The 281,177-nt window shown below is 48.5% G+C and overlaps 10 protein-coding genes and 1 pseudogene across 11 annotated transcripts in view; 7 read left to right on the top strand and 4 right to left on the bottom strand.

Annotated features, from left to right (window-relative positions):
- ANKHD1 (ankyrin repeat and KH domain containing 1) overlaps positions 1-56,324 on the top strand; it is a 98,742-nt gene extending 42,418 nt beyond the window's left edge. Inside the window, 30 exon segments of the mRNA XM_050311906.1 lie at positions 1,390-1,499; positions 9,514-9,601; positions 10,219-10,346; positions 10,509-10,652; positions 11,264-11,366; positions 19,638-20,381; positions 27,328-27,473; positions 27,612-27,723; positions 28,525-28,670; positions 30,129-30,271; positions 31,080-31,293; positions 32,491-32,666; positions 33,219-33,381; positions 34,506-34,601; positions 34,860-34,976; positions 35,977-36,151; positions 36,438-36,891; positions 37,315-37,392; positions 38,821-38,967; positions 40,345-40,455; positions 41,935-42,084; positions 42,389-43,332; positions 43,335-43,997; positions 48,578-48,757; positions 49,861-50,115; positions 50,937-51,112; positions 52,047-52,211; positions 52,668-52,714; positions 55,745-55,918; positions 56,109-56,324. Coding sequence (XP_050167863.1) covers positions 1,390-1,499; positions 9,514-9,601; positions 10,219-10,346; positions 10,509-10,652; positions 11,264-11,366; positions 19,638-20,381; positions 27,328-27,473; positions 27,612-27,723; positions 28,525-28,670; positions 30,129-30,271; positions 31,080-31,293; positions 32,491-32,666; positions 33,219-33,381; positions 34,506-34,601; positions 34,860-34,976; positions 35,977-36,151; positions 36,438-36,891; positions 37,315-37,392; positions 38,821-38,967; positions 40,345-40,455; positions 41,935-42,084; positions 42,389-43,332; positions 43,335-43,997; positions 48,578-48,757; positions 49,861-50,115; positions 50,937-51,112; positions 52,047-52,211; positions 52,668-52,714; positions 55,745-55,898 — 6,329 coding nt within the window. The 3' untranslated portion in view covers positions 55,899-55,918; positions 56,109-56,324.
- A 676-nt stretch (positions 56,325-57,000) lies between these two features.
- On the bottom strand, positions 57,001-58,510 carry SRA1 (steroid receptor RNA activator 1). Its single transcript, XM_050312456.1, has 4 exons — positions 58,486-58,510; positions 57,783-58,186; positions 57,518-57,626; positions 57,001-57,411 (listed from the first exon to the last, which is right to left on the bottom strand). Exons 1-4 carry the CDS (start codon positions 58,508-58,510, stop codon positions 57,200-57,202), a joined length of 750 nt encoding a protein of 249 aa, XP_050168413.1. The 3' UTR covers positions 57,001-57,199.
- APBB3 (amyloid beta precursor protein binding family B member 3) lies at positions 58,122-62,811 on the bottom strand. Its single transcript, XM_050311914.1, has 14 exons — positions 62,734-62,811; positions 61,685-61,875; positions 61,299-61,375; positions 61,007-61,064; positions 60,677-60,817; positions 60,190-60,317; positions 60,068-60,073; positions 59,874-59,988; positions 59,698-59,785; positions 59,487-59,570; positions 59,239-59,354; positions 58,963-59,145; positions 58,486-58,890; positions 58,122-58,239 (listed from the first exon to the last, which is right to left on the bottom strand). Exons 1-13 carry the CDS (start codon positions 62,780-62,782, stop codon positions 58,669-58,671), a joined length of 1,458 nt encoding a protein of 485 aa, XP_050167871.1. The 5' UTR covers positions 62,783-62,811; the 3' UTR covers positions 58,122-58,239; positions 58,486-58,668.
- Positions 62,812-67,538: 4,727 nt separating this feature from the next.
- LOC126638209 (histidine--tRNA ligase, cytoplasmic-like) lies at positions 67,539-80,886 on the bottom strand. The gene is given in 14 exon segments (XM_050311911.1): positions 67,539-68,023; positions 68,695-68,841; positions 69,909-70,025; positions 71,232-71,474; positions 71,562-71,689; positions 71,795-71,888; positions 73,953-74,051; positions 75,223-75,330; positions 77,329-77,454; positions 78,196-78,223; positions 78,225-78,289; positions 78,460-78,579; positions 79,943-80,032; positions 80,760-80,886. Coding segments are annotated over 14 exon segments (1,506 nt in total). The 5' UTR covers positions 80,841-80,886; the 3' UTR covers positions 67,539-67,963.
- A 218-nt stretch (positions 80,887-81,104) lies between these two features.
- LOC126638210 (histidine--tRNA ligase, cytoplasmic-like) lies at positions 81,105-86,992 on the bottom strand. Its single transcript, XM_050311912.1, has 12 exons — positions 86,819-86,992; positions 86,606-86,725; positions 86,184-86,279; positions 85,335-85,460; positions 85,100-85,207; positions 84,594-84,692; positions 84,206-84,299; positions 83,973-84,100; positions 83,643-83,885; positions 82,833-82,949; positions 82,370-82,516; positions 81,105-82,149 (listed from the first exon to the last, which is right to left on the bottom strand). Exons 1-12 carry the CDS (start codon positions 86,987-86,989, stop codon positions 82,093-82,095), a joined length of 1,506 nt encoding a protein of 501 aa, XP_050167869.1. The 5' UTR covers positions 86,990-86,992; the 3' UTR covers positions 81,105-82,092.
- Positions 86,993-87,047: 55 nt separating this feature from the next.
- Positions 87,048-97,551, top strand: ZMAT2 (zinc finger matrin-type 2). Its single transcript, XM_050311913.1, has 6 exons — positions 87,048-87,156; positions 90,883-90,976; positions 91,431-91,554; positions 92,563-92,636; positions 94,498-94,643; positions 96,083-97,551. The coding sequence occupies exons 1-6, from the start codon at positions 87,139-87,141 to the stop codon at positions 96,224-96,226; spliced, it is 600 nt and encodes a 199-aa protein (XP_050167870.1). The 5' UTR covers positions 87,048-87,138; the 3' UTR covers positions 96,227-97,551.
- An 8,957-nt stretch (positions 97,552-106,508) lies between these two features.
- Positions 106,509-112,671, top strand: LOC126638208 (protocadherin-10-like). 2 transcript variants are annotated; one of them, XM_050311910.1, is made up of 4 exons: positions 106,509-109,532; positions 110,714-110,772; positions 110,877-110,965; positions 111,205-112,671. In XM_050311910.1, the coding sequence occupies exons 1-4, from the start codon at positions 107,070-107,072 to the stop codon at positions 111,462-111,464; spliced, it is 2,871 nt and encodes a 956-aa protein (XP_050167867.1). In that variant the 5' UTR covers positions 106,509-107,069; the 3' UTR covers positions 111,465-112,671. The 2 variants fall into 2 exon arrangements, with proteins under 2 accessions (XP_050167867.1, XP_050167866.1); XM_050311909.1 differs by having other exon boundaries at positions 106,509-109,544.
- Positions 112,672-130,293: 17,622 nt separating this feature from the next.
- Positions 130,294-137,369, top strand: LOC126638502 (protocadherin alpha-13-like). Its single transcript, XM_050312455.1, has 6 exons — positions 130,294-130,832; positions 130,874-131,066; positions 131,152-131,762; positions 131,852-132,059; positions 132,148-132,792; positions 137,283-137,369. Exons 1-6 carry the CDS (start codon positions 130,294-130,296, stop codon positions 137,367-137,369), a joined length of 2,283 nt encoding a protein of 760 aa, XP_050168412.1.
- Positions 137,370-137,471: 102 nt separating this feature from the next.
- Positions 137,472-150,108, top strand: LOC126638501 (protocadherin alpha-13-like). Its single transcript, XM_050312454.1, has 5 exons — positions 137,472-138,512; positions 147,628-148,113; positions 148,187-148,348; positions 148,506-149,087; positions 150,082-150,108. Exons 1-5 carry the CDS (start codon positions 137,478-137,480, stop codon positions 150,106-150,108), a joined length of 2,292 nt encoding a protein of 763 aa, XP_050168411.1. The 5' UTR covers positions 137,472-137,477.
- Positions 149,094-157,980, top strand: LOC126638500 (protocadherin alpha-3-like; annotated as a pseudogene).
- A 3,908-nt stretch (positions 157,981-161,888) lies between these two features.
- On the top strand, positions 161,889-263,570 carry LOC126638207 (protocadherin alpha-2-like). The gene is given in 6 exon segments (XM_050311908.1): positions 161,889-163,679; positions 163,682-163,721; positions 163,724-164,382; positions 225,168-225,226; positions 227,422-227,510; positions 259,801-263,570. Coding segments are annotated over 6 exon segments (2,943 nt in total). The 5' UTR covers positions 161,889-161,894; the 3' UTR covers positions 260,112-263,570.
- Positions 263,571-281,177: the final 17,607 nt, after the last annotated feature.

Here is a 281,177-nt window from a genome sequence, read left to right as displayed (position 1 = left end):
TTCTGTGTGATTTTGAAGATAGCCGGGCTTGATAGTGGCAACGTTGTAACAAAGAACTGTTCTCTGACACCTTAGCAAGAAGGAGAAAGCATATGTTGCACCTCAGTATTGTTTGATACTTTTAACAGAGGAGAGTGCCTCCTGGAGCACTGGATCCTGCTCCACATCTAGAAAGCATCCACAATCATTAGGAACATTGTTTCCAGCTATCTGCATTTAGGCCAAAATTTTAATACAGATAATGCTTGGTTTTGCATCCTACTCCAGCTCTGACTGAGCCTGGCTATCTCATTCAGTCACCCTGAATAACCAGTTCTTTAGGAATTGTCCCCTGGGAAGTGTGCAAGACAGGTCCTGGAACATGCTGAATTTCTGTGATTGCCGAGTCTTGCTGCTACGTTATACAGCAGTAAATTAAATCTTGCTGGAGTTGAGGCAAAGTGGTACTTCAGTGTTCACCTCTCAGTTTAAAGTTGGTGAAGTCTAAAGTGTTCTATTAAAATAATAAATAAGAAAGGACCGTATTTTGGAAATCTGCCTTGTTGTGGAAAGGGATTAGTTTGTGTGCTCTTTCCTAAGAATAAGCATAAAATTATCTGGATTTGTAATTCTAGAAAGTAAAGCTCCCTGCTCATCGAGGGACAGTAACAACTGCGCCGCTTTGTGCAGTGACACCAGCATGTGACCACCTGTCACCAGCTCCCTTGGAACGCTCCCTGCTTGCACTTCACTGCTGATAGTGTAGAAAGTTAATTGAGGAGCCTTGTTTTGGCATCAGGGAGCCTCTAAATATACCTCACACCTTGAAAATAAGGAATTGGCTAATCACATTGGCATTTCTTTTTTTAACAATAATGTGTTACGTATGATTTGTAGTTTTCTCAGAGCTGGTGTATAGGAAGCCAGACAAATGTTTTCAAGAAAATGGTTTTAAAGCAAGTGATTTTTTAAAGAGCAGGGAAGAAGGGAACTTTGCAGGAGTGTATGGTCTTGTTGTATTAATACTAATTCAGCGACATGCATTTTGTCTGGTTTGCCTTGGCATACAGCTCCGGGTCAAATGGATAGTCTAGACAACTGTCTGGATTCACTTTTATTTGCTGTAACAACTGAAATCCTTCTTGCTGTAGAGGGACTGTAGGAATAATTGAGCATATAGGTTTAAGTGTTTAGATTGTCAGTCATGCTTTTTCCAAGCCTTGGCTTATCCCCTCTCCTCAGAGTATTTTTACTATGAGAGCGATTTTTACCATGAGAAATGTAGTGCCCTTGGACTGTGGAGGCTGTTGCTCAGCAGGATGTGGCTGTTCTCAGAGATTTTTGTGTTATATCTAGTATGAAACACTTGCTAAGGACATGTCCAGTAAGAAACCACTGTTGTGTTTGCAGGAGCTAATGTTCATGCCACCACAGCAACGGGAGACACAGCTCTGACCTACGCCTGTGAGAATGGACACACAGATGTGGCAGATGTGCTGCTTCAGGCTGGTGCTGATCTGGTAAGGCCTCTGCCGTGTCTTGTGGGGAAAGTGCTTTGGTTTCAAACTGTATGGCAAGATCTGGGTGCTTAGAGAGCAGGGAAACACTTTTAGCAATTAAGATTCATGTAGGGGTGTGAAAAGAGGCATGAAAGCAGCTTTTCTTGAAGCCTGCATGTTCTGTTTGCTCTAAAAAATAAAAGTTCTTATAGGTGATCTTTCATCCATTAGTGTAGCTTACACATGTGACAGCTGTTTATCTTCATTCTGATATAATCCAGAAGTTTAACTGTTTAGCAGGATATACTTCTATGTTGCCTTCAGTCATTATGCTATTTTATTGTTCCCAGACCCCTGTGGATCAGAATTTACCTGCTCCACTGCTCTGGATTTAAAATGTTTTAGTATTAGGAACTACTGCTTCTCCATGTCACTGTGAACACTGTTAGTTTGCAAACTGCAGCACAAAACCCCAAATGAAGCAATGCCTTTAAAATGAGCAGCATAATCTGATCCCTCTTTATTCTAACTCGTGGGTTTAGCACATTGCTTTCCCTGTGTTTATTTTCTGTGATGTAATCTAAGTTGTTTACTTAATTGTACTTCTTTCACATCATGTAGCAGGAGACCCAAAACTGCCTCTTCACCAGCTACAGGGATGTAACATTTGGCTTTTAATCAGTGAAAAGCAATTGATACATTAGTCTTCCAAAGGAGTTTAGGAGCCTTATGTCAAACAAGGGTTAAGCAGGGAAGATTGTTCCTTTGGTTGCCTTTTTGTTTTCCTCCCACTGTTCTCCTTCCCTGCCCCCCTCACACACTCACTGCTTCTGTGTTTATTTTGTTTGGGTAGTGGGTTGGGGTTTTGGTTGGATACTTTGGGATTTTTAGTTCCTTTTAAAAAAATAGAATACCAGAACAGTTTATCATAGAACCTGGAACACCTAATGAAATTACTTAAATTTCATTCTTTAATGAAGTGTTTAAAGTTTATATTTACAAATATGAATAAATTAGTACTGTAATTGGGAATAATATTTCAGCTCTTCTTTGGTTTATACTTTTTTCAGGCTTTACTAATTATTCAGTAACGTTCTGCTTTATTTGTTCTTGTCAGGGAGAAAGGTCATGTTAATGGAGAGAGGAATATGTGTTTGTGGGATTTGTGGCTCATGTGCTGCACTTTGCTCGATTCAGTGATGGGTACTGAGCATCAGCCACTTTAGTAGAGGCAGAATTGGTTTTGGTGGGTTTATTGGGTATTTTAAAAAAAAAATTGATGTACTTGGTTATATAAAGGTTTAACCTGTGGAGTGTCTCAGTGGGGGGGAGCAAAGTCTCAAACAAATAAAAAAAAAAAAAGAAAAACAAAATACTATGCATAAATTTTTAAAAACATGCAAGAGTGGCTGCTTAAATATCACTTCAAATTCTTGGAGTTGTCGTTTTCCCCCTCCCATCACTAGGGTGAGCAGTGCTTGTGGCCATCAGCACCTGGTTCTGATCAGTATTGCTGAGGATGATCTTGGGCCTTCCTGAAGAGAAACTTGATTTCACTTCATTTTCTTGTACTGCCAGTCAAAATGTGGAGCAGGCAAGGAAAACACAGTAAGGCAGGAAAGGAAAATTGCTTTGAAAGGAAGAACTGCCACGTAAATCTGTCAGTTCTGAGTTCTGATTGTAAGAAAATGGGGGAAAAACCTGTAAAACAGTACATGAGGTGCCTCAGCTTTGAAACAGTTTCCATTCAAACCCTTGTGTTGCTTTGCTTTATTTGAAGCTGGGCGCTGTTTTGAGTAGATTTGTTATCTTCTTGTGGGGTGAGGAAAGGTTCTGAAGGGTGCTGCTTTACTGCTGGGTATGAAGAGGCTGATTGGCAGTACCATGGGAGATTATTCCTTTAGATTTCAGTTTTCATTTCAATGAGTTTAGATGATTCCACCAAATTGTCCCAGGAAGATGGGAATCAAAGGTCTGGACTTAGACCTCTAGTTGGTCTTTGTTTGTCCAGCTAATTTTACTCTCCTGCTGGTGTTTTAGACCCAGCAACTGAAAGTACATCTCCAGTTGCTTTTCTTCCTTTCCTTTTTCATCCTGCAACTTCGTCTTTCCTGAGATTGCTTTCACTGTTGTTTCACTGGAAACTTTCCTTATCCCTGAGGTTTAGACTTGCAACATTTTACCCTTTTTGAGGAAAATGCTGGTTAAGTCTTGAACAGTAAAATAAAACAGGCCTGAGGGCTGTTCTCTGATTGCAAGGACGAGATTGCAAGGACCCATGGATTCAAGATTGAGGAAAGGAAGTTGATCTTTCTTTCCCAAATACTCTTGAGCTAAAGGAACAGTAAACACTGGATGTCAAGATCTGTCATGATCAGTTCTCCCATTTCCTCCCAGTTCAGAGCCTTTGTTCTCTATTTGAAAAGCATGTGATGTGTTTTAAGACCTCAGATCTCTCTTGGCTTCTCAGGGGTCTCTCTTCAGCTGTGAGGAGGTCAGGACTGAGAGGGATTTGAGGTACTGGCTCTGAGCCTGCAGGTGTGGAGAGGAGCCTCTTGGGAGTGCTGGGTTATCCAAATGGTTTCAAAGGGCAGAAGGTGTTTCTGTCAGGGGGTTTCCTGTGTTGTGTAATTGAAAACTGGCATCTTCCAACTGGGCTGAAGTTACTCAACTCACGCTTCTCAGCTGAGTCCTGCAGGTGCTCCTGCCCAGTTGAAGTTTCTCAGTCTAAAACAGAACCTTGAGCTAAATTTTGAGCATGTTCTGTAATGAGGGTGGGCAGGCCCTGGCACAGGTTGCCCAGAGAAGCTGTGGCTGCCCCATCCCTGGAAGTGTCCAAGACCAGGCTGGACAGGGCTTGGAGCAACCTGGGCTAGTGGAAGGTGTCCCTGCCCATGGCAAGGGATTGGAACTGAAGGTTCTGACCACCTCCAAACCGTTCCATGATCACTTTATGATTCAGAGTTTTGTCTGAACTGGGAGGGATCGTCACCACCACGTCTCAGCACAAAGCAGGTGTTGTTCTGGCAAGTGAAAATGGAACTGTTGCTTTTCAGGGACTGATCCTCTGGCCTAGATATCAAACATGTAATTCAGTTCAGGCACCAGTGAAAACCTTGAGAGCTCTGTTAGACTCATGAAGCAACGTGGCTTTGTAAGAACCAGGAGAAGTCAAAGAAAAGGATGGCTGGGATGAACTTTCTTCAGTTTGTAGTTAATTTTTCTGTAAAGCTCTGCAGTGACATGTTGTACTAGAAATGAGCAGTGTCAGAGTGCTCATCTGTGTCTGTCTGCTGGAGAGCTGCTCAATCCAGTGTGGTACTTTGATGAATTTGTGTCTCCTTGTGACTATTTGTTCCTGAACTCTGGCTTGCTAACAATTCTTGAGTGCTTTTCTCATGCCCTTCTTTTAGGGATCTTTTCCATGTCCTTACAAAGTTGTCCTGTCAAAATCTGTAGCAAAACTAGCTGGCAGGCCCACACCTTTCCTTGTTAATATATGCATTTTGAGATGAGCTTGCTTTTGCCAAGGATATGAATGACTTAATCTGAGGCACAGCTGAAGCCTTCAGCCTGTGATCCCATCTGTGCCGTAGTTGCATTCTAGTTCCTCCATCCCCTTCAGGATTAAGGATTTCCAGGGTCTCATCTTGAGCTCCTGCCACTGGACCAGTGTAAATTTTACATATTTGCAAACTTTATGGGGGACAGAACACCTACTTCTGGTTTTGCGTTTAATAGGAGTAAAATTTTGGAGGTGGGGTACTCTGAAATATGAATCGATAAAAACATTTTGAAAGCAGTCGTATGCTTTAATATCTTCAGGAAAAAATAACCAGCACTTGAGTAATACATTTATTTACCTGTGTGGCAAGGATTGTCTAATCTCAAAGGTGAGAGGATAGTTTTTGCTAAAGGAGTTCTCTTTTTTTGTTTCTTCTTTGTGTCTTTCCGAGCAGTCACCTTCATCTCAAAGGTTGTATAAAGTGTACAACATGCAGGGTACATGTCTGTTCCCACAGGAACTGGGTTAGGGACTGTAAAGCTCACAGAGAGTATTGATAATATTTAGTGGGAGGTGATATCCTGCTTTTAAGCTGTTTACCTTTCAATAAACTAAAATGACCTGTTTGGATTCCTGTTCCCTTTTGAGGTAGAATCACATCCGGATGAAAGGAGGTTCTGGTCTCCTTTTTGAAGGTGACACTTCTCTTGATGAGGTGGTTGTATCTTTTTCAGTGAAAGCAGAAGAGAGATTGTTCTGTTTTGGACAGCGAGGAGATCCCAGATTTTCCCAGCTGGGCCATCCATAAAAGAGCTTTAAACTGGGATTTTCTAATCTGGGTTTGCAGCTGTGCATGAGGCTCAGCTGCACAGGAGAGTTGATCCAGTGATGGAGTTCACCTTCCTACTACAGGGTATCTGGGAGGTTTTATGCTGAAATAGATGGGAGAAAACCCATGAGGACAGCTTCATCTTTGCATTTTTCTCATTTAACACTGTCAGGCTCTCCCCAAAGCTCTTCAATACTTGTTAAAATTCCACATGTGGCTTTCTTTAAAAGACTAAAACTGGCTACCTGGCTTCCATGTACTCTAGCAGCAAAAAAACCTGAAACACATCAAACTGCCTCTTAATTCTTCTCCTATGATACATTATTTTTACAGGCAGGTTTCTGTCATGGCAGGGCTCATTGCTTGGCCTTCAGCTGATGGCATCCTAAATTAGGAGCTCACCGTCCTAGATGTGTGTGACACTCTGGGTTGTGCATGAGGCACCACTTAAACATCTGCAGGAGCAGCCAGTGCTTCATGGGTTTGAATGAAACCACCCTCTGGAAGTTGCTGTGTTGCCATTACAGTGAGGGATCCAAGGAGCTCTTGTGTTTCTCTGAACTGGTTCTTGAACCATTAGGGAAACTCAGGGATTTCTGGGCTTTATAGACTTGGTCCTTAGGGTTCTACAGATAAGCAAAAGGTGGTAGGGGCACGTGAAGCTCATTTTTGTAGTCAGCAAATGATGTGTGGGGAAAGCCTTTATGTAGCTGATCTTGGAATTGCTAAACTCAGAGATCTGAAAGTCAAGAATTGAAAAATACAAATTATTGTTATAAGATCCTCGTAATGACTCTGCTTCTGCTCTGCTCTTGGAAATATCAGTTTGTCTCAGAAGTATTTCTTTGTCCAGAAGGAGGATAATTGTTGCTGACTGGAATCTCATCTCCTCTTTGAGTGCCAGTGGAAAAGGTGCAGACCATGTGAACTCCTGCCTCATTTGGGCAACATTCTCACTTTCCACTTCCCATCTATAACCCAAAGCCACAGAAAATTCTTCTTGGATGTTCTATCCCAGCAGCACCAGCAGGAGAGCACATCACCAAGGGGTTTGGGAATGGCTTTCCAAGGCCGGCAGAGCCTCTTTCTGGTAGTACTAACTGCTGTATTTCTTAGGGTTGGGGCAGTGACAAGAGACAGGGTACTGTGGTGAATCCTACAGAGCAGAGAGCCTGGGGAATTGTCTTTGGAGACAATTTGCTGGGTTTTGTTCTTATAAAATAAACATTTGTATATCCTTTGTATGAATACAAGGAAGAAGCATATGGGGAAGGTGATAGGGGATGGTTTTGGACAGCTTTTGTGTTCTCTGCCCTCATTTTGATTGTCCACTGAAGCTAAAAAAGAGATACAGAGGTATCTAAAAAGAGATAGATATATAGGTATATATAATCTTTGAAATTCATGATTATTCCAGGTAAAAGACAGGATGTGAGTAGACAAAGGCAGTGCACTGGCTCAGCTTCTTATTTTGGTGTGTTTTAGATGTCTTCCCTTAAAACTTGAGTTGATGCTGTCTGCTACCAGTTATTAGGGCTAAAGAGAGTGCTGGAGTCAGAGAATTAATTTAGTCTTAAAATAAAATATGCATTTCTCTCTTCCAATGTGAAAAATACCATCAAAGTGCCATAAGTTCTGAAGATCTACAGCAGGTGGGCACCCAAATGGTTTGGTTTGGCTGGACTGATGGCGTGTGTGGTGCTGTGAGGATTGGAAGTGTGTAGTAGCTGAGGATCAAGTTCTGCCTGCCTGAGGAAGTGACAGTTGGTTAAACTGGGCAGAATCACTGCGTTGCATTTAAATGAGGACTCTTCCTGGCATCCGTGTTTTAAGACTTCCAACAGTGAAGTCTGTTAGGAAGGCAGAACGTTGTAAATAATTGCACCTTACTGCTACTTATCTGCTACATCTGAGTGCAATGTAGGATGGCTTTCACCACCTAACATGGCCTAAAATAAGTTTTGCATCTTGCCACCTTTGCATCAGTGGGGATTTAGAGCTGGGTATGAAAGGGTTTGGGCAGCAGTGTCCAGGTCCTGCTCAGAGCAGAGTGGTGGTCAGGAATTCTTTGCATCCACAGCTCCTTTGGGAGGGATGTGCCAGCAGAACCAGGGCTTTGCTGTGCTTCAGGCACACAGCAACCCTCTGGCTTTTTAGGACCTATTGGCAGTGGCTGAGGAAGGAAAAACTATGCCAAATACCAGAGTAAGCATCAGAGCTCAAGGGCATGCTGCTAATTCTTGCACATCACAGGGCCTCATGTTCACATAATTAGGTTACGTGTCCTGCAAATATCTCTGCCATGCAGACAGTCCAGAAGTGTGCAGGTATTTATTGACAGTCAAGCAGTCAATGCCCTGGGAGGGGAATCTGTTTATTTACAAAAAGGGCAAGTGGCTTCAGTAATCAGTCTGTCAGGTTTTCTGTCTGCCTGTGTATTGTACTACTGAATAAACACAGAAATCAGAGCACTAATGTGGGGTTTAGCCATGTGTTAGAGCAGTGGTGGACAATGACACGGAGCTCTCAGGAAGGCCCAGGAGCAAAGCAGGAGATGGGCTGGGATGGGCTTGGACTGGTGCACAGGGCCGGTCTCCAACAGAACATCCAACCAAGAGGTTTCTTCCTCAAGTTTATGAACAGAAAACTAACTTAAAGTGCAGCTTGCAACCAAAGCAAGCCATATGTCAAAGGACATATGCAGATTTTTCAGGAATACTGAAACTATGGGAAGGAGTTGAGTTGTTCTGTCAAATCTCTTCTTGTCTGTATTTGTAAGTAGCAGTTTCATCCACTGTCAGTACTAAATGTTAACTTTCACTGTCAGATGTACATGCAACCACGAAGTAAAGAGTGAATTTAGAGCTTGGCCTCCCGGATATTTAATTAAAAACCCCGTGGTCCTAGTGTATGATTGATCAGAGTGAATATTACTGGATATAGGATAATACTGAATATAGAGTGCACATACAAATGTTCCCAGGAAGGTCGTGTTCTCTCTCCTTGTTCTGTGGGAGGGTTGATACCATTAGTCAGCATTCTTTATGGTATTGATCATGTCTACATAGCAGGCACATTGTCTAGTTTGTAACTGCTCTAATACAGTTGTATTCAACCACATCTTTCCAGTGTTCAGAAACTTTTTAATTTAGAAAGTTGCTCTTGTCACTCGTTCCTTTTATGTTGGTTTGTATCATCCTTTTGTCATCTTTATTCTCCAGTCCTCTCAATCAGAGGCTTCTTGTGACCTGCAGTGATTTGTCTCATTTTTGTTACTGATCCTCTTCAGCGTGTTTTATAAATGTTGTTTGCAGGTCTGGTGGGCAGCACGGGGCAGCTCCAAACTGTGGCACAGCAGTTTGTGGTTATTTTACACTTGCTGATTCTGGGTGATATTAGTGTTAAATACTCCTCCCTTTCTGAGGAGAGAAGTTACTGTAACATTTATGTGAAGTGTTTGAACACTGAAGTACAAAGGGGTGTGTAAGGAAGGAAACTTCTTGGTGTGATACCACTTTTTGACAGCGTAATTTAGTGTTACAGGTAACATGGAAATCAACTCCAGTCAGTTTATATTTATTACAACCAACTTATAGATCTTCTTCTGAGACAGATATTTCTGGTCCCATCACAGGATGCCTCAAAAGCTGAAACAATGATATAATTTCTGCCTATTTATACATCTGTTGTTTCTTCTTTAGGAGCATGAATCTGAAGGTGGTAGAACCCCACTCATGAAGGCTGCACGAGCTGGTCATTTATGCACTGTGCAATTCCTTATTAGCAAAGGTAAAATACTAGTTTAAAGAACTGTTTAAAAAACTTAAAATGCCACTTTACAATGCTGCATGTCGGTGATCCATGTTCAGAATTGTTAAGTTACAATTGTTAAGTGTACAAGGGCATTTATCAAACCCTTAAGGGTTTTTTTGAATTTCATGTAGTTCATGATAGAATGAATTACAGAATATTTTGCTAGTTAGTGCTCCTACTCTGTTGTATAGATTAATAGAGAGATTTGAAGCACAGTAAATATTTTAGTTTCTTTAAAAAATCACTCCCTCCTTCAGAAAAAATACAGCAAAAAGCATCTAAATCAGTAGCCATTGCACTACAGAGTGATGCTGTTCAGTGCTCAGAATGAACATTTGGAAGTTGTGTTTTCTTTCTCTTACCACTTCCAAGCCCACTGTTACTGTTCTAAACTGCCTTGTCTTCCCAAACTGAGGAGGAAGAGGATGTGTAGAAGCCAATCAGTTATTGAAAATGCCTTGCTTTAAAGTGTGTAGGGAATAGTAAGATTAGAAGAGTCAAGTTTATCTCTGTTCTACAGAATACAGTACTTGTTGAAACTTTCTATTAGACAGGATTTCCTCGTGTCTAATTCCAAGATCATCTCTTTCCAGGTGCCAACGTGAACAGGGCTACAGCCAACAATGATCACACAGTGGTGTCCCTGGCCTGTGCTGGAGGTCACCTGGCCGTGGTTGAGCTCCTCCTGGCTCACGGGGCAGATCCTACTCACCGGCTCAAGGTATTCACCTACAGCTCTCACTTTCCACAGCTACTGAAAGAACCACAGAACTCAATTAAAGGAGTAGTAAATTTGCAAGTTTAAACCATAGAAACATCTTACATGCTGCACCAGGGAGCAAAACTCATCTTCTGGCTTTTTATTTCCAAACTCTTCCTTCAGGATGGCTCAACGATGCTCATCGAAGCCGCCAAGGGAGGACACACAAATGTGGTTTCTTACCTGCTGGATTACCCCAACAATGTGCTGTCGGTTCCTGCAGCAGACTTGTCCCAGCTCACACCTCCATCTCAGGATCAGTCTCAGGTAAGGCATGAGGAGTTTCCTTAAAACAGCACCATCAATGCTGCAAATAGGCACTTCCTCAGTAGTTAATTTAGATGTAAACATAGACAGTGAAAGGCATTTTTAAGAGTCTGCATGCAGGGCAGTGACAGAGTGAGTTGGTGTGACCTGCAGGGACCTGAAGAACACATGAGCTTTGTTCCCTTTCTTGCCCCTTGGAAAGGATAGTCCCAAACTCAGAATCTCAGAAGAATAGTATTTTCTTGTCTGTGTATGCTTAGTATTTTGTTTCAACAGTTCTAAGCCTTTGTGACAGTACCCTTCAAATGATTTTGTTATATGAAAGACATTTTTTGTGTAAATTCAGAGCTCTGCAGGGAGAGGTAGCTTTCTAGTGGAGCTGGTTGATTAAAAGCCTAAAGGAGTTTGGGGTTTCGTGCAGAGTCACACAGTTAACTTTGCCATATTATCCCCAATAAAACAGCTCAGGGCAGGTCACACCAAGAGGTGGCTTAGCACACACAGTTTGGGAAGGGTGCAGTGGTGTGTGCTGTAGAATCTTTGTATCAACACTCCAAGATGTGGTCCATCAGAAGGTGTTTTTAGCTGAGTGTCTGTGCCTCTGTTTGAAGGTTCCCCGTGTCCCGGTGCACACGCTCGCTATGGTTGTACCTCCCCAGGAGCCTGACAGAACCCCTCAAGAGAACTCCCCACCTCTCTTGGGAGTGGTGAAAGGTCAGTATGTAGCCCCTCAGAGAATATATGTGGCTTGGAAACTGGTAGACTGGGGACCATTTTATTAGAGCTTATGCATAGTGTAGCCCCCATCAGTTCTTGAACACCTCTAACAAAGTATAACTTCAAACTATTTTTCATAGTGCATAGTTTTTGCTTATTTTCCTGCATTCTACAGCATAGTAACACTGGTTATTCTAATCTTATTATGCTCATTCTAATTTATTAGAATTAATGCTTATTCTGTTTTTTTGGAAGAAAATGCTTGTGGTAACTGCCATAATGCAGACTGATAAAAAAAAAAGTTAATGAACTCTAGGTGTGGTGTTAACTTCTGAATATTGTACACCGGTCATCTAGAATAGTTACAGCTGTTATCCATGAACTTGATATATCAACCTTTTTCTGTTTCTACAGTAGCAAGGCAAAAATGTTGGCACCGTAAAATGCCAATGCAGATCTACTTACAGGAGAGTTTTTGTTGTATGTTAGTAATAGTTCTCTTGTAAGTAATCATAATTATCAGGGGATTTGCTTTGAACACGGTTGAACTGACTGGTTAAAACTACTTGCAGTCATTAAATGGTATTCAGGGAGTTTGTTTCCAGCTGTGGATTCTGTAACAAATCCTTCACATCTGCTCAGTCAGCCCAGAAAGAGAAGCAGATTCTCAAGTGCAAAGTTACAAACTGCAACTCCTAATGATCTACAGTTCTGGATGGGGATCTGAAATACTGCAGTATCCAAAGCTCTGTTAGCTAGATCTGCTTAATTCCTTTGTTTAAGGAAGCACTGAGCCCTTCCAGGACAAACAAACAAACAAAAACCCTTTAGGGGCACAGATGAACAGAGGAAAGCATCGTGTTCCTGCTGGTGTCTGAGTGTGCAGCCGTGCCCCTCTCCATGCCATGTGTGTGACCCCTCAGATGCACTTTTGTCTCGTTTCCTAAGATGTGCAACAATTTTGGATTTCATAAAAATGAGAGTACCAAACAAATGAAAAGAATATACAACTTCTGGCTCAAATAAACCTGCAAAAAGCTATATACCAGCATGTGAGCCCTTCCAGTTCAGTACCTGTTAGCACTGCGGAGTGGGAGTGTTCTGGGAGCACGTTTTATGGTGCTTGGGAGTCACTGAGGGATTAGTTGATGCTGAGTCAGAAGACTGAAGCTGAAAGCTTAAATTTTCATGCCATTTAATCAAATTACGAAAAGCAAATAGTTGATTGCAGTTTAGGAAACAGCTTTCGTTGCAAACACCTTATTGCCAATGTCAGCACATCCTTAGGTGTGTTTTTTGTGGTGTTGGGACTGGCACAGGGAGACCTCATTGTTTGCAGTGGTTCAGGACATGCTTCATGCGTGTCAGCAGAACTCATCTGTGCTGCGTGTCGGGAGGTGCAGCAATCCCAAATGTGTCAGCATTCCCAAAAACTGTGTGCAGAGCTCTCGTGTATCTCAGGTCTTTACAGGGAAATGTTATTTTTGTGCTAAACACCCTGTGCTCACTGCAGGGCAGGGTCAGTGCTGTGCTGAACTGCCACTTGTCACTTGTGGCTTCAGTTCACCAGACTGCATCACTACACTTTTTGGGAGGCAAGGGGCAAAGCTGAGGTGTGTTCATTATTTCCAAGGTGGGGGGAGCAGTCATGTTCCTGCATAACCAGATACTTTATGCTGGGGATAAAGGATTTATCCTGGGGAAGGCATTGCTTGCCTTCAGTTGGAAGTAGCCCCAGCCCTGCTGGGAGTCAGGGGAGCAGCACTTTGCCTTCTCAGCCTCAGCACAGTAAGATTTGCTTTTTAGGGACCTGTGTGAGTTTTGCAAGAAATACAATAGTGACATCTTGTTTTATGAAGAGGCCTGGGCAAATCAGATGTAAAACTTAAACACATTTAAGTGTTATTGCTACAATTCAGATTTGACATGAGGTTTTCCAAAAGAAATTGATGGTCTAATTTTGAATTATAGTATTATTCTTTGGTAAAGCAAGAGGGCATATGGGCTCATTACCATTTGAATAATTATTTTGGCAAAGGATTTAATATCAGTGTTTAGCAACTGAAAAAAAGAACCATTCCAGAGCTGACAGTGGATCCAGAGAGGCTTAGATAAAAGTTACAGGCCAAGATGGTACCTTGGAATGAACAGAGGAAAAAAATCAAGTGGAAGAAAAAGCAGTTGGTGGGACTGACCAGACCTCAACTCCTACATGCTTAGGAAGGAGAGTTTTTAGTGCACTTTGTTTATCACGTGTCTGTTGTGTCCATGTAAAATGAAATCCCAGTGCAGTTCAGCTCCCTGTGCTTCCATGGGGAGAGGCAGGAGATCCCTTCCTTGGCAGGCTGTACCTGCTGCTGCCCTTACAGGATTGCTCAGCAGGAATTGTGGTGCAGCAGCTCAGCACAAAGAGGTTTTTGGGTAGAAAACCCAAGTGTGCTGCGTCTGCAGGCCCGAGGGTCTGTCCTGTGGTACCCGTGAGGGCTTTGCTGCAGCTCCACCTGCACCTGCTTTTGACTAATGTAAGGTGTTTTTAAGCACATCAGAATTTAAAGCAGTCTGGTTTTGGACACTGACATATCAGGGGTTTTTAAGTTTTTCCCCAGATCTGTTTTAGTTCCTAGTTATTCTGGAATTGTGCTTACAGATTAACTAATTGGCCTGACGTGAGTGCTCACAGCCTGTCAACGTGCTGTCATTAGACTTTTCCACTGTTGTGGGCAGTAACTTGCAGTATTTTTCATTTGGGGTGCAGGGTTTTTGTAGAATTCCTCAAGACCAAATAGTCTTATTCAAGTGCAGAGCTTCCCACATCTGCCTTTGATTCCTTTGAAGGAGGCCACAGTTCCCTTACAGTCAAGTAGTACTTTTGGAATCTGTAGGCTTTCTAAGTTATTCCCTCGATATAAGGTATCCCCTGGATCCCTGTGCTAAATCTGACAGTCTGATGGTGTGGAGAAAGAAAAGAAAGACAATCTCTGTGTAACTTCAACAGCTATAAATTCAATAAATATTTTTTTACTCCAATATCTGACTTTTATGCCTAATACTGAGTTGCATATCCTGGCAGAGATACATTGTGTGATTTAATTGAAATAGAGGCCAGGTTGACAGTCAAACTAGGAAATTATGTGGTTTTCATTGAGGTAAAGGCATTAGTAAGGCAAGCTGGTATTCCTGCTTTTCCATTCTGACTTTTCAAGACTTCTCAACTGCACAGTCCAGCTGCCTGCTCATTGTCTCATGTGCTTCAACATATTCTGATCAGCTCTTGCCATTTCCTCCTGGAAATCTCCTGCCTGGCTCAGCAGCTGGCTCAGGTGTCTGGGATGAGTTCCCAAGAGAGATATCACTGCCTGTGCTTCCAAACTTTACTGATACTTTCTTTGTAGACTTAAAGACTTCTACTGCTCTCCTCTGGGAATCCTCAGCAGTGCAGGCAGGTGATTTAACACCAGGACCTGTGCAGGTCCCCAGGAGCACAAGTGTGTAACAATCTTTCCATGGTGGTTTGTGGAATTCTGCTCCTTTGGAGCTTCAGTCACCCCCTTGCCACTGACTAATTCAATTACATAGTAGCAATTTTCCAGTTAGATACCAAGAAGCCACCAGAGGAAACTTGGGAAGAAGACTAAGATTGGAAAGTAACTCACATTTTTGAATGGCTAAAAATTGAGTTCAGTTTGGCTTGGTTTTATCCATTGAGCTGTTGCCTGTTGGATGGCATTGCAACTGTTCCCAGCAATTTTCCATAGAAACAGCTGCAGGAGTGACAAAGACTGGCAAAATTACTCCATGGCTCCAGGAGGAACATAGTGAACATACAAACTCATCTCAGCATTCAACCTTCCACCATTTGTCCTCTTCTTTATAAAGAATTCAGTATGTATTAAAAGCCATGTAGCAGATGAATTTACTTGGAAAAAAGGAGGCTATTTTTTTGCCAAATTGGCCAGATTATATAATATTGTACTTTGCACTTGTATGTATGTGGAGTTACTGATTGTTTCTCCAGGTTCCTAGAGCTGAATTTCTGACTGATACGAAATTACAGTTAAACACAGCATTTTCATGAAAATTCAATATTGAGTTCATCTTACTCCTGTTAATGAGGCTGGTGAATTTTCATTGCAGACTGCAAATTGAACTGTCAACTTCTGAGTGAAATCAGATTTTAAAGAGAAAAAACCCCAAAGTGCAAGAACAGTGGACAAGCAATGCTGTTAACAGAGCACAGAGATGACATGGTGATTCACACAGATTTATGTAACAGGATCTCCAGCAGAAAAGATGTATTTGAATGGACAGATGTGTATCACACAGCTGACTTTTTTTTTCTTTACTGTATTTTTTGGTTTATGCTGGGAAAATCTTTTTGACCTTAACTGTTTGGATTTGGATCCATTTTTTTGTCATTTAACAACTTCAGAAACTAAGGAACCATCAAGTCTCAGAATGTCATCTAAGAAAATGTAAAATATAATAAAAATGAAAGGGCATATAAATTAGTTCTTTCTTGGGAGTAGTGACATTCTGTGGATTATAAATCAGGGCTAGAAGAGCAAGTTCCATGAGAATCATAACCACTCAGGAAGAAATATGGTGTCAGACTTGTTTGTAGGCAGCAACACTGTAAGGAGTGAATGTGTTCTAAGCTAATTTAAATTGGAAGAGTTCAGTTGCTTGGGAGAGCCACCCTGAGGGCTGCAAAACTGAGGGATATTTTTCCAAACTCTTGCTCACAATGTTTAGGGCCTTTAAATGTTGTTTGCAGCCAGAGGCCTTAAATCCTGGTCGTGGTGTCCTCCCTGCATGTCCCTGGGTGCTCAGGAGACCAGGAATGATGCCTGGGAGAAGCATCAGGGTCAACAGGCTGTTCCAGCCCGAGTCTATGGGAGATGATCTGCACTGTATGGGAGAAGTACAGGAGGTTGCCTTAGGAAACACATACCTGGCACTTCCTGGAGGGATGTGGAAATGGGAGAAGGGGATGGGAAGCTGTGTTTGGGCAGAGCAGATCTTACCCTGAGTCATGTCTGTTGGTCAGAAACTGGGCTGAGGACATGTGCATGCTCTGCAGGAATGGTGGTGAAGGCTTAGCTGGGCAGGGTTGGACCAGAACTTGTGGGAATATGGGAATGCTGTTCACAAAATAATTTGGGAAATGATCCTTTCCTTACTGTGTGGCTTTCCTGGCATGCCCAGAACCACTCTGGGTTTTCTGACCAATTCTTTGTCCTGTAATCCTGGTACCTGGTGGCAGGTGGTACCTGTGTAGCAACATGTGGATTTCAGTGATCTTCAATCTAAACAGCTAAACAAAAAGTCTTTTAAAAGTGTCCAAAACAGTTGCTTTAGCCAGATTGACTTCTTAAGGTTGCTAGGTGTGGTTTTATAGTAGGTTGGTTGCTGCTTCCCCCAAAAGACAGAGGTATAAAATAAATTTTACACCCAAGTTGAAGTGATTATTATCTGGCCTGTGATTGGATTCTGAAGTCTTGCTGCACTTAAATATTTCAGAAGTCAAAGTATAAAGTGTCTTGTTCATAATTATGTCCTGAAATGGGCACAGTAATTGCAAGGATATTGTATTATAGAAGAGATTTGGATAAACCAGGAAATTGCTACTCCCAGGACTATAATATTCTATCCCAGTGTTTGCATATTCAGAGCTACCAACAATGTCTTCTCCACCTCTGGTTCGACCTGTCTGTCCAGGTGGACTTGTCAGGTGTAGCAGCTCTTTCTTCCTACCCCTCATCTTCTTCCAGTCTCCCCACAGTAACAGGTTGCTACTGTTTTCTGGCCTGGAAAGGGTGATCTGGAACCTGAAAAGTGGCCCTGCTAACTAATTAGAAGCTGACTAAAGTAAATTTCCATGCCACTCCTGGAACTTGAGAGCCCAGCTCTTCACTTGCTGATGTCCTTACGCCTGTTTTCCAAAACTGTCCCATCTTTCCATGCTGGTTCCTGGTCAGAACTGTGTCCTGGATGTGCTTCCTGCTGGGAGCCCAGCCCTGGCTCCTCTGCCCAGCCCAGCTCTCCATGTGGGGTTGTGTTTCTGCTCTTTGCTTTTTCCCTTGTGCTCCTAGAAAAGCTTTCCCGTGCCAGGCTTGTTTCCTCTCCAAGTCGGACTTAATTGAGAGGGACCACATTGTTACTTTATTTTGGGGGGCTCTTTGAGCTGCAGCTTTTCTTTCCTGCAGAGTAATGAAAGCTGCCCAGAGCTGCCAGGTTGTGGGAATGCCTTGTGTTAGGATGGGATTGATAGACACAGGAATCTTGGGATGACATCGAGCAGAGTGGGGCAGAGGGTTCCCATCTCAGCTATGGTGGGAATTTGCAGTTTGGTCACTATGATGTTTCTGCTGCTTCAGCAGTGGAGCAGTTTAGTTTCAAAACAAAGATACAGACAAGCCTTTCAGAGTTGTGGTTTTTTTTTGGTGAGTGCAAATATGTTTTTCAGGAGTGGTCTCAAAAACTTTTAAGTTACAGCTGTTAAAATGGAAGGAGAACTCTGTAAACTCTTTGAGTGCAGGACAGAGCCCAACAGCCAAGGGTTACAGCAGCCAGCACAGAGCAAGGGATTGCTGAACTTCACCCAAATTCCTTATTTTCTGCTGAGAAATGGTGTGGGGACTCATTTATGGTTCAGAGACAGGGAGAGGTGCTCAGCTGGAACTCCTGACCTGCACAGAGTATGGAGCTGGAGAAGGAGCATCCTGAAGGGTGTCTCCAGTGGCTGTGGGATGTTGGGCTGTTACCTGTGGTTGTTGAAGGGTGGCTGTGGGATGCTGGGTTTTTTCCTGGGGTTAGTAAGGTTCTTGTTTTTTCCATAAAAATTAGATACAGTTTGCTTTCACTCCAGGGAGTCTGGTGAAGGTATTCAGCACAGAGTCGTTCAATTCTATTTTAATATTTGTGCTTTCTCTTTATACAAGAAAAATCTCACCTTTGTTTGTTTTTACAATTAGTTCCTTCAAAAAAGATTCCTTTCAGAGTGAGGTGTGTGTGACTCCTGTTTTGACAGCAATGCAAGATGAAATTGCTTGTGAATTAGTGTTTTGGTGAAGGATGGCCTAGAGAGAAATAAAACTGTGGTTTAGAAAACTTAATCCTTCTAGAGCTGGTAACTGATCTGGGACCTAGTTCTTGCATCCAGACTTTGACTTAACTGTGTGATGTTTAGGTAACTTTATTAAACCCTGGCTCAAACTGCACATAATTTTAGTTTCCCTTTTAATGATTAATTGTGGGAGTCTGCTTTGTAAAGCTTCAAGTTTTCTTTCCTTTTTTTTTTTTTTTTTTTTTTTTTAGGTTTCATATATCACTGCTTAGGTATAGCAAATAAACTGTAGTTCAGGGAATTATTTGATCAGGCTAAAACCTTCCACATTTCTAACTGAAGTTTCTGACACTGGAAGTTATAACTGAGATTTTAACACATAATAGATTCCTTTTAGCAAGGTGTCAGTGGAGTTTGCCAGATGTGGCTCTCAGGTTTGCTTGAGTCAGCACTTGTGGCAGGGCTGCCCTGGCTTGGTGGGCCTTGATGAAGGTTAGTTTTAAAGCCTTAATAATGACTTGTTAATAGAATTGTTCAGCACAGAATAGAATTGTCCATTTGCTACAGGAAGGGGAGGTGAGCAAGTTGTTAGCTGTGTCTCAGACTTTCAAAAAGGTGCTAAAACTTCACAATCCATTTGTATGCACCAAGTTTGCAGTGGCAGATTCTGTTTGTAATGCAGAGGTGAATGTAAAGGTGTTTGGAGAAATCCCAGTTCCAAGGACTGGTCCTATTGTCAGGTTAGTCTGCTCTCAACTGTAGGTTTGTAAAGTTGCTGTTGGAAGTCAGCCTCTGGAAAATACTCTTAGTTTAATTGCTCTGCACACACAGAAGAACTTTGGGAACTCAGTAAATTATGTAAATTGCCTTGCTCTTCCTGCTGATTTCCCTTCCCAAGTGCATTGTCATGTATGTCAGAAACTGCAAAGGCTCCTTATTCCTTAAAATTAAAAGAGCTGTTCGAAGGGCTATGAGAATCAATATTGAAAATTCCAGCTATATATTCCTTGTCCTCTCTTGTCTTACCATGGAGTGTAGGGTTTGCCTTTCTGTGCTTTGACAGATGTGCAGCGTTAGTTGTAAAGATTTTTTTTTTATTTTATTTTTATTTTTTTCTTTCTTTTTTTTTTTTTGGTGGGTGAGAGGGGAGGTTTGGGGTATCTTCAGCATGGCATTTTTTCAAACATTTTTCATGTGCTTAGGTGCATCCAAGCAGAAGTCAAGTTCCCTGCAGGTAGCAGATAAGGACCTACTGCCACCTTTTCACCCATACCAGCCTTTGGAATGCATAGTAGAAGAGACTGAAGGCAAGCTGAATGAACTTGGACAGAGAATTAGTGCTATTGAAAAAGCACAACTTAAATCATTGGAATTAATTCAAGGTGAACCTTTAAATAAAGATAAGATTGAAGAACTTAAAAAGAACAGAGAAGAACAAGTACAGAAGAAGAAGAAAATATTGAAGGAGCTGCAGAAGGTGGAAAGGCAGTTGCAGATGAAAACCCAACAGCAGTTTACCAAAGAATATTTGGAGACCAAAGGTCAGACAGACACACCACCTGCCCTGCAGCAGCAGTGCTCACTTACAGGGGTCTTCCCAGAAGTGGAAGCCAGTAAGGGTCTACCAGAGGATAACTTTTCAGGGTTACCTCAGGTTGACACAATCTTGTCTAAAGATGACGAGCAACACCAGTCTCCACCACCTGCTGAACAAATAGAGTTTGTCCCCATCCAGCCTTTGCCAGCACCGCAATGTAATTTTTCTGGTAACTTAGGTTATAATGGGACAGAGTCTCTTGAACTTCAGAAAGCATTAGGGAATCAGCAGAATGTAGGACAGCAGCAGCAAATTGCTGGGCAGGGGCTCTTAGTTCAAGAACCAGACGGATTAATGGTTGCCACTCCAGCACAGACGCTTACCGACACTCTTGATGACCTAATAGCAGGTGGGTTAAGAAATATACCTATTTTTGCATTAATTTGTGTGCTCAGTTTCCCTCTCTCTCCTTCCCTCCAAATGCGTCTTGGGGTTTTCCAGTTTGGGAATACTTGCTTGAGAATGAAGTTCCTGATTAGTGCTATTAATCCTAACAGTGACTTCCAATTCTAACATGAGACTTTTAAATACTTTTTTTTTTTTAATTTTTTTTTTTCCAAAGTGCAAAACTTCCTCTATTGGACACCTGTTTTAGCCCCTTTGGCCTCATCTTTTTCTGTGCTTCTTTATAAAGCCTCATCATTAGTAGTGCCCATTAGGAAAGCAGAAAGCATGGCAGATTTGTATCTTCTGTAGAATTTTCTGTGTAGGCTTACAGCTCGGTGACTTTCTTCCACGTGATAGCCATCTCTAGGAAACAAAACAAATTGTTGTCACTCGCAAGGACCAATGTGCCCCTCTCCTTGCTGCTGGAGCTCAAACACAGCCTGGAATCCACGCACAGCTGCTCCGTTCTGGGATGGCTTATGTTTGCAGAGCCCCCACTAAAGCCTGGTTGTGTGGGAATATCTGCTGGTTAGATGTTCCACATGGCAAAAACGTGTCCTGTTAGCTGGAGGAAAAGCAAAAAGCCCCATCATCCTTCCAAGTGTTGATACAGTGTGAAGAGGAATGGGAGTTCCCACACATCGGGGTGTTTGAGCCCCCCTGTGCAAAAAGAGGGATCACTTTGGGTGACTTCATTTCGTGGATTTGACTAGGATTGAGGTTTGCTGCTGGAGGTATGTAGGATATAGCCAGTGTTGTTTGGTCTGTAGTTTTGCCCTTTTTTATATTTTAATTCAGTGTTTTTCAACTTTTCTTCGTGCCCTGTGCCTGTCCCCCTGCCCATTATTTTCCTGTCTGTCTCCCCCTGCCCTTCCCATTCTGTGGTTGCTGCCCTGTCCTTCTGAAGTTTATGTCAAGGTTGTAGAAGTGTTGGTGAGATCTGTGGCCAGCCATTCCTGGGAGCCTTTGGAATGGTAATTACATCAACCTCATGCAAGTTGAGAGTACCTGTGACTTTGCCACCTCCCGTGGAACCCACAGGAGTGGGGTGCTTGTAGCAGCTCCCATCTGCTGGTTGGTGTAATTCCAGTAAAGCCCCTTGTTTTATAGAGCATTGGTGTTAGTTCCCCCTGTTCTGGCATCTGCTCTCTGGTGCTCTTCAGAATACTCAGCCAACATTAAAACATTCTCAATTTTTATTACTCAAAATTTTAGTACTGAAGCTAGTGAGGAGGAAAAATTGAGTGGTTAATGCCAAACATGATCAGTGAGGTCTTGATCTTCAAAGTAGTTGCTGAGAGTTCAGCACGGGGCTGTGGAATCTTTACCCCCTCGTGGTCAGCAACTCGTGGGTACTGCAGTGTGAGAACTGTGCTGTGCAAAAAACCAGAAAAAACATCTTAAAAATCATTAAAAAAACCCTTGGATAGGTATTGGTTCATTTTCTGAAACTGGTTACTGTTTTTGCTCAGTAATTAAAGACATTTTTTTGCTAAGAAGTGAGATTTACTAATTTCAAAAATAACTACAAATAGCACCCTCTTCTGCAACTGTTAGAAACTACATTTACAGAAATGCAACTCAAGGAAACTTTAGCTGCCGACTTACAGAGGCTTCTGCAAAAGTGTGTTGATGTTGCTTCATTGAAATATATTTTCTTCTTGAAATTCCTAAGTTTGTTTTACTTCCCTCCCCCCTCCAAAAAAAAAAAAAAAAATTGTTAGGAGATAGGTAATTTTCTCACTTTTTAAATCCAGACTGTGTAAAAGTGATCCCTAGGGAAATTATAAATCTGAGGTAGAGTAGGATTGTGTCCATGTAAAAACGAACTGTAAACTTTCCTACTCATACTTTGAACTCTTTGATCCATATTTAAAGTGCACTTTTTTTCACAAACTTGCCAATTAGTCCTTAATTTTTTTAAGAAATTTTGATCAGTAAAAACTGTTACAAGAACTGGTTTTTACTTGTATGCCACAGATCCAGGTAAAATAGTTCAGGGGCTTGTGAATGGGAAACTTGGATTTTAGGGAGGTTTTGTCCCCTTGATCCCACTGCTGGAGCTGCTGTGGTGGTGGTGAGTGACTCTGGGTTTGAAAGAGGTATGAACATTTCTATTCCTGCTGAGTATTCCAGTTTGGATGGGGGCTGCTTCAGAGGAACAGAAATGCTTTTTCCCTCTGCCCTGGAATAGCTTCTCCTGTTGCTCATACCAGTGGTGATGTCCAGAGGAGATGCTCCAAGGCTGGAGACAGGGTGGGATGGCTGGGGATGTTCAACCTGGAGAAGAGAAGGATTTGGGGAGACCTTGGAGCCCCTTCCAGTGCCTAAAGGGGCTCCAAGAGAGCTGGAGAGGGACTTTGGACAAGGGCCTGGAGTGACAGGACAAGGGGGAATGGCTCCACACTGCCAGAGGGCAGGGTTAGATGGGATATTGGGAAGAAATTCCTCCCTGTGACAGTGGTGAGGCCCTGGCACAGGCTGCCCAGAGAAGCTGTGGCTGCCTCTGGATCCCTGGAAGTGTCCAAGGCCAGGTTGGACAGGGCTTGGAGCAACCTGGGCTGGTGGAAGGTGTCCCTGCCCATGGCAGGGGGTGGAACAAGATGAGCTTTAAGGTCCCTTCCAGCCCAAGCCATTCTGTGATCTTACGCTGCAAGAGGCAGATTTTTCCAAGCCACAGTTGGGATCACTTGTAAGGTAGAACTTGCATTTCTGCAAAGCCACAAATCTGTATTTTGCTGACCAACTTAACAGTGAAAACATACATAAATGGAGTGTTTATCTTACCATTTCTCTGTGTCTGCTGGCACAGTCTGTCAGCTCTGACGTGTTGAGGTTGTGGATGTCAAAGTGCAAAGTGGCACCTGCCTGGCAGTGAGTTGTGGGCAGATATGTGCCTGTGTCCCATCTCTCATAAAGCTACACAGAAGTACCCAAGTGCCTTTTGGAAAGTCAGCTAAAGCCTGAAAACAAAACATCTCTTTCCACTCCAGAATATTTGGGTTGTAATGGAGTTCTTAGGTGTGCTAATGCAAAAATCTTGCACCTAATCCTCTGCTGAAGATGTGAGTTACTAGAGTCAAAATTTTAAGCAGGTTTACAGAAGAGACAGAGACATGATGCAGTTTAGAGTGGGAAAGCAATAAATTAGTTTGGAACACATCTGCCATTTTCATTACTCAGTATTTGGTTTCTTGTAGCCTCTTGTCTTGCATAGCTGGAGCTTCATTTCAGTTCAAGTTCTGCATTTACCGTAGTAGATTTCTTAGTTGGCAGTATCTGAATTGAGGCTTTTTTTCTGGTTTAGAGTATTAAAGATGAGGAACTTTCTTTGTTGCTGAGCTTTGTCTTTAGTTGGAATATTTTTATTTCTCTTTGTTTTACTCAGCTGGTATTTTTAGGCTTCTGTGCCACTTTTCTCCTGCGAGCTCATGTTTTGAAACTGAAATTTCAGGTATCTTCTGAGACACTCAATTCTGAAATTCTGATTGTAGTCAGTGATACAGAATTATGGTATTTTAAGGTAAGGATTTGGAAGGTGACACCTGAGTAACTGTGTTTAGGGTTGGTGTTTGGAGCAAAACTGGTTACTGGGATAATTTGGAGTGAGAAATGGTGACTCATGAAAGGAGCTGCAGTTACCAATGTGCAAAAGCCTCTGTGCAGTAGCAGATTACTGAGGAGCTCATGGACAGGCTAAAAGGCTGCTCAGGCATGAGAAAGGGTGGTTCTCTTTGTCCTAAAAATCCCAGTTCCTTTGAGGGAAGGGCAGGTGAAATCCAAGCCCAGTATTCCCGAATGTCCACGCTCACAGCACGGCACCAGTTGGGTAGACAAGAGTTTCAGCCTACAACTGAAATCTCATCCAGAGCTTTGCTCCAGGTTCTGTAAATGCATCTAGAGTTATATTGTATAAAATACCAAGTTCTTGCTTTCTGTTGTTTTACTCATGTTTCCTTTGATGTTTTCTCATAACTTGGGTAAATAGTCATCCATGTCTTTGGAGGCCGGTGCTCAGCTTCACACTGACACAAAGACAGAGCCTTGGGAACGTTGCAAGCCCTTCATAGCATGTGAGGAAACCTGGATTTTGTCATGTGTAGGATAATTTTTTTTTAAACAAGTCTTTTAAATATTGAAGTCTATGGGGGAACATCTAAAACCTGTGTCCCTAAACTAGCATTATGTGAAGATCACATTACGAAAATGAATTTTTTTGAAATTTTTAATCAAAGCCTGGCTATCATTGTGTCTGTCAGTGCCCTTCCTGGTGTGAAGACAAAACACCTCTTCAGTAGGAAGCAATCTGCCTGTTGGAAAGTTCTCCCCTTTTCTCCTCAGAGGGTGAAAGTCACACATTTTAATTCGGCATAGAAGGTGCTGATCCACCTCAGTTGGGTCTGTCCCCTCCAGGCAGCCTTTCCTTGGAGTCACAGGCAGTGCCAGTGCTGCCCTCGCTGCTGAGCTGTGGTTCCACAGCCATTCCAGGTTAATACCACATTGGAACCATTGCTGCAATGGTTCTGTAAGTTAAAAAAAAAAAATAAAATCTGTATTTTGCTGTGTAAGTTGGGCTGAGCTAAATCAGCCCCATGGAACTGGAGGCAGGAGTTCTCAGGTGTGTTTTGCTCCATGGGCCCCCATCTTGCTGATCACACTGAGGAAATAAAACCTGACAGTTTAAAAGATCCTGCAATTCTGTAAACTTGGCAGTTATAGAGGGGATAATTAAATGGTGGGCTTTGTAGGAATATTTGCTGTTAGATTTTATTTTAATTGGGGTATCAGTACAGGGTTTATGTGCATTTCTACTGCCTTTGGTGTTCTCTCTCCCGTTTGACATCGTTGTTACTGTGCACATGAAGTGCTTAACACACACACTCATGCTTCAAGCACGTGAGGAAAATCTGAAAATGCAAGAAATACTTGGACATTTTCAGTCATGGTTGTGAAATATAGAGAATTTGTGGAACCTGTGACAGCAACACTGAATATTTTACATTAAGACCCCTTAAACTGGCTCCAGTGCACACCCTGTCTGCATGCACAGCACATGCACGTGGTTTTACAGGCATCTGTAGTTGCAAGAATTTGAAAACATTGAACCAGTGTCTTCCGTGAGGGAGGACCAGTTTGATTTCACAGAAGTCCTTAACAGGGTGATTTGGTGCCTTGTATTTTGGAAGGAATAATCTTTAGAAATCCAGTTATTACCGTGCACTTCAGTGCATTGAGCAGAAGACAATTGCATTGCATTAATTAATGGCCATTTGCTGCTGTAATGCTTATGCCAGTAATCCACAGCGAGCAGATGAAGTGGGAGCTTTGGTGCTTGAAACTTTTGATACAAACCTGGTTTGCTGGTGAAGGTTGTGAAGGGAATTCAGATCCAGCACTTTGCTGCTTAAATGTGGTGACCAAATGTTAATGCTGGTTTTACTGATGCACAGAGGAGAATTCTTTACTTAAAAAATACGGCTGGAAACTGCCATCTTCCCAAATTTCAGTGACAACCCTCCCCAAGTTTCCAGAACCCAATAAGAGGGACCCACGTAACTGTGCTCTGTTCTGTGTTCCTTTGTCACGCATAGGCTGAATTAGAGCATTAGTGGTTGTGTTGGGGATTTTCTAGGACTTTTCCACCTACACTGTTTTCCTGTGAGTAATTGCTGGTGTGTAATTTGTCAATGGAATGAGTAAGGTTGAGCTGGGAAGGGTTGGCAAAATTTTCCTCTAAGTCATACCCAGGTCTGAGTTCATCCTTCGTCTTCATTTAATGCTTGAAACACTTGGACAAAAGCAAAATGCTGCAGCTTATTTCTTACCGGTAGTTGTTAGTGTTTTCCTTCAGCTACTTCTTCCAGAAATACTGCAAAATACTGTGTGTTTTGGAATAACTAAAGCTCACCGGGTGCTCTGTCTGATGAGGCTGCACAATAGAGACATTTGGCAATCCAGCAGTGACAACACTTGTCAAATCCAGCTGCTCTATCAGCAGGAGTTACTGTGACTAAAGTGCACGTGGGATGAGTGTGTAGGTGTGTTAGACCTTCCTGGCAGGTAATCCCAGCTGAACCTTCAGGGATCCAGGCCCCCCTTGCATTCTCATCTGGCTACAGAGGCAGGCAGAGGCCCTGGCCCCATAGTGGAGAAGTGCAGGGAGGTTTCTCTGCTTGTTCATTTAAACCTAGGTGAAAAAAAAATCCAATTCTCAGTTATCCATCTTTTTTAAAACTGTTATTTTTTAAAAATAAGATAAAGTTGCTGAACTGCGCTGGATCTTCAGGATGACATCTCTAGCAGACTGTGCATCAATCAGAATAAATTTGAGGGAGCACAGTTAGTTTTCATCTTTCTTGTTTTTGTGGATTGCCCCCTCCTGTCTGCTTCCCTTCTACTTTCATGGGTTGGTTTAACTCTGAGACATGATTAATAGTGGGAGTTGCTGTCAGTCATCTTGCTCTGAAAAACTTCTCTGGGGGCTAAGTGTGCACTAACCTTTACATGAAAAATTTTGAAAGTCCAGAATAAGTCTGTATTTCTGAACATTAGGTTGTGTGTTAGTGATAAATCATTTGCCTGCTTAGACTGAGCGTATGATTGAACTGTTAACAGTGAAGGTTACAATTCGAAAGGAATAACTAATCACCTTCATAATTCACACTTGTAATGCATACAGACTAATTCATAAAATTATTTCCTAACTCACCACAGTTTGGAGACGATGCTTACACCGTTTAACTGCCGGAAAGCTGCTTTTTGTTTGTAGAAACACTTAATTTGTTCCCCCCGCCCCCCCCGTTACTGTTTTGATCTTCCACCATTGCAGTTTTACGGGGCTTCATGTTTTTCATATAAAAATACGACATTCCTAAGGGCGGATTAAACAACCTGGTGTTACTTTTCAGCTGTGAACAGCAGAGTGCCCAGTGGCTCCACCAGCTCCTCGCACACCACAGAGTCCCCGACGCCTGAGCCCTGCCCGCAGGCATCGAGCAATGTGCCCTCCCAGTCCGTGCTCCCCATGTACCCCTCGGTGGACATCGATGCACACGTGAGTAGTGGCAGCTGGCTTTGAGTGGATTTGCTTCCTGAAAGGAAAAAAAAAATTTATAGATATTGTTGTAGAAATATTAAACGTTCTCTTTATTTTTAATTTTGGAATTTCCATTTCTTCCCCCTCCCCGTGCAGACTGAGAGTAATCACGACACTGCTCTGACCCTCGCGTGTGCAGGAGGGCACGAGGAACTCGTGTCCGTGCTGATCGCTCGTGGTGCCAACATTGAACACAGAGACAAGAAAGGTGAGTTAAAACAGTTAGAACAGGAGCACAGTTTGAGCACGAACTGCAGCGTGAAACAGCCAACTTTGATGTGGTATCTGAGACTCGTTGCTTCAGAGCTTGCAAAAAAATGTATTCTTGCTCTTCATGTGCCATACAAAGCCAGTGACACTGCATGCACTTCTGCCTGCGTTTTTGAAAGGATATTCACCTGAGTGGGATCTTAAGCACGTTTGTGAAACGTGAGGCACTTTGTGCCTTATGATTCACTCTCTGCAGAAAAACCTTGGCAAGCCAGGGCTGATGGGGTAACCATCCAACCTTGGCTGGCAGAGCTGAAGGGTAACAGTTGTCAGGTTGGGTATCGTTGTTCTCGGTAACAGAGTTCAACAAAATCTCAAATCTTTTAAAGCTGAGAGAACTAAACCATCACACCACACACCTTGGAGCTCACACTGACCACTGGCAAGCAGCAACACACGCAGGGCAGGTGTGGTCACTGGTTGGAGCTTCACTGAATAGGAATTAAGCAGAAAAATGTGGCTTCTCCAGAGAGAGGAAGTGGTTGGAACTTAATCCAAACTGGTCATTGCAAGCACTGTCTAGATATTTTTTTGCAGAGCCTTTGTCTGGAGTCAGAGCCTTGACGTGACAGGGGCAAAAGAGGTTTGGGAAAGACTCTGAGGCTGTGGCCTACATCAGGAAACCCTCAATCTGAGGAACACATCTGAACAACAGAATTAACCCTTTTGTGCATTTCTGCTCCTTAATAACACTTTTGAGATACTCAGGGCTGCTCCTAACACCGTGTCACGTCTCTAGGTTTTACGCCTTTGATTCTGGCTGCAACTGCTGGACATGTTGGTGTCGTGGAAATTCTGCTGGACAAAGGTGGGGATATTGAAGCACAGTCCGAGCGCACAAAGGATACTCCGCTTTCCTTGGCATGCTCTGGTGGACGCCAGGAGGTACAGACACGTGTCCTCAAGGGGCTCGAGTTGTTACTTCTGAATAGTTTTTATTTGTACAGAATCAGGGTTCTTCTGTTGATGATAAATCCTTCTTTTTTTTCTGGAAGGTTTTTCACCTGTGTAACTAATTTAAGGCCTTTTCTTCTTCCAAGAAAGGAAGAAGAAATTCAAGGCTTTTTTCTTCCCTCCCTTACCCTGCCCCAGATTTGTTAGCTAATGGTTGTGGTCACTTGTGATCTTTCTTCAGTCAGTGTGTCCTCACAAGGTAAGGACTCCTGTGAGGGCAGCAGAGATGTTTACTGAATAACTTTATTCACTGAACGCTTCCCTTATGCATCTTCCTGCTCTGAAAACTGAAACGGCTGGTGCAGGCACACAGGGACAGAATTTGGAATTTTGTGTGGGCAGTGTATGTCTTTGGGGCTGATAAGTGCACATGCAATGCAGGGCATGTTGTACCAGGCTTTTAATGATGTCAGATTTTTTTGTGTGTGTTGTTGTTGTCCAAATAAGATTTGTTAAATCCTTCCTTTGTTAAATCCAGCCATGTTCATGCTTGCTTAGAATAGAAGATGGCATGGAGATGGCTGAGGGTTCCATGCTAGATTAATTTAAAGGTTCAAATAGTTGGCCAAAATTGAAAAGTTTCCACTTTGCCTTTGAATTGCAGATTTTTAACAGTAAAGGTACTTCTCACAAATAAAAGATGAGATCAGTGTGGCCTCCCGTAGCATTATGTACTGAGTAGCTCAAGTCTTTTGTTCTTCCTCTTTATTTTGTTTCCTTATGCCAGTATCTACCTCTTACATTTCCTGCTTAGCAACTTCTGAGATAGCCTTATTTCTGGCTTGTTTGGAAATCACTTAGCATATGTTAGTAGTAAAATGAGGTGCACTGAAGTGCAATACATCACCCAAAATGTTTTAATTTCCCCCTGTTTTGTTTCTCTTAAGCAACTTCTGGTAGAGGTGTCATTCCTCATGCTGGTCCCAGTAACATCAATCACCCTGATTTTTACCACGTGTTTTTTTGGAAAGCCCATCTAACACAGATGGTCAAACTTGGCCCAAGTGTCATTTGAATTAAAGTTGTGTGAGTTTCTGAATGAGGTGCTCAAACACTGTGAGACATTATGGGAGTGGGATAGATCCCTTACTTGCAAACTTGGAAGATTCAGAGGAGGAGCTTCACTTTAAAGCCTTGCATTTGTGTGTGGGTGAAATAATCTTTCTGGCAGACAAGTGCTCAGCTGCTGTGCTCATGGGCTGGGGAGGCTGCACAGAGATGGGGAAAAGTCAAGTAGAAGAGGATAGAGATATTCCTGTGGAGTCTTGTCTGTTGACATGGGAAACTGGTAGTACACTGGGAAGCTTGAACTTGTGATAACATCCTTTCACTGCCTGGACAATGGCAAAGGCCACGATATGTCTGTTAACACACGTGCTGTTTTTTCAGGTTGTTGATTTGCTGTTGGCCCGGGGAGCAAATAAAGAACACAGGAATGTGTCAGATTACACGCCATTAAGCCTTGCTGCATCTGGGGGCTATGTTAATATCATCAAGATTCTTCTCAATGCTGGGGCAGAAATCAATTCCAGGTAAGGTACCACGTAACCAGCTGAGCTGCAGCACGGCACAGACACTCCGTGTTGGCTCCGTACTGAGGCTCAGGTTGGAATCTCAGGTGCTGTCAGAGCTCCTCGCAGCCTTTCTACACTGATGGTGTCCTGTGTGCTCATGTTGTATTAGTGCTTTTAAATTGCCTTTAGCTATCACAAACTTCATCTGACTTATACCCATATTTTGAGGTAGTATAGTTTTCAAACCTAGTCTTTTCTCTTTCCCTCTTACACCATTCTGGGGGCTGGAAGTCAAACTATTTCCACTAGAACTGGGTAAAGGAACCAGCCAAAGTGCTCAGGGCAGCTCTGCATGTTTGTTTGAAAATACCTTTTTCAGGAAGAAGAACAAATTTACACAACTATGTCTCTTAAGCCTCTTCTCCATTCATTTTGAGAAAGCTCACACATATTCTATCCCTAGATAGAGCAAGAGAACTCTTAGCTAGAGGAAGTTAAAATTGCAACTGTGTTAGAAACGTGTTTCTCTGAATGAATCAGATGAAGCCTTGATTTTTAGTAAATGTAGCTTAAGGCTTATGTGTGCTTCAGCCATCAGGATGTCTGAAATGTGTTTTCCTTGTTTATAAATTGCAGTTGCCTATTGCATATAACTCCTCTTACAGTTTCTCCTAACCAATTAAAAATGCTGCTATTTTAGGTCAGCGTCTGTATTTGTGTTGGTTATTTGTTCTTTTCTAACATTTTGTTGCTCTCGGATACATTTGGAAAGCTCTTGGGGTTTTCCTCCAGCTCTGGGCACTGCAGTTGTGTTTCTTTCCCTTAGGACTGGGAGTAAGCTGGGAATTTCTCCTCTGATGTTGGCCGCTATGAACGGCCACGTTCCTGCCGTGAAGCTGCTGCTCGATATGGGCTCAGATATCAATGCCCAAATTGAGACCAACCGGAACACAGCCCTCACTCTGGCCTGCTTCCAGGGCCGGGCAGAGGTGGTCAGCCTGCTCCTGGACAGGAAGGCCAATGTCGAGCACAGGGCAAAGGTAAGGGGGGCACTCACCTTTCCTTGTGACTTATTGCCCCTGAGCCAGCAAGTGTCTTCAGAGTTCCTGTGACTTTGAGCCTCTCCGGCTCAGAGGAGTTATTGCATCAGAGCATTTAAATGTTCTGAAATGTGTGGTTTCTTTAAAGAAAAAAAAAAAGCATCAGTGATGAATTTTTTTTTGCATTAGGGAAAAGCTGACTGGTCCTTTTGAGCTCATAATGAAACTTAGATTCACTCTTGTCTAAAGTTGACATGATACTCGTTAACAGAACAGATATTTTTACATACAAGTGAAGTCTAGGCAGGAAGAGAATAGTGTTGCTTGTGATTCTCATATAGAGCAGACTTCTTGTCTACAACAGAAGTAGTGCAGTCAGACTTTTTGTAAAGATTTTACGTTGCTGTAGAACCCGTGGCTTCAGTACTGTGACCTTCTGTGCCTCTGAAATGCTCCACAGGTCCCATCCTTTGGTGCTCTGGGACAGCTTTGTGTCTCCTGCCATAAAGCAAGCTTAAAGCTTGTGTAGACAGCCAGACTGATTTCCCCAGCACAAAGGAATTTTTGGTAACTCCTAAGGCTGCTGAAATAATTGCTGTGTCTGTCTACCCCGCCTGCTTCTGGAATGACTGTGGCTGGAGAAAAGGGGATATGGATAAAAGCCAGCTCTCAAATGGTCAGTTGGGCATGTTAGCAGCTGGTGTAAGTTTATTTAACAGTCTGGCCTGGCAACTAAGTTGGGCCCAGATCAGTCTCAGTGCTAAGGGAGGCTAGAGAAAAACTATAAAGCCAGTTTCTCAGTGTTTTTGTAGAAACACTTGTGTCTTCATTTGAATCTGTTCTAACCTCTGTTGTAGAGATCCTGTTATAAACTTTGCTTTTGCTGTTGAGACAGGTATCTGGTGGTTCTTAGTCAACAGTTTGCTTGGGTTTGTATAATTGAAGCCCAAGAGTGTCTGGTTTTTGGGTTGGTTTTGTTTGGTTGGTTTGTGTGTGGGTGTTCTGTTTTGTTGTTGGGGGTTTTTGTTGGGTTTTTTGGGTATTTTTGAGACAGAGACTGCTTGAAGTTAGGCTCCTAAACTAAATATAGGCAGCTAAATAAAAAAAAAAATCTTATTTCTCTTTGTAGGAATCATTTATGTCTTATCCAAAGTGTATCGTACAGATTTCACAGAACAACTTGTTCTCTTTGCACAGACTGGTCTCACACCTCTGATGGAAGCGGCTTCAGGAGGCTATGCAGAGGTTGGAAGGGTTCTCCTTGATAAAGGAGCAGATGTGAATGCCCCACCTGTGCCTTCCTCAAGAGACACAGCTTTAACCATTGCAGCAGACAAGGGTCACTACAAGTTCTGCGAGCTCCTCATTAATCGGTAAATCGTGTCTTCTCATTCAGTGTTCAAGGGTTGGACAGGGCTCTGAGCAACCTGATCTCATGGGTGACATCCCTGCCCGTGGCAAGAGGGTTGGAAAGAGATGATTTCTGAAGTCCCTTCCAACCCAGACCATCTATGGCTTTGTGATGGGTGGCACTTTTCTTCTCCTCATCCTCACTGTCACTTGTGGGGCAAAGCCTGGAAGTAGCTCTTGAGTGTTTGAAGCAGAACCCTGTGCTCTGCTAAAATCTCAAAGGGCTGCTTTGTCCTGTGGATAGTCACCACACTGATGATAATTTAAAGGTTTCTGTTAGCATACCTGTGGTGCAATAGGTGACATGAAGTGAGAGTTTAATTTTGTCAGGGAGATTTAAATGATCCCTGCGTGACTATGTTAGAAATTAAACGGCAAATCTCAGGGACATATTTAACCACTATATTTCAGTTACTAAAGTTCTGTATCCAGTTGTACTCTGATCTTCTGTGATCTTGCTGTCTTCCACCTCCCCTTATCCCCTGTTTCGCTCTGTTCCACTTGTGCGTTTTCAGAGGAGCGCACATCGATGTTCGGAACAAGAAAGGAAACACCCCGCTGTGGCTGGCAGCGAATGGTGGGCACTACGACGTGGTCCAGCTGCTTGTCCAAGCAGGAGCAGACGTGGATGCTGCAGATAATAGGAAAATTACCCCTCTTATGTCAGCATTTCGCAAGGTAGGAGACCAACATTTATGTTTTCCAAACAGCGCTTCTTGCTTGGGCTTGAATCTGAACGCTTGGTTTGGGAAGAAGCAAATATAACTCAGCTAAATGAATACTTTGATAAAATACCTGCCTTGATGTAATCATAATTACTGTGCTTCACACAGATCCAATTTTTGAGAGGTGAAAAACTGTTCCAGAAACCATATTCACTTTATTATTTCCAGTTGTACACTGTCTAAAAACTTCCACCATTTCAGACTTTGCCAGTTTGAGGTTTCCATAGTTCCCTCTACCTTTCTGGATTGTACTGCTTGTTTCAGTCCTGCTTTTGAGATGAACACAGTACCAGTCTGGAATGAGCTGTGCCAATTCCTCTGTGCTTCTCCTGTTCTGTTCCTAATCTGTTGTGGTGGGACACTTTGTGTAGTCGGCTCTTCTGTCACCTACTGCCTTTTCTTCTTGGCAGGAAGAACTTGCTTTGTGATGGTTCCATCAGTTGTGGTGTTGGATGCGAGGAGCACAGAGGAATTTATTGACTGTAGCTGCTTTGCCTTTAACAAACCAGCAAATAAGTGTGCAGCTTTTTTGACAAACAGCCATGCTGAGCATGCCACTGCTGTCTGCTTTCACATAGCTTCAGAAGCAACAGTTGGGGCCTTTGTGTGGTTGCACAGTGTATCCCAGTAGCAAAGGAATGTGCTGGCCAGGATGACATACAGGTAGCTCGGTTCCCTGATCAGACTTACCTTGTAACTGAGCAGTCTAAGTTAGTTCCACGGTGTGAGTGGCAAAAGAGTGGATTGGGTGACAGATGGTGTCTGGAGAGTGTTGTCCTGGCTGTTACTAAAAATACAAAGATCTGCCTCTGTCCTTGGGCATGATTTCGTCCTTGTATTTTAACATAAGAAATGTCTTGTGGAAGAGCTTGTCTTTGCCACCCTGGAGCAGAACAGCAGCTGTGCTGTCAGCACCAAGCAAACAGTAACTGCCCTTCTCCCCAAACAGCAGCTCACCAGAAATGTTCTTGCTTATTACGAGTCTTTTGCGTTGGACTATGAGATATCAAGCGTGTCTTTTGATGGTGAGTGTTGACAATTGTATACAAGAGGTTAGAATTTTCTTTGCTGTTCTAGGGGCACGTGAAAGTGGTTCAGTTCCTGGTGAAAGAGGTTAACCAGTTTCCTTCAGACATTGAGTGCATGCGCTACATCGCGACCATCACAGACAAGGTGAGTTGGACCCGGGCACCACACCCTGCCCTGAATTTTCAGCAAAATATACATGGAAGTTCTTAAGTATTCAAAAACTAAACTGTTTGCATGTCTCCTTTTAATACAGAACTTTAAAAATAAATCAGCATTTAGTGTCCTGTTCTGTGAAATAGTTTGCATGTTTATGACTACAGGAGCCAATCTTTTGTTGTAGAGTAAGCCTCACTCCTCACTTTTAGTTTCTTCCGGGGGTAGTAAGACAAGTTTGTGTTCCAGGACCTGTTGAAAAAGTGTCACCAGTGTGTGGAGACGATTGTGAAAGCTAAAGACCAGCAGGCTGCAGAAGCCAATAAGAATGCAACTATATTGCTGAAGGAGCTAGACCTGGAAAAGGTGAGTAGAGCATCGCTGTCGTGTAGCAGAGTGGTTTGAACTGTGTGTGAACCCACGGGCTGTGTTTCCTTTGCTGCTTCTTGTGCTTTGACTGTGTGTTCCTTCCTCTAAAATAGAAGTGAAGCACATGCTGAGGGTGACTAATTAGAACTGACTTCTGCTTCAATCTCTCCACTGTCCTGTTTAGGAAAGCTTGGACTTAGCAATGGTAGTTTTCTGGGAGAGCTCCCAGTAGCTCTCTGGGATCATCTCAGAGCAGAGGATGTGGGAATAAGGGAGGTCTCCAGTCTCATGGTGTGTTTATGGATGTGTAAATCATAATCCATAAACATTTTATGGACTTTTGTTCGGTGGAATTGAGCAGATAGTGGGGAAAATCCCATTCTCCCTCACCAGGAATGCTGGGCAGTGTCCTAAAGTAAAGAACTCACACACTCTTGAGTGGGCTCTCTTCTATGATGTTCTTACAATTTTTGACAAGTTCCACATTAGTGTATTAACACCCATCAGTTACTGTGCATAACTACAATGCAACATAGGTGACTGATTCCATATATTTAAAAAGTGGTTAAAATTAGAGCAGTTTTGTGCAATACACTCTTTTGAGTACTGACTGCTGAGTCAAAGGTGTGAATGTCGCTGCAAAAGCATTGCTGAGGTTATAAAATATTTGTTTGAGAAAGGACTGAGAGGATGAGAGCTTTTGCTGGTTTTCCAGTAAAACTGTATTTTTCTGGTTTGTATTTTGTAATATTTTTGTAAAAACAAGCTTTGTGTTGGTTGTTATTTTGTTGTTATTCCGTAAAGTTTTTGGACCAGCTAGTCCTGTTGTCCCATAAGGTCTGCCCAGTTTCTGTGTAATCATTCAGTTCAGAAACATTCTAGTTCATCATGCTCTCTCCTTTCTCCCTCCCCCCAGATTTCTCAGGAAGATCTAAATTATAAGGATAGTTTAGTCTGTGTGAAAATTTTTAAATATTCATCTTTTTCTCCTCCATAGTCAAGAGAGGAGAGCAGAAAACAAGCTCTTGCAGCCAAAAGGGAGAAAAGGAAGGAAAAGAGAAAGAAGAAGAAAGAGGAACAAAAAAGAAAACAAGAAGAAGATGAAGAAAACAAGCCTAAGGAAACTCTGGAACTGCAAGAAGATGATGATGAAGAAGAAAACGATGATGAAGGTAAAGAACAAGTGTTTCTGTGAACAGTGTAGTTGTGGGGGTGCCTTTTTTTTAGCTGTCAAGGGAATATGTTTGAAAACTGGTCTCTCTTACTGTGGCAGTGTTGGTGGCTGCTGCTCTGGTTCTTCCCTCCACAGTCTGAGTTCCTGGCAAAACACCTAAATGTAGTGCAGGTATTCTGACAGCTGAGCAAGGAGCATAACTTGAGCTGTGGTTTGTTCAGTCAGGGCACTGACTTCTGTATTTTATGGGTTCTGATTGTACATCAACTGATTTTTAATTTCAGTGGAGCAAGAAGTTCCTATAGAGCCTCCAAGTGCAACTACTACAACTACAATTGGAATTTCTGCAACTTCAACTACCTTCACAAATGCCTTTGGGAAGAAGAGAGCTAATGTGGTGACTACCCCCAGCACAAACAGAAAAAATAAGAAAAATAAAACTAAAGAGACTCCTCAGAATATGCAGATAATTCTGCCAGATCAGCATATATCTCTAGCACAGCAAAAAGCAGATAAAAATAAAATAAATGGAGAGCCAAGAGGCGGTGGTGCAAGTGGGAACAGCGATTCAGATAACTTGGACAGCACAGACTGCAACAGCGAAAGCAGCAGTGGAGGGAAGAGCCAAGAGCTGAACTTCACGATGGATACGAACTCGTCGGAGCGGCGCTACGCCTCCCTGCTCATCCCCTCTCAGGAAGAGAAAACCAGCACCTCGGCTTCCAAAACACCAACCAGGTGAGACTGCCCTGTTCGTTCCTGAATTCCCTGTTGTTCACAAGGTTCCACCTATGCCAGGAGCTTAAGCTCTCCACCAGCAGGTGCATCCCCAAAGCCTGGAGAGACTCATTCTGCTTTATTCCTGTAGCTCTTAAGTAATACTGGCAAGTGTGTTGAACACAACCTCTTTAAAATGGTAAAGATAATTTTTTCTTTGCATTTCTGCCTGATTTTAAATACTATTTGAGCAAAATGGCTCTCTGTCCTCTTTATGTGTTTCAATGTCAGCTTTATTAGAATAGATTTTAAAGTGAATATGCTGGGACTTTAAAGAAGTACCAGCTTTACTTACCATCCATTTACAGAAGTGGTTTTGTGACCTGCTGACTGTTTTATGGTTTCATCATTAGCTCATTTGACTTGCATTCTCTTTGTTTGAAGGAGGGAAGAAGTTGATGACTCCGAGCATTTCACCTGCCAGGTGGATGGCCAGTTTGATTTAAGCTTGTCGAGCCAGAGGTGAGATCCATAAGAACTCAGGGAATATACAGGGGCCCTGTGAACAGTTTGGGAGATCATTCAGTTGCCGGGGAATGTGCTGATAACTTTTATACCATCAGTTTCAAATAGCTCATTGGTCTGAGTCAAAAACTTCAGATCCCTTCTGGGTCTGTAGTCTTTGTTTATTTTTACATTAATTAGTACAAGTCTGCTCCTCCATGCTTATGGTTTTAATTTCCATTTCCCGCACTAAGGGAGGGGAGAGGGTACAGGGGATGATGTGCAGGATAGTGGGCTGAGAACCCATCTTCAATAAGAACACAAACACTGTAGCATCAAAAAGGGCAGAGAGAGGGGGCTGTTGTCAGACTGAGGAGTTTGTCTGGGAGTGGGAAGAGAGTTGGGATTTTCTTTCTGGTTTCTCCTTTTCTTCCCTCAAAGTTAAGTGCAGAAGTAGTGGATTCATCAGTTGGGGGGGGTGTGTTTTGGGCTCCCCTTAGGAATGTTAGAAATTGGAATTTGCTTGAGTTCTGTCCTATGAACATGAATTGTTTCAGCCTTGGCCCTTTCATCCAAGAAAAGAGTCTTTCATCCAAGAGTCTTGGGGTGATGAGGACAAGCTAAATGCACATTTCTGAGTCCTTGTTAGAGGTGGTTCTTCTGTTAGATAAAGTACACTGAGGAATCAAACATCATGTAGATGGGACTAGTATATTTATTGACTTCTGCAGGTGCTCTTTGGCTCTTGCACTAGGTAGACTTTGTCTCACAGTCATTTCTAAATTTTTACTCTTCCTGAATTCTCTTCTCTTTAATCAGAGACATGCTGATGACAATGCTGCTGTAATTGAAACTGAAACTCAGACTTCATAGCAATGCTCTTATGGAAAAATAACTAAATATTTTCAGATAAAGCAGGAAAAAGCTTTTAAAGTTTACCCTGGTATTGATATTCCCCACTGGGCTTTGTTCTTTCACATGCATTTTCTTGTTCTGTTTGCCTCAGTTTTCATTATCTGAGGGCAGGTTCTTCACTTTCAAATGCCTTGGGTAGGTGTGTTATCAGAGAACTAGAACTTACTAAGGTAAAGAGAGAAAATACTGCCATCTTAAAAGGTTTATTGTCTAAACATTGCTTTTCAGGAGGGGAGAACACAATATAGACACATAATCAGGAGGTGCCTAAGTGGCTGTGTACCACCTATTATAAACTATTTTATTCTTAGTGCTTCTGGTATTATTCACTTTAACACTCTGCTTTTTGGAGGAAACGCATAATCTTGACTAAAAGGTAAAAAATAACCCTCCCCAAAGTCACCCAACAGTTCTTCCAAGTAGAAAATAAGAATAAAACCAGTTCATGCTACTAGTTTCAAGCTGCAGAAATGTAAACTTTACGGTGTCGTTTTATTCTGTGATTTGTAATCAGCACATTTCTGTTCCCAGACTTGATGGTGAAGGTCACTCGAATTCCTTGTCGACTACTTATAAGTCTGTCTCTCTGCCTCTGACCTCTCCAAATGTAAAACTGAATCTGACCAGTCCAAAAAGAGGCCAGAAAAGAGAAGAAGGCTGGAAAGAAGTGGTTAGAAGGTAAAGACTTGGATTCCATATTTTAACACTATCAGTGAACTTTTTCACTTGTAAACCATTCTCAAATACAGAATATCCAGCAAGGTTATATAATTCTAGAATTAACTAAAAAAATCCACCCCTCCTTTAGTCTTGCAGTGCTGTGAAAACCAATTGCAGTCCTAATTTGTAGTAACTCCTCACTAACTTAATGTCAGCATGACATGAACATTTCATTTGGTACCAGGGTTTTCTTCTCCTGTGAGTTCAGTGGAGTAAAGATAAAAGGGGAAGGGAGCAGAGGGCAGTGAAAAGCCCTACAGCAGATGATTGCACATGAACTAAGGGCAGGGTGGATGTGAGCAGAGGAGAGGTGGATGATCTCTTCAAGGCCAAAATTCATTGTGCTTTGAGCAGTGACCTTGATCACTTGTTCCCTGAAAACTTTTGTCACCTAAAAGTGAGTGCTTAGAGATAAAATGAGATTTAAAGATTTTCTGTAAAGCAAACTTTTCCTTTGAACATGTACTGGGGTTTATTGCATGGCCATTAACACCCCAGTATCTTTCTTGTAACCTTTATGGTATCTACTGCTTGCAACTAGAATGGTCATCTGGCTTTGCTCTTTTTGTTCTCTTTATCAAAAAGGAATACAGCACAAACATTCAGGTGTCAGATGCTTTTGGGTGCTCTTACAAAGCCCTCCTGCTTTTGTGTTCTGCAGTGGCAGTGACCAGATATTCTCATTTTGGAGAATTTCAGGCTGTGTGCAAAGAACATAATTGTACAGAGAATTTAACACATTCAGATCAGGGGAAGCCACAGACTGTTCTTAGTGAAAGTTTAAAAAGGCAGTTTAATGTGAAAATTTAGGTGTTTGAACCCTTGGAGAGTTGGTTTGGCCTCTGCCTTTTGATGTGGTCTCCAGTGGGGCTCTCCACATTGCCATGGCCCTGCTGGGTGTGTGGGAGCAGCCTGTCCCCCTCTTGGGCAGGAACCCTCCAGGCAGCAGCTGATCCCCCTCTGACCTGGGGCTGCTCCAGCCCTCCTGGGGCTCTCGAGTCTCACCAGCTCAGCTCGGCTGCTCACGTGGGGTGTTGTCTGCTCTTCTGGCCATGGCAGGGTTCTAGAGATGGCATCCAGAACCCACCCTGTCCTCCTTCCCTGTGCCATGAGGAACATTCCATACAGTTCTGCACTGGTGTTTGCTGTGCCCTGGCTGATGGAAATGTGTCCTACCAAAGTCACAGTGCCCGGGAGCTGCGTGGCTTCCTCTCCCAAAGCCTCTCCTGATCTCAGCAAGAATCCTCCTCCTTCCCTTTCCCTCTGAGTGATCCCCCAGCTAGAAAGGATGTCTGTCAAAGTAACGGATGCAAACATCCCTTCTGCCCCTGACAGGCAAGTGGGCAGAGTTTTGAAAGACCCTCCCCCCAGCAACACTCTGCAGCCAACACCGATCGAGCAATTCCAGCTGCAGAGAGGAGGGCGCTGCTGTTCCGGAGCAAAAAGGTACTGCTTGGGACACTTTTCCAGGTCAACACCATCAGGCTTGGCAGGGGGGGAGGGAAAGGACTCTGGGTAATGGGTGGGAGGGGACTGGACACTGGGGTGGGCTCTCCTGGAGGAGAAATGTCTCCCTGGGGTTCCCAGTGGGCTGAGGTGGCAGCAGACCAAGGTACAGTCAGGAACCCTGTGGGCAGTGTGGGTGTTCTTGAAAGTTAGGTGATGATGGAAGCTCTGGTTTGATAGGGAATGACTGGGATGTCTGGCTTGAGAGAGAGGCCTTGGGGTTGGAGGGCAGGAAGAAAACCCAAAGCAGGAAGCAGCCATGGGATAGAACTGGGGGCATACTCTGAAGTGCTGGGGATGGCAAAGATTGTAGTGTGCTGTCTCAGCAGGAGAGGAGGAAAGAAAACCACCTTGGCAACATGAGGTGATGCTTTAGAACATTTCCATTTATTTAGATGTTTAGAATAAAAGGTGTTTTCATTATGTCCTATTAAGTGAGAAACAATTTCCTGAGGATCAAGGACTGAAATAGTTTCCAGAACTGGAATAGCTCAGTGAAGATGGCAGCCTTTCCAGGGGGTGGTGGGGATCTGTCCCATGTTCAGAGGCACCTGCACTGTCACCAGTGGTTTCTGAACCCCCTTTGAATCCCCTCTAATTGTTCAGCATTGAGCCAGGCACATCACTAGCAAGCCTGAAGGCAGTGTATGGGTACCAGAAGTCCACACCACAAAGTCTGGGGACAGTGGTGGCCCAGAGACCACAACTGGGGTCTGGGTGCAAGCAGAGCTCGTGTTCCAAGACTTCCCAAATAGTGTGTGTGTGCACTGACCCACCAATACTATGTGAGTCAGGAAAACCCTAAACTGACTGACCCTGGTGACAGCGTTGTGGCCTGACAGTGAGCCTGTTCCTGCAAGTCTTGGCTGCCATCATAGGGGCTTCCAGCAGCTCCCTAAATCCCAGCCCTGCACACCTTCACCATCTGCCACCCACTGTTGTTTATTGGTGACTCTGCGCTTCCAGATCTTGAGGTCTGAAAGAGGTGAATACTCCAGGCTTGTGGATGCAGGTGGTAATACAGACTGATCACCAGGAAAACACTGGAAAGCCACCTTCTCCTTGCTATAATAGCTAAGCCACGGATGTTTATATTTGAAACAGCACTGTTTTTGTAAGTTTAGGTTGATAAGCTAAGGGTTTGTCTCACTCTGGAGTGATACACAAGATAAAATCCAGAAGTGTTTCTGAAGCAATGTGAGGCACATATATCTGTGTTACAGCAGTGCTGGAATATGTGCTGCTGGAGAGTCCTTGTCAGGTACTGAGGATGAGTAATTTGAGTGGGGGAGTTTGAGAAGGCTCCAAAGGGTGAAGAAAGTATCAGCAGAAAACCGCTTACTGCCCTGAAACTTCAGAATATTGCTTCAGCCACTGTCAGACAATGCATTTCACAAATTTCTGGTCTTTGTGATATAGGTCAAAGAAATTATCAGTCCCAGCTTCTGTCGTATCTAGAATAATGGGAAGAGGTGGGTGCAACATCACTGCAATTCAAGATGTCACTGGCGCCCACATTGACGTTGATAAGCAAAAAGATAAGAATGGAGAGAGAATGATCACTATAAGGTACAGTATCTTGAACTGAAAGTCTTGAGTCAATCCACAGTGTCATTTATTGAGAAACTTGTTTGCTTTTTAGGGCAGGACCTATTTAGCTTCTTGGTACTGAATAGAGCACACATTCCTGCTGCCAAGATATGCTGACAGTTGACTTCAGAGATAATCCTTAAGATACACAGAAGTCAAGAAATTACTTACTGGAGTAAACATACAATAGACTTATGGATCAGTCTGAAATTGAGGCTATGGAATGGTGTGCAAAGTGGGGTTTTCCTTTTGCAAAAGATAAACCTGTTTGTATTTAACCTAGGGGTGGCACAGAGTCCACGCGATACGCAGTGCAACTCATCAATGCCCTTATTCAAGATCCTGCCAAGGAACTGGAAGACTTGATTCCTAAAACCCACATAAGAACACCTGCTTCGAGCACCAAATCAATCCACGCAAACTTTTCATCTGGAGTCAGCACTGCGACTGCTTCCAACAAGAACTCCTTTCCTCTCGGAGCGCCGCCCCTCGTCACGTCACAGTCGTCGACACTGTCGACTTTCCAGCCTAGTAACAAACTGAACAAGAATGTCCCTGCGAACGTGCGCTCATCTTTTCCGGTGTCTCTTCCTCTCGCTTACTCTCACCCTCATTTTGCCTTGCTGGCTGCCCAAACTATGCAACAGATCCGGCACCCTCGCTTACCTATGGCCCAGTTTGGAGGAACCTTTTCACCTTCGCCGAACACTTGGGGACCATTCCCGGTGAGACCAGTCAACCCCGGCAGCACAAACAGCTCTCCAAAGCATAACAGTTCGAGTCGCGTGGGTAGCCAGAACGGGAACGTTTTGCAGACGGAGTCTCCCGGATTAGCTACGTCCAGTTGTCCCGTTACCGCCTCGTCTGGAGCTGCTTCCACCCAGCCGCTGTGCGTGACCAGCAACCGGACTCCCTCCTCGGTCAGGAAGCAGCTCTTCGCCTGCGTTCCCAAGACGAGCGCCGCAGCCACAGCCATCTCAACTGTGACGAGCACCTGTAGCACTCTGCCCTCAGCTCCCTCTGCCCCCCCGAACAACGGGCAGGTGCCCACGGCGTTCCTGCCATCCAGCGCTCCGCCGGCGCAGCATTCCGCGCTCAAAGCGGACTCGTTCTCGGCCGTCTCGGCGCCCAAGGAGAAGGTGCCGACCCCGGAGCAGCCGCCCGCAAATGCACCGGCTTCGGTGGCGAGCAGCTGCAGTGTGGCAGCCAGCAGCAGCTCGGGGGCACCGAGACCCGCCCCTCCAGCAGCCCTGCCCCGCTCAGTAACGCCCAGGAGGAGGCACTGCCAACCAGCATGTCGGAGATCAGCCCTTCCATGTCGATGCCTTTCTCATCCAGCTCAGAAACTGCTCCTCTAAGCTTAGCGTCGCCCAGGTCAGTTGTTGCAGATAATCAGGACACCAGTAACTTACCTCAAGTAGCTGTACCAGCACCTCGAGTTACTCACAGGATGCAGTCCAGAGGTTCTTTCTATTCAGTGGTACCAAATGCAAACCTCCATCAAGATCCTCAGTCTATTTTTGTTACGAATCAAGTTCCTTTAACACCTTCTCAAGGTCCACCTGCTGCAGTGCAGCTTTCGTCAGCCATGAACGTTATGAACGGTTCTCAGATGCACATTAACCCAGCAAACAAATCATTGCCTCCTGCCTTTGGGCCAGCAACGCTCTTCAATCACTTTAGTAGTCTTTTTGATAGCAACCAGGTGCCAGCTAACCAAGCATGGGGAGACTGTCCACTCTCTACCCGAGCAGCAGCTGACCCATCTTTCACTGTTCAGTCTACCTTTCTGAATAACTCTGTGCTAGGACACGTGGAAAACGTCCATCCCGACAACTCCAAGGCTCCTGGGTTCAGGCCACCTTCCCAACGGGTTTCAACTAGTCCTGTAGGTAAGTCATTAAGGTCGTGCACTGGACAAAATCCTTTCTCCAGCCATTGCTCTTTGATCATCTCAAACTGACGGAGAAGTAGTTTGCAAATGACAGTCGGAGAATGCTCATGTAATGAGGATGGCCTGTTTTCTCCCAAGTGCTCTTTAAAATGTTGATGATTTTTTCTTCTTCAGCTCTTCTAGGCTGTTAGGTGCTGGGAAGATTGCAGTCACTGCATTGTTTGTCCTCTGTAAGACACAGGAATGCTCCCACCAGTTTGTAGAGTAGCACTGATTTTAAGGTTTGAGTTGGAATGGAACACGGTGTGGGTGATGCCAAACCTGAGGACTCGTGGAGGTTCCAGCTGCAGCAGTGACTGTATGCACGTGTTCCATATTTTATGTGAGACTCCAGTTTGACTCAGTGAGGGGAAACTCTCTGTGCCTTTTGATTCCTGATACAGCTCTGGGATTTTAATAAGCTTATTTTGTGCTTTGGGAAATTGGTGTGCTACTGCATGGGGTGTTTTATTAGGAAGTTCAGTGTAGCAGTCCAAGCTTATCTGGATGTATTTAAAATGGGTTGGGAGCACTGACATTGAGCTCCCTGCCCTTGCTGTGCTCTGCCTGAAGGATCTTGGCATTCCAGCTCTTTCAGTCAACTGGCTGCACCCATTTGGCTGGAAGGGACCCTCAAGAGATGAATTCTGTGCCAACCTTTGCCCTTGCCATGGTGTCTGTGGGGTGCCCTGGTGTAGCTGGAGAGCCTTACCCACACAGTGTGTTGGGGATTTGGGCTGATGCTGGGACAGAACTCGAATGCTGGGCTGGGACAAGTCAAGTAGTTTGACTTTCAGAGTAAAGGAGAAGGGAGCATTTGGAAGATGTGATGGTGAGGAAACAAGATTTTCAGCATTCCTGCTCCTCTCAGTTGATTTACAAACTTGCAGGACCTCTGCAAACCAGAAAGCTTCTCTCTGACTGGCTTTAACCACAGAACTGGGGTGCTTGCTATGACTGTAGTTTTCTTAATAGTTTAATTTGGGCTGTAGCTCTGCAAAGCCAGGGCACACCTAGAGCCCTGAGCCCCATCCAGTGTCAGCCTAGTAAGCAGAACCAGATGTGAAAGGTAAAGTAACTGGACCTTGTTTGTCAGAGACTGTTAATAAAGAGCTGCCAGATGCTCAGCAGGCTCCACAAACACGAGACAATGGCTCAGCTTTTCCTCTAAATTGGCTGTTGCTGAAATAACCCCTGGGGCAGGAACCCTGTGGCAAGTGGGATCTGCTGCTTTCTCTGCCCATGGCATCCTGTGTGTGCAAACACTGACTGGGACACCCCACAGCAGCAGAACACTTTACTGTTTCCTTATGCAAAGATCATTTGGTTGCTGTGGGGGTCCTTTATCCTTAAATGACTGTAAGTATTTAAAAGGCAGTGTAAATCTTTTTCTGCCCTGCATTAGGAAGGTTAGTTAGGTAGCCAAGGAGAGCTCACACAGTGGACTTTGGGGGAGTTTAAGTGTGAAGTTCTCAATTGAAGCTCAAAAATACTTGGACAGAACATGTTTTTTCTGAGCTGTGATTCTATTAGGATATTGCAAAGTGAAGAAAAAGTGCAAATAGGTAGGTGTGCTGCTGAAATTGTGCTAGGCAGGAGTGACTGGTTGGTCAGGTCCTTAGTTAATTCCTTTAATGTCATTTTACTTCCCACTGCTTTTGGTCACCTTCGTTTCAGAACCTAAATTGTCTGTCACACAGGTTTAGGGGAGCCTGGGGAGAAGGGGATGTTTGAAAGGTGTGATAGTGAGGAAAGGAATGGGCACAGTAGGCTGAGGACTTCACCAGCACCTTCCCTCAGAGTCCAAGTGTGGTCTGTCCATCCATCTCATTCACTGGCTTGTCCCCAGCTCAGCCTGCAAGGTGGGTTGAACTGGGAACTCCCATGGCTGTGTCCACAGGGCTCAGTGACAGGGTTCATGAGATTTTGGAAGGGGCAGAAGGGCCGGTCACTGCTGGCTCATCCTTTGGCCAGCTCAGCCTTTGGCCAGCAGCAGCACGGTGGACAAGGAGCAGCCTGGGCCTGGCCCGGCAATTCCGTGTGGTGAGAGGGGATGGGAACGGCTTTGGAACAGGTGAACACCCCCGCTCTCATCTCGGATGTGACTGCACTCAGGGAGCAGGGATGTGTCTTTCGTGCCTGTCTTGCACAGTTGAACCCTGGAAATTTTTCCACAAATAATATTCCTTGGTGACCACCTCTAAACCGATTTGGTGGAGATTTGGTATCATTTGTGCACTAAAGCAGCATTTTCTTAACAAGTTCTCACCTCAGGGTGGAGTTTGGGTACTCTGCTTTTCCTGTTCATGAGTAAGCTCAGCTGCAGCTTGAGTTTTCTCTGCTTCACCAGTTCACCAGGCACAGATCCCCCTGCAGATCTTACTGGCTGTGGATCTGTTCTGGAAAAGGCCTATTTGTTCCACATTTTAGGTCTCTTGTCCTGGCAGCTTGCAGATTGAGGGCAGACTTAGCCCAACCATTTGGGGAGGCTGTGGAGGAGACCGAAAGAAATCTACTTGTTACTTCTTTCCTCTGAATTTTAAGAAGGGATTTGAGACCTTGCTTATTAAAAGAAGTCTTGGAAGTTGAAATATGCCAACTTAGGAAGCAGCACCTGAGTGTGGAATTGTGTGAAATGGACTCTGTTTCATGTGGAGTGACTGAGTGTTGTGGCTGTTTCTCTAAAGGTGGAGGTAGCCCTTGCAATAAACTGCATCTGCAGGACTGCCTGGGGGCTTTGATAAACTGAATTTTGAGCAGAGTTTGTGTGAGATCAATACACTCCTCTCAAAAGCTCAGTTATGCTTCCAGAGCATGATGAGGAGTTTGAGTTCATGGCCCAAATAACTGCAGAAGGTTTTAGTGTTACAAAACCTGATTTTTTTTGGTAAGTACATGAATAGGAAGCTCATTACTGCAATCAGAATTTGGTAAGCCATTGTTCAGAATAGCTATTTTTAAAATCGAGCCAAGTTTTTCATCCACTCTTAGGAAGGACAAGATAACGATAAAAAGTGTTCTTTATGACCTGAAAACTCTGGATTTGTGGATCTCTGGCTGTCACACTCCCTTCAGCACATGGAACATACCCAGCAGTGCTGAAGTGGTCTTACACTTCACAAGCTGTGTACCCATCATCCTCCTGAGCCATCCAAAGACACAGCTGGGCATCCCTCTCCTGCAGCAGAGCTGTTTTTGTCATAATCCCTGCCTTGTTCTTTGTTTAGGATCCCAGCAGTGCCCGTGGGCAGCAGCACCTCTGTTACCCTTCTGTCTGGGGTAGACTGGGGATCTTGGGTGGCTTGTCAGCCAGGTGGCAGCTCCTATTTTGATTTGTGGTGGAATTGGTCATCACAGGGGCATTTGTGGGTAGAGGGTTGGCCAGAGTGTCCTGTCCGTGGAAGACTGTCCCCCCACACTGGGGTCCCTCAGCTGAGCACCCCGTGTTCCAGCAGTGTGGGGGGTGTATTTCTCCTTGGCTGTAAGGGAGACTTCTCTTTTTAACCTTTAGGCTAGTGAGAAAAATACCTCCTTCAAACCCAGCAGGTCATTTCTGTCCATGTGAGCAGGTTGGATCTGGCACTTTTGGAAACAGTAAGGTTGACTTGGTTGATAATAGTGGGGGGAAAAGACCTGGCTTTCAGGAACTGTCCAGGTGCTGGAGGGTGCCCCTCTTGTCTGTGACCTGAGGTCCTGCCTGGCACCACTGCTGCTTGTACTGAGGTGTGTGTAGGTACAGCCTTCAACCTCTCTCTGCAGCAATGTAGGCTGGTCCTGGTTGTGGTCATTTTGAAATGTTTAAATGGTTTTGAAACTAATCTTGTTTAATAGGCCCTTGAAACTAAACCCAAAACTCAGGTGAACATACGGCCATGCCCGTTTCTGCTTTCAGGTAACAACGTGTGATAAGAGCTTTTACAGCGTTTTGGAAAAGTACTTAAAAGCTTTGGCTTACTAAAGAAAACTGTGATTCTCCCTTGTTAATAATTTTTGTGGGACTTTGAACTCTTTCTCCCTCTCTCTTCCTCTCACACATCCCTGGAGGAAGAGCAGCCCCCTCCCCTGTGCTGCTGTGCCAGGTCAGCCCTGTCTCTCTGGCCACAGCATGCTCTGATCTCTACATGAAGGTGCCTATGAGATGGCAAAGTCCATCCTGCAGAGAACTCCTTCCCAGGGGCTGGATTCCCCTGGGACTCTCAGAGAGCCCTGTATCCCTGTTGGATTTGTGTGGCTTTTCTGTAAGCAAAGATCCTGGCCACTCCCAGCTCTCCTGCTCTGCCCTCCCTGCTAAGATCATTCCTTTCAGTGACCAAAGGGATGGCTGTTTTGGCTAAAACCTGAGGCCAAACCAGAGAGCCTCCAGAAATACCTCTGTGGTTTCTAAGGGAGAGTCGTGCACCTGTAAAATGACCTTACCATGTGCAGATGCCCCCGAAGGTGATGAGATGCTTTAATTATATTTGGAAGCACTAGCTTTCTCTGGTGCTTTGAAGCAGGTTCCCAAAGAGAGATATTTAATCAAATTTATGTTTATTTCAGGCTTACCCTCTCTAGATCCATCCAACAGCTCTACAACTTCTTCTTCAGGTCCTTTGACAGGCTTTTCAGCAAACATACAAGGAGCACGGGTTTACCTTCAAGGGCCAGCGCCTGTTGGGACTCCCAGCTTTAACAGACAGCATTTTTCACCACATCCTTGGACAAGCGCAACAAATTCATGTAGGAACTTCATGGGTCTGTCTTAGTTAACTATAAATTCATAGCTATTGTCTTTAGTAGATTTCTAACTTGAGGGGAAGTTACCCAGTGATGCACAAAATGCTTTCCAATTGCTTTTAGCAGCTGTGAGGATGGCCTGGCAATCCCAAGCTGTGCTATTTTATGGGGGGGGTGGTTTCCCATGCCATTAGTTCTGGTAGCATTACTAAAGGTATATTTGGGCAAAAAACCAAGTCATTGTAGGCTCTGAGAGGAGAGGGCACGAAGCTGTGGGGGAGTGGAGGTGATTATAGCAAGCTAAAAATTCCCCTCTACATAGTTTGAGTGCAATATTAGGTGAAAATGTCATGTTTGCCATGGTTTGAAGTTATACTTGCCTTTTTTTTCTTTTTTTTTAATTGGGATCTGGAATTATACTTAAAATGTTCCAAAATATTTGAGCATCATCCGAGGTAACAGTGGGGGGGTTCCTGCTAATGGGAAGAACATGGAAGTAGCTTTACAGAAAATATGGGTCTTTAATTCAGAATCTTAGCTGAAGAGGTTTTTCATGTCACTGCATGCAACTTCAGTGCCACTCTTGAGTTTAAGAACCTAAATGTTTAAAGGAGTGCTCGAAGGAAGTTGGGTTTCCCCAGGAGAGTCAGTGACGCTTCTGAAGTTGGCGGGACTTACGCTCTTGGGTCACACCTGTGGCTTTGGGAAGCTGTCTGATTTCTCTTCTGCTGGAAGCGGTGGATACCAAAACCAGGCTGTTTAGATATTTATGGCATTTTGGCTGATGTTTTCACCTCTTCCTGAAACTCTTCCATGTTTCTTATTCTTTCTTGTAATTAATGTAGATACACTACTATGTCATGAGAATATCACGATTCTGATGGCTGAAAGCATTTGTGTTATAATGTTGATTTTTGAGAATTAAAACAACTTGCAGACAGAATTTCTGTGCAAGACTTGAGGAATGCTTGCAAAAAAAAAAAGAGCCTTTAACACATCTTATAATTTGCGTTGAGTTAATATTGGGGGGATAGAGCGGGTGGCATGTATGCTTTAATACCTTGTGTGCTTTGTGTGTAATTAAGCACAAGAAATACTCTTTCCAGCAGGTGAATCTCCTATTCCATCAGTTTCCTCAGGATCATCTTCACCCCTCTCAGCTGCTTCTGCACCTTCTAACCTGGGCCAGCCAAAAACGGGTAACGCCAACCAAGATCGAAAGGTGCCCCCTCCCATCGGGACAGAGAGACTCGCCAGGATCCGGCAGGGAGGCTCCGTCACGCCCACGCCCCTGGGAACCAACTTCACAGCCCCCGTGGGCCACAGCGGCATCTGGTCCTTCGGAGTGAACAGCGTGTCTGGTAAGTGCTGGACAGCCCAGAGGAACTTCCAGGACCTCTCAGAGGGACTGGGAAAGGAAAGTGGAGGAGGAATAAAGTTCCACAGTCGGTACTGATCTTCCGTGCAGTGCATCCCGAAGGGAGGGCTGGTGTCAGTGCTGGGAAGTGAAGTTTTTGTGGAAAGGAGGAGGTGCAGCATTTGAGGTGTAGAGCGTTTCCATTGGCAACTCTAAAGACAAACATCTGAGTCCTGCATTTGTTGTGTGTTCCAGCAAAGCCCTCCACGCTCTGGTTAACCTGTGTCTCATCACTGCTGTGTTTGTGCAAGGAAAACTGGTGTGTGCTCACAGGCTGTGCTGGCAACTCTGTTGGATCTTCATGGTTCTGTTGTGGACACCTGGAACTCCCAGTTCCTGGTAGTCCCCATCCTCTCCACCCTTGTCTGGAGGATCAGGATGGCCAAACTTACCTTGCCTCACCAGGCTGCCTTTCCCTGGTTTTGCCCCTGTCCCAAGTGTAGCTTTTTCCTGTGTTCCCGTGGCACATGGGAGGCTGGAGGGGAGGAGGATGTGTAGCCAGCCTCACACAGGGTCTGCTGCAGCATCCCTGGGAGAGAGATGCAGGTCAGACAGGTGTGTTTGCACTGTAATAGATTATCAGCCTAAGCCTGCAAGTACCTTCTGCTGTGGCAGGTCTGCCCTGGCCAGAGCAGAGCCCTCAGATACCTCTGGCTGTGTGTTTTCAGGGAGCCTTTGGGTGGATGTAGGTATGTGCAGCTTCTGAATTCTACTCCAGAGTATCTGCAGTGAATTTTCAATCTCCATTTTCAATCTCCTTTCCAGAAGGCCTGTCAGGTTGGTCTCAGCCTGTCATGGGAAGTCATCCAATGCATCAGCAGCTGTCAGACCCAGGCACGTTTTCTCAGCATCAGCCCATGGAGAGAGATGATTCTGGAATAGTGGCTCCCTCGAATATTTTCCACCAACCTATGCCAAATAGTTTTGTGGATTTTTCTAAAGTAAGTTACAAAGGGTTGGATTTAGTCTGTGAAATGACCAAGGACTTTGTTGTATCTCCTATTCTGCCTGTTCACACTCCGTGTGTGTGCCTCTGCTGCTCACCACCCCAGTCCTGAACCTCCCCTCACCCCAGAACTGCCCAAGCCTGGAGACACATCTAAACAAAACCAGAGGTTGTAGATTGCAGATGTTCTCTGGTCTATAGCTGAAGGGCCTCCGTTGCCCTCCAGTGTTTTCTCTCTCAGAGGCTCAGGAAGGTTTCACAAAGCTTGCTCAGCTCTTGAGGCTGATTAAAGGTTTGCTTAATGCTTTCAGCACAAATCATGCCCGCAGTACCACACACCTTCCTTAAGGAAGTGGCAGGAGGAGAGGACTCAGCACATTTCAGAAGGAGCTGTAGCATCTGCTCTTGGGATCTTCTGCATGGCAGAACAGCATAATTCACACACAGGGAGAGAATTCCTGTAATTGGAAAAAACTGCTCTGTAATTTGCTCTTTCTGAACTGACAGGATATTTTAGATGGCCATTAGGGATTACAGAAAATCTTTAACCCAGAGTCTGTGCTCGTGCTCTGCTCTGCTCAGTGCAGCCCCCTGTACCCCATGGCTGTCGTGGGCTGCAGAGAGGAGGGAGCACTGAGGTCACTGGGTTCAGCTGCTGGCCTGGCTTTGAGGGCTCATCCCAAAGCTCTGTGTGTGCTGCAGCCTCTGCAGAGGTGTAAGGTCAGGAAAATGGCTGAGCTGACTGGAATCTCCAGCTCTGAAGAGTCACCATGTCCCATACTCTGCCCCAGTGTTCCCTCACAGTGCTGAGATTCCTGCCATTAGGGGAACGTTGTGTATGGATGTGACCTGCCTGTGACCTGCCTCTGTCACCTGGGCAGACGTGGTCCTACAGCCACCCTTCACCGAGTGCTCTCTTGTCCCCTCAGGGCCTGCCCATCTCCATGTACGGCGGCACCCTGATCCCCTCGCACCCCCAGCTGGCAGATGGCCCAGGAGGGCCCCTCTTTAACGGGCTCCATACTCCAGATCCCGCCTGGAATCCCATGATCAAAGTTGTCCAGAACTCAACAGAATGTACTGATGCTCAGCAGGTAGTGTGGCTGCCTTTTCCCACCTGTGCTTACCCTGGGCTTTATATGGTGGTGTGATACCCGTTTTTGGATTGGTGGCATGTTTGGTTTTTTTCAGTTCTTTGAAACTAGAATTGAGGTTGTTTGCATGGCTTTTCCCTACTCTGTGTGTGTGTGTGTGTGTGTGTTCATAAAATACCCATGGAGCTGTCAGTACCAAACCTTCCAGGTAAAACAAGCAGCATTTCGAGACTGCTCAGCCAGGTACTGGACTGTTACACGTGAGAGGGTTTATATCTGTGCTCAGCACCTTGCAGGTTGTCAGTCAGACCTTGGCTGGAGCTGGAGAGCTCCTGCCTTTGGACAGTCTGGTTGTATTTTGGGGGAAGCCTTACGCTCGCCCTCAGTGGTTAAACACTGTTAAAGGAACCTTTATTTGTTTTCATAATAGATTTGTCTTTTTATTTCTCGCTGTAGATTTGGCCTGGCACCTGGGCACCTCACATTGGAAACATGCATCTCAAGTACGTCAACTGATTTAAGGGGGTCTTGTCCTTGTTTTAGCCTGGTTTGGGAATCTTTATGACCTTGAAGAACCCTGGGGATTTTTTTCATGTGCCTAAGTGATTTTCTGTGGGCTGTAACAATGGAAACTTGATTGCCCGTTGTATAACAACAAACTGACTTTCCTATACAAATTGATTCTGTTCTCTGGTTAGTTTAGCCACTTTAAACTTAAAAAAAAATCAGACAAAACTAGTGCTTTTGGCTAAACACTACTGACTGCTCCTTGTACGCAGCAGAGAACTAGCTGATGACACGATTTCAACCTTTTAGGGTGGTAAATACCTGTATAATTGTTTACAGACTTAAAAGGAAAAGCTGAGTAAATTTCATGTCGTATAGTGGCTCTACTTTATGTAGCCTGTATTAATGTGAAATATTTACCTGAATACTCAATAAAAGGAAAACAGCATCTATAGGTTGTGTGTGAGAATTTGGGAAAGGGCTGGATGTTGTTTTCTCGGTAGCTACTCTGTGCCTGGTGACACATCCCAGGGCCACATTCCGAGCAGGTGGGTGCAGCCAGGATTTGGGAGGGTTTGGAGCCGCAGGTGTCTGTGATTGATGTCTGCAGAGCCCTTCCCCTTGCCAGTTGTGAGCCTTTTATTGGTGTGAACCTGCTTCTATGTTACCTTTTTGTCCTCCTGGATTAGTTCTGCTGCTTTGAGCACTCCTTTTGCAGGTGGGTCCCCCAAGAGATGAGGTTTTGCTCAGGGCTGCAAGGGCTGACAGCAGTGGTAGGGAAATGCAGGGTTCCTTCATGAGCTGCCCAGAAGCAGATCTTGGGAACTAAGTGCTTCCCTCTGGAGGAAAACCTAATAGATTCAATTCTAAGCTTCTTGTAATGCTTTAAATCTGGTAAGAGCTCCTCAAGTCTTTTCTGTGAAGAAGAGGAGGATTTTCGCACTCTGCTTAAGAAGAACATTAATTCCTGACCCAGTTCCCCACTTTCTGCACTTGGACTGTGCTTATTTCTGCTTTTGCTCCAAGGCTGTGCAGTAACCACATGGAATGTTGGGTCCATTCCTTAAGCAGGGAACTACAGTGCATGTAATGTCTAATCTAAAGGACTACCCTCACTGGTGGAAACTTCACCTTTCCCCACCTTATCCAGACAAATCCTTACATGCAGCAGCAGAATTTCCCCAGGAAAAGCATGAGGAAAAGTACTTAAAAACCACAGTGCACAAGCAGTATCTGAGTACCCCAGGCAGATCAACCTCAGAAGCACTACTGGATTGTATATTCAGATATTTTTCCTGGTATTTGAGGAGGAATGCAAAATAAATTGGAAGTGCTGCTGCCCCACTGATAGTACATACACCTAAGGAGAAACACATTAGAATCAGTCAGAGAAGGGTTTGGGTTTGAAGAGACCTTAAAGATCAGCCACATGGCTTAACAGCAGTTGTATTGAAAACAAGTGGTGTTGTGGTGCAGGGTGAGGTGCAGGAGAGGGGTGGGGGGCTGACTTTCCTGGGCTCCCTGGCTGCAGCAAAGCATTGCCATGTCCTGCCCCATCCCAGGGAGCCACTGTCTCCCCAGCCCAGAGGGCTGCAGCTCCAGGGTGACACAGTCTCCTCCATCGCACTGCAGGACAAGACCCAGCATGGGGATGGGGCTGTCCCTGGAATGCCCTGGGCCACCCCAGCCCTGCCTCATGTGGGCAGCTCTCTCCCTTGCTGGGCTCTCCCTGTGCAGCTCTGTCCTTGGGAACACGGGCATCTGCTGTGGACACTGGATCCAGGCAGGCCCATGGGGTGGTGGCAGCCCAGAGCTGAAGTGGAAAAGGGAACCCCGAAGTTTTGTAGGAAGATCCTGCTTGAAGTTCAGGCCATCTTTGCCCTGTGGTTGCAGGGGGGCACAGGCAGAGGCAGGGGCTGGGGAGTGAGCTGGTGGCAGTGCCACTTTGCTGGTGGGTGCAGGGCTGGTCCCTTGGGGCTGGCTGGCTCAGGGGGAGGCACAGGGGCTAACATGAGAACCTGCTCCCACCTGAGTTCAGCAGCCCCAGGTGGCAGAGCCCTCCCCTGCCTTCCTGCCCCCTTCTGACCCCCCACCAAAGCTGGGGGTCAGCTGTTGAGCAGTTCCTTTTCTTTGCTGTCTGTCCTCAGGGAAGTGTGTGAGCTGGGCATGTTTGGGTTGAGCCACAGCTGCCCACCCTGTGGGCCCTGGCTCCATCACGTGCCTTCGATTAAGCTGCTCTGCCGTGGAGGAGCCCAGGCCGGTGCTGTGGGGCCATGGCAGGCATAGGCTGTGTAACGTGTTTGTGGTGCCAAGCAGGAGCTCTGGGCTCCCTGGCACCTCAGGCAGCAGCTCCAGGCTCCCTGGCACCCTGGGCTGCACCTCTGCCAGAGCCTGGCAGGGAGCTGGTGCTCGGCTGCAGGGATGGCCGGGCAGGGGACAGCAGGGCAGCAGATGTGGCACATGGGCCAGCAACGCCTTGCCAGGCATTGCTGGCAGGCAGTTGGGATGGGGGGGGAGGTAGTGTGGGCCCCAGGTGGGCACTGCACACCTGGCAGGCTGGAGGAGGAGGTGTCCCATCAAACCCAGCTGCTGCCCTTGTGCAGGGGGTAGCAGGGGGCTGGATGAGCTGATGGGAGGGTCCCCAGGGTACCCCTGTGGGACACCCAGCCTTTGCTGCTCAGCCTTGGGCACGGAGCTGCAGCTGCCTGGCCTCTGGGTTTGGGCTGAGCTGTGTGCCCCAGGCTGGCCCTGCCCTCCAGGGATGGCCAGACCTGTGGAGGTTGGACCCCCTGTGCTGAGCCCTACAGAGCTTCAGGAGCCTCAAGGGCAGGAACAATGTGGGCAAGAGCTGCCAGGCAGGACGGGTGTCACGGGCTGCCCTGTGGGAAGCACCGTGGTGGCTCCAGAGCCAGATGTGTCCCTAAGCCATGGCCGAGCTCTGGGTCCCACCCCCTGCTCTGGGCTGTGGTGCTCAGGGCAGGGGGTGGCCGTGGCCAGCAGTGCCTGACAGCCCCTGCTTTTGGCAGGTACCCGCATCATCTGCGACCGCAAGTTCCTGCTGGAGTGCAAGAATTCACCCGCGGCCAGGACCCCTCCCTGCTGCCTGCCCCAGACCCCCGGTGTCACATCCCTGGCCCAGTCCAGCCTCGTCAAGCTGGAGGAGCTCAAGGAGCGGAATGAGAGCAAAGAGGCCATGCCAGGTGAGCAGCCCAGGCACGTGGCACCCACCCGTGGACCACCTGCCTGGGGCACGGGGCTCCTGCCTGGCCACAGGGGCCAGGGAGAACCCAGCCCAGACCCAGTTCCAGCTCCTGACCCCTCGGCCTGCATGTGTCTTCCAAGGCAGCCCCATCCTAACCCTGGCCCTGTATCCCTCCATGCCCTTTGCAGATCAAGACCAGTTTGAGATGGACATCTGAGTTTGCAGCTCCCCGTCTCCAGGCCATGGCTGGGCCTGTTCCTGGGCCTCGTGGAGGTGCTGGCACCGTGACCAGCTGGCTGCAGCCCTCTCTGATGCTGGGGATGGACGTGTGACACCTCAGGCTCTAGCACAAGTGGCTGGTGCAATTGCCTAGGAGCTCATGCTTGATCAATAAACACCGTGAAACCCCTGTGCTGACCTGGTGTGTGTCTGTCGGGGCTCAGTGGGGTCCTCACACCCCCAGGGAGGGGGCTGAGCAGCACCAGGAGGGTGCAGAGGACACTGCAGGCAGGGGTGGTGGAGGCCTGGGGCTCTGTTCCCAGCTGTGGTGAGGGGGCAGCTGGTGAGTGCGAGTGGGAACAGCACAGTCAACACCTAACTGTGGGCATGTGTTTGTCCCTGGACCTCCCTGTCCCAGAGGCCACACCTCTTGGGTCCCAAACTCGAGTCTGAACTGTGCCAGGAGGGCAGGAGCCCAGATGGGAGCAGGGGCTGTGGCTGCAGCACAAACCCTGGCCATGCCGACCTGCTGGGGACTGCTGGCACATTGCCCTCCCCAGCCAGCCTGGACCTCTCCTGCAGCAGAGCTGGGGCTGCTGTAGGCACCCCATGGCCAAAGGTGAGGCCAGGAGGGCCAGGCTTTGCCAGCCCGTACAGCAGTGACACAGAGCACTGCCTGCTCCAGCCAGGTGCTGCTGCTTTCTTCCCTTCACATCCTGCTGGCTGGGAGCACCCTGCCAAGGCTGCAGCCCCTTGGCCAAGCCTGACAAAGCAGCCATGGCCTCACCCAGCAATCCTGCCTCCCACTACCCCTGGGAGCCCCAGGACCTGCCGGTGCCAGAACCCTCAGGCAGACTGTGGCCGGGGGCAGGTTGGTGTTGTTTATTAAACATAATGAATCGCCACTAAAATGTCGCAATGATTAAAATCCCCTGTTCCTGGATGAGGATTGGGAGGCAGAGGGGGTGCCCCGACTCCCTCTGGCAGCAGGGGCCCTGCTCCTGCCGGCAGCCCTGGGCAGGGGCTGCCCCGCTCACAGTCCACAGCCCCGGCCCCGCCTTCAGGGCTCCTCCTGGCCCGGCTCGGTCTCGGTCTTAGGCTCGGTGTCAGGCTCGGTCTCGGCGCTGCCGTCGGTCGCTGTGTCGGGCAGGTTCCGTGTCTCGGCGATGAGGCGCTTGACGCCCACCATCCACTGGCTCACCTCGTTCACGTGGTCCACCATGAGCGAGCGGTGGATCTCGTCAGCCGCGTCCCAGTGCTGCTGCTGGAGCTCTGCCAGGACAAGGGAACCTGTCAGGGGGTGCAGGACCCACCTTCCCACGGGTGCCCCCGACGCAGGGCCCGCCGCTGGCCCGGCTGCAGCCCCCTCGCCCCGTACCTTCCACCAGGAGGCTCATCCTCTTCCTCACCGGTGCTGACAGCTTCCCCTGAGCCCACGCGTCCTCCAGCACTGTCAGCCGCCGCCCGATGTCATTGCACACTTGTTTCTGGAAGCAGAGGTGAGCTGGGAGCCGGGGGATCTGCCCCCACCAGCTCTGGGCAGCGCCCGGGGCAGGGGCGGCTCTCCCCGCCCCTCAGGTGTCCCGGGGACGGGCAGTCCCCGCACCGCGGGGCCCGAGGCGGCGGGAGGGGCCCGGGCTCACCTGCACCGAGGGCCGGCAGGAGTCCAGGGCCGCCCGCAGCGGGGCGAGCACGGTGTCGGCGGACACGCTGCACTCCCGCTCCTCCGGGCACGGCCGCGCCTCGGCCCGCGGGGCAGCGCCCACGGGCCCCAGCGGGGGCGGCCCCAGCGCCCGGGGGGGCGGCGCGGAGGGGTCCGCGGGGGCACTGCCCGGGGCCGGGGGGCACCTGCGGGGCAGAGGCGGCGGCGCGGAGCCCGTCAGCCCGGCCCGGGGCCCCGCACGCCGGGTCCAAGCGGGGAGCGGCCCCCGGGGCTCCGGGCGGGGCCGAGGGGCGGGCGGGGGCTCGGGCGGTGCTGACCTGGGGTGTCCCCTCGGGCGGGGGCCCGGCGGGTGAGCGGTGTCCGGCGGGAGCCCCCGGCCTGCGCCTGCAGCCCGTACGAGAACTGGGGGGGGTCGTTCCAGCCGCGCTCCTGGTTCCCTGAGGCGGCGAAGGAGCGCGGTGAGACCGCGGGGGGAGGACACCGAGGGGGACCCCCCACCCCGGCACGGCTCCTCCCGGCTCTCCCCACCCCCGGCACGGCCCCGGCACCTCCCCGCGCACGGACACCCTTCCCAAGGGGCCGGTCCCGCCGGGCCGGTCCCCGCCCCGGGCAGACCCACAGCGTCCCGGTGCCCCCGGGCCCCGCCGGTGCCCCCGTGCCGGAAGCGCCCCGCGCCCCCTCACCCGGTCTCACGTAGGGCTCCGCCATCCCGCCACGTCACGGCCGGGCCGGCCCCTTCCGCCCGCCGGGGGAGGGCGGGGAGGGAGGGGCCGGGCGAGTCCCCGCCCCGCCGGGCCGGGACCGGGGTCGGTGCCGGGGTCGGGGCTCTCCCCCGGCGGCTCCAGCCCCGGCCCCGGCCCGGCCCGCTACGGGCTGTGCAGGAGGGTCCGCCGGAGGCGGAAAACCTCCAGGAAGGAGAAGAGGCCCCTCTTGCGGGCCCCGGCACCCGCTCCGCCGCCGCCCCCCCCCGCCTTGGCCGCCCCGCGGGCTCCGTCCCCCGCGGCCGCCGGTCCGGCCCGGCCCCGGCCCGGCCCGCTCTTCGCCTTCGCCCCCGGCGCGGCGGCCACGAGGCACTTCTGGTACTGCACCTGCGGGGGACAGGGCGGGCAGCGCGGGGGGCTCCGCACCGGGGCCGCCCCCGCCCGCCGCCCGGGGCTCACCATGCAGGCGGCCTGCACCGCCTCCGAGATGGTGCCCGCGTCGGGCTCGCACCAGAAGGCCGCGCACTGGAAGCGTCGCCCCGTGTCCACGATGAGCGCGAAGGTGTGCGCGTCCCGGCCCACCCCCAGGAAGGTCACGTACCGCACCTGGCACTCCCAGATGTTCGCCGCCTCCTCGGGCTCCTGCGGGCACCCCGCGGGCCCGTCCAGCCTTGGCCGCCCCCCGGGCCCGCCCCGCCGGGGGCACCCCGGCCGGAGCCCCCCGTGCCCTCCAACCTGCGCCGGCTGAACCCTCATGGCCGTGTCCGACACGTAGATGAGGGAGGGCGTCCAGCTCTCCCGCCCGGGCCGCCTCGTCAGCTTCTCGATGGCCTCGTTCAACACGTCCATCCCTGCGGAGCGGGACACCCCGTCCCACCCCGTCCCACCGGCCCCGGGACGCGGCTGCTCGGCCGCCCCGCGGAGCACCGAGGGGCTTTGCTGCTCGTCCCCCAGCTGCGGGGGTGGGGGGCAGCGGTGCTTACCCATGGCCCTGGGCACGGGCAGGCTGCCGATGTACAGCGCCTCGTAGGTCTGCATCGACTGCCTCACCGCCTCCAGGATGTCCACTGCCAGCACGGGAGAGGTGGGGGTACCCCTGTGTCCCCCATCCCCCAGGACCCCGGGCTCTGGCTGCTGGACAGCCCCGCTGCCCGAGGGCGGGCTGTGGGCAGGGGGAGCACTGGGGGACGGTACCTTGCAGTGGCAGGTCCTCGGTGGAGATGGGCTCCAGCGTGGCAGCGCGGGGCAGGCGGCTGCTGGCCACGGCTCGCTCAGCCACGATCTGCAACAGATGGGGGTCCCGGTGCCTTCCCTCACCTCCAAGACTCCTGGGCTGTGCTCACACCCAGCAGGGCCCCTGTGAATCCCACCTTGGAGCACATTTCATGCAGGGCCTTGGCGATGCCCTTGGCGGGCACGTTGCAGTGGAAGACGTGACACTTGAGGACGCAGGTGTCCTTGTCACTGGCCACGAAGGCAAAGTCTCTGCAAGGCCATGAGCAAACCAGTGAGACCCTGACAGAGCCCCTTCCCGGCACTGCCCCCCAGCCCTGTGCCCACTTACCTGTCCCTGCAGCCACGGTGGCAGTCGGGGAGGGAGGAGAGGGGACAGGTCACTGCTGGGGTGCCTTCCCCCCAAGCGGGCAGAGCCACCCCCAGCCCCCAGCTCTGCCCTGGCCCCAGCACCTGCCATTGTTGCAGCCAACGCCCCAGACACGGATGTTGAGGATGGGCTGGCGGTGGATGAGGCTGCGGTCGAGGGGGTCCACCAGGCTCATGGTGTCCTTCTTCAGGATCATCACCAGGTCCTGGCCCTGTGGAGGGGCAGCGGCTCCCTCAGCCTGGCAGACAGCCTGGGCTTCCCCAGAACCCAGTCCACATGTAGGGACACCCCTGTCCTCCCAGCCTACTCAGCCCCAAGTGTGGGAACAGCCCTGATTCCCACCCCTGCCCTTCCCAGATGCAATTCCCACGTGTGGGGACCCACCAGGCACTCCTGGCACTGTCCCCAGGAAACAGCCCTGCCAGACCTACCTGCCCCACACCTGGAACCATCACATGGATACCCTGGGTGGAGGGTAGATTCTGCCACTGGCACTGGTCCCTGCTCCCCCCAGCACGATCCAGCCTCGGCAGTGGGACCCTGCCTGGCAGCCCCGTCCCAGGCTCTCACCTCACCCCGGTTCTCCGCAGAGCCCTGGCCCTTGCTGTTGGAGAGCTGCTGGATGCAGTTGTTGACGGCGATGCTGCTCTTGCCCGGTGCCAGGTCCTCCTCGGGGATCTCCACCCAGCCCAGCGAGCGCACGGCAAAGCACTGAGCAGAGACACGCTGGGGCTCCAGTGCCCGCTGGCACAGCCACCTCTGCCCTGCGCCCCTCACCGTGCCAGCGGGATCACCCCTGCTCTGGCTCCCACCCATCCACGTCCCTGCCAGCTGCCACCCGCTTCCTCTCCTGCCAGCCCCTGCCCACGCTGCGGCAGCGGAGCCGGCGGGATGCAGTACCTTGGAGCCGGGCTCTGCGCTGTGCTGGATGTCCTCTCCATGCCAGGACAGTGAGGGCCTGCAGAGGGACAGAGCAGTGGGTGGCATCTCCCTCTGCGGGGTCCCTGGGGCACCCAGGGAAGTGCCAGGGATGCCCTGGCACCACCATACCCCCATGCCACCAGCTGGGAAGCATCCCATGGGGGTGGTCCTGCTGGTTCCAGCATGGGGGGCTGCTCTGCAAGCACCCAGTGGTAGTGAAGGATCAGTCGTGCCCCATAAACAAGGCAGCAGAGCACCAGGGTAGCCCTACCTCCGGGTCAGCGAAGCCATGGGGCTGGGAATGGGCCTGTCCTTTGCCGAGTGCTTCACTCCGGGGGCCTGGCATTCCTGGGAGACAAGAGGAAAGGGAGGGCAACAAGACAGGCTGTCAGGAGGCACCAGGTAGGAGCCCTCGCTCCCAGGACAGCAATGGGCCTGTGGGGATCCAGCGGGGCCAGAGTGAGGCCAAAACTACCATGGGACCTGATGGAGCTTTTCAGGGGGCCTAACCCTGGCCAGGAATGGGCTGAGCAAGACTTTGGGGTGACAGAGACAGGCTTGCTCCGAGGGGAGGCTGGCCCAGAGGGCCCTTCAGCAGGCTCCTGCCGGGGGTGGGGTGCAACACAAGCCACCACCCCCTGTACCCACATCCCCTACCCTTCCCTGTAGCGTCTCCTCTCCGTCAGCCTCCGGGTGCCCTCCTGGGCCGGTGGTGCGTGCAGGGTGCTGCCATTGCGTCGTGCCCGTTGGCACATGCCAGTAGTAGGTGCCCAGAGAGTCACAGATTTTCCTCCAGCCTGGGGGGAGGTCGGGGTCTGTCTCCAGGCTCTGGTCGCTCCAGAGATTGTCTGTGCAGAGACAGACAGAGCATGTGAGGCAGGGAGTGGGGAGGGAAGGTACCCCAGCTGCGGGATGCTTTACCCAGCAGCGAAAGGGTGCTGCGGTGGCCCCTGGGTGCGTGGCTGGGCTCACGGCCCGGGAGAGGAGCGTGGCGAGGGAACATGGCACAGCGCCAGCCAGGCTGCGGTGCTGGCAGACCCCGCTGCGGGGACCTGCCTGGCTGACGTGCGGGGACAGCGGGACCCCGGCGGGGCATTCCGGGCCTGCCGGGCCGGTCATCCCGCGGGGCTTCGGGGCAGGGCCCGCGGCCGCCAGCCCAGCCCAGGAAAGGGCCGGCACAGACCCCGGGGTGCGGGCCGAGGGTGGTGCCCCGGGGGCTGCAGCCGCCTCCCCCGAGCCCCGCGCGGGCACGGACACGATCCCGTGGCGCAGCTCGGCCGGAGCGAGCCTGGGCCCGCGGGGGAGGCGCGTCCCGACCGGCCGGGGTCCCAGGGGATGGGGGGTCCCGGGGTGGGAGGTCCCGGGGATGGGAGGTCCCAGGGGTGGGAGGGGGTGCTCCGGGGTGAGAGGGGTGCAGGAGGGCGGAGGTGCCCAGGGGATGGGGTGGGGGGGTTCCCGCGACCTTGGCGGGGCTGGGCGGGCCCCGATCAGCACCGCGGACAGCGCCGGGCGCGGCCGCCGCTCCGACCCGCAGGACCCACCCGGCCCCGGCCCCGAAACCCCCAGCCCCGCCCCGCAACTCAGCGCCGGCCCCGCAAGCCGGCACCGATCCCGCAGCGCGGTCCCCCAGCTGCTCCGCGGCCCCAGACGCGGGGCTGGTGCCGCGGGCTGTGCCCCCGCCCGTGCCCGCCCTGCCCCGCGCTGACCGTCGCAGTTGACCAGGACGATGGCCAGCATGTAGTCCTTGCCCAGCATGGCCCCGCCGCCGCCTGCCCAGGCCCGGACCCGCGGCGGCTGCGGCGGCAGAGGCGGGACCGGGGCGGGACCGGGGCGGGGGCTGAGAGGGACGGGGGAGGGGGCGCGGGGGGTTCGACAGGGCGAGATAGGGAAGGTGCGGGCGTGTCCGGGGCCTTTCGGGTGTGTCGGGGCAGAAAAAGAGACGCTGGGGAGAGAAGGGGCTTTTGGGGCTGGAAAGGAGGTTCCTGAGTGCGGCAGCGGGGCCGAGTCAACCCCTTGTGCCCTCATGTTCCTCCCATTCCCTCCACCCGCTCTTAGGGTTCCTCCATTCCCCTCCCTGACCCCACAGATCACCCTTATCCCACGTTTTTTCCCCTCCATGCATGCCCAGGTCTGCCCATTCCCCTCCACCTGTGCTCAGCCTCCAGCACTCAGTGCTGAAGGCACCCAAATGTCCATGCTGGTCACCTCCCCCTTCTCACCAGGGGCCAAGAGCTTTGCATCTCCAGTTTGAGACTTTTTTCCAAGCTACCCTGAGCAGACAATCCTGGATAATGTTCAGTCCCAGGGACAGAAGCTCTGGAGACATTCACTGTACCCCCCAATTCCCCCACAGAGCCCCTCATGTGCTGCTAGGGGCAAAGTCCTTCCAAGCTACAGGTGCCTGATGAAATATTCCAAGATGGATTGCTCTATGTGGCTTGTCCTGTCAGTCCATCGTGGCCTCTTAATCTTTCCTTCTTCAGAGCCAGGTTTGTAGTCCTGCATACATCTCATGTCCTTGAGCCTCCCAGGCCACCTCAGCTGCCCTGATCCTTTCCACAGGCATTCATCCACAGAGTTTGCAGTTTTAGAAGTGTAAAATGGATTTTCCATGCTTGTTCCCTCTCTTCCAGTGAGGTGTTGCCTCTTTGCTTGGCCCTGTTCATGCACTCCGGGGGCTACCCCGTCCCTGATTTTGTGAGACACCCTCCTCTCCTACAGGCATTTTAACCTTGCTCACATCCACTGGCACCAGCTCCATAATCCAGCTTTGTAGCTCTCCACAATAACATCTGTCTCTTCTGTTGCCAGCCGGGTTTTTTTGGCTACAGGATTTTCCTTCTGCATCTGTCCAGAGTTAGTTGGATTTCTAAGACCCCATTTTAGCACTGTGTCCTTGGGACATTATTTGCCCAACCCCACCCACCCCAACACGGCAGGAGCAAGGGAGGCTCACATCTCCCTGCATTCAGATCGTGTCTGAGGGGTCACACATCTTACTTTGACCCCTGATTTGCCCAGGTCAAGTGATGCTGCCTTTGTTTGTTTGTTTGTTTTTGTTTGTTTGTTTGTTTGTTTTTCCCCCAGGAGTGATCTCTCCCCTACGAGGAACAAGCTTATGGTGACTCGTAACACTGTGCTGAATATTTGTCCTTGTCCTTAGTTCAAAACACATTTCACTTCCAAAAACTGCACTGGGCTGACCAGACGAGAGGCAGCAACCCCAACACAGACTGTTCCTGCTCCTCTTCCTGCTCATCCAAGCCCACCAAGGTGATGTACTGAAGGTAATTTTATCCTGGGTATGTCATGAAATCTTCAGAGCAGTGATGGTGCACTGAGATATGAGACTTACAGAGAGGGAGGAGAATGTGGAGATGGTGCAGAGCAGAACCCAGGGATTGTCTGAAACGTCATATGGGATGTTTAGGGGAACAGACGTAGGAAAGGGAAAGGGAGGGACTAGAGGAGGGACAAGCATGGGAAAACAGAGAGCAGAGGAAAGGTTTTGGTGGTGTGTAGGCAGTGGCAGATATTCTTGCCTGCCTTGGCAGCTTGTTTCAGCACTGCAGTCTGTTCCTAGACCCTCATTAAATCATGTTTCTTCTGTGCAGCTCTACTCCCTGTTCAGAGCTGCCTGGGAGACAGGGGCAGCTTTTTACTGGTTCACAAGAGGATAAAGATAAGGAAAGTGCAAGGATAAGGATAAGGAAAGCTTATACTCCTTATACTCCACATGGAAAGGCATGAGACATCCTGTAATTGTACATCTCTTGTAATTTTCTGGTGTTGGCCCTGAAGAGTGAAAGACCTGGATTTGGTTTCACTTGATTTGTGCTTGAAGGAGAAATGCAGTGGCAGGTGTAATTTTTTTATGCTGGGCTGGAGACCAGGACTCCCTTCTTCTGGCCTGAATAATGAAATCCTAGAGAAGGGGCATAATATTTCTCCTTGGCTTGAATTATACCTTCCTAGGGCAATAATTAGCTAAATCTCCTCACAATACAAGGGGGATCTTTCAGGCCTTCTGACACTTTGCTCAGAAAGAGAAAAACCAACTCAGCTCCCTTGGAGCTGCCTGGGTTCTCAGATCTGTAAACTACAGATCAAAAGAAAGACCCCTAACCAGGCTCATCACACCTCATGAAAACACTCCATAGCTGGAATCAGATTCAGATCTCAGCAGGTCCAGCTCAGTTTTACCTAAAATAACAAAACAAATAACTTGACTCCTATCCAGATTTTTTTTGTATATGGAAGACTTTCAGGAGATAAACCCACAAAGTTTCTCTCTGTGCTGCTCCTGAAGCAAAGGACAGAATCTCCTTCAAAAAAAAAATTCACCTTCCATCATGTAACTTTTCTGATGCAGGTCTTCATTCACACCAGAGAAGGAGGTTTCTGTTGTGACTGATCAATAATTTTCAGCTCATGAAAACCCTTCATAAAAAAAATCAAGAGAAATATTACATGGTGATTCCACTTTCCCCTCACTTTCCTCCCAGCTATTGAAAAACCAAGATCACACTGTTCAGCCCAGATTCAGTTATCAGTAATTATCAAATATCCTCCAATAATTTCACACCCCTCTCATAACAGAGGCTGCAGAATGTCCATAGTTTCAGTTTCTCAAGTGCCTTCACACAGATAACACATTTAAATTTTCCTGCCACCTACTACTAACTCATCTCAGAAAGCCTGGGGGTGGAGGAAATCAATTCCCTGGCAATTTGAAGCACACACACTCTGGAGCACGAATAATTGATAGGATTTTTGAATGAACAGCTAAAATTCTGAGTATTAGTAATAGTAAATGCTGCTCTTGTCTTCATCTGATTTCTTGGAGACAGTTCTGAAATTTCCCAGAAACCAGCACCCCCAGGTCACCAAAGAGCTTCAGCTGCATCATTAGTGCAGGAATTAGTTAGAACTTTGCAACTCTTCAACCACTGAATCACCAGCACAAATGGGCTGTTTTCCTTTGTTAATTTACAGGATTCCTGCTAGTGATGCAAGGAGCTCTAAGCATATTTTTACTGCTTTAAACCAAAGTCTAAATGACCTCCATTGTGGCAGTACTGCTCTCTTTTTAATTAGTTCCACCACCTAATAATTACGATGAGTAAAGACTTGAGGTGTGTACTAAAAAGGATCACAAGGAGACATTTAAGCCTTAAGTTATGTACCTAATATAAATTATTTTGGGGGGAAATATTGCATCAACATCAAACTTCAGCTACAGAGATACCATTTGTCTTCATTTAAACCAGGTAAGAATTAGTGCCTGGTGTTATTAGTATTTCAATAAGGACATTATTTAATTTTAATTTTGGTAATTCTCTAGGTTTATGGCTATATAATATGCTCATATTTGGCAGTTTATGAAGAGGAAGCTCCATTTGTCTTATAGTGATGTTAAAACACAGATTATCTCCCACATTTCCTCATGTTTGTGTTTGCAGACAGCAAACTGGACAGGGTCTGAAGTCACTATATGGCCTCATATTTTGTGTTGCTGAGCGTGGCATCCCAAAGGTGCCCTAGTGCTGGTTCAGAGCCCCAGGGTCAGCCCTGAGCCCTCTGGTACCACTGGGGAGGCTGGAACACCCCCAGGCAGCTTCTGTAGCCCCTGAGCTACAGCTCCATCCTCTTCCCCACGGGATTTATTTCAGCTCCAGCCCTGGCATTTCCATTTCAGCTCCACATGGGTTTGGATCTGGCTCCAGTCCCAGGGCCTTTATGTCCCCCCGCCTTGGTCCCACAGTTGGTGTTTCAACCCCAGGCCTACAACCTTTATTTAAATAAATATCACGTATCTAGTAATAGAATAAAAAACCAGAATGGAATAAAATAAAAATACGATCCAGGGGGCCCAGCCCCAAAGGCCCCATAGAACCCCTCGGGGAGCTCCCACTGGCACAAGGGGCAAGGGAGGGATAAGGGATAGGAAAGGCGAGAAAAGGCGTGGGAAGAGTGGGGAAGGAAAAGTAATGCAAGGGAGGGGTAGGGAAGGAAAGGGATGGCAAGGGGGGCAAAGTGCCCCGACGGTGCCCTGCTCTGCCTCCATCACCGCAGCTCCCGCTGCTGTTCCCGCTGCTCGGGACGGGCTGTGGAAGGTCCCAGCGACGCCCCTGCTCCTCCCCGGACGGGGCTGGGGGACCCCCGCCCTCCGTCCAAGCGAGGGAGCCGCGGGTTTAAAACTGCCCTGATCTGGGGACACCCGGCCAGACGTGTGGGGCAGCAGCGAGGAGGGCGGGGGGCACCCCGAGGCACCCCCAGGGCATCGTGGGGGCCCGTCCCACCCGTGACTGGGGCAGGGGGAGCTGCTCGTGGAGCTCCCGCCGGCTCTGGGGGGACCTGTCACGGTGTGGCAGCGGCGCGGGGATGCGGAGGCAGGAGGGAACATCGCGGCTGCAGCAACAGCCACGGTGACCTTTAAAAACCGGCTCCGGCTCAGCCAGGCAGGTGAGCAAATCGCTGCCCCGAGCGGCGAGCAGGGACAGGAGTCACGGCGGGGGACAGACAGATTTATTTATTGTGTCTCTGGGAGCAGCGCCGTTACATTTTGCTGGGGAGAAGGTCACCGCCCTGCAGCCAGACGGGCCGGGATGGTTATTCAAAGCGACGGGAACAAGAAGCTGCAGCCAAGCCCCCCGGGGTCTGCTGGGGCTCCACGGGTCGCTGCGGCAGAGGGGTCTGCCAGAGCCGCTCCCACAACGCCTTCCCAGCGACATCTCGAGGGCCAGGGCAGGGCGCGGGAGCCGGAGCAGCCTCTGCTCCCGCCGGGGGAGGGAGGGAGGGCGTGAGACAAGAATAAATACAGCTTTGAGAGCCCCCCCGACCCCCGCCCGCTGCTGCACAGCCTGGCCAAGGCATTCATAGGAGGAAATCTGTCAGCCAGAACCCAACCAAGGAGCAGATGTGTCCAGGAGGGGTTTAGGGCTGGCTCGTTCGCGTCCTGATCTCCTCCACCAGGCTCTCCCTGCGGATGTTGACCTACACAGGGGGAGCACAAAGTTGCTTCAATACAACTCCAGCAGCTTGATGTGCCACCACAGTCTCTGGAGGTCACGCTGGGGTGTCACCAGCCCCTCTGTGGGGATGGAATGGGCTGCAGGACCCACAAGAGTCGAACCTGTCCGAGCAGGAATCTGCCTGCAATCCCAACAAGCCCTCTCCTGACCAGTGGTTGGGAGGGCAGCGCTCTTCCCACTCTTTCCTACTGGTTCTAAAGCCAGTGATCCAGCCAGTGACCTATGCACTGGTTCCAGTGCTGCCTGATTTGGGAATCTGCCCTGAGACAACAGGCACAGAGCAGCCCTGCAGGGTTACAGGGTTGCAAGTCCTGCTCGTTCCCACTCGTTCTAAGAGGGCACCTCCAGGACCTTCATCAATGGTCCTGTGTCGTGGACAAAAAGCCCACTGAATCACCCCTTCAGGCTCCTGAACTGAGGAACAAACAGCTGGGAGTTCAGGGAGACCACACAGCAGAAAACTCTCCAGAGCTGGAGCCACCAGCTCTCCATAGCTCCAGGAAGCTGCAATAGGGCCAGGAACTGGAATGGGGGGTGTTACAGAAGTCGCTGGAAAGCCCACTGGGACTGGAGGACTGGGCTGAGGGGGTCACAGAGCCCATCACCCCACGGCAAAGCTGCCACAGGCCTCACCTCCTCCCTGGTTGCCACAATCCGCAGCTTGACGACTCCATCCTTGAGCTCCTGCTCGCCCACAATGGCGACCAGGGGGATGCCGCTGTCCTCACAGTACTGCAGCTGGTTCAGCAGCTTGGGGTTCTTCTTGTACAGCATCTCTGCCTGGAGAGAACCAGGGCACGACACCGGCATCAGACAGGGCTGTTTCACTGCACCCCCTCAGCCAGGCACTGCTGGGTTGGTCTGGTGAGCCTGTGCTTGTGTGGTGGGGAAGAGGACGGGCTCAGGGAGCAGGCTGGGCTCCAGGTTTAACAAGGCCACGTGCTGGGTCCTGCACTCTGGGGTCACAACCACCCCTGCAGAGCTGCAGGCCTGGGGCAGTGTGGCTGGAAAGATGCCCAGTGGGAAAGGCCCTGGGGGTGCTGGTTGGCAGTGGCTGAACAGGAGCCAGTGTGTGCCCAGGTGGGCCAGAGGGCCAAGGGCATCCTGGCCTGTGTCAGAAATAGTGGCCACCAGGAGCAGGGCAGTGACTGCCCCCTGTGCTGGCTGTGTCCAGTTCTGAGCCTTTCACAAGACAGACATTGAGGGGCTGGAGAGTGCCCAGAGATGGGAATGGAGCTGGGGAAGGGGCTGGAGCAGCAGGAGGAGAGCTGGGAGGGATCAGCCTGGAGAAAAGGAGGCTCAGGGGGAACGTTCTTGCTCTCTGCAACTCCCTGACAGGAGGGGGGAGCTGGGGGGGGGGTCAGGCTCTGTTCCCAGGGAAAAAGGGACAGGACAAGAGGAAATGGCCTCAAGTTGCGGCAGGGGAGGTTTAGGTTGGATGTTGGGAAAATTCCTTCCCCAAAAAGGGTGGTCAGGCACTGGCTTAGGCTGTCCAGGGCAGTGGTGGAATCACCATCCCTGGAGGGGTGTTTACAGACATCTCCAGTCCGTGTCACTGGGATGTCCCTACAGGCCCAGGAGCCCAAAGAGAACTGGGATATTCCCCTCCCTCATATGTGTGCCCACTGGGAATCTGTCCAGAGGTACCAGACACAGAGCAGCCCTGCACTGTTACAGGGCTAACCAAGCCCTGCTGCCCTTCCTGGATTTGGGACACTGGGAAGAGGCAGAGTGCCCCCACCTGCTCCCTGGCAGCGCCTTCCTCCCAAAGCCAAGCCAGATCTGGTCCATTCCTGGCACACAGAGTAGACCAGGCAGCTCCTGACTTTGCCATCAGCAGGTCATACCTTGATTCCAGCATCCCACAGCTCAGAGATGAGCTTCAGCCGCTCTTCAAGGAGCTTCTTCTGGGCAGAGGCCACCAGCACCTGCGTCTCTGTTGTCCTGATCTTCTCCTCAGAGGCCTAGAGAGGGGACAAGACTCAAAAGATGCCACAGACATAACTGAGGGATCAGATTCTGTGAGCAGGATGGGTCACCACCCCAGGTCTGTCGATTCAGCAGTGAGGAGGATCAGGCTCAGCAGGATGAATCAACCAGCATAAACTCAGATTCAGGGATGTTCCATAGACCCCACCCTGGAGCAGAATCTCATTTCCTGCAGTTGTTCCATGATGGAGTGCTTAAGACAGCCTCCTTCCTGTTCCTCTACATCCAAGGGCCTCCCAGAGATCTGCCCTGAGCAGTTCAGGAGCAGTAAGCCCTGGAGGAGGTGGACAGAAGTTCTGCTCTGCAGCTGAGCTGCCAACTACGGGTTAAATTAACAGCAGCCAACTGAGATGCTTCACCAGCTCCTGTGGCAGATGCTGGATACTCCACGTGGCATTTTCCTGCTGCCTTGCTGAAGGGAGAAGTCTTTAAAAGGTCACCTGCAGAGGAACAAACCTGGCCAGGACCGGAGGTGATGGGGGAGGAATTCAGCTTCTACTTAGAAATTCCAGTTGTGTCTGGCTGCCAAGAAAGAACCAACACCAGGCCTCTGGGGGAGAAGAATGTGCAGCAGTGTTTTGGGAGGTCTTTTTACAAAGGTCTTTTTACAAAGGACCTATTTTACACCCATTGATTGGGATGGAGGACACACTGGCACAGCAACTCTGAGGACAGGGAAAGACGAAAAAGGTATCTGGGAAACCCTCAGAGACACTTTGCTTCCTGCCCTGGGACATCTGATCCCTGTCTCATCTCTGCAGTGCCATAGGCAGGACAAATGGATTGTGTGAAGCTGCTGTTTCCTTTTGAAGAGCAATGCTGTCCTGCCAAGGAGAACCTGGGGTCACAGACGTCTGGTGCAGTGGGGAACACCAAGGCCCCTGCCCTGGGTACCTGGCATTGCTGAGGATTTAAGCACCTCCCTCAGCCAGCAGCAGAAGCCGTGTCTGAGGCCTGCGGGAAGAGGGATCTTGCCTTCAGTGGGAGCCCCGAAGATCATCTGCCAGGCCAGAGAGATTTGGAGGTCATGTCCCGGCTCTGACTCCTGCTGCAGAGCACAGCAGAGGCCTGGCTGGCTTCTCCAGAGGCTACGGCAAGGAACACTCCCTTCAGCATCTGCTGGACTGGGGATGCTGGGGGAAGATGTAAACCATTGCTTGTTGAGCACCAAAGGCACGTACCTCCAGCCTCTGCTCCAGGATGGAGAAGATCCGCTCGATCCCAATGCTGACCCCCACGCAGGGCACCTTCCGGCCCTTGGGATCAAACATCCCCACCAGCCCGTCGTAGCGGCCGCCTCCAGCCACGCTCCCCACGCCCACCAGCTCCTCCACGTGCTCGTTCTCCTGCTGCAGCAGCACGGCCTCGAAGATCACCCCCGTGTAATAGTCCAGGCCCCGGGCCAGGCTCAGGTCGAAGGAGATCTGCAGGGAGGGCACCAGGGCGGCCCCGTCACCGGGCGCTCAGGGGGACACCAGGACAGCACTCCCCCTGCCCTCGCCCCTCCTCACCTTCCCTGTGATGCCAAACAGGGTCAGGTACTCAAACAGCAGCTTCATGTCCCCCAGCCCCTCCTTGGCCAGCTTGTTCTGCGACAGCTTCGGGTCCTGCAGGAGCCGCTCGATCAGGTCCAGCCCACCTGTAGGAACCAGACGTGCCACGGTGGCCCCGGCCAGCCCTGTGTGTGCCCTGGGCACCCTCCAGCCCCAGAACAAGCCCAGGGGCTCCACCCCACAGTGCTCACCGTGGAGCTGGACGTACTCCCCGATGCGATCTGCAGCCTCGGGAGAGAGCCCCTTCTCTCCCACCATCTCGCTCCTCACTTCCTCCCACGGCACCTGTGGGGGCACAGAAGGGCATCAGCCACTGAGCCAGGGATGTGGGCTCCCCCAGGGATAGTTCTGGTGGCCCTGCACATGCAGATGAACAGACACATCTGCCACCAAGAGATCTCTGCATGGCAGAAACCCCTCAGTGTGGTTAAAAGGTGCATGAGAGAAGTAGCAGCTCTCAGAGCACAGTCATGTGGTCCTAATTCCATTTCTTGTACCTCTGCGCAGTCTGTTTGTGCCCCAACCCTACAAAGATACTTTGGGTTTTATTTTCTGTCCAGAACTGAACATCAATACTGTGAAAACACTGAACCTGAAAGCCACCTTGCTGCTGTTCCTTCCCTGGTTAGGTACCTAGTCATAAATATCACTCAGGAAAGCACTGCTGGTCATGGAACACCTGGAAAGGTGTGAGGAGATGGCTGGGTGATGCAAAACCCCAATGTAAGCAGAATAAGCTGCAGTTTTCCCACTGACCAAGGGGTCAAAGAGAACCAGGGTCTTGATCCCATCCAGCTGCACTGAGATAAATCACAACAAGGAAACAATCCCGTTCTAAAAGAGCCCAGTGGGCCCTTCCTACTGATTTTCCACACATACATAGCCCCCAAGCCCCACACATTAGTCATGCCTGTACAACAGATCTCCCTGATAACAGAGCTGTGAAACTTCCCCCAGCTGACTTCACCTGACCATCCAACGAGGCCACCAAGGGAAAAGGCAGCTCCCCCTTAAACAAAACAGTGACCACATGACATGAGACACGAGGCTGCTGTGTTTAGCAGGGTCTCACAGGAAGGTTAGGAGCACTCAGAACACAATTATAAACTGATCTCCAGCATCTTTACCTAACAAGGGCCTACAGTCAGGACAATCAGTTGCCCCTACTTTGGCACCTTTCCCTCCTCCCAAAAGCCACAAAATGGCCTGAATCCCTCAGAGACCCTCAGGACAGCCAGTGCTCTCCAGGCAGCTTGCTGAGCCCAAACCAGTGGGCACCTCCTGCCTTGTGTCCTACAGGGGAAGTTCCTCACTGAGGTGGCTTTTCTGTGTCACACCAAACCTGGGTAAACCACACACATAGTCACATCTATTCTCAGCATGACAAAAGTACCTGAGCTACCAGCCCAAATCAACAGAGTGTGGATGAAGTGACCAGGGATCTCTTACTCCTTCTCACTCCAAATCCTCTCCTCTGTTTCCAGGTAAAATACAGAAACCTCCCCCATATGCACCCACCTCACCTCTCACTGCTGTTTCCTGAGGGTCCTACACACATCCAGAGGCACAGGCTGTCCAGTGGTTCCTGGATCATGCAGGAACGTGGCTGCAGGCTCTGTGTCCTCCCCAGGGATGCTGAACACCACGTCACCAAACAACAACAGCAGCACCTTGCAGGACAGTGTGTATGAGCAGGGTCCTGGACAACACCACGACTGTGCCAGCTGACTCACTTGTGGATTTCTGTTTTGCTCTGCCCTGTCACCTCCAAACTGTCCTGCAGACTATTACACAGTCATTTAGGACTGCACTCCTCTACTCCTGCATTACCAGAGACTTAACCTTTATGTCACGCTCGCCTTGCAACTGAAGTCTGAAATTTTAGTAAAGGTTACACTGGATGATCTTTCAAGATCCCTTCCAATCTGGGCTGTACTGGAATTCCAGGACACAACTGCAATTCTTCACACCACCTGACTCAACCCAATGCATTCAGCAGGGCATTTCAATGCCCTGGCCCAGTCTGGTGCAGTTTTTCATGAGCCTGGTTCATAAGCAGCAACACCTTTAGCAGGGGAAGCTTTGGGATGTTGAACCTCCCACATGAAGAGCATTTCTCCCCTCCCTCCTTTCCAATTATTAGGACCTCGTGGGATACTGGAGAATAAAGCAGAGGATCCACTTTTCCTGTGTGACTGCTGTGCCCTGCATGCCTCCCCTCCAGGGAAAGGTGGGAACAAGAATAACTCGTCGTTAATCAGTATTTCCCAGCCACTTCTCATGGACCACGGCAGGACAGGGGGACAGGAGGCTCACTGAGACTCCAGCAGCAGCAGCTGCAGCCCATACCTTATCCAGTTTGTCCACGCTGGAGCAGATGGTTCGGAACTTGCTGTCTGGGACCCCACAAACCGCAAACATCCCATCGAGGATGCGCCGGTCGTTGACCTGGGGGAGAGGAAGCACATCAGGAATTATGGACTCAAACAGATGCTTCAGCCATGTCCAGTTTCTCTCCCCTCTAGGTTTAAGAATGCAGGAGAAACTAGATATCTGCCAAGACTTTTTGTTTTCCCTGTCTGCCATTTCTCCTTCCCATTCCTGCACAGCTGAGCTGCCCAGAGCAGCCAAATAGCACCACTGCCTCCTACCAAGCCTGGGCAGAGCCGCCACATTTCCTTCTAGAGCCACAGACACCTCCACTCAGAGACAAAAAACCATCAGGGCCTATGAGTCCTCTCATGTAGACATGTAAAAATAGCTCAAGAATTGACCATGGGTCAAGAAGATGAATTCAGTGCCTTGTCAGTATAAGAGGAAAGGGATATCTGACTGTGCTAAAACCTCACTAAGGATTTATTTTTTTTAATGATAGCACATTGAATTCCATAGTTTAATTGTGTTCTGTAACAGCAGGTAATTGAGGCCAAAGGCTCAGCTGCATTCACATTTCCATGGGCACTGAAAATGCCTCAGGTCCAGACAGGACTTGCTGGGAAGGCAGGAGTCTGCAGGCAACATCACACACACTGAGCAGATGTCCCTGCTAAGGGGGCATCAGGAGCTGGATAAGAGCAGGGATCCTGGACCAGAGCCTGTTGTACTGCAGGCAGTGAACATGATAGTCATGACCTGCTGAGACAGATATTAGGGAGAAATTCTTTACTAAAGGGGTGGGTAGGCCCTGGCACAGGTTGCACAGAGAAGCTGTGGCTGCCCCATCCCTGGAACTGCTGAAGGCCAAGTTGGATGGGGCTTGGAGCAACCTGGGCTAGTGGAAGGTGCCCCTGCTCATGGCAGGGGGTTGGAACTGGATGACCTTTAAGGTCCCTTCCAACCCAAACCATTCTGGGATTCTATGGTTCTCTTGGCTGCTGGAATTTGGCAGGGGGATGGGGTTAGTCCTGGAGAGAGCTCTGCCAACTACAGACTCAGGAAACCTCCTAAACCTCCTGGCATTCCCAGCCCAAGCTCAGGTCCAGCCTTTAGCGTGATGAGGCAGAGATGGGATCAACTCCTGGATCAGGCTTGAGAGTGGGAACAGGCACTGCTGTGTAAAACCCCAGGAACAACAAGCACTGTGCCTCCACCGTGGCACAGGGAACCCCCCTGGCCTCACCTTGATGACAAAGTCCCCGAGCTGCAGGTCACTCAGGATCTCGTGCACGATCTTCAGGCACTCGGCATCGGGAATCATCGGGTCGAACTGCCCGGCGATGTCGAAGTCCTGGGGGCAGAGGAAAAGGCAGTGAGCAATTCACGGCTGCAGCAGAACAGCTTCAGCTCTGCTGGTAACAGAAACCAACAGAAATGGGAGGTGAGAGAGCACTGTCCCTTGCAGATGGGATCCAGAAGGGATGGGATGTGGGTTAGGACCTTCTTTCACAGAAGGCAGCAGTGCTGCTGTGTCCACTGCACTGCCAAGAGCTTGGATGCTGTGACCTGCTCCCCTGACCCTGTGACACTCTGAAACAGAGATCCTTGAAAAAAACAACAGAAAGGAGCCAGCACAGCCATCAGCAGTAAATAAATAGAACAAAGGAACCAAGAAAGGGAGGAGAAAACTACTTTTCATTTGCTGTGACCTAAATGCCAAGTGTTTTGCCTTGATTCTTAGGATGGGGGTTTTTTTAACACACATGCCAATCAAGTTAATGATCAGGGAAGAAGACAAGAGAAGCAAAACTGAGGCATAACCAAAGTTTCAACTGCCAAGACAGAAAAAGAGATCAAGAAGCTTGAGTGGTTCCCACCAGAGATTGTAAGATGAACTAGCACATAGAACAACTAAAACCCAGCATCAAGATGCTTTAATAGGCTGATATCCCATGACTGGAGAAAAACAAGGACAGCATCAGTGTTCAGAGAGAAATAAAACACAGAAGCAACAAGAGAGCCCTTCTTTGACTCCTGTTTAGGAATCCCCAAATGCAAAGTCTTCAGTGAGATTTTGGGTCCAGGACTAATTTTAACTAAGTGGGTAAATTTCAACAGGGCTTCACCAAGCTCCCAAAATAAACTGGAGGAGGAAAGAGATGACATCACATCGGTTAATCCCTATCAGCTGAGTGCAAGAAGGGCTGATGCAATCCCTGTGGAAGTTGAGTGAGCAAGTACAGTCAGGAAAGTGCTGCTATCACTGTACATGGCACAGGTGAAATCTCACTGAAAAAAACAGGGCAGGGGCTGGTGAACTATACTGAAGAAAAGAGGAAGAAAAAGCTCCTAGGCTGAGCAGAGAAGAAAAAACATAATTTCCCTCCATAACTCCAGGGAAAGAAGGTAACAGCTTGATTTAGGTGTGGCCTAAGGAGGGGAAGATTTCTCTAAACATTTTCAAAATGTTTATCTAGGAAAGGGAAAGAATCCATATCAAGGGATGACAGCTACTGTTTAAAGAACTGAACTCTTTAAACAAGGAGAAGAACTCAGATACAAATAAATTTAGCCTGGATATTAGAAGACCATTTCTAGCCATCCTAAGAGTGAGCTATCTTGGAACAGTCTTTCAGATGGGACAGCAGGTGAAGACCCCGAGTTGTTCAGAAATGGGAATCACCAAGCTGAAGCTGGAAGGTATCCCCAGAGACTGCAGGATGAAGTAGGAATATTTTCAAACAAAATAACTGTTTGCAATTTGAGCCCCTGGGGACTGTGTCAGTACAGCAGAACAAAGCTGTTCCTCAGGGCTACCATGAAGAGAGCCACGAAGGAAATTGCTTTGTTATCTGTTCTGTAATTTGGTCTCTGGGTCTTCCCTTCCTTTGAAGTGAAGACTGACTGAACACAGCACACAAGTAACGTAGGCCACAGCCTAGTCTGGTTTGTGTGTCCTGCTAACACACCCAGAGCTGAACCGTTGCCAGATTTGGGATCAGAAGGAAATTGTTCCCCTCCACCCAGCTGGCAAGCACTGCAGGATGGAGCAAAGAGCTGCCCTCCCCCACAGGGAGAAGGTGGTGATACCTGGGGGCTCTGTGACAAAGGTGCCCACCACACCAACACCCTGTCACAGCTGTCACTCCTACTCTCCCGCTCCCCAGCTGCTTTTCACACTCATGAGGGCACGCTAAGGAGAAGATTAGTGAATCCTCCAGAGCTTTCCACAGCCACAGGGGAGGGTTACACAGCGCTGGATCCTGCATTTTGACAGTGCCACGTGCCCACGGGCGCTGCCCAGCCCACGGCCTCGCCCCGCAGTGTCCCTGCCCACAGCCAGACTCACACACTGGTAGAACTCGCGGTAGCGGCCCCGGGTCATGGCGGGGTTGTCCCTCCTGTACACCTTGGCAATGTGGTAGCGCTTGATGTTGGTGATCTTGTTCATGGCCAGGTAGCGAGCAAAGGGCACCTGGGACAGAGGGTTAAGGATGGGAACAGGGAGGGATCATCCCCCCTCCCAGTTACCAGTCACAGGCAGCGCTGTGTCCTCACTATCCTCCCCAAACCCAGCACCTGTGGGGTGAAGAACTGCTAAGAGACAGCTGGACTTGTCACTGCCCCCCAAGGTCTCCACAGCTGCCCACACATGCTGCTATTAAGTGTCCCTTGAGGCATCTTCCAGCAGCATCTCAGTCTCATGTGGGCTGTGTGCTGCAGCAGCCTGGTCTGGGTACCCTGAGAAACCCCACTCAGTACAAATCTTCCTTACCTCCACACACACGGGGCGTGGGGCTGTGTCAGGGCAGGTTTAGGTTGGATATTAGGAAAAGGTCCATCCCCCAGAGGGTGGTTGGGCACTGAACAGGCTCCCCAGGGCAGTGGGCACAGCCCCAAGGCTGCCAGAGCTCAAAAAGCATTTAGACAACACTCTGAGGAACAGGATGGGATTGTTGGGGTGTCCTGTGCAGGACCAGGAGTTGGACTTGATGACCCTTGTGGGTCCCTTCCAACTGAGGATATTCCATGACTCTAAGCATTCCTTCCCCAAACAGAAGCAGGACACAGTAAATACCAGAGCAAGGGTTCTGCACCCACTGAACCACATTGCCTGCTCATGCTCTCCCTGTCAGTTCAGGGTCCTCCCTCCCCCTCAGGGCAGCAGTGCCCCAGAAGGAGGCCAGGCCAGGCCCCTCAGGCTGTGGCAGGATACTGTCAGGTCGTAGCGCAGGGACAGCAGCTCCCCCTTGATCCTTCAGATCGTAGATGAGCTTCGAGTCTTCCCCGTATTTCCCCGTCAGCGTCTCCTACAACACAACAACACACGAACAAACAGCACCTTCAGTGGCAAGGGAAGAGCCCTGGAGCAGGAGAGAAAGTGAGGGTACCCAGGGGCTGGAAGAAGGAAACTCAGCCCTCAGCACTTTCAAGTGGAGGATCCTCCCTAGCTCAGAAAACCTGCTGTGCCCTCACTCACCTTCAGCTCGAACACCGGCGTGTCAATGACTTCTGCCCCGTGGCGCTTGAAGCAGGAGATGATGGCACTGAAGACCCTCTCCCGGATGGCCATTTGCTTGGGGCCGTAGTCCCGTGTGCCCTGGGGTGAGGGAAGGAAAGAAGGAGCGAAGGACACTTCGGGTGAGAGGCATGAAGTGAAAGAGATGCCAGAAACAACATGAAGAAGCTGCCAATAGAGCCAGAGAGACCAGGCCCAGACACCAGGTATTGGTGAAAAGCAGCACCAAAAAACATTGGAAAACATCAGGACAGAGCTCAGACAGAGTCTGCTGTGACCTGCAGAGAGAAATCTAAGTCAAGAGTTTCACGATACAGGAAAAAAAGGAGCTAAAACAGATCCAACAGTCAGAGTTCAGAGCTTCTGATTCTGACAGCGCAGCCAGGACCTGCCCCCAGCTCTGATTCACACCTATAAGCCAGACCCCTGCCCAACGAGCCACCCCAAGGTGTAGAATCAGAGGAAAGGCATGCTCTGAACATGTGGAACAACCAGCAGCTCTACGATTTCCAAACACAGAGAAAAATCATCTTTTAAAATGCAATACTGTGAAATGCCTGTATATATTTCACCAGGATGTGCTCACTTCCTATTTCTTTGCTTTTAAGGGTCACTGAATTGTTTCAGTGACCACCTTTAGGCTCTCAGCAAAAAATAAATCATTGTTAATTAACCAGACCTTCCACTTTCACCCTCTAGGACCTGCAGGCAGGAGGAAGCAGAGATCAGGCACTTCTAATCTTCCACTCACAGGTTGCTCCAGGATGGGCAGCCTTCAGCTGGCGCTGACGGGGCTGAGATAGGCTGGAAACTCAACTGTGTTTCCCTGGCACTCACAGAGCTGCAAAATCCCCTTCTCCACAACCTCAAACAGTGAAATACCCTTCAACTTTCTAGGGGCACACCACAATTACATTTACCAAAACACACAACAAAGGAAATGGAAAAGGGAGACAGTTTTGAGACATTTAGGTACTGGGAAGAAATTCTGCCGTGTGAGAGTGGTGAGGCCCTGGCACAGGCTGCCCAGAGAAGCTGTGGCTGCCCCATCCTGGAAGTGTTCAAAGCCAGGTTGGATGGGGCTTGGAGCAACCTGGGATAGTGGAAGGTGTCCCTGTCCAGGGCAGGGGATTGGACCTACATGAGTTTTGAGGCCCCTTCCGACCCAAACCATTCCATATTTCTGTGATCTCCTATGTCAGTAGCATCACCACAACCTGGTTTGTTTGTGAGCAGCAGTCATGACTTGTCATATAAGCATCCAGGCCAGATGCTGTCAAAGATGTTTCCGCCCCTCTCCCCCCTGCTGCTAAAAGCAAAAGGGAAACAGAAATGAGAGCAAAGGCAGGTGTGCTGTGCTGGGGTTTTTGCCCAGAGGTGTGTGTGGGGTGCTGGGGGAGGATGTGCACACAGAGGGACACAGGAGTGTCCTGGGGGCAGTTACCTTTGGGGTCTTGAGCACAAACTTGGGTTTCCCCTCATCTCCCCCCAGCTGGGCCTTCATCTCCAGCAGCTTTGCCACCTCCTTCGCAATCTGGGGAGGGAACAAGCAGGGAGCTGGAGATAAGCTCACCCGCCAGGCCCAGCCCACAGCCCTCCCCAGTACCTTCAGCCTCAGCCTTCGCAGCGTGCCCAGACTACCCAGCCTCAACACACCCGCTATTCCCACTTTCTCAGCAACCAGAGGGGCACTCCCTGCTCCCCTCCGGTATTTCCCACTTCTGATACAAACCCTCCCATCTCAGCACCCCCACCATTCCCTGACTCCCACCGCCTCAGTCGCCACCCACATCTGTCTCCCTCGTACCCATCCCAATCCCCACTACCCAGTGCCCACCCACATCCCCCGTGTCTCCCCAATGACCATCCCAATCCCCACCACCCACACGCGTCTCCCCAGGGCCCATCCCCACCCACCAGCTCCTGCTTCATGCACCCACCACCAGCCGCCTCCAGCACCCTCCTCCCCACCCCACACCCCCAGCATCCTTCCATCCAACACCAGTACCACCAGTTCCAGCCTCCCCTGCGCCCTCAGCCCCCTCCGCTTCCCAGTACCCCCAGCTGCCCACGGCACCCTCCCCGTGAGCCCGGCAACCCCACGCACCCTCTCCCCAGCCCCTCTTCCCTCACCTCAACACCCGCAGCGCCCCATTCCCCGCCCCTCCCGATCTTCCCAGCGCCCCCGCTCCCAGTTCGCGCCGCTCCTCTCCCCCATGAAAGGCACCCCGTTCCCGGGAATCCCCGGAGCTCCCCGGCACCTCGTCGGGGTCGGCCTTGTCCTGCTTGAGCCTCCGCACCGCCTCCGCCTGTGCCCGCACGGCCGCCTCCTGCGCCGCCATGGCCGCCCCGAGCCCGCCGGGAACTGCGGGCCGCGCACGCGCCGCGACCGGGAAACGAAACCGCCACAGGCCCGGCCTGGGCTTATCTTTTTTTTGTTTGGTTTTTTTTTTTCTTTTTTATTTTTTTTCACTATTATTCTATAAAAATACAGAGTTCCTCCACGCGTGCGCCCCCTTTCACTCCCTCTCCCCATTCCCCAGCTCCGGCCCCCTCGCTGTGTTCGTGTGTCCCCCTCAGTGATGACCCCCCCACACACACCCCCGTAGCCGTAAAATTGAGTACTTTATTGGAAATTGTTAGCCGCAGAGTTCACGCGGTTTAGACACTTTAAAAGGGAGAGCGTCAGCCGTAGAGCTCGGGTGTTTCGGTAAGGTTGGAAGTTCCCGAGGGGAAGCGCGTAGTTTGGAATCTTAGCAAGAGATTCTCATCTTACAGGTGAGAATTTCGGTAAAACAAAGGCAGTCACTTGCAGCTATGAGGAGACTGATGAAAGCAAAAAAGGGTGGGTTTAGGCCTCGAACCAGGTCCCTAAGGCAGGAAACCAAGCACTCGAGATTAACAAGCAATCGGAGGGGGGCATCCTCTGGGGGAAAATAGGGTGGGACAGCCCCTCCTTGAAGCTGTAATTACAGGATGGTATAAAGTCATGAAACCATTGTGATTCGGGGTGCATCCTTTTGGATTTTTTTGCCATGCACCTGGCACTGTTATAAACGTGTGTGGTTTTTGGCTTTCTATACTCAAAATGAGTCTAAAAGAGTTTCTTCTCCGACTTTTCGGCATCACCCCCACTCAGGCTGGTCCTGCAGCACCGTGTAGCGCCCAGGGGCGGGCTGGGAGCGGGACTGGCCCTTCCACTGCCCTCCTCAGCCCATGTCCTGCGCCTGTGGGCACCCAGCATGCCCCCCTCCCCACTCCAGAGCTCAGCCTGATCCCGCTGGAGCTGCACCTCTGCAAGCTGCACCTCCCTGAGTTGCACCACGTCCAGTCTGTGCCCACGGAAACACCACCTGCAGTGATAGGAACCCACAAGCTCAACCCGTCCTTCAGAGCACTTAACCAGAACTTTAAGCTGGTGACTGCGCTGTCCCCTAGCTTTTAAAACCCCTCTCTTCCTGCTGCCTTAGCCTGGGCAAGGAGCCTTAGCCTGGTGGGTGGTAACCAGGCCTCAGCTGGCAGTGAATGGTTAAGGGCACTGCAGGGTTCCAGTTGTACAGCAGTTCAGCCAAGCAGCTCTGGCCAGAGAAGTCCTCAGGGCTCCAGCCTTCTTCTGATCTCATCAACAAGCTTTTCTCTTGGGATATCAACCTACAAAGCAAAGAGATGGGGAGGTGGCAGCATTAGAACAGAGCACAGTTCTAAGGACCAAAGGCTTGCTTTGGATACAAACACAGCTTGTGGCTGCTTTTCTGGAGACACCCAACAGACCTGGGCTACGGCTTCCCAAAGGAACACGTCACACAGAGCCTTTCAGTGATCTCCAGAGTTGGGAAGCACTTCTGACACTTGGTTAAAAGGACATTCTCACCTCCTGTCGTGTTGAGACATCTCGCAGCTTGACAACTCCGTCTGCCAGCTCCTGCTCTCCTACAATGGCAGCGAGGGGGATCCCTGTGTCCTCACAGTACTGCAGCTGCTTCAGCAGTTTAGGATCCTTCTTGTACAGCATCTCTGCCTAGCAGGGAGTGGGAAGGACGAATCACTAACCCAGATTTGCTTTAATGGATACCGGAGCAAAGCAGCCAGCACCAAACCCTGCAGCAAGGGGTTGCCTTTAGTGATCTGGGCTGTTCTTCTGTGCCTGCCTAGACCTAAAGGTTGGACTTTGTGATCTTTGATGTATTTTCCAACCTGAATGGCTCTGTGATCTCAGACAGGTCCAGATCTTGAAGAGAACACAACTAATGGAGCTGGTCCTGCTGTGCTACACAGCTCCTTCAGGCTCTCCCTCCCTCACCCCTGACACCACCAAGCCCAAGTCATTCCTTTACCTTGATCCCTGCATCCCACAGTTCGGAGATGAGCTTCAGTCTGGCAGCAAGCAAATGTTTCTGGGGTGTAGCCACCAGCACTTGGGTCTCAGTTGTGCGAAGTTTCTCCCCAGAAGCCTAGAGGGACATACACACCCGTGGGAGTGACCGGCTCTGAGGGAATCTGCAGCTCACAGCACCTCATCTCCAGACCCTAACTCAGTGACTGACAACCTGGGCACCTTTAATGAGCCCCCCAGAGACTCTGCATTGTGTCACAGCAGTTGAGCATGTTCTGCTGCTCCCATGGGACCTTGGCCTCCCTCCCAGATGGGACCTGGACAGCTTTCCAAGGTCTTCTTTGAATCTCCAGATACAAACACATTGCCTCGGCCTCCTCTGCCATGAATCACAAGCTCAGAACTAAACACAAAGTGATGAATCTTCTCAGGGGCTGTCCTCTTTTCAGAGTGAGTGTCACAAATAATACCAAATTCATCGTTTCCCAATCCCAAGGACAGGAAACTTCACAGGCAAGAGAGGAGTAAAGTGACTGGGGCACAAAGCTCAGAGCCAGGCCCAGAGCTCAGGGCTGCCTCTAACACTTCCTTGACATCTCCTAGGGAATGCTGCCCTCAGCTGCCCACACCTGCATCCTGACAGGCTGCAGAAAAGGGCTCTGTCTTCTTCTGTGCATGGACACTCAGGCATGAAAGGAGCCACCCTCACCCCCAAAATTATTTTCCCTTGAGTACTGTGGAGCTGTAGAGCTCTAATAAATGATAGCTGGTTTCCTAGAGCCTCCTCCAACACACTGCCTGCAGCACCTACCTTCAGCCTCTGCTCCAGGATGGAGAAGATCCGCTCGATCCCAATGCTGACCCCCACGCAGGGCACCTTCCGGCCCTTGGGATCAAACATCCCCACCAGCCCGTCGTAGCGGCCGCCTCCAGCCACGCTCCCCACGCCCACCAGCTCCTCCACGTGCTCGTTCTCCTGCTGCAGCAGCACGGCCTCGAAGATCACCCCCGTGTAATAGTCCAGGCCCCGGGCCAGGCTCAGGTCGAAGGAGATCTGCAGGGAGGGCACCAGGGCGGCCCCGTCACCAGGCGCTCGGGGGGACACCAGGACAGCACTCCCCCTGCCCTCACCCCTCCTCACCTTCCCTGTGATGCCAAACAGGGTCAGGTACTCAAACAGCAGCTTCATGTCCCCCAGCCCCTCCTTGGCCAGCTTGTTCTGCGACAGCTTCGGGTCCTGCAGGAGCCGCTCGATCAGGTCCAGCCCACCTGTAGGAACCAGACGTGCTACGGTGGCCCCGGCCAGCCCTGGGTGTGCCCTGGGCACCCTCCAGCCCCAGAACAAGCCCAGGGGCTCCACCCCACAGTGCTCACCGTGGAGCTGGACGTACTCCCCGATGCGATCTGCAGCCTCGGGAGAGAGTCCCTTCTCTCCCACCATCTCGCTCCTCACTTCCTCCCACGGCACCTGTGGGGGCACAGAAGGGCATCTGTTACTGCAGGACATTCTCCTCACCCACTGCCTCCACCAGCCCACATAAGCACAACTCTGCTCACTGTCATCCTGCACATCTTGCTAATCATCTCTCTCTCTCAGGAATTTTTAACAAACCACTGGAATCACCAAGTTTTATTCCAGGAGATCCCCGAATCCTTTACCCACACCAACAACTTTGCTGCTGTGACCCTCTTTATGTCAAGAGGGGCCAATGAACTGCCCAGCTCAGAACCAGAAGCATCTCCCCACGAGCCCAACGCTGACCTTGTCCAGCTTGTCCACGGTGGAACAGGCCGTTATGAACTTGCTCTCTGGCACGCCACAGACGGCAAACACACCATTCAAAATCCGCCTGTCGTTGACCTGGGGGAGGGAGAGGCACACACAGCTCAGGGACATCCCTGCCAATGTCATTTCTTTGGTCCTAGTGTATGGCAACCTGCAGCCATTGGCATTTCTTCGTGCCTTTCCCATGGGAGGGGAAGGTGCAGAGGTATGAAAACCATCCCATGACTCTGTGGTTCTAGTTGGCTGCTGGAATTTGGCAGGGGGATGGGGTTAGTCCTGGAGAGAACTCTGCCAGCTGCAGACTCAGGAAACCTCCTGGCATTCCCAGCCCAAGCTCAGGTCCAGCCTTTAGTGTGAGGAGGCAGAGATGGGATCAACTCATGGATCAGGCTTGAGGGTGGGAATAGGCACTGCTGTGTAAAACCCCAGGAACAACAAGCACTGTGCCTCCACCGTGGCACAGGGAACCCCCCTGGCATCACCTTGATGACAAAGTCCCCGAGCTGCAGGTCACTCAGGATCTCGTGCACGATCTTCAGGCACTCGGCGTCAGGAATCATCGGGTCGAACTGCCCGGCGATGTCAAAGTCCTGGGGGCAGAAGCAGCAACAGAGGCTCCTGGCACAGCTGAGGGGCTCTGGCCGGGCACACCACGCTGCTCTGCAGCGGCTGGAGGTGCTCCAGCCCCGAAAACCCTCCTGCCACCCCAACACTCACGCACTGGTAGAACTCGCGGTAGCGGCCCCGGGTGGTGGCCGGGTTGTCCCTCCTGTACACCTTGGCCACGTGGTAGCGCTTCATGTTGTTGACCTTGTTCATGGCCAGGTAGCGAGCGAAGGGCACCTGGGCCCAGGGAGTTAAGGACAGCAAAGCTGAACCTCACAGCACCCCCCGTCTCCCTTTGCTGGCTGCTCCTCAGTTTTTTTCACAATGGTGGTGGTGGGATTTTTGGGGTGTCCTGTGCAGGGCCAGGAGTTGGACTTTGATGTTCTCTGTAGGTCCCTTCCAACTCAGGATATTCTATGATTTTCAGGGAAATCATCAGCCGGGGCTGTGGATGGGTAGAATGAAGCAGCTGAGCTCCTCCAACACTGGGACAGCTCCATTCCCTCCTCCTGACCTGCTCAGGACAACACTGACCCTCTGTTGTCATTCCACCCTCTCACAGTGTGATCAGAGGGAATTCAATGCACAGCCAAACATTGAACAGGAGAGATTCTGGGTGAGATGTGCAGGTGGAGAAGGCCTGGGATGGGCTCCTGCAGCAAACACCTCTGCAGACAGCACTGGGAAGGTGGGATAGGCAGGGCAGGGGTGGGGACTGTAACTGGCAGGAGATAAAACCAGTACAGAGGAGCAAACTGGTGCAGGTCTGCAGCCCACGGGAGGGGCTCTGCTGTGGGTCCTGGCCTGGCTGGGGGGTGGTGTGAGGTGGGGTCATGACAGTGACAGCCAGGCTGGGTGGACAAAGGGGTCCAACACACCAGTGGGTCCTGCAGACAGGGCAGAGAGCAAAGGGGACCCCACAAGGTGGGGTGCCACCGTCCCCTGAGGGGCTCAGGATACGGTGAGGTCGTAGCGCAGGGCCAGCAGCTCCCCTCCCTGGTCCTGCAGCTCGTAGATGAGCTTCGTGTCCTCCCCGTACTTCCCCATCAGCGTCTCCTGGGGAGGGACGAGGGGGCTGGTGACCAGGTGGCTCTGGGGCACAGGGTCCCCCCAGATGGGCATTACATCCCCCCTCGGACCTGGGTCCGCCTCCCTGTCCCCCCACAAGTCCCAAGAGGGACTGTCAGCCCTGCCCTCCCCACACGAGGGGATCCCCCAGACCCGCCCTGAATCCCCGGGGGAAGACGGAGCTCCCCAGTCCCGCAGGAGGGAGCGGGAGGGGGTGTCCCACAGCCCCCGTGGGTGTCCCACAGCCCCCGTGGGTGTCCCACAGCCCCCGTGGGTGTCCCGCCCCGCACGCAGGGGGTCCCCCCGCGCCTCACCCGCAGCTCCAGCACGGGGGTGTCGATGGCGGCCGCCCCGTGCCGCTTGAAGCAGGACACCACGGTGCGCAGCAGCCGCTCCCGCAGCGCCGCCTGCGCCGGGGGGTGGTCGCGGGTGCCCTGCCCGGGACACGGAGAGAACAAGCCGTGAGCGGCGGGGCCGTGCGGGAACGCTCGGTGCCCACCGGCGCCGCCCGCAATCCCCGCCTTTACCTTGGGCGTCTTCAGCACCGGCACCACCCTCCCGCCGCCGCCGCCGCCGCCGCTGCAGCCCCGGGACAGAGCCGGCGGCCAGGAGCGGGGGATGCTCTCCCGGTTCCCAGCGAGGCGGGGCCGCGGCGGGGCCCGGCGGGCTAAAGCGGCGATGGGGCCGATCCGCAGCATGGCCGGCACCGGCACCGGCACCGGGGCACGTGACACCGGCGGCACCGGGAGCGCGCGCACGTGACACCGGCGGCACGTGACGCGGCGCGGGAGGCCGCGCTTTACGGCGCCGCGCGACAGCTGCCGGTGCCGCCCCCCCTCAGGCCGCCATGGCGTCGGGCAGCGGGGTGGGTACCCCCGGGGGCCGGGGCTGCCGCGGCCCCCGCCGCTCCGCCCGCGCTCGCCGGGGCTCGGCGAGGGTCGCGGGGGCTGCGCCGAGGAGGGCGGGCGGGAGGGTGGCGGGGAAGGGCCGCGCCGCGCTGGGGGCCCGCGGCCGGGCCGCGGCGTGAGGGGCCCCGTCGGGGATGAGCGGTGCGGTGGGACCGAGCACATCCCCGCGCTCTGTGCCTCTGTGCGTGGCGGCGGCGGGAGGTTTGGGGCGCTGTGACAGGCCCTGATGTGTTGGGGGCTGGGAGGGCCCCGCCGCGGTCGCGCCCGTCGGGGAGGGAGGCGGCGGAGTCGCCGTCCCGGGAGGTGCTTAAGGAAAGGCCGGACGTGGCTCTCGGTGCTCTGGGCTGGGCGACGAGGTGGTGTCGGGTCACACGGTGCACTCGGCGGTCTCAGAGGGGTTTTCCCAGCTCAGTGATTATCTGTGATCCTCCCCCCCTGTCCCAGCCTGAGGGGATTGAACCGCCCCAACCCCCCGGGGGTCCCGCCCCACCCCAGGCACCTCCTGGGATGGGCAGTGGCTCGTGCAGGCGTCTCCCTCCTCCCTTTCCCGGTGCCCCCACTCCCTGTGGCTTCTCGGCCGCCCTGGCTGTTTCCCGGCTGGATTTCACACTGTCCTGCTGGAGAAGCAGCTCCACAACTCCCTGACAGGAGGGTGGAGCCAGTCGGGCTCTGCTCCCGGGGAACAAGGGCCAGGATGAGACGAAAACGGCTCAAGCTGTGCCAGGGGAGGGTCAGGCTGGACATCAGGAGGAATTTATTCCTGGAAAGGGTGTTCAGCCGTTGGAAGGGGATGCCCAGGGAGGTGGAGGAGTCCCCACCCCTAGAGGTGTCCAAGGAAGGAGGGGACGTGGCACTCAGTGCTCTGGGCTGGGGGACAAGGTGGGCATCGGGCACAGGGTGGACTCCATGATCTGGGAGGGCTTTTCCAACCTCAATGATTCTGTGATTTTGTGAATACTGAGATGGGGTGGGTGAGGGGTTGCTGTGGGTGTAGTTCTGGCTGGACAGCCAAGATGGTTTGAAGACCTGCAGTGACACCCCAGAGCCGCCAGCAGTGTAGGGGCTGTGTTTTTCTGCCTTTTTTGGCCCATCTTTCCTTCCTTGAAGCCAATTGTTGAGAAGTGAGGAGAGGAGGCCCTGGCACAGGTTTGCCCAGAGAAGCTGTGGCTGCCCCATCCCTGGGAGTGTCCAAGGCCAGGATGGACAGGGCTTGGAGCAACCTGAGCTAGTGGAAGGTGTCCCTGCCCATGGCAGGGGGTTGGAACTGGATGATCTTCAAGGTCCCTTCCAACCCAAACCGTTCTGGGATTCACTCTGTGATTCTACGAGGTGAGCAGTGATGGAGGCGAGCAGCAGGGTGTCTCCCCAGGAGGAAGATGGGGCCTCTGGTTTATTTTCAGCTGCCAGCTGAGAATTCCTGTTGGATTGAGTCAGGCTTGAGACTCCTCTATCATTTAATAGGCTTTGGTGCTGATCATTGATGCCTATCTCAAAAGGGAACAGGAAGCTGTGGGGCACTTCTAGTTATTAATTGTTGTTACTAATTTGGCAAATACTCTCTGAGATAACGATTTTGGGGCTTGCAGCCCCCCTGCCTCCACCAGAGCAATTCAGAAGCGTCCCTTCAGGTGTTGTCCAACCAAGATCTTGTCGAGCAGTTGGGTTTAATTTCTTTCCCCCATGCCTGGACGAGGCAGATTGCTAAAAGAGCTGCAAAAGACTCTTTTCCTTTTATTACAACAGGAGAGAGAGAAGCAGCAAATAAACCTCCCCCCTCTGCAGGAGGATTTGTGATAATGCCTGGCATGCAGGAGAGTCTGGAAAATACCCCCAAACGTTAATTTACACTCTGTGATATTTTCTTTTCTTTTGCTCAGGGTGGTTAATAAAACCTGTTACGACATCCTTAAAGTGCTTAAGAAAGCTCTGGGAATAAATGAGAATTTTTCTACGCCTCCCCAAGGCATTTTCATCCCTATCAGTAGTTGTTCGTTCCATTTGAAGGATTGCCAGAGGAGAGAACCTTAAATGGCTGTGCTGCTGCTGTAGCTCCAAATGGGATTTGTGTCCTTTGGATTGTGATTGGATTCTTGATTTGGCTGAACGGAGAAGGCGGGGGGAGCGTGGGGGGTCCTTCTCTCCCGGAGGTGTTTTTAAACACATCTGTCTTTTTTTTTTAATGGGAAAGCGAGAGGCTCTCCCTGCCGTGCTGAGGGAAATGCAGCTCTGTCCAAATGGGAGTTATCTGCTCGGGGAAGTAGGGAAGTGGCTGAGTTAAACCATGACTGATCCCAGGTGCAGGGACCTGAGGTGCAGGTGGGGCAGACACTGGGAAGAGCCTGAGCTGGTTTGGTCAGGTGTGGGTGGAACGGAGATTCTTGTGCAGTCATTTCTGCCCTCAGAGTTGGGGAGTGGGTGAAAATCCACCCCAAAAAATAGGCTTTGTGTTCATCAGTGCCTTCACTTCAATTCAGCCTCTCTTCACACATGTGCTGTGTCCAGTTCTGCGACCTCAGAACAGAAATGGACCTGTTGGGGCGAGGCCAGAGGATGCCATGGAGCTGCTCCAAGGGCTGGAGCCCCTCTGCTCTGGAGCCAGGCTGGGAGAGCTGGGGGGGGTCACCTGGAGGAGAGAAGGCTCCGGGGAAACCTGAGAGCCCCTTCCAGGGCCTAAAGGAGCTCCAGGAGAGCTGGAGAGGGACTGGGGACAAGGGATGGAGGGACAGGACAAAGGGGATGGCTTCCCACTGCCAGAGAACAGGGTTAGATGGGATCCTGGGAAGGAGTTCTTCCCTGTGAGGGTGGGGAGGCCCTGGCACAGGTTGCCCAGAGAAGCTGTGGCTGCCCCATCCCTGGAAGTGTCCAAGACCAGGTTGGACAGGGCTTGGAGCAACCTGGGCTAGTGGAAGGTGTCACTGCCCATGGCAGGGGTGTGGAATGAGATGATGTTTAAGGTCCCTTCCAACCCAAACCATTCCATGATTCCATGAACTTACCCAGTCACTGCCAGAGAGAGCTCTGTGGAGCCTCTGAAGGCCCAGTGCCTCAGAGGTGTTTCTTTGGGAAGCTGCAGGAGCTTTCTGTGCATTCTGTACAGGTGCTTCCCTGGTACCTCCCAGCCCTGCCTTGACAGACAGGGTTTGCACTTGGAAATCCCACACTGATGCCTCTGATTTCACAGCAAAGACAGCATTTTGATGCCTGTAACAGCCTTCCCTGCTCCTGCATTTTAATCAAACTCTCTCTGGCTCAGACTGTGTTTCACAGCTTCCTCACCTGTTATTTGCAACTTGGGTTCAATTGACTTTTGGAAGGAGCAGGTGTAATCCGTGCTGTGTCTGTCAGGGGGCACTTCCCAGGTCAAAGATCCAGCACTTTCAATCCCGTTTGGGTCTAGTTTTCAAGGCCAAAGCCTGGATGATCGTCTCAGGAGCTATTGAGATAAACTCATTTCTTCTCTCAGTGCTCTGAAATCCTTCTGTAAGTACCCAGAGCCACACTGAGAGCGATTCTCTTAAGCCACATCCATAATTCCTAGATAGGAAAACAAAGGACATGGGGATATAACGTAATGCCCCTAATTTACTGCTGTGGCCTCACAGGCCGAGTGATTCCACCTCTTTCCCCCCTCAGAGGTGATCAGACTGTGTGATAAATGTTGATGCACTCTGTTTCCCTCCCAGACCAAGAACTTGGACTTCCGCAGGAAGTGGGACAAGGATGAATATGAGAAGCTGGCGGAGAAGCGGCTCACGGAGGAGAGAGAGAAGAAAGATGGTGAGTGGTGTGCTGGCCCCAGGCAGGCTGTGCTGTGCTGGCAGCAAGTCTCCCAAATCCCTGGAGTTTGGGAGGGAGAGAGCAGCTAGAAGGCAAATCCCAGAGGGGAAAAACTGGCTTGCTCCAATCCTTTTTCCTGTTTTTGTTACTGAATGTATTTTTTTGGACAAAAGGAATCAGTGAGAACCTTTGGCTGCCTGTTCCTTGGGGAGAGAGGGGAACAGTCAGCCCCTGAAACAAGGAGCTCTCAGAATATGACCCGAGTCACAGCTGGAGATACCTCAGAGATGTACCTGGTTCTAGTAGGAAGAAATCATATCCTTTACTCATTTGAAAGCAAAGGTGCATTTTCTGGATGGATCAGGTGGTCCCAGGTTCCCAGCAGGCCCTTCTTCACCAAGGATTTTCACATGAAATCCACCATGCCAGGCTTGACCTTTTGTTTATGTTTTAGGCAAACCAGCACAGCCCGTCAAAAGGGAACTTCTGCGGCACCGAGACTACAAAGTGGACCTGGAATCCAAGCTGGGGAAAACCATCGTCATCACCAAAACTACCCCTCAGTCGGAGATGGGGGGGTAGGTCATGGTCTCGTTGGAATCCCAGAATTGTGCTGGGGGGCTGTGACATGGCAGGGACTCCTCACAGGGCACCAGGAGCTGGTTTCCTGCAGTGTTTGGAGCCTGGGGCAGTGGGACTGCCCTGGCTTAACACCTAAATTGTGCCTCCTGGGGTAACATATGGGAGAGACCCAGCAGGCTGAGCCCCTTGGAACATTATTCCTTGATATCAGTGTTGCCCAACTGTAGGAACAACAAGGAGGCAAATCTTTGCCATCTCCTGGGGTTTCCTTAGCCAGGCCTGCTTGCACTGAGACCGGGGCTGCTGCTGATCTGAGATTCTGGTTTGGATATCTGTGCACAGGGAGTGGGAGAAACATCCAGATACCTGTCCTTAGGAAGGGTGTTTGGCCACTGCTTGTGTGGATCATGTTCCACCAGAGGCTGAAGGGGTTCTGAGCTCACCCTAAAAGACTCTGTTGAGTTTGTGTCACCTCAGGAGTGAGCCTGTTACTGTCTCCCCAGCCAGCAGTGCCAGGGAGATGTGCAGCCCTGAACAGCATCCAGGGATGGAAGTGCAGCCCCTGGCTGGGCTCTTGCAGCACCTCTTAAGATGGGCAGAAGGCACATGAGGGAGTTGCTCTGTGAGCTGATGGGGATGGCAGGACTCACCTTGCAGCCAGGTGAGAGGCTGTGGGACGTAAAGGAGCTGGGGAGGACAGGTCTCAGAGTCCATCCCACCCAGCTGGGTGTGACTGGAAGGGGAAGATACTGTGGCTGGCATTGCAGAGCAGCTCAGAATTTGGTTTCTATCGTGTCAGAGGGGTGATGGTGTAAGAGCAGATACCTCTGGGGCATCTGTGTCCATCTGCAGTGTGCCCTTGCTCATTGCTCTTCACTGGGATCCTCTTGTCCTGGAAAAAGGTCCCATATCCCAGTTGACATGCAGATTGTCTCAAATAGCTGTTTAGTGGGATGGGGTTTGTCTCATGCTTAGGGGTTAATCTTTTCTCTCTCTCCTGCCAGGTACTACTGTAATGTATGTGACTGTGTGGTGAAGGATTCCATTAACTTCTTGGATCACATCAATGGCAAAAAACGTAAGGATCATTTATTTCCCTGCCTCTGGTTGGTTGAGTTGGAGGGCTGTTTCCTTCCTGCATCACCTGCTTTGGAGATCAGGATATAGCGACTGTTTGCTCCTGAGAGCTGTGGAGGTGCTGCCTTTATCTCCTGGCACCTTCCAGCGTGCTGGACCATTCTCATGGAATAAGCCCAGCAGAAATAGTGGTGGTGTACTCTGGTTAGGTGTATCTTCCCGGGCTCAGCAAATCCCTGTGTCTCCTGAAAATCTGGAGACAGGCTTTTCACAGCACTGAAACTGTAACGAAATCTTTAGAGAAGTCTGTCACTGGCCCATTTTTGGGTTGGAAACTCCTCTTTATAGAAGTCAAGTGTGAAGCTCAAAACTGGCTGGTCCCTGAGCTCCAGATCAGAGCTTGTGAGGATGGAAGCAGAGGATGAGCAGAGGCAGGAGTGGGGCAGTTTGACTCTGGAGCTGTCTCCAGCAGTGTGGTGGTGGTGTCCCGTACCTCACTCTGGTTCTTGTCTCTGCTACTGTGCTGATGGTGTTAAGCCAAGATAAAGACAAGAGGGAATAATTCCCACTTTGTCAGTCTGTTCCCTTAGTGTGTTTAACCTGAACAAGAGGCCTGTACCCTCAAACTGACTGTGATCATTGCTTTTCCTTGGCATGTTCAGAGAGTGGGGGAATGTGGAGAAATTAAAGGAGCCCCAGGATACATTGACACACTTCCCATGTTGTTCCTTCCCTTGGAGGTGTTTCTGGCTCCTCGTGGAAGTCAGCACGTGGCCCCTTTGCGAAAAAGCAGGGAGGTGTGTGCTTGCTCCAGACCTGCACACGGGGCAGTTTGAGAACTGGGGGTTCAGAAGAGCCCTGAGGGCTCAGAAAAGGAAACCCATTGTGTTAAAACCCTGTGCTTTTATGTGGATTGGGGGAGGGTGTTGACGTGCCTTGTTTGACATGTGAAATTGGCAAGAAATCCATATGAGAGAGCCTGGAATCCCAAATCCTGGCATGGCTTTGTGGATGGGCATGAGATGCAGGGTTGAGCTGGGGCTGCAGAGTGGCTGATGCACCGTACCTCGGTATGAGAACGTTGGGAGCTTTTGATCCAAGGCCATAAATCTGGCTCAACCCTGCTTGTTCTTGGCAGCCCTCTAACTGTTCCTGATGTGTGGTTTGAGCTTCCAAGTGCTGCTGCATCCCTGGGACAGACCCATGCATGGCTGCTGGAGTCAACCGGCTGTTTGGATCTACCCAGGAATGCGGGTTGGAGACATTGCTGGGAATGGCCCCTCCAACCTAGGCTTGCCCATGAGTGAGAAACTGGGAATCTGCCCTAAAGAGACACTAAATTTGCAGCCTGGCTTAATAATTCCTGTCCTTGCTTTAGTGAGGAATGTCCTTTGTAATCAGGATCTCTGAGTGCCACTCATGTCTCGTTTAGCATCACCCACTGCCAAGAGATGCCAGTCTGTCAATTCTATTATGGCTCCTTTTTCAACACTCCAACCCTTTTTTATTCCAGTGGTCCAAGATTAAATTTCCTGAAGCACTCAGAGCACCAGCATGACAGGGAACATCCAAACAGGGAGCCTTAAAAGAACAGTTAGTGCTTGTCTTGTTACAAGTAATGTTTGGCTTGTTGTGGTCACTGCTGGTTTGAGTGTTGGTGTCCCCCTAAAGCCCACGCCCTCTGACCTAAGAAATCCTTGTGCACGGGTGTAGCCCAGGCCTGGAAGCTGCTTTGAGGGGACGGATGGCAGGCAGGAAAACGCTGCTGTGCTGTTTCAGCTGGGATCAGGGATGGGGACTGTGCAGAGCACTGAGGGCTGCAGGTGTTGCTGAACGTGGCTGATTCCCCTCCTGTTCTCTAGACCAGAGAAATCTGGGCATGTCCATGCGGGTGGAGCGTTCCACACTGGACCAGGTGAAGAAACGCTTTGAGGTGAACAAGAAGAAGATGGAGGAGAAGCAGAAGGACTATGACTTTGAGGAGAGGATGAAGGAACTCCGGGAGGAGGTGAGTCTGGGGCGATGCCTGAGGAAACAAAGCTCCCCAGAAACACGTTTTGGGAGGAAATCAACCCTGCTTCCTAATCTTGTTCTTGGTATCGCTCTTGTCTACTGCTATGAGTGGGTTTTGGTTTTTTATTATTTGCTCTTTTAAAGGTTTTTGCTGCTGTCTCTGGAAAAATTCTTTTCCCCTCTTTCTGTGGGAGGATAACTTTTAGTGGTTTGGGTTTCCACTGAATGCGGCACGAGCCCATTTTTTGTGTCCCATTAGTTGTGTTGGAACTTGTGTGCTCTGAAAGCAGACACGTGTCTCTGTCCCTAACTTCCATGGTTCTTAGGATTGCCAGGATCCTCCTCCACATGGCACTTGCTTCTCTGTGGCCTCCTTGAGTCTCCAAGGGGTTTGTGAGCAGTGTGCTGTGGTGTGAGATGTGTGAGGAGGAGGTGAAAGACAGCAGATTCCTCTCAAACCAGGGCTTAGGTGTCAGTAAACATGAATATCAAGTTGATTTGAAAGCCCAACAAAGTTCTGACAGCTGAGGAGCTGCTATGGATGCTTCTCCTCCATCAGCAGCCATGTAACAACCCAAGATTACAAATCACTGCCCATTTGAGTCTCCCTGCCCAAGCCCTGAGCTTTGCTTCAGCACAGGGGAGCTCTTTGGGGTGCTCATGGAGCAGCCCCATGCTCTGCTCTCGGGCCCATCTGTTTGGGGGGGTAGGAGGGAGGTGCCCCAGCAGCACAGGGAGTGCTGGGGGTTGAAAAGCTGCTGCCAAGTCTACGGATGGCAGCAAGGAAATGGGCAGCAACTCCTGGTGCAGCCTTCTCCAGGGCATGGCACCTCAGGCGGTGCTGGGGATGGCAGGAGCAGTTGGTAAGATGGGAGCTGAAGCCATGCTTGGTGTCACCTGGTACAAGCCTGGCTTTGTTCCAGGGCTCGTGATCCTCACGGAGCAAAACACTTTGATTAGAGCTGCGCAAACTCTTTGATGCCAAACCCCCCTCCAAAGCTGCTCAGAGCTTCAGTTTCTGTTCCAGTGAGCAGCTGTCACTCTGCCAGGCCGGGAGCCAACAGGCATCACAGTCACTGGCACGGGGCGTTGGATGAGGGAACAGCCTCCTGCTTTCAAACCAGCCTTCATTCCAGGCATAACTTGTGATGTTTGCTCAGAAGAGAGAGTTTCACAATGCCTTTTTTTTTTTTTTTAGCTCCATCTTGTGTGTGTGGCTCTGCTCTTGGGGTGGGAGGTGGGGTGGTCTGGATTCTCTGGGAAATGTCCTCCTTGGAGACCACAGACCAAGATTTCTGCTGCCTGTTTATTTCCTCAGGCACAACTCGGGTGCCGTGGGCAGGACATGGCTTTAGCTGTGCAGTGCCCGGTGTCTCAAGAGCTCCCTCAGCTCAGGAGGTGCAAACTGTGTTGCTGTTGTGTCTCTTGCTGCAGGAGGAGAAGGCCAAAGCCTACAAGAAGGAGAAGCAGAGAGAGAAGAAGAGGCGGGCGGAGGAGGATTTGACCTTTGAAGAAGATGATGAAATGGCAGCTGTGATGGGTTTCTCTGGTTTCGGCTCAACCAAAAAGAATCACTGAGCAGCTCTGGACTCTCCTCTTTCTCTAAACAGTTTGTTTTTACCCAGGGAACTCTGGATAACTCTTCAAAGACTTGATGGAGGACTTGTATGTAAATCTCTCAGTAGAAGTTGGCTGGAGGAGTCGAAAAGTGATTCCATGCTCTACCTGTGCTGCAGAACAAGCTCCGCCTCTCATTAGCTTCCCATCTCCTTCTGTGTCCTAGATCTGGCTGCTCAGCTGCTCTGTGGCCGTGTGCGTGCCGGGAACTGCTCTGCTGGGTGCATTTTTGTGTCAATAAAGTGCAGCCATTCTGCACAGGTGGCCTGGTTCAGGATTAATCTGGTTGTCAACCAGGCCCTAGTTGTCACCCGGGCTGCGCTGGAGGCGCAGGGAGGGATCCAGGTTTTTTTAGGATGGTAACGGAAGGAAATGTGCCACAGTGAGCGGTGTGAGCGGTACAACCTGCACCTTCATGGCTTGTGCTGAGCAGGGCTGGTGGCTGCATGGAGTCTGGGTTGCCGAAACTTTCCTGTGTGTTTTACCTGTAAGGGAGACTTCCCTGCTTTTTCTTTGTGTTTTATCCCATAATTTTCGTTATCTTTTAAGGCAGGGGAGAAATATCTCCCCACGACTGGTCTAGAATAGAGCCAATGAAAGAAAGGTGTGTCCGATTTGCCAGAAATAAATGGATTGTTTTAATGGGTCCTTTGGTGGGAGTTTGATGCCTTATTTATTTTGAGAGCTTCTGCTGCCCACTGAGAGGAGCTGCTGATGTCTCCTGTCAGCACAAAGCTGGGCTGGCCTTCTGGGGACTTCGATGGAGACAAAGGCGTGGCATGTGACCCCCTCTCCTGGCTCAGCTCTCTGCTGCCCTAGATGGGCAGTTGCCATCATTCTTGGCTTCTTTAAGTAATTCTGGAGAAGGGTGTAAGAACTTGGGAGGGGGAAGGGACTTCAGGGTTAGGGACTCGCATTTCCATCATGCAGTCCAAGACAGGCTGGGCTGCTTTCCAGATTTTACCAGTCTTAGTATATTAAGGGCCATTTTTTTCCTGTCTACTGGCTGTCAGTGTCTTTTCACCTCTGCCCTCCCCTAAATCCACTTCATTTCAGCTTTTATTTACCTCAGTCAAACCTTGTGTGACTCATTTCCGTCTGCAGTTAGGATTTATATTTTGCATGGCTGGGTTTTCGTGGCTCTGCCTCACTCTCCTCTCTCTTTTTATGTATATTGATGAAATCCTTGCGCTTGCCCTTCTCCGTGCTCGTATGAAATTTCCAGCCTGGGGAAGGCTGCAGTGTTTAGCCTGCTCTTTCTAATACATCTAGAACAAATCCTGTAATGTTGTGCTGCTGTTTTAATTCCTTAATCTTAGCCTGCTGACAGCTTCATTGCCTCAGGTCTTTCCGCTTCAATTCAGATTATAATCCCCGTTGAAGATGCTATTGAAATGATATATAGCCAGTCAGATACAGCTGTCCTTGGAGGTTTGACCCTTTTAACTTGGCAATCCTTTGACTTCGGCTCTCTGAGCACACGGGCTGGGAGGGCAACTTTCATTCCAGCCACGTTCCCAGCGCTGTGCAGGCTGCAGCACGTGGCTCCGGCTGAATGGGAGAGCGGAGCCGCTCGCGCCTTTGTGCCCTCCGGGGTGCGAAAGGGATGCTGCCGTGGTTTCATACACATTAAAAGTTTAGGATGTTTCAGAGAAGATTTAGCAGCAGCCATTTTATCCCAGCCACCAGCTCTGCAGACACCCAGCCCCTCTCCGCAGCTGGAACTCGGTTGGCACTGCTTGGGAAGGGCTGCCCTGCACCCTCCCTCTTTCCCAGCTTGTGACCTTGGAGTCAGTGGCTGCTGCCTTGGTTTTCCTCATGGAGCATCCCGCTGTTCTGGTCCATCCTGGCACACCCAAGGGGTGAGGTGTGAAACGGGCAGCCCCCAAAAAAACACCTTCCTGGGGAGGTGGTCGGGCTTGCACAGCCTCGTGTCACTGAGCCCTTCCTGTCCCTGCCTGCTGCTCCCGGTCCCCGCGAGACGGGGAGGGAATCCCTCCGCAGTGCAGCGCTTTCATTAACGAGATTCCTCTTGGGTGTAAAGCCTGTCGTCCCCAAACCCATCCCGAGGCCACCTGCACCCTGGGGGCTGAAGGCCCGGCCCCAGGTCCCCGTGCTGGGGCTGCTCACGCCGGGGGAGCGCAGCTCTTTGTCTCGGCGGCTTGCTGGGAGCAGTGGTGTGTGCGGCAGCAGATACAAGCTCTTGCTGGATTCCCAGCAGCGGGAGCTGCCTCTAGCCAAGGATGAAAAGCTGGTTTCATGGGAGGAAATAATATTTAGAGAAGAGACAGATAACACTCCCTGCACCAGCCACGTTAACCCTTTACTCCCACTGCTGTTTGCAGGGGTGGTAACCCTTCAGCTCGTGGCTCCCAGCATTAGAGCTATTGGTTCTGTATGACTCTTCATTACCATGCACCATCTCCATGATGAATTTAAAGTGCTGGATGTGCCCGTGTAGGTCAGGACTTGGGGTTTTAATTGGAAAGAGGGAGGCCCCAGCTCTGCACCTCCCCTTCCTGCTTCCCCTCCCACCCCAGCAAACAGGGCCAGGGTGCTCTGCACCTGCTGGGTCCTCCATTTGCTCTTGTCAGAAGGGGATGCAGCTATTCCACAGGTTAAAACTAGGATCTGGTGGAGTATGGAGGGGCATTCTGCATGATTCCCACATCCAGGCTGGGGTGTCCTGCCTGGTCTTGCTGTGGAAGTGTTTTAAGGTGCCTAGAGCCAGTTTGGTGCTTGTTCCCAGCACCTGGGTAGAGGTACAAGGCTCTGCCTTGGGCATGGGGCAGTTCCTCATGACCTGTGGCTCAGAGGACCTGGGGGAAGAATGAGGGTGTCCTAGCCAGGCTGGGGACCATGCTCAGCCTGAGCTGGCCTCCTGTGGTTCCATCCTGTTAAATATTGATGGCAGTGTTTGGGGATGCCCCCACAGCAGACCCTAGAGAAAACAAACCTGTCTTGCCCTCTCCACTTCCTCTCTCCCAGACTTCTTCCCTGGTCTCACCCTGGAGAGGAGGGCTGAGGCCTCATGGAGTGGCTGAGCACCAACATTCTGCTGTTCTTTCCCCTTCCTTCCTTCCTGGGCAGCCCCCCCACCCTGCCCTCTCCTGCTGGCCCATGTCACCTTCACTCTTTACAGGTCCTCCTTGGGACTGGAGGAGCAGCAGCAGCAGCATTCCCACCATCCCAGTAAAATGGCTGGGATCAGGGACCTGGAGTGATTCTGGAGAAGGAGTCCCAGCCCAGACCCGTGTGTTGCTCTGCCTGGGCCAGCTGAATCATTCCCTGCTTCCATGACTTTATTAGCAAAAGACGTGGCTTTTCAGCACTTTACATCAGTTTTACATCCTGAAAGGTTTAAGAGCTTGGCAGGAGCTCCAGTCCTCCCACTGCTCAGGCCACAGCCGTTAGCTACTGCTGCCCCAGTTAGGCAGCCGTTCCTGCCATCGTTAAAGCTAAACAACATCCATAGGCAATATCCCTGGAAACCCTCCTGCCTTGCTTTGACCTGGTACGGCAGTGCCAGGAGGCTGCGCCACCAAATCCCTGTTCTGCTGAGGTTTCTGGGTCTTTCACGCTCCATCAGTTGACCTGCTGCTGTGGCACCATCCCACACAACCCCAGAGCCAGCATTCCTGCCCCTCCCAGTCTATGGACACCCTGAGAGCCGCCTGGATCAGTCAAACCTTGGTCCAACCTGTAACCTACCCTGCTTTCTTCAAGCAGGTGGACAAGGTGTCCCCAGAGGAGAGCCCCACCTGTGGAGGTGTAAAGGTTCAGCCCCTGGTTAGTGCTGGGGTTGCTGCAGAAGGGAGCAGGAATCACAGAATCCTGGAATGGTTTGGGTTGGAAGGGGCCTCAAAGCTCATCTCATTCCAACCCCTGCCAGGGACACCTTCCACTATCCCAGGTTGCTCCAAGCCCCGTCCAACCTGGCCTTGAACACTTCCAGGGATGGGGCAGCCACAGCTTCTCTGGGGCACTGAGGGATGGGAGTCAGGGTGGAGATTTGTAGAGAGGAAATCCCTGGGCTGGGAGGGTTTTTTTCCCACCTGCAGCTTGGATGGGAAACTTGAACACACGTTTTCAAACAGGGGACACCCACAGTGACCTGGAGACCTCAGCAAGCTGGACCACTCTCCACACAATTTTTGGGGCTGAGCTGGCTCAGACCACAGGTGGGATCAAAGTGGAACAAACGGGGCTCTTGAGCATTCCAAACTGGAAGGAAGGAGGCAGCCCTGGTGCCTCCCCCATCCCAGTCGGATCTGCTGCCGCAGCCAGGTTGGAGGCTTGCTGGAAGGATGGATGATTTCTGGGCTCAATGTGGGGCTCCCGAGCACAGGGGAGGCTTTGCTTTGTCGCAAGCGAAGTACAAAACCATCATCAGCCAGAGAACAAACAGCTCCGGGCTGGAGAGGGAGCAGGGAGAGGGAGGTGGGGAGGAGCAGGGGGAGCGCGGGGACAGGGCGTCCGCGGGAGGTTTTTCGGGGACTTGTGATCTCAGAGCAAATTTCTGCTGTTGGCTGCGCACCAGTGGCACCATTTCACCAACTCATGCGTGCCTCCCCACCGCCAGCTCCGCGGCGCTGAGCGCCCCGGGGGGGTCAGGGCCGCTCTGCGGAGGGCTGCGGGAATATGGTCCCTGCTCGGAGAGCGTGTGATCTGCCAGGCAGCCAGGGAGCCCCGGGGACACTGCCATGCCTTTGTTCCTCCTTCTCTTTCTTTTCCACCTTCAGATTTTTTTTTCCCTCTGCTTCCAGCTGCGTATGCAGCACTCCCCCCCCCCCTTCTTTCCACCCACAGTTCCTGTCTTGGTTTTCCTTCCCCTCTACAAATATGTGTTCCTTAGGCTCCCTCTCCTCCCTGCCCAGCTTCCCCCATCAGCGTTGCCTTCTCAAACTTCTCTTTTTTCCCTTCTCCCTGTTTTCCCACAGGCCCTCCTCATCCCTTCCCCTTCCTGCTTCTCTCCCCTTCCCTCCAGCCTCTCGGGCTCCCGTTCACTCACTCGTCTCCCCTTCTCTGACAGTTTGGGGGAAATCTGTCTGTGTCAACACACAAATTCCATTATTTATTGGCTGAGCTGAGCGGGGTCCTACACTCGTCTGTAATTGTCTCCAGATCAAAGCGGCTGCTGATGGCAGCTTTGCCTTCTCGCGGCAGAACACCACCCCCAGCTTCCAGCTCCTCATCCTCCCGGGGGAGTCGGGTGCGTGCGCGTCGACACCCTCGATGAGTGATCTCCCAGACAGAGAGGAAAGAAGTAGGGCTGGTGGGGGAGAAAAGGGAGACCTGGAGGATCTGCAAAGCTCCCCGGAGAAGATGGGGATGTTGGGGAGTGTCCCGGGGGGACACACAGTCCCTGATAGGGGCCAGGAGAGAGTGGGAAGGTAGAGGTGGTCCATATCCTGGGAATGGGGACAGAGAACTGAAGTGAAAGGAGGGGCAGGGAAGCAGGAAACATTCCCATATTTGTCCAGGACTGGAAGAATTAGAATTTTTACTCCAGAGATCCAGGATGTCTCCATAGAATCAGATGGCTAAAACCTAGAAATAGGGACAAAGGAAATGTACCTTTTCCTGCCTTTCCCTTTTGAAACCACCAACTTATCCCAGGGATATGGGACTCCAACACAGACTGCAGGCACTGGGATGTTGTTTGGGTGTTGATGCAAGATGTGTGGTGGAGAGGACAAGGAAACATCCAATCCAACTTCTGCCCCTTGGCCTCCTCGATGGGGTCCCAGCTCCAACTTTTCCAGCTGCTCTTTAGCACTTTGCCCTAGGAGAGGGAGGAGAGGAGAGGTTTTGGGGTCTAAACACAGGATCATGAACTCTGCCAAGGAAAGCTGTAAGGGTTATGTTTGGGCTGTGTTAGGGTTGTATCCCTTTACTCCGGGAGCTGGCAAGGTACTCCCTTGTGGCTAAAGGACCTCCTTCTCAGGAAAGAGCAGGTCAAATTTCTTGTAGAATCACCCACACAGAAGGGAGAGCTGCAGTGATTTCTCTGCTGAAGGAGGTGAGGTCAATTAGAACCCCTCTCAATGGGGCCAGTCTTCCCATTTTATCAAGATACACTGGGGAACTTGGGAATCTTTTGTTCCACACAGATCTGCAGACACCAAAAGACATGGCCACCATCACCAGTCCTGGCAGCTCAGTTCTCTCTCACTGCCCAGTACCTGGAGATGTCAGGCTCAAGCCATGGCTCTAAATTCATGACTGTTCTGTTGTCCCCAGCCTTCCTCCTTGTGGCACCTTCCTGGCTTTGCCATCAAACCTTCTCTGGCTTTGCACAGAATTCAGGCAGTTTCATGCACACTTCTCCCTGAAAGGTATTTTTCCAAGCCTTGAATCAGTTTTTTAATCTTCTTTCAAAACTTTGGGCACAGGTACTGTGAGTAATATTCCAAGATCAGTCACACTGGTGCCTGACAGAGGAGAGGTGTCACCTCCTCTCTCCCAGAGCCTCTGCTCTTCTCTCATGCAATCATTTCGCTTTTGCTTACCTTTAATTTCCTGCCCACTGATCTCCCCTTCCCTCTCCATCCTTCTCAGCAGAGAAGAGACATTCCCTTAGGACATTTTAGGGAGACCTTCTAAGAGGGTGCCCAGGGCAACATGAGTCCCAGCTCTCAGGATAATGGGGACATATTCTGCTTTTGCTTTGGGTTCCAGGTCTCTTATTTCAAGATCAACAAGGCAGCAGCCATTAGAGCAGCTCCCTTTGCAGCTTGGGCTTGCAAGAAATTCCCCTCCTCTGCAGCAGGAGGGGACACATTGGCTTCCTGAGCTGCCCCTGAAGGCTGGGTCTTACAGGGAGCCAGAACTGCCTCCCCCAGAGGCTGAGCAGGAATGGGCCCCATGTCCTCTTGTCCTGAAAAGGCTCAGAAGTAGGTGATGGCTACAGAGGGTGCACTTGGAGCTGAGCCTGTGTCTCAGCTGCCATCTGTCCCAGGCAGAGGGATTGGGAGAGTTGTTCCAAAAGAATCCAGTGTCCTCTACCAGCAGTGACCCTTGAGTTGATCACCTCAGCTACATCTTCTCACCTACAAACCACACAAGACTTTGTGAACACATCCTGTCTGGTGCAAAAGGTCTCCCTGCGCTGCTGCTGGGGAAGAGGAGGGTGCTGAGCAACTCCAGTACCCTGCAGGCCAGAGCAGATGGACAAGGGATTTCCAGTGGGAATGAAGTCCACAGCATCCTTCATCGTTCCATTCAGCTCTGTGTGTGGGGTCTGTGAAGAGAAATGGCTCCTGACAAACATGGACCTGCACTCTCAGACCCCTGGGCTCTTGGGCAGTGATCTCCCTTGCTTTGGTGACCTCCTCACCTCTGCTCAGCATGGGTTGCTACAGATTGGGACTTTCTGAATCACACCAGGGTTTTGCTCCATGGGGACCTCTGGAGGTCCCTGGCACATCTCTGCTCAGAGCTAGAGATCAGGAGGATCTCCAGGATGGCAATCCCTGCCCCAATCTGGTCCCTGTGACAGTGTTTTATCACCCTCACAGTGAAGATTTTTTCCATAATAAGAATTTCCCTTCTCCAGCTCATGCCCCTAGCTTCTCATCCTGTGTGCCTCCAAAAGGAGATGGGCATGTTTCACGTCTTGCATCCCAGCACCCAAGGGCAGGCAGAGTGCCCACCAGCCCTGACAAACTCTCCAAGACAGCCACCATCCCCTCCAAGGCATGGGCTTTCCTCCCGAGGGGGGAACCAAGGTTTGGAGAGGAAGGAGCACTGAGCAGGGCGTTCTGCTGCACGGAGCGCTGTGGCTTCAGAGACCAAACCCCCCCAGCACCTGACCCTGCAGAAGCAACCCCGGAGTGACTTCCCAGCCGCGGGGCCAGGGCTGCTCTCATTCCCACCGGGAGACCTTCCCCCTCCCACCACGGTTGCCCTCTTGGGCACCACAAACTATAACTGCTCCCGCTTGGAGCGAGAAGGGCGCAGTGAAGCCACATGCACGGCTGGGCAGACGGGAGCCCCGGGGAGCTGGGGGAAGGGCTGTGTGGTCTGGCAGGGACAGCGTTTCTTGCAGCCCCTTGTGGTGCCCCAGAACGCAGCGGGTGGGAGAACGGAGTGACAGTGGTGGCTGGGCAAGGTTTGTTTCCCCCAGGGAGCTGGGTGATGGTCCCCCCAACCCTGCTCTCTGCGTGGCTTTTCCAAGGCAGCTCAACCTGCGGCGTATCCTGCTGCAACCCGCCCTGATCTCTCTGGGTGGCCTTGCCAAGACACGTCAGTGCTGACCTGCGGCAACCGGCCACCCACCCGCCCGTGCCAAGGCATCTCAGAGAGACATCCCCCCTCTAGCTTCCAGCAGCTTCCAAAAACAAGCTCCTAGCTGCGTCCTGATTCCTTACCCCAAGAGAGCAGGGCTGGCAGCTTAACACACCCCTGCACCACAAGAGGGGCCTTAAAATCTGCAGGACATGAAGTGGGGTGTTAGGTGGGGGTGCTGCACTGTCCCCATTCCATCCACCCCATCCTGCTGCTCACCCTTCTCTGCCCTCCCAAACAGGGCTCTTTTTTGGATCCCCTGTCCCTCTGCAGCACTCCCAGCCTGTGCCATTCCCTTCAGGAAAGGGATCCACCGAACAAGTCTGTACCTCCTCCCAAGCCCGCACACGCTTTTGACCTTGGCCCACTGGAATTGTGGGGGCTGGGAAGGGGGCAGGAAGAGACCCCAAGGTCTGGGGAGATGAGGAAAAGGAGCAGGATGGGACAATCCTGTGACCTCCCTTAGGTGGGGGAAAGCAAGGAGGAGATACGATACCGATTCCCCCCGCCCCTGGCAAGGAAGCTGTGATGAAGGGGGGCGCGGAGGGGGCACCACCGAACAGAGCTGGAGAAGGGTAGGAACGATCGGGCAGGGAGCCGGGAGGGTTCGGATCCCACCAGTGCACCTGTGGGGGCGTGCGGTGATGGTGAATATTTTAATCTAAATCAAACAATAGGACCAGAGTCGCTTCAAGGATTTTGAGAAATGCACTTGGTAGGAGGTGGGGAAGGACTGGCGGGAGTGAAATAACAACCCTGAAAATCTCTGTGTACAGTTCCACCCTCACCTCCCAATCCCCCTCTGGCCTGAGCAGCCCTCGGGGGGCTCCCCGAGGAGCACTACCCCCTGCACCCACCTCGGCGACCCCAGCCCCGGGAGGGCTGGGCAGTGATGGAGGGTGGGGTTGGGGGGATGACGCGTTGTGGGGGGATGAGAGAGAAACAGATCTGGGCTGGGGGTGACAGCGACGGCGCCAGGGGTGGCCCCGGCGTGGGAGGTGGTGCGGGGGAGAGGCTGGCAGTGACCGGAGCTTTCGATGCAGCCTAGGCTTCACTTACCGGGAGCCGTCCCGATTCCACCCGTGAGCGGCCGGAGCCCACGCGTGCCCCAGCCGCGCCGCTTCTTCCACCTGCCCGCCCCTGCCCGCGCCTCTCCCCGACCGGCGGCCCCACGAGCGCGGCTCGTCCCGAGTGGGTTCCGCTGCGCTCCCAGGCACCAAATTCCCTTTTCCCAGCCCGACAAATCCCTCCAGCCCTGCCGCCTCCTTCCTCCTCCGGTCTCCCGGTCGCCCCTGGATCCTGCCTCCCACGCGGGTCCCCGCGGGGAGCGGGGTGGGGGGAGCGGTTGGGGCCGGCGATTCCTTTCCCACCGGGGACCGGGAGGCAGAGACAAAGGCAGTGAAATATCAGTGCCCGGCTAAAGCCGCTGCGAGCCCCGCCGAGCCCTTAACTAGATCGTTAGGGGATTATCCGCACCCTGAGCAGACGCGGGGCGGGGGCAGCGGCCGCCCCGTCCCGTTACCGAGCGCCCCCGGGGACGGCGCCGGTGGGAGGCGACGCGCGGAGCTGCCCGGGCGAGGCGGCGGCTGGAGACGGGTCTGCGGGGAGAACGGATCGGCCAGCGGAGGGACCGTGAGCGGTACCGGGGCGGGGAGGGAGGGGGCGCAGGGGCACCGTCTGTCGCACTCCGGGGCCAGCGGGGGACCCGCGGCTCGCTCCACTCCCGCCTCCCCCTCGCCTTCCGCGGGGGCGGAAAGTTTGTGCCCGAGGTGGGGGACCGCTGGGGGTCTGGGGGGCAAGTTCGGGGGTCTCCGGCGGGATCGTGCCCCGGAGAGCCCGAGGGGGCTGACACTGGCGTGGCCGGTGGGGGAGCGGGATTAGGGGCGCGGGGCTGTGGGCAAGCGGGGTGTCGGGGGTGGGAGCAGGCAGGGAAGGGGGGTCTCTGTGCCTCCGCGCTGATGGGCTCAGCTTTATCCAGGGCTGTAATCCCCCCTGCTCCGGTAATTAAAAACTCCGCATTACAAGGAAAACGGTGTGCAGGGAAATGTAATCAAGTCTGGAGGGGCTTAACCATCTGGTAAAGGTTAGGACCGGCACGGCGGGGGACGCGGCAGGGGGATTTGGCAGCCGCCGCGATCCGGGCTCTTCTTAATCTACCGCGGGGACGAGCACAGCATCTGTGGGGTAATACCGGTGCCCCGAGCAGCGATCGGTCTCGCCTGAGCTCCCACCGCCGTTAACGCGATCTCCTCGGAGCTGATCTCCTCCCCAGGTGTGTCCGGCTCTGGCAAACAGGTTCTGCTGTGGTACCGGCACCCGGATTGCAGTCCCTCGCCGGGGCCAGTGGAGAAAGGGTTAAGCGGCCGCTGGTGGCCGCGGCTCGGCCCCCCAGCTCCGGGCAGGGCCCTCCCCCGCCGCCCCCGGGAGCCCGAAACTCTTTGGAAGTGCAAGGGGCGAGAGAAGACGAGGCGGCGGCGGGAGTGCGACTCCGGGTCCCCGGGAGCGCTGCGGGGCCATGGGGGCCGGGGTAGGCTCCAGGTGGAGGCAGTTCCTTCTCCACTCCCTCCTCTTCCTCCTGCTGTCCGGGCCCCCAGCGAGCGGGCAGCTGCGCTACGCCGTGCCGGAGGAGCTGGAGCACGGAGCCTTCGTGGCCAACCTGGGCGAGGACCTGGGGCTGGACGTGTCCACCCTGTCAGCGCGGCGGTTTCGCATCGTGTCACGGGCCGGGGCCAGGCAGCACCTAGAGGTGAACCTGGAGAACGGGATCCTCTTCGTGAACGAGCGGATTGACCGGGAGGAGGTGTGCGAGGCCGGGGGGACCTGCCTGCTCCACCTGCAGCTCCTCGTCGAGAGCCCGCTGGAGCTTTACCGGGTCGAGGTGGAGGTGCTGGACATCAACGACCACGCGCCCACCTTCCCCTGGCAAGAGTACGTGCTGGAGGTGGCCGAGTCCGCCGTGCTCGGTGCCCGCTTCCCGCTGGAGAGTGCCCAGGATCCCGACGTGGGCACCAACTCCGTGCACACCTACCGCCTCAGCCCCAACAGCTTCTTCTCCCTCGAGGTGCAGACGCGCAGTGACGCCAGCAAGTTCGCGGAGCTGGTGCTGGAGCGCGCCCTGGACCGCGAGCAGCAGCGCCTGCACCGGGTGCTGCTCACGGCTCTGGACGGCGGCGTCCCCGAGCGCTCGGGCACCGCGCACATCCTCGTCACCGTGCTGGACGCCAACGACAACGTGCCTGCCTTCGACCAGCCCTCGTACGGCGTGAGCCTTCCCGAGGATGCCCCCGCCGGCACGCTGGTCATCCAGCTCAATGCCACGGACCTGGACGAGGGCCCGAATGGGGAGATCGAGTACTCCTTCAGTGGGCATGCCCCGCCACGCGTGCGGGAGCTCTTCCACATAGAGCCTCGCAGTGGGCAGGTGCTGCTGAAGGGCCGCCTGGACTATGAGCGGGCCAGTCTCCACGAGCTATACGTGCAAGCCAAGGACCGTGGACCCTCAGCCGTGGCCGTTCACTGCCGGGTGCTCGTGCACCTCCTCGACGTCAACGACAATGCGCCAGAGGTGACCCTCACCTCCGTGTCCACACCCGTGCTGGAGGACGCCCCCCCTGGCACTGTCATCGCTGTCATCAGCGTTCTGGACCGGGATTCTGGGGACAACGGGCGTGTGAGCTGCGAGGTTGGCCCCAACGTACCCTTCGAGCTCCGTTCCTCCTTCCGCAACTACTACACGCTGGTCACCACGCAGGCGCTGGACCGGGAGGTTGTGCCCGAGTACAACGTGAGCATCACAGCGCGGGACATGGGCTCGCCCTCCCTGCTGACCCGCAGCACCCTCACCGTGCCAGTGTCGGACGTGAATGACAACGCCCCACGCTTCCTCCAGCCCTCCTACAGCGTCTACGTGATGGAGAACAACGCGCCGGGCGCCTCCATCTGCTCTGTCAGCGCACTGGACCCTGACTGCCAACAGAACGCCTACCTGTCCTACTCCATTGCCGATGGGCACATCCATGGCATGCCTGTGGGCACCTACGTGTCTATCAACTCAGACAGTGGGCACATGTATGCCCTGCGCTCCCTTGACTATGAGCAGATCCGCAGCTTCCAGATCCAGGTGCAAGCACAGGACGCGGGTTTCCCCCCACTGAGCGCCAACGTCACCGTCCACATCTTCGTGCTGGACCAGAACGACAACGCTCCGGTCATCGTCTCCCCCCTTCCACACAACGGCTCCGTGGCCACCGAGCTGGTGCCGCGATCAGCCAGGCCCGGCTACCTGGTGGGCACGGTGTCAGCGGTGGATGCGGACGCGGGGCTGAACTCTCGCCTCTCCTACCAGCTCCTTCAGGCCACTGACTTCACCCTCTTCAGCGTGGCACCAGACACTGGTGAGCTGCGCACCCTCCGCTCCTTCCTGGAGCAGGACTCAGCCAGGCAGCGGCTGGTGGTGCAGGTGCGGGACGGGGGGCAGCCAGCCCTCTCTGCCACCGTGTCCCTCCTGCTTTCCGTGGTGGAGACCATGCCTCAGACTCTCTCTGACTTCAGCGAGTTCAGCCTCCCCCCAGAGGTCTCCTCATCCTCCCCACTCACCCTCTACCTCCTCGTCTCCCTGGGCTCCATCTCCTTCACCTTCCTCCTCGCCATCCTCATCCTCACGGCCATTCGCTGCCGCGGGGAACGGCATTCCCGCCAAGGTGACAGCTGCTCCCCGCCCCGCTGCCACTGCTGCCCTGGCTCCAGACCCTCCTCTGATGGCCTGAAGACTTCCAACCTGACGGCGCAGCCCCCCGCAGGGACCGCGGCTGCCACCTGCCTTGACGTGCCTGCAGGCGGCCCCCCGGGCTACTGCTACAAGGTCTGCCTTGGTCCTGAGTCTGCTCAGAGCGACTTCATGTTCCTCAAACCCTGCAGCCCCCCACGAAACAACGAGAAGGATCCTGGGAAGCGGTCTCGGCCAGAGCAGCACCTCCAGGTCTCCAAGGAGGTAACACCGTGCCCAGCGGTGCTTACCGATGCTCCGCGGGTCCCCCCAGCCCCTCCTTCAGCCTCTGCCACGGGAGAAATCAGGCACGGCTTCTCCCAGAGAATAACCGGAGCCTTTGATCAGTGCGGGAATTAGGAGCCGTCAGGCAGCGGGAACTCCACCGAGCTTCCCGATGGGTCTAATTACCGGGGGAGCGTCAGGCGCGGCTGAGGCGAGAGGAAATCCCCTCCCACCGCCTTTTGTACCCATTAGAGGCAACAGAGATGCTCCGGTGCCCTGGGGGAGGTGGGAAGGTGGGGGTGGCTTCTCCTCCGTGTGGGTGAGCAATTCACACTGGGACAGCCTGAGCTTCAACTCTGCTCCGCTTCCCCCATGGAAGCTCCGCAGGGTCCCGCTGCTGCAGCCGGGGCTGGTCCCTGTCCCTGTCGCCGGCACTGCTCCTGTCCCAGGCCTGGCCGCTGTTCCGGGCTGCGCCAGCGGGCAGGGAGGGAGCGGGGTCTTAGGGGCGGGATTTTGATGTCAACATTTGTTAGGTATTGAAATGAGGAATGTCTAATTTTCCCGGTGAAAGATTCTTTCCGAAACACGATTACAAGGATGGAGAGTGATGAGGCGTCTAATCCACTTACGTTTGAGTTTTAATAAACCAGCCCTTCCGAGCAGAGCCCAAGACTCTCTGCCAAGACTTTCTCTCCACATCTCCTTGCACTCCTGGACTTTAATGGGATTTCCCCCTAGTTTTTGCAATCCTCCTGGGACATCGGGCATGCACCCAATTTCTGCGCCTCTCACCATTTGGTGCCTCAGACCTGGGCTAAGTCACTGTTGCATCTGCAAAAAAAAGGCTTTTAAAAATTAATAGGAGTAGGAAAATGCCCTTTCCCTCTCCAGAAGGACAGACTTCAAACTCATACAGTCAGAGAGCAAGCCTCAAACAACCCCAATGTCTCAGGAGGGTGAAGAAGGTTCAGAAGGGAAAAGGCTGTTTCAACACTGCCTCAGTTTCCCAAAAATAGGAAAGTGCTGCTTGGATCTCCACGAAGGGTGTGGTGAAAGAGGAGATGGGGTCCTGCATCCCTGGCTGATGAAGGCTTGTGCTGGTAGGGCTGGGCTGGTCTGACTGCCAGAGGGTCCCAATAAGCAACCTTGCCCTTCCCTGTGTTTTCCAGGTCAAACAGCCCAACACAGACTGGTTACCTCCAAGCACGCAGCGACCTACCCTGAAAAGGTACCGAATCCAGCACTGTGGGAACAGAGGGAGTAGGTGGAAGGGGGATGTGGGGATGGGGAGGTTTTCTCCAACACAGCTTTGAACAAATCTCTTCTCTTTAGCTCCCAGAGCCTGGAAGACATGGGGGAAATCCGCAGAGCCCTCCAGAAGGAGCATGAGAGGCTGTGCACGCTGGTGACTCCTGTCTCTGGTTAGTATTGGGACACTGGGGTGGGAGGACCAGACTCTCTGGTCGCTTATTGGAGGTACAGTGCGGGGGGGTCACATCCCTGTTCCTAGAAGTAGAGTTTTGTGGGGTGGAAGGGATGTCCAGGCTCTGGGAGGGAGGTTGTTGACACAGGATTTGCATCCTGGGACTTGGATGTGACTGTCCCATTGAGCTGTGGATGTGACCTCCCTGAGCCAGCCTGACACTCATCTTTCCTCCAGAGTTTCAGAAGGCTTCTGCAGGCCCCAACAGCATCTGGACCCCTCAGTACAACCCCTTGTACCCAGGGCACGTCCCAGCCCTGGATTATCAGCACAACGTCTACATCCCCGGCACCCCCACCCTGCTTTCCAGCAAGGATGGGCCCCTCTTCCCGGGCCGGGAGAACAAGAACAGCTTCTCCACCTTTGGCAAGAGGAAGAAGATGACGACTTACTGTGACATGCATGACAGCGTGGTTATCAACAATGACCTGAAATAGCCTGGGTGGCTCTATCCTGGGAATCTGTCACATTATTTCAGCTGCCAGGTCCACCCTCAGCACAGAGTTCCATGTATGGACCACTCAGGATTCTGCAGGGCTGCTGGGAAAGTGGCTCACCAGAGCATGGGGAAAGGATTTAAGGAGCAAGAGGTTGAAAATTAGAGGGATTTGGGGGGGGTGGGGGGTGCAGCAGGGGGCATTTCTCCCATCTCATCCTGCAGAGCTGTGTTGGCAGCAGGTGCTGTTTGGAGTCCATATGACCAGATTTAAGCAAATCTGCCTTGAGTTTACCCATTCCCACGTCCCCTTAGGGACTGTCCATCTCTGTAAACATTGTCACTTTGTCTTGTCTGGCTGTGTGAATGTACTGAGCTGCATGCCTGTATCTCTGTCCCAGGAGGCATGGAAAGTGTATGCAGACCAAGCCTGGTTCAGCCAAGCCTGACCCCACACAATGGGCAGTGACCATTGCTCTATCCCTGAGATCCAGTGGGATGTGTGGCATGTCCAGAGCAGCCATTGGTGTTTGTTTTCTCTGGGCAGTGAGTGCAAACCCCAACCTTTATGGGTGCTTCCCTTCAAACCCTGACCCAAACACTTGCAGGACTGGAGACCCGAAGTCCAGGACACAACCAGAGTCCAGGACAGAGCCAGCCTTTGTTCTGGGAACAGCATGGGCACACAGGGATGGGATAGCCAGGAGAGCTGTTAGTTTAAGCAGGTGAGAGATGCACAAGCTGAGGCCCTGCTGGGCAGCTCTCTAGCCCAGGGCAACATCACCTGAACGAAAAACAGTTTCCAACCACTGGAGTGGCCCCAGCACAGGTAACTGTCCTCTTCCCTCCTCCCTGTGCTCTCACTTGGCTCTCTGTTTTCCCCAAGTCCTGAATGCCTGGAGGAACCCCTGCGCTGGGGACCCTTCCTGCCTAGGACTGACCTCTCCCACTGTGCCCTGCTTCTCTTTGAAGACTTTTAGCTGGCTGTCAGGGGCCCTCAAGGGCAGGACTCCAGTCCCAGAACAGTCTCTTCCCTGCCTTGCTCTCCCTGCACCTGTCCACCCAGTCTGTCTGTCACCACTGCCAATCGCTCCGGTCACGGGACAGTTCATCGCCAATCCATCTGTGCAGAACGTGACAGCTCTTTCTAAACTGAGTTTGTTTCATGATGTCTGATTTGTACCAATAAATTGTATTTTAATAGCTCACCCTGGCTCCTGGCTGTCCCTGAACTGCACATGACAGCAGGGATGGCTGCACAGCTCTTGGAGCAGCACTCCCAGCTCCAGGAGATACGTGTGTCCCTCTGGCCTCCCGAGTTCTGGAGCAGTATTTTATTCATTTATGCCAAAAGCTCATTTTATTCACTTCCCCTGGATTCTGGGAGCTCAAGGCCCCCTTCCCTCATCCCAGGGGTTCAGGAGTACTTTGGGGTCATGGCTGGAAGGAGGTGGAATTCTCACACAATTCCTTGCTCCTTGCCCCAGCTTGGGCAGAGAGGGTTTGCACCAAGACAGGGGCACACAGGGCTTTGAGCTGCTGGGGAGAGGGGCTGGAGCTGGCACTGTTGTCTTGTTGCTATTATTCTGCTTTCTCTGCTTCATTTAAGCTTTGCCCTGGATGCTCACCCCACACCAGCTTCCCTCTGGAGCCAGAGATAAGCTGGATGTATGCCAGGCATAGGAACCAGCTCCCTGGGGACAGGCAGGCCTGTGTCTCGTGGTGAGATTGCTCTGGGCTTGATGTGGGAAGCAGTTCACCTTCAGATGAAGTCCTGAGGTGGCCACACCATGACTGTCCTTCTCTTACCCCCTCCTTGCTCGGTGACTGGCTTGGGGAGGCTGCAATGCGGCTTTTGGGATTAACCCAGAAAAGTCCTTGTCTACAAGTGGCCAACTTGCTCTTCAGTGGGAGTGGGGGGCAGGGAGAACTCAAAGGGGCCCCGTGGGAGTCGTGGACCCGGGAGGACAGTGCTTTGGACATGAAAGGGACCTGGCTGCTTCTGGTGACTTCAGTCCCAGCTCACATCTGCCTGACTGCGGGTAGATGAAATATTCCCTGTCCCAATTAGGCAGTAGGATGAAGGATTTTATGCTGCCAAGTGCATTCTTCAAGGGTCTCTAGAGAGTGTTAAGGGTAAAAAGAACCCCAAACAGCCACTGCCTGAGACCTCTGTACAGCATTAGCCTGTTCCACTGCTTCAAAAGAACAAGGGAATTATGTAAAGTGATACAATAAGATTAATAACAGCCTCAAGAAGCAATAAAAGCATCAAATGGACCTGACTCCCTGCAGGGCAGAGAGCATCTCCCCCTCCCCTCGGATTAGCTCTGGCAGCATCTTCCCTGCTGGTCAGGCACTGGGAGAGGACTGCAGCCCCTCTGCAGTGAGCCTGTGGGGGCTCAGCCACAGCCCCTCTGCAGCAGAGCCAAGGCATTTGCTGTGTTCCAGCTCACACAGCAGAAGCACCCAGTGCACCCAGTGCCTCAAGGCACCCAGGACCAAAATGAATGCATGGAAACAGTGTTTTGTGCCAGGTTCCCAAGTGTGGCTTCCCAAAGCCAAATGGAGCTCAGGACTGACCCCCCAAACCACAGGCATTTGAAAGTGCCACTTTTCATCTCCATCTTTGGAAAATTGTGGGGTTGAACAACCAAGGGGACAGGTTTTGCCACCTCCCTGTGAGTGTGTCACTCTCCAGTGTGTTTTCTTGGCTTTTTTTAACCCCTACTACCAAGCTTCAACTGTAAATTGCCTCCTCTCCATTACTCCTCACCATCCTCAGCCCATGGGGCCCATCTGTGCCTCTTGCTGACCCCCAGGTCTGCTTGTCCAGGTCAGGCCTCTTCCAAAAGGGTGTTGAGCTACAGAGTGCCCAGCCCAGGCCCCAACACCCCACATTCCCCGAGGATCCCCTTTTGCTTAGTTGAAGGAAAAACTGCACTGACAGGAGCTCAGTTTCAATCTTTCGTTTCAATCATCGTATTGACAAAAAGGACAATAAAAAGGGACTTGCTTCAGGGGAGAGAGCACTTGCATAAATCTAATTCAACCACACTACTATCCCTCTTCAAAGGGCATGTCTGGTCAGAATCGTCCATCTAATAGATGAGATCTCCTTTGAAGAGCTCCCACGGGGACAGGATCTCATTAAAAATGCAAGGTCTTTGCCCTACAACTAGTTATTTTTACAACTCTCCGTGTGCTTACACTCCTGCACAGCTGACAAGCATTGGCTGGTTTCTGTAGCCTGGTAATGCAATGGGCATGAGAGCTCCTTTGGAGATCTGCACAGCAGAACGCTCACTGTATACCCCTCTCATGCATTCCAGCTCTCTTGGAGATCCAGAGGCAAATTTGGCTTTCAGGGACCTGCCAGCCAGCTTGAGATTTGCTTCTAGGACAGTGGGAAAGCTGCCATGTGGTGCAGTTGGCTGCAAAATGCTCCAGGCCATGTGAGGCAGGCACACAGAGCTTCTGGGCACCAGCACAAACCTTGCTGCTGCTGAATAGACTGTTTGGATGGAAACGTTACTTATATCTCTGTAATGGCTTGAAAATGTATCCCAGAGAGACAAAATGAATCCAGGGGTAGAAAAGAGGCCAGAGGGAAAGACCCAGAGGGGCTGATGCTCAGCTCTACTCCTGTCTGCCACGCACAGAGCCAAGGAGCAGCCAGTGAGCCCCCCAGGAAACCTTGGCAGGGACACAGCACTCTGAATGCAGTTGGGTCAGGCTGGGAAAAGCCATGGATACAGGTGGTCTGAGATCCCAGAAGGCTCAGCATCAGTGGGACAGAGCTAAAATCCACAGGGACCAGTGTGTGGACCTCTGAAGGTTTTGTATCTATCCCAGTTTGTGGCACTCAGTGGTTAATTACGGCCCCCAAAGATGCTAGAAATTGATTCTCTCCTCTCTTCTTCCCTCTTCCCTCTTCCCTCTTCCCTCTTCTCACTTGAAGGTGATGCTGGAACAAACATACCTTAATTTAGCCAAGATTGGGGCAAAGTCCATTCTGATTTCTTTTCAAATTGTCTGTGTCTTAAATATCTCCCTGGACTCACCATGCAGAGCACTCTGCTGTTTCTGGCTGGATCTCTTCCTCCTGTTTCCTTTTTTGATCTCAGTACATGTTTTGTAGAAATAAACATCCTTTAACTTCTCTCATAATAATTTAGCCTCTGCCACACTGAGAAGCCTCTGTGTTATTGTCACATGTTAGTTTGCTCTGCTCCTTTGCACCTTTTCCTTTTTTACTGCTCTGAAAACATCAGTTGCCAGCTCCTCCACAGAGATCAGATGGAGGAACAGGCCAGGGTTGAGAGAAGCTTTTGCTTCCCACTTCGCCTATAATGATGTGTTTTCACTCTAAGTGGTGGAAATGTCACTGGCTCTGTTTGCAGCGTTCACTCGAGTGGAATTAATGCTTCTTGTTAGTGATAATATGACTTAATCAGCTTAATTACTGTGAGACATAAGTAGACACCTTTGTGTATTGAATAACTTATGACACACTGGACCAAAAAGCACAAATGAAGGCTTTGAAAATAAATTAAATATGACCCCTAGTGCAGGCTGCACTTTGACTAATGATTCGTCTCCCATGAAATTCAATGACTTACAAAACTTGCATTTGAATAAATGATACATTTTTGCATGTTTTAAACAATAGGGGCGATTTTTATTCCAGCGTTCAGAACTCAGAGTGTTTCTCCAGCGCTGGGGAAGCAGGGCAGACAAGTTCATGTTAAACGGATTGAAAAATAAAGCATTTGTGCAGTCAACTATCAGAAATACATCCAGAGGATCTGCAGGCATTTCTGATGAGGTTTTTGTTTTAATTCACTGCTAGGAATATCTGAAACAACAGGTGAAAAAAAAACCCACATCAGAAGAAATGAAGAAAGAGCGAAGATTCCCAGAAGGGTCACTGAAGTCTTCACATCAAATCTGTCCATTTCGGTAATGCCTGCAACAGAAAATATCATTAAACAGCTCCAGAAATATCTTATCATACATTTTCCCTGCAATGACAATAAAGCATACAAAGGAAAAAGAAGCAGGAAAAGCAACCATCAATCAAGAAAATTATTATGAGCGTTAGTAGGATTTCTGCTAGGCCAGGATGCAGACACTCTGTGATAACAGGCTGCATGGGAAATCAAAAAATTGGGGTTAAATTGTTATGTGAACCCAGAGAGAAGATGAGCTGTCTGAATTTGTTCTGCTCTATTGCAGTGAGTCACCCAATTTCTGTATCCAAATCTTCCTCTAAAAAGCACTGGAGTTCATCATGGTGCAGACAATAACTCAGATCTCTACAGAGGGGCTTTTTCAGCCTGACACTGTCTGAAATTCAGAGGTCAGTTTAGACTGTAGCATCACAGAGGAGCCTGGCTCGTTTGATGAGTCTCCTCTTAAGTCCATGTCCATATTTCTTGGTGCTTTAACTAACAGGAAGGTTTTTTCATACTGCCAAGGGTGAAGGCTGAGGGCTCTAGGATTTATGTATCACTATACTTGCTCTGCAGTTGTTCAGTCTGTATTGACTAAATCTCCAAAGCTTCCCAGAGTACAGATGGAACATATCCACACAGGGATCTGAATGTAAGGAGTTTAACCTGGGGTTCAATCCCACCTGTAGGACCCATCTTGTCCTCACTCTCCTCCTTGATCTTCCTCTAATATCATTTGGTGGAGACAAAGCCTTACATGCCCAGCACTTGTCTGACACTGGTATTTTATCAGAGACCAGAGGAACAGGTTTGCCATTTGCTTTGAGTCTCCCCTGGAAGACCAAACTTTAGGAACGTAATCCTGAAACCAGTTCCTAAAACTGAAGTTTATTTTCTCCTCCTTCCAGGAAATGCAATATTATATTCCATTTGTTTACCTAAACCACCCTTTCCTCTTAATCTCCCCCTGCGAGACAGTCTGCCAGCTGCCCCAGCATGTAAGGAGATCATCAAAAGGATGGTCATCTGGGGCTGAATCCTTTTCCCATGTTCCCCAAGAGTCCTTATGGCTGGTTGTGCCACATAGCATGAGCACATTTAGCTCCCCCAGTGCCTGTCAGATGTCGCACACCGTGATGGTTGTTGTTCCTTTGGTACCTGAACAGACTCCACCACTCTCCTCCTGTCACTGCAGGGTCCACCCTCTGGCCCTGTTCTCTGCCTCTCATTGGGCCCAAATTTTGTATCTGCTGTGGCTTCCTAGTAAAGTTGGATCAAATCTGACCCTGCTTTGAGCAGAAGGCTGACCCAATCATTTCCAGACATCCCCCTCACTTTCAGTCATCCTATGAATCCATGAAGATCTGGCTGCAAAACTACCCAAATCCCTGGCGAAATGGTATCCCTCCATGTTATTCACACAATGCACAACACCACCAGCACCCAACAGGAGCAGAACCATCCTGTCTGATGTGCTTGTGCTTACTGAGCCATCCTGTGTCCAGCGTCGTGGTGTCCAAAAACCAGGGTGGATCCAAGTGGGGTGTCACGACTGACCAGCAAGACACTGCCAGTCTTGCCAGGTAGGAACTAGCAGAGAGGAACTAGAGGATCATTCAGGCTCCTCCTTCCTTGGAGACCACCAGGAACAAGTTACAGGCTTTGCTTTAATGTTACAAGTTATTTTAGAAAATAAAATTAAAAACTTGAATGTGAGCTGCAGGGACAAATCGAAGCACAGAGCTTGGGAATACAGAGGGGACCTTTGTGTCATCCCCCAAGCCTTCCTGTGTGTCTAGTGAAGGAATTAGGAGCTCCACTCTGGGAGCCACTTCTGAAAAACTCGATTCTGTTGGCATGGAGAATTTTTTTCATAAAGGGCTTCTATATGCAGATGGGAAATGGAGATGGAGTGGGAAATGAGCCCAGCAAAAAAAAATCATGGAAGTTTTTGCTGCCTGCAAGTTGAATTCAATTGAAAAAGGGGGGAGGGAGAAGAAAAGAAAATGAAACAGCCTCCCCTCTGCACAGACTGCATTGCTGGAGAAGCTCTGAGTGTTGCAAGGCGTAATAGTTGTCTGCTCAGAGGTTCCTTCCCGGGGGACTTTCCCTGGGATAGCTTCATACATTTATCCCTGACTCCTGGCATCTGCATAACACACTCACAGAGAGAGTTATTAGTTTAATTTTCTTGTGAATTACAATGGAGGCAGAGAGAATTAGAAAAGACTTTTTTTTTTTTTATTATCATTACTTTTTGTTTTCCAGTTGAGAGATTGTAAATGAGGCTATTCATCCTGCTAACATCAGTAGGGACCCAAACCCAAGCCTTTCTGGGGTAATTGGTTTCTGATGAGCAATCACTTGTAAAACCAATAGCAAAGACAAGAAGTGAAATATAAATCCTCTCTTTTACATGCCGAGCTTTTCATTAGGATTGTGTGTCTGGTTTCTTTCCGGCATTCAGTGGGAAAGCAAAGAAGTGGTAAACAAGGCTGTGGGCTAAGCCTGACAAGAAGTTTGTGTTAGCAAAAAATCGGGAAAGCAGAGTTGTATGATGTTCTTTGGAACAAACAAAGCAGCTGCAGGATCCCTCAAGCTACAGGTTTCTCATGAGCCCTTTGGACAAAGACCCTGGGCAGGAACCAGGGACATGAGAGGCACATCTGAGTGTGCCTCTGCCCAAAAGAGCCCAAAATGTGGAGGAAATTAAAAAAAACCAACTAGAAACCAGGGATAGGTGTCCATGCTGCAAGACTAACCATGGTGGCTGATGGAAATTTGCAGTCCCTGGTACTCTGCAGTTTGCAAAATATAGAGGACTGTGATATCTGGATTTGTTACAAAGGCTGAGACTGTGAGTCAGGCTTCAGTTATTTTTTTTCCCCCAGTTACAAGTGAGGAGTCTGCTAATCTGCACTGGCTTTTGTTTCCCTGATGAACCTCAGGGTGCTTAAGGCTTGATTTATTTATTTATTTCGGTGGCAAATTAAGCATCAATCTGGATGCAGCTCTCAGTGCTTTCAAGGCTGGGGTTGTGGCGCTGTCATTCATTGGTTTAACTGGATTGCTTGCTGCTTTATGGGTTTTTTTTTTTCCAGTAAAATCTTTTGGCACACACACAGCTGGTTGTTGCCTTAAAGATGAGCAGAGAGCAGCAGGCTTGACAAAGGCAGGGAACATTTTTAAGCTCACATACACAGAAAGACCTCTGAAACAAGAATGATGCGGACCCATCTCCAGCAAAACAAACCAAGCAAAGCTCTTCAACTAAATCCACTTTTTTTTTTTTTTTTTTTTTTTTTTTTTCAGCTGCCAATTGCTGAAAAGCTGACCCCAGGGAAATGAAGGCGAGGAGTAAAATCACCTACTGGATTCAGTCCTGGGCAACCTGCTCTGAGCAGAGGGAGGGGACACAACATGACACACTAGCTGTTGTCCAAAAGATCTCTTCCAAACACTGTTCTGGGATTCTGTGATCACAGTTTTTTTCTTTTCCTTAACCCCAAAGGGACAGACGTGTTGCTGTGGCCACAGCGAGAGATGAGGCAATTTGGACACTTCAATATTTGCATCACATTTGCATACAGCCCAGGGCAATATCCTGCACAGCTATCAAACAAACTGGATGTGCCCTGCACCAGCCACGCCTCTTACTGGTTGCACACCAGCAAAGCTCTGCTGGCTGACCCAAATTTTCAGTCTCCCACCACAAATATTGGGCAATCTTGCAGTTTTGGCACTGCTTGAGCAGAGGACAGTGTCTCCATGACTATGTCAGGACCATTCACCTGAGCTTAAACACTGGAAATCTGGGTATTATAAGGCATAGATGAGAGGGAGAGGGAGAGGAGTTTTATCTGAGACTGTGGTGTGACCTAAGATAAGTAGAAGAGGACCAGCTGGCCCCAGCAGTTTTCCAAACTGCCCAAGCCTCTGGAATCACTTATAATTCAACCCTTTCTGTGTGGGTAGAGGTTTGTACCAGATTTGTGCCATACAGAAAATTTGTGCCAAGGGAATCTTGTGCCTTCCTGTCAAACTGTACAAGGAAAGCCCCCAGGACCTGGCCCTGCACACTCATCACTACCAGTGCCTGTTTAGAAATCCATACAGGCAGAAACAGAGTCTGCAGGTAATTAATTTTTCCTACTTGGAATAGCTACCCCATGAGCCCTGGTTCCTCACCTCTTTCTCTCTTCCCCAAACATTTCCACACACCCTTTCTCTGGAGAGAGCTGAAGTTCCCAGCTGAGTTCTCTCCTGCGTGTTTGACTGGTTGGTCTTTCAGAGGACACTTCCATTTGGTCTTCAAGGATGTGTCTGTCCTCCAAGTGATGGAACAACAGAGCTGAGCCTTTCACTCACAAGGAAAATTGTGATGTAAAAAAAAAAAAGGAGTGGGGGAATTAGGAAGTGAATGCTTCTGACTTTGTTCATTTTGTTACAAGGTTCTACTTTGCAACTTTGCTATTTTGGCTACAGTTGTATTTCCCTTTTCTCAAGTTTATTAATGAGGAAATCAGGACTGAAAATTGGCAAAACAGCATCAGATGACATAATTACAACCTTCTCCTAGAATGTGCACGAGGCTTACTCACTGTGGTGACAATTTGTCAGTGGCACAAAGTGGTGAGTGATTGAAGAACATTTATCAACAAAGAAAAGAGTTCTGTTGCTGTTGCAGGTTTTGCTCATTCTCTGCTTTATTCTGTGACCTGGCCCAGGAAACTCAAGAAGGATGTCAGTATTTTGGAGGTCTGTGAAAGAACAAAGGGGATGGCATTCAGGACCTGCACAGCTGCTGTGCAGCAACATGAAAGGAAAAGCTGTGGGCAGAGATTTGTCTAATTTAATAGAATTTAAGAATTTCTGCCATGGGACAATATTTGTTGCTGTTGTTACTCAAAGAAGGAAGAAAGATGGACAGAATACTGAGAACTGGATAAAAAAGTCATTATCTGATCAGGAAATCTGGACCAACGGGGGAATTTTCCCACATTCCCTTTCTGGTGGACATTTCAGGAAATCTGAGGTATTAGAAGAACCTCTGGACAGGAAATAAAATTGCTGTGGATGGAGGGTACGAGGTATTATATGGATTCTGCCTGAAACTGCAAAGAGCTCAGTCTCTGGTAGCCCACACCCCCCCTTCTCATCGTGTTCTCTGGCCATCCTAACACAACCTCTCCAGCTTTTACACCCTGATTCCTCTTTCCATGGCATCATTTCATGGAGCTCTTCCCTATTGCTATAGAGCAAGGAATTATTTTTCCTGCAACTGCATAATTCTCTCACTTTATTTACAGAGGCTGAAATGAAGAAAACTCCCCCCTGCACTAAATCTGTTTGGCATGGGGAGCATGATGAAGGCAAGGGAGTGGAATTATATTGCAAATGTCAGGGGCTATGAAAAATGTAACAGACTTTAATATTCTTCTGCTGTTATTGCTGAGAGTGTCTCTCACCTGCATTCACAGAAAGTGAAGTGCCTTTTACCACTGAGCAGAAATGATTGCCTATTTTTATTTTAAAGCTACACTGTGGAGTGCATCCTAATAATAAATGCACTTTCCCTCCAAACTCTCACTTTAACAATTAACCTTCAGCTTCAAGACTTAATTTAAGCCTCCAGCCCCTAGGGTTAACCCCTATATCATGCTTCACTGAACTCCAGCCCCAAATGCTCTGCTACCTTAAAAGAGATTCCTACATTCCTAATTACAAACACAGCCCCTACCTTCCGTGGTACCTGATGGTAACTGGGGCTGAGCCAGGCGCCCGGATGCTGCTTGGAAGATGTAAAACATTAACCATGCCTCTCTTCATAGCTCACTTTCCCGTGGGGTTGTGTTTCAAGGTAAGTGGTTTGCATAAGATCCCTCAGAGACCAGCATTTAGTTTATTCAGTAGGATAAACAACCTGCTGCTTTTGTGCTTCTCCCTATAGAGCAAAGAAAAGCCCATTTTATGCATTAAAATTGAACGTAGTGTTGCTGAAAGGTCGGTGATGGCTTTTTCTGGAGCTCAGAGCATTTTATCTTGTTCCGGGAGGGGGTCTCACAGGGCATAAGCATTTTCTCCTCATACATCCCCCTCCTTAAAACACAGATAATCCTTTCTTAAGAACCTGTGTTTATAAGGGAGAAGAAGTTACTGGCCCTCAGTCTCACTGGCCGTACTGCCCAAGGCTGGGGGAGTTCATGTCGAGGGCTTTTTTTCATGGCATAGTTTTAATTTCACCCGGATACAGCAATGCCTACAGTTTGGAAAGCAGCTCCGGGAGGGGAAGTAAAGGGCATAAGTCCTTGATGTTTTGCTGGGAATCACGACACATCGCCTCCTGCCAGACCCTGGCGAGCCGGGCTGCTGACGGGAACTAACGGGAGCCTCGGCAGCGGTGCCGGAGTGCCCCGACGGCTCCTTCGTGCTGTGCCCGCGGAAAATGGGGCGGCCCCGGCACCACGTAGAGTCGGTTCTCCCCAGGACACGGGGCTGGGAGGGCCGAACCAAGGCTGACATCAGACCACGTTCAGTTCCCGGACGTTTGTACGCTGAATTGGGGCGGGGAACACACACACGAATTTCATCCTTTCCCCCCCGGTGCTGGTAAGGCATAAAGAGGAACGGTGGAAGATAAATGAGCAGCTCCCCCACGCCGGGATTTCAGCAATCAGGAAATATAATCTGAGCTGGAAAGTGCCCGAGCATCTGCTGGGTTATTAATAAATTGTATGCAATCTGTCCGGGATGAAGCTCGGGACGGAGGGGAACCATCTGCTCCCGAGCGGCAGCTCTAATGGTGTCTGGGGAATGAACTTAGCAAATGAAAGGCGATGGGATCGCTCAGCCGGGCTCCCAGAGCGCTTGATTCTCCGCACGGCATTTCCAGAGTGGGACAACACGGGGGTTCTCCCACCCCCGGGACAGGATCCTGCAGGGATCCCCAGAGAACTGGAATTCAGGCCCAGCATCATCTCTCCAGCCCTGCAGGCTCGCCCAGCTCCCTGGGAACTCATGCTCTCTTTCGAGATCCTTTAAAAGCGTCCTGGTCCAGGGAGACCACCGGTCCCAGGAGTGTCCCTGTGTCCCCACCCCAGGGCGGGGAAGCCGACCTGGCCCGCCTTTCCTCTGGGTCAGTGCTAATTGCCGCCCATGAACATTATTCTCCACGTTTTATCCTCCACCTCTAATGGTGACTGATGTGTTTTCTCGGAGGATTTTCAGCTCAGCTCCTCCCAGCGTTGAGCAGCGAAGGGGCGGGCAGGGCAGCTCAACATCTTTATCAATGATTTGGACGCAGGATTCGAAGGGATACCGAGCAAGTCTGCAGACGGCATAAAACTGGGAGGAGCTGTTGACGCTCTCGAAGGCAGGGAGGCCCTGCAGAGAGACCTCAACAAATTAGGGGGCTGAACAAACACCAGCCATGTGAAGTTCAAAAAGGGCAAGTGCTGGATTCTGTCACTTGGGATGGGTCAACCCCGGACATACGGACAGACCGGGAATGACAGGCTGGAAAGCAGTGCCGGGAAAGGGAGCTGGAGGTCCTGGTCAACATGAGTCATCAGTGCCCTGGCACCCAGGAGGCACAACCCTGTTCTGGGGGCATCAGGGAGGGGATTGTTCCACTCTGCTCTGATCTGGGGCGGCCTCACCTGCAATATTGGGGCAGTGTAGGGCACCACAATATCAGAAGGATATTCAGGCATTAGAGAGTGTCCAAAGGAGGGCAACGAGGATGGGGAAGGGCCTTGATTTGAAGCCGTGTGAGGACACTGAGGGCACTTGGTGTGTTCAGCTGGAGGAGACCGAGGGGAGACCTCATTGCAGTTCCAGCTTCCTCGGGAGGGGAAGAGGAGGGGCAGACCTTGAGTTCTGCTCCGTGGGGACCAGGGACAGGACACGAGGGAATGGCCTGAATGTCAGGAGAGGTTTAGATTGGATCCCAGGAAAAGGTTTTTTCCTCAGAGGGTAGTTGGGCACTGGACAGGCTCCCCAGGGCAGTGGGCACAGCAGCAAGGCTGACAAAGCTCAGGAAGTGTTCGGATGATCCTCTCAGGCACAGGGTGTGACTCTTGGGGATGGAATCATGCAGGGCCATGGGTCGGACTCGATGATCCTTGTGGGTCCCTTCCAACACAGCATATTCTGTGGTTCAGCCCCCTGCCGGGGTTCGGGGCCGGCTGTCCCCGGGAAAACGGGGACCCCTGGGGCGCTGCGAATGCTTGGATGCCACTTATGTTAAATGAGCAAGGCTGGGGGCGCGGAGGGGTTATCGCATGAGCTCTCATCGTGGGCTGAGCAGCCAAAATGTTTATGCTGGAGAACATCCTCCTTCTGTCTTTATATCCTTATCTGTATCCTTAATACATATATATGTACAAGGAGATATATATCCTTAGAGGGAGAACCCAGGACCGGGCGGGCACCGTGCCCCTAAAACCCTTAACACGTGAGAAAATCCCGGCTCCTGTAAACGCCACTCGGAGGAATTCCAGCAGAAATACAGGGCACTTGAGGATGAAACCTCGAGCGACGGAAGGGAGAGACAGCGAGGGAAGAGCCGCCGCCCAGCAGTGTCCGGACAGCCCGCGGGGGATGCGTGAGAGCCCGGACCCGCTCGGGGCGACGGCAGCGGCTCCCACCAGTGATCCCGGTCCCGGAGCTACTGCGGCGGCGGCGGGAGCGGGAGCAGAGGCTGTCGGGAGCTTCCGGGAAGCTGCCGGGAAGGCAGAGGAGGGAGGCGGAGGGATGCGGGATGCGCCGGCTGCTCCAAGCGCCCCGGTACCGGGAGGGTCCGTGCGAGCCCGGGGCGGACGCACTGCCCTGGGGAGCGCCTTGGAAGTGGCTGATATTGTTTTATCATTAATATTTATTTGTTTATTTAATATATTTTATTAATGCGCTTTTCCGAGCGGTGCCGCTCTTCCCTTCCCGCAGATGGCGGCATGGAAGCCGGGCTGCTCCCCGGGATGAAGGAGAGGCCAAGGCGCTGGGTTTCCCGAGGAGAGCGGGACCGCTCGGGGCGGGCAGCAGGACTCTTGTGCGGGTCCTGCGGCGGGGCCGGTCACCGCCCGAGCGGCCGCAGCGTCTGGGGGAGCGGCGACGAGCATCGCCGGCAGCTTCCCGAGAAGGGCCGGGGCTCCAGCTCTACCAGCATCCAGGAGACAGAAGTGGAAGTGGACTTGAATGTTGTCCGTTCCATGCTCTCCGAGCCTCCCCCCGTTATGTTCGGTCGTTGCTGGGGGTGATGTGCAGAAGGGAAGACTAAACCCTGTGGCGGTGGGTGTCATCCCCTTCCTCGGCCCCCACCGGCATTGCCGAGGGCGGAACGCCACGCTGAAGGAGCGGGGGAACCCCTGTGAGCAGTTCCTCTCTTAGTGATTAGAGCACTCTTTAATGAGGTGCTGTTTTCAAAGCTTTCGATCTCAGGAGGCTTTGAAACCTGGCCCCGGCTTTTTTGTGCCGTGCTCTAATCGCCAACTGCGTCAAAGAGGCGAGAAGGACCCGAAGATAAATCCGACGCGGTGATTTCGGAGCTCGCTTGCCCTTCAGGAGGGGACGGGCTTTTCTTTCTGGATCCCGGTAGACGGAGACAGTCGCCCTGAGCCGACTGAGGTGGAGCTGCTGTGCGGCACTTTCCTACTCGGGATGGTAGAGCTGGAAGTGTCCTGTGTCACGGGAGCGATTTTCCCCCAGCTGCTGCTTTTCCGTCTCTTGCCGCTTCTCCATTTCTTGTCTCAAAGTGTTAACTGAAGTTATGCTCTCATTTCAGTGGGGGTCGAAATAGAACGTTCCAAACATCCCTCGAAAAGTCTGTGTGCCTCTCCACTGTCTAAAGAACGACAGGAGGACAAACCTTCTGATTTGTGTTTGCCATTGGGCTGTACCTGCTTTTCCAAGGGTCCAGCGGTCACTCCGAGAGTTCTGGTGAATGAACTTCCCTTTGGATGTCGAAACACGCGGTTACTATTTTGCAGGTCTTCAAGTAGGCTTTCATCCCTTCCTGTCCAGTGAAGGAGGCTCAGAGTAATGCCCAGGCTTTCAGGGTGTAAAGGTGAGTACTTTCTATTGATTTTTCTTTACAGATTCTCGATATGGATCACCACTCCTCACATCTTGCTGCTTAGTCAGAGGCACTGGGCATGTTCTGAGGCAGACCAAAGTTGAAGTAGGTAAACTAAGCCTTCCAGCATCTCGGATGCTTTTCACAGGATGATCTCAGCTTTTTCTTACGACATTTGGGACTTCTCATCATGTAGATGCAGGTGGTATAAAAAGCAGCTTAGCTGTACATCTGTGGCAGTAGTGCAACACTGCAACGTGTAAGGATTTGCCAATGTCATCCACTACTACACTGCTACTCAGGTAGTAGCTGGATTTCATGAGAATACGAGAATCTCTGGTGATCTGGATTTGAGGAAGCAAGAAACAACTCTTCCTGTAGTTGATCTGTTTCACTGCACATTTTTCACTAGCTAAGCTCAGATCTCCGTCATTGTGGGACCATTAGAGAAGCTGCTGCTTGGTGGATATGAAAACGATACAGACAAGTGTTCAGATCGCAGGAAAAAGGCACGGAGTCCTGTATCCTTGACGTCAGTGTTGGTCATCTCAGTAACAGCCGTTTTACTGATTTAAAACATCCTACTACATTTTACATACAGCAAGCTTAACCTAGACCCTAGCACAGCTCTTAAGATACTTCTCAGTCAAATTTGCTGACCTTGGCATTACGTTTTCCTCCCCATGAATATGGCATGAAATGTTCCTCCAGAGAAGACCTACTTATTCAAGGTAAGTGAAACAATTTAGCAAGAAGATAAGCATGGGAGGAAAAAACCACAACCAAATAAAACAAACCCACAACAAAAATAAAAAACAAAGCAACCAATCAAACAACAAAACCCAAACCCAACCAAAACATAATGAAATAAAAAAAAAAAAAAACCACAAAAACCCACCTAAGCCAAAACCCGAAATCTGTCCTGCTTAATGCCTTTCACCTGGGACTCACATGGAGCAAGTGTGATTAATTTGTTGATAGAAGATCTGCCCCAGCATTACTACTTTTCCATGAGTCAAGACAGTGATCTCTGTCCAAATCTTTATTTCTTTTGCTACAGAAAACAAACAAACAAACAAAAAGATGGAAAACTGTAGGAAATTCAAGAGGTCGGGAACATGTCTCCAGATCAACTTGGCAAAACTCGTGCTGTGCAGGGTCTTTCTCACAGGTTTTCTGTTATCAAAAAGATCAATTCAACTGCCTGCAGAAGTTAACAAATGCTGTTCTACTTGCTAGGATGGATTTGTTCGTGTCTGTTTACCTGTGGTCTATGGTAATGAGAGTGTGAGTCTGCAGACCTAAACCATGGAAGAGAAGAACAAAACCCGTGTGGGCGTTAGGAATGACATAGTGACGTGCTAATGGGTTTAATAAATCTGAGTCCTCGGCCGCAGCAGTGTCTGCCAGAGGCTCCTTTTACTGTTTACTGTGGGCTGCGCTCCTCGAGAGAAGTGCTGGAGGGAAACTCTTTATCTTCAAAGCCTAATTCCACCAGGATTTTGGATACGAAACATTATCTGTCTGAATGTCTTCCTCGGGGAGAAAACCCTGTCACTTGTCGGGATAAGGAAATGCAGGTAAGTTACAAAGATGCAGTAGGAAGAGTTCATCTTTGCTTTGATGGCATAAACCAGACAAAAAATGACATCAGGGATGGATCTGGATCAAAGCATCATTAATGTCCACGGAAAGCCTGACAACCTTCAGAGACAGGTTTCCTTTTTTACCGGTGACACCACAGAGATCAGTCCATCAGCAACGCAAAAAGGTCGGTATCACAATCGTATGAAATAATATTTTGAACTGTGGTTTGTGTACAGGAGCTGCAGAGGTAACGGCAGAGATTGCTCTTATCCTTAGCCCACCTGAGGGATGTGCTGTGGCCGTGGGGGCGGTGTGAATGAGAACAGACGAGAGCTGTGTTAGCAGGTGGAGGATTCTGCCCTGAACCTTGGTGTAGTGGCAAAAAATCCTCCAGCAAACGGTTTTGCCGGGGTGGGAAAGGGGAGGCAGTATCTTTTAATTTCTGGGCCATTTTGTTGTGATGGGACATTGTCTGTGTGCTGTGGGGCAGTGATCCTCCCCTCCGAGTGGCACAGAGTAGGGCTTGGGGGATTTGTCACAGGGAGGCTGAATTTGAGTGGAGAAGTCCTTCCCTCCTGAGGAAAGGAGATGCTGTGTAGAACATGGATTTTGTCATGGGTGAAGAACTGGAGAATGCCTGCCTAGCTGGAGGTCTCTGACCCTGGGTACAGAGGTTCTTGCTGTGTTCTGGCAGAGCTTGTCAGTCTGAAAGGAAAAGTAAGAGCTTGATATTCATCATGCAGGTGGAGAATAGCTCTTCATCGAGTTAAATGAAGAGCTCTCAGCAGCTATGGTAGCTCTGTGCTTTTTTTCAGCCTTCTTGGAGGATTGGAGTGCTGGGCTGGGATGAGTTTGAGTCCCCGAAGGAAAGACTTCCCTGATTGTTTGGTGTAATCAAAGCTTTTTTGTTGCACAAATGTCAAAGTATCCGGGGCTTGGGCTTGATTATCAGAGGGTGATGGATTCTCTTTATTGAGATAACAGGGGCTGAAGAGAGTGTCCTTATTCCAAAAGGGGAGGGAAGGAGAAGGGAGAGTCTTTCTGTCTTGCATAAACCGCAGAAAAGCAGGAAGTTTGTTCCTCATCTGGAGAGATGGAAGTCAGCAGGGAAGAGAAGGGAGAGCTCCTGTCAAAAGGCAGGTCCGTGCTCGTATCGAGAGTGATGTAGTCATATGACAAACTAGTTGGTTACAGAGACAAATAAGATGCAAAAAGAGAAGCAAAAGATAAGGAAATGGGGGCAGGACAGGAAAGAGAAGATTATGAAAAAGAAGAGAAGGAAGAAAAAACAATGCAGAGAAAGAGAAGCAAAGAAGAATGAAGTAATAAACGGAAAGAGAGAGAGAAAGGAAGAAACCATAAACTGATTTAGTGACATGGCACTGATGGTATCACTGTACACAAGAAGAAAGGAAGGTGAGAAAAGAAGAAAGGAAGGAGGTAAAGCAGAAGACAAAGAAGAGAAAATAGGAGAAAGGCAGGGATAAAATTAGGGTAAACAAAGAAGGAAGAATGGAGAGAGACAGACGAGACAGTCGAGATGATCAGTACGCACCGACCTTATCTCTAAACCTTGAGAGGATTGGTCCCAAACAATCCCGCCTTGATTAGAGCACCACGCTCCGGCCTGATGTCCCGTAATTAGTGCTAATTGCTCCGACTTTGATGATCTCCTCCGCAGGGCCCGAGGAGACTGACGAGCTGCCAGAAGGGGTGAAGAAGAGAGGAGGATCAAAAGAGAAAAAGGAAGGGGAGTAAGGAACAGGGCATGGCACCGCAAGGATGAAAATGAAGAATGAAGAGAACTGAGAAGAAAGGGAAGCAAAATAGAAATAAACTAGAAAAGAGATAACTGATGAAGGAAAGAAGGATAAAAGAGGGAACAAAAAGGACAAAAGAAAGAGGAGGAAGGAAAGACAAAAGAGGCAAAGAAAAAGAGAAAGGAAGAGGAGCACGGTAAGAAGAGCCGGCAGAGGAGATGCGTCTGGCTGGGCGGAGGCGCGGGCGCTGTTGAGGGATCGTGTGAGGCGGCGGAGCAGCGCACGGTGTCGCTGCAGGCTCAGGAACGGCGTGTGGGCGGCTCCGCCCCGGTGCGGCGGAGAGCCCGGCTGTGAGCGCGGGGGGGCGGCTGGGGCCGGGCAGCGGAGCCGGGGCGTGCGGGCGGCGGCGGGAGCCGTGCGGGGCCCGTGCGGTTGGGGCCGGAGGCGGCGGCGGCGGCGATGGGCGAGTGTGCGTGGGGTGCGGTGTTGCGGGTGGTGGTGGTGCAGGCGGCGTGGGCGCTGTGCGCGGGGCAGGTGCGGTACTCGGTGCCGGAGGAAGCCAAGGCCGGGACGGTGGTGGGCCGTGTGGCGCAGGACGTGGGGCTGGAGGCGGGCGAGGCGGAGGCGCGGCGGCTGCGGCTGGTGGCGCAGGGCCGGCGGGCGAGCGTGGAGGTGAGCGGGGCGAGCGGGGCGCTGGTGGTGAGCTCGCGGCTCGACCGGGAGGAGCTGTGCGGGAAGAGCGCGCCGTGCTTGCTGCGGCTGGAGGTGCTGGTGGAGCGTCCACTGCGCGTCTTCCACGTGGAGCTGGAGGTCACCGACATCAACGACAATGCCCCCATCTTCCCCGCCGCCCGAAAAAACATCAGCATCGCGGAATTGTCTGTGCCAGGTTCCCGTTTCCCTCTGGAGGGCGCATCGGATGCGGATATTGGAGTGAACGCTCAGCTCTCTTACACACTCAGCCCTAGCGAGCATTTCACGGTCGAGGTAGAAAATCAGTAACTGACGCAAACAGGAAATCCTTATTCCTGGTGCTTAGCAAAGCGCTAGATCGTGAGGCGTTACCCGTGCACCGGTTGTTACTGACGGCGAGTGATGGGGGCCGGCCGTCTCTGACAGGGACGATGGAGCTGGTGATCTCGGTGTTGGACGTGAACGATAACGCGCCCCAGTGTAACCAGTCGGTGTATAAAGTGCAGCTTCCTGAGAACGCTGCAGAGGGGACGCTGGTGGCAAGAGTGAACGCCACGGATGCAGACGAGGGCACTAACAAAGACTTTTCTTATAGCATCTTGAGTACGGTTCCTGCCTGCTAAGCTGCAGACATATTTCATCATCGATCCAAAGACGGGCGAGATCAGACTGACGGGTACCCTGGACTTTGAAGACAGTTACGTTTGTACGATTTACACATTAGAAGCAACAGACAAGGGGACAGCCCCTCTGTCGGGTCACTGCAGCGTTGAGCTGGAGGTTCTGGATGTGAACGACAACGCACCGGAGGTGTGGGTGACGTCGCTGTCGGTGCCGGTGGCCGAGGACGCGTCGGTGGGCACGGTGGTGGCTCTGCTGAGCGTGTTGGACCGGGACTCGGGGGCGAACGGTCGGGTGCGGTGCTGGGTGTGGCCGTCGGGTCCATTCGGGCTGGAGGCGACGTTCTCGGGGTCGTACTCGCTGGTGCTGCGGGAGGCACTGGACCGGGAGCGGGTGTCGGAGTACGAGGTGGAGGTGCGTGCGGAGGACGGCGGGTCGCCGTCGCTGCGCGGCAGGCTTGGGGTGCGGGTGCCGGTGTCGGACGTGAACGACAACGCGCCGGCGTTCGCGCAGGCGGTGTACACGGTGCTGGCGCGGGAGAACAACGCGGCGGGCGCGGAGCTGGCGCGGGTGTGGGCGCGGGACCCGGACGAGGCGGGCAACGGGCGCGTGAGGTACTCGTTGTGGGAGGGCTCGGCGGGCGGGGTGTCGGGGTCGTGGTGGTCGGGGGCGGCGGTGCGGGCGGGGGTCGTCCGGCGTCGAGCTACGTGTCGGTGGACGCGGAGAGCGGTGCGGTGTGGGCGCTGCAGGCGCTGGACTACGAGGAGGTGCAGGTGCTGCAGTTCGAGGTGCGTGCGGTGGACGCGGGGGAGCCGGCGCTGAGCGGCAACGCGACGGTGCAGGTGTTCGTGGTGGACGAGAACGACAACGCGCCGGCGCTGCTGCCGGCGGCGGGCGGCGGTGCGGAGGCGGTGGCGGTGTCGGCGGCGGGGAGGCGTCGTGGTCCGGGGGCGCGGGGGCGCTGTGGGCGTGGGCGGCGTGGGGGCGCCGGCGGGGCAGGTGGTGGCGAAGATCCGCGCGGTGGACGCGGACTCGGGCTACAACGCGTGGCTGCGCTACGAGCTGTGGGAGCCGCGTGGCAAGAGCGCCTTGTTCCGCGTGGGGCTGTACAGCGGCGAGGTGAGCACGGCGCGGGCGCTGGAGGAGGCGGACGGGCCGCGGCAGAGGCTGGTGATCGTGGTGCGGGACCACGGCGAGCCGGCGCGCTCGGCCACGGCCACGCTGAGCGTGTCGCTGGTGGAGGGCGGCGAGGCGGCGCTGGCGGCGGCGGCGGGATCGTCGTCGCTGCTGCCGCGCTCGGCGGCGGGCGGGGACAGCGGCTCTGCGGCGGCGGCGGCGACGACGAACGTGTGGCTGGTGGTGGCGATCTGCGGCGTGTCGAGCCTGTTCCTGCTGGCCGTGGTGCTGTACGGGGCGTCGCGGTGGGCGCCGCGGGCGGCCGTGCTGTCGGGGCCCGGGCCCACGACGCTGGTGTGCGCCAGCGAAGTGGGCAGCTGGTCGTACTCGCAGCGCCAGAGCCGCAGCCTGTGCGTGGCGGAGGGCGCGGCCAAGAGCGACCTGATGGTTTTCAGCCCCAACTTCCCGCCGCCGCCCGGCGCCGCGGCCAAGGACACGCAGCCGGAGCCTCCCGCTCTCCTCGACACGGTCAGTGACAATCCCTTGCTCCTCTCTACGTATTCCCTCCTCCCTCTGCCCCTTGTCTCCCGTCCCCTGGGCCGGTCTTGTCGGGATCCGGGCACCGCACCCGTGACCTGTGGGGGCGGTTCCTTTACAGGTTCTTAAGTGTGTTAATTGTAGCTTTTCATCTGTAACCTAAAAAGGTATCGCAGTAACTCCTTGGGGTTCGCAGCTGAGATTTGCTGCTGTAGATAAGAATTGTTCTTGTTTAGAATGAAATCACTGCTGATTGCTATGAGAGTTGACCTGTGTTGCCTCGACGTTTCATTTTTGGAGACAAAACTTGCTTGTGTGTAGCATTTCCATCGGAGCTTGGTGAAGGAGTAAAGGAGAGGCTGTGGTGGTATCAGTCCCCAGGCCCTTTGTACTGCTTATTCCTTATTGCCTTTGCTGACTGCTGACTGTGGTGGTATCACACGTCTGTCCTCATCTTCTGGCATTTTCCTCAACAAGACATGTGAGGTAGGGTGACAATTTGAACTTGTGATTGAATGTATTTTCAGTCTCTGTAGTGCAATTTCTCCATTTTGTTGGCCCGGGAGTGTCCTTATGAAAACCTGGAAGGTTTTGTTTTGGGGTCTTTGTTATTGATTTTGAGGCAATTTTATTTTGTTTTTCGCCCATTTTTTGTTAGCTTTTTTTTGTGGCTGGACAGGAGGTTTGGTGTACACTCATCTGATTTCATTCTTGTCAGTATTTACATTATCCTTACAAGCTGTGTGCAAATCCTATTTGCAACAAGAACATAATAATCGCTCAGCCAATTTCTCCTACCCAGTGGATGTAATGAACTGCATTGCTGTGCTCCTCAGCATGTGGGTTGTTCTCTCTCTGTTCTTATGACATCACTGCTCGTTGCCATGAGAGCTGTCCCGACCAGAGCTCTGCAGCGAGTGTTACTCACAGGTGTGTAACATTTCCCCCTGAAGCTGCTGATCCAAAGGATCAGCTTCAGAGAGTCTGATGGACACCATGCCTGGGATGCCATCTGTGTGTTTTTGACAGAGTTGCAGTTGCTGGGGAGGGTAAGCAAAAATCAAATTGAGCTTTGAGGTGGGAGATTGTGAGTTGTGGCAGAGGTGAATGTGTCAGTGACACTGACTAGGGCCTGTGCATGTGCTGATGTGAAAGGTGACCTTGGGCCATGGGAAGACTTGTGTGAGGGGACTGGAAATCCTTGGGAAGACCGTGGTTCTTGTCATAAGAAGAGGGGAATGGGAGATGATGGTCTTCTCTGGAGAATTCAGAGTTGCAGAGTGAGGAATGGAGGATGTCCAGAGGAAAGGAGAAGGTACACTGGACACAAAGTGTTTTTGCCCAGGATCTCTTCTCAAGTTCCAAGGGTCTGGAATTGGAGGCCTTCTGGATCTTGAGATAGTATATGGCCTTGAAATGGCCACCAAGTCCTTTGCGGGTACAAATATCTCCCTTCGAGAGAGACAGTTCCCTGTGCTGCTGCAGCCTGGCATGGGGAATGGGATGGAGTTGGGGACATGCAGATTAAGCATTTTTGCCGCCGTTTTGGGGAAGTTGTTGTGGGAGGGAAGCACTTCAACCTGCTGTCTGTGGGTATTGTAGGGCACGTGTAGCACCTTCCACAGCTGTGGCCATTGTTGACCTGTGCTGCTCTTCAAACAGGATTTTTAAGGGCAGTTGAGGAGGTGGGTGTCATCTTTGTGCTCTGTTCTTCCCCATTTGTTCTCTTGCCCAGTCAGTCTGGATAGAGCTGGTGAGTGCTGTTACCACACATGGCTCATTCTGGTGTCTGGATGTACACACCAAACTTCCACTTCTACAGAGCTGCCCACCTCTGGTTTTGTTTTGTAGAAATTCTTCCACCCAGTTGACACTTTGATTGCACTTGTGCTTCATCATTTGCTTTGTCTTCTTGAAGAAGACAGTCTGTGGGGACTGGGATCAGAAGTATTCACAGCTCTGATCACAGAACCTTTAAACACTAGAATTGTATGTACCTGAACTTACTGCAAAGGCACAAAGCAACCTGGCATGTGGGAAGAGTCAAAGCATCCCCGAGTAGATTGCAGGACTCCACATATTCTTTGTGATGTGGACTGTTTTTGGTCAAACAGATGCTTTTTGAAATTTTGATCATGTTGCCAAGCCTTCTCTAAATCTTTCTGTGGGTAACTCTCTGCACTTACTCTTGATAAACAGGGGAAGGATTGGTCTTGGTATTCCAGACTGCAAAAAAAATTGTTTTCAATACAACCTAATGGGATCATCTGTTTCTCTTCTCCCTTTTGAGTTTGTTTTGGTGTGGTTTTTTTGTTGGTTGGTTTATTTCCTCTCTCTCAGTGGCGCCGTGTCAGATATTTCGGTCATTTTCCTTGGGTGTTGGGGATGTCTGTTCTGCTCTCCTGAGCTAAGTTTCACTTTCAGAGAATGTCTGTAGCTGACAGGTCTGCTTCCTTCTTCCCTTGTGCGAAAAACGAATGATGGACACTGCATGGTGTCCAGTCTTTGTGGAACATAAGTAACTGCTTTTGTCCAGCTTCCCCAGAAACTGAGAATGTTAATTAGAATTATCCTTTTCAATCAATTGCCCTCCCCCGAAGATGTTTGTTTTCTGAAGAAAGAACCAGTGACGCTGCAGGTAAGTCACACACCTGAAGTGGGTGTGTTTGAGAGACTGGTGTGCATTGGCTCTTGTTCTGTTGTGGCATCTTTCTGTTGAATCAACACGGTGTTGAACCCATAGACCAACAAAGCACCATTTCCTGCTCTCCTACGTTTTCTGCTGCTTCCAGGCACAGGCTGAGTGGGTGAGAGCCAGCAGGGATGGAGGAGGGACCAAAATGCATTTCCCCAAAGAGATGTGTTGGCGGTGAAGGGCATGTTCTCAGTGACAGTGCTGTGGTGTCGCCTGCACGGCTTTTGTTTGACTGTGTGACAAGTGGATCGTGCTAATGAGTGAGGGATTTCATGGGCATTAATGCTCATTAACCTCATACTGAGGTTGTTGTTGTGTTGTTGTGGCAGGGAGTGCCTGCCTCAAGAAGAAGGCAAGGACCTCCTGCAGGGGGACACTGAGTCAGGAAGGATCGGGGTACATGAAGATCCCTGAGGAGCAGTTTTTGTCCAGTGCTTTTTCAGTGTTTGTGGAGGATTGTGGTGCTGGTCTGTGCTGGGTTTGATTTCCTGAATGAGAAACTGCCGTGGGTGTGTTGGTTCTTTCAAGCCTGTGTTGCACAGCTGTCTCAGGAGCTCTGGCTTCGTGTTGTGTGAGAGAGGGTGGAGGAACCTGCTGTGATGTAGCAGAGCTGTTGTTTGGCATCTGACTGCCTCGGTGTGTTATTGGTGGGTCCTTGAGAGGGCTGGAGGCTGAAGAGTGTGGCCTTCCTGCTGAAGGGAGGGGAAGATGGAGGTGCCTGGGCAGGAGGTCATCAAGAAAGGTATTGCCTACCCGGAGGGATGGGAGGTGGCAGGGAAGAGAAATGAGATCTCTTGCCAAAGAAAGGGCAGGTGAATGCCTCGTAGCAGGGCTACTGTAGGTATTTTTAAAATGTTTTTTAAAGGAAAGTTTGAACAGATGATAGAAGGATGGAAACAGAAGAGAGGGGAGGCAACAAGACAATGCAGAGCGAGGGAAGAGAGAAAACAAAGAGAAAGGCAGAGCAAAAGGGAGAAGAGGAAGAACGTAGAAAGAAGGAAGAAAAAAAAAGAAGGACGTGAAGGAATCATTGCAAAGAAGTATGAAAGCGTTTGGAAATCAAGGGGGAAAATAGGAGGAGAGAAAAGGAGGAAACAGAAGAGGAGAGAGAAAAAAACCCATAGGATAAGGTTAAGGAAAAAAAAAGACATAAGGAAAGAGAACAGGGGAAGAGAGACAAGGGAAGGAATATAAACAGGAATACAAAAAGGAAATAAGAAAATAAAAAGAACGATGGGAGCCTGTTCAAGGAAATATAAAGTCAGAACGAAGGTAAGAAAGAAAGGAAGAACAGAAATCATAATAACGGAGAAAAATACCTTCCCTCACCGACGTTACCTGTAGATGCTGAGTGGAGGCGGTACCCAGCAAGGCTCCAATGCACTGCGGCTCTAATGCCCTGTATTGAGAGATGATGGTCTTCTCTGCGGCACTGGAGGCAACTGAAGAGATTCCAGCGGGGTTGATGAATTGAGGAGAATGGAAAGAGTTGTAAAGAATGAGGAACAGGAGGCAGGACAATGAGGAAGAAGAGGAAAGTGAAGGAGGAAAGAGAGAAGAGCACCAAGAGAAAGAAATAAGGAACAAGAAGGGAAAGAAGACATGACTAAAAAGAGAGAACTGAAGGGAGCGAGAAAATACAAGAAAGTCAGACGAAGAAAAAAATGAAACATTTGAAAGGGAACAGCAAGAGATGAGGAAAAATAAATGAGAAGGGGAGCAAGACATGAGAGAGGAGATGCATCTGGCTGGGTGGGGGCGCGGGTGCCGTGTGGGATCGTGTGAGGCGGCGGAGCAGCGCACGGTGTCGCTGCAGGCTCAGGAACGGCGTGTGGGCGGCTCCGCCCCGGTGCGGCGGAGAGCCCGGCTGTGAGCGCGGGGGGGCGGCTGGGGCCGGGCAGCGGAGCCGGGGCGTGCGGGCGGCGGCGGGAGCCGTGCGGGGCCCGTGCGGTTGGGTCTGGAGGCGGCGGCGGCGGCGGCGATGGGCGAGTGTGCGTGGGGTGCGGTGTTGCGGGTGGTGGTGGTGCAGGCGGCGTGGGCGCTGTGCGCGGGGCAGGTGCGGTACTCGGTGCCGGAGGAAGCCAAGGCCGGGACGGTGGTGGGCCGTGTGGCGCAGGACGTGGGGCTGGAGGCGGGCGAGGCGGAGGCGCGGCGGCTGCGGCTGGTGGCGCAGGGCCGGCGGGCGAGCGTGGAGGTGAGCGGGGCGAGCGGGGCGCTGGTGGTGAGCTCGCGGCTGGACCGGGAGGAGCTGTGCGGGAAGAGCGCGCCGTGCTTGCTGCGGCTGGAGGTGCTGGTGGAGCGTCCGCTGCGCGTCTTCCACGTGGAGCTGGAGGTCACCGACATCAACGACAATGCCCCCATCTTCCCCGCCGCCCGAAAAAACATCAGCATCGCGGAATTTACTACGCTCCCTGGGTCCCGTTTCCCTCTGGAGGGCGCGTCGGATGCAGATATTGGAGTGAACGCTCAGCTCTCCTACACACTGAGCCCCAGCGAGCATTTCAAAGTACAGGAAGAAAACAGTAACTCGCGTACTAAATCCTTATTTCTGGTACTTACAAAACCGCTGGACCGGGAGACGATGGCGGTGCACCGGTTGTTATTGACAGCGAGTGACGGGGGCCGGCCGTCTCTGACGGGCACTGTGGAGCTGGTGATCTCAGTGCTGGATGCGAATGACAACGCGCCCCAATTTAACCAGTCGGTGTATAACGTACATCTACCCGAGGACGCCATAGAAGGGATTCTGGTGACGCGGGTGAATGCCACAGATGTGGACGAGGGAAGTAATAGCCATGTGAAATATGAAATCGATACTGTTGTTCCTCCCTCTGCCACAAATGTTTTCAGCATCGATGCAAATAGTGGCGAGATCAGACTGAGGGGAGCCCTGGATTTTGAATCTGTTACTTTTTACGAACTAAACGTAAAAGCGACAGATAAGGGGACGCCCCCGCTGTCGGGTCACTGCAAAGTGGTGTTGGAGGTGGTGGACGTGAACGACAACGCGCCGGAGGTGTGGGTGACGTCGCTGTCGGTGCCGGTGGCCGAGGACGCGTCGGTGGGGACGGTGGTGGCTCTGCTGAGCGTGTCGGACCGGGACTCGGGGGCGAACGGTCGGGTGCGGTGCTGGGTGTGGCCGTCGGGTCCGTTCGGGCTGGAGGCGACGTTCTCGGGGTCGTACTCGCTGGTGCTGCGGGAGGCGCTGGACCGGGAGCGGGTGTCGGAGTACGAGGTGGAGGTGCGTGCGGAGGACGGCGGGTCGCCGTCGCTGCGCGGCAGGCTTGGGGTGCGGGTGCCGGTGTCGGACGTGAACGACAACGCGCCGGCGTTCGCGCAGGCGGTGTACACGGTGCTGGCGCGGGAGAACAACGCGGCGGGCGCGGAGCTGGCGCGGGTGTGGGCGCGGGACCCGGACGAGGCGGGCAACGGGCGCGTGAGGTACTCGTTGTGGGAGGGCTCGGCGGGCGGGGTGTCGGGGTCGTGGTGGTCGGGGGCGGCGGTGCGGGCGGGGGTCGTCCGGCGTCGAGCTACGTGTCGGTGGACGCGGAGAGCGGTGCGGTGTGGGCGCTGCAGGCGCTGGACTACGAGGAGGTGCAGGTGCTGCAGTTCGAGGTGCGTGCGGTGGACGCGGGGGAGCCGGCGCTGAGCGGCAACGCGACGGTGCAGGTGTTCGTGGTGGACGAGAACGACAACGCGCCGGCGCTGCTGCCGGCGGCGGGCGGCGGTGCGGAGGCGGAGGCGGTGTCGGCGGCGGGGGAGGCGTCGTGGTCCGGGGGCGCGGGGGCGCTGTGGGCGTGGGCGGCGTGGGGGGCGCCGGCGGGGCAGGTGGTGGCGAAGATCCGCGCGGTGGACGCGGACTCGGGCTACAACGCGTGGCTGCGCTACGAGCTGTGGGAGCCGCGTGGCAAGAGCGCCTTGTTCCGCGTGGGGCTGTACAGCGGCGAGGTGAGCACGGCGCGGGCGCTGGAGGAGGCGGACGGGCCGCGGCAGAGGCTGGTGATCGTGGTGCGGGACCACGGCGAGCCGGCGCGCTCGGCCACGGCCACGCTGAGCGTGTCGCTGGTGGAGGGCGGCGAGGCGGCGCTGGCGGCGGCGGCGGGATCGTCGTCGCTGCTGCCGCGCTCGGCGGCGGGCGGGGACAGCGGCTCTGCGGCGGCGGCGACGACGAACGTGTGGCTGGTGGTGGCGATCTGCGGCGTGTCGAGCCTGTTCCTGCTGGCCGTGGTGCTGTACGGGGCGTCGCGGTGGGCGCCGCGGGCGGCCGTGCTGTCGGGGCCCGGGCCCACGACGCTGGTGTGCGCCAGCGAAGTGGGCAGCTGGTCGTACTCGCAGCGCCAGAGCCGCAGCCTGTGCGTGGCGGAGGGCGCGGCCAAGAGCGACCTGATGGTTTTCAGCCCCAACTTCCCGCCGCCGCCCGGCGCCGCGGCCAAGGACACGCAGCCGGAGCCTCCCGCTCTCCTCGACACGGTCAGTGCCTCTTCCTTGGTCACTTCTCGCCCGGTTCCCCGACAACCCTTCCCCACGCTGCCTCTTTTCTCCCGCTCTCCGGGCCGTTGCTGTTGAGACTCAGGCTCAGCTCCCGCGTCCTGAGCCTGGAGGGTTCTTGGCAGGTGCTTAAGGATGTCAATCGCACGTTTGCAGCTCCCACTCGGTCCTGCACGGGGCTGTTGGGGGAGGAGGGGTGGGAGGAGCAGGAAGCCGAAATAAGCGTCCTGCGGCAGCTGAGAACAGTTCCCGTCAGCCACTGAGGTTTGCTGCTTTGGATGTGAATTGTTATGGCCTTGAATGAAATCCCTGCCCTGTTCGACGAGAGGAGCCCCGAGGTGTCAGCTTTGTAGCTTGTGCTTTTTGTTACTTGCTGAAGGCGTGAGGGAAGGCAGGCTGTGGTTGTTACAGACCCCCAGGCAGTAAAGGCTGCCTTATTAGCTTTGCTGAGTCCTGGCCTTGCTGGTGTCAGCGTTGTCAGAAACTCTGTCCTCTGATAGAGTTTTGATTCTTTTGATTCTTCTTTGATTCCATTTTGTTTCTTCTGATATCTGAGCTGTATCTGAGCAGTATTCTACTGTTTCTCTCTTCATTGTGTAGTTTTCCCCTGTGTTGCAGCAGACTCATTATGAAAGTCAGGAAAGCTTTGCAGAGTTTTCTTATGTTCTTTTCCTAGCATGTTATTTCTCTATATAGTGATGTAACCTGTTCAGGCAGAGGATGGTGACCCGAGGTAACTGAAAGGAATGGGACTTTCCCTAATCATGCTATGTAGTTCTGTTCATGGTTGGAGATTGCCACTGGCCTGTTCTGATAGTCTTTCAATATTTGTTATGACTTTTGACCAGGAAACATTCTCTTAAATAGCACACAAATTAACCTGTATAGATGTTATCCATTAGAGTGCTGTGGTCCTTATTCAGGTATTTCTCTCAGAGCATGAAATCATTGCTTGTTGTCATTGCAACTGCACTGGCACCATGTCTACAAATAGATGTGTAACATTTCAGGTGTGTAACAGAGGTCTAAGCTGTTTAAGATTTCCATCTGGGATAGCATTAGAAAAGATGAAGAGTCAGCTACAGGGAATCTGCTGAACCGTGTGTCTAATATCAGCTGTATGATTTTTATGGTGCTGTCACTAATGAGAACAGTTTTACATTCCTGGCCAGAGAAGTGGCATGACATAGACTGGGCTGTTATGGTGTTCTTGGAATATTTGCATCAGGAGCCATGTCCTTACAAAAGTCCTGGAGAGCTGTCAACAAAAAACAAACTCAACCAGCCAATAAAGAAACCCTGGTAACAAAATGTGAAATATGAATTCTTCCACAGAAACAATGTCATCCTTTACATTGGGTTGCTTGTTAATAATCGAGTTCTACAACAGCATGAAATCAATGCCATTGATATTTGGAGTTGTTCTGACATCACCTTTAGAAAGAGTAGAATGCTGGACATGGTCTACATGATACAATCCCTATGCTTTTTCTGTGGTGCTCTTATTGCTGACACTGGTCTCCAAAAGCTGGAGGGAGCCCTGAAGTGGTAAAGGAGACAGTGACATGTTGCAGAGGTGAATGTGGTAGTGGCACTGCGTAGGCCTTACCCATCTCCTGATGTTAAGGTTGACCTTGAGCAGTGGCAAGAGTTGTCTGATGGAAGTGGAAGTCCTTGGGAAGACCAGGGGCCATGTCATGTGACAATCTTCTGGGTCCATTTTACTGTGCTATCGCTGTTGCTGACTGCTGGTCATGCTGGTGTTGAATATGGTTTTTTATCAAGAACTCAGTTATCCTTGATTCTCCTCCAAAAGAGATGTGATGCAAGATGACATTTGTGATTTCACTGTTCTCCCTACTCACAGTGGTAATTTCTCCTGTTTGTTTGACCCTCCAGAGTCATTGTGAGAGCAGGGAAGCCATTGCACACTTTTTCTGTGCTCTTTCTCCAAGTATGTGTTTAGTTTACTGAGAAGAGAAAGTGTTCAGGCAGAGGAGGAGTGTGACTTAAAGTACAGATTTATCTTCTCTTGCCTTTCTGAACTGGATTGTGGGCAGATTGTCCAGTGAGGTGGCACAACCATCCACTGGCCTGTTTTCATGTTCTGTTAATATTTGCATAAGCAGCCACACCCTTAAAAAACCTCTGGGAGTCCTCTTTTCAAAAAATACCCCACAGAATACAACCAAACCCACAACCCCCACAAAAAACCCAACCCATACCCAACACTTCATTTTCCTATACAGTAGCTATCATTGTTTGGCTCTGATGTGTTTTTCAACATTTGGGTTGATCTTCCACGGCATGCAATCAATGGCCATTGCCTTTAGAGTGGCCCTGACATCACCTCTATGAAAAGTATTCTCTCAGGTGTGTAATGTTTCCATCTGCAATTCGGGAACCAGGGGAGATTGTGAGGTGAACGTGGCAGTGGCACTGAGTAGGCTCTGACCATGTCCTGATATGAAGTGTGACCTTGAGCAGTGGGAAGACTTGTCTGTGGGAACTGGAAATCTTTGGGAAGACCACGGGCTATGTGGTGAGAGAACAAGAATGTGAGGTGATGTTCTTGTCTTGAGAACACCTGTCCCAGGGTGGGGAATGAGGGATACGTAGAGGAAAGCATGAGGCAGTGTGGGCACTGATGTCCACTGCTAGGATCCTGAGGTTATGGAGTTGAAGGCCTTCTGGATACTGAGATAATCCACAGAGATTTAATGCCAATCATATTATGAATACCTCACACCAGAGACATTCCCTACTGTCTGCCTCGTGCAGACATGGCATCAGTGAAGAGGGTGTTGCATGCAGACTGCTGACCATTTCCTGGTGAACTTTTTGGTTCCTAGTTTGGAAAAGGTTTTCTGGGAGGGCAGCACTTCAACGTGCTGTCCTTATATAGTGGTGGGCATCTACAGTAGCTTCCACAGCCATTGATCTTGCCATGGTGGCTCCTTTGTGCTCCTCGGGCACGATTTTTAAGGGCACATGGTAAGGCGAGTGTAATCCTTGTGCACTCTTCTTGCTGTACTTGTGCACGTGAAAATTCAACCTTGTTAGAAAATCCTGTTGTCGTGAGTGGCTTATTCTGATGTCTGTGATGTCCATGTGAAACTCTGCACAGCAGCCCAGCTCTGGTTTTCGATGGGACAAATTCTCCCATCCTGTGCATATTTGGCTTAGGCGTTTGCTGTCATTCTCTGGAAGTGTAAAATCCATGTGGGCTGTGGTCAGAACTGTCATGGCCATATATATCACAAAATCCATAAGAACTCAGTCGTTATGTGCTGCTTGGTGGTGTTTCCATCTGAGATTGCTGAAAGGGCATAAATCACAAAGTTTATGCAGCCGAGGATCATCTACCAAACACTGAGGGGCTTTGCATCCCTCTGTGTGTTCTTTGTGCCAACTGCAAGGGAAGGTGAGGGTGTGCAAAGACCTAGGACATGCTTAGAGCAGGGTTTGTGGCATTGTGGAAGTGATCCTGTGAGTGGCAGCAGGTAGGGCCTGGGCATGTGTCATGATGAGGGCAACTCCTTTAGCGGGCAAGGGTCTTGCCTGAGGGACATGGAGATGATGTGTAGAACAGAGCCTGCATCTTTGGTGGGGGACTGGAGAATGTGTGCTTAGGTGGAGATGCCATTTCCCAGGGTGTGAGATTCCAGAACAAAATGTCAAGAAGAGGCTTTGCAGACATTGCCAATGCCTGGGACTTCTCAGGGCCTCCAACAGTTCTGCATGTCCTTGTGGCCTGTTTGTTCTCCTTATGTGTTTCCATTCACTGGAATTGGTTCCTTTGGTTTTCTTCTCTCTTCTTACCAGCTTCTCTTCTTCACAGTCTTGTTTTTCTCTCTCTAACGTTGGCAATGTGTTGGTAACACTGGATAATATGGGGTGTTGTGTTTTGGCAGCTGTGAGGTTGCAAACATTCGGGTACTTTTCCGTCAGTGTGTGGGATGACTTTTGCATTCTGCTGAGCTGAGTTTGACATTGAGACAATGTCCTTCCTTAGCTTTCCAGTGTTCCTCCTGCTACCCCGGGATAGAAGTGCATAAGGGAGCACTGTGCTTTCTCCAATGATTTCAAGCCTTTTGTAGAATGTTTTCTATCCATCTTTCCCAGCAGTCTCTGGGAGTGTTAGGGAAAAATGCCCTTTAAAACCAGTTCCCCTCCTCTGAAAATATTTCTTTTCTGAAGAAGCAAACAGTGATGCTACAGGTAAGTCCCTCGTGGCTAAAGAAGAGGAGTCTGAGAGACAGCTGTACCTTTTGTGCCTGTTTCCTCATAGTATCTTCATCTAGGATTGAGTGAATGTGCCTGGCTTGGCAGCTGGACTGGATTGGTCCCTTCCACCTTGAAATATTTAAGAATTCCTAGATTGGACCAGCAAAGCACCACTGCTTGTTCTCATTTCTTTCTTGCTGCCTCCAGCACCGTTTGAGAGATTGCAGCAAGCACAGATGGAGGAGGGACTCTAATGCATGTCTGAAGGTAGATGGGCTGGGAGAGGAGAGGATGTTCTCTGTGAAGATGCTGTTGTTTTGCATTCATGTGTTTTGCTGGACTGATCACAGTACTGAGTTCCCTGGGAACTGATGCCCCAGAGTGTGGAAGTTCTTGCTGCATTGTTCTGGCAGAACTTGTCTGCCCAAGAGCAAGCAGATGGAAAATGAGGCAGGAAGAATGGCTCTTCATCAGGGTATATGGAGAGTTCTCAGGAGTGGTGGTTGTGCTGTGCTTCTTCAGCATTCATGGCAGATTGGTGTGCTGGGCTGTGTTTGAATTCCCAAGTGAGAGAATTCCATGGGGTTTCTTGGGCTCATTGGAGCCTTTTTGCCCAGATGTTGAAGTACCTGGGGCTTGGTCTTCTGATTCCAAGGGCAGTGCATTCTTTACAGTGCAGTACAGCTGTTCTTTGCCATATTATTGCCTTGCTGTGTTATTTGCTGGGTCCGTGATGGGACTGGAGGCTGAGGGGTGTGGCCTTCTTGCCGATGGGGAGGGAAGGGAAGAGGAGGTGTGCTGACAGTCTGTTTGCTTTCCATTTTCTGGAGGAAAGCTGGAATGTTGTTCCTCATGAGGAGACCGGTAAGGCCCCCGTGAGAGCTCTTGTCAAGGGGCAGGTCTCTGCTGCACGAAGAGGATGATGTAGACACTTAGAAAACATGTTGTTTGGCAAACATTTTGGTAAAGGGGAAAAAAAAGAAGTATGGGCACAGAAGAGAGGGGAATCAAAGAGGGTAGTGTGAGGCATGAAAGTAAAAGGCATGGAAGGAAGAGAAGGAAAAGAAGAGAAAGGAGGGAAGAAGGAACGTCTGTAAATGAAAAGCAAGCAAGGAAAAAAGAGATTTAAAAGAAAGGAAAGGTGGGATGATAGAGGAGATTAGCAGCATGCACCAACATTTCCTCTACATGCTGTCTGGAGTCGAGGACCTCGGTATCCCCAGTAGTCAGGAGCCCTGTGCAAGCCTTGATGAAGAGTGATGAGGAAGAGGAGTAAGAGTTGGTGTGTCAGGCTGTGTCCCCCCTACATGGTGAGAATGATGTAGTCATGTAGAAAATACTGTGTTAAAAGAGACAGAGAATTAGCAAAGAGGGAAGAAGAGATGGTTAGGGAAGGAAAGGGGAAAAAAAAGAGAAGGACAAAGAAGGGGTAAGAAAATAAAGCAGTGAAAGACTGAAAAGTCAGTTGAGAGAAAAAGATGAAGGATGAAACACTGAATAAGTTTACTAGCATACTACGATGTAATGTCTATACACACAGAGGTGGGAGGGGAGAAGGAGGAAGAGAAAGGGAAAAAAAAAGAAAGAAAAAAGGAATTAGGGAAGGAGGGTGCCAAAGTGGAGAAAAGAAAAGGACATATATGGAGATTACCGGGGTGCACCGCCGTTCTCTTCTAACGCTGAGGGGATTTGGTCTCCTGTGGTGTCCCCACTGGTTACTGTCCCCCGCACCAGCGATGATGCCCTGTAATTAGAGTCGATGGCTCCGACGGTGATTGTCTCGAGCACAGCGACAGAGATCACCGGTAATTTGGTGGCAGAGATAAAAAAAAGCGAAGCAAGGCAAGAGAACGGCAAGGGGAGAAAAGGCTCGGACACGGCAGGGCAAGGAAGAAAGAGAAGGTAGAGAAGAAGGAAACGAAACAGAAGAAAGGAAAAAGAGACAGAGGAAAGAGAATAGAGTAAAAAGAGGAGAAAATACCAGAAAAGAGAAAAAAGGATACTTCTTAAAAAGACAGAATGAAAAGATGAAAGAAAAAGAAGATGAAGAGATACGAAAGAGGAATATATGGAAACAAGTCGCATCAATACGGACAAGGAGAGAGAGAGAGATACAAAGAGAAGCTCGGTAGGAAGAGCCGGCAGTGGAGGGAGCTAGGCGGAGGTGCGGGCGCTGTTGAGAGATAGTGTGAGGCGGCGGAGCAGCGCACGGTGTCGCTGCAGGCTCAGGAACGGCGTGTGGGCGGCTCCGCCCCGGTGCGGCGGAGAGCCCGGCTGTGAGCGCGGGGGGGCGGCTGGGGCCGGGCAGCGGAGCCGGGGCGTGCGGGCGGCGGCGGGAGCCGTGCGGGGCCCGTGCGGTCGGGGCCGGAGGCGGCGGCGGCGGCGATGGGCGAGTGTGCGTGGGGTGCGGTGTTGCGGGTGGTGGTGGTGCAGGCGGCGTGGGCGCTGTGCGCGGGGCAGGTGCGGTACTCGGTGCCGGAGGAAGCCAAGGCCGGGACGGTGGTGGGCCGTGTGGCGCAGGACGTGGGGCTGGAGGCGGGCGAGGCGGAGGCGCGGCGGCTGCGGCTGGTGGCGCAGGGCCGGCGGGCGAGCGTGGAGGTGAGCGGGGCGAGCGGGGCGCTGGTGGTGAGCTCGCGGCTGGACCGGGAGGAGCTGTGCAGGAAGAGCGCGCCGTGCTTGCTGCGGCTGGAGGTGCTGGTGGAGCGTCCGCTGCGCGTCTTCCACGTGGAGCTGGAGGTCACCGACATCAACGACAATGCCCCCATCTTCCCCGCCCCCCGAAAAAACATCAGTATCGCGGAATTGTCTGTGCTGGATGCTCGTTTCCCTCTGGAGGGTGCATCGGATGCAGATATCGGAGTGAACGCTCAGCTCTCCTACACACTCAGCTCCAGCGAACATTTCAAAGTACAGGAAGAAAACAGTAACTCGCGTACTAAATCCCTGTTTCTGGTACTCACGAAACCGCTGGACCGCGAGACGATGCCGGTGCACCGGTTGTTGCTGACAGCGAGTGACGGGGGCCGGCCGTCTCTGACGGGAACGATGGAGGTGTTGATTTCGGTGCTGGATGCAAACGACAACGCGCCCCAGTGTAACCAGTCGGTGTATAAAGTACAGTCTGCCCGAGGACGCCATAGAGGACGCTGGTGATGCGGGTGAACGCCACGGATCCGGACGAGGGAAGTAATAGTGAAGTGACATATGAAGTCGATACTGTTGTTCCTCCCTCTGCCACAAATGTTTTCAGCATCGATGCAAATAGTGGCGAGATCAGACTGATGGGAGCACTGGACTTTGAAGCAGTTACTTTATACGAACTAAACGTAAAAGCGACAGATAAGGGGACTCCCCCACTGTCAGGTCACTGCAGCGTGGAACTGGAGGTGGTGGACGTGAACGACAACGCGCCGGAGTTGTGGGTGACGTCGCTGTCGGTGCCAGTGGCCGAGGACGCGTCGGTGGGGACGGTGGTGGCTCTGCTGAGCGTGTCGGACCGGGACTCGGGGGCGAACGGTCGGGTGCGGTGCTGGGTGTGGCCGTCGGGTCCGTTCGGGCTGGAGGCGACGTTCTCGGGGTCGTACTCGCTGGTGCTGCGGGAGGCGCTGGACCGGGAGCGGGTGTCGGAGTACGAGGTGGAGGTGCGTGCGGAGGACGGCGGGTCGCCGTCGCTGCGCGGCAGGCTTGGGGTGCGGGTGCCGGTGTCGGACGTGAACGACAACGCGCCGGCGTTCGCGCAGGCGGTGTACACGGTGCTGGCGCGGGAGAACAACGCGGCGGGCGCGGAGCTGGCGCGGGTGTGGGCGCGGGACCCGGACGAGGCGGGCAACGGGCGCGTGAGGTACTCGTTGTGGGAGGGCTCGGCGGGCGGGGTGTCGGGGTCGTGGTGGTCGGGGGCGGCGGTGCGGGCGGGGTCGTCCGGCGTCGAGCTACGTGTCGGTGGACGCGGAGAGCGGTGCGGTGTGGGCGCTGCAGGCGCTGGACTACGAGGAGGTGCAGGTGCTGCAGTTCGAGGTGCGTGCGGTGGACGCGGGGGAGCCGGCGCTGAGCGGCAACGCGACGGTGCAGGTGTTCGTGGTGGACGAGAACGACAACGCGCCGGCGCTGCTGCCGGCGGCGGGCGGCGGTGCGGAGGCGGTGGCGGTGTCGGCGGCGGGGAGGCGTCGTGGTCCGGGGGCGCGGGGGCGCTGTGGGCGTGGGCGGCGTGGGGGCGCCGGCGGGGCAGGTGGTGGCGAAGATCCGCGCGGTGGACGCGGACTCGGGCTACAACGCGTGGCTGCGCTACGAGCTGTAGGAGCCGCGTGGCAAGAGCGCCTTGTTCCGCGTGGGGCTGTACAGCGGCGAGGTGAGCACGGCGCGGGCGCTGGAGGAGGCGGACGGGCCGCGGCAGAGGCTGGTGATCGTGGTGCGGGACCACGGCGAGCCGGCGCGCTCGGCCACGGCCACGCTGAGCGTGTCGCTGGTGGAGGGCGGCGAGGCGGCGCTGGCGGCGGCGGCGGGATCGTCGTCGCTGCTGCCGCGCTCGGCGGCGGGCGGGGACAGCGGCTCTGCGGCGGCGGCGGCGGCGGCGACGACGAACGTGTGGCTGGTGGTGGCGATCTGCGGCGTGTCGAGCCTGTTCCTGCTGGCCGTGGTGCTGTACGGGGCGTCGCGGTGGGCGCCGCGGGCGGCCGTGCTGTCGGGGCCCGGGCCCACGACGCTGGTGTGCGCCAGCGAAGTGGGCAGCTGGTCGTACTCGCAGCGCCAGAGCCGCAGCCTGTGCGTGGCGGAGGGCGCGGCCAAGAGCGACCTGATGGTTTTCAGCCCCAACTTCCCGCCGCCGCCCGGCGCCGCGGCCAAGGACACGCAGCCGGAGCCTCCCGCTCTCCTCGACACGGTCAGTGGCGTTTCCTCCCTTGTCTCTGCCTCCTCTCCCGCCCCCTGGACAGGGAGTGCCCGGAGGGCGGTGGGTTCTTGGCCGGTGCTTTAGGATGTCACTGTCACTTTTTCTTCTGCCTTCGTGTCCTTTCTGGAGCCTCCGCTCTCTTGGGGGTTTGGAGGGACACACTGAAATAATAGGTTTTCGGTACCTGGGAATAGTTATGGTCCACGGCTGAGGTTTGGTGCTTTGGGTAGATGTTGTTCTCTGCTAAAATGAAATCACTGCACATTGCGAATGGAGGTGCCTGGAGGTGTCACCTTTTCAGGCAACGGTGTTGCTTGTTGATGTGTGGTATTTCCACCCGAGCTCGATGAAGGTGTGCAAGACAGGCAGGCTGTGGTGGTGACAGTTCCCAAGGCACTATCTGCTACCCTGTTGCCTTTGCTGACTGTGGTGCTGCTAATCTGTTTTTTCAACAAAACTCTCCTCCTCTCGGTTCTTGAAAAGATGCCATGCAAGATGACACTTGAGACTTCTAGGAGAGAAATTCTTTATTTCGGGTGTACCACCAATCTGATTAACATGGGCAGATGGTAACTTATATGTTTTTTGTTGAGGAATCTTCTTTGTCTACTTAGTGTTGTAAAGGGTTCAGGCAGAGGAGAGTGGTCCAAGGGAACCATTTAGAAATGGGAATTTTATTTTTCTTTTTCTGCCGTCCCTGTCCCCCAGGTTGTGGATTTATGTTCCTGGCTGGGGTAGAAGTGTGTAATGTCCTGCCCTATTTTATGTACTTTCCAAATTTAAAACAACAGCGATATTACTTCAAAAGCCCTGGGAAACGTTTTTGCTGCAAAGAAGAAAGAAACAAATAAACTCACCCCCAAAACCTCAAAAGAATCCTAAACCCAAACAAACACTTTATTAACACTGACATCACATTTGGTTACATAGCCGGTATCTCCTGTCACAGTGTGTGCTCATCACCCTTTTGTTTTTTCTCTCATAGCATCAAAACAGGGCATTTGTCATTTAGAGCAGTCCCAACATCACCTTTAGAAAGACTATTGTTCCACGGTGCAAAAAGTTTCCACCTGTGCAAGCTGAAGAATTGCAACCCTTAGGTCTGCTGCAGAGTCGGGAGGACATTATCTTAATGATGATATCTGTGTGTTTTTCTGTGGTGTTCTTATCAGCTGGCAGGGCTTACAAAAGCTGGAGTGAGCCCTGAGATGGAAAACAAAATCGTGGCTTATCATCGTTGACACTGGTGTGTTTGTCATCATTTGAGTTGATCTTTCACTGCATAGAATGATGCCTATTGTCTTTAGAGCTGTCCTGATATCCCCTCTGTAAATAGTATCCTCCCAGGTGTGTAAGGATTCCATCTGAGATTTGGAATGCCACAGGGCATTGTGAGCTGAATATGGCAGTGGCACTGAATAGGTCCATTTCCTGATGTGAAGAGTGACTTTGAGTAGTAGGAAGTCTTGTTTCCAGGGAAACTGGAAATCCTTGGGAAAACCATGGACCATGTCATTAGAGAAGGACGGGAGATGAACTGCTTGCCTTAAGAATGCATTTCTCAGAGTGGGGCTTGGAGGATTCCTAGAGGAAAGCATGAGACAGGATGTGCACAGAGTGTTCTTGCAGAGCGTGCTTTCCCAGGTTCTAAGGGTCTGGAGTTGGAGGCCTTCCTGATAATGAGACCGTGGGTGGTATTGAAATGCCCACAGTGCTCTTTGAGGTTATGAATATCTCACACCAGAGACAGTCCCTTGTGCTGCTGCAGCCTGATATGGTCCTTGTGTTGGTAAGAGCTGGGGAAATGCAGGGTGATTAATGTTGACTAATGTACATTTTGACTGCCGTCTGGGGAAGGTGTTGAGGGAAGGGAATGCTTAAACTTGCTGTCCCTGTGCAGTGGTGGGCGTCCATAGTAGTTTCCACAAACGTTGATGTTGCTGTGATGATTCCTTGCTCTTCCTCAGGTGGGGTTTGTAAGGACACGTGGCAAGGTGAGTGTAATCTTTGTATGCTCAACTTCCCCTACTTGAGCACTGCAGAGGTGTCTCAGCAGAGATGGTGTGTCCTGTTGTCACATGTGGCTCATTCTGATATTTGCAGGCACCCAGCAAACCCTTCACTGCAGCCCAGCTCTGGTTTCATGAGGTACAAATTTCCCCCCTCTCAGCTGACATTGTGTGGGCTCTCACACTTTGGTGTTTGTTGTGGTTCTGTTGAAGAATAAAATCCATGTGGGCTGAGTTCAGAACTGTCATGTCTCCAATCCCAGAATCTTTATGAACCCCAAAGTTCAGCTCTGTGGTATTTCCCCCTTAGATGGCTCGACAGTAGCAATAAATTCATGGTGAGCTTCATGCAGCTGGAAGGAGCCTTCTGAATGCTATGTGGCTTTTTGGACTTCCATATATTCTTTGTGCCAATCATGAGGGGAGGTTAAGGAGGTGCAAAGGCATGGATCACATGCAAAGTGGGGTTTATAGGTGGGGAGATGTTATTTGTTTTGAGCAATGTTTGGTATGTTGTCAGTGATCTTGTGTATTGAGAGAGTAGGGCCTGGGCCTGTGTTTTGGGGAGGGTGAGTTTGAGTGTTGGGGTGTGTTGGCTGAGGGAAATGGAGATGCTGAGCAGAACACAGCCTGTGTCATTGTGGAGGAACTGGAGAACATCGCTTAGCTGTGGAGATGCCACTTCTCATGGCTCAGGACAGGGGATGCCAGTAAAAATCCTTGAGAAAACACACAGCACTCAGGGCTGTTCTCCTGGGATCCTCTCAAGACCTACAGAAGTTCTGCATATCTTAGGACACCCTGTTGTTCTGTTGTATAACTGTTTTTGAACATAACTGCCACACGTGTCTTTAAAAACCCTTTTTCTTCTTCTTTTTCTATATCTGGAATCCTGTTGGTCAAAGAGAAGTTATTTTAAAAATCCTTGTTCCAGCCTTCTCAAAATGTCTCCTTGTTTATCTCTGTGGTCTTGGTCTATCCAGGGAAGGGAAGAAGTGTCTGCATATTCAAGATATTAAGGAGCTTTGCATTTCAGTGCAGTGGGTTCCCTTGTCTTGTGTTCTTCTCTTGTTTTAGTGAAAACATCCACCTTTCTTTTTTCTTTTTTTTCTTTCTTTTTTTTTTTCCCCCTTTCCTAAAATTTGCAATGCCTTAGTAATAGTGAATGAGATGCAGATGGTGGAATTTTGGCAGCTGTAGGTGACAGATTTTAGCCTAATATTCCCCTCAGTCTCAGGGAAGTTTTTTCAACTCTCCTCAGCTGAGGTTGCTATTGAGAGAATGTCACCAGCTCTCAGGTGTCCCACTTGCTGCCCCTGGGAGAGAAGTAGAGAAGGCAGCAATACACACTGCCCAGCATTTTCAAAGGATTTGGGAAAAGTCAGTAATTTTTTTCTGTCAAACATCTCCCAGAATTACTGGTAATGTTAAAGGATGAGTTAAGGTTTATTGAATCCAATTGTGTCTTACAAATGTGTCTGTTCCTGAAGAAGCAGTAAGTGCTGCTGCAGGTAAGTTGTTTATATATGAAGACTTTGTGTGAGAGAGTCAGATGTGCTTTGTCTGCTGTTCAGCTGTGGTATCTTCATTACTTTGAGCACCTCTGCCTGCTCTCATTCCTTGCCTGCCTGGCACACATGGTGAGCAGGTGGAGGCAAGAACAGATGGAGAAGGGACCTTAATGCATTTCTTGGAGTAGATGTGTTGGGCACAAAGAGGATATTTTCAGAGACATTACTGTGGTGTTACCGTGGTGGGTTTAATTTGTTTGTGTGCCAGGTGGATCGTGCTCAGGAGTGAGAGGTATTCTGTGGGCATTGGTGTCCCTGGTGCCAAGGTTCTTGCTGTGATGCTGTGGCAGTTCATGCTTGGCTGAAAGAAGATGTCTTGACTTTCAGTGGGCAGGTGGAAATGAGTCAGGAAGAACCGCTTTTATCGAGGTGTGGGAAGAATCCCTGGGAGCTGTAGTTGGCCTTTGCAGTATTCTTGGAGCATCGGTGTGCTGGATTATGAGGGATTTGAGTTCCCAAATGACAGACTCCCCTGAGTAGTTTGGAACCGGATTTATTAGAAATCCCAATATCTGGGGCTTAAACTGGTTTCAGAGGGTGGTGGATTCCGTGGGTTCCTTTCTGATGTAGCAGAGATTTTTCTTGACAAATGATTGCCTTGTGTTATTTTCTGTCCTTGAGAGGTCTGGAGGCTGAAGGGTTTTGCCTTCCTGCCGAAGGAAAGGGAAGTTGCAGATGTGTGGCTGAGAGTAAAGCAGGAATGTTGTTCCCAGCTCAGAGAGGTGGATGGGAAGGGAAATGAGAGCTTTCACCAAAGGCAATGTCCATGCTTTGTTGTCGACAGTGGTGTAGCTGGTTTTAAATGATTTTATTATAGAAGAAAATGAAGATCCAAGGATAGAAACAGAAGAGAAGGGGAGGCAAAGACAGGGCTCTGAGAAACAAGAAAGAAAGAAGGAAGAGAGAAAGGAAGGAGATAAGATTAGCAAAAAAAAAAAAAAAAACACCACACCAAAAAAACCCAACAACAACAACAAAAAAACAATAAAACAAACAAAAAAACCCCAATCAAACAAAAAAATCTGTAAAGGAAGGAATTATTGCAAGAAACAAGAAATAGGAGGGAGAGCTCTTGCCAAAGGGCATTTCCATCTTTCATTGCGAGCACTGTGTAGAAGTTTGCAAAATATTTTGTTAAGGCATAAGGGGAACAAAGGAAACAAGGATGGAGAAAGAAGGGGGAGAAGAATTAAAGTGGACAAGAGAGTGAAAAAGAGAAGGAGGAAACAGAAGGGAGAGAAAAAGATAGATGAATACATAGCAGAAGAAAATGAAGAAGGAAAGAATGTGTATGCAATTATGAAGAAGGAAGGAAGAAGCAGAAAAAGAGAAAGAAAGGGGAAAACTATAAACGAGTTTACTGGCAAGTCAGAGACGCTACCACTGTATACAGAAAGGAAGGAGGGCGAGAAACGAAGAGAGAAAAAGAAGGAATGAGAGAGAAAAAAAACAGAAACAAGGAGCTATGAAGGAACGACATAAGGAGGGAATAAAGAATGGAAGATGGGAAAGAGGAGAAAAAACGTCCTTGCAAAGGAGCTGAGCAATACATACCGACCTTATCACTAGTGACTGAGCGGAGCTGAACCCCAACAGCCTCTGCCTAGATTACAGAACACTCGGGCGCGGGTGACACGTAATTACAATTTGTAGATCCGACTTGTTTGTCTTCAGTTCGGGACCATCTGGCGCAGGACGTGCGGCGAACTACCAGAAGGAGTAAAGCAGAGAGCAAAGAAAGACAAGCCCAAAGAATAAAAGGAAAGAGGAGGTGGGTTGGAAAAGCCTGCAGAGGAGATGCGTCTGGCGATGCGGAGGCGCGAGTGCCGTGTGGGATCGTGTGAGGCGGCGGAGCAGCGCACGGTGTCGCTGCAGGCTCAGGAACGGCGTGTGGGCGGCTCCGCCCCGGTGCGGCGGAGAGCCCGGCTGTGAGCGCGGGGGGGCGGCTGGGGCCGGGCAGCGGAGCCGGGGCGTGCGGGCGGCGGCGGGAGCCGTGCGGGGCCCGTGCGGTCGGGGCCGGAGGCGGCGGCGGCGGCGATGGGCGAGTGTGCGTGGGGTGCGGTGTTGCGGGTGGTGGTGGTGCAGGCGGCGTGGGCGCTGTGCGCGGGGCAGGTGCGGTACTCGGTGCCGGAGGAAGCCAAGGCCGGGACGGTGGTGGGCCGTGTGGCGCAGGACGTGGGGCTGGAGGCGGGCGAGGCGGAGGCGCGGCGGCTGCGGCTGGTGGCGCAGGGCCGGCGGGCGAGCGTGGAGGTGAGCGGGGCGAGCGGGGCGCTGGTGGTGAGCTCGCGGCTGGACCGGGAGGAGCTGTGCGGGAAGAGCGCGCCGTGCTTGCTGCGGCTGGAGGTGCTGGTGGAGCGTCCGCTGCGCGTCTTCCACGTGGAGCTGGAGGTCACCGACATCAACGACAATGCCCCCATCTTCCCTTCTGCCCGAAAAAACATCAGCATGCCGGAATTCAATACGCTCCCTGGGTCTCGTTTCCCACTGGAGAGCGCGTCTGATGCAGATATTGGAGCGAACGCTCAGCTCTCCTACACAGTCAGTCCCAGTGAACATTTCTCTCTGGATTTACAAAAATCGAATGAACGAAATATTGAATCCTGATACTTGTACTCACGAAACCGCTGGACCGGGAGACGATTCCCGTGCACCGGTTGGTGCTGACAGCGAGTGACGGGGGCCGGCCGTCTCTGACGGGGACGATGGAGCTGGTGATCTCGGTGCTGGATGCGAACGACAACGCGCCCCAGTGTAACCAGTCGGTGTATAAAGTGCAGTTGCCCGAGAACGCATTAGAGGGGACGCTCGTGGCAAGAGTGAACGCCACTGATGCAGACTTGGGAATTATATGGTGAAGTGATTTATGACATTGATACTGTCTGTTCCACCGCAGTCGCAGAGTATTTCAGTCATCAATCCGAAGACAGTGGCGAGATTCAGACTGACGGGAGCCCTGGACTTTGAAGACAGTTACTATATACAACTTGCGTATTGAAGCGAGAGACTAAGGGACGCCCTCGCTGTCGGGTCACTGCAAGGTGGTGCTGGAAGTGCTGGACGTGAACGACAACGCGCCGGAGTTGTGGGTGACGTCGCTGTCGGTGCCGGTGGCCGAGGACGCGTCGGTGGGGACGGTGGTGGCTCTGCTGAGCGTGTCGGACCGGGACTCGGGGGCGAACGGTCGGGTGCGGTGCTGGGTGTGGCCGTCGGGTCCGTTCGGTCTGGAGGCGACGTTCTTGGGGTCGTACTCGCTGGTGCTGCGGGAGGCGCTGGACCGGGAGCGGGTGTCGGAGTACGAGGTGGAGGTGCGTGCGGAGGACGGCGGGTCGCCGTCGCTGCGCGGCAGGCTTGGGGTGCGGGTGCCGGTGTCGGACGTGAACGACAACGCGCCGGCGTTCGCGCAGGCGGTGTACACGGTGCTGGCGCGGGAGAACAACGCGGCGGGCGCGGAGCTGGCGCGGGTGTGGGCGCGGGACCCGGACGAGGCGGGCAACGGGCGCGTGAGGTACTCGTTGTGGGAGGGCTCGGCGGGCGGGGTGTCGGGGTCGTGGTGGTCGGGGGCGGCGGTGCGGGCGGGGGTCGTCCGGCGTCGAGCTACGTGTCGGTGGACGCGGAGAGCGGTGCGGTGTGGGCGCTGCAGGCGCTGGACTACGAGGAGGTGCAGGTGCTGCAGTTCGAGGTGCGTGCGGTGGACGCGGGGAGCCGGCGCTGAGCGGCAACGCGACGGTGCAGGTGTTCGTGGTGGACGAGAACGACAACGCGCCGGCGCTGCTGCCGGCGGCGGGCGGCGGTGCGGAGGCGGAGGCGGTGTCGGCGGCGGGGAGGCGTCGTGGTCCGGGGGCGCGGGGGCGCTGTGGGCGTGGGCGGCGTGGGGGCGCCGGCGGGGCAGGTGGTGGCGAAGATCCGCGCGGTGGACGCGGACTCGGGCTACAACGCGTGGCTGCGCTACGAGCTGTGGGAGCCGCGTGGCAAGAGCGCCTTGTTCCGCGTGGGGCTGTACAGCGGCGAGGTGAGCACGGCGCGGGCGCTGGAGGAGGCGGACGGGCCGCGGCAGAGGCTGGTGATCGTGGTGCGGGACCACGGCGAGCCGGCGCGCTCGGCCACGGCCACGCTGAGCGTGTCGCTGGTGGAGGGCGGCGAGGCGGCGCTGGCGGCGGCGGCGGGATCGTCGTCGCTGCTGCCGCGCTCGGCGGCGGGCGGGGACAGCGGCTCTGCGGCGGCGGCGGCGACGACGAACGTGTGGCTGGTGGTGGCGATCTGCGGCGTGTCGAGCCTGTTCCTGCTGGCCGTGGTGCTGTACGGGGCGTCGCGGTGGGCGCCGCGGGCGGCCGTGCTGTCGGGGCCCGGGCCCACGACGCTGGTGTGCGCCAGCGAAGTGGGCAGCTGGTCGTACTCGCAGCGCCAGAGCCGCAGCCTGTGCGTGGCGGAAGGCGCGGCCAAGAGCGACCTGATGGTTTTCAGCCCCAACTTCCCGCCGCCGCCCGGCGCCGCGGCCAAGGACACGCAGCCGGAGCCTCCCGCTCTCCTCGACACGGTCAGTGGCGTTTCCTCCCTTGTCTCTGCCTCCTCTCCCGGCCCCTGGACAGGCAGTGCCCGGAGCTGGTCTCCATTCCTGCAGTCGCAGTGTGGTGGGTACTTTGCAGGTGATTTAGGATGCGGATTTCACCTTTGCACCTACCGCGGCGTCTTTCCCGTAGCGCCATCTCTCTTGCTGAGGTGAGGCCAAAGTGAAGGTCTTGCGGCACTCCAAAACAGTTATGGTCCACAGGTGAGCTTTGCTGCTGAGGGTGGCAGCTGTTCTGCCCCAGAATTAGATTCCCTCTGTTTTGCCCATTGCGTGAGAGGTCTACCGACGTGTCAGCTCAGGCAACTCTCGCTTGCTGATGTATAGCATTTCCATCCGAGCTTGGTAAAGGAATGGAAGAACAGCGGGTTTTCATGTTTTCAGCTCCCCAGGCACTGTGTGCTATCTTGTTGCCTTTGCTGACTGTATTGGTATTAGTCGAGTTTCTTAGGGAAAACTACCCTCCTCATCTTTGATTCTGCTTACAAATTGATGTGAAGCAAGGTGAATTTTAGGCCTTAAAGGACAAAAGTTTTCCATTTTCGTTCTGCCACCAGACTCCTTAGGAAAGAGGGGAAGGTGTGACCATCATTTTCATGTTTCTGTGATCTTTTTGCAAGTATATTGCTTTAGTTAAGCTTAAATTATTCAGGTGGAGTTTGCCCTAATGTAAGTACTAAAAAGTCTGATTATCTTTTTCTGCTGCCCCTGTTCTGCAGATTGTGGACGTGCATTCCTGATCATTGACATGTTGGGTAGTACTATGTCCCTTTTTTATGGTCTTTCAAATTTGCATTAACAGCCGATGCATTAAAATCCATCATTAAAAAACCGGGGAAAATTGTCTATTGAACAGTGAACCAAGTAACATATTCAAAATCCCTGAAACTGGAGAACAAGCACTCTCTGCCAAATGTCGAATAACATGTTGTTACATGCTCATCATCATGTGTTCCACTGGTGTTCTCACCACTGTTTCAGTTTTTCTCTCAGAGCATGACATCAGTGCCATTGCCATTTAGAGCTGTCATGACATCACCTTTGGGAAGAGTTTTGCTGCCAGCTCTGCCCCCTTTCCATCTGAGATAGCTGAAGGAATCCCAAACATGACAGGTCAGGTGCAGAGGGTCTGCTGTGCCCTGTGCATGTGACACCATCTGTGTGTTTTGAAGGTGCTGTCATTGCTGGGGAGGAGTGAGTTGAATGGGTCCTTGAGGTGGGTAAGAAAACTGTGGCCTGTAGTACTGAGCAGGGCCTGGCTGTTTCCTGATGTGAAAGGTGATGTTGGGCAGTGGGATCTTGACTTGTGTGGGAGAACTGGGAATCCTTGGGAAGAGCATGGGCCATGTTGTAAGGCAAGAATAGGAGATGACATGTTTGTCTTGAGAAAACATCTTGGAGAGGGGAGTGAAGGATGCCCGGAGGAAAGCAAGATGAGCACAGATCTCCTATCAGAGACAGTCTCTTGTGCTGCTGCCTGCCTGAAGTAGGCCGTGTGTTGGTCAGAGGGGGTGAGATGCAGCGTGCTGAGTGTTGTGTGATGAACCACTTGTTTTGAAACAGGTGTTGTGGGAGGGGAATGCTTAAACTTGCTTTTCCTGTGCAGTGATGAGTATCCCTAGATGTTTGCACAACTGCTGATGGTGTCACGATGGTTTCTTGCTCCTCCTCAGGTGGGATTTGTAAGTAGACCTGCTGAGTTGGGTGTAATCTCTGTGTGCTCAACTTGCCCTCCTTGTGCACTACAGAGGTGGCCTCAGTCGAGATGGTGTGTCCTGTTGTCACACATGGCTCATTCTTGTATCTGCAGGCACCCACCAAGCCCTGCACTGCAGCCCAGCTCTGGCTTTATGTGAACACTTCTGAGTGCTTTTGTGCTTTGGCATTTGCTGTGGTTCTCTTGGTGATATAAATATGTGTGGCCTGGGGTCAGAGCTGTCACAGCTCTAATCCCAGAACCTTTATGAACTCTAACACACAGCTCTGTGGTGTTTCCATGTGAGGTTGCTGAGAAGGAACAAAGCATTTATGGTGAAGTTTGTGCAGCTGGGAAGAGCTTGCCAAATGCTGTGTGGCCTTGCAGAAGTGCATAGATTCTTTGTGTTGCTCTAGAGGGAAAGTGAGGATGTGAAAGGCCTGGATCACATGCAAAATGGGCATTACAGATGAAGCATGTGAGCAAAGTTTGATATTTTGGCAGTGATTCTTCACATGGGACTAAGTAGAGCCTGGGTTTGTGTGATGGGGAGGGTGAGTTTGGGTGGGGAAGTGTTGCCTGAAGGAAATGGAGATGCTGTGTAGAACATAGTGGGTGTAATTGGGAAGGAAATGACTAATGTCAGATTAGCTGTGGAGTTGCCATTTTCCAATGGCACTGGATAGAGAATACCAGTAGAAAATGTTGAGTAAAGGCTGATCACATCAGGTTTCTCTCCTGGCCCCCTCTCAGGACCTCCAGTAGTTCTGCACATCCTTGTGCTCTATCCTCTGTGTTACTATTGCTTGTGTAGTTATTCATCCCTTTCTTTGCTGGTCTTTGATTTGGAGTGTTGTTGGCCCAACTGCAGGTTTTTGCAATGTGTATCATTCAGCCATTCTTCTCAGGCCATTGCCTCAGTCATCTCTGAGGTCTTGGTCTTCCTTGTAAGGGGGCACAGCTGGTAGCATTAAATGACACTGTCAATACACCTTGTCCTGGAGGGTTTTTTGGTGAAGAAGCAACAGTGATGCTGATGAGGTAAGTCACTGATAACTGAAGAGGCTCTGTGTGAGGGATGGGTTTACCTTGGTTCATGTTCACCTTGGGTTTCTTTGTGTTGGATCGACTGCATGTCTCCTGGATTGAAATGCCTGTAGGTTTGGAGCAGCACGACCTGCTCTCATTCCTTTCCAGCTGTTGCCTGGCACAGGGTGAGCAGGTGGAAGCAAGGGTGGATCAAGAACTGACTTTATTCTGTTTCTTGGAGTAGCTGTGTTGGGCCTGCAGCAGATGATCTCAGTGCCAATGCCCTGGTGTTACCTTGGTGGGTTTGTTTGGCTGTGCAGGTGGGACATGGACCAGGAAGGAAAAGCTCTTAATAGAAATCTCTGAGAAGTGTTCAGGAGCTGTGCTTGCCCTGTGCTTTTTCATTCTTCTTTTGCAGGGTCATTGTGCTTGGTTGGGATATGTTTTCAGTTCCCAAAGGAGCTTCTTCCCTGGGTTTTTACTCCTTGGAGCTGTTTTTATTAGATGTCTAAGTGGGCGGAGCCTTCTCTAATGTGGCAGAGCTGTCCTTTGCTATCTGGCTGCTATGATGTGTTATTGCTGGGTCCTTGAGTTGACTGATGAGGGCTCAGCGTTTGGCTTTCCATCCTGAAGGGAGGGGCAGTTGTAGGTGCAGGGATGGGAGGTAAGCAGAAAGGTCCAGATGGATAGGAGGAGGAAAGGAAGAGGCACGAGAGCTTTTGTGAAAGGGCATGTTTGTGCTTGGTGGTGACAGTGGTGTAGCTATTTTTAAAGAATTTTCTTAAGGGAAAAAATGGATTGAATATACAAGGATGGAAGGAGAAGGGAAGGGGAAGCAAAAAATGGCCCAGCAAGGCAAGAAAGGAAGAAGGAGAGTAAGGGAGAAGAGGAAAAAGGAACAGAGAAAGGAAGAGAAAAAACTGAAACAAAGCAAGGAATCTTTGCAAGGAAGAGGAATGAGAGCTGTTCAGAAAGGACATATCCCCTGTGAGTATGGCATAGACATTTGAAAAGAATTTTGGTAAGAAAAAAAGACGTAGGAGACAATGAAGAGGAGCTGAAAACATAGGACAGGTAAAAGCCAGTAGGAGGAAAGAAGACAGGGGTAAAGAATCCACTGAAAGTTAAGCAAATAAGAGAAGAAGGAAGAGAGATAACATCAGAATAAAATGGAGAAGAAAAGGATAGATAAAGAAAGGAGACTACATAAATGAAAAGCAAGCCAGTATGCAGTCACGGAGGGAAGGAAGGAAGGAGAGAATTGAAGAAAAGAAAACACGATGAAGTAGATGACCAGCTGATACCGACCTCACCTCTGGACTCTGAGTGAAGTTGGTCCCCAGCAGCCTCTGCTTCGGTTACAATACCTCACTCTGGTGCTGCTGCCCGATGATTAGCGCTGATGGCTCCGACTTCCATGGCCTCCGCCGCAACGCCGCAGGAGACTGGGGAACAGCCAGCGAGGATAAAGAAGAGCGAAGATTGGAAAGATAAGAGAAAATGGCTTAAAGAATAATGCAGGGCAGAGCAACAATGAAAAGGAGAAAGAACAGAAGGACAACGAACAGAAAAATGGGAACTTCGTATAAAGGGAACAGTAAAAAAAGGAAGAGAAAAAATACTCTTAAAAAAAGAATAGAAATAAAAGGAAGGAAGACAAATAAGAAAAAGAGAAGCTCGGTAGGAAGAGATGTCAGAGATGACGGTGCTGGCACTGTGTGGTGGGATCGTGTGAGGCGGCGGAGCAGCGCACGGTGTCGCTGCAGGCTCAGGAACGGCGTGTGGGCGGCTCCGCCCCGGTGCGGCGGAGAGCCCGGCTGTGAGCGCGGGGGGGCGGCTGGGGCCGGGCAGCGGAGCCGGGGCGTGCGGGCGGCGGCGGGAGCCGTGCGGGGCCCGTGCGGTCTGGGGCCGGAGGCGGCGGCGGCGGCGATGGGCGAGTGTGCGTGGGGTGCGGTGTTGCGGGTGGTGGTGGTGCAGGCGGCGTGGGCGCTGTGCGCGGGGCAGGTGCGGTACTCGGTGCCGGAGGAAGCCAAGGCCGGGACGGTGGTGGGCCGTGTGGCGCAGGACGTGGGGCTGGAGGCGGGCGAGGCGGAGGCGCGGCGGCTGCGGCTGGTGGCGCAGGGCCGGCGGGCGAGCGTGGAGGTGAGCGGGGCGAGCGGGGCGCTGGTGGTGAGCTCGCGGCTGGACCGGGAGGAGCTGTGCGGGAAGAGCGCGCCGTGCTTGCTGCGGCTGGAGGTGCTGGTGGAGCGTCCGCTGCGCGTCTTCCATGTGGAGCTGGAGGTCACCGACATCAACGACAATGCCCCCATCTTCCCCGCCGCCCGAAAAAACATCAGTTTTTCGGAGAACTCCCCTCCCGGCTCCCGTTTCCCACTGGAGGGCGCTTCGGATGCGGATATCGGAGCGAACGCGCAGCTCTCCTATACACTCAGTCCCAGCGAGCATTTCAGAATAGAGGAAGAAAACAGTAACTCGCGCAGTAAGTCCCTGTTTCTGGTGCTCACGAAACCGCTGGACCGGGAGACAATTCCCGTGCACCGGTTGTTGCTGACGGCGAGTGACGGGGGCCGGCCGTCTCTGACGGGGACGATGGAGCTGGTGATCTCGGTGCTTGACGTGAATGACAACGCGCCCCAGTTCAACCAGTCGGTGTATAACGTGGTTTTGCCCGAGGACGCAATAGAGCGGACTCTGGTGGCACGGCTGAACGCCACGGATGCAGACACGGGAATATATGGTGAAATGATTTATGAAATTGATACTGTTGTTCCTCCCTCTGCCTCAGATATTTTCAGCATCGATGCAAATAGTGGCGAGATCAGACTGATAGGAGCCCTGGATTATGAGACTGTTACGATATATAACCTACAAGTTCGGGCAACAGATAAGGGAATGCCGCCGTTGTCGGGTCACTGCAAGGTGGTGGTGGAAGTGCTGGACGTGAACGACAACGCGCCGGAGGTGTGGGTGACGTCGCTGTCGGTGCCGGTGGCCGAGGACGCGTCGGTGGGCACGGTGGTGGCTCTGCTGAGCGTGTCGGACCGGGACTCGGGGGCGAACGGTCGGGTGCGGTGCTGGGTGTGGCCGTCGGGTCCGTTCGGTCTGGAGGCGACGTTCTCGGGGTCGTACTCGCTGGTGCTGCGGGAGGCGCTGGACCGGGAGCGGGTGTCGGAGTACGAGGTGGAGGTGCGTGCGGAGGACGGCGGGTCGCCGTCGCTGCGCGGCAGGCTTGGGGTGCGGGTGCCGGTGTCGGACGTGAACGACAACGCGCCGGCGTTCGCGCAGGCGGTGTACACGGTGCTGGCGCGGGAGAACAACGCGGCGGGCGCGGAGCTGGCGCGGGTGTGGGCGCGGGACCCGGACGAGGCGGGCAACGGGCGCGTGAGGTACTCGTTGTGGGAGGGCTCGGCGGGCGGGGTGTCGGGGTCGTGGTGGTCGGGGGGCGGCGGTGCGGGCGGGGGTCGTCCGGCGTCGAGCTACGTGTCGGTGGACGCGGAGAGCGGTGCGGTGTGGGCGCTGCAGGCGCTGGACTACGAGGAGGTGCAGGTGCTGCAGTTCGAGGTGCGTGCGGTGGACGCGGGGGAGCCGGCGCTGAGCGGCAACGCGACGGTGCAGGTGTTCGTGGTGGACGAGAACGACAACGCGCCGGCGCTGCTGCCGGCGGCGGGCGGCGGTGCGGAGGCGGAGGCGGTGTCGGCGGCGGGGGAGGCGTCGTGGTCCGGGGCGCGGGGGCGCTGTGGGCGTGGGCGGCGTGGGGGCGCCGGCGGGGCAGGTGGTGGCGAAGATCCGCGCGGTGGACGCGGACTCGGGCTACAACGCGTGGCTGCGCTACGAGCTGTGGGAGCCGCGTGGCAAGAGCGCCTTGTTCCGCGTGGGGCTGTACAGCGGCGAGGTGAGCACGGCGCGGGCGCTGGAGGAGGCGGACGGGCCGCGGCAGAGGCTGGTGATCGTGGTGCGGGACCACGGCGAGCCGGCGCGCTCGGCCACGGCCACGCTGAGCGTGTCGCTGGTGGAGGGCGGCGAGGCGGCGCTGGCGGCGGCGGCGGGATCGTCGTCGCTGCTGCCGCGCTCGGCGGCGGGCGGGGACAGCGGCTCTGCGGCGGCGGCGGCGACGACGAACGTGTGGCTGGTGGTGGCGATCTGCGGCGTGTCGAGCCTGTTCCTGCTGGCCGTGGTGCTGTACGGGGCGTCGCGGTGGGCGCCGCGGGCGGCCGTGCTGTCGGGGCCCGGGCCCACGACGCTGGTGTGCGCCAGCGAAGTGGGCAGCTGGTCGTACTCGCAGCGCCAGAGCCGCAGCCTGTGCGTGGCGGAGGGCGCGGCCAAGAGCGACCTGATGGTTTTCAGCCCCAACTTCCCGCCGCCGCCCGGCGCCGCGGCCAAGGACACGCAGCCGGAGCCTCCCGCTCTCCTCGACACGGTCAGTGTCTCTCCCTCCTTCCTTCCCCGGCGAACTCTTCTATCTTTTGTCCCCTCTGATCCGCCCCCTGGGGCGGCGTTGTTTGGAGCCTGGCTCCTCCTCACTGCCTGAGGGCGGTGAGTTCTAAGCAGAAATTACCGGGACTTGTCAATGTGCCGCCTGGTCCTTTCCGTAGGACCCTCGCTCTTGGTGTGTATGTCTCGCGAAATAACAGTATTACGGTACCCTGGAGCTGTTATTTGCTTCAGTGAGCAGGAGTTGTGCCCTTGGTTGAAATCACTGGCTATTTTGATGAGAGGTGCTCTGAGTTTTCAGGCTTGTAGGCAATACTCTTGTTTACTGTTGTGTAGGTTTTCGACCCGAGCTTGGTTAGAAATACAAGACAGGGAAGCTGTGGTGGTGATAGTACCTGAGTCACTATTTATTGTCCTATTACCTTTGCTGACAGTGTTGGGATTAGGTCTGCATTATTAGCAAAAACTGTCCTTTCCATTCATTCTCCGTGCAAGAGATGAGATGCAAAATTACATTTGGGACCTCAAATTTTTGGCTTCCTGCGGAAAGAACAATTCTGCGTTTAGTTTCTGTCCTCAGACTCTTTAAGAAACTAGGATAGGCTTTATAGACTTTTACTCTCATCTTTTTCCATGTATCTTTTTGCTCTACTGATTACCCATTTAGGCAGAGGAGTGTGACCCAAGGTAGGTGTTAAAAATTATAATTTTCTTAGTATTGTCCTACTCTACCTCTCTGTTGTGAATTTGCATTCCTGGCCAGAGAAATGGTATGAGATATGGTAGCCTCTTTTGATATTCTATCAAAATGTGTATGAAAAATCACATAATTTCAACAGTGCTGGAAATATTTTCTGGACACAAAATAAGGAAAATCCAAACAAGCAAAAACTCAGACGAATGTAAAGAATCAGAATTCCCCACCAAAACCCAAACCAGATTCTCCTACACTGCTGGTATCATCTTTTACAGTTCTGTGCTCCTCAGCATTTTGGTTTTTCTCTTGGATCATGCCATCAATGTCATTGCCATTTAGGGCTGTCACAACATCACCTTTAGAAAGTATTGCTCCCTGTTTTTCCATGTTTCCATCTGAGACAACTGAAGCATTGCAAAGCATGATGGGTCAGCAGCAGAGTCTGCTGGACACTCTGTGTGTGATACATCTGTATGTTTTTCCATGGTGTTCTCATGGATGAAGGGTTTCACAAACGCTGGAGTGAAAAGGAACTGTGGAACGTTTATGAAAGTGGGTGTGGTAGTGACAGAGTGCAGCCCAGACATTTCCTGATGTGACCTTGAGCAGTGGGAAGACTTGTCAAAGGAAGGTGGGAATCATTGGGAAGGCCACGGGCCATGTCTTAAGGACAAGAATGAGAGATGATCTTCCTGTCTTGAGAACTCGTGCCCCAGTGAGGGGAATAAAGGATGCCTGGAGGAAACTGTGAGGCAGAATGGACACAGAGTGTTCCTGCCTGGGTTACTTTCCAAGGCTCTGAGGTTCTGGAGTTGGAGGCCTTGTGGATCTTGAGATGCTGTGTGGTATAGAAATGCCCACAAGTGTCCTTTGAGGTTATGAAGATCTCCCACCACAGGAAGTAATTTGTGCTGCTGTGTCATTGCCAGAGGAAATGCGTTATTAAGAGGAGATGGGATGCAACATCCTGAATGTTGTTTGATGAACCATTTCTCTCTTGTGTTGAGAAAGCTGTTATGGGAGGAACGCACTTCAACCGGCTGTCCTTGTGTAGTTGTGTGCATCCACAGTAGCTTCCTCAGCTGTTGATTTTGATGGTTCCTTGCTCCTTATCAAGTGAGGTTTATAAGAGGATGTGATGAGGAAGGGGGTGTAATCTGTGTGTGTGTGTGATTTCCCCTACTTGTACACTTGCAGAGTCGGTCTCAGTAGAAATGGTGTATCCCCTGGTCATGCTTAACCCTGATCAGACACACCAAACCCGTCTGAACAGCCCAGCTCTGGTATTATATCATAATTGTCCCACACAGTTGATATTGTGATTCTGCTTGTGCTTCAGCATTTGGTGTGGTTCTCTCAAAGGCAAAAAATCATATGAACCAGCATCAGAACTGTCTCTCTGATCACAGAATCTTTAAGATCTCTAATGTGTAGCCCTGTGGTGTTTCCATCTGAGATGGCTGAAAAGGCATGGAACATTTAGGGTGAATTTCACACAGCCTGCCAGACATTCAGTGGCTTTGCATCCCTCTGCAAGTTCTTTGTGCAGATTATGAGGGAAGGTGGGGATGTGGGAAGGCCTGGGTCATGCTCAGAGTGGGTTTTATTGCTGGGGCATGCTGTTCTGGTGGGGCAGTTTGGGTGCTGTGGCTGTGATCACCGAGTATTGCTTGGGGCCTCTGTCATGGGGAGGGTGACTTTGAGTGGAGAAGTTTCTTCACTGAGGAAATGGAGGTGCTGTGTAGGACAAGCACTGTGTGTCTGGGGAAGAACAGGAGAATGCTTCGCTGGAGACTCATTTCCCATAGCTTGGGATACAGGATTCGAGTGGAAAACCTTGAGCAGACACCTGTCACTCAGGGTTGCTCGCTTGGGGTCCTCTCAGGACCTCCAGAAGTTCTGCATATCCCTCTTCCTTGGTGTTTTCCATGCTTTTTCTGCCAGATGGGAAGACATCTGTCATACATGGCTTGGATGACTTGCTTTTGGCAGTGTGATGTTTGTCAAATAGAAGCTTTTCCAAATATCAGTCTCATTTGGCCAGCGTTCTCTGAACCTCTTCTTGGTTATGTATCTGCTCCTGTGTTGATAGGGAGTGAAAGAAGTTCTCTCTTTAATCAAGAAGTTGCCAAAACTGGTGGTTTTTTTCTTTTTTCTTTTTTTTTTTTTTTTCCTCCATTGGTAATGTGTTGGGTACAGTGGATGAAATGCAGACTGCTATGTTTTGTCACCTGTCAGGTGGTGGAGTTCACAGCAGCTGACCTTTGGTTTGAGGAATGGCTTTTCCAGCCTCCTGAGCTGATGTTGATGTTGGGAGAATGTCCTTAGCTTTCCAGTGTCCCTCCTGCTTCCCCTGTGATAAAAGTGCATAAGGGAGCACTGTGCTCTGTCCAGTGATTTCGAATGTGGGTCATTTTTCCCTGTCCATCCTCCACAGAAATCTCTGAGAACATTTAAAGAAAATGTCCCTCAGAACCAATTTCCCTCCCCTGAATATGTGCCTTGTCTGAAGAAGCCACCAGTGATGCTACAGGTAAGTCGCTCCTACTTAAAAAAGATGAGTCTGAGAGACAGCTGTGCTTTTATTCCTTTTTAGTCACATTATCTTCATCTTGGATTGACCAAATATTTCTTGTATTGGGAGCTGGACTTGGTGATCCCTATGGGTCCCTTCTAACTTGAGATATCCACTGATTCTGTAAATAAACCATCAAAGCACCACTACCTGCTCTCATACCTTTCTCCCCCGGTATTTCCAGGCACAATGGGAGCAAGTGACAGCACTTGCAGATGAAAGAGGGCCACTAATGTGTTTTTCGGAGTGAATGTTTTGGCGGTCGAGGATATGTTCTCAGTGAAAAAGATACCATGTTACCTTCATGGCTTTTGCTGGGTGGATCATGCTACCGAGTGAGAGTTATTCCATGGGGACTAATGCCCCTGGGTGTGGAGGTTCTTGCCCTGTGTATCTGGCAGAGGAGGTGGAAAATAAGGCCTGAAGAGTAGCTCTTTATGGAGGTGTATAAAGAGTACCTGTATGCTGTGGTTGCCCTGTTCGTTTTTCAGCCTTCTTAAAGGATTGTTGTCCTGGGCTGTGATGGGGAGTCCTCAAAGGAAGGACTCCACCAGATTGTTTGTGTTCCTGGGAGCCTGTTTGCACCGATGCCAAAGTACCTGGGGATTGGGCTTGTGTTTCAGAGTGGTGGATTCTCTTCCTTGAGCGGACGGGGCCTGAAGAGTGTGGTTTCCTTCGAGAAGGGGAGGTGAAGGGGCATTCTGTCTGTCTTGTACCGACTGAAGATGAGAAGGAAGGTTGTTCCTTATGTGGAGACAGGGAAGGCAGCAGACGAGAGGAATAAGAACTCCTTCCAAAGGGTATGTCTGTACTCCAACGGCGAGCGATAGAATCATATGAAAAACATGTTGGTTAAGGAGATAAAACAGAGACAAGGAGGCAAGAAGAAGGGGATGTGTGTATGCATAAAGACACGGAAAACAGACGAGGAGAAAAAGAAGTAAGTAAGGAAGAATTCAGGGAAAGAGAAGCAAAGAAATGAGTAAGCAATAGGAAGAGAGAGAAAGAAAAAATTATAAACGAGTTTACTGGTGCAGCACCGATGCCATCACAGCAAACAGAAAGGGAGGAGGGCAAGAAAGAAAGAAAGGAAAAAAGAAGGAAAGAGACAAGGGAAAGAAAAACAGAAATAAGATGATATGAAGGAATGACACAAGGAGATGATTAGGAATGGAAAACGGCAAATAGGAGAAAGAAAGAAACAGCGAAGGAGGTGAGCAGTACTCACTGACCTACCTCAAGTAATTGAGCAATGTTCATTACCGAGATCCTCCACCTCCTTAAGAGCACCACGCTCCGACAGAGAAGGCACGCAATTAGAGCTGGAGCTTCCGACTCTCACGGTCTCCACTGCAACAATGAAGGCGAATGATGAGCTACCAGTGGCGGTAAGGAAAAAAAAAAAGACAAGAAAGAGAACAAAAAAAAAAAAAAAAAAGAGGAGCAAAGCAAAAGCCGACAGAGGAGATGAAGAAGCGCGGGTGCCGTGTGGGATCGTGTGAGGCGGCGGAGCAGCGCACGGTGTCGCTGCAGGCTCAGGAACGGCGTGTGGGCGGCTCCGCCCCGGTGCGGCGGAGAGCCCGGCTGTGAGCGCGGGGGGGCGGCTGGGGCCGGGCAGCGGAGCCGGGGCGTGCGGGCGGCGGCGGGAGCCGTGCGGGGCCCGTGCGGTCGGGGCCGGAGGCGGCGGCGGCGGCGGCGATGGGCGAGTGTGCGTGGGGTGCGGTGTTGCGGGTGGTGGTGGTGCAGGCGGCGTGGGCGCTGTGCGCGGGGCAGGTGCGGTACTCGGTGCCGGAGGAAGCCAAGGCCGGGACGGTGGTGGGCCGTGTGGCGCAGGACGTGGGGCTGGAGGCGGGCGAGGCGGAGGCGCGGCGGCTGCGGCTGGTGGCGCAGGGCCGGCGGGCGAGCGTGGAGGTGAGCGGGGCGAGCGGGGCGCTGGTGGTGAGCTCGCGGCTGGACCGGGAGGAGCTGTGCGGGAAGAGCGCGCCGTGCTTGCTGCGGCTGGAGGTGCTGGTGGAGCGTCCGCTGCGCGTCTTCCACGTGGAGCTGGAGGTCACCGACATTAACGACAATGCCCCCATCTTCCCCACCGCCCGAAAAAACATCAGCATCGCGGAATTATCTACAATGCCCGGTTCTCGTTTCCCACTGGAGGGCGCATCGGATGCAGATATTGGAGCGAACGCTCAGCTCTCCTACACACTAAGTCTTAGTGAACATTTCTCTCTGGATTTACAAAAATCGAATGAAGCAAATACTGAACCTGAACTCGTTTTAACGAAACCTCTGGACCGGGAGACGATGCCGGTGCACCGGTTGTTGCTGACGGCGAGTGACGGGGGCCGGCCGTCTCTGACAGGGACGATGGAGGTGGTGATCTCGGTGCTGGATGCGAACGATAATGCGCCCCAGTTTAACCAGTCAGTGTATAAAGTGCAGCTGCCGGAGAGCGCTGCAGAGGGGACACTGGTGGGGCGGGTAAACGCCACGGATCCAGACGAGGGAAGTAATAGTGAGGTGACCTACGCAGTGACGAACTTCTTTCCACCGAGTGGAAAAGATGTGATTTCCATCAATCCAAAGACGGGGGAGATTCACCTGACGGGCACCCTTGACTTCGAAGAAGTCAATATATTTGATTTCCGCATAGAAGCGAGAGACCAAGGGACACCTCCGCTGTCAGGTCACTGCAAGGTGGTGCTGGAAGTGCTGGACGTGAACGACAACGCGCCGGAGGTGTGGGTGACGTCGCTGTCGGTGCCGGTGGCCGAGGACGCGTCGGTGGGCACGGTGGTGGCTCTGCTGAGCGTGTCGGACCGGGACTCGGGGGCGAACGGTCGGGTGCGGTGCTGGGTGTGGCCGTCGGGTCCATTCGGTCTGGAGGCGACGTTCTCGGGGTCGTACTCGCTGGTGCTGCGGGAGGCGCTGGACCGGGAGCGGGTGTCGGAGTACGAGGTGGAGGTGCGTGCGGAGGACGGCGGGTCGCCGTCGCTGCGCGGCAGGCTTGGGGTGCGGGTGCCGGTGTCGGACGTGAACGACAACGCGCCGGCGTTCGCGCAGGCGGTGTACACGGTGCTGGCGCGGGAGAACAACGCGGCGGGCGCGGAGCTGGCGCGGGTGTGGGCGCGGGACCCAGACGAGGCGGGCAACGGGCGCGTGAGGTACTCGTTGTGGGAGGGCTCGGCGGGCGGGGTGTCGGGGTCGTGGTGGTCGGGGGCGGCGGTGCGGGCGGGGTCGTCCGGCGTCGAGCTACGTGTCGGTGGACGCGGAGAGCGGTGCGGTGTGGACGCTGCAGGCGCTGGACTACGAGGAGGTGCAGGTGCTGCAGTTCGAGGTGCGTGCGGTGGACGCGGGGGAGCCGGCGCTGAGCGGCAACGCGACGGTGCAGGTGTTCGTGGTGGACGAGAACGACAACGCGCCGGCGCTGCTGCCGGCGGCGGGCGGCGGTGCGGAGGCGGAGGCGGTGTCGGCGGCGGGGAGGCGTCGTGGTCCGGGGGCGCGGGGGCGCTGTGGGCGTGGGCGGCGTGGGGGCGCCGGCGGGGCAGGTGGTGGCGAAGATCCGCGCGGTGGACGCGGACTCGGGCTACAACGCGTGGCTGCGCTACGAGCTGTGGGAGCCGCGTGGCAAGAGCGCCTTGTTCCGCGTGGGGCTGTACAGCGGCGAGGTGAGCACGGCGCGGGCGCTGGAGGAGGCGGACGGGCCGCGGCAGAGGCTGGTGATCGTGGTGCGGGACCACGGCGAGCCGGCGCGCTCGGCCACGGCCACGCTGAGCGTGTCGCTGGTGGAGGGCGGCGAGGCGGCGCTGGCGGCGGCGGCGGGATCGTCGTCGCTGCTGCCGCGCTCGGCGGCGGGCGGGGACAGCGGCTCTGCGGCGGCGGCGGCGGCGGCGGCGACGACGAACGTGTGGCTGGTGGTGGCGATCTGCGGCGTGTCGAGCCTGTTCCTGCTGGCCGTGGTGCTGTACGGGGCGTCGCGGTGGGCGCCGCGGGCGGCCGTGCTGTCGGGGCCCGGGCCCACGACGCTGGTGTGCGCCAGCGAAGTGGGCAGCTGGTCGTACTCGCAGCGCCAGAGCCGCAGCCTGTGCGTGGCGGAGGGCGCGGCCAAGAGCGACCTGATGGTTTTCAGCCCCAACTTCCCGCCGCCGCCCGGCGCCGCGGCCAAGGACACGCAGCCGGAGCCTCCCGCTCTCCTCGACACGGTCAGTGGCCCTTCCTCTCCTTTTCTGCCCCTTTTTTTCCCGCTTCCTGGGCCAGTGTGCTTTGGAGACCGTCTCTGCCCTCTCGGCCTGAAGATAGTGGGTGCTTGGCGGCTGTTTACATTCTGATTGCTCTTTGCATTTTCTCTCGTCTTTATGCTTTGTTTTATGTTACAGCGTTGCAGGTTTTTTATACCCAGTATTGTGTTCTCTCTTCCCCTTGCCGTGTTAGGAGGGAAGCTGTACAAAATACTCAGATCTTGCTGCACTCCATATTTCTTCAAATTTTAATGAAATACGTTTTATCTTGCGTCGTTTTATAAGTCTTACCTCTTTGACTTGCACTGAGAATGGAGCTGGGATATCCTCGTCACTTTCTTCTCTATGTCAAATATGTAATTTCAGAACCTCCACTGATTGTTTCAGAAACAGTCACAGTCTCTGTTGAAGCCACATCTTTTTTTCTCATCTGCTCTACTTTGTAGTCCCCTGCATTGAAAATCTTTTGCCGTTTTCCCACTTAGGTCTTCAGAGTGAATCATCAACTGTTTCTGCAGTTGTCAGCAGGCCTATATTTTAACTCTGCTCCGCAGGGTGATATCTCATCTTTGATACATCACACTCTGACACTTTGAGATCCCCTGATGAGCTATTAAATGGAACGGTTCCTGGTAAAGATCTCTACCCGCCTGCAGTGTTGACTTTATCTTGCTGGTATTATCAGGTCTGGTTCTACTGCCATTTGTGTAGTTAATCACAACTCTAAGTGCCTCTTTCAGCCTTCTTTTATTTTGGATGTAGTGTCTTCATTTGTTTAGATTTCCCTGTCTTAGACTTAGGGCAGTTCTAATGAATTTCTTGGGTTTGGATCCTGAGAAATGCTCGTTTCCAATCTTTCCTTCATCAGAAGCCTGTCCTCCTTTTTGGCTCATCTCTGAAACAGAAATCATTCAGAGTCCTTTCCTATTGCATGGCATATATTAGTTTGTGAAGAACTATTTAATTACTATGGACATGGCAAAGACAAAAGTATTTCACATTTCCGTCTTCTAAATATGATTTAAATGTACTATCTAAGCTACCTACTGGCAGAAGAACACGAAAGAAAGCAGGTGTTAAAAATGTACAGGCATAGTGCTGTATCAGGCAAGATGTGCTGTTAGAGGACTTGTTTATGGTGGATTGATGTATTTGTAGAAGCACTTCAGTTTGATTTCTGACCTGAGTGGTTCCTTGTACCTTGCAGTTGTAGGCTTTGTAATTTTTTTGATGTTTAGGGTTTTAAAATTTATCTGAGTTTGTTTTATTTTGTTTTATTTTTCCCTTCCCTGAGAATACGTTTAAAAAATAAATTATGATTTTATTTTATTTTATTTTTGTCTCACTGTGTGTATACCTTATGATGATCATGTGATTACAAACTGGGATTCTTGAAACTCCCAATTCCCCCATAAACAGCGTGGCTTAGCTTGATTTTCTCAGGAGATGTGAGCGAGAGCCATTCTGCCGAACAGTGCTCTTTGATTTCAGAATTTGTGCCCCTTGCCATCACTGTGGTTCACTGTCTTGTAGCCTCTTAAGGTGAGCTTTACCTCGAGAGAATGCTGGAAGGTTTCGGGTTTCATTTGTTTCTGCCTTCATAGAAATGGCTACAGAAATGCTGGCAATACAGCTGGGATCTGAGAGGCTGGACAAAGCCTGTTTGCTTTTTCAGCCCTGCTTCCCTGAAATTTTGAACAGTGATCCTTGAACACAGCCCTGACAATGAAGACCTAGAAATAAATCAAGGCAACTGTTAGATAGCAACAGGTGTAATTAAAAATGACCTATCGAGGAGACTTTTTTAGAGTTTGGTATGTGTGTGTGTGTGGGGTTGTTAGTTTTGTGTTGGGGTTTGTGTTTGTTTTTCTGTTTGGTTGTTTGGTTTTGGGTGCTTTTTTTCCCCTCCTGTTGCATCATTGATTCTTCTGTGGTAGAACCAGCATCTCACTACTCCGTGAAATCATCTGTTGCGTGTTACTGCCCAGCCTGGGGGAAGGGGAGCAGAAAGTGTCTGTAGATCTGTAGGAAAACGCCCGGATGGATTTATGTCAGTGGGTGAGGTGGGAGGCTGGGGACGTGTCATAAGATGAACTGCACCTTGCCAGAACCGTGGTGCAGCCCTAGGATGTTGTCTTCAGTTATGTCATGGCTGGATGACTGTCCCGTGTCCTGTTCATCTCCATCGGTAATGGAGACATTGTTTTGCCTTAGTGTGAATGTTATCTGCCTAAAGAGATAACAAAGAACATGTCCTTCACCGTACAGCTACAAGTGGGGGATAAAACGTTCAGAAAATACTTTACTGGGACACATCAGGGTGAGAGAACTCAGATTCCCTGAGGTATTTCACCCTTCCGAGAGGATTTCTGCTGTTTGGGTTGCGTTTAGACAGACACACAGAGTTAGGGAGTCACTGGTGCAGTCGAAAGTCTTTGCAATTTGGATGCAGTGATGGTTTATTTTGTTGGGCCTATACTTCAAAAGGCAAAACCATTCTGTTGTGGACAGACACGAGTGGGTTTTTTCTAAAATCATGGTCTCACCCTATTATTTATTGTATGAAAACAAAGGAGAGCGTGTGGGATTCCTCATCTAAATCCATGTCACAAAGCCAGGAAAAGGTAAGCAATTTCAATTTGGTTTTAGCGTCTCTGCACTAGACTATAAAAATTCCATGTGAATTTTTGTGTTCTGAACACCTGACTACTTTTATTGAAGGAAGATACAGTCTTCTTCTGTAGAGGAAATAGCTGAAATACCTTCAAGAAGAAAACATAAATTAGGAAATTGAGTTATGCTTCCTCAGCAATGCATAGGGAAGATAAAGTCACGAGACCAGAAGCGACAAAGGCTTTATTCAGTGAAGAGCCTCCTACGTGTGGTTCCTGAGTTAATATAGGCGTTTAATGATATGTACGTTTTGGCAGATATACGTATCACTTTAAGTGCCTTTAGGAAGGCAAATAGAAAGAGGAGAAGGAGAAGAGGAGGAGGAGGGGAAGAGAAAAAACAATTATTACCGCTTTGAACGAAGGGAAATGTTCTGAAGGGAAATCCCGGCGCTCGTCAGCCGAGCGGGCGGAGCCACGGCCGATCCGTCCCCGCACGGAGTCGCAGCGGCAGCAGGAGATGGGCAAGAGGCTGCTACCCACGGAAGGAGCCGCGGTCGGACACCAGATGCCGCTGTTGGCCGCGAAGGAGCCGTGAGACACGGGAGGGCTCCTCCCCGAGCCGCTGTCACGGTGCCGTCAGCGGGAGGAAGGATGCGGCGAACAGGTCCAGGCACGGCGCCGGGAGAGCGGAGCGGCGTCCCGCCCCTGACAGAGAGACCTTAGCGCGGCCGTGTGGAGGGCTGCGGGAGCCGGGCAGGGGCCGTGCGGGGTCCGGAGGCGGCGGCGGCGGCGGCGATGGGCGAGTGTGTGTGGGGTGCGGTGTTGCGGGTGGTGGTGGTGCAGGCGGCGTGGGCGCTGTGCGCGGGGCAGGTGCGGTACTCGGTGCCGGAGGAAGCCAAGGCCGGGACGGTGGTGGGCCGTGTGGCGCAGGACGTGGGGCTGGAGGCGGGCGAGGCGGAGGCGCGGCGGCTGCGGCTGGTGGCGCAGGGCCGGCGGGCGAGCGTGGAGGTGAGCGGGGCGAGCGGGGCGCTGGTGGTGAGCTCGCGGCTGGACCGGGAGGAGCTGTGCGGGAAGAGCGCGCCGTGCTTGCTGCGGCTGGAGGTGCTGGTGGAGCGTCCGCTGCGCGTCTTCCATGTGGAGCTGGAGGTCACCGACATCAACGACAATGCCCCCATCTTCCGTGTGAACGAAGAAGCCCTTAACATCCCGGAATTGTCTGTGGTGGGGTCTCGTTTCCCTCTGGAGGGCGCATCGGATGCAGATATTGGAGCGAACGCTCAGCTCTCCTACACACTCAGCCCCAGCGAGCACTTCAGTCTTGATACTCGGGGAAATAATGACGAGGGTGCGTCTTTGGGTCTTATTTTAACGAAATCTGTGGACCGTGAGACGATGCCGGTACACCGATTGGTGCTGACGGCGAGTGACGGGGGCCGGCCGTCTCTGACAGGAACGATGGAGTTGGTGATCTCGGTGCTGGATGCGAACGACAACGCGCCCCAGTTCAACCAGTCTGTCTATAAAGTTAAAGTCTTGGAGGGTTCAGAGCTTGGGACTCTCTTAATCACGCTTAGTGCCACTGATCCAGACGAAGGGATCCATAGTGATATTATATACCTATTTGGTAGACATGTCACTACAGAAGTTAAAGAAATGTTCACTATCGATGAAAACAAAGGAGAAATCAGACTTCAAGGCAAGTTAGACTATGAAGAAATGGATAGTTACGAGATCCCCGTAGAAGCAAGAGACAAAGGTTCCCTCCCGCTGTCGGGTCACTGCAAGGTGGTGTTGGAGGTGCTGGACGTGAACGACAACGCGCCAGAGGTGTGGGTGACGTCGCTGTCGGTGCCGGTGGCCGAGGACGCGTCGGTGGGGACGGTGGTGGCTCTGCTGAGCGTGTCGGACCGGGACTCGGGGGCGAACGGTCGGGTGCGGTGCTGGGTGTGGCCGTCGGGTCCGTTCGGTCTGGAGGCGACGTTCTCGGGGTCGTACTCGCTGGTGCTGCGGGAGGCGCTGGACCGGGAGCGGGTGTCGGAGTACGAGGTGGAGGTGCGTGCGGAGGACGGCGGGTCGCCGTCGCTGCGCGGCAGGCTTGGGGTGCGGGTGCCGGTGTCGGACGTGAACGACAACGCGCCGGCGTTCGCGCAGGCGGTGTACACGGTGCTGGCGCGGGAGAACAACGCGGCGGGCGCGGAGCTGGCGCGGGTGTGGGCGCGGGACCCGGACGAGGCGGGCAACGGGCGCGTGAGGTACTCGTTGTGGGAGGGCTCGGCGGGCGGGGTGTCGGGGTCGTGGTGGTCGGGGGCGGCGGTGCGGGCGGGGGTCGTCCGGCGTCGAGCTACGTGTCGGTGGACGCGGAGAGCGGTGCGGTGTGGGCGCTGCAGGCGCTGGACTACGAGGAGGTGCAGGTGCTGCAGTTCGAGGTGCGTGCGGTGGACGCGGGGAGCCGGCGCTGAGCGGCAACGCGACGGTGCAGGTGTTCGTGGTGGACGAGAACGACAACGCGCCGGCGCTGCTGCCGGCGGCGGGCGGCGGTGCGGAGGCGGTGGCGGTGTCGGCGGCGGGGAGGCGTCGTGGTCCGGGGGCGCAGGGGCGCTGTGGGCGTGGGCGGCGTGGGGGGCGCCGGCGGGGCAGGTGGTGGCGAAGATCCGCGCGGTGGACGCGGACTCGGGCTACAACGCGTGGCTGCGCTACGAGCTGTGGGAGCCGCGTGGCAAGAGCGCCTTGTTCCGCGTGGGGCTGTACAGCGGCGAGGTGAGCACGGCGCGGGCGCTGGAGGAGGCGGACGGGCCGCGGCAGAGGCTGGTGATCGTGGTGCGGGACCACGGCGAGCCGGCGCGCTCGGCCACGGCCACGCTGAGCGTGTCGCTGGTGGAGGGCGGCGAGGCGGCGCTGGCGGCGGCGGCAGGATCGTCGTCGCTGCTGCCGCGCTCGGCGGCGGGCGGGGACAGCGGCTCTGCGGCGGCGGCGGCGGCGGCGGCGACGACGAACGTGTGGCTGGTGGTGGCGATCTGCGGCGTGTCGAGCCTGTTCCTGCTGGCCGTGGTGCTGTACGGGGCGTCGCGGTGGGCGCCGCGGGCGGCCGTGCTGTCGGGGCCCGGGCCCACGACGCTGGTGTGCGCCAGCGAAGTGGGCAGCTGGTCGTACTCGCAGCGCCAGAGCCGCAGCCTGTGCGTGGCGGAGGGCGCGGCCAAGAGCGACCTGATGGTTTTCAGCCCCAACTTCCCGCCGCCACCCGGCCCCGCTCCAGAAAATGGTTCTGCTGGGACAGGGCCATCGCTTTCGCCTCTTACTTCAGTCGTGGTAAGCGTCTCCGTAATCTTGTATTTTAGTTTCTCTCTCTTGGGTTGTTCTATTTTATTGATACTTTTCGTGTATCTTCGCTGCATTAAAACACCTTTGGTTAAATATTTAGAGGGAAGTCTTAGCTTTGTAGTGGTTTTGAATGTAGGCGTCATGATCCACCTTAGGCACAGCTGCTCAGCTTTTGTTATGTCATTTTTTCTTTACCTGAACGCTTCTCAAAATTTTAAAATTTCCATATCTTCTTTTCCTTTGTTGTTGTTGTTTGTGGGGTTTTTTTTGTCTTTCGTAGGACGTTATCTTTAATCATATTTTTATAACTTTTTTTACAGTGGACTTTTTGTCAAATTGCAGTGGTGGGTGTTAGCGGATATTTTGTTTCCGTGTTTTAATTGTATTTTAACCCGTGAAGCCTCCCCGGAATTGCCGAGGCGTTGGGGTGTTCCCTTAAGCTGAATGTAGCTATTTTTGAAGGTGTGGTTACTCTTGGTTTGGTGAGTATTCTGTTTACATGCACGTCGACTCACTCGTGGGTTTTTTTATTCAGAAGTCACTCCTAAGAAGCTGAAATACATGAGGAGATAAATATGGGAGTGGAGTGAGTGGAAGAAATGTTGGTCGAGGTCGGGAGTACTATTCTCTGTCTGGAAATCCAGTTAAAATGTGCGGGGGGGCGGGGGAGTGGAGTGAAAATCAGGCTGCTTTATGAAAAAATGGAGAACTGTTTGAGGGAGAGGATGCTCCCCGGCCTTTCCACACGACTTGATCCTAATGTTTTCATAGTGATGTGGCGCCTTTTCTACCCTATCCATCCCAGAAACGTGCTGTGGAAAGTACAGTCCGAATTTGGTGTGAGCGGAGAGGGGCAGGAAGAGTGTTTGAGGGAAAATTATAAGGGAGAGTTTCTCTGTGTGATGTTGAATAGTCCAGGGATGGTAGATTGAAAAGTTTTGGTTCTCCCAGCAGCAGAGCAGGAAAAAGCAAGAGAACATCAGTATACAGTCGGTACTGGTTTTCTCGGTAACCCTGCGTGGAGAGCACTTGCTTAATTACCGGGTTGTTTGGACGCCGTTATCAAGGCAGCTGATCTTGTCCGTGGGCTGCTGGCATTGAATCGACCCTGTTCTCATCTAGACCAGCTTCAGAGCACTCTTTGAGATGAGACGTTAGGGTCACGTTTAGTGTTTCTTGTTCAGTATTAGAAAATGAACACAACTTTTACGGGGAAAAGTGAAGATGTCTTCTATCTGATTTAATTTTCTCTATAGCTTATAAAACGAGGTCTGCAAAGCTCTCAGGGTAATAAGAACAAGCAGTGCTTTTATATAATTTCTTTTCGTGTTAGCAGTTTAATTCGTCAAAGATGCATGTTTGGGTAAACACCGTATTTTTAAGGCACAGCTGTATCTTTAACGCAGTTTATATATTTTGACAACGTACACTTTGTTGGGTTTTGGACTAATAGAACCTCTTCAGGTGAAGGACACGGACGAAAGAAATAAAATGGCGGATCGTTGTTTCTACCACTGTTTCTGTTACAGGGGTGGTGTTTATAGACCCACCAAAACCAGCAACGAAAGTTGTAAACTTCGTATCCTTTTTGAAAAGTATCGTAGGAGTGGGTTATGTCCCGTTTATCCGTAGAAAAGTGTTTGAATGTGTCTCACGAATTTCTCTTTCCTTCTCGCATCTGTTTTAGATCACTTAGTACCGCCTTTACGTTTGAGTTCTTTGTGTATTTGCTGGAGATTGTTTATTTAGTCTCCTTTGATCATGTCCGGTGGCTGTTGTGCTTAAGGGGACTGAGTCATCACCTCTTAAGTATGCGGTGAGCTGCCTTCATTTATGAGATTTTTCCCAGTGCTGTAGAACTACCATTTTCTTTCGTTTATTCACATGGATGTGATGGAAGGCAGGACCATGTGATATCCGCAGCAAACCGCGATCTTCTAAAGGAAAAAGGTTTAGTTATGATTTAACTTATGCTGTAGAAGAAGAGGGAAAATCAGCATTTGTCCACGGGAGTGGGACTCGTTTCCTCGGGTTATATCTAAGGGTGATGTGAAATCTCTTAATGCCTGTCATTTGAGGCAGGGGAGGATTTGGTTTCCGTTCAGTTCCTCTTGGTTTCTCCGACTGCATTATTGAATTGAAGATCTTATCGGGGTTTATTGTAGACGCACACCGTCAGGAAATATTTCAGCATTTCTTTTAGAAACAGAAAGCAATCTCATCTTTAGAAACGGCTCGTGAATGCTTTTACTTCGTGGCATAGTCTGGGCAGGAGTCGTTAACAGAAAGCTCGAGAATATCCAGCAGCGCCTTGAATAAACGATACCAATTTCGCGCAGGGCTGTCAGTCTCTGTAACCCCGGGCCCTTCTTCCCGCCGCGCATTGTTTTGCAGAGTGATGCTGATTAACAGCGACGTTACCAGGCACGCTGCAGTCCTGGCAGCCGAGGCACGGCTCGCAGCCGGGAGCGCTGCCGAGCGCTTGCACGGGCGGCTCCGGGAAGCGGGAGAGGCGGAGGAGCAGCGGCTGCAGCGCTCGCCCGCCGTGGCGGCCGGAGGTTGCTTTGCAGCCTCAGAACTGGGGATTTTACAGGCAGGGAAATGCCCGGCACGGCTGCCGGAGGAGTTGCTAGAGACGCCGGGTGGTCGGCTCGGAGCTGCTCTGCCGCACGGGCAGGGCAGGACCATTCCTCCCCGGTATCTGGGGGACAGAGACCCCCGTCCCATGGTCTCTGGCTGGGAGTCAATAGAGCGATCTGCGCCCTCGCATTACAGAGACAAGTTCTTGCCTGCGATATACTGAATAGCACATTGTGAGTCCGTATTCCTGTGGCTTGATATGTGTAATGAGGATTTCCGTAGGGTTCTCTGAATTCTAGAAATCCTCTGCCTACAAGGTTGTCATCCCGGGCTCCTGATGGCTAAAAGTCGTCTCCGCTCCCGTTGTCCCTGCGGAGCAACTGCGAGCTCCCATGGCTTTTCGAAGGGCAGCCTGACATCTCTGCCCACTCTGCCGGCACGCACAGCCTGCCTTGGCGGAGAGGGGCTCGGAGCTGCCGGGAAAAGAGTGGATCAGCCTGGCGATGCTACCAGCAGTTCTGTCCGTCCCGTCTGCCGGGAGAAGCACGGGGCTGCGGGGGAGCCCCGAGGGGCAGGGGGGACTCCCACGGGCGACAGCGGGGTGAAAGGCGGTAACGGGGTCCCTGCATCTCCATCGGTGGCTCCGCGCTGGCGATTTGGGCTTGGTCCGAGGCATAACTCCGGCCATCCTCGGACTGCGGGCAGACCCTGTTTAGTGTCGGGCTCCCATCACTGTGCGAGCTCCTTCCAGGCGGAGATGCGGGCTAGGGCTGTCCGGGGACAGCTGCTGCGGCCATCGGTTCCTCTCAGAGGAGAAACCGCTGGGCTGTCGCTCTGCCTGCTCCCCTGAACGGATTCAGCCTCTTGTGCAGTCTTCAGCTGGAGCGCAGTGTCCTAATTCAGCACCAATAGGCGCTCCTGGGATTTTCCCAAGCCCCGGTACCGAATGGGACGTGTCCTGCAAACCTCCGTCGAACGCACCGCCTCTGACGGATTCCCCGCGGAAACAGCACCGTAAAATCATCGCCGACGTAATGATGACGCTCAAACACGAGTGTCCCTTCATATGGGGTAGTCGCTTTCTCCACAGCCCCGACGTGACTCGGTTTTACTATTCGCCTTTAGATTTTTGCCTTTGCTGGCTTAATAGTTCTTTCTGGCAGCCACCATTGATCCGAGCACAACGTGCAGGCTGGACTGGTGACGTCTTATTGCAGGAAAAGGGGCGGATTGGCTGAAAATGTAAGATGGGGAGGGGGAAAGAATACCTAAGGGTTGTTCAGGGCTCTGAAGCGGTGTAAGTGCAGCACTGTAGCTGCCTGTCGGGTGGAGAAAGAGCTCTGGGAACACGTCGGGGAGTGAGACATGATGAGGCGTTGTGTAGCAGTGAGTGAGACCTCACAGATCCCCGACAACGCTCTTGGGATCACAGAAAGCTGAATTCCTTAGTGAGTCGTGTCAAACTGGCTTTAAGAGTGGGTCAAGCCCAGGGAAGGGAATAGGGAATGGTTTGGATATTGCAAACTGAAGGCACACGTGAGATCAGAGATGGGGAGTTTTAAACAGGGCTTACATGATCCACTGTGATTACAAGAGAAGTGTCTACACTGAAGTTGTTTAATGCAACTGATTACATTAATACAACAAAAGGTTGTAATTAGGTTAAGTGACTTGAGATGGAGAGGAGCCCTTTGAGATTGGAGAGCTTGAAAAGAAGAGTTAGGTGGAAAGGCAGCCCAAAAAGAGTGTGAGTAGAGAAACTGAGTGTAAAGGCACCTTTGAGATCATCGGGGCAGCTGAATGTGGAAGGGAAAGCTCAAACATGCCTGGGATTCTGTTGATCAGAGCAGTGGCTTGGCACAGAGGGCAAGGCTGGATTGTGCCCCCGTGGCACAAGTGCTACTCCCTTCATGGCAGGAGTGTCTGTAGTATAACTGGCCGTGAATATTCAATATTACTAAGCACTGGATCTTGGCTGTGATCACAAAGCTGTCTACCTGAGCAGTATGTGGGTCAGACTCTCATCCATGCTGGATTGGGAGGGCAGTGTGGTAGGATCCGGGTGTTGAGATGAAGCTGGGGTTGTTCTGGTGAATGAAGGTGTCTGACACATTGCTGTCCACAGTGAAAAAGGATAAGAGGATTAGGGACGATAAAATACTAAAGCAGGGTGGTAAACTTTTTAAAATGTTGTTAAAACCAAAGCAAATTGAAGGCAGGTTCCCTTGAAGCCCTGTAAACAGCATTGGACAATGCTGTGAAATTAGAGGTGTAGCAGAAAGATGAAGAATTTATTTCATGGTTGATGAGTAGTAAATAAATGGAATAAAGACTAATATATTTGTACACTGCCAGATATTTTCTGAAAGGTGAGTACATCTTGAAAAAAGGCAAATCTGCAATTACTTTGATTTTTGGCTGTTCATTAATCAGTTTCTGCTAGCACTGCTGGTATTTTGGGCACCAGTATGTGTAACAACAGCTTGTCATTCTGATATTATACTTAAGGAAAATCTGCCTTTGAGAGGGTTTGTCTGTTCAAAAGGAGGATGTTGGATGAGAATTCTTCTGTTTCTTCACTGTAAACCAAGTCACTGATGGGTGAGCAGAGGCTGTGTGTTTTATCTCTGTGTGCACCTGAGGTATTAATGTGTGTTTGTTCTGGCCTTTCTGAACAGATGGATCTATTCATGCTGCAAGACAATGTTAAGGGAAATATATCAGTCTTTCCTGTGACTTTTGCATTGATCCAGAGTGCTTATAATGACTGCTTCACTACAGAGCAGTAAACCCAGAAACTTTTCAGGTATTGTAGATGACATCATATCTTGGCAGAAGAGGAATCTAGGGCAGATTTGGAGTGGGGAGAGTCTGGATGACAATTCTGTGGTGACTAGGTGGGAACTGGGAACTTCTGCAGTTAGCAATCGAGATGAAAAAAAGGGGGTAAACAGCATACCATGAGTCCTTACACTGTATACTGTGTGCAATGGTCCTAATCTCACACACACACACCACCCCCCTTCCTCCCTCTCCTCCCCCTGCGAAGGCTTCCCCTGGAGCTGTAAGGGGTGTTGCAACATCAGTGCAGTGGAAATAAAATGCAACATTCAGGTACTGCCAGAACCTCCTGGAGTTAAAAATCATAATACCTGCAGTATGCTGGAGCTGACCAAGACTTGCTCCAGTGTGGGCAGGATAGGAACCTGACCGTGAGGTTTTTGCTGAGTTGTGAAGATGCAAACAGATGTATTGATTTTAATTTATTTATTTATTTTACTTAATGTACAACTCTTGGCTGTGCTCCAGATTTTCTCCTGCTTTAAAAGGTTTTGATACTATGTATAATTGAAGTGTTCTGTCTCACTTGCCCGGCAATACTGAGCTGCATCAAGAAACACCATGAGGGGTTAAGATCTGTCCTTGTCACACATTTAGAGCCTCTTGCTTTTACTCGATCAGAACGAAGCTGGAAACAGAGGAGATTGGAGGTGCTGCCAGGGCTTGGGGCCCATCTGTCTAAGCTGCTGCTGAAAATCATTCCAGGAGGATATTTTGAAATAGTTTCTGCCCTCTACCACCTGCTTTGAGGGCTAGTTGGTAACCATACCCTGCTTGTGGAAAGTCTGGGGAGCAGAGAGCTTTGATATTTTTTTTTCCTCCACTCATGATCTGCAGTCTCTGTGTGGTATCAGCTCATCTTTCCCTACAGTTCTTGGGCATGTCCTAAATGCAAGATCTCTCTGGCACCGATATTTACTTCTTTACAAGTAAAGACTGCTGCAGCCTCCCATTTCCCCCCCCCCAATGAGCCATCCCCATCCTGCTTTGGCGGGCTGGATGGGAGCTCGTCGGTGGCTGGGGGTGATCTGACTGTCACAGCAGAGATCCTTCTCTCCAATAATCCGTGTTAATTTACCTTGCTCAGAAGGTGAAGCAGGAAAGAGACTTTTTCCTTTTTTTTTTCTTTTCTTTTTTTCTCCCTGCCCTCTCTCCTTTTTTTTTTTTTTTTTTCCTCCCAAAGTTTAACAGGGGTAGAGTCGACTGCCTCCTTTAATTGTGCTCTTAAACCCCCTCTGGGAAATGTTGTGCTCAGCCGGAGCGTGCCTGGGCTGTGTTGACCCGTGTTTAGCCGATGCCTGTCACTTCTCATCCGCCTTTCCCTTCCACCGCGGTGCTCTGACAGCGCGCGGCAGCGCATCCTCTCGCTGCTTCTCCCGCAAGGACCGCAGCGAGGGAGGACGAAGGGGGGGAGGTCTGCTCCGCATCTCTTCACGGAAACACATCCATGACGCGCACTCGGGGACGCGGACGACCCCCTACTCTCCCCACCCGCATCTCCGTCGGGGCGTTAAGAAACAGGGGAAGAAGAAGAGGCGGGAGCGGGGAGGGGGATGAGGAGAAGCAGCCGCCGGCCGGCGGGACGGCGGCGGCGGGGAGCGCAGCCCCTTCACCCGGTGGCGCAGGTGTCGCCGCGGCCTCTGGGTGGCGTCGCCACCGCTGCCCGTCTAAGAACCGCGCGGGGCCGGCGCGCCGGGCACAGCGAGCGGCGGCGGCGGGCGCAGCGCTGCGGAGCTGCCGCCTCTCCCCGCACGGCAGCCGCCGGCAGGGCGCGGGGGGGGAGCGGAGCCGCCGCGGAGCCTCCCGCGCCTGCAGAGAACTTCTCGCCTCGCCGCCGGCGCGCCCCGGTGCCTCCCGCCGGGAACTTGGGGGGTGTTTGCTGAAATTCTGGATTATGTTCCTGCTGAGCCGGTCTGCGGGGAGCTGAGCCAGGGGAGGAAGCATGCGGGGCTATTTAATGGTCTTCTGCCTTATTTGCTGCACCGCGGACGGGCAAATAGTGTATTCCATCGCCGAGGAAACAGAGCGTGGAGCATCTGTTGGGAACATAGCGAAGGATTTAGGAATAGATGCAGCTACACTTTCAGCTCGGAAATTTCGCATGATCACCGGTTCAAGTAAGCAATATTTTAATATAAATGCCAGCACGGGGGCTTTGTCTGTTAACGAGCCCATAGACAGAGAGCAGCTTTGTGAATTGAAGTCTGTCTGTCTCCTGAATTATGAACTCGTGTTAGAAAACCCTCTAGAGCTTTATAGGATGGAATTTAAAGTCTTGGACATAAACGACAACTCCCCCAGCTTTCCCTTAAGTGAATATCATATAAGCGTGCCTGAGTTCCTGTCACCTGGGGCACGGTTTACACTCCCCAATGCCCAAGATCTTGATGAAGGTGCTAACAGTGTCCAGAATTATACTCTGAGCCCCGATGAACATTTCCATTTGGAAATGCAGATACGCGGGGATGGGAGTAAATACCCTGAACTGGTGCTGAAGAAAGCCTTAGACAGGGAGCAGCAAGCCACTCACAGACTTGTGCTTACAGCCAAAGATGGTGGGAATCCTCCAAAGTCCGGTGATGTCCCAGTAATTGTGACTGTGCTGGATACCAATGACAATGCACCAGAATTTGAGCTCTCGGTCTACAGGGCGAGTATCTTGGAAAACTCCCCCAGTGGCACTCTGGTAGTCCAAGTGCATGCCACGGACTTGGATGAAGGTCCAAATGGAGAGATCAGGTATTCATTTAGCAATACGACTTCTGCTGACTTACAGCGCATGTTCTTAATTCACCCACACACTGGGGAGGTGACAGTCAATGGCGTTTTAGCTGTTCAGAGACCCCTTCTCGAGATGCTTATTGAGGCAAGGGATAATGGGGCATTTGGCATGTCCAGCACAGCTAAACTGCTGGTGGAAATCACTGATGTGAACAATCACGGCCCAGAGATTACAATTACGTCCCTTTCCAGTCCCATTCCTGAGGATGCTGTTCCTGGCACAGTGATAGCTCTGCTGAGTATTTTGGATAAGGACCCTGGGGAGAATGGGAAAGTAACCTGCCAGATCCCTGACAACCTTCCCTTCCAGTTAAAGCCTTCCCTTCAAAACTACTACAGCCTTGTCACCAGTGAGGCTCTGGACCGAGAACTGATCAGTGAGTACAACATCACCATTACTGCCACAGACTTGGGTTCTCCACCCATCACCACTCAGAAGACTGTTTGGGTGCAGATTTCTGACGTGAATGATAACCCTCCTGTCTTCAGTGCTGACACATTTGATGTGTTTGTGGAGGAGAACAATCCACTTGGTGCTTTTATTTACCAGGTCTCGGCATCTGACCCTGATATAGGGGAGAATGGACGGGTTTCTTACATGCTCAGGAATTCCACAGTTGCAGGCAGTGCCCTGACCAGCTTTTTGTCTGTGAACTTGGCCAATGGGAGCATCTATGCAAAACGTGCCTTTGACTTTGAGCAGCTTAGGAGCTTCTATTTCCAAGTGGAAGCCAAGGACAATGGGTCACCAGCCTTGAGTGCTGCCATAACAGTGAATGTTTACATCTCAGACCAGAATGACAATGCCCCAGCCATCCTGTACCCCACCAGCCAGAACGGCTCCATAGCTGTGGAGGTCGTGCCCCGCCTGGCTGACGAGGACTACCTGGTGACCAAAGTGGTGGCAGACGATGAGGACAACGCGGAGAACGCCTGGCTTTCCTATCACCTGGCCCACGCCTCTGACTCCACCCTGTTCCAGCTGTCCCCGCACACCGGTGAGCTGCGCACCACGCGCTCCATGCGCTCCACCGACTTCCTCAAGCACAAGGTGGTTGTGGTGGTGCGGGACCACGGGGACCCACCGCTCTCCTCTACGGTGACTGTGGGCATCCTGCTGGCTGACACCCTGCCCCAGGTACTGCCGGACTTCGACGACAGCGGGGAGCCCCCGCCGCTGCTCAACGCTACCAACATCTACTTGATCATTTCCCTTGCCTGCGTCTCGTTCGTCTTTGCAGCGTTCCTCCTCTTCCTCGCCGCCGTGCGGCTGTGCCGCTGCCGGACTGGCTGCTGCTGCGGCTGCTGCTGCCCAGCTGATGATTATAAAAAATATTGCTACAGTGTGCACATGCTTCCCAGCTCCCACCTCCCCCCGGACATGCTGGAGGTCACTGGTGTGGGTAAACTGACTCACACCTACTTGTACACGGCATCTGTAGGTCTTGGGCCCGGTAACAGCAGCATCCCAAATGGTGATGCTGGGAATGTTCCCAGTGGCTCAAGGTTACAGGTGCCGGGGCCCTGCATCCAAGTGCAGCAGGTCCAAAGTGACCGGTTGAGTGCTGTCCTCGTGGTAAGTACTCCTGCCTTTCTCTTTTTTTTTTTTTTTTTTCCTCCCAGGCACGTGGTCTTTTGTCTGCACTGGGATGCTCAGTGCAGAATGTACTGAGGGCATTTGTAGGAAAACAGGTGTCAGGTCAGTTCATGACACCTGGAGGAAATTTCAGTTTCTTTTTTATGTTCCCTAAAGCCAAGAATCTCTTTGTCTAAAATGTGGTCGTGGGATGACAAAAGGGATTTGGGTCTTTTTCTGCAAAAGCATTAAGGACCTTCAGACATAACTGAAAGTAGAGAAGGTATAAGTGAAAACTAAACACCTTTCAAGCCAAGCCAGCTCTTCAGAGAGCTAGGTAGGGGCATGATAAGAGTCCATGCAAGTTTCTAATCCATGGTGGTTCTAAGCTACACTGTGTAGAGCCTGTGATTTTATTTTTTAAATAACCTTTTAATCCCCACCCCTACATTCCTGCGACTTTTTCATTGAGGGAGAGTAGTTTGCTGAGCCAAGATGTTGGTTTACAATGCCCAAGGTGGAACAGTTGGAGTTCTAGCACCTTTTTAGGAAATGTGATTGGTAGGGCTCATCTCTCTTTTCAGGCAGTCCATAGGTTTTGTGAATGTAAAATAATTTCCTTCTGAGCCCCTGACCGAGCTGGTTTCTTCTCAGTAGCATGATAGGTGACTTTGGAGGAGAAGGAAATCTTACTATGATCAGAGTGTTGGTCTACGAGGCCTCATCTCCTGGGTGTTGCTGTGTCACTTGTCCAAGGCTCAGTTTTCTCATATGTATTTTTAATAGGTACTGTGAGTCATCTGTGTATTTTTGTGAACTTCTGAGATGTTTTGCCTGCAAACTGTCAAATTCCTTAGAGTGCATAACAGCAACTATGTCCTGTTGGCTCTGTCCAGGCCAGTACTCTGTGTCTGGTAAGAGATACTCCAGATGTTTCTAAGGAGAATGTAAGAACCCAGGTTAGACAGACATGGTGTGATCTGATTCCTGCCATTGTTTGTAACCTACTTTACAATTATTAGAGGATGTCCTGAGTCTGTAACCTTTATGCTTATTTCCATTTTTGAAATATTTAGTGTACCTTTAAATGTATGTAAATGCCCAGTCCCTTTTTGAAGGGTTGTAAGGGTAGGTTCAGTAGTTCATTGGATAATCAAACACATATCCAACTTTATAACACATTGTTTTATGACTCTTGAATTTCAAAGTAGTGGACTATTGCAAGTTTTCCCAGGTTCCAATTAGATTATCACACCTTCCCATATTTGTCTGTTGACAAGGTGAAGGAAGTTTGTGGGTTGTATTTTTTGCCCCATCCCTCCCACTTTTTTTTTCTGAGACCTTTTCCACTGACAAGGAAATATATTTTGTGAAGTATGTGTTATTTGATTTACACGTGATGGTTTACCTAGTCTTTAATCAAAGTCAGAATCAGTGGAAAGTTCTGTTCTCTGTAGCAGCAGAGGATTGCAGGTGTTGTGGGTTTCTCCCCATGCAGGGAGGGCTGTATGGAATACCCAAATCTTGCAAAAAAAGAATTGGTGTCTTCCACTGGAAATTGTAGAATCCAGGCAAACATCAGTTGGCAGCATGTAAAGAAGAATCTGTTCCTAATGCATTGATGCTCTTTAGGAGTATCATTAATTAATCTGAGCATCTGAAAAAAGGGTGAGTTAGAACCCTTGTAACAGGGAGTTAGAAACCTTTTTGGCAATCTCTTAACTCAGAAGGTGTCTGCAAGAGTCTTGACGGTGTCTTGGGAGTGTAACCTTGCCTGGAGAGCAGTTCATAATTGCAAAACTTATATAACGACATTTATATATATATAAAATCAAAAACTGGCACACCTAATTTCCTTGTTTCTGGAAAGATCTGGAAACTCAGGTGACCAACACATTAAACTGCAGTATAATAAAATTGCAAAAGTATCCCTGATCTCCATAATGAGGACAACTAAAATGTATCTCATTACACCTCACTGCATTTCAGTCATTAAGATGAATTTTTAAATTTGTGACACTTTTTTAGGAGCTTTTGGTAGTGAGTGAAATAAATCCCAGATGTCATCTTTGGCAATTTTAATTCTTTGACTCCTAATACTCAGAGATGGGCAACCATAGCTGTGACCTACATGGAAAGTCCAAAGGCTTTGCAGTAATCGAGCTGAGCAGGGGATCAGAGGCAGAGACTGAAAACCCATCTACCCTTAAAACCAAAATAATGCTGGTTATTATTAATTTGGTGCTGATCATTCCAGTGGCATTCCAGCTGGAGAATTAACTACATGTGCATATTTACCAATAGAAATTTCAGTAAAAAAAAGAAAAAAGAAAATTTAATTTTAGAAGTTAACTAAATATTGTCTGTAAGTGCTTTCAGGCTGATTTATTTGGAGATAAAAACATAAACCTATGTGAGCCTATAAACCCTTTGAGCTTTTGAGGAGAGATCGCTGTATTACTCTCAAAGTATATAAATGTAACGAAAACCAAGCAACAAATATTTAAAAGGTGCTAGGAGCATCTTCATAGTTATAATTCAAAGCACTGGAAGGTATTTCAAAATTACAATTTTAGCAGAACTTAAATATACCTTTCCCTGATTTTGTTCAGTTTTTTTTAAATTGAGGAAGTGATTTCAGTTTTCAGTACATGTGGGATAGAAAAATGTTTTTATGAGAGGTTAAATGAAAATCTAGAAATTAATAATATTTTCAAAATTTAGGTTAACTTCTTTGTTCTTTTTCTGCTTTTGCTACTGAATTAAACAATAGGCTTGGGTGATTTTTTCATATGCAGACGCATGAGCCCCTTTGTGCTTTTACATTTTCTATTTGGGTTAGGGCTAAAAATAGCTCAATGTATGGCCATAATAGCAGTAGAGTAAACTGTAGTTGTATCTCTTTCAGTATTTTGCTGTGCCTTTCTGCAACAAGGCATAAATGGCAGATAAATGAAAAGCACGGTACGCTGGTGTGTTGTATGAGAGACAAAGGCACTGGTGGTTACTAAAGTAAGCAGTGGTCCACTGACTTATTTCTGGGATTGTGATGTAGCCATGGATTGCTGCAGCCCTTTTATTTGCTTGTGTTGCCCATTGTGCCACACAAAAGGCCTGCAAGATATTTCTGCATTCAGAGCGTGGTGACCTCCCTGTGACTTGACATTCAATATTTAGGTTACACCCAAAAATAGAGGCAAACCTTGCGATGGAGAATATTTCTCATGAAACTGTAATGGGAGTGGAATAATTTTGTGCAATGTGACACGCATTTCCAGTGACAAAAATGGATACACTTACTCTGGAGCAGGGGCAGGCAATCCAGGCTAAACTGCTGCAGGCTAAGCATCAGTTGTTTCCTCTCTTAAGTGAAGATCAGATGTGAACCAGCCCTCCCTGCATCTCATCCTGAGGGGAATATGCCCCCATAACAAAGTCAAATATAAGAGTGAAGCACCTTCCCCATTTTTTCCTGTCTGTGCTGATAACAACCTGCCTAGAACCAGCAGTCTTATGCCTATGCTGTAAGAATTCAGTTTTTAAGAAAATTTCTTGGCTGCAGAAGTTACTCTTGGGGTCAGGCCAAGAAAATCCTAGAAAGAGCGAATATCAAAGAAAATTCAGCAAGAGACACTGTTGTAGATCTCCCTCTTTCTGACCACTTCAATTACCTTTTGCAAAGAAGGATGCAGCTCTGAAGTTGAACAAAAGAACACCGAGTCCTGGAAAGGCTACAAATGCCTGGGCTGAAATTTTGCTTGTCTGATGTCTGACTTAGAGTATTATTTTTGGAGGCAGTGGAAGGGAGATTGACAGGAGGTGCAGGTTGGGACAAAGGCCTTGAGGGGATGTGGAGAGTAATATGAGTGTATTTGGAGAGGCAAAAGGCAAAGGCAGTGATAGGCAGGGAAGGATGAGGTTGAATTGTGACCTGGGCTGAGGTAGGGTAGATGTGAGTAATTCTTTTATGAAAACATAGAGCAAGGAAAACACAATTTGGATCGTGTCCAGTCCTTTCCTGTACACATCACCATTTAATCTTAAATATTCAAATTCAAAGATTTAAACATAAATTGTAAAAATGATAATTTTAATTGCAAAATTCACTAGGCTGTGCCCTACTGGAAAGTTATTATTATTCCTACTGGAAAGTTATTCCTCTAAGGCTTTGAAACACTGTTTTGACATCCTGCCAACATTTCTTTGCTATGAATTTGTAGACATTTGGTTTTGTGCCAGCAATTCCCTTTTAGTGTGAGTAGTTCTTTCCTTCTTTGCATCTTGCTTTCTCCACAGTTTAGAAAGCAACCACATCTTTTCTTAAGCTTTGTTTGACCAAAGTAAACAGGTCAATCTCTTTCAGTCTTTTTTCCTATGGTCACCTCTGTACTTGCCTGATTATACTGGTATCCCTTCTCAGCATCTCTTTTTTGTTTGTGGATATGTATTTCTTGCAAATATATTACTAAAATTATATATATTTCAGACAAAGAGCCTCCTGCATAGAGAGAAATACCTCCTAGTCCAGGGGAATACATTATCTGATTCTTCTTGGGAGGGCAATTATCTTCTCCACAGTTGTAATATATTTATTTATCAGTCATGTAAGTATTATTGCAGAACTTTTTTGGGATAGAGGTGGATGGGGAAAGGTTAATGCCCAAGATGGTGATTCTTCTACCTAAATTAACCCACCTAAATGCTTGATGTTTGAGCCTTAGGTGTTAAAAAGTCATAGCCACCTGCTGAGAGCAATCTCACCCTGTTCATCTTAGTCAGAAGAGTTTAAATAGTGCTGTTTGTAGACTGAGACTAAATGCAGTGAAAAAACAAAATTAGTTAATATAAGTAGTACCTTATGGGAGTCTGCACTTTGGGTTATTAGATGTCATCCATTTCTGTGACAGGTGTCAAGATTTTGAAGTGAATGATGGCGTATGATTGTCGTTGGAATAGCCCAACTTCTTGTGTTAAACTTTTCAACATAGCACTGTAATCAATGTTTTTGCAAAATCAAAATAGATGGGATGAATTTGTGTTTCCATTGAAGAGAATTGAAGACCAGTCTAGCAAAGGGTTGTCTTTGATAAATCTGTGAGTATTTTCCTTCCTTTTCCATGTACTCTCTTTTATTCCTTCCTCCAAATTTGTATCCAAACAGGTTAATAGGCTTGTGATCACATAGGCTGGATTTTCCTGTTCTAAATTCCTGTCTCTGCAGTTGCTTTCCTTCAATCCGATTATTCCACTCCAGACTTGATGGGTTTTTATAACAAATGTCAGTCTCAAGACACTGAAAATAGAGGAAAATACAGATTAATTGTTGTAAGGTGGGGTGGTGGCCCTAGGGAGGGGATCATTGCTCTACGTGTGCCATGTTTTTGTACCATTGCCCTTTGCATCCTCTGTATCCCTTTGGAGAGAAGCTGCTGGACTTTTAGTGTTGCCCAATGTAAGTGTGCTAATGCTGTGTATTTGGGGGATTACAGTTAGCTTGTTTCAATGTAACAAAAAGAATTCTTCTCGGGGTGTGGCTCGCTGAGGACTTATTTAAAATTGCAATTAATCAAAAGAATGGCAACAAAATCCAATATCCAGACTGAAAAGGGGGGCAATCAGGCACATGGGAATTAAAATATTCAGCTGACAATTTGTAAGGCAAAGAAATGGGCGGGGCAACAGCTCAAAGATTTGGTGCTATCAGAGGATTTTGTAGAATAAAAGCAAACTTGACCAATAAGGCAAGTGGAAATTAAGTATCAGAGAAAGAAGGTACATTAGGAAATAAAGAAGTAGCTTGTAGTCTCTGGTCTTTGAGCAGCCTCTCCAAGGAAAATGAACATGTTTTTGTTCTTTGGGTTCTTTCTTCTCCAAAGGAATGATTCTTATATTTTGATCTGTTAGTTTTTCCATCTCCCCCATGGCTGGTCCCAGTCTGATGGGTCTTGACACCATGTTTAGTGGCTTTTTATTTCTTTCTTATTCTGCAAAAGCTGCCTTCTCAAAGTCAAACCTCTTTGCACAATCCCTCTGAAAAATCAAAGTTTATGATGTTCCCTCACAAAACCTGAGGGTATTGGTTCCAAAAGGTTCTGTGCTGTCATTCCTCAACCTTTTCCAGTTCCTTTGCTGGGGTCAGAAGCAAGGAAGCAGGGAAGCTTTACAGCTGAGTGAGCTCTTCATCTTTTGAACTACATAGCATTTTGCCATGTGTCTCAGGAATGAATTTTAGACAGCTTTAGACAGTCTTGTAGAGCATGACCTACATCAATTCTGTTTTATACATATATTCCTCCAAGTGGATCCTTTAGTTGTTTTTGGTTGGTTTTTTTGGGAGGAGTATGTGTTTGGTTTTTTATTTTGTTGGTTTCTTCCTGTTGGAAAGATAATTAAAGTCTAAAACTCTCTGTTTTCAATATCATATTGGTAGGAAGAAAATCTGCTGGAAAAAGGAAGCAATTTCTTCTCTCCAGTCAGAGGAGATTTAACTGCCACCTTATCTCACCTTTTTGGGGCTGATGAAGTAAAATCATCCTAGCAAATGACTTGTCTAATCAAAGTTGCCGGCTGGAATAGCTTCAAAGGATTTGGGGTTGTTGGTTTAGGACTGCTATTTACACTTTCATCTTTGTTTTAATCTTATTATATATTTGTCTGGGGATTAGAATTAGCGAGTTCCTGTCTTGTCTTTCACAACATCATGCTTCTCTACAAGGCATTCAATCTCTTTAATGCATCTCACCTTATTTGAAAAACTACAGGAAAAATTAACCTGAGTTAATACAGAACATGGACAGATGCCAATTTGATCGTGGTCAGAAATGGCTGCAGAATACAAATGTTCACTGAAGAATATTATCATTTTGGAATCTTAATCTAGTAGTGAAGCACTTAACTATTTTTGTCCTATGTTTTGTGAAAAGCATTTCTTCACTCAAGCTGCTCAAAGAGGATCCAGATATTTTTGGATAAAATCCAAAACCATCAAGCCCTGGAGCTGTCACTGTTGTATGAATTATTAATTCATCACCAAGTGTTTCTCTTCTGTATTGCTTTTATTATCATCTAGGACATGGGGACAGTGTTCTTTAATGTAAGCAATTGAGGTTCTTGGTAAATTTAAAAAACTGACAGTGTTGGAGTTAAACTTGATTGGGGGGAAAAAACCAATGATAAAAACAAACCACACAAACACACAAACTCACAAAAAACACTCAAATCCCAAGATCTCCCCTTGCCCCAAATCCCCACCAAAAAAACCCCACCAAAGCCCAAAACAAAAACCAAATCCCTAAAAACAGTGAGAGGGGAATTAATAGTAGTCTTCCCCTGCCTAACAGGCATTGCAGTGATGGAAAGAGGGGAAATGGTTAAAAATTGCGGCAAAGGAGATACTTGCTGGATATGAGAAAGGAATTCTTTCTTGGAAAACAGAGACAGGACCCTGAGAGGTGTTGGGATCTTCATCCATGGAAATACTCCTACCTTGACTGGATAAAAATCTGAAGCAACTTAATCTACCTGTCAGGTTAGCCCTCCTCCCTTTGTATGGAGGACTCCTGAGGTCCTTTCCAACCTATCTTTTTTTTTTTTAAATGAGATTCTTTGAAATGTGGTAAAATATAAATATTTATAAGTTGCTGTAGCCTTTCCAAAAATGACACTTTATTCCACTTCCAAAGGCCGTGCCGAAGTGTTTACAGGGGTTCTGTATTTTCCCTAATAGGTGCTCAAAATCCTCTATGAGAGATGTGAAAATCATGCCTCAACATCTGAATTCCTTCCCTGTCAGATGCACAGCTGGTGGCATTCCCTGTTGAGGATCCTGATGCTGGGTTGTATCCAGTTGTGTCCAGCTGCAACTGCAGTAACACAAGTTTAGGAAGCTCTGCTTTGCCACCAAGCATGAGATCAAAACCACACAGGGTAGCTTTGGGGAAAGTTTTAGCATCTGAAACCAGCTTTGTACTTTTAATTGTAGCCTTGAGTTCTCTTCTGAAAGAATTTTTCTTTCTTTTTTTCTGCAATAGAATAGCTATTTTCCTTTACTGGAAAGCATTTATGCTAATAATTCAGCTCTCACACGAAGCCTAGATCGTGCCCTTATTTTCAGCTCCATGTAACTGAGAAAATTTTAATGTTCTTCTCTCTCTCCCCTTATGAAATGAGGCTTCTTTAGATAAAACAACACTGGTGACAGCGTGGAAACAGCTGTTTGTGATGTGCACTCAGGATTCTAGGTAACTGTAAACAGGGCAGACAAGACAATGCTCTGTGGAGTATCCTCATTCAGTGGAAGCTGTGGAAAGGGCTTTACTTGAGCTCTTAGTCTGTGGTGTAATGTATAAGAATCTATAGCTCTTATATTACATTTTCAAAGAGCTTCTGCTCCTTCTGCTGTGAAATTCACAGGTTCTGTTGCTCTGCCTTGAACCTGTTGGTAACTCTGGCACCCGAGCAAAGTTGATGGAAAGGGTTTATATATGATCATTGTGGTCTGATTCACTGACAAAGGCAATGATGAATGTCATCAGGGGGTTGGTTAAAGGAAATGTCAGTTTTTATACATGATACATACCAAATAATTGAATTTTCTATGTGTGGATGTATTGTGGTAATGTTTTGTGTTTTTCCTGGATGACATTTTGTGAACTGCTACAAGCAGTGCTAAAGAGGCAGACAAATTAATGGGGTAGAGATACCTGCCAGATTAGAATACCAATAAGATAAAAGAAAAATAGAAGTGTGGGGGTGTTTTTTTTCTAGTGTACTTAGATTAAGTATCATTCTGATTTAATATAAATCTCTGTTTACTGGACATCATTGTTAATAATTCAAAATGAACCTGTACTTATCTAGGCCTGTACCTGCACAATATCACTGACCCCAGCTAAGAGCATAATTGTCTGTGATGGTGTCAACTGCATTGATCCTTCCAAGCTGAAGTCCTGTAAAGAGTTTTTAATTCCTTTTTCCCTTCTGCCAGGTGACAAGGAGGTTTTTGGAATAATTCAAAAATCTCTCATTTGAAATATGAAGTGATAATTTCCTTTGTAATAACCTTTTGAATGCTTACTTCTCTACTTGCCATCAAGGTTCTAATTAATTTTATCAGAATTTACTCATTCACTGGGCTTTCAACAATCTTGTGGTCAGCAGTGCAAAGTATAGGTGGAGAGAATAAAGAAACATTTGAGGACTGCAACCCTATTTCACCTCATTTCACAGCCTTATTATGCCCCCTCAAAGGATTATTATCTGAGATTACACTATTGTAGGACTCATGGAGAAATTTAAGATTTACACTGGATGGAGTATTCAAAATTAGACATTTGACTGAGTATCCAGGATCAGTCAGCATGCAGATTTTCAGGACTATCACTGATGTTATTCTGCCATTAAAGAAAGGAGATGATAATTTGTTTAATGAATCAGCCCTTCTGGACTTGGGAGATTTTGAAGAGTCTTGGATTCCATCTCATGGCAGTCTGAAAAAGCCAAAGATAGATACAAGTGTCTCACTTCTCTCCTAACTGGTCTGTAGAACAGAAGTCATGTTTAGAACAGAAGTAGTAGAAGAATGCCATGTAGTGGAACATTGCCATGCTTTTTCTCATTTGTTGAAAAATAGACTGGCTCTAAATAAATCATAGTCTTGGCGTAAGAGTTTTTCATGTGCGGGCTGGAAAATCTCCATAACTCGTGGCCATCTAAAACACATTAAAAATCTCAATCAAATGTATATTACAGTATCTCACAATACATTTCATTTATCTATACCCAGGGCTTTCAGTCACCTCCTCAAAGGTAGCAGAGTTATTCTGTTTATTGGCCATAATGCTGTATAATTAGATTGTTCCAAGTATATGTTTGGCTGCTGCTAATCCTCAACCCTTGTTTGCTTCCAATAAAGCTGGGAGAGTTTTATATATAAAAGTGTTCAGTCTGAAAGACACTTTTTGGTTACTATTATAAGTAGTGTTGAGTAACCTAATATCATGCATTTTTAATGTACTATTCATTCTTCCAAAAGGAATGTTTTTCAAAATACTTTAACAGAGAGAAACTGGACCAGGAGCAATTACTGTCTATAGTAGCATCTTGTGTTCAAACTAAATTTGTTTCTAGGATCAAACCTATATAGTGTATAGGGGGATATTTTGCCTAAACCAAACGATGGGTTAATGAGCCAGCAGGAGAGAACTCTCACCTCTGTTACAGATGGAAGTTCAGCAGTGTGAGCAAATTTATAATGGCTATTTTTTATTTCATGAAAGCAATTGCAGTTGGTAGTCTTGGAGCTGTGGAATTCTGTGTTTCCAGTTCTGTCCATTATTGAATGAATGAAACCCTTTCAGTATTTCAGGCTGTGTTCATACAGTTGTTTTCTATAAAACTGGTCTGTTGTTATTCATAAAATCATAGAATTATGGAATGTTAAGCAGCTAGAATGGACCTCAAGATCTAGTCCCCCCTACCAGGGGCAGGGACACCTTCCACTATCCCAGGTTGCTCCAAGCCCCATCCAGCCTGGCCTTGGACACTTCCAGGGATGGGGCAGCCACAGCTTCTCTGGGCAACCTGTGCCAGGGCCTCCCCACCCTCACAGGAAGACTTTTTTCCTTATGTCTAATCTACTGTGACCTATGTCAGTGGGAAGACATTCCCCCTTGTCCTATGCTCTGCATACTCTCTTAAATAGTCTCTTTCCTTTTCTCCTGTAAGTTCCCTTCAGGTACTGGAAGGTCACAATTAGGTCACCCCAAAGCCTTCCCTTCTTCAGGCTGAGCAATCCCAATTCTCCCAGCCTTTCCTCACAGCAGAGCTGCTCCATCCCTCTGATCATCTTGGTGCCTTCTCTGGATGGGCTCCAGCAGGTCCATGTCCTTCCTCTGCTGGGGACCCCAGAGGTGGAGGCAGCACTGCAGGTAAGGACTCACCAGAGCAGAGAAGAAGGGCAGAATCCCCTCCCTTGACCTGCTGCCCGCGCTGCTTTTCGTGCAGAATGTGTCTGATCTTCCCTTTAAAAGCCTTGTTGAAGTATATTGTGGAAAAAGGACTTGTTATTTGTTAGGAAGTGGTCTTTGTGTCATGTTTGATAGCCATTAAGAGCTGCTAAGGTTGGCTGAGTTACAAGCTTTTGAGAAATTATTGTTCACTCTACTTGGTAGATAATAGCAGGAGCTGGAGAGCTCAGTTGCCTCTGAGTCCTGCCAGCAGAGAGCCCTGCTTCAGCCAAGAGCTGGCAGGACCTTCCAGTAATTGCAGTTGTATGATGTAGCCCAGACCAAAATTGGGGCTGAAACTGAGAAGGACTGGGAGGGAAAAAAACCCAACAAGCAAACATAGTGCCCAGCCCAGGACCAGGGCACAGGGAGAGGGAGAGTCCAGGATTTCAGTGCAGGAGGTTTAGAAAAGGGAGTCCTGCACAGGGGGGTGGAAGGCAGCCCCTTGGCTGTGTCAGTCTGTGTGACTGACGGTGTCATTGCCACGTGTGGATGTCTGTGTGTCACTGGGACACGTGCTCAGCTTTGCTGCTGGTTGAACCTGCAGACGAGGGAGCAGCAGCTGCATCTCTCAGCCTGGCCATTGCCCCTGTTCCGTGGGGCATTGGGCTGTGTTCCAGCGACCTAGCAGATATCCCTTAACAATACAATCACATTTTGGGCTAGAATTTAAGTAGGTTATTTTAACACAAGTGGGATTTAATGAATGGGCTGTGGCCGAGGAGGAAAACACGTGGATTGCAGCACGACTCATCAGCTGCTTGGGTGTTTCCATCAACAAGAAAATGCATTGGTCAAGGTACTTGTGGTGGTTTTGGGGGAGTATTGACAGCATCATACAAGGAATGGCAAGTGTTGATTTTGCCACCTGTGCTCAAAAAGTGCAGCCAGAATTTCTTAGAGATGTTGCAAAGGGTGTAACTGAGGAAAGAAGAGTCTGTCAAATGAGAATATAAATGGTAAAGGCTGGAGATATTTAGCAAGTACTGTTTTATTTGCTGGTGGAAAAGTATAAAACTATATTAAAAATACATGTTTGGATCATAATGTGACTGAATTTTAGATGAATTGTGAATCAAAAACCTGATCCTTAGAAATATATCAATGGAGAAAAATGGTGTAATGAGTACTTAGGTTAACTGAGTATTTGCTATGTCACTGTCCTCTATTTGTGTCTTCCAAGTTTGGATATGTGTTTTGGCTGGATGAGGACAATGATTATTTTTTAATCTCTCATAAAAGGAAATTTGGCTTAAAACTTCAAAGGCCTGTAAGCCTTGAGAGTCAGTTACCCCACAATGGATGAAATGTGCCATTAGTTCTTGAACAAATAGGCTGTATGAAGCTTCATGTGGGGGACTAGTTTCACAGTGTCACTAAAAACACATAAATGGAGTGTAAGAAACTGAGAACAGAGAAGGGAACAAATAAGTATCAAAGATGAGCACAAATAAACAGCTTAACTAAAGTAATTGCATGATGCAACAGTGTAGTAATTAAACAGAAGTATCAGAATGAAAGATAATAGATAAAGTATTTGATAGCTCAGAAATTTAGCAGCTTTTAATACTTCTACCTGGAGTGAAGATGCTTTGTTTCAGAGAGATTCTAGCAAGGCTGAAGAGTGCACAGGCTTTTGTATTGCAGCAGCATAAACCCCAGGAAATAACTTAGCAGTATTATCATTTGGCAGAGTTCCCATTCTGGGTGGGTTTATGTGCCAGAATTCTTCTGAATGAAGGACTAAAGGAGAACTGAAAGTCTTTGGTGAAAATGCAATATCAATATTGCTCCTACTGTATGCACAGCAAGAAAATAACTGTGGTGTTCATGGTTGAAAGATCAAGTACCCAAAGGATAGAAATATGGATTGATTTATGCCTCCCTGTCTTTCCACATCTTTTTTTTCTCTCTTTCTCTTTTGATTTTGCCCTCCCTAGTGCTTGTAACTCTTTCCTCACCTTCTCCTGATGTCTGGTTCCTACTCCCGGAAATGTTTTCAAAATTCATGTTAATTTAAAATATATAAACCCTTGAGAGAGGGACCAGACTCAGTCTCCTGTTCCCACTGTGTCCTTTCCAGACACAGAACCAGGCTGCCTTTTTTTTGTTCTCACAAACTTTGACTCTGTTGGCTGGAGACTGAAACCCTGACCACTGTGATAAGTGGTCTGGAGCGATATGGTCCAGTGAACTGGACTGAAAGGCCTCTAAACTTTATGATTTTAACCAGTGTTCAGTGTGACAAAGAAACCCAGGAGGAACGCTGGTGTTGCTGGATTATTATCTTAGTTTTCTTCCTAACCATGTAGCCAGTAGCAGTTTGTATTCTAAATGCTCAATCCTAAAATCTGTTTCCAAAAAGCACAGTTTACAGAGCATTAAGTGAGAAGAATCATGCCGAGACACTGCAGGTTTATCTGGTTGTGGAGGACAATGTTTTGATTAGTACAAGGAGAAGGGATTGATTTCAGTGGGTACATTTGATATCATCATCCCTGCTTATCACTCAGAGTCTCCCATGTCCTGCTGCGGTTTCTCTGTTCGATGATGGAAGAAATACACTGAGATCAGCTGAGTCGTTAAAAGCTGGAGGTCTGGTGTTATTTGAGGTTAACAGAGCTAAAAGATTTATCCTTGTAAGGCAGGGAGATCTGTGCCCTTCTGGAAGAGCAGCTGAGGAGCAGGCAGGATACCCTGCCCTCTGCATCACAGAGCCACTGCCTGCAGCTGCAGGAACAGGTACAGACAACGTGGGTTTCCCTCAGTACAGAAGGATTTTGTCAAGTGTATGATCCATGCAAAATGCATGAGGTAATTCTGCATTAATACTATAGCAGTAACTTGTGCTAAACACCGGATATAGTCCAGCTTTTAAAGGAATATTTCATTAGGTCAACCACTCTGATCTATTCAGTAAGAACTTTTGTGCCCAAGGAAACAAATATTGAACTCTTACTAAATTCAGATCATAAATATTTTGTGTCACCGAGGTTTTAAGAATTCCAAAGGGAAGTCTGAAAACAGATTTGCTTAATGCTTACTTAAAAATCCCCAAACAGTTATCTCCCTTCAGCACCCATTATAAATAATAAATTAGACATATTTATATGTACCTTATTCCTTGAGAACATCCAAGTATCCTTTACAGCAGTGCTTTAAACCTTGCGACCATTTGAGCCCAGATATTGCTGACATCTTTGGAATGAAAATATTTGCCAAAAATCATGAAGCCCCTGATGTAACAGTGAACAGAACCCAGATCCCCTGACTTCCTGATTTTATGTCATGATCAACTGCTTCTGCTTCCACCTTGCTTTTGTCTTGTCCTAATTTCTAAAGCTCCATTTTAGCTCCAGGGTACTTCTTTTGCCTTCTTGATACTGCATGAGAGCCACTGCTTCTCAGGGCTTCCTCTGGGCTTCTGGTCATAATCTGCCTGACCTCATGTATAGAATCTTCCCTTTTTGTAGCTTCCCCTTCCAAGTAGATGCTCTTATGTGCTGTGAATCAGAGGTGAATTTGTTGCACTAATGAATCTGACAGAGCTGTCTCAGCAGTGCTGAAGCTGGAGACACAGGTCCTGAGATGGGCAGCTGTGACCAGTGGCCTTCTGTCATCTTCTTAATACCTTGGCCACTGTTTCACCCCAAGATGTGCCTGTCAGCCTGTGTCACACAGGATATTTTTCATGCCATGCTGCCAAGCTCTTTTTTTAATTTTGTGTGTGCCATTACAGTTCTGGTGTTTCCTAAGGTCTACTTGCCACTGCCTCATTCCCTGCTGCTGTTCCCATCCAGGGAATGAGTTGAGAGATGCTGCTGACTGTTCCATCTCTCTCCTCCTCTGTTCTTTGCAACCTCTCCAGCTGCCTGGAGCCAGTGCTGTTCTCCAGCAGCAACAGCAGCAGTGAGGGCTAGAGAGGGAGGAACTGTGAAAAAGGGTGAAGGAGCTGGTGCTGATGTCTGTGTGCAGGTGGGGAAGTGGACTTGGAGCAGAGAGTTAATACAACTGTGCCCCCCTCCCTTTCTTAGTCTCTCTGGGTTGTGAAAATTATGATTGCTTGTTCTTCTCTGGGCCCTTCCATACAGTGTTGTCTCTCTTGTTGGTTTCTCACAGCATCTTCTGGCTATTGCTGAGTCTCACCCTTTCAGACTGAACCCTCTCAGGGTCTGACCTTGTGTAGGACATTATTATAACAGAAACGAATGTGAGATCTTGTGGCACTGGAAAGTGATTTTTCTTCTGCAAAATCTCTGAAGTTTCCCAATCCCACTCATTTTTCAATGATTTTTTTGCACCCTCACACCCACATATGCCCAAGCATTAGCTCATGGGCCTGATGTGACCAGGATCACTTGGTGTGCAATGCAGAAGAAAGGGGACATTGGCTGTCATGGCTCACAGTCTCATTCCCTGGTGAAAAAACTGATATGGGGTTTGCCATTGATTCCCTTAAGGAACAGGTGCTATTTGGGATTTGTTGCATCATTTTGTCTCACCGCTTTATATGTCTGGGGTAAAATTCTTAAATTTCCCAGAGTCTCTAGTACTCCCCTGCTGTGCATTTTAAGGCTTCAGTTTTCTTCTCCATCTCCTTGAAAACTTATTTTAGGTAATTTTGTTGCTCTGTATTCATTTGGATTAAAACTCCATGTAGGCTCCTCTGTAGTAATTAATGCATAATTTTCCTGTTGTTCCTTATTTTGTATTTTCTTTGTGTGCTTTCACATGTGCATAAACTTAGTCACACTATCTTTCTGTAATAATTGTAAATATATTTTTTTTCCAAATCTCTGCATGTGAAAGGAAAGAAAATACATGGGTGCAAGCAAAATATCATGGATTACAGACAGGAAAAACTCAGATTAGTTACAAGATATGAACTCAAACTATTGATAAAATATTCACAAAAAACGAGAAAGCTAAATATTTTGCCCTTTTTTTTTTTTCCTGTAGAATTATTGTCAGTTTATTTTGGCATGTTATCAGGTACTACTTGTAAGTGCACAGTTGGAATCCAGTTCTCTGTGCTGCTGTGATAACCTTATTAAATATGACTGAGACTGTGGAAGTGCAGTAAAGGGTATAAGATGGCTGGAACGTAGATTCTATGTCAACAGAGGAAAATAGAACAAGCTTTTGCATATCTATTTAGGATAGAGTTGGGAGGGAGGAGGGTGTGGAATCCTGCTGAGTGCCAGGACCCTGAAGAGAAACACAAATACAAACCAAAATCATTAGCAGAGAGTGTAAGTCAGGGTCAAATGCTGCTCCTGGTTCTGCTGAGTAAGGAAATCAATGGGACGTGTCCTGAGGTCAGTTAATATCAGCAGAATCTGCAGTATTAACATTTTGCCCATCATATATGTGGGTATAGGCTAAAAATAGTCCAAGAACAGCAGAGTTTGGGCCAAAGGATTTTTGTAATAGGATTTGAAGTAAAAATCTTCTAAGCTCAGAAATGCCTGCTGAGAATCAGCAAACAAAATGAAATATTTTCCTGCCCTACTTTCCTTGCTCAGCCATGCCCGTGCAGACACGTGGAATACCAGAAAGCTGTGGAGCAGCATACTGGTCTTATTAAAAAATCCTCACAGATTCAGTGTGTTTTGTGGGGCCTGTGCTTTAATCCCCCTCTGCTTCCTTTATGGCTCTCATCTGCTCTTTAAAATAGTTGCAGGGGTTTAATTTTCTGTCTGGGTACTGGAGACCTGGCTCTTGTATCAGAACTGCAGCTGAAAATGCAACTGCAAGGGGGGGAAGAGTAGAGGGTTGTTGGGTATTTGCCCACGTTGCTGAGCAAAGTCTTTCAGATTTGTGCTAAAAGCTGTGTAGATTCTGTGATGGAGATTTTCCTCAAGAGGAGGAAAGAGGGGAAGAGGAGACTGAAGGGAGACCTTACAGCAGTTACAACTTCCTCATGAGTGCCAGCAGAGGGACAGGCTCTGATCTCTGCTCTCTGTGAGCAGTGATCACAGCACCCAGGGAATGGCTGGAGCTGTGTCAGGGCAGGCTCAGGTTGGATCTCAGGAAAGGTTCTTCCCCCAGAGGGTGGTTGGCACTGAACAGGCTCCCCAGGGCAGTGGGCACAGCCCCAAGGCTGCCAGAGCTCCAGGAGTGTTTGGATAATTCCCCTCTCAGGGACAGGGCGGGAATGTTGAGGTGGCCTGTGCAAGGCCAAGGGTTGGACTGGATGGTCCTTGTAGGTCCCTTCCAACTCAGTATGTTCTATGACTGTATTTGTCCTTGGGGCCAAGTTTCTTCCTTCCCACCATGTAGAGAATTGCAAGTCTAAACAAAGACTGATCCTGAGACCACAGTGGAAGGCTGGAATCAGACATGCAGAGATTCATTCCACACCATAATGTGGCTTCTCTTTCATGGTAGGTGTGGTGAATACAACCTGTACTCAACCTGTGTTTTTGGTGGTGAACTCTGGAAGTCCAGAGCAACACCTTCATTGTTCCTTTGGTTGCTCATCTGTTCTACAGCAAGGAATTTCTGTGATACCTGGACAGTTCTGCCCTCTCTCACTGAGTCTCTGGCTGCAGAAAGCATGGGACCTGTGTCTGAGTGCACCAGCCAGAGCCAGAGGTGAGGATTTGCTTCACTTCTATGTTTTTAAAAGCATAGATCTAATGATTTCATTTCCTTGCAAATTTGAAATTGACTTTGTCCAACATCAAGAAAAGAGCAATTAAGCTGTTAATTCTAAAGTATAACCTTGAAAGAGGAAGTCATTGCTACTCCTTTAACTCTGATTAAGTAGAACTTGCTCTGTTAATTTGAGAAATTTAGGGCAGCTCTGTACAACTCAGTACAGGAGCATTTTGGGTCTGGTTTTAAACTGAGAAAATCTGACCATCTTTTATGTGCTGCTTTACATATTTAGCTTCAGGAGCAAGTTGTAGCTTGCTGCTGTGTAAGAATATCTTGGTGGTATGGATCAGACCCTTGTAGCTCAGAGAGAACCTCCCATACAGCTTTGGAGTAGAGGTATGGAGAGAGTAGGAAGAAATTCTTCCCTGTGAGGGTGGGGAGGCCCCATCCCTGGAAGTGTCCAAGGCCAGGTTAGATGAGGCTTGGAGCAACCTGGGCTAGTGGAAGGTGTCCCTGTCCATGACAGAGGGTTGCAATGAAATGTTCTTTATGGTCCTTTCAACCCCAAACTGTTCCATGATTCTATGTGTGATGGAGAAAGAAAGGACAGAACTGTGACTCAGCTGCTGGAAAAAATGTAGAGCAATGTGAAGACAGCTTAGCTGTAAGCACTGGATGATCTATCCATTTTCTAGTTGTGCATCTTTGCTTTCTACTTGTGTTTTGGGCTGTCTGGAATGGCTGCAGGCAGTATGGTGAATGTATAGTGGAATGCACTCCTGCACAGGGAATAAACACAAAACACTTTAAGCTACATTTTAGTTGTCACATGGGACTGAAGTTGCACACAGGTCTGCTTTGTGGAGAAAGTGCACTTGATTTTAGCAGCCCAGTTGTAGGTTAACAGGTTAGTTGCCTGCTTCAGCTGATGTTTTGAAAATACCAGGAAGGAGAGTGGTAGCAGGTGTGAGACAGGTGAGTCTCAGTTCTGCCTCTTTCTTGTCTCTGTTTTGTTTTTGTGGTTTTTTTTTCTGTTGGTTTGGTTTGGTTTGGTTTGGTTTAATTTGGGAGTTTTGTTTATTTTTGTTTGGTTTTTTTGGGTTTGGGGTTTTGTTTGTTTTGTTTTTAGTCAGTGAAAGGTCTGCAACATTTCCGATAACGTGAAGATGTGCTAAGGATGGATTAGGCAGGCTTGTAAAAGAAAGTTGCACTGAAAGTATCTTTGAGTAACAAAAGCATGAGTTAACCATTCAGCACAAGGGCTAATCCTGTTAGTGCCTTAACAGGGCAACTCTGCTGAGAAAAGGAGATTTTCACCATGTCTTTTTGTGCAGTTTTGTGGCCCTGAACCGACTGTGATTGCCTAGATACAGGGCTCTCTAAATTAAGCATTGAAACCAAAGCATAAGATATGCTTTTATGACTTGAATTTATCATTTTGTAACTTGTCCTTTCGTGGATCAAGAGAATTTATGGAGATGCTGTTAGGAAATGTAACAAACCTGCAAAAGTCATTAGGGGAGCCGGAGGGCAAGAAAGAAAAGTGCAAATGAAGGGGGAGAAAACACCAACCACCCAAAAAGCAAAATCTGATCCAGCACAAGGTGTGCAGGTTACAGTGAGGGCATTGACAGTCAATACTTCTAACAGACTCAAAGGCAAACTCAGGTCACCATTAAAACAGTGTGATTCCAAAGCTGCAGGATTGCCAGCTCCTTGTTACATCCAAAGCAGGCAGAGTCAGGTTTAGGCAGATAACTCCTGAAAGGCACTGAGGTGTAATCAGGGAGCAGAAATAAAAGTAACAGATGTAAGTTAGGATGTGTTTTCAAGAGAAGGAATGCTTAGGTACTTGTATAGTCTTCTATAATGCAAACCTGACCTCTTTTGCCTCTTAAGGAGATACACTGAGAGGCTCTAAAGAGAATACCTTTGGTCCTTCTCAGCAGTGAAGAAGGTGACTGTTCCTCATATTACTCTTTGCCTGTACTTTTGATTCTCACCCTCTATTTTTATACCTGGATCTCCATTTCCATTGGTTCTGTGCCACAGTTTGTTGCTTAGCTTCCTGCTTTATCTGAATTTTGTAGACAAAAATGAAGGGAAAAGGAGTCAACAGCGTACCTTATCAGCATCATTTAGGAACACAGTCTGTTTCTTGTCTATCCAGAAGGACAAATGCAAAGGTGCTAGGATGCTGAGGGGAAAAAAACATGGAAAATCAACATAAAGGGAGAAACTGAGTGGATGACTCAAGCAAAAGTGAAAGAGGTAGAAGGACTGACTGAAAATGGAGTAGAAAATGACTGAATGTGCTAGAGGTAGAAGACAGAAAGGAAAGGGGAGAATATTAAGTGGAAGAAGAGAAGATGGAGAAAAGTATAGAAACCACAATGAAAAAAAAAATGGATGGTAGTATAAATAGAAGATGGGAAGCTGAAGTTAGGCTGTTGCTAATAATACAGGAAAATATGTAGAACAAACAATTAAGAAAGAATAGATAGGGGGAATAGATGAGTGGGTATAAGCAATAACACAAAAGTTGTAAAACACTGGAACTAGTTCTACTGTGAATCATGTCCCAAGGTGGGTTAGTACAAAGTTAATTCACCTTCTTGGAGCATAAACAGGTTTCTACCATCTCCCTTTCCAAGTGAGTACTTCATGTTAGGATACAGGATGATACTTCCTATGTTGTTGTTGTCTGATCAAAAATGGCACAATTTTTTGTCTTGTTTAAATAAGGAGGCAGAGGACATCCAGTGGCCTATGATTAATGTATTTTCTAGGGAGATGAGGACAGGAGTTAGAACTCCTTAAACCAGAAAACTAAATTGAGTCTTCGTTTCTGGGCAATTGCTCATATTCACTTGTGAATTCATATGTACATACCGGGTTCAACATTCAGATACAGTTTCAAGAGGGTCAGAGCTACCTCGTCACCTTATCCCAGTTCTCAAACTCTAAAGAGGGATGTGGAACACCCATGAATGTAAGTATGGGGAGGAGACAGTAGCCAGAGCTGAGAAACAAATTAAATTTTAATCATCTGGAAGAGATTTGTTTGACTACAATATGTCTTACAACCAGTTCACTGAGCTGAAATTTAGTGGTGATTGCTTGAGCTGATGGATCACAGCCTGCATGTAAGTGTGGTAAAGACTGTGGCTCTAAAGAGAGACAAAGGAAAACACGCCAACCAAAACCTTCAAGACAATATCAGGCAGTAGAAGTAGCACTTACAGGCTTTGTGGTGACCTTAGAAAGGTGAAAGTTATTTTGTCAGTGTCCAAGTTGTTAATGTCCTTCCACTTAGAACAGCACAATATGTGATGTGGGCAATAAATTACTGAAAGGATTTTTAAGTCATCAGAAAAATATAGCAGAAGACAAACAGAATGAGTCAGAGATATCCACCCTTAAATTTTAGACTAGAAGTGAGAAATAATTGAATGTACTCTGGCGACCAAGAGAAGAAAAGAATTTTTTTTCTGTTTATCTTTGTGGTTTATCTGAATTCAGATTTATAGCACCAATCCCTCTCCATACCCCAACCTACCACTTCTGTTTCTTTACATGCCATTTTCTAGAACAAGCAAATATGCTACTGCAAAGAAATTGTGACCTAAATACAAATAGGATTTTTTCTGGCTGTTTAGCAGCCTTGGTTCCCATAACAGCAATGTTTTAAATAGCCTGGCTTCAGATGCTTGTGATAGAAAAAGAAATTCTCACCAGTTAGCGTCACACCAATGGGGAACATGGATTTAAGGAAAGACATGAAAAGCAGAGACAATCCAACTGAGCAATTTGGCATAGGACCTATCTATTTCAAACATGGGAGAGGCAGGTTCCAAATGAAAAGATGACTTGTCAACAAGTAATTCAAGTGTGGAAGATGACTTGAACAGAGGAGCAAAGAAGTTGAGTGTAGAAACAAGTAGCTGACATTGCCTCAGGGAGGCATTTTGCAGTATTTTTAGGAAAAGTGGGAATCCCATATCCCAGGAAATTCCATGGAGAATGCAGACCGTACACTGGAAGGGATCTGGTTTAACTGCAGGACTCTGTTTAGGGGTTTCTCAGTGGCTCTGTCCAGACTGTCTGACTGCAGAACCTACTCTCTCTTATTTTGGGATCTCTGAGCTCAGATTGCTAAATTGGGACTGATGGAGGCTTGTCAGGCAGGGAGACACTGTAAGGTATGATTCCTTCTCACTCCTGCAGTTGCATTGCCTTATCCTAGGCAGTATCTTCCTGATCAGATAGTGCTTGAGACTTGGGAAGTCACCAGAAAAACTGTTGTACATAGTCTCCTTCAGAGAACAGTGGAGGGGGGACCTGCCTGAAGTAAGTAGGGTGCAGGAGGTTGTAGGAATCCCAAAAATATGAAGTGAAAGATGGGGTTGGACTGAAGAAGAAGTATGAGTGTCCCCAGAAAATATCAAAATGGTTTTTTCCCATAGATCTCATGAATACCTTTGGGCTAGAAGATGGTGCCACAGTTGCCCATCTCACTGGAAAAAACCAAAACCAGAACGACTTTATATAAGAAACTCCACAAACTTGTCATTCCCTTACAATTTATCAATATTATTTTCCACTTTGGTTGATGTAATCTGGCCCGCGACTGATGGATGTTCCTTTCTCTGCTCTTGATTTAATTCTAAGTAAGGCAGACAAATTGCAGCACCACATACAAGCAGGCATTTAGAGAAAATCTAGGGTTTTTTCTGCAGAATGACACCACTTACCTGTTTGTTAATGGCTAAACTATATGGATTCTGTGGACTTGTCTCCATATTTTTTTGCACAGAGTTGTATCAGTGGGTAGAAATCGTGTGTGCATTTATACATATTCAATCAATCTCATTGCTGCTAATAATCTGTGTGCTGACAGGTTCATGCAGAAATCTATGGAGCCCAGTGCTTGGAGCTGGTGCCTTCCCACCAGTTCAGAAAGGAGCTGCATCATTGCACTGAGTCACTGAATCTAATGTTAAAGGGATATGAGTTACTGAGGGTGAAATTATTTACAAAGAAGTAATTGTCAAAATACCTTGGAGTACCTCAGTTTACGTATTGTATTTTAACATCTCCCTGTTTTCTAGTTTGTCTTTCTCTCTTTTGCTGTGTGACACTCAGAATTAGCCAGAGGAGGGACTTTGCACAGTGGTCTGCAATGAAGCAAATTGAACACAGATTTATTGCTGCCCAAGCAAATTTATGTGATTCTTGTTAGAAGGTTATAGAAAAATACTGCTTTTACAAATATGATTTGAAATGGCCCCCGTTCTCAAGGGCCCAAATACCTACAGAACAATCTGTGTATAATTGTAGCACTATGAAGAGAGATATCTGCACACAGAAATATTTCTGTGGCACTGCATTAGGCTGCTACTAATTCAGGCTTATCTCTATGTAGAACTGTTTCAAAGAAGACTTGCACATGAATGTGAGGACTTTTCATTCTAAAATAGTTTATATTACTACATAGATGTGTATCAGTGTATTACTGTCTTGATAAATGCTTAATCTTCTTGTGCAGGACTTGGTAAAATCAGTGTATACTTTGCTTCCCCTGTTTGTTTGTTCTTGTACCATTTAATTTTGCTAAGCTAATTAAAGTGGTGCAGTTTTTGAATGTCAGCAAAGCTCAGAGGCTTGTGCATATAGATACTGCATACAGACAGTATCCAATCACTTCAGGGGTTATCAGGTTTATCAGCTGGTTTTGCTGCAGGGATGAATTCTGATGCTCTTGCTTGTGTGCATTGTTCTGAACTCACTGGGTACATTTGTCTTTAGTGAGATTTGAAGGTGTTTCAAAATTTGAGTTGGATGAAATGTCAAGAAATTCCTGAAAAACAAAACTTTGGGAAAAAAGAAAACTAGGAGACTCCTAAGCCTTAGTTCAATTGAAACAGAAATTATATTTTTCTGTTTCAATTTTTGTCTTTCACTAGAAAGATCAATATTACTACAGACCAGATCCTGATGCATTTTCTCAATGGGAGTTTTTCTTGAACTAAAAACCATGGCCTGCAGAACTGACTCAGCGTTACCACTGAAGCTGATGGAAATAACTAAAATTATTGTGGCAATTGATGACTTTTATATGGATTTAAAGAGACTTGAGAAACATTTAATCAGAACAGAACACATTTCAGTATATCACTTATAAACTGTGTAGTCAGCATAAACTGCATAAAGCAAGTATTTTGAGAAAGACTGACATTTGTACAGTGCTACTGTAAATAAGCCAAGCTATAGTATTAATATATACAACAAATATCAGAGTAACTATTTTATTGATGCTATAAAACTTACAAAAAGGCAAGAGGCCAGACAACCCTAGGTCTTACAATTCTGACAGTAGGAGAAAATTTTTCTAAGAACCTGAGGTTTAGGGACGTGTTTGATGGGAATGAAAATATTATGGAATATGTGTGTATTATCTCTGTTCAGTTTTACATTCTGTGGTGTTTTGCAAAACTTTGGATGTGCACAGTCTTAGCTGTCCACTGAGAGACAGGATATGAGGAAAGATGAACCGAGGTAATGTGCAAATAGCGAGGTGAGCCAGGATTTCAGGGTTCCATTTGAGGGTTCAGCCCTTCCTCACTGAAATACACTGTAGCAGGGCCTGAATGTCTACCAAAAGTAACTTGCTGAGGTTCAGAAAGTTTGAAAGATTCCTTGCTGGTATTAAACCCCTTTGGATGTGTGATCACTGTGTTTCATTCACACACTGAGTAAAATCAACCTGTGACTAGAAAGCTGTTACCTACAAAGACAAGTTTTATTTTTCCACCAACTCTTAGCATGGGCATTGTCCATTTCCTGCAGAGTCCTTATCAACATCTTCCTTAAGGCAGGGCCTTAGGAGCTGCCTGTGTTGCTTTGGCTTTTGGCCCTTTATTGCTGTTTTGTGTCTTTGTTTGGGGACTTTGTGGGTGTACACCTGGGGGGTGTGGGGCAGAGATGATTCATGGATTGTCTCGATGAAATCATTGTGATTGTCAGGAAAACTGAGGGTGTGTCTCTTCAGCCTTCAGATTTACATGAAGACTGCAAGTTGGTTTGACACACAGCTGCAAAGTCCCTGTATGTTAGAGCTGCTATAGCTTTTACTTTTACAGCTTTTAGTGGTGTGTTGTGTTTTTTGATGGGTGGGGCTTTCTTGTTTTTAGTGGTGTTCGGTTTTCTTTGTGAGACTGTCGAGGCATTTTGTTCTGAACCTGTGAATATTGTGGTTTTGAAGGTGGGTAGCTAGCCAAAAAAATTGAAGTTGATTTTTTTTTAAGTGTTTGGCTCCTGACAACTGGTTGAAATGGGCAGTTTTCCAGGTGTTCTAGGCACTTGGCATCTCTATCTGCCCTTCTTGGTCTGCACAGACCTACATTTATCCTACTTAAAAAGATAAACAGGGTTAGGTGGCCTGACAGCAGTAATTGGAGATACTGGGATACAGGCCACATTAGAATTAATATGAGGGCAAATATTTGGGCCACAAAAATGGGCTAAGAAGTAAAGGAACCATCAACCAATATGTGGTAATCCTGCTTTTCATATTGTCTCTTCTGGTAACAGTGGCCACAGATAAAAGCTGATAGACTGTTTGCTAGTGGTGCTGAGTCAGAATTAGGGCAGTTGTGCTCCAGGGTTTGTGCATGAGATATGTTAGAGTAAAAACTTTGGAGATTTGTAGTGCTCTCAAAAATCATCCCACATTGTGAGTGGTGCCCAGGCCAACAAAAGGCAACGAAAAAGGTTTGAGCTGAATGTTGGGGTCACCCTCCCCTTGATAGACCATCCCAATCCAGAGAGGAGTTTTTGATGTTCCAAAAGACTTTTTGGGGTAAGAAAGGAAAAAGAACCATCAGGAAAGAAATACTAGTAGAGAAGCAGTTTCTGCACTAGGTAGTTGCACACCTGAAGGACTGTATCTTATGATTTGTCTCCTTAAATCTGTCAGCCTCGTGACTGTTTGAGTTGTTGTATGAACGAAAGCTCAAGTTTATTGTCTTTGCTGGCATCGGGGTATAACTCATTGCAGCTGCAGCACCCTCACCCCCACTGCTGAGGTTGTTCAGTTTCATGACTTTGGTTTTTGTCAGCCCTGCATCACGAGGGTAGAGGAGGAAAAAAGTGCATCTGGAAAACAGATCATGTTCCATCATCCCTCCAGCTGCACCTTGAGCCTGTGTATTGCGTTGGATGAGAAACTGAGGCTCACCTTCAATGCTCGTAACTCATGGGTGTGACTTGCAGAATTCTCTCAGCCGAGCAGAGGAGGGTGGAAGCAGCGCAGGGGTGCCCACAGAGGTTGGGCAGGGGGATGGTGCTGCAGCAAGGATGACTCTCCGAGGGAGCAGAGAGGGGCAGGTCTCCAAGAAAGAGGTCGTCAAACCTACTGCAGCATCACACAGATCTGGCTGGAGGCCCTTTTTTTTTTTTTTTCGGAGCCCTGCGCTGATTTAACCCTCTCAAGCGGATGTACTTTAGCGCTGCAGCAGCAGCGGGTCCACAAGTGAATGCGGTTGGCAGCTCCCCCGCGCCCCCAAAGCTTCAGCAGCGAAGCCAGGGCGGAGACGAGGAGCGGCGCGGGCGGCACAGGAGCCGCGCCCCTCCCGGCTCCGCGGCGAGAGCCCTCGGCCACCGGCTCCTCGAGGGGTCCCGGCTCCACGAGGGGTCCCGGAGCTCCGCGGGACCGCAACACGTGGGCGCGGCGGGGACACCGCGCGGGCTCCGGGCGGGGCGCGGGGGCGGCTCCCGCCGTGTCGCTGTTCCCGGCCCAGGTGCTGATCCGGCGCCAGCCGCGGCTTAGCGTCCACCCCCGCCTCCTCCCGCGCAGCAGCTGGAGCAGGAGAAAGCGGATCCGGCGAGTCCCGGTCCCTCCTCCTACCTCCTCCTCCTCCTCCTCCTCCTGGGAGCCGCCGCAGGGAGAGAGGTCGGAGCCGGCTCTTCGGGCAGCCGGCGAGCATGGACCGAGGGGCGGCGGGGCCGGTGCCGGCCGGGGGCTGCCGCTCGCCGCTTGCATGAGACGGCCGGCCGGCGGCGGGGAGTGAGGCCGGGCCGGGGCCGGGCTCCGGCGGCTCCCGCACCCACCTCCCCGCCCCGGCCATGGCGACGGCGGCTCGGCGGAGCCGCGGCGGGGCGGCGGTGCTGGGCCCGCTGCTGCTGCTGGGGCTGTGCGCCGGGCGGGCGGCGGGCGGGCCGCTCCGCTACTCGGTGCAGGAGGAGCTGCCGCTCGGCGCCTTCGTGGGCAGCGTGGCGAGCGACCTGGGCGTGGATCCGCGGCGGCTGGCGGCCAGGGGAGCGCGGCTCACCTCGGGCAGCGGCCGGCAGTACCTGGAGCTGGAGCTGGGCCGCGGGACACTGCTGGTGCGGGAGCGCATGGACCGCGAGGCGCTCTGCGAGCTGAGCCCCGCCTGCTTCCTCAGCCTGGAGCTGGTCATCGAGCAGCCCATTGAGGTGCACAACGTGGAGGTGGAGGTGCTGGACATCAATGACAACGCGCCGCGGTTCCCCCGCCAGGATTACCGGCTGGAGATCAGTGAGTCTGCCGTGCCCGGGGCCCGTTTCCACATTGAGAGTGCCCAGGACCCTGATGTGGGCACCAACTCTGTGCAGAACTACCTGCTCAGCCCCAACCGGCACTTTGCTCTGGACCTGAAAGGTTTCCAGAGTGGCAGCAAGCTCCTGGAGCTGGTGCTGCAGCAGCCGCTGGACCGGGAGCAGAGTGCCCTGCAGCAGCTGGTGCTCACTGCTGTGGATGGTGGGGACCCCCCCAAATCTGGTACAGCCCAGATCTCTGTGCGAGTTGTGGATACCAATGACAACCCTCCTGCCTTTGATCGTTCCACCTACACCGTGAGCCTCATGGAGAACTCCCTGCCTGGCACACTAGTGGTCAAACTCAATGCCTCAGACCCCGATGAGGGCTCTAATGGGGATGTGATCTACTCCTTTGGCAGCTACACCCCACAGAAGGTGAGGCAGCTCTTTACTGTGGACCCACATTCAGGGGAGGTGAGGGTTAATGGCACTTTGGACTATGAGGAGGCATCCTCCTATGAGATCTACGTACAAGCCACTGACCAGGGCCCTGTCTCTCTGGCTGGGCACTGCAAGGTGCTGGTCAATATTGTGGATGCCAATGATAATGTTCCTGAGGTGGAATTGACCTCCCTATACAGCCCAGTGCCAGAGGATGCAAAGTCAGGAACTGTGGTGGCTCTAATGAGTGTCACTGATCAGGACTCAGGGCTGAACAAGAAGGTGAGCCTGCGTATCCCCCCTGGCCTCCCCTTCGCACTCAACTCCTTCAAGAACTCCTACACCTTAGTCACCCAGGGAAAACTGGACCACGAGAAAGCAGCAGCCTACAACATCACAGTTATGGCTACTGACTCTGGGAGTCCCCCTCTGTCCTCCCAGAAGGTGATCCGTGTGGAAATCTCAGACATCAATGACAATCCTCCCCGCTTTGAGGAACCTGTGTACTCAGTTTACATCCCTGAGAACAACCCTATTGGAGCCTTCCTGTGCACTATCAAAGCCACTGACCCAGATGTTGCCGAAAATGCCTATGTGTCCTATTCTCTGCTAGATGGGGAGATTGAAGGGCTACCTGTGGCTTCCTATGTCTCCATTAAATCCGATAGTGGCAACATGTATGCTGTCAGGTCCTTTGACTATGAGACACTGAGGGAATTCCAGGTGGTTGTCCAGGCTCAGGATGCCGGGAGCCCACGACTGAGCAGCACTGTCACTGTCTACATCTACGTGGTGGATGAGAATGACCATGCTCCACAGATTCTGTATCCTACCTCAACCAACACTTCAGCTGCCCTGGAGATGATCCCACGCTCGGCATATGCTGGATATTTGGTAACCAAAATTATAGCCATTGATGGAGACTCAGGACAAAATGCCTGGTTGTTCTTCTACCTGGTGCAAACCTCAGATCCAGGTTTGTTCAGGATAGAGCTCCATACTGGGGAGATTAGGACTACTCGCAAACTGGGGGAGGACACCACACCTACTTTCAACCTGACAGTGGAGGTCAGAGACAATGGAGAACCACCGATGTCCTCATCAGTATCCATCACTGTTGCTGTGGTGGACAGAGTTTCCAAAATCATCCCTGATAGAAGAAGACACTTTAAAAGTCCGAGCAATTACTCAGAGATGACTCTTTATCTCATTATCGCTTTGAGCGCCATCTCCTTCGTTTTCCTTTTCACAATCATTGGGCTTACTATTATCAAGTGCTACAGATACAGTCTGTATGGGTGCTCCTGCTGTGCAGGGTCCTGTGGGGTCAGAGAACGGAGCACTGCTGAGTTGTACAAGCAGGCCAACAACAACATTGATGCCAGGCTGCCCCCAGGTTTAAAAGTACAACCCCATTTCATTGAAGTGAGGGGCAATGGGTCTCTCACCAAGACCTACTGCTACAAGGCATGCCTGACTGCAGGATCAGGAAGTGACACTTTCATGTTTTACAATACCTGTGGCCCAACAGGAACCACTGGTCCCTCTGCAGTGATGACTGAGAGGCATCTGACAGGACAAAGTGGGCAGAGTGCACAAAACCTGATCATACTTAGAAATGACTCCATTACTCCTAACGAGGTGAGGCTACGCTGGCAAATGGTCTGCACAGTGCTCTGAGCAAATCTGTACTCAAGCACAGGCTCCAAATGAAAACTCAGATGGAGCATGTTCCCTCTGGGGCTCACTGACACCCAGCTATGAAACTTGGTTGTAATGAACCTAATCTGTGCAATGCATTTTGTTTCGAGGTAAATACTGAGACTTTTAGGGTCCAGTTGGTAAGTTCAGGATATGCATCTGTTGTTTGAGGTTCACCTCATTTTTGCAGCATAGGCTGCATCAAGTATTGTGTCCTTCCCTTTTCTCTTGCAGATCTGAAATTGCCTGCTGCCCCAGAGTGCTGGGGAGTGGCACATGTGGTCTTAGAGTTTTAATGCTAAAACTAATATTGCAGGAACGAAATGGTGAAAAGTCAGTGGTTAGCCTGGAAATCAAAAGGTTCCATTGTGGCAGTTATAAATGTTTGCTGCTTCGCTGATTTCATATCTAAAGAAAGCTGTTGAATTTAGATCACTACAATAATATACTCTTCTTACTAATATGGGCATATTTTACTTGTCTGAGAACTGCAGACCCTCCTTTGATTATGTTTGTTCTACCCAGTGCTGCATTTCATGCTTTCTGGCCAGTGGCAACCCAGTGACATCTTTGTAGAGACTTAGAGCAAGTTACCATCATTAAGTTACAGAGTGACAACTTCCAGCCTGCTGGGTTGCTATTGAAAATTGTTTAATACCTATGGTTTGACCAGCCATGTATTAACCTTTGCAATATTTTCCCACAGTGAAGAATTAGTGGTTGCTTTATTCTGGCATGCAGGCAGCCTGCAGTTGGTGTGTGGTTTGCATGATCTGTGCAGTTTCCTTTCTGCACATATTGGGGCTGAACTCAGAAACACTCACAGGAGAGACTAATTCTGGTTCACAAAAGGAAAATATTGCAATTACTGTGTGTTGTTTGTACCCTACAGTTGTGGCAGTTCATATATTAATGTGTGCTATGCCTGCAGAGCTGGGAAAGGTAGGGAAATAATTGGTGGGATAGAAAGGAGCCTGACTTGTGTATTCTTGCCATGGAAATAGAACTAATTTATTTGTTTCTTCATATTTATCCACATATGAAGGTTTTAGCATCTTCTGTGACTGTTTAGTTATGCAAAGATGCCCAAATCTGAAGGTCTAGCAAGTCTTCCATAAAAATGCTTTTAGAGAGTAATGATCATCCATTCAACATTAATGCATTTAAAATTAATGCAGTGTTTTCTGTAAATCACAGTGACAGGGCACGGCAGAAGTATTTTTTTCTCTTTGCACAGTTTTTGTACCCTAATTTTTCTGAGTGTAATAAAATTCCTGGAATCTGTTTGATGTAGGAGAGGATATGAGACATGCTCTATAAGCATGTATACTGAAGAATCAAAAAGCAAAATATACACTCTACAGCTGATTTTCAGATGGGAAGGAAGAATGGGAAAGAGAAACAATAACTAAAAATGGCTTCACTTTTGATGCAAGACCAAGGAAATTAGCTTAACAAACAGATTACTGTCACATGTAGGGAATCATTGAATGCAATGAATTAGCAGGTTTTGATTACCAGTGCAGATTAGGCAGTGGCAGCAAAGCCAGGCCAAACTTGGAGTACAAAAGTAGAGAGATATAGAGAGCAAACTAATGAATGCTGCCTGTGTGAAGTTATGATCCAAAAGAGGAATCAATTATTAAAGTAGTTCTGTATGATTTAAACAGAGGTGAAGTTTTTACAAGTCCTATTTATCATAAATTCTTTTCTTAGGTCTCTACTTCTTGATATGTCCTGTGGTAGGACATTCTGTGAAGATGTATCAATACTGTGTGTGCATGAGAAAATGGGCAAATGTAATGGCATTCACTAATTACTAGTTCCTAGCTAATTACATACTAAAAATTGTGTCTTCCCCTTGTTTCGAGCTCAGCATTTGCACTGAAGATGCCATCAATTGCTTAGCAACACTGAATTCTACTTTTTAAGGATAATGCTCTTTGTATTATTAGGCCTTCAGAGAACTGTGTTTCTCTCTCTAGTTAAAGTGAACTTTAAATCAGCCTTAAAAAGCTGGTGCTTTCACCTGTGAAGCTTAAAACCAGGCATCATTGTCCTTATGTTGATTTAGAAAGTTAATCTCTGATCTATATGTTACTTTTGGATAATGTGAACAGGTCTTCTGTGTTTTTCCTAGCCACAGGTTTTGGAAATGTGTTTTTTTTCTTGGTTGTTCGGTGATGAGGATGGGACCGGGTGAATGGCTTTTCTATGTGTGCAAGTAGTGCATAGGGTTTCAGAAAGGCTAATATTTTAGAAAGGTTGTTTCTACAGTGAGAAGAAAAATATTCCAAAGTTATTTGGGATTCATCTCAGGAACAGTCTGGGCAATAAGGTCTTAGTCCTTTTCATATTTACTGGTAAGGTCAAAGATGCTAACGATTACAGTAAGTTGTGGCTGACTTTATTGGGTCATTAGAAGGATGCAGTGGAAGGGAAAATCAAGTGCAATAAGTTTAGGTAGGGAATTTTTTGTACTTGGGGAAGCTCAGACTCCTGTGTGACTATTCCTTTTTTTCAGCTGGTGTTGTTGATGGTGGAATGGGAGCTTGTTTCTGCAAGACAAGCTCTGCTCCTGTGTTCACCCTGCCTACCTGTACGGTCCTTTAGAGGTTTATAAGTACGACTCAAACCAAGAGCATTTTGTAAAAGAAGGACTGTACTAATGCAGCTGCACAGAAAACCTTGGACACTTTATTGCTGGCAGGAGGCTGGTGATAAGGATCAGTGATGCAGGGTTAATGGGTATTGCTCTCTCATCAGATAACTACTGCAGGGGGACCAGGCAGGCAGTGCAGGCAAAATACAGGGATGGAAAAATACTGTGGCTTCATTTCTGGCATGGTGTGAAGTTCTGGGCAGCCTGGATTCCTGCCCTTCGAAAGGGGAGTGCACACAGCTGTGAAGGGGGGGTGTGAAGATGTGATTTTATTACTGGGCCCTGCTGCAGCCATGAGCTCTCATTTTCAGGAAAGGTTTCAGTGCTTTAGTCTGGAGTCTGTTTCCTCATATTCCTGTGAAGATGCTGAATGATGTCTCAGTAGTGTCTGGTTCTTCCTTTATCTTTTCATCTTTTCTGTCTTGTTCTTACATCCTGTGCAGTTAAGCTCGTTCTTTATGTCTTGCATCTCATGACAACTTTTTTTTTTTCTTCAGTGCAGGAAATAACAATCAAACCAACATGTTTTAACAGGAGTTTTCTGTCTCAGAAGGCAGCCTGGCACATTCTTAATGATGAGCAGGCAGTCTGGATGCTAGATATAAACTTTTTATATTATACATTTAGTTGTATAATCTTTTTTTGTGTGTGGTGTCATGTGACTGACAAAATATGATATTTCATGTGATGTTCAGAAATAAACTTTCATGTTGCTCTATGGACACTTTTAAAGAAAGTGAAAAAGAGCTGCACATCAGTGCTGGTAAGACCCAGGGATTCACTGGAGTTTTACAGGTGTTTGCTGTGGTTTTAGCTCTTTCTCTGTATTTTTAACTTCAAAACCAGCTTGCTAAACACATGGAAAAAAAATCCAGTCAACATTTGAGTTGAACACATCTTGATACTGCTTTAAATGCAAGCATATTTTGAAGTGTCTAAACCTAGTGCACCCACAGCATTGTTTGTAGCAGTCCTTCCAAGAGACTTCTCTCAGAGGATTTAAGGGTATTAATGGTGGAATATCTTACAATCTCCGTTCAAGAACTTAAGCCTTTAAGAAATTCTCCAGCCACGGTGACATTGAAAAGGTTAACTATAAATGTTTGTTCTTTTGCTTTAGTGGCAGTGTCTGAACCTGCTCTGCTAAGCAGGGACAGTGCTCTGTGCTCTTCAGGGCACTCAGACACTTGATGTTTACTGCTGTGCCAGCAGAAATTTGCACCCATGATTAAGCAGAGGTGTTTTACTTCTCTTGGAACTCGTTAAATATAATTTACAGAAGCATTTGCCTGTTTCCTTCACCTCAGTTTTCTCAGAGTTAGGAATGAAAATGAACACTGTCAGGAAGAAAATTTTTGGGCTTCTTTTCCAGTTTCCTTTCTGGTTTCTTGTGTGATAAACACGTGTTCAAATAGTTTGTTCTCCCTATCAGATTAATTTTAAACATTTATAAAAGGAAGGCAGGAATAAAAGCCTCTGTTTCCTCACATCTGTCAGCACTGTCTCACTGGAAAATAAGCAGAGCCTTATGTGGTCAAGAGTTCTGAAAGGCTTTTTTTGTTGCTTCAAAGTTGGATATATTTGATAAATATACCTCATGTCATTCTATTGTGCATTTGTGTAGAAATGGATGTGGAGTGGGATGTTTTTAACAATCTCAGCATCTGGTAACTCTTTGTAAATGTTTGATTCACATTTCTCTACCTCAAAGAGGTTTTGTTCTAACAAGCACTGAAGTGAAAGGTGGCATTTGCATTGATTTACTTGAATCCCACATCAGAACAACATTTAAAGAATTTAGAAATTGCCCCCCTCCCAGGGACAAATTTTTACTGTGTTGAATCATCACCTAAAAAAAGAACTGAGCATAGCATTGGTAACAATATAGTTTCAACTAAATTTACTCTCCACAAACCAATGATATGATTCTTCAATTAACCCATTTGAAAACAACTGTGTGACATTTTGCATGAGGTTTTCTGCTTTTAAGGTGACTTTTAAGGTGATATTTTATATTATGCATTCACTTGACTTGTCAGACTTCCCAACAGGGTTGGTTATTTATGACTAGTGGCATTAATGCTTGTGGTTTATGTGGTTGGCAGAATGTAACCCTGGTGCCTGGAAGAACAAGCAGGAGCAAACTGGTGGCATGAGATGTTCACCTGGTGTGGTGACAACCACTTCTATAGCTCCTGGGATAGATTTTTGACTGTTCTCACACTGTGATCATGTGTGCTATCACTGAGTCAGAAAAAGGAGGTGATGGGAGAAATGGCTGATTATTTCCCTGCTGGATCATGGGATTTTTCTCACCCTCACTGATGAGTGGTATTGACAGGACTTGCTACATGGCCTTCAAAAATCTCAGAGGGACATGGCAAGCTAAAATCATCTTTAAGTTAGAAGAATGTGCTGAATTCTGATAAGCAGGGTCTTGTAATGAGTTGGGAGGTGGGGCAGTAAAAGGAACAATATTGTCTTCATCAGCATTGTGTGACATAGTAAAGTTGTGGGGATGTACAAGTGGGAAGCATCTGGACACCTTCAGAGCCTCTGTTCTTCTTTGTGCTTCCTCTCTGTGCTCACACTTCCTTGTCCACTGTGCCTTGTCCTGGTGGTGTTGGTTTCTGACCCAGCTGCAGATCTCACAGCCAAGTGTGTGATGGGGCTTTGCAGAGGAGCCCACTGAGAGCTGCTGTGCAGTCCCCTGGGGCTGCCTGAGGACTCAGCTCTGCTGAGCCGTGTTATGTCACGGCACAGTGACTGTGCTGGGGGACAGATGGGCACGTGGCAGGTTTCAGGGGGTGGTCTGGTAAAGGTGGACTGTTCATAGCCAGAGGTATAAGGCAGTCCAAGCATTCAGACTCTGAATTCCTGGTGGATCTATAAGAATCAATACATCTGAGCTTGGGAAAAATATTACTGAGCAGGTTTGCTTCTTCTGCTTTGCTGGACTTCTATTACTGGTCATGCTTTTTTGCTTTTATATCCCAGTCTCATTTAGAGATGTATTGAAACAACTTTTCTCTTATGACCAGGGGCTCTGAAAGAGTTACAGTCCATAGCACAACAAAAGGAGAAGCCAGTTATGCTGACAAAACAGAAATTTCACTGATTTTGACAGTTGAGGGACATTGACCTGTGGGACAAATGTGTCTCTTGCTGAGCTCTGGAACTACCCAGTGAAGCAGTGAGCACAGGGTAAAACTGGGTGAAAGCAGGTCTGCACAAAGGCAGAGTGGTTCCCAACTGCCTCATGCTCCTGTTCTTCATGCAGTGACTTCAAAAAGAAGTCACTGTTTTCTTTTCACAGTTAGAAACCAGCCCTGACAGTCAACTGTGGCAACAGACCTTTCTACCTAGTATGTTTTTCCCATCCTGCCCCCTCTTTTCTTCTTCTGCTCCCCTGGGAGCAGCACTACAGCCCTCCCTAAGGTCACAGCAAAGAGTGAACTATTTGGGAGTAGCTACAAGATGCCACAGCTTCTGGATAGTAGTCCTGGAAAATACCACAGTCTCCTAATTGCTGTTTCTCTTATCTGAGGAGTCGTGGCCCATACACGTGAAGTGAATAAATGATGAATTTCTCACTGATGAGTTTCTCCTGCCATCATGACCCATTTATGAGCCGGTGTCTGAAAGTTCCCACTGGAAACAGAACATATATTTTTGTCTTCAAGCCAAGAGCTGGAAAGCTCTCAGCTGAAACCCAAAAATCTATATACTGAGAGTGAGTGACCGTTTTCCTCTTTTCTCACTTCTACCCAACACGTGTCAGACTTTTCTTGTGATTTGATGTAATCTCACTTCCTCTGTGTTTTGCCTGGGACTGTGGTAATATTCCTCCTCCTCACACTGCCTACAAGCCTGGATGAATTAGTAACCTGCACCTCTCAAATTGCAAAATGGAACAAAGGGGCTTTCCTTCACTCCAGCAGTTACCCTGCTACAAAAAATCCCCAGCAGAAGAAAAGCCAATTCTTCTGGTGTCAGCACCCTTCATACTCAAGAAGGCAAGCTCAGGAGAGGATCTGATCTGTATGGGTTGTTCTCTATCCTCTTTCATTGACTGTTACTACATGGTTGACTTTAGAGTTGCTTTGACATCCCTGGGACTGGTGCCAAAGTGGAATTAATCAGAAAATACCAGAACCATGCATAATGGGCTTCTTGTCAAACCACTTTCTGCTAAACTCAGCAGAACCTGAACATGGCAGAGAACAGGGGGCTAAATGGGAAGGAAATTGCTAGCACAGATGTTTAATGTGTGGTTGCAAATAACAGACTCCTCCCTTTTGTGTAACTCAGACCATAAAGAATATGAGTATGTGCATCATCCAAGAGCATCTCACTCTTGAGTGATGTTGGACCTGGGAAGGTTGGTGATAGAGTGATACTGTAAGTTGTAATTGCTCCATTTTTGTTTGAATAAAACCTATTGATCCAGGGAAGAGCATACCCCAAACCTCAAGAGGAAAGACAGAGTTGGCTTTAAATAATTCACAACATTCAACACTTTCTTTTTGTCTTTCAAGTAATGGGGCCAAATTCATTTCTGATCTGCCTCCAATAATTTGAAGAGAATTAAACCATTACTGTCATATATTATTTGTGTGCTTGGCACTAGGCAAGACATCAGGAATGAATGTAGTCCATTATGTTTCTGGACATAAGTTCTGTCTTTGAATTCCAGTGCCTGAACTTAAGCACTGAGTGGGATATCACCTACAGAATAATGTTTTGAGCATCCTGAGAAATAACCTTTCTGTGTCCTTAGGACTTAATTTTAAGGACCCAACATTCATTGACTGTAGTTGAAAATTATAGTGATAGTCTCCTGACAATGTGAACAAGATTTTTCTGGAGCAATCTTTGATCAACAGAGGATTTCTTAATTATCTCCTTGTTTAGCAAGTCACTCTGCAGCACATCAGCATATTCTGAGGTTTGTTGGTTAAAGGGTGTTGCTGGCTGTTTTCCCCTTCTACCTCTTGTGCCCTCTCATGAATATGGAGAATCTAGTAGGTTTTGGTATTATGGAAGAACATGCCTCTAATAAAAGACTTGCTGCAGTCTGCAAATCTGATACCATCCAGTGCAGTCCTCTGCAGTGCTCTGAATTCTAGCAGTCACCTCACAGCAGACACTGCCCCACATGTCCCCTTCGTGGGGGGCTGCATTTACCCACCCTCAAGCAAATGCTGCTCAGTGCAGGAGTTTGAGTGTCCTCGGTTTATCAGGTAAACAAATAATGTGTTTTCTGGATTTATGATGTTGGTTTTTTATCCTATGCCCAAAATGTTGATGAATGTATGAAATAACTGCCCACCAGTTTCCAGCGTTAAATGTTCCACAGAGATCATCTCTAGCCCAAGGCCTTGGCGTTCAAACGAGCTTATTACAGAGATGCTCCCTGTGTGCCCATTTGAAAGGTTCTTTGGATTTATAGAAAGATTTGGCAGTTCATAAAAATTGAGTAGACCCACATAGAGTTTCCTGACAAAATTAGCCAGATGCATATGCTTTTTAGCATGTTTAACTGACATTAACAGAGTTATCCTGGGCTTTTGTTTCTCCAGCCAAAACACCCCAACCCGGACTGGCGCTATTCTGCATCTCTGAGGGCAGGAATGCAAAGGTACGTGTGGTGGTTCTCCGGTGAGGGGAGATCTCTCTTTGTCCTCTGTGGAAAGGACAAACTCTGGTTCCTCTGGTGCCCCAGACTGATGTTATCCATGCTGAGATGGAAAGCACATGAGTTCTGCTGCTGTCACTTCCAATCTCCAAGTGCTACGGTGTCAGTCTGACTTGCATCTTATGCTGTTGTTGCAGAACTGTAGATCTGTGCTTTTTTGTTTTTATTTTTTCCTCCTGCCTTTGTATACGTTGATTGTCAAGGCATAATTGCTCCTGTTATCAAATCATTTAATTGTGATTATATACTTTTTGTTTATTTTAATGCTGCCTGTAATCATCAGTGCTGATGTTTCAATAGGCAGTCTGCAGCACTGCTGCATTTTCCATTTTCTTGTTACTCATTTCCATAAAAGTAGCTGCTCCTGCAGCAGGTTTGTTAACCACATGGTGCAATCAAGAAGATTAATACAGTTGAAAGGACTTCTTAAAGATACGAGATGGATTTTCAGAGAAGTAAGTGAGGCTTTTGTCCAAATCTCTTTAGACATCTTTGAAAATCCGCTGCCTAATATTGCAAGCAGTCTCTGCTCTAATTTGCTACTCAGTACACCTGGAAAAAGAGAATTCTAATAAAGTTGGTTTTGTAGATCCTAAATCAAACAGTATTTTTGCTCTCCCTGAGCAGATTAGAAAACTGATTTTATATTCAGGTGTAAGCTGATGTGATTAATAAGACTGCTGTACAGGTTCAGGTGCAAACATAAGGCTGCAGTAGTTTCTAGTGGCATTATAAAGTGGAGGATGGTTTGCTTTTCCAAAAATTGTTGGTGCAGTGGGACTGTAGGCATCACCTTTATCCATTGTCCATGGGGCTATAGAGTCTTCATAGGGTTGAAATTTTAAATTCAGTCATACCATGCTTCATGTGGGGAAGGGCACAGAGTGACTCCCAGCTGACTTTGAGCTGCTTTGTACAAAGGAATCTGAACCTCAGGGACCAGAAGGAAAAGAAGGCAGAGCAAGCTTGACTCTGTGGCCTGTTGGGAAAACTGCTTGCTTTCTTTTATGTTCTTTCTGTGACTTTCAATTATTTTTTTTTGTAATCCCTGACTGCTTACTGCAAAATGAGTAAACAGTCTGGGGGGCAGGGTCCTGAAACAGGAATTCTGCCTATCTGAGCCTGTCTGCTGGTCCCGAGTCAGACATACTCTTGTGTATTCCCAGTGTGATCCTGTGGATCCATGTTCCTTTCTATACAGAGTTCAAGATCTTGGCTGAAGTTAATTGAAAAATTAATGAAAAGTCAGAGCTTATTTAAAGCAATTAATCCCACAAGCAGGGCAGCTAATGGAGGCTTTCTGGAAATCATGTATGTTCCTCTGTTCTCTTACATAAGCAGCCCCCATCCTTGCCTGAAATCTCAGGTTCTGAGCATGTGTGCCTTGCCCAGCTGATAAAATGCTGATTTTTCATAAGATTTGTAGAAATTTAGTATCTGTAGGACCCTTGGGATCTGCCACGTTTGGTTGACACTGCCCATGAAGTTCAGCTGGGAGTGTGGAAGGGAGCTGAAAAGCAGATGAGCTGAGGCAGAGACACAGTCACTGAATCCTGTCTGTCTAAGGAACTGCATATAAATACATGCCTAGTTTTGCATTAAAAGTAGCAGATTTTTTCTTTTCCTTCCATGTAAGGTGAAAATTGGTGCTTTCATGTGCTCATGATGTGACACTGTAAAATTGGCTGTAATAGTTCCTGCATTTGAGCAAATGTATTTTTCTTCCTGAAATTAACCCAGGAAGGTGGGATCTGTTAAAATAGCATAAAGACAGAGGCTCAGAACCAACCCCACCAACTTTTTATCATTTTAGTAAATATTAATGCTAATACATCATAACAGCAAAGGTGTGTAACTTCTTTATTAGAGATTCCCAGTCAATGAGAGCAAAGTATCCTGCAGGTTTGTTTGTTTTGTAGGTTGTGCCACAACTGGGTTTTAGTAAATAATCAAAGGTTATTTTTTGCAAGTCAAAGCCGCTGGTTCTCCTGTGCTCCAGCAGAATTTTCTAACATCTGTAGCAGCTGTTGCACACTGACAAATGGTTATGAACTTTGAAGAGTTGAGAGAAAGGGAAATGCTTTAAAGCCCAGGGCAGGGGGAGCTGTGTAATCTGACTGTGATCTGTGCTTATCCAGTGCTGTCCATATGGAGGAGGCAGCAGTCCTGCGTGGAGGACCAGGAGGGCCTGACCAGCAGTGGCCAACAGTCTCCAGTGCTACAGGAGGTAAGGGTGTGAAAATCCAGAATATCTATGAAGAGCTAATGTTAGCTGCAGTTGACCTCCTAATGCTCCCATCTTAGTTTTCCCTCTGTTTTGTGCCGTGGAGTGAAGTTGTTGTAAATTAATCTGTGGGATCTAAATAGAGTGGAACAATAAAGCATAAAATACATCTTTTGCTTTGCTCAGTCTCAGATGAGCACTGGAGATAAGAATCCTTGATCCAAGCTTTGACCCTGCCTTTGGAGGTTACTGGTTTGTGTAATGGAATAATGGGATAATGGTTCAGTTCTGATGTGTGTATTCAGGTGTGTGTATTCTAGAGCTGATTTGCCCTCCATTTCAAAAGAACAGCAAAACTGGGGTAGGAGCTTATCAGCCTTCCTTTTGTTATTTTTACAAACCTAGTAAGTCTCTTTGAATATCTCTTCTCATTTTCATTTTCTGTGGGGAAATCAGACCTATTTTTTTTTGCTAGCTATTTTCATTGCCTAATACACAATGATGGAACCTAAACTGTTATTTGTTTAACAAATTGAATGACAAAACCAGTGTTTTGGAATGTAGCTTCATTTACTCAGTCACTGATTGATGACTCAATAAGGTCAATAAGAATCGGTAGAAAATCTTCATTGAGTTTAGAGGGAAAAAACAGGTATCTTTTGCAGGGAAGGCAATAAAATATTGTCATTTTTTATGTTGTAGCAGGAATAATATAGAGACGTAGTAGTAGGCAGTCACTGGTGTAGTAAGTGGTTTCAGTCATGTCCAAATTGAACTGTAAACTTAGTGGATGCCCTGCATAGGTTGCTGAGCCCGGTATGGCAGCTCTGTGAGCATTATCAGTCCAAACTTCAAATGAGGAGCCATGCTCATATCACAGAGGCAGCTCAAATGCTGACAAGTGGAGTCTCTAGCAGAAAAGATGTGAGAGATGCTGTATTTAATCCTTTTTTTTTTTTCTGCAAACTTTTCTTTCATCATCAATGGGAATTTTACCTGGATAAAAAGCTGAGGAGCAACATCAGGATTTGCAATCACAGTTACAACATCAGCAAATTAGTGGTGCCCAGCAAAACCTGCAGTGGTGTTGCAGAAGGGTTATTTGCAGAAACAGATTTGAAAATTAATTTAATATATAATGGGTCCCTAGGCTATAATTACCTGGGGTTTGTGTGCCCTTTCTTATGCTGCAGACTTTGGAGCAAGACACAGTCTGTGCATGTTATGAAGGGTGTGTGACTGTTGAGTTTGTATTTGAAAATGTCACCACAAGTACACCCTAACCTTTACAAGGGGTTCCCTCAGGCTTCAGCTGCACTAATCATCCTTGACTGAGCACTTAGGGTATTACCTTAGAGCAAGTTCTGTATGGATGCAAATATTCTCCCAGATGTTTCCTTGCTGGTACTACAGATTTCCAAGTCTCTGAATGTAAATGCAAAGGGTAGGATGGTCCTGTCTTCTCAGGAGGCCTGCTGGCATTTGGGTCCCAGAGCCCTGTTCCACTATTTGGACTCCTCCCTGCTATTGCTTTTTGGGTTTTATCATATTAGGTTCACTTTGTGAACCTGAAGATCTCTTTGTTTGAGGACCAGCAGTCACCCTTGGCTCCTACTGCTCCTTCCCTCATGAGGATGCAGTGAGGCACTTGAGCAATGAGGACTCATTTGTTTTGTCTTTGTCCACTCCCAAGGGCTTAGTGACCCTGACATAACATTAATTAGGCCTTTTCTTTGTTTGTTTGTTTTTGGTTTGGTTTTGTAGTGGATTTCAGGTAATATTTTTCTCCACTCTGTGTAAACAAAAGCTACAGATATCCCTGATCCTTAATAACAAACATGTGTTTCATAGGGAAATCTCAGAACTAATGATTGTGCTAGCATTCCTATCCTCAATACATCACATTTTTAGGAAATTACTACCACTGCTTTAAATTCCTATCTGAGGTCTCCCACAAATATGTCTTCCAATGTTTCTTTTTTATTATTTTTTGGTCTTAGATTCAAGACCTGTGCTATTTTTTAACACACTCGAGTGAGGCTTTTCAGAAGAGATTTAACTCATTAAGGGTCAATTGCAGTCGATTGAGTCAACAAATGCGTTTGCTCTGGACATACATTTGCATGTGAATGGAGCACCCTTGGTCCAGATCAACTCCTAGATAAGCTGTTTGTTATCTCTGTTGTCATCAGCACACTGAGGCAGCTGCAAGTCCCTAATTCTGACTACTAGAAACCACTTCGAAGTCTGCTCTGTGCACACACCCTCCATGCAGTTGGTTTAGTCAATAAATCCAAATCAGTTTGTCACTAAACTATTCATTTTCCTTTAACAATCCAGAAAAGCCACGGATAAGATGCTTCTGAGAGTTAGAGAGCATTCAAAGATGATGTCATAGGACCACTTTGAGAAGGATGAGCAAATCAGTGATTAAATCAGTAAATCCTTAATTCCTATTTCACAGTTGAACTCAAACATCCCGTGTTTTTCAGCAAATATGTGTTGCTTAAGCAAAACCTGGTCTTCATTTGACTGTCAGCACTCCTGTTGATTTTATTGCATAGTTCACCCATGCAAGGGACAGTGAATTTTCATCTGGCATTTTTTAATTGTCTTTGCATTTTCTTATTCACCAATCCAATCGTTTATAGGTTTGACAGTCAGGAAACTTCCAGGTGAGGGAACAAGAAGGCTCAAACTCCCTCTGACGTAGAATTTAGCTCTCAGGGCATCTTGTTTGTCCCCCACAGGCCATATAGTGAGTCCAAGGAATGCAGACAGATTTCTGATCTTTGCTCTATATCCTTCAACAGTTTTGGCAATTCTATCAGGCTTTTTATAGGTGACCACTATTCTGAGTGAACTTTTTTTGTTTGCCTAACTCAGAATAAATGGAGCTTAATTTGCAGAAATGGTGGGAGCTCGTAACAGAAACTAAGATGAAAAGAAACTCTAGGCATAAACCACTGAAGATTTCTGAATAAATCAGAACTATGCATAATTCAGAACTTAGAGTAGTGAGCTTTAGCAAATCTTTGCTCCTGGTTCAAACCTACAAAACATAAGCAGTAATGCAAGTGCTTCACAAAATAGTCTAAAGATGCTTTCATAGCACATGTAAGACTCAGGAGTATAACAAGGTTTTGTGATGAAAAACAGCCATGAGAAATTTCAGATCCTGTATTTAATGTAGGCTTTAGAGGTGTGCAGTCAATAAGGCTCTGGGCTACACACCATTGCATAGAGAAGGGAAAATAAAATGCTTCCATTCAGACAGCTCTGTAAACAAAAGAGGAAAGGATCTCATGATAAAATCTGCATCTGAAATTTGTGTGTAGGTGAAGCTGTGGGTGAAATACTTACATCTCTGAAGTCCATGGCAAATAACCCATTGACTTCAAGGAAATAAGAATTTCAGTGTCTAGCCTCACAAATATGCACAAGGGATTGAATTAAGGTTGCCTAGGCAAATGCCATCCTAAAATACACCAATTTATACTTCTGATTATGCAGTGGTAACATTTTTCTAAGTATATCTGTAATTTTTGTTTCCTGTTCTCGGGTAATCAGCTGGAAAAGAGAAGTGATAGCCTTGTTTTTTTAAACAGTCTTATGAGAAAAGCAATTATATTGTGTGAGAATCTACTGACCTCAACATGGACAGTTCTCAATGCTTGGCATTCATGGTGCTTATGTTTATCCCTTGAACTGGCCAAGTAAACAGCAATAGGAATAGAGGTTGCTTTTCCTTAAGGGAAATAAGTAGGAGAGACAGGTTAGCTGTAGGTTTCATAGCTGCTTGAAAAGATGTGGGAATATTTTAAGGGTAGGACCTGAGGGAACAGCTGGAGCTGTGTCAGGGGAGGTTTAGGTTAGATCTCAGGAAAAGGTTCTTCCCTCAGAGGGTGGTTGGGCACTGAACAGGCTCCCCAGGGCAGTGGGCACAGCACCAAGGCTGCCAGAGCTCAAGGAACGTTTGGACAACATTGTGAGGAACAGGATGGGATTGTTGGAGTGTCCTGGGCAGGGCCAGGAGTTGGACTTGGCTGGTCTTTGTAAGTCCCTTCCAACTCAAGATATTCCATGATTCTATGAACCAAGAAACCTAGAGACCAACTCTAGGTCTAAAGAGAACTGTGTGTGCTATATATATATATATATATATATATATATATATATACACACACACACGTATATATATATGCTTATGTAGAGAGAGAGTGTTTATACATATTTAGAGCTCCCTGCATCCCATCCTCCTGAGTCTGAATCTTTAAACATTTGTCCTCTGAAGTTTGTGTTTCTCCCAGCTTTCCTGGTTTTATTCAGTTCTTCCTGCTGTTCTTTACCTCCTGCCTAGCTGTGGCCTTTTCACACGTGCCATGCTAGCCAGGGATATTCCATGCCTCTATACTGTCAGATTGCCATGGATTTATGCTGCAAACTACATTTGCTCTGAAAGAGATTTGTGTGCTCTCAGAGGATGGTTCCTGCAGCAATCAGCTGGAATGCAGATGAGGTCCATTGATGGGGCATGAGGTGTAGAATAAGTGATGAAAACTGAAAATTGAATGTGAAGCAACTATAATTATGGCAAATAAGCAGAGTTATTTGAAAGGTAAAGTCAGTCTTTCTAGTGGGTTTTCTGCTGCTGGTTTGGGGTAGAGTGTTGTGAACAAAATGACTGTGGGAAAGCTTTGAAGAAAGGAAAGGAGTTCCTGTGTGGATTTTAAGAAAAATGTCCAAGATTGCCTTGACAGGGGAAGAAATTATAATAATTATCTAGTGTAAGTTGTGACATGCACAGTTCTGTGTTTAACACACTGATTTGGATGTCAAGCAAGTAAATCCTGCTCGAATTAGAATATTGTATCTGAAAGAGATACTTTGTTCCAATGAAACTGTGAGAAGGGCCCAGATAAGAAATGGAGTGTTAGTGTAGCAGCAGGGATCTGAGCAGAGAAATCTAAGGGCGTGAGAGGGGACACCAGGAAACATCTTGTAACAGGAAGGTGAGCACAGACGATCTGGTAGAGGGAGAATCAATTGGAAAATACATTAGAAGGTCTACAGGAGGCAGATAGCACTGGGAATGGCACAGCATGGATTTTTAGGTGACTACTGAACATAGGTCATTGGAAAGAAGATTGGCTGAGGTTACCCACTGAGGCTGGGTAATAGATTGTGATGAGTGGGACAGAAAGCTGCACTGCAGATAGTTGTTCTTTTCATGGAATAATCATTTGATCTGCCTCCATCTTTGAATCCAGGTAACACCAGCACTGAAGGAATGAATAATATTTGGTTGGGATTGACTCTCACCATCACAACAGATGGTGAAATGCCTTGAAATCAGGCAGGCACTGCGCTCCAGGGGAAGCTCACAGGGTCCCACAGATCTGTCATAAGGCACTTGGACTCGGAATTGGTCTTCTAAAAATTCAGTTTAAAGAGAAAGAACCTAAGAAATTAAGTTAGAGAGTGATGAGACCTGAGTTATAATGTATTTCACAGGATATAGCTTTACACTGTGGCTGTAAGTGGAGGACAATTTTTTCCTAAATGTCAGTGAGTTTCTGTTCACCTTTTTCAAGTGACCTTCCTCATCTACTGAAAAAGGATCTGATTAAGACTCATCAAGCAGTCACTGCAAAGAAGGTGCAAAGGCTGAAAGAGCTGTTTCTTGGAGACTGTTAAAGGTTAATTTACAAATAACAGCAGAGGACACTGCTCTGGTTTAGCTTTAGCAGTTCATTGATTAAAGCTATAAAAGATAATAACTAATTAGCAACCCAGAATCTAAACCTGGGCTCCTGGTTTGTTGCAGGATGCTGCAGCTGTTTGAAATGGAAGGGGCTAGAAAATGCAGTTGTGTACATCTATAGGCCCTCTCTATTTTTTAATTAATAACCAATTTTCTATGGAATTTCATAATTCCAACTTTCAAAACCAGAAATACCTACAAATCAAAATACCAGCCATAAAATTCATACCATAAGCGGCCTAAGAAGCACTGTGTAACATTTTTAAAGGACAGAATGGGGAAAATACAGAACAGCCAAGTTATTTGTGTTTCCCATGAAAATTAGTCTTCAAGGCAATGATTAATAAATTCCCAAAATTAAGGTCCTAATCAGTTCCTAAGCCTCCATAGGAAAGTATCATAGGGATTTGCTTCACAGCCTCTTGTATTATGGAAAAAAATCAGCCCCATGAAGCATACTAAAGTAATTATTTGAAGCTGCAGTGTCTGTCAGCTCAGTGGAGTCTGGGGAAGGAAATCATGCCAGCTTTCTCTTGTAGATGCAGAGTAACAACACTGTACTGAAATAGAAATATTCTGCAAGGGCCACATAAGGATAAATCCCTTCCTTTTATCTCATGTTTTGATCTTGGTCATTGAATTCTCAAGTTTCTTCCTCCTAATGGCTGAGACCTTCAACATGATGTGCAGTCCTCAGTTTTACCCCTACTCCCAGAGCACTTTATTCCCAGGATATTCCCTGCATACTTTCTACTTTTTTGGCCTTTCCACTTCTCTTTCCTCTATTTTCACCCCTTTCCTGTTACCTGTTTAGTTTGCCAAGCAGGCATCTCTTTCTTCCCTATTTTTCTTCATAACTTTGTTACTCCTTTCATCTAATGACTCTGGTCTCTCTTCCTACTCATCTGTCCACTATCTCTCCCCTGTGTTGTTACTCCAGGAATGCTGGAATGTAGATCACCAGCTTGGCCCCACATCACCTTTTCAATATTTCATACCAAGCTAAGAATTTTCAGGGATAAATGCTTCTCCTTTCTGACAGCCTGGTGGAAGCTCAAGAGGACTGAGAATTTCAAATGCTGCTCAGGCTGTAGAACAGCATTTGGAAATCAAAATGATTTTTCAAAAGAACATGTCAAAAAAAACCCCATATTTTTATGACAGATGCAGCTTGACATCCTGATCATTATTTTTAAAAGCTGATGACTGTTCTGACCAGAACTTGTCTGCTTCACCGCATCCAAACTGCAGTTGAAGCAGCAGTTTGGGCTTCCAATTTTTGGAGTCATGACTAGGTAAATTAATAGCTTAGTTTAGATTTCTGTTCAGTTGAGTGGGCAAAGAAAGGAGAGGGTGATAGATCATATTATACAGCAGCTGCAGTCGTGACTTGGCTAGAGTTAAATTTACTTTCTCTTAATTTGTTTTTTTTGTCTTTGCTGCAAACCCCCCATGACTGGCCTGAAATAGTGTTTGTGATCTTTATCAAGGGGTCCATTATTTTTCAGTAGAGTGTACCAAGTAAATGAGATGACATGGATCAGAGATTTAATAGTGTGTGATATCTTAGTCCTTGAAGACTCAGTGTAAGGAAAAAAAGGAAAGACTCATCAGAACATGGAAAAGGCTAATGCTGGAAAGTTCTAAGTTGTGTGGTCTGTTTGTCTTGGTGAATTTGAATAAGACTTTGTATTCATTCTGGCTGTCAAAGAGAATGGTTTTGGAAGAGTTTGTCTTTATATACTATACCAAATTCTTGATTTCACCTACTGCAAGTATTTGTGAGAAGAATTAACCTTTCTCATCAGGCTCAGGCAATGCAGAATGCATTTGTGTATCTCCTCATTTAGTCCAGCCCCTGTGTATGTGCATCCTTCCTTTGGGATTTGGGTCACATATGTCTGTGACTGAAGCCAGTTGTTGAATTTTCCCATCTGGAGATGACCATGTCCAACTTCTGACCTCCACATGGGGTGATTGTTCCAGATTTCTCAAAGGTTCATGTAAGACTAGGAACTCCAACTGAATATTAATAACACAGGGGACCTGCAAAATGTCTAAAACCAGGAATAAAATAAGAGTAATGAGGGCAAAAGGCTGGAGGTTTTCCATGACTGAATAATATGAAAAAAGTCTTCTGAAACCACGGACAAAAGCTCCTGCAGCTCAAGACTTTGTCATTTTAAGGAGTGATAAAGAGATTTTACAAAAGCAGTTTATCTGGCTCTAATTTTTATATTTAGGCACTAGGAGAAATTTTAACTGCAATAACCCCTTGTCTGCTTGATTCATCCTGTCCTATAGTAATCTCTTTGCTTCCTCAAAATGGAGAATAAAGTTGCACCTAAAAAATAAAAATGTTTCTCTTAAATGAACAAAAGAAAAAAAGAGAGGGAATACAGAATTTGCCAGATGATGTGATTAGTTCTTAGACATCTGGTAGGAAATTATTTTGTAAATAAATTAAGGTCCAATTTTCAAATCTAAGCAATTGTCCATAGCTCTGGGCATGTAGTTCTTTGAGATCCTGGTAACAATCCCAGTGAGTTTGCCATGTGTGCCTACTGGTGATATTTTGTAGCTACACGGAAGACATGGATTTTGATTCACATCTTTATTATTTTCTCAGCAGTTCCAATAAATAAATAGAAAAATCACTCCCTTGCAGCTGTACTACCTTGGGTTGTGATCTTGTCAGAACTTATAAACTAAACAAGTGTTTATCTGGTCAGTACTTCAGGGAATTGATGGTAATCAAATTGTTTCCACTTGAGGTTACAGCTGCTTTTTCTTCCTGCTGTGTCTTGCTTTTGTGTGCATGGTTTGGAGGTTGTTTTTTTCCTCTTTCTCTACTGCTGTGGGCTTAATTTTATTCTATTTAGGTTTGGTTTTTTTTTTTTAAGGAAGAAAACATACTCAAGTAAATGTTAAAGCAACCTATGATATTTATGATCCTAGAGGAATTTCAACCCTGTTATGTCTTGCAATACACGATTCACTATCTGATAGAAAATAGATGGATAAAATAAGGAGGTTTCTAAGTAATTCTAAGAAATTTTTATCTGGAATGCATTTATATTGCAAGTGATGGAAGGAGAAAAGAGGTTGAGGGAGTCCAGACCACTCTGTGATATTGAATCTTCCCTTAATGGATGTCTGCCTGTGTGCAGCACTTTGCTGTACGCAAGGGTCATAAATGTATTTTTCATGTGTTTATTTTTGTAACCAGGCATTGCTTCAGAGTCTGTTGTTAATGTTGTAGTGTGGCAGTGCCTCTCAGGTCAGATGGTGCTACACAAAGCCCATGCAAATAGCAAAAGACAAGCCTGGCCTTGAGGAACTGGCCACTCACATGAGCAGGGCAGACAGTCTGGGGACACAAGGGAAAGGACATGATCATTTTCTTGGTTTAAAAAGAGGAAAAACAAAGTACAGAAAAATTAAAATCATTCTCATCACTCTGTGGGTCTGTTGATCAGCATCCACCTGGTCCAAAATGCTCTCACTGCAGCAGGAGTGAGCAAAGAATAACAGCGCTGTGAGGCTGTGTCAGGGTTCTCCTTCCCTGCTCCTCTCCAGCCTGTGGAGCCACAGAGAGTCCATTAGGTCAGGACTTCCTGAGCACTGTGCAATTATTGTTTCAGCCCTCATGTTTCACTGCAGTGCTTGCAGGCCCTTTGCTATGAAGTCTGACCTTTGGCAGCTCCCAAGTCCTGCTTTTAAAGAGGCTGGCACGGGCTGCTTCACGTTCCTCTGGACCACTGGAGAGAAATTTTTTACAAGGGCCTGGAGTGACAGGACAAGGGAGGATGGCTTCAAACTGACAGAGAGTAGGTTTAGATGGGATGTTAGAAAGAAATTCTTCTCTGTGAGGGTGGTGAGACCCTGGCACAGGTTGCCCAGAGAAGCTGTGGCTGCCCCATCCCTGGAAGTGTTCAGGGCCAAGCTGGACAGGGCTTGGAGCAACCTGGGCTAGTGGAAAGTGTCCCTGCCCATGGCAGGGCGTTGGAATGAGATGGTCTTTAAGGTCCCTTCCAATCCAAGCCATTCTATGATTTCTCTCTTTTGCACCTCTCTGATCTCTTTGCTGTACCCTTGTGTTGTTGGGACTGCCACAATAGAAGAGGGCTGCACAAAGCAGAGACAGCAGTACCATGCATGTTTTTCCAGCACACATTCTATTTATGTAACACTGATCCAGAGCTGCTGAATTTACTTCAAGAGCTAAACCCTGAACTCCTTTGGTCATTACTTGTGTGCACTCAGAGGGTGTAATGAGAGATGTAAAACAGCAACAGCAGCACGCAAAGGCAGCCCCTTCATTATGGGGATTTAATTCTCAGAAAATCAAGGCTCTGGCTGTGGAGGGAATGAATCTGAGTGCAGCTTCTCTGCTCTTGTCTTATATAATTACAGTCAGCCATCCCTAAAAGCATCCCCTCTTAGCATGCACATGCAGCTAGCAAAATAAATGGGTTGATTAGGAAGAAAAAAACGAAATCATGCCGCAGACCCTTTGTGGTCTTGTGGAAATTGTTCCTATGTGTTTATACTGAGAAAAAGACTGTACTGCTTCTGTTTACACAGGTAGACAGGACAGGTTTGGGGAACACAAGGGAGGCTTGGTACAGCCTGAGTGGAGCCCAGTCAGCGTGCAGGGCTGGGATCAGATGCAAAGAGGTGACCAGAGCAAAACAGTTAAAAGCAGCAGTTCATCCCACAACAAAGATATCAAGGAGACTGGAGCTAGAACAGAATTCACTGGTAGTGGTTTGAATATGATGAAATTAAACTGCTTAGATTTTGATGGAGTTTGCTACTAGGAACAGAACAAGTGCTCCAACAGAACAAGGGTGTGTAGTGGGTAGGACAAAGGGGAATGGCTTCAAACTCAAAGAGAACAGGTTTAGATTGGATGTTAGGAAAGAATTCTTCACTGGGGGTGGGGAGGCCCTGGCACAGGTTGCCCAGAGAAGCTGTGACTGTCTCATTCCTGGAAGTGTTAAAGGCCAGGTTGGACAGGGCTTGGAGCAACCTGGGCCAGTGGAAGGTGTCCCTGCCCATGGCAGGAGGTTGGAATTAGGTGGGCTTTAATGTTCCTTCCAACCCAAGCCCTTCTATGATTTACAGAAGTAAATCATTTGCAGAAGTGTCCCACTTCCATCTTGTGTTTCCCATTGCTTGGTTTTGGACTGTTCTGAAAAAGAGTTGTTGAAAAAGCAAGATTTGTTGGCTGGCAAGCAAATCCTGTGTCAGTGGATTCACAGGCTCCCTTGTGCCACGTGCTGTCCTGTTGCATAGAGCGAGGTGGGATCTGAGGGGCTGCAAAGGGAGTTCAAACTCCATTTCTAGGTCAGACCTCAGATGTATAACACTAAAGCACACACAGGAAAGGCTGCTGCCCCGGCTGGGAGTGGCACTAATTAGACACCTAATTGTGCAGCTAATCTCCTTAGGCTCACTTAGACAATTAAGGACAAGAGAGGTCCTCTGCCCTTCCCTCTCTGCATTTGTCCCTGTGGTTACCAGGGCTGGCCAAGGGATTTTGCCTTAAGTTTTGCCTACTTATCCTGTAACCACACCTCCTTGGCCTAGTGCCTGGTCCTTGGGATGGCTTATTCAAACCTTGAAAAGGAAACAGCTAGTGATTTCCAAGAGGCAAGCTCTGATCTTCAAGTAATTTCAGTTGGTTTTTTCACATTCAGGTTTTTCATACATTGGGAGGCACTTGAAAATCCAGAAACCAGACTGTGCTCAAAAACAATCAAGAAAGTCTTGAGCTGTCTTTAGTTCCCTTGATTAGGTTTTCTGATGTTTTTGGTTCACATAATCAATTGAATATGGTAGCTAAGTTTAAAGGAAGAATGTTATAAGACTGAGAATAAAATGAGTTTTGAACAAAGTGAGTGAAAAAGACCAAATATATATTAGAAATATTATCATAATACTGAAAAATGCAGAGTGAACAATTCCTCCCTCAGCTTTCCTTCAGACTCTGCCTGCAGACCATACAATTTTGCTTTTAAGAATCAAAACCCAAACTGGAATTTTCATTACCAAGGAACATTAGACACTAAACACATCTCAAGATTTGTGGTGGCAAAACACATTTCTCCTCCTTCCTGCTCTCTGCTTTTCACAATCTTGTGCTGTATTTGTTTTCCATGATCCAGTGTGCTCCCAGGAGCAAGAGACTGTAATTTTAGCCATAAATCAACTTGCACTCCTATAGTGGTGTTTAAGTGGTCATAATTAATAACTGCAGCAACTGAATACTTTGTCCTCACAGCACCATTTCGAACTGCTCTTGTTGTCATCTCAGACAATAAAAGCAGACAGACTGTAATGGCAATCAGTGTCCTTTCCAAATGCCTGGAGTCAAATGTATTCAGTCACATGTAGTGGATAAGCTCACTCAAGAAAGTAACCTGGGTCTGCAGCATGCCCAGACTATCAGCAAGAGGTGTGTGCCAGCACCACCCTACTCCTTTGGTTTCCAGGGGATTTGTTCTCTCTAGTTATCGTGTATAATGTCATCTCTTCATGGTGAAAACTACCTGTTCTTGGTAGATTGTTATCTTGCTGTAAATTTATGCTAAGTAGGTAGCAGAGTCTCCCACATGTGTAGCTGGAAACAGAAGAATTAAAATAAATGAATAACATTAGTGTCAGATTATCTGCTTTGTTTATTCCCAGACTTCAGTTGAGAGAAATAAAGCACCATGACCGTCCTGTTTTGCTTTTAATTGAATTTATTTCCTGTGGGGGAAGAAAGGTGAGAGGAGTTTCCCAAGGACCACACATGCTGTGGTCCACTCTGGATCCCTTCCTTTACCCCTTTGAAGAGCACAGGTGCACTTATACAGGAAAACTATTTCCAGCAGTGAAGTCTGGAGACAGAAAAAAAGCACATTTCTGTTGTTCCACGCTGTGAATCAACCCATCCATCCCAGTGCACAGGCTTTCAAACTGCAGCTGAACCTATCTAGAAGACCTGTTAATGGGAAAGAGAACTACTTACTTCGGGGCTGACAGGCCAAGTAATTTGGTGATCTTAATCCAGTTCCCCGCTGGCAACTTGCCACATCAGAGAAAACACTGTCACAACTGAAACTAATTGGCAGCCCTGGCAGGGAGGCCAGTGGGTCATGCAGACTAAATCCAGGCAGGTCAACTTCTGATCTTCTCTGAGGCATGTTGGCTAGACAGCAGGATGAGAAGCCCAGAGCGTTTCTGCCAGCTTTGTCTGTGTTCTCAGTGGAAAATATATTCCCAGCCACAAATACTGGTGCTCTGAGTGGTTGTTTCTTGATGCGTTTTTATGAATCTTCAAATTCTATGTCAAATGTAATTTTAAGAGCTTAGTCTTCATCGAGGTTTAGAATTAAGCTTGTTATTCTTGCCTGGTTTTCCTGTTTTTACCATTCCCAGATGGCAAGTGTTTGCAACAGACATTGTAGAAACTGCATCTGGGTCCTTCATGGCTACAATGTGAGATCAGCTCTGGCTGAAGATCTTGTTTGATGATAACTTCACTGTAATCTGCAGATTCTCCTTTCTATTTGTTCATTTCCCCTGATTAATTTGAATAAATAGTAGTGTAAGAGCTCTTCACCATTTCTTCATGTGAAGTGAAAAATCATCAGAGAATGGAATGTAAGTAGAAGTAAAATGTAGGTGTTAATTAATCTTCCAGGCAGTCTTAGACTGTACTTCACTTGTACATTAAAGGAGGGAAAGAGGCAGTTAAGGATTCTAAAGGATTTCTGATAAGAGCTGCAGCAACCCTGTGTTAACTGGTGCTCAGTGCAAAATCATGCAGGGTTGGCCTTCAGAGTTGCTAGGAAACCAAAATAAAAATCCCTGGTCTGTAACGCACAGATATCATGAGCATGACGATTTTTGCTGCTATTCCTCTCTTTTTTTTATTTCCTTGGTAGTGGTGAAGCACAATTGTGGAGGATGGAAAGAGGCTGCAGAAAGCGTTAGGAAGATGATCTCTGTCCTGATGCCTGTAGTCCTACCTGTGTTGCAGGCTTACTGCAAGTAATTTTAATTTTTTAAAAGAGTTAGTTTTCAACTCCAGGACAAATCAGGACCTGCATGGAATACTTTCATGCTTTTACCCAGCTTATATTCCCAGAAACATGGAGGCAGCTGGCAGGGAGGATAGTGAGGCTTGAAACAGGGAAGATCTTGCCTGCATTTCAGGAAGGTTATGAGGATACATAGATGGGCTTTGTGTAGTTCAATATCAGCTTAAACCCATCTAAGTCTACCCCTGAAAGTGTTCAAAGCCAGGTTGGCAGGGGGTTGGAACCAGATGAACTTTATGGTCCCTTCCAATCCAGGTCATTTATGAAATCTGGGATTTTTTGTTTGGCTTTTTCTTTTAGTTCTTGCCATTATATACCAGTCCTCTCTCAAATCAGCGTTGTCTCTCCTCTGAATGTAGAGTTAGCTGGTACAGGGAACTGACCTGACTGAAAAGGCTTGTGAAGACTCAATTTTCAACTCAATTAACTGCTGCTGAGAACTAAAACTGGCACAAGAAGGGTTAGGGATACCACAGACTGGATGCATGGAACTGCATGTCCAGAACAAAGGGCTGTTGTGCTGGTAGAGAATCAAACTTGTGAAAACAAGGTAGAAAGAGGAAATAAGAACTGATCTTGTTGTAGAGTTGATGGGAACAGATAGTGAGAAGATAGATAAGGACTTTTCATTATCCAAGTAAGTAAAACACAAACAATGAGAGGGATACTATGTCCAAGAATAATAAAGCATTTGATATAGGATTTGAGAAGTATAGTGACCCCCTGGCAAAATTCTTTCTTCCAAAATATGTTGACTTTGAAGTGTATTTATGAACTAAAATACTGAATAGAAATCTACTTGAAGATCATAGAACTCCAGCATTGAGATACTGATTTTAGAAATTAGAGAGGAGACACAAATGGGTTACAGCTATGCTGTAGCAATTTAGACAAATGAGGAGCTAAAAATCAGGAAAAAAACCCAGAGGATGGGTTCTTGGTTCAACTTTAGTCTCCTGTGGTGTCAATGATAGCATCCCAGCTGGTCACACCAGCTTGTGAGCTGTTTATCCTGTGCTTTCTGTGGAAAGTGAAGCTCTGTGCTGCTCAAGCAAGTGGCTGTTGTCTCCAGAACTAAAATGATGAGGTTGTGGCAAGGAGACTCCTAACTGGAGACCCTAATTATCTGTATATTTTTAAACTTTATTTTTAGCTCACTTATGGAATGTAAATCACCCAGTCTAGTTGATGTCTTCCCTAAGTGATTCACAGCCTTTTGGAAGACCAAACAATTTTTTTCCCCAAATATTTTTTCAGTCTTTGGTGCTACTGCCTGGGATTTAGGTAGTATGGATTCTAGGAAAAGTGGACAAAATTGTGTTAGACTGGCTGTACATCTACTAATGAGGTGCAGCCTAGGAATTGGAGAAAACAGAAATTAAATCTTTGCTCTACTGTTTTGGCTTCACAGCAATAACTTTTCCTTTGAGCTGTACAGAATGGTATACTTGAGCAGATCCATGAAAACTAATTATTCCCAATCCCATGTACAGAGCTCAGTAGTCAAAGATCATCTAAATTTTATAAAAAATTGAAGTTCTTGGTTTTTTTTTCTACATCATCAGTTTGATTATTTTTTCTTCCTTCCCCTCCCTTCCCATGGCTTTTCCTAAAGCCATAGGGATTATAGATTTGATTTAGTTTAATTCTGTGATTATGTAATGCTGGAGCAGCCTTTGAGCCTTCAAAAACTGCAACAGCCATCATGTAGCATGCACAAAACAAGAGAACTGGCCATTTTGCATTTCAGAGTAATTACTGGTAAAACGTGGAGCTTTGTTAATTCCATAGTATTCATTTTTTTGTGAACATTTTGTGACTTTTGGAAGCACTAATATTTACTTCATAAGTTGGGTTAATAGTTAAGGTCAGCTCAGATACTGAGTGAAACTGGTGAACAGAATTCCTGTCGAGCAGAACTTGCTTTCTGGTCCTTATACAAAGTCCTACTTTTCTCAGAGGAACTAAAGAGCCAAGAGATTATTTTGCTTTGAATGGCCTTTTATTTTACTTTTAAAAGAAGCAACTGTTGCAGGTTTTTTCCATACTGGATATGTGATCTGAGACTGTGCACTTCTGATGGTAAATATGAAAAATATACAACATGGATTAAGGTAAGGAGGGTATTTGAATGTTGAGATACATTTAGCAGTTGTGAAAGGGGACAAATTGTTGCACCTGGCAGTGAGGTCTCCTGTTCAGAGGTGCTGGGCAGAAATTCTACCTCCTCTGCAGACCTCCTGTGTTTCATTTTTGACCTGGAAGAATCCAGGCTAACAGCCAGTGGCTATTTCTTATTTAGGTGTTAATAAGTCTTTCAATTCTCTGCTGAGACTGGCAGTTAGGGAAAGAGGTGTAATTGTTATTTGTGCTGTGGAATTTGTCCTCCCACCTCTTGACAGAGACCCATCACTTTATAACACGTGGGCTGGGAGGAATAAAGGGCAGGAGATTCTGGAATCTGGAGATGAAAGCTTCCAAGTCATGCTAATCACTAAAGTTTTTTGAGATACAGACAGTGTCACACAGCTGGGTTTTCAGAATAATTCAGGAACACCTTTGTGCTGAGACAACAGTTTAAATGTACAAACAGAGTTTCCAGATGAGAATGTCACTGCCTAATCGGGAGAAACATATTCAGGTCAAGTGCCAGATACAGTTATGCAGGATAACAGTGTTGGTCCACACAGCCTTTAGGGAAGCAGCATAATCCTGGAATACTGAAAAACAATCCAGAAACAGTGCAGAGCTTTGAAGGGAACCATTGGAAAATATTCTTCTGTCTTGCAGAGCATGATTATTGATCACTCAGTTCTGTAGTTCTCAGACATGAGCTCTTCATTGACTGGAATTAGATTTATGGAGGTGGTTGCTTTCTCTGCAGCAACAGCATATGCATAACATGTTCTGTTTGTCACAGTTGCCTGGGTAAGGGAAAGCACCTGTTATTAAATGCATGATGGTGTAGAGAACAGAATGGATAAACAGACCATGAAATTGTGTTGGGTCAGCCCTAATACTGCCCAAACACTTAAGCCTCAAGTGACTTCCTTTTATTTACTTTCTAGTGCATTAGCAGCCAAAATTCACTTTTTTTTTTTTCAATCCCCATGTGAAACCTGAGATTCTCACAAAACTACTGATAGTAAAGTAAAGTGACCTGGCAGGATGAACGGGCCTGACGTGATCCTGCATTACAAAGACTGGAGACACAAAAATCCCACATGGGTAGAAAAAGCTACAGGAGAAAATGCAGGCTGCAGTTTATGCTCTTTCATTATTTAATTGTGATTAAAATACAACAGCCACAAGGGAACAAGTTTGATTCCATTCTCTGTGTGTTAGACTATGGCAGTGCCACCTGCTCTACATTTTTTTTATCTCGATGCAGCTTTTTTTAGTGAGCCCAAAGCAGAATTACCTGGAGGAGCAGCAGAAAACCTGCAGAGAGGGTTGTGATAGTTGAGGATTAGGAGGCAGGAAATGGGTGATTCACTGAAGACAGGCATGAAATCAAAGCTGTGGGCAGGAGTGGGAAGGATATTTGAGAGAAGTATGAGCTGATACCTCAGTTATTTATGGAGGGGAGAGAAGTGGGTTTTACCTTAAGAAAGCTCTGCAGGTTTGGGTGCAGTTGCAGACACAGCTGGGCAAACAAGAGACTTTGGGTGGAAGGAAAACAGAAGATTCCCACTGTGGCCTTGGATCAATAAGTTTATCTCAGCTTCTTCAGTAAAGGTGAATCCACCCCACCTGGCACCATTTGGTATACTTTGGTGAAAGTCTGAGGCTCTGAAGAGAGTAGCTGAGCAATTAACTCATTATTTTCAGTAGATGCAAACAATTGTTTTATTGATGTATTGTTGTTTTTCCCTCTCGTGATTTTTTTAATGGTATTTGTGTCTTTTAAAAGTATGCGCCAAAGGGAAAGCTCTGGCCTCTGCAAAAAAAGGACAAAAATAACTCCATCATAACTAATTTCTGTTATTTGATTTTCTCAGATATTATGAGCAAGGCTATATGGCTCATGTCAGTAGAATCCCAGAATGGTTGGGTTGGAAGGGACCTTAAATCCCGTTCAGTCCCAACTCCTACCATGGGCAGGGACACCTTCCACCAGTCCAGGTTGCTCCAAGCCCCATCCAACCTGGCCTTGGACACTTCCAGGGATGGAGCAGCCACAGCTTCTCTGGGCAACCTGTGCCAGGGCCTCCCCACCCTCCCAGGGAACAATTTCTCTGTATCTAACCTAAATTTCCACTCTTTCAGTTTGAAACCTTTACTCCTTGTCCTGTTACTACAGTTTTGATGAAGGGTCCTTCTCTTTGCTGTTGAGCCCAAATATTTGTCCTCTCTCCAGGTATTGTCCCCTCCTGAATACTGACACTTGAAACTTTAAGCCACTGGCAGATTTGCTCAGACACAGAGATAAAAATCTGTTTGCCTGTTCACTGTTTCACTAGAGATGCAAATTGGATAATTGCTGAGGCAAAAATAGTCGATAGCTTCTTGTGGAAGATCTGCATGCAGGATTACACTGTTTTTAGAAGAAGAGGTATTTAATATTCGTGCTAGTTTCAGGAAACGTGCAGACATGTTTTTGAATGTAAAACTGAGAACTCTGTGCCTCCCTGGTGAGTGGAATGAACTAGATCAAGCACAGCATTTTAAAGCATCCTTTTGCTGTCTTTCTTCCTCAGTACAGAGTATATGTGCTTTGACTGCACTTCCTTCAGCCTCTAAGCTGCTGCAGATATTCCAGCCACTGAGCAGCTGTGTGTATGCTTGAATGAAGTGTGTGCTATTCCATGTGTCAGCAGGAAGAGATATAAATAGAGCTTTTCTCTCCTTGTTGTCATGGTCTGTGTTTCCGCTGGCTACCCCAAGCTATTTCTTCTTCAAGTCTGGTGTAAAGGGAATACATTCAAGTGAGGTTCTGTGCTGCAGTTGTGGGTCATAGAGAGCATATGAAGCAATTTAAGGATCACAACCATTTGCACTTAGTGCTTAGTGGGACAAGGTACATCAAGATTAAGGAATGGCAGCTCTTGCTGCTGTCCAGGCAGCTGGCATTTTGCTGCAGAAGTTGTCTTTTCTTTCCCCCTCTTCTTTCCAGTGAGGGAAACAGCTGGGAAAAATCCCCCTTCATGGAACTGTCAGGTTGCAAAGTCTGAAAATGAAGCTCTTTTGACTTTGTACTCCCCTTCTGACTCATGCTGGTCTCACACCTTTGCAATGAAAAGCTGCTTCTGTGGCCACCTTGTACACCAAAGCTGAGACCTAGAATCATGGAATCACTAAATGGTTTGGGTTGGAAGGGACCTCAAAGATCATCTCCTTCCAACCCCCCCAGTATGAGCAGGGACACCTTCCACTAGACCAGGTTGGTCAGAGCTCCATCCAACCTGGCCTTAAATATTTCCAGGGATGGAGGGCTGCTGGGGTTGCAGGAATATACATTTATCATCACTTGATCTGACATGCATGAGCTGCACCACACACCAGGACTCTGAACATGAGTGGTCTGCATGGGTTAAAATGAACCAGGACATAGAACCCACTCAGGTACTGCTCCAAATCCAGAGTTCCCAATGTAACAAGCCCTTTAATCCATGGCCTGACCTGGTAGTGGTGGGACCGAGAAAAGATGCTGAGAAAGTAGACTCAGATATGTAATAATTCAGAAATCGGTCACCTCCTCATCTATCACAGAAATGAATGACCCAATTTTATATTTAAATGTATGTATAGAATACACACAATTACAATATGGAAAACAAAAGTATAAAGTTTAATTCAGTGTTAAAATAGTTTAAAGATATTCTACATGTAGGTCCCACCAGATGGTGATTTAAAATTCCTTTTGAAGTGAAGGATTCAAGAAGCAATAATATCACCTTTTAGCCTTTATGAACACTAAGATCTTTTAAATACTTCTATTCTTTGACAGCTTGTCCTAGTTACCTGAGAATATGACATGTTTCCTGGAAGGAAAATAACTATGCTATCAATCCAGATACAGTCTGTCCTTGATTTTCTCCCTGCCTCCTCATTTAAAGGAATCACAGCTATAAGAAATGTGAATTTTCTCAAATTTAATCAGGGTAGGATTTTTTCCTAAGTCAGCCTCCATTAAGCAGTAATGTGGAAATGAAGTTAATTTCCCTTTCTTTGCTCTCAGACATCCATTTTACATCCATTACAATCTACGTGTAATAATTAATTTCCCAGATTTGATCATCCTGTTCATTTCAAGCCAATTCTTCCATTGTTAATACTTCCTTCAGATAAGAGAAATGGTAGGAATATTAAATAAATAAGTTTCTGATATGTTACTACAACTGCCTTTCTTGAGAGAGTTAATTAGCAAACGAGAAGTTCCTGAGTATAATGTAAAGCATCCTTTTACATGGAAGGACAACTCTGAGCCATTTCTCCAGTTGTTCCACTGAGGGAACAATTCTTTGCTTAAAGCATTATTTGGGCTATAAAATTAAAATAAAAATAATTTAAATATAAAGCACATCATTTGCTAACTCTTAAAATGGGACTATGAGAGCTCTATTCTGAAAAGGTTGTAGAGATCAAAAATCAACTGAGATAGCTCTACCCACTTTTGATGGAAGTGCTAAGCCTTCAGGAGCCTCCCAGACTTAATACTTACCATCTGATGAATATTTAAGAAAGTAGCCTGAGACAAGACACAAAGGCATCTGCAGCTGTTAAAATGGCTGTTGCAGTGTGGTACCATCCACTTTGAGCAATTGCCAACTCTGATCTCAGCCTTGCTTAGATAACCATACCTTAATATCCCCTAACTGTGTATTATCCCCCCCCAGCCCAACTAATCTTTTTGTTAAATTTTGTTTCAGCATCATGTGGCCTTTACAGCTCATCACCCGATTTCGATTTATGTGACCAAGTAGAATAAAGTTAGGAGGTTCATAAACACATTCAAATCAGCCAGAGCTGGGTTTTGGTATTTGATAGGTCTGCATGCAGATCTGTCGAATTCAGGACAACTACCTATACAAATCCCTTGAAAACCTAATGCAACCTTTTCATCATATGGCTCAATTTTGAGGGGACCTTTAGCTGCAGGGGAGGGCAAACAGGTAGAAGGCTTGATCCATGATACAGTAGGTCCAGACTTCAGAGCAGTCGGGCTGGTTCATCTCATCAGCACCAAAAAAATCTGCTTTAAAGGGTTAAAGACCTAGATGACTCTAAATGGTCACAATACCTAGATTTACCTGCAACCTAAGAAAAAATGTGGACTTGCAACCACTTGAAAAAGCAAACCTATTTCTGCATTAGGGGAGCCTTTGCAAGGTCACCTCCATTTTCGTCTTGAAGAATGTTTTAAGGGGTTCTGGAAAAGAGAGAAATTGCATAGCATGCTTATCCAGGGGGCTTATCATATTGTATTAGCACTTCCTCATCACATTTAATTAAGATTCCTTTTTAACTGATGCAAAATATTATTAGCTCCATTCATCCCGTATCAGTGAAAAGGAATAATAATGGGATGTGATCCTAACAGGAGATGATAGGAGGCTGCTAATGTGACATGTATGTTGTGGAAGGGAAAGAAGGCTGTGGCTGCCAAAGTCTGTTTTGAGGTCTGTGATATCTTTAGTTTTCCAGCCCCTTCCTGTGTAAGGTGTTACAGTGACAGACCTCTTTTAGGGCAGGTTGCTGGCTGACAGCCATGTCAGTGAGAATCAAAATAGACACTGGTTAGTGTTTAGTTAACTGGCTTTCAGAGGAGGAGAATTTGCAGAGGTTTAGTGATAAACTAGGTCAGCTAAAGGATTTTGTGTACCTGTATGGTATAGCTCACTTTTAAATGAAGAAATCACTTGAGGATAACAAAATTAAACTAAACAAAAGAGTAATAGTACCCTTTCTTTCCTTTTATGATGTAGATAGACAAAAGGCCAGTTTCAGGTTTCACCCATAAAATACCAGTAAAATGATCCCTTTATTTGTGATCAGAGCCACAGGGAGCCAGGGAACAGGTGTCAGTTCTGAGGTTCAGAGCACAGAGACATCTTCAACCTCTGGGAGACAAGGAACTGCATTTCCCACTCTCTGAAGCTTTGTGTTTTTTGGTTTCTTTTCCTTTAAGAAGCAGAAAGGTTTACCCTGTAATCATTTGGTCTGGAGATTGCAGTGGTTTGGGCTGCAGCAGTGGGAGCCATCTGCAATAGGAATGGCTGAAGTCTGTAAGCTAAGCATAAATGATAAAATAAGAAAAAAAGATTATCTTTTAGGACCATTTCTCATGTCTCCCTGCTCCATTACTACTCTGCCCTCTCTGAGTGGTGAAGTTCACACATTCATTCATGTTTAAAATAGATGCCTCTAAGAGCACTGACAGAAATGTGTCCCTTTCTCTTTCACTGCTACTTCAAGCATCCAATTAGTTGGTTAAAATTAGATTCTGCCTTGAAAGGCTAAAACTGATGCTTCAAGTTTCCGTAGTCGCTGTCTTTCTATTAATTCAGCTCAGCTAAGTGGTGGGGATTCTCTCTTGCCTACCAGCACTGGCTTCTGGGAGCAGTGCTGGGCTCTTTCCCCTTTGTGCACCAGCAGTGATATGGGCTGTGCTCAGCTAAGATTACCTGCAGGAGGTTTTCAGAGCTGAGACTGGTACATGGTAAACAGCTTTGTTAAGGGTAAGCAGGAGGGGCTGAATTAAACTCACTTCTCTCAGCAGTGTTCACTCTCCAAGGTGGACACAAATAAAAACAAGCTGAGCCTGTCCAGGAAATCATAGAACCATAGAATGGCCTGGGTTGGGAGGGACCTTAAAGATCATTTTGTTTCAACCCCCTGCCAATGGGCAGGGACACCTTCCACTGGACCAGGCTGCTTCAAGCCCCATCCAACCTGGCCTTGAAATTTTCCTTCTTTGGGCAATCACAGCCAGCCATGGAGGTGGGGGCTGAGGTTAACAGGGCTGCAGTGGCTGCAGACAGGAGTCTGAGCAGATCCTGCTCACCCCGTAGAAGCAGAGTGGCCCCCAGTGGCAGGAGTCGACTGGGATTGCAAGTCTGTGCTCTTGGCCTTGATTCAACAGCTCATCTAGCAGAGAGCAAGGGGAGGAGGGGGCTGGCTGGCTGCAGGGTACTGTTACAGGCTCCAGCAGCAGCCAGGAAATGCTTCCTCCTTTTCACCTTCACAGCAGGATTTATGATGCTCTGTGAGCCTGTTGTCTTTCAAATAAAAGGGCCTGTATGTAAGAGTCGAATTATTTGTTATTTAAATTTGACAGAACACAGTAACCAGAATTGGCTTTCCATACAATGAGACTAAGCAGTGCCCAGATGTGTTTTGTCTTCCTGGCATTCAGAGCTTTGTTTTCTGCAACGACTTTTGCTCTCTTTGCAATATTTCATGTCCTTATATAACAGAGGCAGCCCCCACCCACAGCACCAGCCTCATGGAAGCAGTTAGAGTGCCACCCCTCTCCTGGTCACATCCAGAGGGACATTTGAGCCACAAAGCAGACATCCCAATTTTTAAAGGTCTGCTTCAAAGTCCAGGTTTTTGGGATGTGTCACCTAGCACTCCTAAAATCAGCCTTCAGCAGAGGTCTGAGTAGCTGCTTGCTGCTCTAGTCATTCAGTTTAGGGCATTTAAGGACATTTAATTAGGACATTTAGGCTGCATAGCACCTGGTTTGACAGGAAGGCAAAGAAAAGCCTTTTCTTAGGTGGACCCACCACAGGTCCTCAGGGGAACATTGTCCCCAGCCATTACCCACACCACCCTCTCCCTTCCTGAGTACTGAGGGGCAGAGCAGTCCCTCCAGCCCCAAATTCAATTTTCCTGTGCTACTCACTGCTCTTTCCCTTATTGCTTGCATTAAAACAAGGGCAGAAGGGCTGGTGCTTTAACTGCCCTCGTTGTATTAACAGCACATTTGTAAGGTGAAAATAATTTGGGGGTTTATTGTTTGGTTGGTTTGAGGTTTGTTTTGTTTGGTTTTTGTTTCGCTGTTTTCAGCTATGAACTCTTAAAAACAGTCACTGTGAGCCTGCAGACATAGGGAAATGCCCAAATAAAAATATGTCAGTCTTATATTGCAGGACTAATCTCTCCCTGATGACCTCTGCACGCAACACAAACATTCAAATGCTGCCTCTCCCCAAATCCAACATGAAATTAGACTGAAAAAGATGACAAGGAGCATCCTGGATGCTTGCACATGCTGTCTCAGTGATGCAGCATATTAGCCCTCAGTTTGCTGAGGAAAGGGTTAAAATTTGTGCTTTCCAAGGCAATTTCTACCTGTGGTAGCAAGACTGGGCACAGGCACAGCACTAAAAGGATATTAGCACAGAAGGTTGTTGTTTTTATAGAAGGAAAAGCCTCTTTTAGTGAAAAAAGAGTGAGAGGAACTGCTCTGTTTGCTTCTTCAGCAGCTGTGAGAAGCCATTTACCCTTTGCTGTGCTCTGACCACAGCAGGCTGTGGTAGCAAGCAAATCAAATTTTGCTTTCACGTATCTCAGAATATGCTGGCAGAGCTCTTTGGTAGCTGAGACAATTCCTTTAATACACAGCCATGTAAGACTGGTTTCTTACAACGAGGTAAATAATATCTGCTTTTATTAAATGTCAGTGTCAGCATGGCCAGTGACCTGGGAGTGAGCTGGAAGTGACCTCCATGCCCACCCCCTGCTTTGGGATGTTGGAGCAGTGGGGGGTTACAGATCTCCTACAACATATGTGCTATAATTACCCTCTTTAATAATACTCACTTTAAATCCAAGCACTGGATTAAAGCTACAGGCTTCTCTATGGGGAGAAGTTTTCATTTGGTTCATTCCTCCTGCCTCTGATTCCTTAATGCAGAACAGGTCAAACAGATGGGAGGGCAGAGAGTGAGAATTATTTGGTGTTTCTTTAAGACTCCAAATTGACAGAGTCACTAGAGATGGCTGGTATTGTTTGGCAAAGTGATAGTTAAATGGTTCAATTTTGTTCTGACTGAATCATTTCTCTGTCTTTCAGTTCTGTATCTGTCTTTTTATCATGGTGATGATGGATTTTTATTTGCTTTCTTTTTCTGTGGGTTTGTTGGGGGTTTTTTAATTTGTTTCATTTTTCAGGAAAACAAAAACAAAGATTAAATGGGCATTTTAATCCCAAAAAGGCTTAGGGATGATCAGTGAAGCCAGAATGTCCGCAGAGATCCTCCAAATGACACAGAGAGGGTTTTTCAGAGCACACTGTTTGCACTGGATGTGCTGTTTCAGAATCAGTGCAGAATGTCAGACTCTTTATCATGGTGAATATTCATTAAGCCTGCCAGAGGCAGAGGCTGCAGTCAGTACAGCATCAGTGGAGGAGGCAGGGAAGAGAGAAATCAGGTTAATGACTAGCTTTCTCTGCAATTTGCTTCCTGCTTATTGCCTGATCTCAGTTTTAAATAAATTCATTTAATTAATGTGTTTTGCTCCTTTGACCTGCAGACAGAAGGGGCTGTGATTAATGACGGGGTGTTCCGAGCCTCACAGTGGCTTTAGTTGGCATGTTCTGCTGTGTAGGAAAAGAACATTGAGAAATATTTCCTTGAACTTCAGTATTAACAGAAGTTTTGATTGAAAGCTTTTACCTAAATGATGTTCTTAGTCCACGAGCCACCAAATTTTTAAAGACAGGGACAAAGTGGGGAGTGGGGAGGGGTGGAACAGAGCGAAAACGAGCTGCTGTCTTGGCTGAGCATATCCCATAGGTGAAAATGTCTCTGCAGGGAGACAGAGCTGCACAGAAAGGCTTTCCCCTTCTCCCCCTTGAGCAGGGGCACATCTGTTCTAACACACCTTCTTCTGACAAAGGTTCTTTAAGAAAGCAGGAGAGGCATAGGAGGTAGAGCCGATGTAATGACGCTCAGAATATATGGGCAGCTCGCATTATGGCGAGCGAGCACCACCTGTTCCTACTAAACACCAGATTGGAGCTGTGGGGCTAGACAGGGACAGGAAAAAAACACACAAGGCCTCCCCAAAAGAGAGAAAAATGTCAATTAGGTGGAAATTACAGGCTTAGCCCAGACCTGATGGGATATCGATTCCTGGGCTGACTGATGACGTGTTCTGTGAGCAGACATTTTGCCCCAAATCTAGAAGACATCTTAATTTCAGACTGTTTGTACCCATCACTCAGTATTACCTCTCAGCTTGGGTGGTTTTACAAGCTGATGAAAGCCAGCCCTTCAGCTGAGTGAATTTGCAAATGCTGCATCTGAGAAGGCAGCACCTGAAATCTCAGTGACAGACTGTACTTTGCAGCACGAGTTCTAAGCTGCGCTGGTGTCTTTGCTGCCATAACTAAAATGTGGCTTTTAAAAGGTCTAAATGGTGCAACCTTTACCACATGGCTCAGCTCTCTCAGGTATTTCTGAACAGAACATACCAGTGCTTGCCCAAATGAAAATCCCATGAAAGGATTAGGGCTGAGAAAGTGGCCTCATCTTGCAAACAGTTGCACAGGATTTTTTTGTGGCTGTCACCGTTAAAGAGATTAGTTTCAAACTTCTTCTTTTTCTGAAATATTCTGGCATGGTCATTAGTACAACACCCTCCAGGCCATGGTGCTGCTTAGCTTGCTCCTGAGGGTAGAATTCAGCTTCTTTTTCACCAGCCATCCAAAAGTTAGCTGTCTAGTATAAATTTTCTGGCTGGGCTTTATCTGTAAAGAAGCAAAGGTAATACAGCTCCAGCAGAGAGAGGAGAGGAACAGAGAAAATTCAGTGAGTCTAAAACCAATCATTTAAGCTAGGTGGGTTGAACTGCCTTCTGAGGGTGCTTGTTTCTCTCTTTACATACTGTAGCAACAGTTAAATTAGAGAGAGGATGCCTGTGTCTTGGTGGTTGAATTTAGAAAAGGGATGTCTTACTCCGTGGATCTCTAAGAAAAATAAAAAGAAGGTGCCTACAACTGCTACAGGCTAAATTTTAGGAAACCTGTTCCTTGTAGCAGGTGCCTGGGCTCCCTGCACAGAGTATAGGGAGACTTAGGTAGCCCTGGAAACCCTGTGTGCTGAGAGCAGGAGTGCCTGGAGCAGGGCCAGTGAGGAGCTTGGTGCTCAGCCAGGTGACACAACTCACCTGCAACCTGTCCATTGATGGGATCTTGGAGTCTGTGACATCCACATAGAGTCATGGAATAGTTTGGGTTGGAAGGGACCTAAAGCTCACCTCGTTCCACCTCCTGCTGTGGGCAGGGACACCTTCCACTAGACCAGGTTGCTCAGGGTCCTGTCCAGCCTGGTCTTGGACACTGCCAGGGATGGGGCAGCCACAGCTTCTCAGTGTGATATGACAGTTTCTATCTGACAATGTGTAGGAAATCGGGTGCTTTCAGAACAATTAGGGTTTGTAAAACAAGGGCCTGTTGACTGAGATTTCTATATTTTTTAAGTCCTGTGAGAGATAGAGGGCTACAGCATGTGACCAGTTAATGCTTCTGGAAGAGGAAAAAAAAGTAGCTATGCACCGTACCCTGCTCCCTCGAGCTTTCAGAAAGGTGATTTTAGAGTATGTTTGGTGATTTTTTATGTGTAAATCTGCCTGTGCAGTTCAGGCAGCAGTCACGGGATAGAAAAAGAAGTATTTTGAAAGACAACCTAGAAGTCATTTCATGCCATCTAAGTATGTGATCTACTCGACTGCAAAGTCTCTGCTGCTCTGGGTTCCATTTAAAGTCTACTGAGACACTTGTATTTCTGTGAGGGTAAAAGATGGAAGGGGTGAAAAGTTCATCTCCCATTTTAGCTTACAGACACGCAGGCGAGGAAGCATCAGGACCTGCAGGTGCAGCCTAGATTTCGGGTTCTGCTGCATGCAAGCATTTAAAAATTTAATTATTTGGTCATTGAACATGAAATCTGCTGTATTCCTTGAGAACAAACTGAAGGGGCAGTCTCCAAAGTAATCCTGTGAGTTACACCAGGAGATGACCAGACTCTGAACTTTTATGTAGGAATGCTGGCAAGCCCCTCTCTGAACTGCAGGAAGAAAAGAAGTATAATGTCTTAAATTAAGTGTTATGAATATAACTGGTAGGTTTGCTTTATTTAGATTTTCCTCTAAGTTTAATAAACAACTTGGAAGCATTTGATAAGACCCAGAAAATATACAAGAGAAGTACATCTAATCCTATTAAATGTAAAATAGCATCTAAGTGGAAAGTTTTTGCTGTTGAATTCCTGCTGATAAGAAACAGAAGAGATGTTTAAGGAAGCTTTGGAAGGAGGTAGTAGATGACATTTACCCTTGATCTGAAATGCCTAAACATACAGCATTGTTAGTACAGCTGAACTGTGACCTTCCAGCCTGCCAATACAGATAAACACACATGTTATCAGGTAAATCACGCAGAAGAGACATTTCCTGAGGAGACTGGAGAAGCCCCACTGGTAGGAAATGATGGCTATTAACTCATTAGGTTCTGTCTGCCTCTGTCTTTTTTTGTATGTGAGCTCTCCACACAGCTGTAAGGATAATTAATTTCCTTTGGCTTAGTGAGTATTAAGGAGAATTTAAAATGCTTAGTTTGTAGGGACAACAAACATATTCGGGGTCTGGGAGAAAACCCCACAGAAAGGGAAGCAAACCCCCACAGAACTCTGATTCCAGGGTAGGTGTGATGGGTTTGTTGTGTTTGGATACATGATGTCAGATGGCTGTGTGGCAAATGTTGCTGACTTCATCTGGGGAGTGGATTTGTCCAGGCAGAACCAGATTAAAGGGCCGATATCCCGCTCTGAATTAGATTTCAGTGATGCAGATATGTTTGTGCACCCAATTGGTCTGGTGAGAGGTTTCATGCAGGATATATTGTACCTTAGGGGTACCCTGTATTCTGGATAGCACTTTGCTATGTTTGTGTGGTGAAATGGGTCACACAAAGTCATTGTCATTGTCTTATGTCTTCTGTCAAACCTAACAAGTTCATTAGAGGGATGAAGCTCCTCTCCTGTGAGGAAAGACTGAGAGAACTGGGATTGCTCAAACTGGAAAAGAGAAGGTATGGGGTGATATAATTGCAGCCTTCCAGAAGGGAGCTGGCAGGGAAGATGGAGAGAGACTATTTACAAGAGTGACAGGACAGGGGGGAATGGCTTCACACTGATAGAGGGCAGGGTTAGGTGGGATATTAGAAAGAAATTGTTCCCTGTGAGAGTGGTGAGGCCCTGGCACAGGTTACCCAGAGAAGCTGTGGCTGCCCCATCCCTGGAAGTCTTCAAGGCCAGGTTGGATGGAGCTCTGAGCAACCTGGGCTGGTGGAAGGTGTCCCTGCCCATGGCAGGGGGTTGGAACAGGGTGATCTTTAAGATCCATTCCAATCCAGGAGATTCTATGATTCTGTGATTCTGTGCTCACATAAAAATGGCACAGCCACACAGTGTGTCATTTCAGCTGTGCTGTGGTGGCCCTGCAGTCCACAGAGTCTTGTTACTCTGTACTCTTCAAAGTAATCTTTCTACTATTCACTGCTGCAGGGTTCTCCCCAGTCAGATCAAGGGTGGAGTCAAACATGATTTGAGGTCACCTTCAACTGTCTTTTTCCTACCAGGAACAGGAAAAGAGTATTGGGTCTGGGCCAATGTTGTTTGGAATGAATGTTCTATGGGCTTGTCAGGAAAAAAAAAAAAAAGGGATTTATTTGTCAAATAGGGCTTAATTTATTAGGCATAATATGAAAGCTCACATTTTTTGTATTGCTGTAGAAAGAGAATTGATTAATAATTTGGAAAAAGGCCAAGGCACACAAATTCACCTTTGTAATTCATCATCTCAGAGAAACAAAAGTGAAATAAATTGTACCTGAGCAAAACAATTTATTAAGCAGGAATGAAAGCTGGTTCATATTAATGCATTTATTATGAAAGGACTTTCTAGGACATAGCTGTTGCTAACAGGAAACATGTAAAAATTCTGAAGTTGATAGTTAAGACTGTAAAAATATACAGAAAAGCTGCAACTAATAAAATAGAGGAACTTTCACATTATTAATAACTTCAAAAATGTATTTGAGACTAGACAGGTTAAAGTCACTAAAACAACTTCAGGTGTTCCTGGAAAGAACATAAGCTCAAAGTTAAAGCTTCATCATTAAATACAATCTTAGAGGGAAAAAAAGTGTACAGTCTCTTCTGGATTAAATATCATGTTGTAAAAGCAGTCATGTCACCTCCGTGTGCTGTGGAGGTTCAAAGATGCCACAGATTCCATGTGCCAAACCTGTTACGTAGATGGTCCCAGAGATAGCTCCAACATGTTGTGTGCACACATTTCTTTGGCTCTGTAACTTTGGACATCCTGTGTGAGTACAGAAAAGCTTAAAAAAGGAATGATGCTTCCCAGACATGCCTGTTTTGCTGCCAGGCAGGAGAGAGGTTGTCAAGCAGCAGAATGTGCTTTTTTAGCTTTTGAACAAGGAGACCCCTTATGTCTGCATGCAAAACACACAATTTATTTCATAAAATAAAAAATTGTTCAAACAATATTACAGGAGATGAAGAATCATTAGAGAATAAGAAATAGAGGAGAGGCTGTTCATTTCATGAAATGGCTGCTAAAAGAAATGTAGTATTTTCATTACTGCTACAGGGATACAGAACAACCAGCAGCTGATTTTTACTGGCAAAACCTTGGAGATCTCCCTCTAGATTGTCTGTTTTGGTTTCTCTTCCTGCCCTCTTTCAGCAGTGGGAGTTATTTCTTCTCCTCCTTTCAGTGCCCTTCCCTCCTTTTCCAAGGGACATGGAGTCCCTCTCAAATGGTTTTCCAACCCATCCTTGTATCAGCACAGTTCCCATCTCCTTCCTTACCCCAAACATCTTTCCCTCCTCAGCTAGACAGCTCTGATAAATGATGCTGAGACTTAATCAGTGGTATTGGACTTTTTGGTGTGTTATTGCAAGGATTTTTGTGGCTGGGAGTGTTACAAGTGTGAGAGGTCCTGTGTTTTGATGCTGCACTTTTAGGGTGTAGATAAGAATTTTTTCATCAGATTTGAGGGCTTTAGCATCAGTGCATAAACACTGAGCTTTCCCCTGTCCTTTAAACACTTAAAATGATGTATTAAAATAGATATGCTCTTCCAGTTCAAAATTGGGAGTTACATAAATTGCAACAAGTTTTCAAAGTTTCAGTGAAAAGAAAACAACCAGGCTTTAAGAATTTTTCTCGTAGAAGAACCTAATTTTGTTGCAATTCATTATGCTAGAGAATTGTCCTTGTCAGAGCAACATACGCAAACATTTTAATCTGATTAGCTCATTCTAATCAAAATCATGGAAATAAAATTAAAACTTGCTTCATAGTGCAAACCTAAAGATGGGGACAGAACTTTATATTTGACTCTCTAAAATGCTGTGATCTGTGAAAAATATCAGGATATTCTAAGAAGACCATGGTTATTTCTGAGACCTATTTGTGCACCCTGATGGAAGGAGTCCTGCACTATCTCTGCCCAAGCAGTTCAGTTCACTCCTGGTTTTGCTCTCTAGGGCCTTGTCTGCTGCTCAGCCACACTGGACACACACAAACACACAAACACAAACACACCAACACACAAACAAACACACAAACACAGGCTACTTGGCCTCAGGTTCCTCTCAGGGATGCATCAGCTCGGAATCACAAAATGGGTCAGGTTGGAAGGGACCACAGTGGGTCACCTGGTCCCACCTCCCTGCTCAAGCAGGGTCATCCCAGAGCACATGGCACAGGATTGCATCCAGAATATCACCAGGGAGGGAGACTTCACACCCTCTCTGGGCAATCTCACAAGGTAAAGAAGTTCTTCCTCATGTTCCGGAGGAACTTCTTGTGCATCAGTTTCTGTTACCTCTTGTCCTGTTGCTCGGCACCACCAAGCAAAGCCTGGGTCCATCCTCTGACGCCGTCCCTTCAGACACTCCTTTCCTCCATGAGGAATCCTGGACACAGCTGAGAGGATGGTTTGCTAAAATATCCCACATGGATGTGCCTAATGCCAAGGCTGCCCTGGACACTCTTCTAACCCTGTCCCAAAAGTCTTGACACCCTTTTACCATGCAATGCATGTGCTTGTGTTCCCTGCCTTAAAACATTACACTGGGCTGCATCACAGCCATTTCTTATTTCACATACTTCAAATTCAAAAGAAAAATAAAGAACAACTGTGTTTCAAGGCACAAACAAGACATCCAAAGCCTGTTGGGCCCAGCAGTGCACGGAGTGAGTCAGTGTGTGCCAACACTGAGCAGCCTGACCAAGAACCAGTAGGCAAACCCTAGATGAGCAGCCAGGCAACCAGGAGTCACTGCAGGCTGAGCATCACCAGAGCCTTCAAAGGGGAAGGTGATGCTCACAGAGGGCTTGTATTTAATGATGCTTTAAGCTTTTCTTGCTGTTTTGACTTTTTCAGAACCTGAGGCGGGAGAGGTGTCCCCCCCAGTGGGAGCTGGTGTGAACAGCAACAGCTGGACCTTTAAATTTGGACCGGGCAATTCCAAACAAGGTGGTCCTGGTGAGTTGCCAGACAAATTCATTATCCCAGGATCTCCTGCAATCATCTCCATCCGGCAGGAGCCACCAAACAGCCAAATTGACAAAAGTGACTTCATAACCTTTGGCAAGAAGGAAGAGACCAAGAAAAAGAAGAAAAAGAAGAAGGGAAACAAGACTCAGGAGAAAAAAGAAAAGGGCAACAGCACCACTGAGAACAGTGACCAGTGAGGGGGTTATACTGAAAGAACCCACTTAGCCAGTTTTTGTAATAATGGCAGATTTCTCCTATGTAGCAACTCCCAACTTCTTCCTACTGTTAAAAAATTTCCTGTATGTACAGACTTGAGAAAATCAGCAGGAAATTCAGTGTCTGTCTAAATTGCTTAACAGGTTTTGTCTTAAAAGCTTTATTAAGTCTGGTGTTAACTCTTTTTCTCCACTCTGGCTTGTTTTCAGAATCTAAAAAGCAGACACAAGTTTCCTTTCTCCTACGCCGAAAAGGAGAATCTTCACAGTACAGCCAGTGAGAGGTTGGACTCTGCACTGTGGTTCCTGTGCTCCTGTCTTGATGACACTTACAGGACAGGTTTAAAAGTTTTAATGTTGTGCACCCTCTATCTGATTGGAAATATTTGTGTGCAGATGTCAGTTAGGCGATATGAGACCAGATTATAAAATGCAAGAAGAGCTGGTAAATATGCAACAGAGGAAACACCTAATGAACACAAACATTCAAAGATGTTCAGGCTGGGGAGAAAATATCTGAAAGGAGATGAGCAGACTTGTCAAATCTTGAGAAGTCACTGTGTGGAAATACTGAGTCCTATACATGACGTATTGTACACACTGCTTCAAATGAAACCTCACATTTACAGCCTCTTTAAGGTACCATTAATTATATCTATTTACCAAGCAAGCCATTGGGAAAATGGTCCCTTAAAACCCTGCATTACCCTGGCGAGACCAGCCCTCAGAGTGTAAGAAGGGCTGGGCTGACATCCCAGGAATGTAACTGTGATGCTCTGTGTCCCTATTTCCACTCTAACATTATTTTGCACATTTTGTCTCTGAAAAGGTCAGAGTTTTTCCACGACACTTATGCAAAAGAGAGAAAAAAAGAAACGTTAACTATGCTATTTGTTATTTGAGATATTTATTTATAAAGAAATATAGCTGTAAATGTTAAAGAAATATGATGCCCTTTAACCCAAACAGAAGTCAATCTAGAGCCATTATAAATTACAATTGCTGCTATTAAAGTGCTTTAGAAAAATTGCCTGAAACATCTGTATTATATCGGCCACTTGCCAATAACAGCTTTATTCTGTCGGGTGACTTGGGGGCTGCCTCTTGCATGTATTAATAAATACAAGAATATCTTCTCTTTTTTTTTTTTTCATTAATCTGCACTTTGAATACACCTTTGCAAACAAACTGTCCTAATATGAAGAAGCAGAAGCAAACTCCTCACACAAATGGATTTATTAACCTGCTAGCTCTGTGCAGTACCTTGGTGTTACCTCCCACACAACCTTTTCTGATTTTAGTTTAACTTTTCTATGAGATTATGAATTTCTGACCCTACTAACACTCCCTATGTAAAATTCAAGTACTGTATGTATGCTGTATGCTCTTATAAGAATCCTGAAATATTTATTCTGTGCTTGTGTATGTGAATGTCAATGCAACTATTATTAGAGTGAACTTTAAGCTTTACCGTTGAATGTAAATTCATTATTTCTTTTTTGTACACTTGTGAAAAAGTGCAGTAGTGTTAATTTTTTTAAGCCACTGTTGATTATCAGTTCTTTTGTGTATGAAACACAAGTAAAATATCTTTCTTAAACCAAGCCATGCATGCATTTTGGGATTTATTGCTAAGAATCTGTGAAGCTGAAGTTCTGTGAATTAAACCTAAGGGTATAAATGGAGTATTGAATGTGGCTGAGGATGTTGATATAAAACCAATACATGTATTTTTAAATAGAATTTAGCTGATGAGGGAATTCCAAGGACTTTTCTACATTATTGTACATTCACAGAATAAAGCTCAAGTGTCGTGTTAATTGGAACTGTGTAAGAAACTACATAGCTCTGAAATTTCTAACAGGCCCTTTAATCTAGGATCAAAGAGAACAACTGGATTTCTTGAGACATGTCCTGGATGTTTTAAGTTTCCGAACTGCTGACAGTTCAGAATAGAACAATTCCTATTCATTTTTAAGAACCTGCAGCAAGTCTTAAAACATCACAGAAAAGCTCTAATAAAAGAATTCATATCTCAAAGCATGAACCACCAATGGCCTCATGTGGTCTATTTAGACTTTTCTTTTGCTACCAGTCCTGTTTTACTGACAATAAAAAGGTGCTACTTATGAAAGAGAATCCTTGATTCACTTTTGAAGGCTAGACAAGAGGAAAAAGCTTAAGCTTTGGGGAGGGAACTGTTCCTTTATGCAAATGTGCTATGCAAGTACATTTAGATGTACCTTTTTTTTATTTGATGACTAATCCGAGAGCTCCCAAAACGTTCATCCACTGGAGTTACAGTGGTAACTTAAACACACAGAAGGATACAGTTGTTTCATACTCATCATGAAGTGGTTCTCACAATGCCTCTGGCAAAAATCCAGAACAAGGCTTTAATTCTTACAGGAACCTTTACCATTTGATTATTTTTAGATTTTAATTGAGTGTTTGTTTTTCTTTTGAGTACTTGCATTTTCCCCTGTGCAAGCTGATTGGTTAATTCATTTTTCATCAGCGGTCATACACAGCAGGTTTTCCAAGGCTCTTGCATCTATCAGAATGAACCAAGAGCTGCAGTATGTCTCCAATTTCCTGCTTTGAACACAAGATTACATTTACCAATGCTGCCTTTGATGCAGGTGCTTTCTGCAGGGGACTGCATGCCTTGGAAGACAAGAACAGAATATCTGAAGGTAACAATTCCAGTATGGAGAGCTGAAAGAGCAGAGAAAAAACTTTCAGAGGAGAGGAGAGGCTCTTGCTGGAATTGTTTTAAAGAGGCTGGACTGCACTAGTAGGGTATACATTCCACAGATTCACTGTGTTTTCAGAAGGCTGAATCAGGCACCTCACCAGATCCTTAAAAGATTTTTCCTTGTATGAACCCTCGAGTGCAACAGGAATGCTGAGATGTCTGCAAAGTGAAATTTGGCTATTTCATAACTAATATACAAATTATACTATTGACACCCTTGATTTTGCTTGTCCAGGGGGAGAATAAACCCTTGGCATGAAGTATGTTTGGAGGACCAGGTGTGGGTGGAGCTGGAAATTGCACATTAGGGGTTACTGTTTGAACACCACACGACAATGGGAATTGAGAACCAGAGGTGGCCAAGAGCTTCACAAATTTGGAAGTAAAAGTTTATTTTATCCTCCTGCTGCCAATGAAATGAGCAAGACAAAACACGCAGCAGAGTGTGTTAACAAGGAAATTACAATTGTGGGGCATTTACTGCTTGAACAGTTTATTTCTCTCAGAGTCCACGTATAATTTCTGTGAACCTATTGTCTTTGGAAGTCTGGTTTCTATGCACACAAAAGCAGTTGGTCAAAACTATTGGGCTTTTATAGCAATAAACCTGAGTTATGCTGTATATTAATTACATCCTGTCATTAAAAAGAAATCACATTTTGCATTAGGCTTCTAAGGCTTAATCTTGTGCAGTTTCTTTCTGCTCGGTGCTTGGGTCATTGCACATCACAGGAGGGGATCCAGCTGAAGTTTTCCAATCATCTTACATAAGGGGAAGAACACAGAACCCAAAATGCACTTCCCAAATTTCATACGTGAAGATCCATTATGGAATTATTTTCAGGCAGTTTTGATACGTTTTAGGATCGCCTTTATTTCCCCTTCTTCTCACTCGTTTGATGTGTTTCAACAATCACTTGTGTCAACAGCTGGGTAAAATAAACCATGTACAATTATTCTTCCTTTTCCAATTCTCCCCTAGCAGCAGTTTCATGGATCTCATGTAAGACAAGTATTAAGGAAGGAGCTGAGCCATTATCCTCATTTGGGTCCTGAAGAATGAGCAGGTTCCTCAGTTTTGCTGTTATTTGATTGTTTGGATACAAGGAGCTGGTTGTTGGCACAGAAAATTTTTTGAGACAGTGCCAAGAGTTTTGTTGTTCCTGTAAATATGCAGAAGTATCACTTTTATCAGAAGATGGGCTTTGGTGTGTAAATGTACACTGGAGTCCTCTGGTTTGTTCCTTTACATCTCTGAAGGAGAAACGAGTGAAGAGCTGATCAATGTTTCGATATCCCACATAGTTTAATCTGCATGAAGCAAATAAAATACCCTGGAAATATAGGACAAGCAGAGGACTCCAAACACTGCATTAATAAATCATATCTATGAAGGGCTTCATGTGGTGGCTGGAATCACATCAGAACCTGTATGAGGCTCACAGATGCTGGAGTGGCTGCTTGGCCACACCAAAGCTGAACAGACAGAGACTGCATGGCATGGCTGTAACAAAACAAGGGCTTTATCCCATTTTACTGACCTTGAACAGCCTAAACCAGCAGAGTATGTAATCAATATTGATAGCATATACATTCATTTTCCATTAGCTCTCGATATGGGGATGCTGCATTCACTCCTCTCCTGGGTTGTTTCTCCTCCCTGTGGCCTCCATTCCTCCCTAGAGGATCCACTGACACTGCTCTGCCTTTGCAGGTGTGTGTGCAAGCATTTATATAGAAAGCCAACTGTATCCTGGGCTGCATCCAAAGCAGGATGACTGTCAGGCCAAGGGAAGGGATTCTGCCCCTTTGCCCCACTCAGATGAGACCTCCCCTGCAGAGCTGCCTCCAGCTCTGGGGGCTCAGCACAGGAAGGACATGGAGCTGTTGTAGAGAGTCCAGAGGACACAGCAAGGTGATCAGAGCCATGGAGCAGCTCCATTGTGAGGAGAAGCTGAGAGAGCTGGGATTGTTAAGCCTGGAAAAGAGAAGACCTAACTGTGGCTTTCCAGTACCTGAAGGGAGCCTACAAGAAAGATGGAGAGAGAATATTTACAAGGACCTGGAGTGACAGGACAAGGGGGAAAGGCTTCAAGCTGGAAGAGAGTAGGTTTAGATTAGATATTGGAAAGGAATTCTTCTTTTCTTGAGCCCAGGGTGGTGAGGCCCTGGCACAGGTTGCCCAAAGAAGCCCCATCCCTGGAAGTGACCAAGGCCAAGTTGGACGGGGATGGGAGCAACCTGGGCTAGTGGAAGGTGTCCCTGCCCGTGGCAGGGGGTGGAATGAGATGGTCTTTAAGGTTCCTTCCAACCCAAACCATTCAGTGATTCTACATATAAAAATCTGGGACCCAGTTATGGTGTGCAGAATACTGCAACACTCACTGTCAATGGTAATGCTGCTTAGTATTATGCAAATCTGATTTTTCAAAGTGATTCTACTGCAGTGACATTAGACACCTACTTCTAGAATATTTGTAGTTCAGGTGCCTCTGGCTGGCTTAGAGAACTAAAGAATGAAATCCTTCAGCGCGAAGTACCACAGAATTGTCTCTCTCACACGGTGAGAAGAGCATATCTTACACTGCACCATGGATTCCCTTTCATATCCCAGTATTGCCTCCATGCAATCACTCTGACACAGCTATTAACATCAAAAGATGACAGAGGTGCAGGAAAGTAAACGTCTCTCAGAAGCCACACAGCTTGAAAATATTAAAGATGTTTGCTTGCCAGTCGTGCCCAGAGCTGTGTCACTGTTGCCTGCAAAAAGACAGCAAGTGACTCATCCACATTTAAGAACTGATGTCTGGAGCATATTACAAAACAAACATGCTGGGCTTGAAAACTGGATTTTAAAACCAGGGCCCTGCCAAAGAGTCAGAAATGTTCATCTGACCTTCATACCGAATAGAGCAGCCACAGGTCTGTTGTCACTCCCACTCCTGAACCCCCTTGTTCCTTCATTATGGTGGGAGGACATGTATAAAGTGGGACAGGTCCTGAAGAGATGACACCATTTGTGTGCCATGAAGGAAGTGTTATCCTACATGGCAGTAAGGCACGTAAATGGGGTGCTGGGCACACCTGTGGGGATTAGTGTCTGGTGAAAGGTGACCATGTCACCCATGTGCCACCCCAGCAGGGGTCAGATCTGAATCTCTAACCAACTGTGATGCCCTGAGGGGCTCTCTGTGGGCTCAGCAGTGGGTGGTGCATCAGTGCTGGGGCATTACACATGATATCAGGCTTCAACACTGAGATGGCTTCAACATTAGAGCTGGCCCTGGCAGCCCTGTTCCAGCTCCTTTGGAGATATTTTATGGACACTTTGAGTGTCTTGGCACCACTTGAGCTGCACTGAGGAGAATTAAAAAGTCCTTGCCCGTTAATTATAGGAATGGCGCCGCACAGGAAGCTTGACAAGACATAGTAATTGTTAAAACACATCAATCACAGCCACCCTAGACTTTTAATTCTGCAGTAGCTTTCCTGTTAGATAAATCCTTAACCTTCTGTGTGACTCACAATTCCATTCAGTGCAGCCTCAGTGGGAGCAGTGTGTGTGTTCCTGGGGGAAGCTAGACTAAAAATGTGGGTAGATGCAATCCTCTGTCCTCACTAAGACCCCAGTGTATCACAGCCCTCTGCAAACAGCCTTAGGCTCAGTGAGAACCCAGGACCTCATTCCATGGGCTGGCACAGGAAGTTCAGGACCTGCCTAGAGCAGCTTTGCCAACCTGGCTCCTCCCAGACACTGTGAACCCCAACTGTGAGCAGCTTCATCCGCCACCAGGGCCACATGCTGAGAGGATGAAGAGGCTTAACTTTACTGAACTTGCTCTCACCTCCCTATCTTCAGAGTGGAAATTACCCGAGGTGCATGTTAGATAAGGGACAAGCCTAAAATAATGAAAAAATCTAGCCTAAAATCTGCTTGTCTCCTTAGATGCTTAAAAGGGGATTACACAACATTTAGGTACTGACATTTGAGGAAATGATCCACAAAGCACTTGATGGGTGTTTACACAATAAAGAGGATCTGCCTAACCCCAAGGGTGTGTAAATTGTGTTAGTCCAGCTACTTGTAGACTCAGAAGGTTCTTTGTAGGAATTTAAGCTGCCACCAAGCATCACAAAATCTACCTTGATCTTTCCAAAGCCACATGTAACAATCTCTTGTTAATCTACTTCAGAGCACTCACAATATAAATGCAGTCCTGAAGATGAGCTCTGTTTTACCCTGAAGGGTGACTGCACTGAAAATGGCAGGCATGAGCATTTCTCTCTGTTCTCAGGGAGCAAATGACACAAAAAGGTGAAACCAGTTTTATTTTATCCTCAGGCCCCCTTCACACACACAAGGGTAGGTCTCAGCTGGCCACATCGGGTCACACCAGCAGCACAAGCAAAGAGACATTTATTAGCCAGAAAGTGGTGAGAGTGTGATGTGAGTGAATTTTTTCACAGCATTAGAAGATATCAGAGATTCAGTATGACAGGTCAACCCAGGGCATTAAATGCACTTACTTTCAGTCAGAAGGAGGGGTTAGTCTGCTTATAGATCTTGCTAATGGCCCCCTGGGTCAAGCAAGCTTTCACAAATGGACAGCCTGTATCATCTTTAAAGCTGCCAAAAATGCTGTTGGGCTGTGGCAGGAAATGCTGACCTGTGAGTTATATTGCTCCATTTTTTTGTATCTAAGAAAAAATAATTCCTATGAGATTTATTTGCTTAGGCCCTTATTGCTGTGCACTGCTGGGCTCCCCCTGTGAACCTACCAAGCCATGGAGGTTCAGTCATTAATATGCACACAGGCTAATTAATGTAAAGCAGCCTGGAAGTAACAGGATATTGCAGTGCTGTAATGCCAAAGCCTTGGCAGCCTGATCAATATTGATGGTGCAGTTAGTTCTGCATTGATTAACTTCCAGAGTAAAACTAAAACCCCTTCAGCAAGCGAGTTTGGTGGTGAAGCTCTGCTGCCACCGTGTCTGCCAGACCTGTGCAGCTGTATGGAGTAATAAACAGGTCACAGGCACACTGCAGGTGTGGGTGTGTGCAGTTGTTACTCTGTGCAGTGAACACTTACAGGATGGCTGCACACCCCACGGGGCAGGCTATGGAATTTGTGTTATGCAAAGTCTTGTCCTTCCCCAGCAAAGGGGTTTGTCCTAAAAGCTCTTTAACCCCAGAGGCACTTGTCCATGCCCCCTGACCTCTCTGTGTAAGGACATGTGCACACTCACCATGCATGTCTATATTGTTGACTGTAGGTGCCAGTGGGCTTTGGACTGCTGGTACCTGCTCTGTGTAAAGGCACAGGGTTGGCTACAAAATCCATACATGCTGCCAATCAGTGGTGGGATTATGGTGGCAAATGGGATAGATGATCTGATGCTCACCCGCCCACGGGGCAAATAATGATTTGCTTGAGCTCATCCTGAAAGATTCCTAGTTTCCTCATGTCTATGCAGCTGGATGAGGTCAGAGCCCTCTGCTTTGGTAATTAGTTCAACCACATGTCCTGTGTCCTTTTTTAAATGCATGGAGGAGACTACATCTTGCTGTATTTTCTATGTACTTCTTTCTCCTACCCTAGTCCAGCCCCCCTAAAGGGCAGAACTGGGCAAGCTCAGCAAGACTGGATTTCTGCCCATGTCCAGACACACCTTTCAAAGGAAGAGACTGTCCAAACCCTTCCAGTCTAAGCCTGTCATATCAGCTTCCCTCTGCTCTCCTACCAACCCCCTTGCTCCAAGTTCTGTTTCTGAAAACTGATTAAAATGCTTTGAAAAGCCCTTCCCTCCTGGCAACTAACGGCTCATGAATTTTTAGTAAATTTAAGTGGCCAATGTCTGACACAGACCAAGAAGTCAAACATCCTTAACATCCACCAAGCAGTGTGCCAATCCTTCCCTGGCAACACTCACACATCCAGGGACAATCCCAGCTGACATACTCAGCATAAGCTCCCAATGGACTCGTTCAGTGACTGGTCCAGAGCCCTTTTCAGTTTATGGTTGTTATGGATATGATTCCTCTAGTCAGACACATGACCTACATTCTTGATCATGTAAATTAATGCCTTTGGATGTCACGAAGTGACTGTGTCTCAGTTGCTCTCCACCTTCCAGACCAGTTCAGGCATAGTCTGTATAACTGACTTAAGTGCCTCATTTCTGATAGCACGTGCCATCTGCATGATTTTCCATAAATAATTTTGTATTTTCTTCCACATTACTAGCTTAGCAGCATTTGGTGAATAAGAAATCCCTTGGAGATACACAGAAGATCCCAGAGAAAGATTTATACTGGCCACATTCTATCTGTTGTAAGACATTTTGCAGCCAGTTTATTTGCTGATCCTTGTGGGTCCCTCCCAACTCAGGATATTTGATAATTCTATGATTACAGCTTTATTATATGTCATCACTGTTGTCTTAAACTAAGGCACACAATAACAATTTTGTTAGCACAGTGTTCTGTATAAATCAGCCCAATGATCCATTAAAAAATTGTATTGCACTTATTTAACAAGACCTATTTTTCATAAACCCATAGTTTTACTCTGTACTCTTTACATTCCACACCAGTCTTCTCTTATTTTTTCCAGGCACAAATTTCAGACCCTTTGTCCTCCAATGTTCTAATTGTTGCCATTTGGCTTCTTTCACTGATCCCTCCAGAGTTTTGAGAGGTGTTAAAATAGTCAGTCACTGAAGGGACCTGGAGTCAATTCTTGTATTGTTCTTAAATGAAGATATGGAATCATAGACTAGAATCACAGAGTGGTATGGATTGGAAGGGATCTTTAAAGACCATTTAGTTCCAATCCCCCTGCCACGGGCAGGGGTACCTTCCACTAGCCCAGGTTGCTCCAATCCCCATCCAACTTGGCCTTGGACACTGCCAGGGATGGGGCAGCCACAGTTTCTTTGGGCAACCTGTGCCAGGGCCTCACCTTTCTCTTAGTGAGGAATTTTTTCCATATATCTAGCCTAAATTTCCCCACTTTCAGTTTGAATCCATTACTTGTCCTATCACTACAGTTCCTGCCAAAGATTCCCTCTCTGGTTACCTCATCAGCTGCTTCAGACTCTGGAAGATGCTGTGAGGTCTCCACACAACCTCCTCTTCTCTGGGCTGAACAGCCCCAACTTTCTCAGCCTTTCCCCACCTATCTCACATATCTACCTCACCTGCCATCATCACCAGGTTCTTTTATCTGCAAAAAATATAAATGCATGTAAACAGATTGCACTTTGTAGTACTTTATCTGTTTTTACTGTCATCATAGCAGAGGTTTAGTTTACAATTAACAAAGCAGGACAATCATTTCAGGTGAAGCCTATGGACCAATACTTTGGTAAAAGTATTTTGATACTTCTGATAAAATCACTAGTGAAAATCCATGCACAGCACATAAGAAACCTCTCTAGAAAAGTTCTCATTTCTTGCAGTCATTTTTGGCAGATACTTATCAGCAATTTCCCATTCCCTTCAAGGCTCTGTAGAATCAAGTTCTTACAGCTTCTCAGGGCCTGTTTCTTATCTCATAAAGTCACCCTTAAAATGACAGTGGGGTGTACTGAAGCTTGGACTCCAATTAAATCTTTTACTCAGGCCACAGTGAAGTGTGATATTCAACATAATGCCTGTGCCAAATGTACTTCAGTGGAAGACAGGGAAATATCACAAAACTAATTGTCAAGGCCATGTACGTGCTGCTGCAGACTGAGTCCTAAATCCTACTTTCAAGTGCCTCATTCCACAGTCCCCTGGCGCAAAAGACTAGAAATTTTGCAGTGGTTTCATTTTCAACTGCTCACATAATCAGTACAGTTCTTCTGAACTGTTTTCTTCAATATGAAATTACATATATGACACACTTTTCCTGTTTTCTCTAGAGCCCTGATCGTCCTACTCTCAAAAAATAGTCTCAGAGAAAATGTCAGAAATTATTAGAGAACAGTTGGAGCTTTTGACACATGAAAGATGTGGGAGGGAGTTGTAGGTAGGGGAGCTTTTCTGTAAAAGTGAAGAGAAACAAAAGAGTTAAAGATATTGATTTTTGAACTATGAATGTTTCACTTCACCATTTTCAGCTCTTTGAGATGTGGCAGCTCACATTTCTCTGGCTGACTGGAGACTTAGGACAACCCCTTCAAAATGGACACACGCTGTTAAGATCGTCTTCTGTGTGACAAGGACAAGCATGAAATAACAGAAATAATACAGGAATTTGATCATGCAGTGGGCAAATGGCACAAGGTCTTTCATCAACCTCTGGTTTTAAACAGTAATGAAATGTAACACGCCATGATAAAAGCTGGGGGCAAGTTTGTCGGCTGGCATGTTTTGGGAAAAGTGCATTATTGCACACACTGCTTCCCTCAGTCAGTACATTTTCTGCTGCAGTCACATAGCTGGGCATCTCCTTCTTATACATCCAGCAAGGTCACTCTGATCATATCTTATTTTTTTGTGCTAATATAGGATCATCATGGCTCAGTGTGAGTATGGGTAAGAAAAGGTTGATATAAGACTGAAGGCATTAACAGATAGCATTTCTTTTCCAACCAAGCAATGCTAATGGCAAAGTGCCTGTTCTTTGCATGTGTCTGTTGTGGGCAATGACCACATCAGACATGTCAGAGAAATGGTCCAGAACTGCAATTTTTGGTCATTGCCTGCTTAAGAAGTTCAGCATTTTTGGAAAATATCTGGTAGCCCCACTGAGCATACCCTGGCCAGGTTGTGTTGTGTGGGAGATCCCATCCTGGATAATGAAACACAATTTTATACACATTTAATTTATCTTTTCTCATCCAAACCAGCTGATCTGGAAATCAAAATCCAGTAGGAGCTAAAGGATTGCTCAGCTGGGCTTAGTGGTTTTATTCAGGTTAGAAATCTTCTGTATTTTACTAACCTCTTCATTTTCTTACTTTAAAATTTGACCCTTTAATGCTTTGTCTAATACACTTCTCACTCATGTAATTTTTAAAAAAGGATAATACATTATTTTACAAAAGATCTTGGCATTTGAGAAGCAGCTGAGCTTCTTTTGATGCACAGCTTAATACATTTCAGACTAGCAAAGGAGGTTATTCCATGTCAAAACCCTGAGGACAGAGGATGTAGAAAAAATGCTTTTAACAAAAGTGTAAAAGAATAATTTGGTCACCAAAAAAAAAGAAAAAAAAAAAAGAGAGAGAGAAAAGAGATTAAAAAAAAAATCTATAAATAGCGTTTGGAGGTTCTACATCTTCATAATTTAGTAGCTCAAATTTTAGTATTTCTGTGTAGGACAGTAAATTTTTGAACCTTGGGAAAATGATTTTTCAAGGTGGGAAGATCTACTTCTGCCACTTAAAATTTAAAGGCAAGTAAACAAGTAAGACACCCTCCAATGAGAAGGATAGTCTTGGGCCACAGAATATTTATTTGAAGTGCTAGGAGTGGGAGGTTAAACTTCAAACACCTTTATCCTCCAAAACAGGCAACGATAGCAAAGATTTGCTCACAATCTAAACTTTCAAGGGACCAGGTTGCTCAGTAGGCAACAAACACATCACTCAGTGGTGGACAGCACAAAACTTTATGGACTGGGCTGTAATTCCTGCACCTCATCAAAGCCTGCTGCAGTCGACACTGGAGAGACTGAGTAGGGCCTGATGAAGCCACATTGTTACAGCTGGAAAAGTATCTGGGGTTTCCTTGTTGCATTGAAGGAGATGCTCTCTCTGTTGCTCTGAGGGCTGCTCTTTACTGTTCTTTCTGCCTTTTTTCTCTAACTCACTCTTGCCCAGTGGTGATTTCTGCTAGAGCTGATGTTGTGCTGTCAGCTGTGGATCCTTTGAGAAAATTTGTGTGCACAGGAGCCTTCCTCCCTGTTTGCAGTGCTACAAGGCTGCAATCCTGATTTCTTGCTAAGTGTTGTGTAAGGGGTTGGTTGTGGGAGTCATGGAATCACAATATACTGTGCTGGAAGGGATCCACAAGGATCATTGAGTCAAACTCCTGGCCCTGCACAGGACACCCCAGGAATTCCACCATGTGCCTGAGAGCGTTGTTCCTGTAGTGCCAAATATTTGGTAGATGCCTAAATATTGTCCTTTCTCTTCCCCACTTATTCTGGTAAATAAATGAGTCACATCAATTTGTTTTCACCTCTTTTAAGACATAAGTGATTGCAATCATTTAGGTTCTGAAATCACTGCTTGGAGGAGGGATAAGGAAGAAAATAAAAAATATCTCCTGATATTCAACTCCGTAGTTATCATTCCAAAGTGGCAGTGTCAGAGAGGGACACAATTTCAGGAAGGATTCAGACTAAATAGGTCTCGAGAGCATCAGCCCTCTCAGACTTCACCTTGCAGCTCAATCCTAAGCAGGCTGTGAGACAATGAGTGAGCTGGAAGGGTATCTTCCCTCGTGCTCTTGATTTTTGGCAAGTAGCAGCTTTTGACTGCAACACAGAAGAATTTTTTTGCGTTTGAATTCTATATTTATTGTTGTTGTTGTTTCTCAGGGAGTGGGAAGGGACAGAATCTAAAAGAAGAAGAAAATATTTACACTTAAATTTAAATAATCTTATATTTAAAGAAAAGAAATACTTTAATTTTGCTTACTTTCCTCAAGTCTGCTGGAAATACTGCAGATAAAACACTTCACATCCAAAAGCACCTGGGCTGGTAATGGTTCTTTCCACAGAGAGGGGGGATTTTTGTTTCTGTGTAATCTCAAACTTTCCTTCAAACTTTGGTAGTAATTCTGCCTCAAAAAGAGAATAGGTATTCAGTAGATATGGCAAGCATTTTAAAACAACGTGTAGTTAACTCCCATAGTTAAAAATAATTGTAGAATTATGCCTTTGGGAAAACCTGGATTTCTTCTTTCTAATTGTAGATATCTTAGGGCGGAATAGTTATTCGTAGCTGGGGTTTTTTTGGGTGTGTGTTTAATGCCACGAGTTTATCCGAAGGCACTTGACCCGGTTGCTTCTACAGTCAACAAAGACGAGCATTCCTGGAGGGCAATTCTGCTGAGTGCTTTTAGGAGTGAATTATCGCTTGGAGATGCTAATTCCTCTCTTCTAAAGGATCAAAGTCTTTTTTTCTTTTCTCTTTCCAGAACGGAGGGAGTGTATGGAGGGTTACTTCAGATCAAGTAACTTAACTAGCTAAAGTCGTGTAATAAATGTCTCGAGGAACCGGTAAAATTCTGATTGAGATTTGTTGGTTACAAATAAGATTGCACTGATCTACTACACTAATTTACTGGAGATCCTAAAAGGGGGAGAGACACACAGGACAAGACTTTTTCAGCTGCCTTTTGATGTTTTTAAAACACGGTATTTAGTTCCAAGATGGTGATAATAAGTGCTGAATTTAAGAAAGTACATTTTAAAAGACCATGTCGGAGAAGTGCTGAGGCATTATGTGAAGTCACAAGGTGAAGTAGATAATTCAGTGTTGCAATAGAATCAGGGAGTTGCTACCAAGAAAGCAGATGCAGAAAAAAAGTTTCAAGTAGTATTAGGTATTAATCAGGTAAGTAGTAGGTGTTAGTTATGGTCTTTATTATGTAGAAGTTATTTCCTTCATGAAATAATTTTTTTCTCACTGTGAACATTTTTAGGAGAGCATTTCTAGGACAGGACCTGACATAGCTGGACATTGGGCTGAATGGTGTCTTTTGAGCTCTTTTTTTTCTGGACAATACCAAGTAAGAAATCTTGGCTATTTTTGAATATTCAGTCTAAAAGAAAATCCCTTATTTTCAAATATGTGAAATGTTATCCTTGAATATTTAGCCCCCAGTGTTGCAGACTGTCATAAATAGTTTTACTCCAAATCTTAAGTGTGAAACTCTACTGTTGAAGGCTGTTGTATCCACAGATAGCTGTTTGCAGATTTTCCAGATTAACATCCTTCCTTTCTGTAATAGTTTTGTTTAATCACCACTGAATTTTTTATGCTCATTTGAAAAACAAGCATAGAAGCCTCACTGAAAAACTAATAGAGTAAACCACTTATTCAAACAGAGCAGCTTGAAGAATGAAGTTGTGTAAATCGTAAATAAGGCTGCAGTTTCTTCATTAGAGTAATGAGTACTTGTATCTTTGGACGAGGCACTTGAGACTGAGAGCTCTTTCTGGAGAAGATGATGCTTTCAAAAATTCTGTAGATAATTGGAGGCCTGTTGCACCCCTGGAAGTAGAAACTCCACAAGCAGGACATAATTAATATCGGCTTGTTTTGAACTCAAACATGAGGACAATTATATTGCACAACTGTGAAAAACTGTGTATGCATTTTTGTACCTGGTGTCCCAGTAAAAGTAATATTGGCAATGCTAGGAACTGGTCACAGGCTTTACATGAACTGTGCCAGACCCAGTCCTGTCTCTTAGATGTGTCAGCAGCCTCCTACCAAGAGCTTCCTACTCAAGCTTGAGCTGCAGTCTTTAGCTAAATGCACAATTTAAACATAGCAGTAGAGGGTAGCAGTAGAGGCCTCAAAAATATGGGCACATGTTGAAACAGAACCCCCAGAAATAAACTGATCATTGGTGATCAGACAGTGATGGTTGAACACACCCTGAAGAACTGGGAAAGGACTGCTTTTGCTGTGAGGTGGTGGTGGGGGCAGCAAGAGAAGCAGCTTGTCAAGAGATTTAAAAAGAAAAAAAGCCCAAACCACCTAAATCCTGGCACAAACCAAGAAACAAGCAGCAGGCCAAGACACATGTAGTTGCCTGGGGAAGTAAAACCCCAGTGCACTGCAGTGCACAAATGAATGACTTGGAACTGTCCAGAAAATTAAACACTTATAAAAAGGGAAAACACTGATTTTGGAGATTCTAAGGAAAGATTTTCCCCTTTCTCAAAACCAATCACCTTCCTCTCATGGACTGAGATCATCAAGGACTGGAGCTCTTGGTCCTAACAATATGACACCTTCTCCATGGTACTGACCACTTACAGCTAAATTAGAATAAGACTTTCAAAATTAATTATTTGAGCGTGTGGTGATCGTTAATAAAAATCACCAACAAATGTTAATTGTGTGTATTGTTGATACGAGACAAGTCAAGTGGGGTTGATTTTTAAAGCTTAAAGTGCCCTTGTTTATCTGGTCTCTAAATGCTCCCCTCACAGCAGTCTCCTTTTCCCTAATTAGTACAGTTGTATTCAACTGCAGCATGGTAAGGGGTCTAACTAAGGAATTTTATTCTCAGTAGTGAGGGAATAAAATGTCTAATATTTAATATTATCTCCAGTGTTTCTATATTTTACATTACATAGGACAAATGTGAAGTGCATGGGCAAGATTTACAAAATCTAGTGGGATTCGTCTCACCTGATGTGAGAAGTCTACCAGCACAGATATCTGCATCTGATCTAATCTCTGAGTCTCCTTTCATATCCAGTGGAGGGAAATAAACTCTTCTGAAATTCTAGTCATTTGTCCTCTCTTTGAGTGAGATGAGGTGACCCTTGAAAGGCCTATTTCTGTCTCCTCGCCGAGAGAGCCCAGACAGTGAGCTCCAAGGTGACAGCCTGCACCACCAACATCTCCATTTTGACAGGGGAATCTCACCCTTTGGCTGTTAGGGATGTCTGCTCCTGGAAGCTTGTCTAGCCAGAGGTTCCTCTTCTGTCTGTTCACAAGGGAAGCTCATAAAATATTAATTTCAGCAGAGCAAGAAAGTCCAGCAAGGTTACCCTGTTATTTCTAATCTTCTCCAAGCAGCTCGGCTTTTTGGGGTCAAGTAGATATTGATTAGTTATTAGCAAATCCCAAGTGAATGTGTTATGCTTTTTCTTTTCTTTTTCCCTGCTTAAATTGTCTCCCTTCTCCTTAAGCCTTGCCACACCTCACTCTGCTCCCCAGTTTGAATCCCATCACACTGTTTGAGTGGGGGGAGTGCAGGTTTCTACACTGATGAAGAAGGTGAGTTATTCTGAGGAGCAAGGTGTGATTACAATGCAATTTATACCGGGTAAAGTGAGAGGATGACTAATGGAATGAAGTTAGGGATCATCTAGGGGTCACCAGCTCATAATACAGGATAAATAGGCACAGAAAGATGCAGTGCTGTTGGAACGGTTGTAACAAAAACCCCAGAAATCAGGCAATGCAGCTCCTGAGCCCGAGATTGTCTTTTGCCACAACTGAAAAGCAATTGCTGACTGAACAGGCTGGACCTCAACAGATGCAAACATGGAATATTGAGGTGGACAAGACATGTATTAGGTCTGATCCCTTGTGCTACTCCTACCCCAGGATCTTTTGGCTACTGTGAGCCCAGCAACACCTTAAACTCTACTAAGCTGCTGTACCCGATGCTTTATGCCATAGGAGATGATTTGGGGAAAAGAAACACTGCAACAAACCATGGGTTAATGAAAAATACACTAAAATGAGAAATATTTACCACCATCTTCAAGCCTGTTGAAAGAACACAGACATGTAGCAGTGTCCCTGTCATGGTGGCTCCTCTTGGGAGCCTTGTTCAGAGCACATGTGCTTGCATTTGACTAAAATAGCTCCCAGACAAAGGAAGAAATAAATTTAAAGTGACAGCTGCTAGAATTCAAGGTCTGGTGAAGACTCTGGGGATGTATTCTTCTACAGACTGCAGACAGATTAAAGGCATGGAACAAACACAAGTGGTTTACACCAGATGCGTGTTGCTGACTCAATGGAAAAAGAAAAGTTACATTCCTTTTGCATATATTCCAGCTCCATCACCATCTCCCCAACCTGTTGTACAACTTGGGAATGTGACGCAAGATGACTTCTTTGGCTTAAGATCTAAATTCTGGTAAGCAGGACATGAAGCTGCAGGTAGTGAAGGAGTACAAATATTGTAAAACATTTTCTGCCCCCTTTTCTTTGCCTCTCTGTCACCAGGCTAGTGATGTACCACTGGATTTCCTGAACACTTCCAGCTCCTGAAGCCTGGTGTCCCACTCTGCCCTTCCCAGGACTCATGAGGTAGATCCAGTGTGGCCTCTACAGATCTTGGTGTGTATTTTTGGTCTAATCATGCAAATACACTGGAACTTGGTTCTGTTATTACGGGAGACAGCAAAGAGAATGTATTCCAAGCTGTCCCACTGTTTTTCCTGAGATCCTGCTGATTTTTTTTTCTCTGCATTAATAACTTCAAATATTTGGTGAAAGCAAAAAACTCTTGGATTGGAGCAAAGTGGTTGTTTATTGATGTAACAGAGACTGGCATTTGGCTGTCTAGTCCAGTATTTAAAAGATGTAATCATGTGATACGTTTTGAAATTCCATCAACTCTTCTTTACTGGCATGGCACAAAAGTCCCACAAATGGACAAGTGAAAAATTATGAAAATTTAAGATGGCAAAGTCATTCTCACAGCTCAGTATAAACAGATTATTTATCTGATTCTTTAAATTTAATTTATTTAAAGCACTTGCCTTGGACCATTGGACACTTTTATAACTTATTTTAAATATAAAAATCCAGCAAATTATGTCCTTAGAAATTCATTATTTCTTCAAAATCTAAAGCTCCTCAGATCAATGCAATAAAACCCACTAACCGCATTTTATGTTGAGAGACTAACATTGTGTCTTGTCATATCTAGAAAGGAAGTGAATTCAACATGCAGGTCACCAAAAGAAAATATCAAGTTAATGGTTCCCTGCCACTTGAAAAGGTTGTTGTGTGTCAAAGCAGCTCGGTAACCACGAATTCACTTAGTGTCACATGGGGAGAAAGAGGATTTCCAAGGAAGAGAAGACACAAACAACTAAGCTTTACAGATAAAAATCAATATATTGAAATTTGCAAATGTGAAAACATTGCACTCCAAATATAGGTGTGATGTACTCTGTGAGAATTAGTCAACACAAGAATTTTGGAATATTGTGAAGTCCAGTGTCAGCAATCCTCTAACAACCTACTGACAGTCAGTATCTACCCTGTAATAATTTACTTTCATATGCTTTTCTGGTTCCTGATGAAATGCTGTCATCAAACAGTGCTACTGCTGATCTTTGTCAGCATGTGTGTAAATAAGAAATTATATTAAAGATGGTTGGAATAAATAATAATAATAATGGCCAGTCTTCGCGAGCGAAGATCCGGGGAAGGTCTTTCCACCTTCCAGCCTGCGCATTGGATTTTTTAGGTGAGACACAGTGTGCGCGGAACTGAGCCCACCCTTTAATCCTAAGGTTCATCTGCCGGGGCCAAGCGAGCTTGGACGGTGGCAGCGAGGTCCTTAGGACGTAGGTGGGTTGCCTTTAAGGGCTAACGAGCCCCACCTGCCCGGGAGTGGCCCTGACCGGGAATCGAACCCGGGTCTCCGCGGTGATAGCGCGGCGCCTTTACCCCCTAGACCACCAGGGGCTCCTAAAGATGGTTGGAATAGACTCAATATAATTTAGCAAACACTTCAGCAAAGCCCCTCACAGGAATTCTTGTTAACTCTGCAACAGAGATGCTGATCAGTGTGAGGTCAGAGGCTCTGCCTGTCCAGTAGCATCACATATTGAGTATGTGCAGTTGCAGTGGCAAAATGACATCAAAGGGGACCAAATGGACTTCTTCCTCACTTGAAACTTGAAATACATGCAGCTGCTGTCTCTGACATATCTGAAAATTCCTTTTTGAAGGGATCCTAGTAACTCTCCAGTTAGCCTATTCTAGAGCTTAACTATCCTTACAGAGGTAAGTGTTTCTAGTGTGTAACATAAATCCTCTTTGCTGCAAATTAAGCACCTCACCTGTCCTTCTCCAGAGGACATGGAGACCAGTTGATCACTACCTTCACTGTAATTTGATAACATTTGATAAACTGGAAGGCTCTTCTTACCTTCCCCCAACCTTTCTTATTTATCATTTAAATTATTTTTCAAGCCTGTGATTTTTGAAAAACCTTATCTTTCTTCCTCTCTGTTGGATATTCTTTGTGTTCTTGCTTCTTTAAATGTGGTGCCCACAGCAGGAACCAAGCTCTCACTAGTAACAAGTAGAGCAGAATAATTACCTCCCTTGTCTTACACACAACACTTCTGATAATATACTCCAGAATGAGATTTTTCTGGGGTTTTTTAAAGTGTCATTTTATAGCCTGTGAACCACTATAACCCCAGATATTTTCTGCAGTACTACTCACTCATTTAATTCCTCATTTTGCTCTATTTGTTCTGCCCTTCCTGACTGCATCTTTTTGAATGTGTCATTATGAAATTTTTTCTATTTCAGACTCTCCCTCCCAAACTGGCAACGACCTTCTGAACTCCAAAGAGCTTCCCTTTTCCCTTCTCCCAGTTTGGCATCAGATAAGATTTTGTCTGCGTGACTGTGACATAGAAGGTGCTAATAAAATAGTTTTGTAGGGTTGGATGCATGACAGATCCCTGTAGAAGTATTTGTAAAATGTCATTCCAGATTGACAGCAAACCATAGTATAAACACTGATTTTTTTTCTCTAAGTCAATTATTTATTAGCATTAGGGTGATTTAAGCTGCATCATTTCTAGGTTATAACCAGGTTGCAAACTCAAGTACATAAAAGTTAAGTGTCAGGCTGAGGAGAGGAGAAGAAAGAGTCAGAGTCGGAAGAAAAGGTCATTTAAAAGGTGACTGTTAACCTACATTATATTGGGAAAAGAAAAAGTACTGGAGAAAAGGAAGATGAGGCCAGGCCCAAGGATTCACAAAGGTTTTCTGGAAGAGGAACAGAGGAATATTAGCAGTTAACAGGCATACTTAGGTTGAGAAATAAATGTGAAAAGAGATTCTGTTTCCATTTGTCAGGAATGGACAGATTTGAAGAACAAAATTAATTTGGAAAATAGACAGATGGTGTCACCAAAAGACCAATTCTTGCAGAATCGCCAAATATCATGAGCAAAAGCAGAAGTGTGTGTGGGACATCAACCCCAACTCTCATGAAAACAGCTCACTTTTGGGTGGAAGTGGAACAGAGAAAGCAGGCCAGTAACCTCAGTGCTGTGATGGGGGGATTCTAATAGAAGATTGAAATTGTGGATGACAGGTGAACTACCAGATGAAGAGAAAGAGCAGTAAGAGACAATAGATACTTGTTTATCTTCTCCAAAAATAGATGTTGCTCACCATAGCCAACGTGGGAATTGAGATGGATTATGCACAGTGCAGGCTTAACTCACACAGGCTTTTTCAAAGCTGTCTTACTAAACCACAGAGATTTTAATGAGTTTAACCCTTGAAGAAACTGTACTTCATTCACCATTCTGGTGAGGGCCCAA

This window comes from Myiozetetes cayanensis, unplaced genomic scaffold, assembly GCF_022539395.1.
Source record: "Myiozetetes cayanensis isolate MyiCay16 unplaced genomic scaffold, myiCay2020 scf17, whole genome shotgun sequence".
NCBI lineage: Eukaryota > Metazoa > Chordata > Aves > Passeriformes > Tyrannidae > Myiozetetes > Myiozetetes cayanensis.
Note: the sequence above shows the minus strand (reverse complement) of the source record. Positions and strands in the feature narration are given on the sequence as shown.

Excerpts from the sequence above, each read along its gene's own strand:
- SRA1 (XM_050312456.1), bottom strand. The coding sequence starts at position 58,510 with ATGGCGGAGCCCTACGTGAGACCGG. Across the intron at positions 58,187-58,485 it reads GGAGCCCTACGTGAGACCGG|GCGCAGGCCGGGGGCTCCCG; the intron begins GTGAGGGGGCGC and ends TACGGGCTGCAG. Across the intron at positions 57,627-57,782 it reads CCTGCCGGCCCTCGGTGCAG|AAACAAGTGTGCAATGACAT; the intron begins GTGAGCCCGGGC and ends CTCTGCTTCCAG.
- APBB3 (XM_050311914.1), bottom strand. The coding sequence starts at position 62,782 with ATGCTGGGCAAGGACTACATGCTGGCCATCGTCCTGGTCAACTGCGAC. Across the intron at positions 61,876-62,733 it reads CGTCCTGGTCAACTGCGACG|ACAATCTCTGGAGCGACCAG; the intron begins GTCAGCGCGGGG and ends GTCTCTGCACAG. Across the intron at positions 59,355-59,486 it reads GCCCGTGCCCAGGGCCATGG|GGATGGACGTGTTGAACGAG; the intron begins GTAAGCACCGCT and ends CCCGCTCCGCAG.
- LOC126638210 (XM_050311912.1), bottom strand. The coding sequence starts at position 86,989 with ATGCTGCGGATCGGCCCCATCGCCGCTTTAGCCCGCCGGGCCCCGCCG. Across the intron at positions 86,726-86,818 it reads CGGTGCTGAAGACGCCCAAG|GGCACCCGCGACCACCCCCC; the intron begins GTAAAGGCGGGG and ends TGTCCCGGGCAG. Across the intron at positions 85,208-85,334 it reads ACCGCGAGTTCTACCAGTGC|GACTTTGACATCGCCGGGCA; the intron begins GTGAGTGTTGGG and ends TTCTGCCCCCAG.
- ZMAT2 (XM_050311913.1), top strand. Across the intron at positions 90,977-91,430 it reads GGAGAGAGAGAAGAAAGATG|GCAAACCAGCACAGCCCGTC; the intron begins GTGAGTGGTGTG and ends TTTATGTTTTAG. Across the intron at positions 91,555-92,562 it reads CCTCAGTCGGAGATGGGGGG|GTACTACTGTAATGTATGTG; the intron begins GTAGGTCATGGT and ends CTCTCCTGCCAG.
- LOC126638208 (XM_050311909.1), top strand. The coding sequence starts at position 107,070 with ATGGGGGCCGGGGTAGGCTCCAGGTGGAGGCAGTTCCTTCTCCACTCC. Across the intron at positions 109,545-110,713 it reads ACCTCCAGGTCTCCAAGGAG|GTCAAACAGCCCAACACAGA; the intron begins GTAACACCGTGC and ends TGTGTTTTCCAG. Across the intron at positions 110,966-111,204 it reads GCTGGTGACTCCTGTCTCTG|AGTTTCAGAAGGCTTCTGCA; the intron begins GTTAGTATTGGG and ends TCTTTCCTCCAG.
- LOC126638502 (XM_050312455.1), top strand. The coding sequence starts at position 130,294 with ATGGGCGAGTGTGCGTGGGGTGCGGTGTTGCGGGTGGTGGTGGTGCAG. Across the intron at positions 130,833-130,873 it reads ACGGTCGAGGTAGAAAATCA|CAAAGCGCTAGATCGTGAGG; the intron begins GTAACTGACGCA and ends CCTGGTGCTTAG. Across the intron at positions 132,793-137,282 it reads CTCCCGCTCTCCTCGACACG|GCGGCGGAGCAGCGCACGGT; the intron begins GTCAGTGACAAT and ends GGATCGTGTGAG.
- LOC126638501 (XM_050312454.1), top strand. The coding sequence starts at position 137,478 with ATGGGCGAGTGTGCGTGGGGTGCGGTGTTGCGGGTGGTGGTGGTGCAG. Across the intron at positions 148,349-148,505 it reads CGGGCGGCGGTGCGGAGGCG|GAGCCGCGTGGCAAGAGCGC; the intron begins GTGGCGGTGTCG and ends TACGAGCTGTAG. Across the intron at positions 149,088-150,081 it reads CTCCCGCTCTCCTCGACACG|CATCAAAACAGGGCATTTGT; the intron begins GTCAGTGGCGTT and ends TTTCTCTCATAG.